Genomic DNA, 288,358 nt, shown 5'->3' with positions numbered 1-288,358 from the left:
CCCCTGGCTAGAACGCATCCGTCAGAAGGTGTACGTTTGTTCGGCAAATAGGGGGGGGGGGGGTTCGTCATCAGTCACAAGGATCTGGAGGGTAATAATGATGATCTGTTGAGACCGGATGGTGATCACCTTAATGACATTGGGTTTGATATATTCAATCTTGGCCTGCTGCGAGGTGTGGAACAGGTGCTGGCTGCAGTGGGGCGCTCGTCAGTTTGATAACTGACGGGCGTTTGGCGGTTTTCTTGACCTTGCCAGTAGTTAAAGTTGCTGTAATGGGCTATGCCCTTGATGGAAAATTGTAAATAGGCTGTCTGTGCAGCACTTATGGTAAGGACAGGCCCCACTTCCCACTTTTGGTTAAGTGCTCACAGTACGACTGTGACTGGTACTGGTTAAATATGTTCACCACTTCCCTCTTTTGGTTAAGTGCTCACAGTACGACTGTGACTGGTACTGGTTAAATATGTTCACATGTTATGTGTTGGAATTTAATAAAGCTGTGGCCTTGCCCTTTCCAACCTAATGGTTGTAAGTGTCGTGTTTAATGGAGTGAAGGGCAAGGGTGGTGGGGGATTTTATCCCTTGGTGTTACGTTAAGTGGGACCTAAGCCCATTGCGCCTCAGCAGTCATGTGATGGGGGAAGGAGGGAGGACACTGACTGATTTATGTACCTGTCTGTGTCAAATACATGAGTTGAGTGCAAGCGGCTGTTATAGCCACTAGCAATAATCACTGTTTTCTCCCAGCTTTCCCCTTCCGACAAGAATTTGATGGCTCAGCAAGAGGGATTCCCCTGTCAGCACTGCGTCGATGGGAGAATCAAGCAAATTACTTTCCTGCAACCCGTGGTTGCAGGAAATAAATTTGCTCCATCTATGGCCTGCTTAGGTCCTCTCTATAAGTGAACGGGCCAGCCATAAATGTATAGTGACCGGTCTACAAGAGGTAAATAGATCCTCACATGTATTGTTTAAATGCAAGCAGTATAATTACATGAATGTGACGTGGTATCGGCCTCCTTTTCATTCCCTGTATAGGAGAGGTCAGATAGGAGAGGAAAATGCAGCACAAGGAGCCAATCAGTTGTGTTGCAGGGAAAGGAACATGTTAAATGGAGTAGAGAGCAGAGTGACAGAGAACTGATCTCATCAGGCTGCTTTTTCTTTCATTGTCCGGTCACAGATTGGTGGAAAGACAGGACCTGTAAGTGAGGAAAAGATTACAGTGCACATAAAACACTTGAACATATTCAGCAAATAAGTAAAAAAATATGGGGATTTGGTCGCACCATATGGCCACATATTCCTTAAGCCCACTACTGCGTCAAAGTACCCCTTTATCAGTGGGTCCTACACTATTCATAGAATGAAAGATCCCACTTCTCATAACCATGGGAGAAATACACTCCTCTATGTGGGAGAGGTAATGGTGGGGGGGATGGGGTGCTCCAGCCCAAGGGATCTGGTCAGGACCCTTACAATAGACAAACAAAGATAGACTTGGGGGGCACACCCTAAAAATGCATAACATTAAAGATGGTGCAGCTATAAGACCGACAAACAGAGGACCTTTAAGTGAACTACAGTAGAGAAAAATTGGGTCTCCTGCCCCACCAGACAGGTCTGTACTGTGTGACAGAGCCGTGTAAATCTCAAAACTGGATGGACAGTAGGGATAAGCTTGCATTTATTCGAAATCGGGTTCAAATCAAAATGGGTTGAATATTTTACCAGTGTTGAATAGAAAGTTGGCGTTAAGTCCATATGAACTCTCGCTATTTATTACTGTAATGCAGTCAGTCTGCTTATACATTAATAAACATGGGGCTCTTTTATTTATTTTTTTAGCAGCTAAGTGCTGAAGGAAAGGTTAAAATACCTGTTCTGCCAGTTTATAGGAGAGTTGGACCACGGCTCTCTCACACACAGCAGTGATCTCTCTCCAGTAGTCTGACATCTCTTCTTCCAGAACACGGTTTATATAAATAGTGCCACTCGGGGAGACAGAATGCAGTTGATTGGAGCAGTGAGGGGGGGAGGGGACACTGGAGAGCCGTGTATTGTGTGAGAGAACTGAGGTCTGACTCTCCTAGGTGCGGCCAGTACACGATATTTACCTCTCGCTGTAACAATAAAAAAAGGAACTCCGTCTGAGCGCTCATATTTGAGGCAGCTGGGGTTATATAGTAAATACTTCTACATGACTATTTGCTGTACTCATATCTGTACTTTCCATTTACACCATATATCAAGATGTGTACTCTGGTACCATTGAAATTATTATATTTCATACACGGATAATACATTGCTTGTTAAATAAAACATTTATTGAAATATAAAAAAAGGAAAGAGATCCCCATATCTATTATTGTATATACAGCCTGGCTGCATCACAGTAACAGATTACAAGGGTTCAGTTGGGTTTATTTCTGTTTATTGGGGCACTGGGCCATATGGCTGAAAGTGTCTGTAAGTAGTAGTGACTAGTAAGATGAAGATCAATGTAGATCTATAAAAGAACAGTTTTTGTATACATTACCCACTGACTGATTTATATTTCTTCTTTTACTGAACTTTCCCAGAACTTTCTGATTTCCACCCTACGATCATCTGTGAAAACAGAGCAATGACAGTCACAGTCAGTAAATGTGAACTAGAAGCACTTGGTCTCGACTCTTCCACAATTCATCTGAGGGACTCATCAAATAACTGCAATATCCGATATTCAGACTCCATCAATGGGATGAAAGGGACTACTATCCAGACCCGAGCAGAATCCAATTGGTGTGGAAACACAGTGATGGTAGCATACTATTGATTTATTTATTCATTCGTTTTAGCAGCTCCTGTGTTAGATTTGTGTGTATCCCTTACTTTTCTGGAAACATTGACATTCGGCAATCTGTTTCACTTTTTTCAAGAGATACCCTAACTCCAGACAAAAACTTTTCTTTTCATTTAGGACTGATTGGGGAAAAATTAGGGGGCTTTTGACAGCTTTGTTTTTGTTTTGTTTTTTTAGAGATTTTTTTTGTCACCTCTTGTCAGGAATTAAAACAGAATTCCAGACTGGTGAAAATATGGAACTTTTGCAAAAAATCTTTATTGATGTTTATCTTCCTGTCAAGGTGACAATTACATTTCTTTTATAGACATCACAGCGATAGGTAGTGAGAGAAAACCTTCTCATTGGGTCACTGTGGTAGGCTTTAAGGGATAATTGCACTTTTTGTACAGTTATTCTTGAAATGCAAGTCCCCTCTCCCCCAGTAAGCCCCCTAAGTTTTCCACTTACCAATCTATGATCCATGGAGATTTTATCTTTGGGGCCACTGGGTGCTACACGGTTCTTTACAAAAGATCTCCCGGGCCATGCATACGCAGTAGACTTTCCATCTAGTCAAGGTTAACAATAGTGTTGCTACAGCATGATGCGATTTTCAATGCGTTGTTTTAGTATGGCATTGTGCATTTTTTCATGCTGATGCAGTTGGAGAAGGTTGGATTCTGCCAATAACTCACTAAGGCTAGGTTTAAATCTATGCATGTAAGGTTTATGCTTTTTTAAATGTGTTTTTGTGGTGGATTTTTCACACGCTTTTGATGCGTTTTCATGCTTCCTGTATTTTTTGGTAGGAGGAGAAGACAGTTTGTTAAACACAAAACCCTACCGAAAGCAATTTAAAAACACATATATGCTTTTTTTGAGTCAATGGAACAAAAAATGCACCGGTTTGCATGTAAGAAAAGTTCCTGCATCTTTCCAAAAAACGCAATGCAGGAAACTGCAAAAAATGTGAATGGGACCCATAGGATAAAATGTTAAAGGGATTGTAGTGTGTTTGTGCAGATCTGAAAATGCACTAAAACCCGCATAGATATGAACCTACCCTAAAAATACATGTATATTGAAGTCTATGTGGTAAAAAACACTGCACCAAAGAAGCGTCTGCACCTTTCCAAAAATGTGCTTCAGCTGTGCTGCATTGATGTGAGTGGGCACACCATAAAGGATAATGTCATTTGCATTGATGTGCAGTGCAGCATGATAATAAACACAGGAGAAAACACACTGGTGTGAACTTAGGGAGCACTCACATTTGTGAATGCACCCACACTGCGATTAGATGTGAGAACCCCAGCAAGGGGTTCCCAGGATTAGCTGCGAGAGGCAGTCCCATTGAAATCAATAGAAGGCTGCTGGATCTCACAGATAATCACAGCCACTTGCATGTAATCTTTAATACAGCAATCACATGTAAGTGAATGACCCTGGATGCAGGCTGCATCCTTATAGCTATGGGAAGCTTGTCGATTGTTAGGCTCACTGATTAACAGGCTTCATTTCCAAGAGATTCAGCTCTGGTTCACACTGCCACAACTTGACCTACAACTTGAGAGTTCAAAGTTGCATGACAAGTTGCACTTCATTAACGGCAATGAAACCGTTCTAATCGGTGCGACTCAAATCGTTCCGACTTAGAAAAAGGTTCCTGCACTACTTTTGGTGCGACTTCAGCATGACTTGCATTGACTCCTGTTAAAGAAGTTGTATGCAAGCCGCGATGAAGTTTTAAAGGGGTGTCAGATTCAAATTTGCGTGATTTTGAAGTTGCGGAAGTGTGAATCGGGGGAGGTGAGCTTAGCAATGAATTCCTCTATATTTCAAAACTGTTTTTCCACTGCTAATTACTGGACTTTATCCACAGGACGATGACTCCAATATCTATATTTCCAACACCATTTTCATTGGAATCCTGGATAAACCCATCATCACAAGAAATAATATCAGCTTTAACTTTACCTGTGTGTATAATCGGAATATGCAAACAAGTCTAAAACTGTCTGGAAATATTATCAAACAGTAAGAAAAAAATATAAGACATAGAGATTTTCTTGTGTAATATACAATCATATTTGTTCTTTCTCCTTCACTAACCTCTCATTTCCATTAACCAGTTTATGATGTTTATAGTAATTAAACATAAATGTTATGTACATGCAGCACTGAATTTTGTGAATCTAAGATGTCCTCCATATCCATATTTTGTACCTACCTAAGTGTTAAAGCAGACCTAACTTTAGATTTTTTTTTTTAGTCATGTTCAAGTGCATGCCAAGTAATCAGTAAGTGTAACTTATCAATGGATCCACCACAGAGATCACAGTTTTCACCCTGACAATGCTTTCATCTGCTTCTCTCTCCAGAATGCCGACACACCTCTGTTCAGGCATCACCCAGGGTCAGCACTTGCACTTCTTGCACTGAGATGGTAGCTCTGGGATCATACAGCTTTCTTGAAAAATGATAATTGTGTCATAATAAGCAGAAGACTTCTGGTTGGAGTTAGGAGGCTTCACCACTCCTAGTGCAGGATCAACAGAAAATAAAGACATGGTCATAATGTCAGACACATTAAACTGGCCAAACACTGACCAAATTTTGGCTGGTTCAGCAGGGACCAGCTCAGTTTTGATCAGTATGTGGCCATCCCTGTTCAACAGAAATCGATGTGTAAGTTCATGTTTACAGAAAAAATGAAAAAGGTCAACTAACACCCTACACCCTCCCCACTGCCTGCATCCCCTCTGCACTCACCCCCATGGGGGATAAAGTTTCACCATCCACACAGCCCGATGCAGCGGTACTGGGGTTTGAACAAATGCTCTGTTCCTCTTCAACGTTGACCAATCAGAACCGCTCTGTGTCAACTTCCCTGAGGAAAGAAGAGGTAGAACAGAGCATTTTTCAAACCCCACGCTTGCTGCACTGGGTTATGTGGATAGTGAAACTATATCACCCACGGATGTAAGTGCAGCAGGAACGTGGGCAGTGGGGAGGGCGTAGGGTTAGTTTACCTTTGAATTTTTTCTGTAAATGTGAATTTAACCACTTGCTGACCGCCGCACGAACATTTACATTGGCAGAATGGCACGGACAGGCAAATGGGCGTACACTGCATTTACGTTGGCAGGATGGCACGGACAGGCAAATGGGCGTACAGGTACATCCCTTTAAATTTGCCGCCGTGTGCTCACGTGCGCGACCCTGCCACGAGCACCGTGAGTGTGATCGCGGGTCCCGTGGACTCGATACCCGCGATCGTCTCACGGAGCTCGGGGGAAGGGTCACGCACGCGAGCACACGGCGGCAAATTTAAAGGGACGTACCTGTACGCCCATTTGCCTGTCTGTGCCATTCTGCCAACGTAAATGTTTACATCAGCATTTCCCCGTTCTGCCTAGTGACACTGATCACAGCTCCCTGTGATCGGGAGTGGTGATCAGTGTCGTGTCACACGTAGCCCCTCCCCCCTACAGTTAGAATCACTCCCTAGAACACACTTAACCCCTGCAGCGCCCCCTAGTGGTTAACCCCTTCACTGCCAGTCACATTTACACAGTAATCAGCGCATTTTTAATCGCACTGATCGCTGTATAAATGTGAATGGTCCCAAAATAGTGCCAAAAGTGTCCGATCTGTCTGCCATAATGTCGCAGTCACAATAAGAATTGCAGATCGCCACCATTACTAATAAAAAAAAAATATTAATAAAAATGCCATAAAACTATCCCCTATTTTGTAGACACTATAACTTTTGCACAAACGAATCAATAAATGCTTATTGCAATTTTTTTTTACCAAAAATATGTAGAAGAATACGTATCAGCCTAAACTGAGGAAAAAATGTTTTTTTATATATTTTTGGGGATATTTATTATAGCAAAAAGTAAAAAATATTGCGTTTTTTTCAAAATTGACGCTTTTTTTGTTTATAACTCAAACAAAAAAAAACGCAGAGGTGATCAAATACCACCAAAAGAAAGCTCTATTTGTGGGAAAAAAGGACGTCAATTTTGTTTAGGAGCCACATCGCATGACCACGCAATTGTCAGTTAAAGCGACGCAGTGCCAAATCGCAAAAAACCCTCTGGTTTTTGGGCAGCCAAATGGTCCGGGACTGAAGTGGTTAAAGCCACTGTAAAAGTTTTTATTGCTGTCTGTGACCCCAATGGTGAGATTTCCCTGCACGTCCTGTGCTGGTGATAGGGTGTAACAGGAACAAAATGTCATGGGAAAACTCTCCAATGGAAACAGACAGGAACAAAAATATTCTGGGGAAGGTTAGGACCTCTGGCAGGTTTTATTGCTGTATGTCCCAATTACACCTCAATCCTCACTTCTTGTCTAGGTATCAGAGTGACAGAAAGCGAGGCGAAATCTCAAAATAAGTTGTGCAAACCTAGACAAGAAGTGAGGATAGAGGTGTAACTGGGACAAAATGCAGTGAGCACAACTTATTTTGAGATTTCGCCTCGCTTTCTGTCACTCTGATACCTAGACAAGAAGTGAGGATAGGGCTTATTTGGGGGGTAGGACTTATATTGCAGCCATCACCGACAATCACACTGGGTCTTTTTTTTGGGGAAACAGGATATAATTAAGGGAGAAGTAAAGCCAAAGCTCTTTTGGCCCTACTTCTTCGGTGGGTCTTCTTATTCCTGTACTCCTGTGACCCAGATTCAGCCATCAGCAGGCTCAAGTCCACTGTCGGCTCCCCCCTTTAATGTGGGAATCTACCCAGTTGCCTGAACAGCAGCTGGCTCAGCCTTTCAGTGCACTGTTGAGAGCCTGAGCCAGTAGCTCCCATCCCCTCTAAGCCCAGCAAGCAGTCCAGTGAGCGCTGGAGGGGCAGAGCAGAGAGTAGTGACTGACAGTCACTGCTCTTTGCTCACTGAAGACCAAGAACTGAGCGATCAGTGGTCTTTCATTGGTCAGTGCTTGGTCTTTGAGGTGGCGGGGGACACCTAGGTGAGTATAATGTTTGTTATTTTAAAATCCCACACTTCTCATTTAACCAGTTGCCAACCACCTCCTGCATATATACTGCAGCAGGTCGGCTCTATTGCGTAAAATCACATACCTGTATTTGATTTGGTTCAATAGCCACTGGGGGGGGTGCGCGTGCGCCGCCAGAGGCGTGATCCTGTGCTGATTGGTCACGGGGGAGCCAATCAGTGGGCCCGGCGGACGCTATATCTGCTGGCCACCCACAATCGCTCCCACAGAGATAGAACAATGGCTTGCCGATGTAAACAAGGCAGACCACCGTGCTTTTAGGCATGGACACTGATCTAGTGTTCCTGCTAATCAGGAACACAGATCAGTGTCCATGCAGTGATCCCCACCCCCCACAGTAAGAAAGCACAAACACACATAACCCTTTGATCGCCCCTGATGTTAACCCCTGCCCTTCCAGTGTCATTTATACACTGTCAGTGCATATTTTTATAAATAAAAACGTGTCAAAATTCTCAGTTAGGTGATCCGATCTGTCCTCCGCAATGTCGCAGTCCTGCTAAAAATCGCTAATCACCGCCATTACAAGTAAAAAAAATGAAAATGCCATAAATATATCACCTATTTTGTAGATGCTATAGCGTTTATGCAAACCAATCAATATATACTTTTTGGGAATTTTTTTTACCAAAAGTATGTAGCAGAATACATATTGGCCTAAACTGATGAAGAAATTAGATTTTTTACATTTTTTTTATTGGATATGTTTTATAGCAGAAAGTAAAAAATATTGTTTTTTTTTTCAAAATTGTTGCTTTTTTTTTTTGTATATAGAGAAAAAAATAAAAACCCCAGAGGTGATCAAATACCACCAAAAGAAAGCTCTATTTATGGGAGAAAAAGGACATCAGTTTTATTTGGATACAGCATCACACGACCACGCAATTGTCAGTTAAAATAACGCAGTGCCGTTTTGGAAAATATGGCCTGGTCAGGAAGGGGGTAAAACCTTCCAGGGCTGAAGTGGTTAAAGCTTTTCTCTTCCTTTTCTTTATGCAATAAAATGTAACTTTTTTAGCATTTTAGGTGGACATTGGTATTTGACACCTATTGCCACCTCTCAGGAAATAAATTGTGATTTAAATGGTTATTGGTTTTGTTACCTGAACATGTGTTTGTTTTCTCAGGAGGGTATTCCTGTCTGGAGTGAATGGGACTGGATCATATCCCGTTTCCATGGCTGCTTATAAAGATTCATCATTTACAGATCTATATCAAAATGATGAAAGCGTGGTTGTTGGATCAATCATCTATGTGGGAATATTTGTGACAGGCGCTGATGGAAATCAATATGTGGTCCGGATAGAGACATGTGTTGCAAGTCCTACAGATAATCGTAGTGATGTAAATGCTTTTTATCTTATAAAAGATGGGTAAGTTTGTATTTCTAATGCAACCATAGAGGTGAATGAAAATGTAAAGACTTAGAACTTCACAGAGCACAGAGTACTAAATACAAAAGAAGAAGTTAAAACTAACCTTATGAGTATCTTCCTGATTTAGCTGGAATCAGTAAAAGTGACCCAAGTGTCCTAGACCATAGGATCTCCTCCACTTGTAGAAGCAACATTATACAGAAAATCTTGGTGGAATCTCAATCTACCTACTCTACACTGCAGCTTTAGAAAGATAGCCATTCAAAAAATCAATCATTTTTGCCCTTGACTGAACTTGTCTTAGCAGCCATTTGTAGTTCCCGGTCTGCTAATGAGATTTCATATGGGCCTGGAAGTGCGTTGTGGGACCTGCTGTGTGTTTTCTGACGGTCTCCTTGTACTGATTGTGAATAATGTCAGACCAACAGGAGGTAAAACACAAGCCAAGGGACTGGGTGTGTTGCTAGGATTGTGAAAAACCTGAGGGACCCCTGCATACCTCCCAACTTTTTGTGATAGGAACAAGGGACACCTATTAGCAAAAGTATGTATGCATTTAACACATCCCCTGCCACACCCCTCAAAGGAGAGTTATAAAAAACAAATTGTTAGTTAAACCCACAAGTGCGTTTTTTGGGGGTTTTTTTATACCACATTCCTTTATACTGGCTTTTGAAATTTACCAAATGCATACATTTCGAAATTGGATGAATGGTTTAGCACTGGGAAACACTTTGTGAAAGGTCTATAGTGTATTTTATATACAATTATATAGATCAGACCAAAATGAGGGACAAATGAGGAGGAAAAGGGGACAGAGGGACTTTGTTCCAAATCAGGGACAGTCCCTTGAAATCATGGACAATGCCCCTTGACAGTGACACTAGAAGCAAGGTTTGGTGTACATAGTGCTTTGCAAGGAACTGATGGTGCGGACACATTGCACTAACAGAGGGAAGGATTTAAAGAGGTATAGGTAAATAGGACCTGAGCCTGTGTGCTGTATACAAGGCACACTAATAAAGTGCTCCATGATTGTATATTTTTTTTAAAGTCACATGTGGCAAACTCTATCAAAAGGCAAAGAAATGAAATGGCTCACTAAGATCATTGCTGATTTAAAAGCAAAGCAAAAATCAAAGTTTAATTATGAAAAGTAATATTTCATTTTCCTATGGAATGCTAAAACCGACCAGTTTGGTCAGCAGTGTAACCAAAATATTCTTATATTTTTTTTTCTTATTTACAGCTGTATCCAGGGAACTGTTTCCACAACTGTGTTAGATAAAGGCAAAGCATTAGAAGCCGGTTTCAGCATAAGCTCATTTCAGTTTAGAAATCAGGACAATGTAAACCTTTTCTGTGATGTACGTTTGTGTGACGACACCACTGAATCATGTTCTGGGGTAAGTGATCAATACAATTTCTCTGATAAGAGGCTGACCAGTGGCAGCTGGTGGAATTTTTTTTTTGGGGGGACCACAAACAGTATGTCACCACCCCCACTCCCATCAATCGGTCATTAGCACTTACCCCATCACCGGCGACCTCCCGATCTTCTGCTCTCCATCACCGGTGGTCTCCCGTTCTTTTGCTCTCCACGGCAGAGGCTTCCCCTGCTCGGCGGCCTCCCATTCTCCTGCTCACCACAGTGGCGGCTTCCGTTTCCTCCCTCCTGCTCGGCGGCCAATCAGGAGTCTTCTCTTTTCAGCCAATGGGAAAATGGGTCTCACACCCACTTCTGATTGGCCGGATTGAGAATCAGTGTTTCAACAGCGAATATTCATTTGCTGTTGTAACACACCTGGGTGGGCTCTGGACGCATGCTCTGCGACCCGAGCCCACCCTATTTTGAAGCCTATTAGAGCCTATGGCTCTAATCAGGTGCTTCAAAAAAAAAAATCCCCTGCCGCTGTAATTCATGCGCCCGGTGCCCTGGAAGGGGCCGGACGCATGAAGAGGGGGTGGTCGTGGCGGCCATGGATAGATTCATGCTATGCATGAATTTATCCATTATGCATATAGGGGTGGAGTGGAGAGAGGGGGCAGCACCCGGGCGCCCCTAATGGATGGGCAGCCACTGAGGCTGACGTTGTTTGGCAGCAATGAAGCATTACTCAAGGTGCCCATGGGCATTAGATGGCAGTCTAGATTGTCTACTATCTAGGAGCCCCATGCATACAGTATGGCTGATAATCATTATGGGAAACACAGCTATTTTCCCTCCTAAAAAGTGCTCTGTGTCTGCAGTTTGCCTTCCTACCGACGTACCATTCATATTAAGAGATCCAGCAGTTGCCACTTAAGCCGGCCATAGATGGTTTGAATTTCAGCCACTAGGAATAATCACTGTGTGCTCCCAGCAGGGATGACAATAACTCTGCAACCCGTGGTTGCAGGAAAGAAAATCGCATCATCTATGGCCGGCTTTATAACTGGTTGTCAGATCTTCACTACCCGTGTATTTGCATATTACTGTCCATGGCCACCTGAAAGTTATTTTGCCATGAGAGAAGTACGAGGGTTGCCATTGCTGGCCTCCTTCTGAAAGTTCTAGCTGCCTGGCTATATCTGATTAAAGCGGTATTAAACCCAAAACCAAAAATTTAATATATTATAGCTTACCAATCATTAGATGCGGTGGCTGCATTAGTTTCCTTATTTTAGGCTTTTTTCTCTCGGTTTTCAGCTGGTGAATTGACCAGTAGCACATCTCCTGTATTAGAGTGACCCCCCCTCTGGATGAAGGAGCACAGGGGCCCATTTGGACAGCAGCATTGTCAGTCTGGGGGAAGGGGAGTGTTTAGAGGTACTAGCAGTTTTAAATACACTTTGAAGCCAAACTCGAGCTAATATTTTGTCAGCTGTTACAGCAAACAGATTTTTTTTCCCTTTTGGAATAAAGGTTTTGCATGAAAAAATAAAAGCTGATAATTGTAAGCACCCCTGACAGTGGTAAATGGTTTGTCTCATCCCTGTAACTGTGTCTGTGGGAGAGCTTGTTCTTTTGAAAAAAAACAGACTTACTGGCCAGATCTTCAGATGAAAATGAAAGAAAGCCTAAGAAAACGAAGGCAGACACCACACCTTAGAACTGGTAAGCTGCAATATAATAAAGGTTTGCTTTTGGGTTTAATACTGCTTTAAAGCGGAGTTCCACACAAAAGTGGTACTGCCGCTTATCTGTCTCCTCCCCCCCCCACTTGGGGCCATATTTGCCGCCGTGACGAGGTAGTCAGAAGTCTGGCCCCCTCCTCCTCCCTCCTCCTTCCCCTACTGTCGGGCCAGTAGGAGAGCGCAGCGCGCTTTGCGCATGTGCAGTAGGACCCAGCCGTGAAGCTGGAAGGCTTCACTGCTGGTTTCCTTTACCAGCAATGGCAGCGGCAGCACCCGACAGCCAATGGAAACATCGTCTGCGGTGCCGACATTGCTGGATTCCAGGACAGGTAAGTGTCCTAATATAAAAGTCAGCAGCTACAGTATGTGCAGCTGCTGCCTTTTAATTTTCTGAGGGGAAGGCGGAACTCCGCTTTAAGTACTTAACTACCTCCCACCTGGCCTATAGCAGAATGACGGCCGGGCGGTGGTTCAGTTATCCTGACTGGGCGTCATATCACAGCGATCGGTGGTGCACCGCTCTAGGTAAAGAGCCTCCGGCGGAGGCTCTTTACCACGTGATCAGCCGTGTCCAATCACAGCTGATAATGATGTAAATAGGAAGAGCCGTTGATCGGCTTTTTCTCACTCGCGTCTGACAGACGCGAGTAGAGGAGAGCCGATCGGCGGCTCTCCTGACAGGGGGGGGTCTGTGCTGATTGTTTATCAGCACAGCCCCCCTCGGATGCCCAATTAAAATCACCAGGGAAGCCGCCAGGACCACCAGGGAAGCACATAATATGTGGATGGCCAGGTATGTACCCCACGGCCATCCACATGTGCCAACATATGCCCAATCAATGCACTGACAAATGGGCACTGACTGGCAGCATTATGAAAACAAAAAAATTCAGTGATGCCCAGCAATGCCACCCATCAGTGTCATTAGTGCCCATCAGTGCCGCCTACGAGTGCCCATCAGTGCCGCCTACGAGTGCCCATCAGTGCCACCTATCATTGCCCATCAGTGCCTCCTATCAGTGCCCATCATCAGTGCCACCTCATTGGTGCCCATCAGTGCCACCTTGTCAGTGCAGCCATATCAGTGCCCGTCATTGAAGAAGAAAACGTACTTATTTACAAAAAAAGTAACAGAAACAAATAAAAACTTTTTTTCAAAATTTCTGGTCTTTTTTTTATTTGTTGCGCAAAAAATAAAAATCACAGAGGTGATCAAATACCACCAAAAGAAAGCTCTATTTGTGGGAACAAAATGATAAAAATTTGTTTGGGTACAGTGTAGCATGACCCCGCAACTGTCATTCAAATTTCGACAGCGCTGAAAGGTGAAAATTGGCCTGGGCAGGAAGGTGTATAAGTGCCTGGTATTGAAGTGGTTAAATTAACATACATGCTGTAAATGAGTGTCAAAAAAGTGTCAAAACTTGTTGCAGGTTAGTGACTCAGAAAGCATTGAAGCCAAAGCATCAGGATGCCAGGGGACTAGTATTCTCAAACAGAAAGTTTTGCAATAGCAGCCTTATAATCTGTCATGAAAGATTTCTTTTAAAGTACAGTACATTACTCTCATATAACCTAAAGCCCCACTCCGGGCTGATGTTAAATTTACCCACGCAGTGGGGTCCCCCACACACTGTATGGGTTAAATGCTCATTTGACTACTTTGAATACTTACCTTATTCTTCGCTCCCACAAGCTTCCTTCTCTCCATCCAAAACTGCTTCACTTTGCTGCCTGGCCAGTTGCAGCTTTCTGACGTGATCATGTATAATGCAGAACCAGCAGTCCTGCATTGTATGGGAGGAAGATGAAGGCCCACCCACATTTGGGAGTGTCAGACAGCGGAAGAAAGCACTGGTTGCCAGGGATAGAGGAATAAAGTATTTGTACCCCCCCCCCAGCCAAATGAGCATTTACCCATAAAACACATGGGGGACCCTGCATGGGTACATTTTGCACAAAGCAGCCTAATCCTCTTCTTCTTAGGTCTCCTGCTGGTTCTCCTGGTTCCTCCCCTACACTGAGTACCTCCACAGCAAGCCGCTTGCAATGGGGGCACTCATGAGTCCGGCTTGACTCCACCCCTGCTCCCTCCTCATTGGCTTTGATTGACAGCAGTAGGAGCCAATGGCTCCTGCTGCTGTATCTGAGCCAATGAGGAGTGAGAGACCCTCGGCTCTCATGCACATCGCTGGATCGAGATCAGGCTCAGGTATGCATTTAGGGGGGCTGCAGGAGGAGCTGCATGCAGAAGGTTATAACGCAGTAAGGTAAAAAAAACTTCTGACTTTACAACCACTTTAACAGCAGCCTGGAGTTGGGCTTTAAAGGAAAAGTCCAGCCTGAGCTCGCTTGGCTGGGCTTCTCCTCTGGGTCACGGGAGTGCAATTCGTTTTGCACTCCTATGAGCCGTTTTCAGCAGAGAGCGGACTGAAGTCCGCTCTCTGCTGACATCACACAGATCAGTCTAGGCACCACATCATCCCCACTCTGGAAGTCTGGATCCGCCTGGTGCCTGGACTGATAGCCGTCTTAGCCTCTCAGCGAGACGCTGAGAGCCTGAGATGGCCCCTCCACATCTTAGTGGTCCAGTGGGCATGGAGGAGCAGAGCAGGAGAGCTGCTGACTGACAGGCAGCAGCTCTCAGATCGGGGATCTGTGAGAACCGAGCCATTGGTGATGTTCGATCGCTCGGTTCTTAGTGAAGAGGCACCAGGGGACAGATACAGCATCGGACCTATGCTGCATTCACCTAGTATGAATCTGAAAAAAAATAAAAAGCCATACTTCTCTTTCAACTCTAAAAGCTCCTTTTCTTCTCCTTATGCTACTAGACATTCTCTACATACCTCAGATTAGCAGGGCACCTAGATTTGGAGCCATGGCCTATGTTGGGTAGTGTTGTGGTCCTTCTTCAAGCTGGCTGGGAAATGTGCATGTGCAACCGTATCTTCATAGGATTTATGGAGAAACCATTTACTTGGGAGCCTGCAGGGCAATTCATTTACCATTAGGGCCTATGGGAAAAAAAGTAAGCATTCATGACTTATTATTCAGATCCTTTTATTGCTTGGGCAAATAAGAAAAAAAGTGACCCGACACAACCAGCAATGTCAGGCCTCCATCTCTAATGTATTTGTACAAAAAAAGAGAGAAAAGAAGTGGGACTTTGAATGAGGCGTATCATTGCGAATGATGACGTATGGAGTATGTATATAAAATTGTAACATTTATTTTTAACACAATCACATTAGACATTCCATGATCTAAAAAACATGCTAATCAATTGGTAATAGTATAAATGTAATCAATGAGACTTAAATATTGACTGCAATAATGTAGTGTATAATACAAATAATCAAAAAACATGATTGGTATAATATATGTAATACAGATCATCATATAAACATGATTGACAAGATAAGTTCATGAATTACACAATTAAAATACATAATTAAACCAGACTTGTCTTGGCACCACTAGTTTGAAACTCTACACGTTTTGTGGCTGTCAGCAGCTCATCAGGAGTATGATGCAAGATTGTACTTCAAAAATAAGTAGATAAAATATCTATTAGTATGTAATGCTAGAGGAAGAAATTCTCGAGAAAAAGCAACTGATCTATTACTTACAAATCAGCTCCCAGGCTATGCCCAACTTCTAAATGGGAAATGGGGGGGGGGGGCCTCAGATAAAATGTCTGACCCGGGGTTGAGGCGAGAAAAAGCAGCTGAAAGGCAGGCCAGGTCGCCTTGCGACACATTCGCTGTGTGTGATGTTTGTGCATTATTCATACGCACTGTTCTGCAAAAATGTGGAAAAAAATTGAAAAAAAGGGGAGATGTGAGTGAATAAAAAAAGCAAGAAAAAGGGGATAGATAGATCTAGATCTATCGATCTAGATCTAGATATGGATAGATATCTCTCTCTATATCTATCTATCTATCTGTCTATCTGTCTGTCTGTCTGTCTGTCTGTCTATCTATATATAATTATTGAATTAAAAAAATGAATGAAAAATTATTACCTTTTATTGCTTGGTTGACAGGTATTTCCATGCAGATGACAGTCAGAGTTTCCTTTCATTTTGTTCATATGACAAAAAACCTTGTTCTTCTAGTTTGTATAGCCATACAGTATTTTATAATAACCTATGATGTGTGTAAATATATATGAATGGAAAAACTGAACCAAAATACAGAATATGGATCCTATTTTTGGGTTCAATAAGCAGGGGTCTGCTCCTAGTCAGCAAAAATGGAGCCTATACAGTAAGCCAACACAAAACTGTTTTATTTTAAGGCATACAGTAGCAATTAAGTACAGCATATAGGTGTACGGTGTAAAATAAATCTATTGTTGTGGTGCTCAAGAGTCACAGCTGCAGTGTAATTTTGCCTACAGGAATGCAAAACAGAAAATGCCGTGTGCACACACGTATGGATGTATTTTCCAATCTTAAAATTTTAGGTTTGAAAATCATGCCTCTATGCATGTGTGAATAGATGCTGCTGACAATTACATATGCTATAATAAAATAATAAAAATCTAGAAACTCATCATGATTTGCTATTTACAATTAAAATATCAGACATGTAAACCAGTCTAACAGCTTATGATTTTTTTTTGCTTGTTCTTCACAGTGCACCCGTGCTAAATCCTTCAACACAGCTACTAATGAAGTCAAGATAGGCCTAACCCTTGGTGGTATGTCACAATAACTATCATTTACATATGTACAGAAATGTGTTTTACTTGTCATAATATTATCATAAGACAGTCTTATGTCATTGGTCGTAATTTATTCCTATTTTTTATATTCCCTGCACATATATATGTGTGTTTGTCAGCAAGATTGAAAACAACATGAGTTCTTATTAGGAACTCTATTAACTTTGCTTCAACTATCTATCAGAATAAGAAGAAAAAGATTTGAACATGTTTAAGCCTGTAGAAAAATAAATCCACTTAAGCCGGACATAGACCATGTATGGGCAGGTTGAATGTAACCGAGTTGATCGATCAATCATATTGGGTACAATAAGTCTGTTGGATTTGACATGTAAGAGTATTCACACCCTAAACAGAGTGATCTATGTTCCCTTTTTATAATAATAATACAATTGTTATTCTGTTTACCTTAAAGTGGATGTAAACCCAATGTCATCCTTTCTAAAATACTGCCATAGGGGTTATCTATAAGGATATACATGCCTCCTGCATGTATCTTTACCTGTAAAATGTCTCCCCTCTGTCTATTATGAGACCCGAAAAACTGCAGATTCTGTGGGTGGGTCTGTTGTCTGGAGCTCGGTGGGTGGAGTCGTGATGTCAGTAGACTCCCCGCCCACCTCTACACTCCCCTTGTCAATATTCATTTCTCCTGTTTATTTCTAACACTGAACTTCTGCTGAACTTCTGCTATGATCTCTAACATCCAGTGAAAAGACAGGAAAGTAACCACATGACTTCAGCATGCCAAATCATGGTGAGGTGTGGAACAGCCAATCCTTTCAGAGCTGCTGAAGAAAGGAGTGGGGGAGGAAATGTAAAAATACTGCATGTCTCTTAGGCTAATGCATGAAATGTAAATCACCTGTCACTCACAGCAAGGGGGAGAAGTTTTTCTCAGTTTGTCAAGAATTGTCTCACTGAACAATAAAAGAGGATTGCTCAGAGATGGATTAACTCTGTGTGGCAAGACTGGGCTCAAATGATAGCAAATCTTATACTCTACAGTATGATAAAAAAAAAAAAATTTCGGGTTTACATCCACTTTAAAGTGGTTCTAAAGGCTAACAGTTTTTAACCTTAACCTTCCTACATTAACCACTTAATGACCAGGCCATTTTTTGCAATACGGCATTGCATCGCTTTAATTGACAACTGTGCGGTCGTGCGACGTTGTACCCAAACAAAATTGACTTCCTTTTTTTTTGTACCACAAATAGAGCTTTCTTTTGGTGGTATTTGATCACCTCTGAGGTTTTTATTTTTGCGCTATAAACGAAAAAAGAGCGCCAATTTTGAAAAAATAAAAACAATATTTTTTACTTTTTTGATATAATAAATATCCAAAAAGAAAATCATTTCTTCATCAGTTTAGGCCAATATGTATTCTTCTACATAGTTTTGGTAAGAAAAATCACAATAAGCATATATTGATTGGTTTGAGCAAAAGTTATAGTGTCTACAAAATAGGGGATAGATTTATGGCATTTATTTTTTACTAGTAATGGCGGCGATCTGCGATTTTTAGCAGGACTGCGACATTGTGGCAGACAGATCGGACACTTTTGACACTTTTTTGGGACCATTGACATTTATACAGTGATCAGAGCTAAAAAGAGCCACTGATTACTGTATAAATGGCACAGGCAGGCAAGGGGTTAACACTAGGGGGCGATCAAGAGGTTAAGTGTTCCCTAGGGAGGTGTTTCTAACTGTGGGGGCAGTGTACTGACTAGAGGAGGAGAGAGATCACTGTTCCTGATCACTAGGAACAGCAGAGCTCTCTCTACTTCCCTATCAGAACGGGGATCTGTTTGTTTACATAAACAGATCCCTGTTCTGGCTCTCTGTGGCTGACGTACACCTACGGCGATTCGCCCAGGGGAGCCAACCTGCCACAGTATAATGCGGTTAAAGCGGAGTTCCGCCCATTTTTTAGTTTATTAAAAGTCAGCAGCTACAAAAAGTGTAGCTGCTGACTTTTAATAAACAGACACTCACCTGTCCCATGATCCATTGATGCAGCCGCCCAGAGCCTCTCTCCTCTCCCCCCCACCTATCCGTGGCGCCGCCACAGCAACTGTGGACATGCGGTCGTGACAGCTTACAGCTTCACGGCCGGGCATGCACTGCGAATGTGCTTTTCGCGCTGCACTCTGCTATTGGCCAGGCAATCTTCTGGGACCTGTGATGTGTCCCAGAAGATTGCAGGGAGAGAGGGGCCACCTAGGGGGAGAGGAGGAGTCGCCTAGGCGGCCGAGAAGCGGAAGGAGGAAGTGGGAAGACAGGAAGTACCTCTAAAGAGAAGGTACCCACCCCCCCCCCCCCCAAAAAAATTATGTGCCAAATGTGGCTCATAAGGGGGAGAGGAGTGCTTAAAGCAGAAGTTCCACTTTTGGGTGGAACTCCGCTTTAAGGTAAAAAACCTCCCCACTAATTGCCCCCATCCCTGAACACTTACCTGCCTCCTCTCATGATACAGCGCTGGCACGTCTGCAGCTCTTCATTTCCTCTTCTCAAATGAGACTCAGGCAGCAATGGGAGCCATTGGCTCCTGCTGTTGTCAGACAAATCCTGTGATATGTATCCTTGGTTGCTAAGTGAAAAATGGAGACTCCTATTGGCCACCACATTGGCCTTTATCATAGTTTTGAACTAAATGTGATGAAATTCTTCCCATTGGAGCATATACCAAAACATGAAAGGGGAGGTAGTGTAGACAAATTGATCCTTCAGAGAGAAACTAGGTGGATTTATTCCCTTAATGCTACTAAATACCCTGGACTCAATGAATCCATAAGCTATAAGCCATTTTTATAGCTGTGCTTAAAATAGTCACTTTCTTGAGATTTCATTACTGTTATATTTATTTTGGTTTTTTGTTTTGGTTTGTGTCTAAATTGTAATAATCAAAGTTGGTATAAATTCAAAGTAATGTCACTAATTATGCTACCTTAGTCGAAAAAATGTTTTCTTTTCATTTTCAGTATGTCTTTTTTCCTTTTTACCTTATATGATAAGTGGTGAATTGTCGCTCTCAGTAGAGTCAGGTGCTGTTATTTATGATCATACGCCTGGGGCATGTGTATGAGATCCCCATTACGGGATCACATCCATGCCATTTTATCCACTGGCTTGCCTCCAATCCCTGGGATTCACTCCCCTACGTTTGTTAGGGCCTCTACAATAGTAATGGGATCAGTCCCATTTTACTATTAGCGGCCCTTGGGGTGGCGCTATGTCATCTGCAGCATGGATACTTAGCTGATCGCCCTGCGATGGACGCATCCAGTTACTTAGAGACCGCTGACGTAGGGAAGATGGCGTCAGGGGGTTGGCGCATGCGCGGTGGATTATCCTTTTGGAGGGGGTATACAGTCAGGTCCAAAAATATTGGGACATATACAAACTGTTGTAATTCCTACACCGTTCATCTGATTTGGATGTAAATACCCTCAAATTAAAGCTGAAAGTCTGCAGTTAAAGCACATGTTGTTTGCTTCATTTCAAATCCATTGTGGTGGTGTATAGAGCCAAAAAGATTTGAATTGTGCCGATGTCCCAATATTTATGAACCTGACTGTATATAGCCGGTGGTTTAGCGGTTCATCTCGCTGGTAGCCATGGAGACACCATTAATGCAGCCCAGGCGCGAACCTGGGGAGACTTTAGCGAAGAATCCTTTGAATGTGATCAGTTTATTTAGCAGCCTACCTGTTTACTCGTTATTACAATGGACTTTAGGCTCCTTTTCTGTCCCCTATCTAAAGCTATTTTAGAACTGAGCAATCATACAGCAGATAGTAAGTACTACCTTAATCATTCCCAAAACTGCTTTCTAGTGATGATTTGAGATATATACACAGTATCTCACAAAAGTGAGTACACCCCTCACATTTCTGTAAAAAATTTATGTCTATTTATGTGACAACACTGAAGAAATGACACTTTGCTACAATGTAAAGTAGTGAGTGTACAGCTTGTATAACAGTGTAAATTTACTGTCCCCTCAAAATAACTCAACACACAGCCATTTAATGTCTAAACAGCTGGCAACAAAAGTGAGTACACCCCCTAAATGAAAATGTCCAAATTGGGCCCAAAGTGTCAATATTTTGTGTGGCCACCATTATTTTCCAGCACTGCCTTAACCCTCTTAGGCATGGAGTTCACCAGAGCTTCACAGGTTGCCACTGGAGTCCTCTTCCACTCCTTCATGATGATATCAGGGAGCTGGTGGATGTTAGAGACCTTGCACTCTTCCACCTTCCATTTGAGGATGCCCCACAGATGCTCAATAGGGTTTAGGTCTGGAGACATGCTTAGCCAGTCCATCACCTTTACCCTCAGCTTCTTTAGCAAGGCAGTTGTCGTCTTGGAGGTGTTCTTGGGGTCCTTATCATGTTTGAATACTGCCCTGCGGCCCAGTCTCCAAAGGGAGGGGATCATGCTCTGCTTCAGTATGTCACAGTACATGTTGGCATTTATGGTTCCCTCAGTGAACTGTAGCTCCCCAGTGCCGGCAGCACTCATGCAGCACCAGACCATGACACTCCCACCACCATGCTTGACTGTAGGCAAGACACACTTGTCTTTGTACTCCTCACCTGGTTGCTGCCACACATGCTTGACACCATCTGAACCAAATACGTTTATCTTGGTCTCATCAGACCACAGGACATGGTTCCAGTAATCCATGTCCTTAGTCTGCTTGTCTTCAGCAAACTGTTTGCTGGCTTTCTTGTGCATCATCTTTAGAAGAGGCTTCCTTCTGAGACGACAGCATGCAGACCAATTTGATGCGTATTGTCTGAGCACTGACAGGCTGACCCCCCCCCCCCACCCCTTCAAGTTCTGCAGCAATGCTGGCAGCACTCATACATCTATTTCCCAAATTCAACCTCTGAATATGACGCTGAGCACGTTCCCTCAACTTCTTTGGTCGACCATGGCAAGGCCTGTTCTTTTTTTTTTTTAATTCTTCTGATTTTGTCGGATCAAACTTATTCAGTTTGTCTGGGGTTTATCTCGATCCTTTTGCTGTCAACTGCTGATTTGTGTATCATCTTCAAAATTTTCGGTAATGTGGAATTCCTACACCGTGACCCTAGTTCCCTTTCCCAAGCCTTGATATACTGAAGCAACTCCAGCTCCTCTCTCTCACTCAAAATTTTATAAATTTGTGAAACCAGGCCCCTCTGACGCTCCCCCTCACAGAGCTGCTCCAGGGGCCTATATTCTTCCACCCCTCTGAGCGGTTTCGGCAGTTTCCCAATAAATATAGACAGCTGGAGGTACCTCCATGGATCGATGGAAAGATTCTCAGGCTTCTCTTTTAATTCAGAATAAGTGCATATTTTCCCCTCTCTAATTACATCTCTTATTTGTAAGCTATCCCTTTTGATCCAATTCCCTCCCACCTCCCTCCTCCCTGGTGCAAAAAAATTGTTTTCTTTAAGAAATATCAAAGGTGAGTTGTATGTCCACTTATTTTGCATGTGAACCTGATCCCACACCTTCAAAGCATTATGTGTTAGTGTTGGCGTCTCTTTTTTTTAGTGCTCTATATTTGGGTGGGTCCCAAATTATGTGACTTAAATCCTTACTACTCATACAGTGTTCTATATCTACCCACCTCCTTTCTAAACCTCCCTTAGACCATTCTATGACTCATGTCAATACCACCGCTTTATAATATCTATTAAAATCAGGCAGCGACAGCTCTCCTTTCTCTTTCCTCCTACTCAGGACAGATCTAGCAATTCGGGGCTTTTTGCCACCCCAGACAAACCTCAGTATCAGACCCCTTAAAGCCCTAAAGTACACCTGGGGAAGGGGGATAGGGAGCATCTGGAACTTGTACAGAATTTTGGGCAATATAGACATTTTCACCGCATTGATGCGTCCAAACCATGAAAGGGGGCGGTAGGCCAGGACTCCAACCTCTTGTCTAACAAGGGGATATACTTATTCAGGTACAGATCCTTCAGGTTATTTGATAGCTTGACCGCCAGGTAACTAATCACCTTCCTCCAAGGGAAGGGGAAAGACCCTCCAAGGCTCTCTTCCTCCTCTTTTCTCATATTCATATTTAGCACCTCCGACTTCCCGAGATTGACTTTAAAGTTTGAGATCTCCCCATATCTTTTCAGGTTCTTCAATATGTTCGGGATCGTAATCCTAGGATTTGTAATAAAAAACATTACGTCATCTGCGAAAGACGCTAATTTGTGTTCCTCTGATCCTATCCTCACTCCTCTACAGTCTGGATCCCCACGTATGGCAGATAATAGTGGTTCTAAAGTTAGAACAAATAGTAGGGGGGACAGTGGGCACCCCTGCCTAGTGCCGTTCTCCATCTGGAAGGTCTCTGAGGTCACTCCATTAATCTTCACATACGCCATTGGGCTGGTGTACAGTGTTTTCACCCAGGAGATAAATCTCTGGCCCATCCCCATTCTTTCTAGGGTTTTAAACATCCACCCCCAGTCTACCCTGTCAAATGCTTTTTCTGCATCCAATGACAGGAATAGAACTGGGGGTCCCCCTCGTTGGATGGACTCTACCAGGAGCACAGACCTCACTCCATTGTCCCTACTCTGTCTTCTTGGTACAAACTCCACCTGGTCTGGGTGAACCAAGGTGGTCATTTTATCTCTTAATCTCCCTGTCAGGACTTTAGCGAATAACTTTACATCGGTATTTAACAATAAAATGGGTCTATAGCTCGAACACAGCTCCCTATTCTTATCTTCTTTGTGGATTAATGTAATGGCTGCTAATAATGCATCCCCGTCCATTTTGCAATCTGGACCCAGTTTGTTCCAATAGTAACTTAGTCTAGGTATTAAAATTTGTTTAAGTTTTTCAAGATATGATGAAGTGAATCCGTCGGGGCCTGGGCTTTTCCCCTTAGGTATACTCTTAAGGGCCGCAAGGATCTCAACCTCTTCTATTGGTCTGTCGAGGAGGTCTCTCTCCTCTTCAGATATCTTTACCTCCACCTCTTTTAAGAAATCTTCCATCCTCTCCTCCTTAGTACTTTCTCCTATAACCTTTTGTCTGATGGAGTATAGATCCTTATAATATTTTCTGAACTCTTCCGCTATTCCCTTGCTTGAACCTACTATTTCTCCTTTTTTATTTTGTATTTTCATAATATAATTCCTCTCTCTTTTCTTCCTCAGTATCCTTGCCAGATGTTTACTAATTTTATTACCCCAGACATATCTATCCTTTGATAATTTATTAAGGGCCCTTTTTGTGTCTTGTTCCATGCTGTCTCTCAAATCTTCTCTTTTTGCAACTAACTGTCTATAGCTGTCCTGGCTTAGGCCTTTTGATTTTTTATGACCCTGTTCTAATATCTGGATTTCCTCGATGAGTTTTTCTCTCTCCTCTCTTCTTTTTCTTTTCAGCCCGGCCCCTATAGAAATCAACACCCCCCTAATATACGCTTTATGTGCCTCCCACAACACCGCCGGCGAAATTCCTCCTACATCATTAACTCTAAAAAAAATTCTATTTCCTCCTTAATCTTTTCTATCACTTTAGGATCCAAGAATAGATTTTCATTTAGTTTCCAAGAATACGGCTGTCTTTGTGTTTCTGTGAGTCTGATCCTTAATGAGACTGGCGCATGGTCTGATAAGGATGTGACCTCTATTCTGGATTCCTCAGCAGAGTCCACCAAACTGTGATCCAACATTATATAATCCAACCTCGAGTATGTCCCGTGCACAGGGGAGAAAAAGGTATAGTCATTGGTTTTTAAGTGTTGCAGCCTCCACACATCTATTAAGTGGTTTTCCTTTAACCGTTTTTTAATCATATTCAATTGAGCCTTACTTGTCCCCTGTGCCCGGGACGTACTATCGTGCTCGGCGTCCAGGCAGAAGTTGAAGTCTCCCGCTAACACCACCTCTCCCTCCTTAAAATCCGCCAATTTGGAAAGCATCCCCTTCAAAAACAAAGTCGGGTTTTTATTGGGGCAATAAACATTCGCCAATGTAAGCTTTTTCTTATCTAGCATACCCTTGAGAAACAAGAATCGGCCCTCTGGGTCCGTCAATCTCCCCATCTCTGAGAATTTCACGGAGCCAGAAAACCCTATTGCCACACCCTTGGATCTGCTCATTGGTTTATCACTGTAGAACCAGGTGGGCATTCGTGGTGAAAATAATTTAATATTTGAACCCTGCTTCAAGTGTGTTTCCTGTAAGAATGCTACATCCGTTCTGTAGTGCTGGAGCTCCCTAAGGATCTTGTGTCTTTTTCCTGGGGAGTTCAAACCCTTGACATTGTAGGACAGTACTTTTAACTTATGCATATCTATTTTTCATCCCCCCTTCTCTTACAACCTCTGTGTGCTCCCGCTCTGCAGTTTACCTCCCCCCTCACCCCTCCCATCCCTCCCCTCCCAGCCCTCCCCCTCCCTCCCCACCCGGCCCTACCAGCCATAGGCCCGTCCATATGGAACCAACTGGATCTCATATCCCGAGCCACTTCCCCAGGGGTGACACTCCTCCGGTGGCCTCAGGTGCCCTCCTCCCTGCCACCTCATATGGCAGGGAAGTGGGCTAGCGGGACCCAGGCGCACGATCCCAGCGGGTCGTAGATCACCTCCATATCCCCTCCAGCCCTGAGCCTTGATATTGCTATTGCCCCCTATCCCTTAACCCCATCTCCCCCCACAATTCATAAACACAAAGTCTCAATCTTCAATCTATCCCTCCGTCCACACCCAAAGAGTGGGAGGCAGTGAGGAGGAAAAAAAAAGTCCTCCAGTTCTCCTTCTCTTCTACTTGCTCTTGTCCTCTTATCTCTTCTGTTTTTCCTCAAATAGGTGCTTCTGGTGGGGTAATCCCCAATTTTCCACAAAAGTCCCGCACTTCCTCTGGAAACTTCATTTTATAAGTTCTGCCTTCTTTTGTCACTAGCAGGGATGTTGGAAACCCCCAGCTGTACTTCAAGTTGGCCTTCTTCAGTTGATCCAGTAGGGGTTTTAATTGCCTCCTTCTTGCTAATGTTCCTGCAGATAAGTCTGAGAAGATTTTTAACTCTTTGTTGTCGAAACTAGGGGATGTCGCCCCTCTGAGGTTGAACCATATCTTCTCCTTATCTTCATATGAGTGGAACTTAACTATTACGTCTCTAGGGATATCTTGCCTTATACTTGGGGGTTTTCTGATCCTGTGGACCCTGTCAATACTCAGGACCTCATCTTCCCTTCTTCCCAGGAGCGGGTTGAAAATTTTCTGCAGCTTATCTCTCAGGTCCTCATTTTGTTGTTCAGGGAGGTCTCTTATGCGCAGATTCTGTCTTCTACTTTGATTCTCTTGTTCTTCTAGTTGGTAAATTAGTAAATGGTTATCATCTTGTATTTTCTTCATTTGCTCTCTTAAGTCCCGTATCTCTTTCGCCTGGGCATCCGTAGTTTCTTCTATTTCCTCCACTCTGCGTAAGAGATGACTCATGTCTGACCGCACACTTAAGATTTCTGATTTGATAACATTTTCCAGCTTTGCGAACATTTCTGTCATCTCTGCTTTACTAATAAAGGATATAGTATTTCTTATCTCCTCTGATTCATTCATAATGCCAGCACCCTCTTGCTCCATGTCTTCTCTGGGCTTCTCCCCCTGTCCCCCTTTTTGTTTCAACTGTGTTTTTTTATCTTTCGTTCCTGCTTGTTTCATGTCAACAGCTGGGCTTTTGGCGGTCACTTCCTTGAGGTAGTTCTGTATTGTACTTGTATTGAGGCTCTCCCTAGGGGTCTTGGATTCAGCTGTTTTCTGATTACGTCCTCTCTTTCTTCACCTGGGCTTGCTTTGGATTGCACAGATCCCAAACAGCAGTCGCTTACCCGCCTTCCACCTAGTCTTCAACTTATGCTGCTCTGTATAGCACCCTTCCCTAGAACAACCAAACTATACACAGTCTCCGTCTGTCCGGGAGGCAGGCTCCAAGCAGCGCCTTTGTAACTCAATAATCTCAGTTAATGATTCCCCTTCCTCTCCCCGAAATATTTGAGAGATTTAGACAATTAATTTATGGGAAAAATGGACATTCTCTTTATATGACCTGTTCCTTTCCTTCCTCCTTCTTTATTTCACATCGCATCTCACCTGGCTATATCATTTTACAGTAACAGTTCATCAGATCAAAGTCAGACATACCTGGGGATGTTCTCTTCTTCTGTGCTTTTTAAACTCGCCAAATCCTTTGTTACAGTGAGCTAGTGTTTCCACTTGGACTGATCGCATCTACTTCCAGGGCACAGTGGACCAGGGGGGAGATGCCGCTGTTCAGCTGCTTTCTTTTTCATATACACTGGCTCAGCTGTGGATCGCTGTTACATGGGGAGTCTAGTGCGGGCTCTCTCGTCTCTCTGCCCGCTCCGGGGTTCCGCCCGCTGATCTCTCTCCCCCGCTAGGCGCTACACATGAGGATTCCTTCCTTCTCTCCGTTGCTGGAGGTGACAGGGACGCCGACCGCGTCATCTCAGCCCTGCATGGAACGAGGCAGCAGCGATCTCTCACCTTGCCGCACGCCTCATGCACGCTGACACGCTCCAACCTGCCCGCCTACGTCCTCCACTCCGGCACCACCTTCGGGCCCCTCCCCCCGTCAGACGTCTCACGTCTGCATCCTCCACAGGCAAGGCCTGTTCTGAGTGGAACCTGTCCTGTTAAACCGCTGTATGGTCTTGGCCACCGTGCTGCAACTCAGTTTCAGGGTCTTGGCAATCTTCTTATAGCCTAGGCCATCTTTATGTAGAGCAACAATTTTGTTGCCAGCAGTTTAGACATTAATGGCTGTGTGTTGAGTTATTTTGAGGGGACAGCAAATTTACACTGTTATACAAGCTATACACTTACTACTTTACATTGTAGCAAAGTGCATAGGTGTGCACAGCCTATTGCATTAGGGTGTGCACCCCAAAGCTCAAACACACATATCTTTCTCTGCAGCCTCAACTACACGGGGCAGTGAATGAATGGGAAGTGCTCTGTGCTGGGTGGCTTCTTACTCATTCACAAACGGAAGCATAGTAAACACAGTTTACTATGTTTCAGTTATGAATGGACACAGTGAGAGAGTGTGTTCACTGTCTTCATTAAGAAAAGGAATTATTTACTAGCCCCTTCCCTGCTCTCCATCCTGAAACATCCCCCCTCAGCTACCGAAGAGAGGAGGGAAGCCAGCAGCACTGCAGGGTGGGGGGGGGGGCAACAAGGGGAGGGGAGCCCAGGAAGTAGGGGGAAATCTGGAATGCACATAGTGATTAGGGTGGGCCCAGGCACACCTGGCACACCCCCCTGTGCATGCCTATGGCAAAGTGTAATTTCTAGAGAGACAGAGAGACTTTTGTCACTGAGCTGTTATCTCCCCTATGGTCATTATTGGTGCCACTCTATTGATCTAGCGATAAAGCCACTTCTAGGAATAGCATTGACTAGAATTAAAATTCTTCGCTAAGATATGGAGATAGGTGAGCATAAATTGGTGACAAAAGTTTGCTTATGATAAAATTGTGATTAATGTAAATATGATTTTTTTATGTATGTTTTTTATGTACAGCTTATTAACGCCTGGTAACACTCCTCCTGAAGAAGCCAACTTCGGTGAAACATGTAGAGAAATGAACGGTGTAGCTTTGGTGGAAATAAATAAGTAACCGTATTATTGCTGTATATTGCCTTTTAATGGATATAAAATAAAAAAATATTTTGAAGTAATTTTTGTTTATTGGGGCACCGTTAAAAAATCCCATCTATGCTATGATTAGCCTTTACAATTACTTTAACCCCTTGGAGCTGGCACCTCCTGGCCCTTTAGGGGGTTTAGGATGCCAGGAGGCGAAGTTTATGATGATGTGACCAACGTGAATGGCAGTCTCAGCGGAATGGCTGCCGGTAACTGTCTCGGGAGCGCACGGGTGTACTTGCGCTAATGCAAACAAATATGCGGCTGCTTGGCTGCCAAGGCCCACCCATCGAGAGGCTTCATATTTAGAGGTTAAAGTTGTAATTTAATCTGCAAATTTTTCACTTTCCTTAATTACACCATTCCCAACTGCTCAACATGATAATGACATTTTAAAATAAAACTTTTCATGTTCATTACATACTTTATTATAAACTCAGTCAGTGGCAGCTGCTCCATTATGGGCGCAGGGGCGCTACCCCCCTGATCCATGTGCCCGGCCCCTAATCTACATGCAGGGCGCCAGATGCATAGATTTCAATGGTGTTTTTTTTTTTTAGCACATAATTAGAGCCTGAGGCTCTAATTGCATACTTACCAACTGTCCCGAATTTCCCGGGACATTTCCGGGATTTACACTATTTTCCCGAATTTATTGCTTCCCTGTTTTTCCATGATTTTCCGCCGCCGCCACTAGAGGTCCGTGGCCGGCGGAGACATTGTCTCTGCCTAAATGGTATAATAACGATCCGCGCTTAGGAGAAAGAGAGTTGCAGCCTCCCCTAATTAGTTCCCATAGGAACCTATAAAAGTATATAAAGGAGAGTGGGGAAATGGCGCTACCCTATATGCCACAGTTTATATATGATTGTAATTATATATAATTACTACTGGTACTGTGTAAAAAATACAAAAAATAATAAAGAATGATAAAAAAATATAAATGAATCCAAGTGTAGATCTATATAAAGAGTGTGTGTGAATCTATAAAAGGTGTACGAGGTCTAGTTGTGAGTTATATAAATATTGTGGGTATGTGTGATTATTCAGGGGTGCAATCCAGCTACACCAGAGCTGAAAGGCACATCTGCCCTCACCCGTTCACCCCAATCATTACCTCCCACAAGAAAGTGAATCAATCTAAGTGCAAAGAGCTGTCATTAACACTAAAACAGAACTAAAAAAATGCAGATAATCATCAAACCATATATGTGAATCTGCATTGATAGATTAATATGTGAATGTTCAATCATGTAGTCCAAATCCCTACCAAGCAATGTGAGCTTGTTGTAAAAAAAGTGCTTGTCTAAAGTAAAAATTGCATATATACAAAATTAATCAAATAAAGTATAGTCTCATATTCCAAAACAGGGACTCCAGAACCTTCTGTACACAGCGGGTATGTTCCAAACAAAGATTCCAGTGACTTCTGTGCACAGCAAATCTGGTGACTCAGGTGCTCCCCCAATGTGTCCCCACTCACCAAACGTAGTTACCCCTGCAGGGGTAGTAGGCATAGAGTGGGTAGCTATAGGTGGATCTTCCCCTTGGGTAGCCTTATTGGTCCTCTGCACCTCCGTCAGTCCGTTTGTTTATTCCAGAGACTTCCAGCACATGTTCCGAATCAAGGCACCTACGATTCTTTCACTGCAGCAGCCGGTCCGCTCCTCACAGGAAAACACAAGGGGCTCCCATAGTGTAGTATAATCGGTTTATTTAAAAAGTTAAAAAATAGAATAAATGCACTAGCAGCAAAATTGCAGTAAGGCAAGGACACATGCAGTGGTATATCCAGGAAGCTAATCTGTAGCTTGTGTACCAGCTGCGTTCCAAGCCGAACCTTCCGGGTATGACGTCTGAGCGTGGCCCCGGCTTACGCGTTTCGTCATAGGACGTTTTCAAAGACGGTGCCAACACTCCACGCTCTGCGTATCATATAGATCGGCGAGCTCTGTGTTACCTCCCCTTCAATGACAATAGATGAATCGGCATTTGGAGGCGGCACCAAATATGCCGACCAGGGGATGATGTCTAAATACATAGACGGAGCCGCCTGTGTATATGTAATGACAGACAGAGGCAATAACTCACACAGCAAATGGGGAACTTTGACGTATGTGTATGCATAACATGATGACAGGTATATGTGATCATTCCTTAATATCAAACCATATGGGTGATCTTGCTTAAAAATATACGTCATTGCGAGTGCACCCTTTAAATGCACTCAGATTATAAAAAATATACAAAAATAGAAATAAAATAAGTAAAAATATATAAATACTGATCTAAAAATAGCCAGCCATACGGGTTATAAATTGGTCCATCACCAATGTTGGTGTAGGCAGAGGTTAACTAGAAAGTTGTAATAGAATCTGGTCAAATAGGCTCTCGATCATAGGGAATTGTAAAGCCCTTAGTGAGTTTTAAAGGGCTCGCTGCTCGTCTCAGTCGCCTGCCTACTAAGAAGCATAGAGACCATATTATCATAGGTTGGGCTAAGTGGAGCTTAGACCAGCCATATGATTGATATACAAGGATATATAGGTGGTAATGCAAAACAAGAGATAATCATATTTAAAGGGAGAACCGGAATATCAATAGAGGGTTAGTTATACATACATATGTATATGTTAATATGCATAGGAACTAGTTAGGCAAGTCCTCCCTCCCTACAGTAAACCTTCCCTTTTTGTTATCTTCATATGGGTCCCCACGATCAGTTTTAAAACGGGGATACACATCCAACCCAGAGGGATATAATTCAATGGGATGGTGGTAAACATTACTCATTGGTATAGAGAGCCTGTTATTAGTTGTCATATTATAGCTGTCTTTACATAGCTGCCTCTACCCATAGGCCCTAATTCACCTCCCACCGATTGTGGGTGGATGGGTGTACCATATAGGTTAGTATTTATTCCTTATGACGTTAATATCCCTACACTTGATATACATACCTGAGCATACCTAAGTTGCTCATCTTATTAACGATACTTAGGGGTTGTCTCTCCTGGCCGCCATTTTTTAGAAGACCAGGAACATGGCTGGGCGGCTAGACGGAGCTCCTGAGTTGCCGCCCACCCTCCACCCCGTTCCACCCCCCACGTGGCCAGCAGAGACTAGGAAACCTGATGTAAGGGGGGGCTTCACTGGGGAAACCTGATGTAAGGGGGGCTCCACTGGGGAAACCTGATGTAAGGGGGGGCTCCGCTGGGGAAACCTGATGTAAGGGGGGGCTCCGCTGGGGAAACCTGTTGTAAGGGGGGGCACTGCTGGGGACACCTGATGTAAGGAGGACTCCGCTGGGGACACCTGATGTAAGGGGGGCTCCGCTGGGGACATCTGCTGTAAGGGGGGCTCCGCTGGGGACACTTGATGTAAGGGGGGGCTCCGCTGGGGACACCTGATGTAAGGGGGGGCCCTGCTGGGGACATCTGATGTAAGGGGGCTCTGCTGGGGGCCCCTGATGCAAGGATGGACTCTGCTGGGACACCTGATGCAAGGACGGACTCTGCTGGAACACCTGATGCAAGGACGGATTCTGCTGGGGGCACCTGATGCAAGGACGGATGGCTGGTGGCAGGCGACATGGCAGGTGACACGCTCAGGGATCCCACTGATTTGGCATTATGGTGAGTTGAATGATTTCATTTTATATAACAATGTAATAATAGAAATAATGCACTTCAATCATCCTGACACCATAACAACCATGGTGCCGGGATGATTGAAGTGCTAACACCTGGTGTTTGGAGTATCTTTATCTGCTGATTGTTAAATTGTCTGGAATACACATATTTCTATTGTTGCGTAGGATCTGGGGCTGCTGACCCTCCCTCCCCCTCCATCCCTCTCCCTCCCCCTCCATCCCTCTCCCTCCCTCTCCCTCCATCCCTCATTCCTCTCAGATGCTAACCACACCCCTTTGAGCCACGCCCATGTAAGACACGCCCACTATTTTGCGTAAACCACGCCCGTTTTTCGCAGCGGCACGCTTCGCCTACAGCCAAAAAAGTGTCCCTAAACTTTTTTACAATGTTGGCAACTATGTAATTGGCTTCACAAAGGGTGGGCTCGGGGAGCTGAGTACTGCGCCCCACATCCACCCAATTGTGTGACAATACAATAGCAAATTAATATTCGCTATTTTCTTCCCGCTTCTCCTCCCGGCCAATCAGGAAGCAGGTCTTAAGACCCGATTGGCCGAGAGGAGAAGCAAACGGGAAGCTGCCAAAGCTGCAACCTGGATGGGGTAAGTGCGGGGCTGGTGGGCGGATGGGCGAGCGACATGGGGGGGGGGTTCTCCAAGTGATGGGTGTGGGGGGTGGGGGGCTTGATAGACCAAACGTGGAGATCGGGTGGTTTGTCTGCCGCCCCCCCCCCCAAAAAAATGGAGCCCCAACCGCCACTGGAATCAGTGATGTTATCACTGGGGTTCTGTGCTTTTCTATGCAATGCAGGCAGATTATGGCTGGTGGGAAGGTGCTATATAACTTTCTGAAAACATCACAGCACCCTGCTTCATTACTCCCCTGAAGAGCCCTCAGCCCTGATGCAGGAAAGGAAGTTGGCTGGCTGTTGGGAGATCTTATACAAATGGCAAAATAGATGTCAATCTTGAGGGCGTTCCAAGGCAGATTGCATTTGCATGCAGAGCACTCTAGGTAACACCCACATGTTATACTGAGTTTTCATGATTGAAAGAACTGCAATACAATGAATGAAAGAGCTGGGCTGAGGAGGAAAGTGCTAAATGATGTTGAAAGTTCTTGAGCCAGGAAAAGAGGCAGGCTCCATCTGACTTGCTGCAGCTCCTAATGCACACTGTGAGTAGTTCACAGTGTGCAGTGAAATCAGAGTATAGAATTTCTGTACAGGAGAGGAGCCTACACACCTGTACAAAAGTGAAGATAAGGCTGGAGTGCGGCTTTAAAGTGTAAGCCAAAACATTTTTTTTTTTTTTTTTTTTAGTTTTAGAGCAGGAAAGGGTTAAAGTGGTTGTAAAGGCAAAAGGTTTTTTTATCTTAATGCAATCTATGAATTAAGATAAAAAACCTTCTGTGTGTAGCAGCCCCCCTAACACTTACCTGAGGTCCCTCTCTGTCCAGCGATGTCCACGAGTGTCTCAGCCTTCCGAGATTCTCTCCTGATTGGCTGAGACACGGCAGCGACACCATTGGCTGCTATCAATCAAAGACAGCTAGCCATACAGGAAAGAAAGGGGATGGGCCCGGGTCAGGGCTCCATGTCTGAATGGACACAGGGAGCTGTGACTTGGCTCGGGTGCCCCCATAGCAAGCTGCTTGCTGTGGGGGCACTGAGCAGGAGGGAGGGACCAGGATCACAGAAGAGGGACCCGAGAAGAGAAGGATCCGGGTTGCTCTGTGCAAATCCACTGCAACAGAGCAGGTAAGTATAACATGTTTATTATTTTTATAGGAAAAAAAATAAGACCATACAATAACTTTCAAGTTTTTTTTTTTTTTTTTTAAATTTTAAAGATCTTATACATACCTGCTCTGTGAAATGGTTTTGCACAGAGCAGCCCCATCCTCCTCTTCTCAGGTCCCCCGCTGCCGCTCCTGGCTCCTCCTCTTCTCTGAGTGCCCCCACAGCAAGCTGCTTGCTATAGGGTGAAATCATGCATGCTCGCTCCAGAGCCCCGCTCTGTGTGTTCAAAAGACCAACAGCCCCGTCCCCGCTCCCACCTCACTGTCTGTGACTGACAGCCGCGGGAGCCGATGAGGAGGCAGAGACACAGGAGAGCAGCCGCTCTCGTGAATATCACTGGATCGAGATCAGGCCCGGTATTAGGCAGGGCTGAGAAGGGAGCTGCATCCTGAAGGTTTTTCAACCTAATGCATAGAATACATGAAGGTAAAAAACCTTCAACCTTTAGAACAACTTTAAAACCCCATGTCAGGTTATTCTGTTCTGCCTCTTCCTCACTGGGGAGACTTCCCTACATTTCCTGTCCTGGAGACACAATGGAAACTGTCAGTAAATCTCCCCAAAGTGAATGGAATTTCTATACTAGAGCAGTGGCGGCTGGTGTTTTTTTTTTTGGGGGGGGGGCGGTCAGCGCCATCTAGGTCACGGGCAGGCAGGCTCCTATGTGCTTCCATTGGGTCTTGTTCTCCTCTGATTCACGGCGGCTTCCGCCATGTGTCTCCTCCCTCCTCCTCCTAGGCGTTTAATAGGATCTACGAAAACAAAACAAAAGCTCTGAGGGAGGGAGTGGCTCATTGAGAGTTACCATCTTGTGAGTACCCACTTTTTATTGAGTTTAACATTTGATAAATTTTTTTGGTAATGCACTAGGTGTGCACGCCTTCCGTTTTGTTTTCGTAGTATCTATCGGATTACCCCATCTGAAGAGGGCAGCATCCACCTAGTCTTGGAATACCGATGTCCTTGTTGCTTTTTACCATAGAAGACCTTTTAGCGCTGGAAGTGACTGTTTTTCTTGTACGTCAAATGGGATCGCCTGTCCTTTCAGCCATTCGGGTGATGGGTCTCAGGACCCGCTTCCTGATTGGCCGGGAGGAGGATCAGTGTGGCATTAGCGAATATTAATTTGCTATTCACACACAACTGGGTGGGCTTGGAACGCAGTGCTCTGTGCCCCGGTGCGCGTTTAACGTCGTTTGTAAGCGTTAATGCTAAGGTGCATTTAAAAAAAAAACAAAAAACATCTGCTATTTTCCACTCCCAAATTACCCACATAAACATTTATACAGCTTAAAAACCCTGAAGCTAAAAAAACGTCGGTATAGCACTAATGCGTTTTATTTTGAGCTTTTTTCGGCGTCTGCGTCAAAACAGCTCTAGCGCTGGAGCCTCAGAACGCGCTGGTCCTTGGTTTTTTTTGGAGCTTAAAAACAACCATGCCTATTACAGCTCAAAAACACCATGGTGTGTATGAGCCCATTGAACAACATGGAGTGGCGTTCTTAAAGTGGTGTTCCGGCCGAAATTATACTTTTTAAATAAAAATACCTCTATAATACACAAGCTTAATGTATTGTAGTAAAGTTAGTCTGTAAACTAAGGTCTGTTTTGTTAGTTTATAGCAGTAGTTTGTTATCTTATAAACTTACAGCAGGCCATGGCCATCTTAAGTGTGGGCATCTGAAGCCAGACTGTATTTCTTCCTGGATCTCATCCTTGCAGATCTCGCACATGCTCAGTGCAGCACAAGCAGTGTAATAGGTTTCAGGTCAGGTTTCCATAGCAATGGCAGTTTCAGAGGAAGTTGCCGCCCCTTCCCAGAAGGCATTGCTAACAGGAAATGATGCGATGGGCCGCGGCCAGGGAGGAGGAAGTGAAAAATGAATACAGCAGATATACAGTAGGTGCGGAGAAAAAAAAAAAATATATCCCATTTGTTTACAGTGCACAGTTTAGTAAGGGATGCTGAAGAGTTGTAAGAGTGGGTGGAACTCCACTTTAAGCAGAAAAAAAAGCTAAAAAAATCCACCGTTAAAACATCCGTGTGTATGAGGCCTAAAACTTTTTTACCTTTACATACACTTTATTTAACTACATGGACATATCCTGGTTTAGTATTCCACTTATTGGTTTTGACATTGAATAATAATCAACATTTCTTTAGCATTCCATTAATTGTTGTTTTGTATTTGATGCAGCTAATTTGGACTTCATGGACAGGGCTGGAAAACATACAGGTAATATTTACAGATGATGAAGATATATAGGATAATGTAGCATAGAAGAATCAACTGACAGTTTAGAAGTCTGACAAGGCTGTCCCTGCAGCTCTTCTGCCGCAAGAATCTTTTAGTAACTATGGAGCTTTTGCCCAATTTAGCTAGTGATTTATCATCTGAACTCTTAAGCCTCGTATACACGATCGGATTGTCCGACGGGAAATGTGTGATGGCAGGCTGTTGGCGGAAAATCCGACCATTTGTATGCTCCATCAGACAATTGTTGTTGGATTTTCCACAGACAAATGTTGGATAGCAGGTTTTAAAATTTACCACGGACAAATGTCTGTTGTCGCATTTTGAGAGTGTGTGTACACAAGTCCGTTGGACAAAAGTACAAAGTACAAACGCGCATGCTCGGACGAGCCAGAAGCGGTCGATCTTGCAAACAAGCGTTCGTAATGGAGAATTAACATTCGTGACGTGGCAAATTATGAAATCTCGAAATGCAGTGCACATTCTCTTCTTCTATAATGGGATAATGAAGCTGCTTTGCTGGTGATACTGATGGAGTTATTGCAAACACATTTTCAAAGGCTTTTTTTTTTTTTTTTTTTTTTTTTTTTAGTGATATCAAGAATAATATTATTATGCTTTTTTTTTTATTTGGGCAAGTTACCACAACAACATTATCTCGTAGTTTTTAAGATCAAAGATACAACTATGTTGGTGTCCCTTGTCAATTTTACATTGTTTTTTTTAAATGTAACTGCCTACTCCCAAACTGTCATTTTGAAGTAAAACACATAGCCAAGTATTATTCTACACAATTTTTTTATTGTGCATTAAAAAAAGAAAACAAATAAAATTAGACATGCTATCTGCCAATAGAACTTAACCAAAAAGTGCATTCTATGCATCCAAAAATATAGAAAATATACCAAATCAAATCATTATTATTCAACCAAAAAATAAAATAAAAGCCTCATACATGTGTCCTGCTTCTTAATATAGAGGGTCAACAATGCCAAGAGTTGGTGAAAGCAGGGGTCCGTCATCCGGAAGATACTTCTGAAAATATCATCTGGATTATTCTTCTGGAGCTCCCGCAGCAAAGGCATATGACATAATTGGTCACGATTAAAAAAGGAACCAATTTTTGATCCAAGAACTCCTCTTGATCTTGGACTGGACTTGGGTCAAAGCAATGACTCCAAGGCCAATAAAAAAATAACACGTTATCTCCTCCGATTCCGCAACATGTCTGGTTGACGAACTGCCGTTCAGAAACAAACCAAAAAGCGCTAAATGAAAAGCGTGAATCAACACTCACCAAACTTCTACTAACACGAAAATTAGCAGAAGGAGCCCAAAGGGTGGCGCAAAAGAGCTGAAAAACCATGTAGTACGTCAGTATGTTCGTGTTTTTTGGCCAACAATTCCTTGCCGTTTGTATGCAAGACAAAATCCAGGCACACGCCTTCGGATTTTGTCTGCGGAAAATCCGATTGTGTGTACGAGGCTTTAGATAATAGAAAATGATAGAAGGGGTATTGCTGGGATCTACTTTTATTCCAGTAATTCTATATCAGCCCTTGCATTTCAGTTGTTTTAACATGACATAGCTTGTTATCTCATACAAAATTAACCTACAGAAAAATAGTTGCTCAATACTGTAAGTCATTATGCATTGGCTAGGTCTTTGCTTCCCCTTGATGTTTGGTCAGGAAGAACCAGAAAAATAATTTTAATCTCTAGCATTTACACTGGTTGAGGAAGCTAAACTGTTTGGCAAACTAGAAAAAAAAAAGCTAATAAATGAAAGGTAGCTTTCTTGCTTTAACTGCTTGAACCATTATAGAGAAAATTGTGTAGCTCAGTTCATTAAAGATGAACTCTGAGTTTTAAAAAAATAAATACCACTGCAATGGAGCCCCCTGCACTGCAAGGGTTAAATACATAATAAGTGAGGAAGTTGATGACGAAACGCGTAAGGCGTGGCCTCCTGGTACGCATACGTCCTTTCTCACTTCTGTTTTGTCCTGCACTTCCGGTTCCGGCAGACGGCTGTGGAACGCAAACCGCTCACACTGCACTGTCTGCGGCTTCTCACGTGGAGCCGGCCGGCAGAGCGTTATGTTTTTTTAACTCTTGAGTTTTTTATTTTATTCATTTTTTTTGTTGTTTATTCGAGTTTAATAAATACTATTCGGAATCACACTATGAGGCTCTTCTCTTCTCCCTGCACATGGTAACTGTTCCGGATGGATGCCTTTTGAAAGTGATCGGGTGACACGGGTGGAAATTAGGTGGTGAGGGGACACCAACCGCTTGGATCATCGGATCATCTACATGCTCATTACCCCTGCAGGGGTTGGGCACTCTGGTGAGTGGGGGCACTAGAGGGGACTCTACACGGGACAGCATATACTCATTGGGACAGATCTACCCGCAACCTTTGAAGATACATCAGCCTGCTGCATTAGAACTGTTTTTATTCACGGACACATAAAAAAGTTTTTTTTTTTTTTTTTTTTTTTTTTTTTTTTGAAACTATTTATCTGGTTGTTTGGACTTTCTTTTCTTTTTGGTTTTTTCACTTTTTTGATTTTTTGTGCACCAAGATTGTTTGTACACCACATGCCGATTGTTCCTTTTTTAGTTTATAGATATTTTCATATTTACCATTTTAACACGATTTAGCTTCACTAGCACACATATTAATTTTCAGTGGGGAACACAGTGTTTTGTCCCCTTTTTAGGTAGACTCACTTATATCTTTCATTACACACATACACATTCCTTGAGCTTTTTGTCATTTGCGTTGGTAATGCTTGGAGTTTTATTTACCAATTTTATTTTGTAAAAATTTTTTTTGGGTACTCTGCACATTTTTTGACCATTCTTAGCACGTATATTTATTTCACATTGTGTTACACTTTTTACCCACTTAGTATTGGGGTGTTATATTTTCCTTTTGTTAGGAGTTTGTATTGATTTATTATCAGTCTTTATCAGTGAACAGCGCCAATCCCCTATCTCTTCAGACTACATGAAAAAAGACACAAGTCCATCAAGTCCAATCCATGTGCGTTTATTATATGTCAGTATTACATTATATATCCCTGTATGTTGCGGTCGTTCAGGTGCTTATCTAATAGTTTCTTGAAACTATCAATGCCCCCCGCTGAGACCACCGCCTGTGGACAGGAATTCCTCTACGTAGTTTAAGGTTAAACCTCTTTTCTTCTAATTTTAATAAGTGGCCACGAGTCTTGTTAAACTCCCTTCTGCAAAAAGTTTTATCCCTATTGTGGGGTCACCAGTACGGTATTTGTATTTTGAAAATATTTCCCCTCTCAAGCGTTTCTTCTCCAGAGAGAATATGTTCAGTGCTCGCAACCTTTCCTCATAACTAATATCCTCCAGACCCTTTATTGGCTTTGTTGCCCTTCTTTGTACTCGCTCCATTTCCAGTACATCCTTCCTGAGGACTGGTGCCCAGAACTGGACAGCATACTCTAGGTGCGGCTGGAGAGTCTTGTAGAGTGGGAGAATTATCGTTTTATCTCTGGAGTTGATCCCCTTTTTAATACATGCCAATATTCTGTTTGCTTTGTTAGCAGCAGCTTGGCATTGCATGCCATTGCTGAGCCTTTCATCTACTAGGACTCCCAGGTTCTTTTCCATTCTAGATTCCCTCAGAAGTTCTCCCCCCAGTGTATAGATTGCATTCATATTTATGCCTCCCAAATGCATTATTTTACATTTTTCTATATTGAACCTCATTTGCCATGTAGTTGCCCACCCCAAAAATTTGTTCAGATCTTTCTGCAAGGTTTCCACATCCTGCGGAGAAGTTATTGCCCTGCTTAGCTTAGTATCGTCCGCAAATACAGAGATTGAACTGTTTACCCCATCCTCCAGGTTGTTTATGAACAAATTAAATAGGATTGGTCCCAGCACAGAACCCTGGGGGACCCCACTACCCACCCCTGACCATTCTGAGTACTCCCCATTTATCACCACCCTCTGAACTCGCCTTTGTAGCCAGTTTTCAGTCCATGTACTCACCATATGGTCCATGCTAACGGACCTTATTTTGTACCGTAAACGTTTATGGGGAACTGTTTCAAATGCTTTTGCAAAATCCAGATACACCACATCTATGGCCCTTCCTTTATCTAGATGGCAACTTACCTCCTCATAGAAGGTTAATAGATTGGTTTGGCAAGAAAGCTTCTTCGTGAATCCATGCTGGTTACTGCTAATGATATCGTTCTCATTACTAAACTCTTGTATATAGTCCCTTATCATCCCCTCCAAGAGTTTACATACTAATTATGTTAGGCTAACTGGTCTGTAATTCCAAGGGATGTATTTTGGGCCCTTTTTAAATATTGGTGCTACATTGGCTTCATGATTTTCAAGTCTAGGGGGTAGAGGAAAAGGCTGTAATATTTCAATATTCCTTTTCCCCCCTTGCACTCTTCTCTTTTCTCCAACATTCTGGATTGTGGACGGGCACTCGCTGGTCTCATATACAGTGCAAAACTTTTGTTTCTGTATTGTATGTAATGGCATCAGCTGTGACTGCTGCCCAGAGCACTATAGAAAGGAGGCTTTGGAGGGCTGTTCGCACAGCATGGAGGAAGGCTGCTGAAGGAAGGAATAAGTATCACAGATTAGCCCTAGACTTAACCAGCAATTAACCCTTAGAGAGCAGAGAGGCCCCACTGCAAGGATTTTATTTTTTCTGGTGCCCAGAGTTGGTCTTTATAGCAAAGCAGAAAGCAGTGCAACAATACAGCTTATATTCAAGAGAAAGTTATTTGTCATAAAACAGCGATGTCCAGTCAACTTTGAATTCATTTAAAAATCTTTCCAATTTGCTCAATTGAAAAAAAAAAAAAAAAACTTAAAATAAAACTAGAGAGAAATGTTGTAGTCTATTGGTAACCTCCTGAAAATGTGTTTCCTGGCTGCCATGCTGACCCTCTGGCTTCAGTGAGCCAGAACAAGTATGTTCCAACTCAGTAATAAAACCAGAGGATCAGCAGGGCAGCCAGAAACTAGCATTTTCAGATGGAGGGAGGCATTGGCTGTTTTTATTTTTCATTCATTGTCAATGTCCTTTCATAGAGGTACAAGCAATTATTATTACCAGCAGCAGTGTCTGCACCTTCCCAATTGGCTGTTTTGAAGCCTGTTTGGGGAATGGTGGACACTGAGAAATCCTTGGATTTTATGTGATAGAGATCTGTTCTTGGAAACACATTGATTTGCCTTTGGCTGTAACCAAATGAGAACATGAAAGGAGTTTTTCCAATGGGGACACCTGTTCTGGTGGCATTTTCTATGTTTTTGGTTCCCTAAAACATTTATTTTTCTCTCTCTAGCTGCATACCTGGAATTCAACTAGCTTTTGTGTTTAGTTCTTCTAAGATCTAAAACCATCTCTTTGTGGTCAGCCACGGCATATATACTTGATTAAATCTTAAATCAAATCAACTTGATTATTTATTTTCTGTACTGGACTGAGATATTGGACTCTGTGCTGTATTTATGCTCTTTGTATGGTATCTCTTGCTTTAATAAGGTGTCTGTCCATTCTAGTCTCTGAGCCAGGAGCTAAATATGTTGTCTTGTAGTTAAACAAAAATAAAGATCTACAATCAGGATTAGAATGTGTTGGGTGTACATTCAGTAGATCTTTGAAGATATCATACAAAGCAGTGCAGCAGTATGGATACTGAATAGCGAAATTAATTATAGATCTAATTATCAATTTGACAAGTCTGTTGCTGCACCCTTGAGTTACCTGTAGGCTGGGAAGTTCTTACAAATCAGTCCCTAAAATTCTATCCCCACCATGTGTTATGATATGCAAATGAAAAAATGAATCTGGTGTAAACAGAAACCTTAAAGTGGCTGTACAAGCATGTCCTTCTATAGTGTGTACTTGTCTCAATCCAGAGCACTAAGTGTCACTTCTGTCTGCTGCTTTGTTCCTCTGCTATCAGCATGAGTCACTTCTGACAAGTTTTCCTGACACCAAGAGAAAAATGGTGACAGAGGAGGGAACTCAAGCAGATTGACAGTCTCAGTGCCGTTCCTGTATGCAGGGGGGGGGGGGGGTGTCTCTTCCCTCCAATCAGCTCTCAGAGATCTCCTCACTGAGAGTATACCTTCAGCTCTCCACCCCCTTTTTTCTGAACTCTCACACTAGCTTTACAATTCAGCACTTTGAACAGATGTAGAGAAGAGAGGGCTGCAGATAAACAGGTATAAGTTATGTAGGAGGATTTGTTTAATCTCTGTGTACCAGCTGAGGCTAGCCACTTCACTGGGTATATGTAAGGGTTTACAACCACTTTAACGTATGTTGGCATTACAGACATTCGTGTACATTGCAATGGATATCTCTATCTGATTGTACACTGATGTTGAATGTGTATGACGTGATCCTAGTATGTTGTACACGTTCAACATACAACTAATGCTGCCTTTATGCTTTCTGTTCCTATCACATGTGCTACATCTTACCTTTGAATAAGTAAAAATAAAAGAAGATGAATGTGACTGGTTCACTAATCAATGAAATCCACATGCACCAAAACACCCAAAACCTGTATTCTTTGCTGTTGTGAGAAAAGAGGCAGCATATGTACAGACATTTATCATTGGAATTTATATTCAAGCATCAGCATCTGAAATCTTGTATGCCAGCTAGTGCTTGCAGGTTGTTTGTTTTTTAATTTGGGAAAGTGTAGGGAAGGATTAGAACCCCCATCAGCTTTTTTTTCCTTTTTTGTTTTCTGTGTTCTTACTGTGTATATTCTTTATGTGAATGTGTCCTGATGGCCATTGTAAGGAAGACAAAGTGATGGGAAATCAAAAATTTTACAGTTGTTACCAAAACAGGAAATGAGGGTGCACAAACAGTTCTACACTTCAGCACAAGCATTTAAAAAAAAATATATGCTTTTTGCACACAGAATATATATAGTGAGCCTACTTTAAATGAAAACGTAACGTGATTGCAAATGTATGTAAAAAAAAAACAGGTTTATACTTACCTACTCTGTGCAATGCAGTGGCCCTGGACCTCCTCTTCTCAGATTTCCGACCTGCGCTTCTGGCTCCTCTTCTCTGGCGAGTGCCCCCATAGATAGCCCCTTCTTACGGGGGCACTTGTGTGGACTCACTCCCGAGCCTTCCTGTCAGTCCTCATCGGTTTTGATTGACAGCAGCAGGAGCCAATGCCTCAACAATGCCTGTGAGACCAGGAAGTGAGGAGAGAGAAGAGCTGCAGAGATGCACGGCGCTGGATCGAATGCGGGCTCAGGTAATTGTAAAGGGGGGTGTGGGAGAGATACCAATACCTAAAAATGTTTTACCCTAATGCAAGAATTGCATTAAGGTAAAAAATATTTAGGCTTTATTACCACTTTATTTAAAACAGTCAGGGACTTTAAATCAACCAGCAACTGCTGAGACAATCAATGCTTTGGTCAGGAGTATGTAATTATAATGTAGCAAATAGAGTTCAGGGGTCAAGAGTAACAATTTACAACATATTGTATATAATGCAGGCGTCAGAAGTATTAAACATATAGCCCAGCGTAACATTATAGAAGTCAGGAGTACTTAACAAACAACACAGAGTGCTGGCATTTGGGCAAAATTTCCCCCTTCCTCCCCTCCAGGAAGCAAAAGCCTCCCAAACGTAGAGTTAGCGCCGGTTCACATTAGAAGCGGCACGACTTGCAGGTCACCTCACCGAGGCGACCTGCACACGACTGCCGCAGCGACTTGCAAGACGACTTCTGTATAGAAGTCTATGCAAGTCGCCCCCAAAGTAGTACAGGAACCTTTCTTCTAAGTCGGAGCGACTTGCGTCGCTCCGACTAGAACGGTTCCATTGTACAGAACGGGAGGCGACTTGTCAGGCGGCTAGGTCGCCTGACAAGTCGCCCCCGTGTGAACCGGCTCTTACCCTCACAAGAAAAAAACCCATACCCTTTTACCTGAGACAACTGTCCCTTCTTTATAAAAATATACTGTATATATTTATCAGACCTCAGATATAGCACAGGAGAGAGCCAAAGAAAGTTCCCTTTTGGCTTCCTGTTCATATGACATGTCAGAGCCAAGGAGGAGATTAGAAAAGCCTCCATCAGCTCAGCATCAAACTCTTAAAAAAATTACATCACAACCTTGTTCCCAGGGCGCCCAACTCTAGCAACACATATGACGTATGGTTCACTAGACTTTTAGGGTCTTTTTTCACATTTTCTTTAATGAGTACCATGCACACTTAAAATGTTAACAGTTCAAGACAATCAAAACAATTAAGAAAATCTCATTTTCATTTTAGGCATACTATAGCTCAGATGGCGTACCTCTGGATGGCTGGAGTGTACATTAAAAATGAAAAAACAAGAAGGTTAAACTTGCCCTCAGAGTTCTATACTTAGAAGTCTCAATGGTTAAAATAGCTTTATTATCAAACATGATATATGAGTAAGCTTCCACTTTTCACTGGTCCTGAAACACAATACATAATGGCCAGGGATGGTCAACAACTGTATAAGAGTAGGAACAGAACATAGGAAGCAACGATCTTGTAGATATAATGAAACATCTTGAATGAACATTAAAAAATATTGTATTCACAAACACAGAAGTGATACATATAGGTAGTATCCTGGTAAAATAATTCACTTAATTAGTCTTCTGTGGCTAGCAATAGGGCAGTGTGCGAGAGAAAAATACCAGCACATTCTCCACTAACACGCAAGGCTTGACTGCAGGTGGTATACATCATACATTGCAGGTCAACTGACTGCCTCCTTATTAGAATCAATGTAAAGGGTCTCTTTACCTCTATTCCCCATGAATAGGATAAATATGTGGTTTCAGTGATCCTAGATCAGCATCATTGGAAGGAAGGCAGGACATCACAATGAGTTCCTATTGGAGCAAAGCATTCTGTACATGGCAAGAGGCACAGAATAGCAAATGACCCACTTGGACTGTGGGTTACATGGAAAGAGGTAGTTAACTTGGACACTGAGATCTAAAGAAAATCTAAATACACATAGACCAGTCTCTGCTTTTTGACACCACAAACTGAGGGTTATTAGGATTCATATTGGGCTGAGATGGTAACAGAGGGAGGAATTTATCGTTGTATTTGCATCAGAATTCTGGTGCAGGAACCATGGGCACACTGACTGGAACCTATTCATCATCATTTTTCATATGCAGAAGTGGCAGCTGCTCCACAAAGTGAAACGTAATTATTTGTGCAACATATTTAAAGCGGAACTACACTCACCTTGAATCCAGCGGCCAGCGGAACCCCTGCTGGCCGCTGACACCTTCGGGCAGCCAGCTACCGGGACTCGATCACCGGCCAGGTCGACATGACGTCAATCCCACGCATGCACAGGTTCCGTCAGATTTGGCATTTCCAAACTTGTGCAGTGGGCTGCACTTGCGAACTTTACTGTACAAGGGCAGACAGGCAGGTAAGTAGCTTTACCACAGAAGAAACAAAGCATGTCTCTTCTGCATTAAAATTTTTCATTTTCTAGCCTAAAGTTCCACTTTAACACAGCTGTATGTCAAATTTAAATGCACATTTCTGTGTAAAAAAGCACAATTCTTGACCTGGCAGAAATCTACATTTCTGTTGTCATCATAGTTGTTGCAAAAGATATGACTGCAAAGCCTTTTATTATTTGTAACTTACCTAACTTACCTATTAGTATTTATCAATATTAAAATAACTACTAATATTATTTATAAATATATAACAGTGATCAATAAAAACAGGATTTTTAAAACAGCTTACCTGTAAAATCCTTTTCTTTGAGGACACAGAGCCATAGTAATTACTATGTGGGTTATAGGCCACCTTTAGGTGATGGACACTGGCACGCCCTAAATTAACAAGTGCACTCCCTATATAACCCCCTCCCACTACTGGGAGTATTCAGTTTTGTAGCCAAGCAATACACGTGTATACCAAGAAGGGAGGGACCTCTGTGTCCCCTGATGTACCTCAAAGAAAAGGATTTTACAGGTAAGCTGTTTTAAAAATCCTGTTTTTTTTTCATACATCAGGGGACACAGAGCCATAGTAATTACTATGTGGGATGTCCCATAGCAATGGCAACTGAAGGGAGGGAGACACAATAAAAGGTAGGGCATTAAGAGCCAGAGGACTTATACTGCAGCCTGCAGTACACTACGCCCAAAGGCAATATCCTCATGACTTTTTACATCGATTTGATAGAATCTGGTAAATGTATGGACTGAAGACCAAGTTGCGGCCTTGCAGATCTGAGCCATAGAGGCCTGGTAACGCACCGCCCATGAGGCACTAACAGCCCTGGTGGAATGTGTTTTAACATGAAAAGGAGGAGCTTTCTTCCTCAGACCATAAGATTGAACAATCACTTAACTAATCCATTTGGTAATAGTAGATTTCGATGCTGCTTGTCCTCTTTTAGGACCTTCTGGCAGCACAAACAAAATATCTGTTTTTGCGAATCTGAGCGGTTCCCTAAAAATAGGCCTTAACCGCTTTTACTACATCAAGGGAATGTAGTGCCTTCTTTTCCTTAGATCGAGACTCTGGGGAAAAAAGGCAGAGTAATATCTTGGTTCAAATGAGAACCGGTCATCACTTCCGGTAGAAATTTAGGATGAGGCCGCAATACCACCTTATCCTTATGCATGAATAAAAATATGGCTCTTTACAAGACAGAGCCGCCAATTCCGATATTCTTCTTGGCAGAAGATATGGCAACCAAAATGACTATTTTTCTTTAAAAGAACTAAGGGAATTTCCCGTATAGGTTCAAAAGGCTGATTCTGTAAAGCCGACAAGACTAAAATTCAAATCCCAAGGATTTAGAGGTGCCTTGACAGGGGGATTAATTCTTGTTAACCCCTGAATAAAAGTACGCACCAGAGAGTGAGAAGCAAGAGGCCGTTGAAAAAATATTGATAAGGCCGAGACCTGGCCCTTGATCGTACTCAGGGCCAGGTTAATTTCTAATCCCATATGCAGGAATTCAAGAATCCTACCTATGACATACTTCCTGGGGTGCCAACCCCTGGATCCATACCAGAAAATATGTGCCTTCCAAATTCTAAGTAATTGACTCTGGAGGCCGGCTTCCTAGCATCAATCAAAGTAGACACTACTGAAGGAGATAACCCACGATCCTTTAGAATGTGGGTTTCAATAGCAAAACCGCTAAATTTAGCGTTTGTAAGGTAGGATGAAATACCGGACCTTGAGCTAGAAGGTCTGGCCATAATGGCAGGGTTCAAGGGATTTCTACTGTCATCTTTATGATCTCTGCGCCACACTAGTGCCACCAGAATCACCTCTTTTTCATTCCTGCTTGATCCTGCGGAGAAGGCGCGGAAGTAGCAGAACTGGAGGAACGCATAGATCGGTGAAAACTGATCCTATGGGAAGACCAAGGCATCTGTTCCGCACGCTAGTGGATCCTTTGTCCTAAACACAAAGTTGTCGACTTTGTTGTTAATCTGGATGCGAACAGATCTACGTCCAGATAGTCCCATTCTTGACATATCGAGAGGAAGATGTCCGGGTGAAGGGACCATTCTCCCAGAAACAATAGTTGGCGACTTAATAGTCCGCCTGCCAATTCTCTATCCCTGGAATGGACATTGCTGATAGACAAGGTATGTTGCTTTCTGCCCAAGCTGGAAAATGAGTCACTTCTTTTTGGACTGCAGACTTCTCGTGCCCCCTTGTGATTGATGTAAACCACAGCCGTGGCATTGTTGGATTGAATCCTGACAGGACAATTCCGTAGCCTGAGCGTCCAGAATTCCAGGGCCAGATGTACTGCCCTAATTTCTAAAACTTTGATGGACGGGGTCCTTTCTGGTTCTTGGACCATTTCCCCTGGACAGAAGCTTCTTCCAGGACTGCTTGCCAACCTAGAAGGCTGGCGTCCGTTGTTACCATTTTCCAAGATACTGGTAAAAAAAAAAGAATTTCCATTTTTGGAGGTTGCCGATATTAACCACTAATTGAGGCTCAGACACACCTAGGTTTATGAGAGTATTGGAAAAAAACCAAAGCCTGAACCTTCTTGTTCCAGACCGACAGAATAGCGTTTTGTAGCAGTCTTGAATGAAACTGCGCATAAGGAACGGCCTTGAAGGAGGCCACCGTTTTCCCTGACAATTTCATGCACATCTGAATGGAAGGATTTCTCTTTGCTTTGACAAGTTGAATCAGTTCCTTAATGGAACCGATTCTTGCCTGGGGTAGAAATACCTTCTTTGTATGGTATCTGTTCTGCCCATATTGTTCATAACAATATGTGCTATGTACTGTTACAGTTTATACTGTAATGTTAGTTTATGTTGTTGCCATCTAGTGGTCAGAGATGGTTATTACCAGAGCTTGAAGGAAGTAGGATTCTCCTCATAGTAAAGGCCGTAACCTTTAACCTGGAACTGTATTTCCTTCATTTCATTACTGCTTCTGAATCTAACAGACTGCATGCAGAAGAGCTCTTAAACCATTCCTGGACTAATGATGGAATTGTCTGTGAGTACTCTCACTGATAGAGTGAGGCTGTTGTATAATGTTTAATGTACTGACACATATGTTTTGTTTATGCTTATGTTGTAGTTTTACAAAGTTATTCGGGATAAAGAATACATACAGATCTGATGTCTCACGTTTCTTCACTTCTGAATTATTGTTAAGCTGTCTGACTAGTGTTATACAACAGTTCAATAACGCGAAGCAGAACAGTAAAAAGACATCCACTTGGCAGTCTGGAATAAACTGAGACGCCATTACTGCAGCATGAGTCTCAGATCAGGAACAAAGTACCAGGCTGATGACATGCTACCGCTGACACAGCAAGGCAGGGAGAACATTCCCAGTGCCCAGCAAGACGATGCACATTCGCATGTGTCCAGATCTTCACGGGCTAGCAAGATGTCCTCAGCAGTTAAAGCTCGTGCCAAGGCAGAAGCCGCCCGCATCCAGCTACAGTACGCAGAAAAAGAAGCCATGATGATGCAGGAGTTAGCAGCAAAGAAAGCTGCCATCGCACAAGAAGAAGCGGAATTAGAATCAAAATTGCTCATCCTGCAGCGACAGACTGCTGCTGCAGCTACTGAAGCAGAGGCCGCTGCCTACATGGGAACAAGTCGTTCTGAAGTGAAAAATCATATAAAGACTCAGAGGTTCCAGGAAAACCTCTATTCTCTGCAGATCGTACAAGTGAGTACATCCAGAACCTTACTACTGCGCATGCAAAGGAACAGTCTCTTAAACCTGAAGCAAAGGAATTCAGGCCGAAATCAACAAGCCCCCTGAGCAGGCCCAATCAACCACATGAGGTCAGCGGCTCCCAGCAAATCAAGAATGAAGCACCAGAAACCCCTAAGAACAAAAAACAAGTGTTCCCATCACCTCAACCTATAGATTACATGTGCGAACAACAATGTGCAGTGGATGTCACCAAATATCTCCTCCGCAAAGAAATGGTAAGCTCAGGCTTTCTCCAATTGGATGACTGTCCTGAAAACTATTGGGCATGGAAATCTTCCTTTCTGAATGCCACTGAAGGTCTGAACTTTTCACCGGCAGAAATGCTTAATTTAATGATAAAATGGCTTGGTACCGAGTCAGCAGAGCATGCTAAGAGGATGAGAAGAGCAACATGACCTGGAAAAGACTCGAAGAAACGTATGGATCCCCAGAGGTAATAGAAGGAGCACTGTTAAAAAAACTTGAAGTCTTTCCCAAGGTGGGCTACAGAGACAACGTGCGGCTACAAGAACTAAGTGATCTTCTACTAGAGATAGAATATGCCAAAGAGGATGGCTACTTGCCAGGACTTTCATACCTAGATACAGCTAGAGGCACTAATCCCATAGTAGAGAAACTACCCTCAAATCTGCAAGACAAGTGGATGTCTGTGGGAGGTAAATTCAAAGAAGATTATGGAGTCACTTTTCCCCCTTTCTCTCAGTTTTCTAGGTTTGTCAGACAGCAAGCGAAAATCCGAAGTGATCCCAGTTTCGCCTTCACCACCAGCGGCAATCAATCACACAGACCTGAGAAACCTCACAGACCTCACGGTAGGACCTCTGTATCCACACACAAAACAGCTGTACCTTCAGAAGTCACAGACTATCAAAGCACCCACAAGGTACACACCATAGAAAACCCTGATAGACATTGCCCAATACACAAAAAACCACATCCACTAAAGAAATGCAAAGGCTTTAGAAGCAAACCTATTGCAGAGCGGATGTCCTTCCTTAAACAGAACGGCATCTGTTTCAAGTGTTGCGGATCTACTTATCACGTTGCTAAAGACTGCAAAATACCAGTAGAATGTACAGAATGTGGCAGTGAGAGACATATTGCACCTTTGCACCCAGGCCCTGCTCCTGCCCCACTGGAGACTGTAGAACCCAGGAAAGATCAGGGCAGGGAGCAACAAGAGACCCCACTCTCCTCAGTAATGTCTAATTGTACTGAAGTATGTGGACAAGGCAAGAGTGCACGTTCATGCTCTAAAATCTGTTTAGTGGCTGTGTATCCCACTGGCAAGAGGGAAAGGGCAGTGAAAATGTATGCAGTGCTAGATGAACTGAGCAACAGATCCCTTGCAAAGTCAGACTTCTTTGATATCTTTAATCTTAAGGCAAGTGCAGTTCCATGCACTCTAAGGACATGTGCGGGGACAATTGAAACCACAGGGAGAAGAGCTTCTGACTTTACCATTGAATCCTTCAATAAGAAAGTGCAGTTTCCACTTCCTACCCTAATAGAGTGTGGCATGATACCTGACGACAAAACTGAGATTCCCTCTCCAGAAGTAGCCCATCACCACCCTCACCTCCGCTCAATTACTCACCTTATCCCAGATGTTTCTATCCTTCTACTTCTTGGGAGAGACATTCTTCAGGTACACAAGGTGCGCCAGCAAATCAATGGACCTTATAATGCTCCCTATGCACAGAGACTGGACCTGGGGTGGGTCATTGTAGGAGAAGTTTGCCTGGGGACAGTGCACCAGCCTGACAATATTACCCCTTTGAAGACATCTGTGTTAACAAATGGACGCACATCCCTACTCAGTCCCTGTCACAACAGCTTCATTGTCAAGGAAAGCTTTGGCAGGTCGACACAACACTGTGACTCCTCTACTCTATATGGTAATGAAGAAGTCAATTCCAACATTGAGACAGACAATCTAGGGATTACAGTGTTCCAGAAAACTAAAGATGATGATAAACAGGCCCTCTCTATAGAGGATCAGACCTTCTTGCAGATTATGGATAGAGAGGCTTACCAAGATGACAATCACAGTTGGGTGGCCCCTCTTCCCTTTCGCACACCCAGACGTGTTTTGCCTAGTAACAGAGAACAAGCCATGAAGCGTTTGCATTCACTCAGCAAAACTCTGCAGAGGAAGCCAGAAGTGAAAAGAGATTTCACTGAATTCATTAAAGGAATGCTAGACAATGATCACGCTGAAGTTGCAGGACCACTTGAAACAGACAGGGAACACTGGTATCTACCAATGTTCGGTGTTTACCATCCACACAAACTTGACCAAATCAGAATAGTGTTTGATTCCAGCGCAGAGTATAAAGGAGTCTCTTTAAATGACGTACTGTTGAGTGGCCCTGACTTAAACAATACCTTGCTAGGTGTCCTCATGCGCTTCAGAAAAGAGCCCGTTGCTTTCACAGCAGATGTGCGCCAAATGTTTTATTGCTTTCTCGTCAGAGAAGACCACAGAGACTTTTTACGTTTTCTCTGGTACAAAGACAATGACATAGACAAAGAAATTGTCGAGTACAGAATGAAAGTGCATGTATTTGGTAATAGCCCCTCTCCTGCTGTCGCTATATACTGCATGCAAAAGGCTGCCCAGAAAAATGCAGAGTGCTATGGACAAGAAGCCAAACACTTCGTATTAAGGCATTTTTATGTAGATGATGGACTAGCTTCTGCTAGCACACCCGAAGAGGCAATTTCCATCCTCAGTAAAGCAAAGCAAATGCTGGCAGAATCCAACCTGCATCTTCATAAAATCGCTTCCAACAGCCAAAAAGTAATGGAAGCCTTCCCTGTAGCAGACAGAGCTAAGGACCTTAAAGATCTCTGCCTAGGTACAGACACCCTTCCCCTGCAGAAAAGCCTAGGCCTAAATTGGGATCTAGAAACAGATAGTTTTGTCTTCAGTTTCCTCAAGGGAAAAGCCTTTTACACGTAGAGGCATTCTATCTACCGTAAGTAGCCTCTATGACCCCCTAGGGTTTGTATCACCTGTGACAATAAAAGGCAAGGTCTTAGTTCGAGAACTGTCATCTGGGAAAAGTGAATGGGATGCATTGCTTCCACAGGAGAGACTAAGCGAGTGGGTTCAATGGACAGAATCCTTGCAAGCCTTAGAGCACCTAAAGATAGACAGATGCTATGTGCCCGTATCTCTATCATCAGCTTGCAGGAAAGAGCTGTGCATCTTCTCAGACGCATCCACCACAGCTATAGGTGCGGTAGCTTACTTGAAAGTAATTGATGCAGAAAATGTGTGTCATGTTGGATTTGTCATGGGAAAGTCCAAATTAAGCCCTAAACCAGCCCACACGATTCCTTGTTTAGAGTTGTGTGCTGCTGTACTTGCAGACGAAATGTCTGAGCTAATCACAGATGAACTAGACACTGACTTTGATGCTGTGAAATTCTTCACTGACAGCAAGACTGTCCTAGGGTACATTTGCAGCACCACTAGGAGGTTCCATCTGTATGTCTCCAACAGAGTGAATAGAATCAGGCTATCTTCACACCCAGATCAGTGGTTCTATGTATCTACAGAGCAAAACCCTGCAGATTATGCCACTAGGCCTACTCAAGCAGCATGCCTTCAGAACTCTATATGGTTCTCAGGCCCATCCTTTCTGTACCAACCACACTGTGAGCAGATAGACACTGCTAATGTTTATCCACTCATAGAGCCTGAAGCTGACCCTGAAATCAGATCAGAAATTACGAGTTTCAGTACCAAAGCTTCTGAAGCCACACTTCACTCACATTGCTTTGATAGATTTTCTTGCTGGAAGATATTAGTTAAGACCCTAGCCAGACTCATCCATGTCGCTAAAACCTTCCGGAGAGAAACCAATAGCGATCAGGTCAGGAGGTGGGAAAGTTTCCATGAACAGGTCAATCTAGTAGAACTTGCTCAGGCAAAGTCTGTTATAATTTCTTCTGTTCAAAACAAACATTTCCAGAAGGAAATTGACTGCATCAAAAAACAAAAGACATTCCCAAAACAAAACCGTCTTAGGAGGCTTAGCCCCTTTTTAGACAAGAATGGGTTGTCGAGAGTAGGTGGACGTTTGTCTCTTGCTGAACTTTCAGAAGAAGAGAAACAGCCTGTCATTATACCTTATGATCACAATGTTGCGACACTGCTTGTTAGGTACCATCATGAACAAGTAGTTCACCAAGGGCGACACATCACAGAAGGTGCAATTAGATCCGCAGGTCTCTGGATTCTTGGTGGCAAACGCTTGGTATCAGCTGTTATACACAAATGTGTCATCTGTCACAAACTGCGAGGAAAATTAAAAAGTCAAAAGATGGCAGAGCTACCAGAGGACAGAGTAATTGCTCAACCACCTTTCACCAATGTGGGCCTAGATGTATTTGGTCCATGGTCTGTTTTAACCCGTCGCACTAGAGGAGGCAGCGCGGACAGTAAACGATGGGCAGTCCTTTTCACTTGTTTGTCCACCCGAGCTGTACACATAGAGCTACTTGAAGCCATGTCAACATCAAGCTCTATTAATGCCTTGAGGAGATTCTTCTCAATTCGTGGCCCAGCAAAACTGCTCCATTCTGACAGAGGGACAAACTTTGTGGGAGCCTGCAAAGAACTTAACATTTGTGACAGCGAATCACAATTGCATGACTTTCTCCAAGACAGAGGATGTACATGGGTCTTTAATCCTCCACACTCCTCACATATGGGTGGTGTCTGGGAGAGACTTATAGGTATTGCCAGGCGAATCTTGGACACTATGTTGCTACAAACCAAACCTGCTCACTTGACCCATGAGACTTTAAGCACCTTTATGGCAGAGGTTACGGCTATTATGAATGCCAGGCCTATAGTTCCTGTGTCCTCAGACCCAGATACACCTATGGTCCTTACCCCAGCAATGTTGTTGACTCAAAAGATGAACTCTTTGTCTGCTCCATCTGGGACCATAAGTACAACACAAGTTCATGCGAAACAATGGAAGCAAGTACAATGCTTGGCAGACACCTTTTGGAAAAGATGGAAGAGAGAGTATCTGTCAAATCTGCAACGCCGTAGGAAATGGACTGAGGATTGCCCAAACGTAAAAGTGAGTGATGTTGTTCTGTTGAAGGACAGCCAAGAGGGCAGGAACGAGTGGCCCGTAGGACTTATTGTCAATGCTCTACCAAGCAGGGATGGCAAGGTTAGAAAGGTGGAGGTCAAAACTGTAAAAAATGAGACCGCCAGAATTTATCTCAGACCTATAACTGACATTATAGTTTTGATCTCGGACTAGCTAGGATTCCATTTTCCTGTTTATATGTTTTTTCTGCATAGCAGTAGTTATTTAGGTAATGACATAATAAATTATGCCAGACAGGGAGTGTTCTGCCCATATTGTTCATAATAATATGTGCTATGTACTGTTACAGTTTATACTGTAATGTTAGTTTATGTTGTTGCCATCTAGTGGTCAGAGATGGTTATTACCAGAGCTTGAAGGAAGTAGGATTCTCCTCATAGTAAAGGCAGTAACCTTTAACCTGGAACTGTATTTCCTTCATTTCATTACTGCTTCTGAATCTAACAGACTGCATGCAGAAGAGCTCTTAAACCACTCCTGGACTAATGATGGAATTGTCTGTGAGTACTCTCACTGATAGAGTAAGGCTGTTGTATAATGTTTAATGTACTGACACATATGTTTTGTTTATGCTTATGTTGTAGTTTTACAAAGTTATTCGGGATAAAGAATACATACAGATCTGATGTCTCACGTTTCTTGACTTCTGAATTATTGTTAAGCTGTCTGACTAGTGTTATACAACAGTTCAATAACGCGAAGCAGAACAGTATCTATGACTAGCCCCAAGTACTGTAATCTCCTTGATGGTTTTAAGGAGGATTTTTCTAGGTTGAGTATCCAACCTAGGCATTCCAGGTAGCTTACAGCAGAGATTCTTTGGTTAAGGCCAGAGACTGATTGATCTACTAAAAGCAGATCATCTAAATAGGCTAGGACTTATGCCCTGGGCCATTAACCTGACTAAGGGAGGTGTCAGGAATTTTGTGAATACCCGTGGAGCAGTGGCTAGACCAAATGGCGGAGCCGCAAACTGAAAATGCGATTTTCTACTTTAAAGCGTAGAAGTTTCTGATGAGCGGGAAATATCGGCACGTGGAAATCTGCATGTTTGATATCGATTGATGCCAGAACTCTCCTCCTTGCAAAATGGAGACCACCGATCGGATTGACTCCATGCGAAAGGACCAGATATTTAAGTGCCGGTTCAGATCTTTGAGATCTAAAATAGGACTTACCTCCCCGTTTGGTTTTGAAACTGTGAAAAGGTTTGAATAAAACCCTGAACTCTGTTCCTCTAAGGGAACCTCTGATATCACCTCTTGAGATAAAAGATGATCCTGAGCTAAAAAGAGAGACTTTCTTTACCCTGGATTTCTGGAAACATTTGATTTTAGAAAACGAGGAAACAGGAATTCTTGGGACTCTAGTTTGTAACCTAGAGAAACTGAGGAAGCCCCCCCCACTGTCCTGACATTGTTCCTGCCAGATTTGGAAATTGCAGAAGCCTTCCCTCCACCCGAGCGAGCGGGGGCGCGCCTTCATAAGGAGGCCTTAGCATTTTGCTTTGCAGGCTACCTGCCCCAAGACCTCTTCTGGCCCTGGGACTCTTGGTCTTGACGGTGGAGGCCGTCGAGACTGCCTAGGGGCAGATGCTCCTGGTACTGGAGAGGAATCTTGCTAAAATGAGAAATGTTTGAACTTCTTCTTTTACTGGCAAAAGAGAACTTTTCCCATTAGAAATCCTTTGGATATATTTATCCTGATCGTCTCCATTAACCGCTCACCATGAAAAGACAAACTGGCTAGGAGTTTTTTACATGGTGCTTCGGCTGACCAATTTACCAGCCACAGGACTCTGTGTATGTACTAGTCCCAACATAAGCCGCGAGGCTTAAATGATAGAATTTTTCATCGCATCCACCATAAAACATCCCATTGTTGGGCCTGCTGATCAGGAAGAATCTTAAGTATCTCTACAAACTGATCCTTTTATGGACTGAGATACCTCAATTGCCGTAAGAATCAGCTGCGCTACTGAACCTGCCAGAGACATGTTGTTCTTAAACAGGAGTTCCAACTATTTAACTGTTGGATCCTTTATCATTTGCGCATTGTCCATCGGACAAGTGAGATTTTTATTCACCGAGGTGATTGCAACATTAATTGCTGGAACCTCCCACTTCTTATAGAATTCTTCCTCCATAGATACACTTTATTGGAGGAAAAAAAAAAAAAAAAAAAAAACAGCTTATCCAGGTATCCCATTCTGGATATATCAGCTTTTTTAGCCATGAATGGATAGGAAAAGCGTCCCCAGACGGGCAAGGTTAGTGATCCCAACCAGAGGTGGGCTCATCACTAGACTGTACTACAGGCAGCAAAAGGGTTAAACGAAATCTAGTGAGGGAGTGTATCAGAAATGTGAGATTACTCCCTCCATACTAGGATCCTCAGAAGAGGATATATTAGTATATTCCAGGTCTCTTTGGAAGACCTTCCTGATCCCCTGCCTCTTGTACCTCAAAATGAGGGTCCTGAGCACTGGATGGGGATCTGCTATGATTGAACCCACTATGGAAAGTGATCATAGCATCAATCTTCTTTTCCACTAGAAATGGTAGAAGAAAAAACCTCCTGTGTGATATATATATACAGGGACTGAAGTGTTCATCGCTGCTGCAACACCAGTCTCCCCTGACGGCTCATTCTGACCGACCGCATCACTCTCCGAGGAGGATGACATTCTTTTGGACATGGGTTTAGGTTGTTTGTAAAATAATCAAACCACTACCACTCAAAGCCTAATGTTCAAAACAGAGGCACTACCAAAAGAATGCATACACTGCTGGGCTATAGTCCAGCAATAAAAAATGCTGCTATTAATGCCCAGCCTGAAGCAATAGTTTATTCGTGACCAACACCTTAGACACTGGCGAAAAAACTGAATACTCCCAGTAGTGGGAGGGGGTTATATAGGGAGTGCACTTGTTAATTTAGGGCATGCCAGTGTCCATCACCTAAAGGTGGCCTATAACCCACATAGTAATTACTATGGCTCTGTGTCCCCTGATGTATGAAAAGAAAATTTTACACATTTGCCTAGACACAATACTTGGTGTTTAACCACTTGCTTACTGGGCACTTCAACCCCCCTCCTGCCCAGACCAATTTTGAGCTTTCAGCACTGTCGCACTTTGAATGACAATTGCGCGGTCATACAACACTGTACCCAAATGAAATTTTTATCATTTTTTTCCCACAAATAGAGCTTTCTTTTGGTGGTATTTGATCACATCTGGGATTTTTATTTTTTGCTAAACAAACAAAAAAAGATGGACATTTTTGAAAAAAAAAAAATCATGTTTAATAGTTTGTTATAAAATTTTGCAAACAGGTAATTTTTCTCCTTCATTGATATGCGCTGATGAGGCAGCACTGGTGGGCACTGATAGGCTGCACTGATGGGCACGGATAGGCACAGATAAGGCGGCACTGATGGGCACAGTTAAGGCGGCACTGATAGGCACAGTTAAGGCGGCACTGATGGGGACAGATAAGGCGGCACTGATGGGGACAGATAAGGCGGCACTGATGGCCACGGATGGGTGGCATGGATGGGTGGCACAGATGGGTGGCACGGATGGGTGGCACGGATGGGTGGCACGGATGGGTGGCACGAATGGGTGGCACGGATGGGTGGCACGGATAGGTACCACGGATGGGGGGGCACTGATGGGTGGCACTGATGGGCACTTATGGGCACTGGTAGGTGACACTGATGGGCACTGATAGGTTGCACTGATGTGGGTGCTGATGGGTGGCACTGATGTGGGTGCTGATGGGTGGCACTGATGGATGGTACTGATGGGTGGCACTGTGGGCACTGATGGGTGGCACTGTGGGCACTGATGGGTAGCACTGTGGGCACTGATGGGTAGCACTGTGGGCACTGATGGGTGGCGCTGATTGTTGGCACTGTGGGCACTGATGGGTGACGCTGGTGGGCACTGGTAGGCAGCACTGCTGCCTATTGCCTTGTGTTAGAAGATCGCCGTGATCGGGACTAATGTCCCGATCACGGCCGCCGGTGATCGGGTTTTTTTTTTCCTCCTCGCGCTGTCAGCGCGAGGAGGAAAAATAGCCGATTACCGGCTCTGTTTACATCACATGATCAGCTGTCATTGGCTGACAGCTGATCATGTGGTAAGGGGTCGGGACCAACCCCTTACTCTGATCTGTGATCAGGCGAGTCTCATAGACTCGCTGATCACCGAGCGCGCCGCGCGCGCCCTGCAGGGGGCGCGCAGGCCGCTCATGCACGGGACGACGTCAATAGACGTCGTCCCGGCAATTTAGATCCGCGCTGTTGCCGTCATTTGGCAATGGCCCGGATCTGAAGCTGTTAAATAACTCCTTGCGATCTTTTAGCAGTACAGTTAGCTCCATCCACACTTCTCTATCTACTTACAAAAATACAGGCTCAGCCTCAACGATTGTCTGGGAAGCCCTCATGGCTACCATCTCCAACTTGCTGCACACAAAAAGAAAGAGCAAGACTCGAAAATCGTTTCACTCTCCTTGTCAAAAATATTTTATTAAATTCAATAAGATTATGTAAAATAAAATTAATACTGTATATTGTACAATTTAGAGTATTTATATAATAATTATATGTGGTTACAATTATAGAATTAATCATGAGGTAAGGCTTTATGAAAAATCAAAGTAATTAAATAACAATTATGAGCTAAACCAATTGTGATGTAGACATTCAAATATTGTGTAATATTAAAGATTATGAAAAACTAAGTACAGATTTCCTGAGCAATCTTGGATTAATGAATTGTATTTCAATACTAATGATATCTTTGTAACCTAAGGTACAACTAAATCATAAGGTGTAAAGAGAGTCAGAGTAGAGAAAGGAAGAATAAGGTAGAGAGTGAAGAGTGAAGTAGACATATTAAGGAGGGGTCCACCGGGTCGATACAGAAGTCACAGTGAGACCTATACAGTCAGCATGAGTTCAAATCATCTATCATGGCCATAAAACATTGTAATTGAATGATAATGGTAGGAAGTGTTCTAACCAAGGCTGCCATAGTTTACGAAATTTAGGTATTTGAACAAAACCAATAGCAGCCATTTTAGCGTGTACCATAAAATTATTCATTCTTTGTTTGGTCTCGGCCCATTCCAAAGAGGGGGTCTTCCAAGCTCTCGCCACTGTTTGTTTTGCTGCTGTGAGCAAAAATACAAATAGTTTAAATTGGGCATGAGTTAGACATTCTGGCTTGAGGCAGAGTAGTGTCGTTGCAAGGTTAGGGTGAAGGGTAATATTGAACATTTTGGAAGCGTGTGTAAATATTTCTTTCCAAAATGTCTGTATTATTGGACAGGACCACCAAGTGTGCTTGTATGTACCTTCTTCTAAACAACCGCAAAAACAGTGATTTGAGTAATCGGGGGTAAATTTAGCAATTTTGGTTGGTACTAAGTACCACCGAGTTAATACCTATAATTTGTTTCCATGGCTAGTACATTAGGGGAGGATGATTTAATTGTGGACCAAATTTTAACCCACTCCGCCTCGTCCAGAGTGTATTCCAAGTCCTCCTCCCATTTCCGCACATAAGTAGGTATATCCTTATCAGAGTTTATTAGTAATTGAGAATAGAGGGAAGAAATTTGTCTTCTAGCGTTTGGATCGTTTTTGCACGTGGATTCAAAACTAGTGAAGCGGGTCAAAGGTACATCAGAAATGGTATTAGGTGTAAAGAAATTTTTTATTTGAAAGTATCGGAATAATTCCGATTGAGGGATACCTGTGTTTCGCAGAGAGATGGAAAGGGGATAAAAGATGACGAGTTAACAAAGTTGTGGAAATTCAGTTTACCCAAGGAAGACCATGCTTTAAAAGAGAGAGGATAAATCCATGCTGGGTAAAAGGTTGGGTTTTTGAAAAAAGAGAGGAGGGGGTTGTGTAAAGATTGCAATTTATGTTTAAATTTAAGCCTGTCCCAGAGGGATAAGTAATGTTTAGTAATAGGATTATTTAAGCCAATACGGTTTTTGGAATGTATCCATAATATATTGGAGATCGATAAAGGGTCACAATCATAAGCCTCTATCAAAAACCCATAATGGAATTTCCTGAGTGGCATGATATTTTGTTAAACTAGCTATGTGGGTTGCTCTATAGTAAGTGGCAAAATTTGGTACTCCAAGACCACCTAAATTTTTAGGTAAGTATAATGTTTTAAGAGGTACATGCGGTTTTGAGGATCCCCAAATAAATTTTGATACTCTTTTCTGGATAATACGTAAATAGTGGGCGGGGACTGCAATCGGTAATACTCGAAATAAATATAGTAGTTTAGGTAAAATTGACATTTTAACAACATTTATTTTCCCCAACCAGGAGATGGGAAGGTGGGACCAACTGTCCATTAGGTTCGTAATGTGTTTTAAAATGCTAGGGTAATTAGCAGAGTATAAGTCTGATAAAGAGGCTGTAAGGTGAATTCCTAAGAACGGAATTGATCCCTCTGCCCATGTGAAGGAGAGTGCTACTTTTGCTAAAGTTAATTCTAATGTTGAAAGCGATATGTTTAATGCTATACATTTCTTGGAATTTATCTGTAGCCCTGATATGGTAGCAAATTTGTTGAGAATAGGTATTAAATTTGGGCCTGAGACTTGGGGAGATGATAGAAACAATAAAATATCGTCTGCAAATAAGCTAAGTTTATGATGGATTCCACCAAATTCTATTCCAGTGACTGTTGGTTCTAATCTAAGGTATTGAGCTAAAGGTTCTATTAAAAGAGCAAATAATAATGGGGAAAGTGGGCAACCCTGTCTAGTGCCTCTTTCTATGTTAAAGTGTTCCGATTTATATCCTGTGTATTTTATGTAGGCTTGGGGTTTGTTATAAAGAGCTGCTATCCAACTAGTGAAGTGGGTGCCAAATCCCCATTTCTGGAGAGTGTAGTGTAAATAAGGCCAGGTTACTGAATCAAAGGCTTTTCTTATGTCTAGAGACAAAAAGCATGTAGGAATTCGTCTTTTTTTGACTATGTACGCCAAGAGGGTTGCTCGACGTACATTATCACTTGCTTGCCTTGTTGGCATAAGTCCAACTTGGTCATTATGTATAAATTTACCAATTATCTTGTTAAGTCGGGTAGCTAGGATTTTTGCTAAGATTTTCATGTCTTGATTTAGGAGGGAAATGGGACGGAAGTTCGTGCTGGATGTATTATCTGAGTGGGGTTTGGGGATCATGCAAATAATAGATGATGATTCACGTCTAAAGGAGTAGTCGTCTATTAGTCATCTATGAGTGTTGAATGCTTCCTCTAATATAGGAGAAAGAGTTTCAGAAAATGTTTTTATAATATAAGGCTGAATATCCATCTGGGCCAGGCCTTTTGTTAATTTTCAGTTCTTTTATGGTTTTCAAAACTTCTGCTGATGTTATGCGTTCTTTCAGCATTATTTTTTTGTGTGTGTGTTTAGTTAGATTTATTTTAGAGAAGAAGTTATACGCATCAGACTGATTGAATTCTTTTCATTCTGAATATAATGATGTTAAATATTTATGGAATTTTTGAACGATTTTATTATTTTATTTATTTCAGGTACTTATATAGCGCCGTCAATTTACGCAGCGCTTAACATATACATTGTACATTCACGTCAGTCCCTACCCTCAAGGAGCTTACAATCTAAGGTCCCTAACTCACATTCATACATACTAGGGACAATTTAGACAGGATCCAATTAACCTACCAGCATGTCTTTGGAGTGTGGGAGGAAACCGGAGTACCCGGAGGAAACCCACGCAGGCACAGGGAGAACATGCAAACTCCAGGCAGGTAGTGTCCTGGTTGGGATTCGAACCAGCGACCCTTCTTACTGCCGGGCGAGAGTGCTCCCCACTACACCACTGTGATTACTTGTATACGTGTTATCTGATATTTTAAGTTTGATTGGATTTGATTGTCAGTCAATAGATTTCAGCGCGCGAGCTAGAAGGGTATTGGGTTTGTTTGATTTCATGTAGAACATGTGTTTTGATTTGCGTAATGTCTTATCTGCTGATTCTGTTAAGAATAAATCATATTCTAATCTGGCTTTTTCCAATTGTTCTTTTGATTTAGAGGAGGGATTGCTTTGAAATGAAGCAAAAGCAGTGTTAAAGTTGGATTCTAATTTTCTTGCTAGGCTAATGCGTTCTCTTTTAATCAGTGCCATTTGTCGTTGGATCAATCCCCGCATCACAGGCTTATGTGCTTCCCATAAAGTAAGCGGAGAAACCTCTGGGTTAGTGTTAAATTCTAGATAATCCTTAATACCTTGTTCAATTATTTGACTATGTAAGGGGTTCTTAATTATGATGTCAGGAAGGTACCACGTTGAGTCATGGGCTTTAGGGATGGTAGAGGATATTGTGGTGTATATTGCATTATGATCTGACCAAGGAATGGGGATTATGCTGGATGTAAGAATTTCTGGTACCATAGCTGTGGTTAGAAAAATGTGGTCTATATGCGTGGAAATCTTATGTGGGTGTGAATAGTAGGTAAAGCATCTTTTGGATGGATTACATTCTCTCCAAGAGTCTACTAGATTATACAGAGAGAGTAGTTTAGAAAATGAATGATTGCTTGTGTTGCGAGAGGGAATATAAGGCGATTTGTCTAGAAATGGGAGGAGGACCTGGTTGGAGTCACTGCATATACCCAATTTATGAGTATTTACCACTTGTAATAAGTGTGAAAAAAATGGGGTTGGTTGTTTATTAGGAGCATAATATGATACTATTGTTACCGCATTGTCCATAATGTGACCAGTGATAATAAGATAACGCCCCTCAGGGTCTTTAATTTCTGATTGGATTAAGAACGGGGTAGATCTGTGGAAGGCTATAAGGGTTCCCCTCTTCTTGGCGCCGGCCGAGGCTGTAAAGACTTGTGGGTAAAAAGGACTCATATATTTAGGAGTAGAATTCACTGCAAAGTGAGTTTCTTGTAGGCATATCATATGAGCCTTCTTAGCTTGAAAGGAACTAAATGCTTTTGTTCTTTTTTGTGGTGTGTTGATTCCCTAAACATTCAGGGAAAGGATGTTTAAGGGTGCCATGATAAATGATCTAAAAGGTAATACTCACCAGTGTCTGTTAGTGTCCGACTGGATGAATCTACCCGTGTGGACCCAAAGAAGGGATAGGGAGGAGGGACTAGAGCCGTTAGGAGTATAGAAAGATAGAGAAAACTGAAAATAAAAAGGATAAAGTTAGATAAGATGCAAAAAAAAAGCATGTAATGAAAAGTAAGGTTTACCCATGATGGTGGGAATAGGCCACCATCAGGGAGAACGTAGCCTGCGTCATCTGCCCACATATTATGTATGGGCAGACGAGGAGGGCAAATTGGGGCACACTGAACGTCCGTGTGAGGAAGAAAAGCCCTAATAATATTATTTAAACGAAGACAAGAAACAAGAAAATGTGAAATGATTTGATGTAAAATTCCGCTTGGTGTTGGGTTATATTAATCCTAGAGTAAATGGAATGTTATAAATTGCAATAAAGGTAACCAGCTAATAAAAATTAGAACATGCTAAAACAGAACAGAACCTAGATCTCTTAATAAATCTTATTAATAACTTTGTAAAATAAGAAGACCAGTCAGCAACCTTACGTAATGGCTTTTACAAAATAAAATAAAATAAAGTAGAATAAAATAAGACCTTCCACATTGTCTGGTCCCAGAGGGGGAGGACGGGGGGGGGGGAGAGGGGAAAGGGAACCAAAAATACTAGACCAAAACAGTACATAGATCTCTTAGTTAATTTTGTTAATACATTTTTAACCTGAGAGGACCAGCCAGCAACCTAGGATGATTACTTTTTCCATCCCACCACCACCACCTCCCACCGACAAAATAAAAATACAATAAAATCCAATAAGATCTTCCACATAGTCTTGAAGAGTTTGGTCACAAAAAAAAATGTAATATATGGTGGGGAATGGGGGAAAGGGAATTAAATAAATGTAAACATAGAATTAGACAAATAGACATACATACAAGTAATAATTTTCACATTTGAGCCTACTTATATATTGGTCTTCACGTATTCAATACATAAGTATATGAATTTACCTAAATAAATAAGTATGCTCTCTATCATATCAATAAGTGGACTAAGATTAGGTGTTGCAATATTTTGTTTTGAATTTAGGAAGTCAACTGAGTTTTTATCTGGGTTTCAAAATTAATGGGTATTATGGTTAAATATAACGAATCAAGGGATCTGCTTATATTATTTAGTCCATGGCTTCTACAATTTGTTGTGAAGGTGAATCCAAACGGCTTCTCTTGTGAGAGTGGGAATTGATTTAGTTGTTTCCTGAAAGTTTGGGGGATTTTTGTGAAGAAGATGACGCTGATCTTCTGCGTGGGGAACTGGTGTTAGAAACGGTATCCAATAAATGCAGATTTTGTAGAGTTTGCTGTAATTCTTCCTCTGATCTGCAGATGAATTTTGAGCCTTTGCATGCAAAACGTATAGAAAAGGGGAAACCCCATTGGTAGTTTATGTGATGATTTTGTAATATCAGAAGTAGGGGTTTCATTGCTCGGCATTTGTTTATAGTGAGTTGAGAAAGGTCAGCAAATAGTTGGTACTTCTGTCCTTGAAAAGATAAGTAATTTCTTTCTCTTGCTGCTGCTAGCAGATTCTCCTTAGTTCGATAAAAATGAAATTTTGTGATTATATTGCGTGGTGGACCTTCTGCTTTCTTAGGTGCAAGAGTGCGATGGAATCTATCCATTTCAAAACGGTCTGCTGACAATGTAGGCAGATGTTCCTGAAATAAGGCAGTAATGGTAGTTTGCAGGTCTGTCACTGACTCTGGGATACCTCTGATTCTAATAGCGGAGCGTCTAGCTCTATTCTCAAAATCTTCTAATTTTGTTTGTAAAGCTATATTTTCCTCCTTAAGATTATCCAGTTCATACATGTATTCCTGTGTTGTAATTTCTATTTCATCCACTCTGGTTTCCAGCGCTTCTGTGCGGCAGCCCAGCTCCCTTATCTTTTTTGTGAGGCTTTTAGTGATATGTTCTGAAGTTTGCCTCAGAGCTTTGTTAAGCATTTTTTCAAATTGCCTTAATAGTGCTGGAGAGGCAGGGGAATCTTGTGAAATAGACTGTATGTCAATAATTTCTGAGTCTGACTCACCAGGAGAGGCTGTCTGTATAGGCTGGTGTTTCTGTGAGAGAGCTGAGGCTTTTGAGGAGGAAGGTATCAACGCCATTTTAGCTGCAGTGCGCGCTTTGGTTTCCTTAATGGAGGAGTTTTTGTTTTTGGTGCGGATGCCTCCTAACACCATAATTTTTGCTCCAAATGATACCTCTGTGTTCCAGGAGTTGTCTGGTGTGTATCTGTGTGCCTGGGACCGGCGGGCTCCAGTTATTTAGTAGCTTTTCTCCTCACACAGAGCGGAGCTCTAAGGCTCGGTTCACACTAGGGGCGGCACGACTTGCAGGTCGCCTCACCGAGGCGACCTGCGCACGACTGCCTGGGTGACTTGCAAAACGACTTCTGTATAGAAGTCTATGCAAGTCGCCCCAAGTCGCCCCCAAAGTAGTACAGGAACCTTTTTCTAAGTCGGAGCGACTTGCGTCGCTCCCCTTATAGGGCGTACACACGGTCGGACTTTGTTCGGACATTCCGACAACAAAATCCTAGGATTTTTTCCGACGGATGTTAGCTCAAACTTTTTTTGTCTACATACGGTCGCACAAAGTTGTCGGAATTTCCGATCGCCAACCACGCGGTCACGTACACCACGTACGACGAGACTAGAAAAGGCCGGTTCAGAACCAAGCGCGGCACCCTTTGGGCTCCTTTTGCTAATCTCGTGTTAGTAAAAGTTTGGTGAGAGACGATTCGCGCTTTTTCATACTTGTGGCTTTCAGATCGTTTTCTGCCGTTCAGTTTGTGCTTGTGGGTTTGTATCTGCTCTTCAGTGCGTGCAGTCAGTTCGTATCGGAGTTTTCTGTGCGATCTTGCTCGCTCGTTGCTGTTTTTCAGGTTGCTCTTCACAGGCCTTGCTGTTCTTCAGTGCGTTCTGTTACTTGGTTCTGAGCAGCCGACCGTTTTCTAGCCATGTTTCGTATGCGTACTCCTCGTAGGGTTCGTGCTGTGCGGGGGCTTGGTGTTGGGGTCCTGACCTTGACACAAGTCCAGTCCATGAACAGGGTGGGGAGGAGTTCATGGACCAAGAATTGGTTGCTTCAGCGTGACCAGTTCTCTCATATGCCTTTGCTCCGTGAGATCCGTGAGAATAATCCTGATGATTTCAGGAACTTTCTCCGGATGACGGACCCCGTGTTTCACCGTTTGTTGGCTTCGTTGACACCCTATATCAGCAGGCAGGATACCTGCATGAGGCAAGCCATCACTCCGGAGCAGAGGTTGGTCGATACCCTGCGGTATTTGGCGACAGGGAGAAGTCTGGAGGACTTGAAGTTCTCGACAGGCATCTCCCCCCAGGCTCTGGGGATCATTATCCCAGAGACCTGTTCTGCCATCATCCAGGTCCTGCAGAAGGAGTATATGAAGGTAAGATTTTTATCCTTTTATATCACATTTTATTGTAATGAATGTTTGCTAATATATTGTATTTCTTTCCTCATTCCCTAATTACCATGCTTGTAATATGCTGTGAATGTCTCCTTTGTCCTCATGCATGCTGGATTTTTATGTAATTATTATTTTAGGTCCTTCATACATATTTGCCCTTCACTAACCTCCCCAGCATGGTGTCTCCTGGCCCTATATTCACCTCATGTAGTCACTTAACAATGTATTTTATCAGCTCCATAGTAGTGCTTTACCCCAAACACCCCCTAAAATGTTTGGAAATGTTATTTTTTATTTAAATTCAGGCAGAGTGGCAGAGGCTTTTTTTTGTGGTGTCCCCAAATAATTTTTAGTAACCCTCCCTCCCCCAACTGCTAAGTCAGCTGATCCCAATTCTCTATGTATCCTCAATCATCTATCTGCTGACTTTGCCAAACCCATACACACTCTACCCATCTCTTTTGTGGTCAGATTTATGGATGAATTCCCCAAAGCATGTAGTGCAAGGGCCTGCCTGTATACTTTCCAATGGTACTGTTTAAAGTTTTTGTATCCTATTATTATCTTGATAGGTAATAGCAGAATGTCCAAATGTCCTCAAATGTGTACAGTGTGTATTTATATCTTTGTATTCAGACACTTCTTACCTGTCCAGTGGTCTGCCAATAGTGTAACTAAGGAGGGGCTGTTCAAAGTAATACCCATTATTTAGGCATTCATCTCTCAATGAAGTGAAGAGGGTTACCTGTCCAAGATTTACACACACCCCCTATAATGTTAGAAATGGCCCATGAGAGGGGGGGAGGGGGAATATGATAGGTGTACCTTATACTTTGGCGTTGTTAAATTCCCCTTAGTAAATGCTATCTGGAGGTTGCCCCATAATGTTTGTGTATAATCTGCTTACCATGTTTCAGAGTAAAAATAGTAATGTTTATTGTTTTTTCATCAACAGTTTCCTTCGACGCCACAGGAATGGCAGACTGTGGCCTCCCACTTTGCCGAGCGGTGGGACTTTCCTAACTGCGGAGGGGCAATTGATGGGAAACACGTCCACATCGTCCCACCACCCAACTCGGGGTCGTACTATTATAATTACAAGGGGTTTAATAGTATAGTGATGTTGGCGGTGGTGTCGGCTAATTACGACTTCTTGTATGTGGACGTGGGGAAGAATGGCCGGATGTCCGATGGTGGAGTCATCGCCCAGACGGAGTTCTACAGGCGTCTCCAGAATGGCAGCTTGGACTTGCCAGCTCCAGAGGACAATGTGGAAGGACTCCCATTTGTGTTCGTTGCTGATGAAGCGTTTGCGCCGGGGGACCACCTGATGCGGCCATTCCCAATGAGGACCCTCACCCCGGAACAGAGGGTTTTTAATTACCGGCTGGCCAGAGCCCGAAGAGTGGTGGAGAACACATTTGGAATCCTGGCCAGCCGGTTCCGACTATTTCTGACACCCATCCATATGGCGGAGTATAAACTGAACCATATTATACTGGCGTGCTGTGTTCTCCATAACTTTTTAAGGAAACATTCGGCCAACTATGCTGGCTCAGTTGGGCCTGAGGCCGGAATCTTACATCAAACCACACTGACGGCGCTTGAAAGTGGCCGTCCTGGCTTGCCCTCCCTGAGTGCCCGTGATGTCCGGTTACGCAACCTGGAGTTCTTTGCGGGTAGGGGGGTTATCAATATGCCAGCAAATCTGTGAAGCCTTTTTATAATAAAAAAAAAAAAGAAATTCTTGGTGGACATTTACTGCTTGTGTTTGTTTTAGCTGACCCTGACAGAAATGTGTTGAGTCCAGAAAATGTCGTGATTGTATAACCTTATACAAAGCACTGTTGGCTGTTATTTCCTAAATGCAAAAACACATTTCACTACAAGTGCACTTGCAACTGCACTGAAACTGCACTTGTAGTGCCAAGAGGATTTGCCCTTAGGAAATAACACCCATTTTTGCAGAAAACAGCAATTACGTCACCCCAAAAGTGTTGTATTGTAGTGTTGAGACAATAATCCACACATTCTTGAGTAAGCAACTTTTTTATACCTGCACAATCACATGTGCACTTACCAAAGGTTTTTAAAACAAACCAACATGTTTGTTGTATAACAATTTTTGCAGTAGCATTATCAAAAATCGAAATGTCCATTTCAGATAAAACAGGCCTGTGTAAAACCAACAAGAAAGCCAAAAAACTTGAACTTACAAAGTTCACATTAGGTAAAACCTGAAGGCTATATCAGACATCAGTACTTAGGAACTGTGTTTGATATTGCGTTCAGATGGGGGGAAATCACCCCTGGAAAAGCCAAATTTGGAAGATGCACACCAATTTACGAATGTCAACATGTGCTATCTGCCATCAGGGGGGATCAAGGGACGTGTTTTGGGGGAGCAAGCAATTCCTCAACGCTACTTTTAATTGAGGAAGGGGTTGCACCCCCAAAACGCATCCATTGATCTCCCGTGATGGCAGATAGCACATGTTGGCACACTGAGAAACAAAACAAAAACAGGTCTCAAAAATCTGCCACCATCCATCTCGTTTACCTGAGCCTGTTTTCGCAGACACTCACCTGTTGTGGTGCCAATCTCCACCACATCTTCTTCTTCCTCCTGCTCAGCTTGGGTTGGTGGTATTTCACCTTCTTCCAGAGGTGGGGGGTCTCTGGTCTCCTCAGATGAGGGGTGTCCTCCGAGTCTTTTCTCCCCTATGTAAAACAAAAATGGTATTATTAGCACACAGATATTTGAGGGCAGAACTATAAATAGGAAACATTGCTTGGAAGTGGGGTACAATTGTCTATTTTAGCCGAGTTCCAAGATGTATTTTTTTTATTGGCCTTTGTCAAGCTGCAATACTTTACCTGTTTAGTACAAGCTTCACAGATGGAGACCCGCCTATAGTATACACTGGAGCACCTGTGTGGCCCCCTAATAAAAATGGTGTTCTGGTGTCCCACACTAGTGCTCCAGTGTCCAGATGTGAAAACAGCTGCTCAGTGTCCTCTCCTTACACAGAATCTAGTTGGCATTTCATTCTAGTAACAAACCCATCTACACAAACAAATATTTGGCATCCAAGTAGGCCCCAAAAAATGTGGGAAAATGCATATGGCCTAAACAATGGTGTTTTAGAGGCCGAAAGAAAAATGTTTGATACGAACGAATAATGGGCCCATGAACATTAAAGTTGCCCTTTTAAACTGTACAATTAAGAAAAGCATATGGAGCAGCACGAACGCAATAAAGACAGAAAGAATAGGAACACAGCACAACTACTTACTTTTTTGCAGCACTCTCCGGATCTTTCGGTACTGCTCTGGCTCTCTTAACTTCAGGTCCGACCACCGCTTCCTGAGCTGATCTTTCGATCTTCGTACCCCGAAATTCTTGTGAAGGCTTTTGACCACTTTCGCCATGATCTTTGCCTTTCTGATGTTGGGGTTGGGGTAAGGCCTATACTTTCCGTCATAGTCAGACTTCTTCATGATGTCGACCATCTCCAACATCTCCCCAAAGGACATATTTGTGGCCTTAAAACGTCTCCTTCTGGATCGTGACGTGTCCGGATCCGGGCTTTCCTCCTCCTCCTCCTCGTTGCTATAATTAGCACACACCTGCTCTAACTCCGCCATGTGCTCTTCACCCACTGCGCCGAACGAAAAGGGGCAGGGAATAGACTAGAAAGAACGTCAGGGGCGGGCGGAGTTACACGCATGCGCAGTGTGTATAAAGCGTAACACGCGTGCGTTTTGCGTACGATCTGTGAGCGGAGGAAGGAGCATTGGACGCGCCGATCGTAAGAACGAAGGTAAGAGACAAACTTGTGCCTATACTGCTTCTACATTGAAGCCTATATTGTAACAAGATTAGGAGAGTTTTGTCTGACATTAGGCTTTGTCTTGTGTTGTGTCTTGCAGTGAACATGGATATCTTAGTGAAAGACAATGACTTCATGTCAGTATTCATAGATATCTTAAGGGAGCTGCCCTGTCTGTGGGGGATTAACCACCCCCATTTCAAGAACCAAGCAAAGAGGAAGGCAGCACTGGTGCAATTGTGTGAAATTGTGAAGCAGGTGATCCCCACGGCAGACATCACCTATTTAAAGATATTAATTGGTGGCCTGAGGAGTACATATCTAAGGGAGCGCAAGAAAGTCCTGGATTCACAGAGATCCGGAGCAGCAGATGACATCTATGTCCCCAGGATGTTGTACTACGACAGGCTGCATTTTCTGGCAGGCCAGACTGAACCCAGGCCATCCCTCTCCAGTCTTCCTTCCACGCTTCCTTCCCCCCCCGGCTGAGGCTTCTAACGCCCAACCTGGGCCTTCCAGGCCACATGTGGAGGAGCCCAGATTGAGCCAGGTATAGCACTCCTCTAAATATTTCTGCTTGTCCAATCAATGATGTTAAGTAGATGTTAGTTTGGAGTACTAATTTAGGATTGTGATTGATGAAGCAACAACTAAAACCATGTCCCTTTTTCATACACAGGGAAGTCTCAGCCAGGAGGTGGCCGGGCCGAGCCGGCTGGCTGATCTGCAGGTCCCTCCACCCCCCCTGAAAAGAGAAAGTGGCAGTAGGAGGAGTGCCCTAGAGGAGGCTACCGGAGGACTCTTTTAGAGGGCTACAGAGGTCCTGGGAGCACCACAGACTGTGGAGGAGGACATTGCTGCCGTCATTGCATTAAAAATGCAGTGGATGGAGAAGGGCCAACAAGTCTTGTGTGAGGCGCTCATATTGGAGGCTCTTAACAAAGGTATGAGGGGCCAAATGACAGCTCAGACACACCTTTGCGATGGTCCTCCTCCTCCTCCTGCAGGTCCTCCTCCTCGTCCTCCCTCTCCTCCAGGTCCTCACGGTCCTCCTCCAGGTCCTACTCCTCCTCCTGCCACATCTCCAACTGCACAGCCACAGCCGGGAATGAAGCGTGAAAGGAAGACCAGAAAGTGAGGACCCTGGATCCAGTCTGGTCGGCCAAAAAATGCAGCCTCTTGTGGTACCACAGCCTGGGGACACAGATGTCATCTGCTGCTATCCGGATCTCTGCGAATTCTGGACCAGACTGCCCTCCCTTACATATGGACTCCTCAGGCCACCAATTTAGATGTTCAAGAATTGATGTCTGCCGTGGGGGTCCCAGGCTTCGCTAATTTCTCCTGTTGATCCAGTGTTGCCTTCCTCTTTGTTTGGTTCTGATCCCTTAATAAATTATTTTTGTTTTGAATTATACTCTCCTATGTGTTTTACTTCAAAAAGGACAGTTTTTTTGTGAGGATTCAGGTACATTTCAAATATACAATGTGAAATGAACAAGGGACACCAACACCAAACAATCTCCTTGAGATTAAATAATAAAAGATATCAATGGTGTTGGGGTAACTTCACACACAAAACACACACAAAAATATTCTGTATTAAAAATAAAAATAACATTGAACAAAGATCAGCCTTTGAAAAAATCCAAACATTAAATTAAAAAAAAAGGCTTAAAATCCCCCAAAAAAAAAAATAAAAAAAAAAAAAAATTCTGTCAGATGTGACAACTAATAACAATATATTCAGGGAATCCCAATAAAAAAACAAAAATAAAACTTTGTGAGAAGTGTGTGTGAATATGAGCAGCAAAACTACTTAATTCTTGTCACATTATAAAGAAGAAGAGAGTGCGCTGTATTAAACCATTTTTAACATTGCAGCGTGACGAAAGTGCTGTATCCATTGCGAACGCTAAGTTTATCAGAACGAGCTGTTCCGTCTTGGAATTTCCTCTGAGCATGCGTGGCACTTTGTGCGTCGGAACAGGCCACACACGGTCGGAATTGACGCAATCGGATTTTGTTGTCGGAAAATTTTATCTCCTGCTCTCCAACTTTGTGTGTCGGAAAATCCGATGGAAAATGTCCGATGGAGCCCACACACGGTCGGAATTTCCGACAACACGCTCCGATCGGACATTTTCCATCGGAAAATCCGACCGTGTGTACGGGGCATTAGAACGGTTCCATTGTACAGAACGGGACGCTACTTGTCAGGCGACTAGGTCGCTTGACAAGTAGTCCTAGTGTGAACCGAGCCTTACAGTGCATGACTGTTCCTGTCAGAGTCCAGCTGCTGCCAGCAATCGTTTCACTCTCAACTCACACAACTTGAGGTGCAATTTAAATTGTAGCAGACAACCCCATTAAGGAAACAAATTAACATGACCACAGTGGAACTTACAAAGCAGAAAAACAACTACAATGGTCCTGGGGAAAACTTTATGCATGAACCAATAAACCAGGCTCTATGTTAGCTAATCTACTTATGCCCACACCCTCTATATCACACCTATTACAACACAATCACAGCCAACCCATCCACAATAGTCAACAAATTTACATTGGTCTTATCCACCCTATATCAAACCAGAAACTGGTCCTGTACCATGTGATCGCTGTGTCCAATCATATATGTAAACAAAGAAAAGAGAAAGAAAGCATTAGTGCCTTCAGTGGCCGTTACACAGTTTTAAACACACCAGTGTCAGTCAGCTTACAGTGTCCCTGATCACTAGCCCACCAATGTAGTGTGCATAAACAGTGCAGCCAGCCACCTGTCACTCCTATCCCAGTGTCCATACCTCTCAACTTTCTGAGATAGGAATGAGGGACACCTATTAGCAAAAGTATGTAGGCATAAGACGCACCCATGTCACGACTCTTAACCACTTGCTCACTGGGCACTTAAACCCACTTCCTAACCAGACCAATTTTCAGCTTTCAGTGCTCTCACACTGAATGACAATTACTCAGTCATGCAACATTGCCCCTGTATGAAACGTTTGTCCTTTTTTTCACAGCAATAGAGCTTTCTTTAGGTGGTATTTATTATTATATTTTTTGTGCTATAAATGAAAAAAGACCGAAAATTTTGTAAAAACAATGCATTTTTCTTTGTTTCGGTTATAAAATTTTGCAAATTAGTAATTTTTCTTCATAAATTTTGGCCAAAATTTATACTGCTATATATCTTTATTAAAAATAAGCAAAATAAGTGTATATTATTTGGTATTTGTGAAAGTTATAGAGTCTACAAACTATGGTAGCCTATCTCATTTCTTGAGACACTAACAAGCCCAGAAAGTACAAATACCCCCAAATGACCCTTTTTCGGAAAGTAGACATTTCAAGGTATTTAGTAAGATGCATGGTGAGTTTTTTGAAATTGTAATTTTCACAAAATTCTTTGCAAATTTCACAAAATTGTTATATTAACAGGTTATTTCTCACTTACAGGGGGGAGAAAGAGGAGAAGCTGGCAGCACTGCAGGAGCAGGCAAAAGAGGATTGGTATCTACATTTTGACAGTACAGCTGGCCCTCCTGCTCAGCAGGTGCCGGGCCCCCCTTTTAAACAGATGGGGCCCGGGTCAAGTACAGGAGGGCTGGGCCTTGCAAATAAGATCTAACCCTGATATTCAGGCCATTGATCTAGGGCCCCAATCAATTTAAATAAGTATGTTCAATGATGATTAGCTCTTAACCTAAACGTAAACACACAGTACATTACCTATTTTATTCTCCATGCTTAACTACTTGCCATCTGGGCTAATTCTGACACTTCGCTCCTGCATGTAAAAATCTATTTTTTTTTTTGCTAGAAGATGACTTGGAGCCCCCAAATATTATATATTTTTTAGTAAAAGCCCTATAGAATAAAATGAAGGGTGTTGCAATTTTTTATGTCACACTGTATTTGCGCAGTGGTTTTTCAAACACAATTTTTTTTTAAAGATAAACACTTTTATGAATAAAAAAACCCCCATAATTTTGTATAAAAAAAAACAACATAATTTTGTATAAAAAAACACCCATAATTTTGTATAATGTGAAAGAAGATGTTATGCCGAGTAAATAGATACCTAGCATGTCAAGCTTTAAAATTGTGTCTGCCCGTGGAATGGCGGCAAACTACGGTGCTTAAAATTGTCCATAGGCGGCGCTTTAAGCGCCTTTACAAGTTACCAGTTTAGAGTTGCACAGGAGGTCTGCTGCTGGAAATATTGCTCTCACTCTGACGCTCACGACAATAGCTCACATGTGTGGTGTGATCATTGTTTACATATGTGCGCGGGAGTAACGTATGTGTTTGCATTAGCACGGTGGGATGGGGCGCTTTAAAAAAAAAAATCTATTATTTATTATATACAAAATATGTATTTTTTTTTACACTTTTTTGGGGGGATTACCCTTATTGCTATCACGAGGAATGAACAACATCCCTTTTGACAGCATGGGCCGTGACAGGTCCTCTTTATGGACAGATCTGGGGTCCAAATCTCTCCTCTAGCTTCCCATGCAGCCGATCAGATCGGTCTGATCGGCTGCTTTCCTGGCCGCTGGTGGCAGAACCAGAAGTGACAACATAACTCGTTGGTCCCGGTTTCCGGAGTTACAGAGAGAGTGCGAACGACATCAGTTCCTCTCTTTCTGTTCAGGGTAGCCATTGCGGCCCGCCGCAGTGCTCTTAGGCACCGCGATTGTCCAGTAGAGGCGGCGGCGGGAGAGGGCCGCCTCTACTGCCACCCGCAGAAGTAATCGAGTGGCTAATTAATCCCTTGGATCACTTCTGCATGTTAGAGATTCACTGGCGGAAAACATACATATCGGAATGATGCCTGTAGGTGCGATTGTGGAGTTTTTAAGACAAAACGTTTGATTTGTGTAGTTCCCACCTACATTATTTGGGAATCCACCTCACCCCTACACAAGATACCCTCAACGCAGCTAATTACATTCCAACGACTTAAAACACTTATCTCCTCCTGGTCCCGCCTTGCCTTATCTTGGTTAGGGAAAATTAATGCAACCAAAATGACAGTCTAAAAGTGGCCATATATGGATCAAAATTTGGCTGGTTCAGCCAGAACCGTGCGGATTTTGATCCATGTATGGACAGGCTGGTTGTACAGGAGTCAATTTACTGATTGAATTTTGTACAACCAGCATGCCAGGTTTTTCCTAAACAATCAGTGCGACCAACTATAGCCATAAGCACTCCCTCTCCTGATCCTGTCCTATGCCTTAAAACTTTTTCATAACCATATCATCTGATTATTTGGTCTAATGCAAGACCACGTGTTTCCAGATTCACAATGTTTACACTTAAATGGCAAGGTGGACCTAGAGTCCCTAACATTGGTAAATACTTTACGGCTGCACAAATCACCCCACTAATTCCTCTATACCCTTCACAACAAGCTTTCTTATGGGTGAATCTGGAGACATTTTGTTGTGCCCCTGTCCCTTAAGGCGACCTCCCCACACACTTACTATTTGGGACTTCACTAAATACTTCAGGAAACTCATCTCGCCACTCTTACCACCATTGTTCCCACCAGGAGTAGAATCCTCTAGCGCCTTTCACTGGTGGCACTCCCATAAATTTCATCATATCTAATCCTTTATTAATGGGTGCATCTCATATACCTGGACAAAAACTAGAAGAAAATATCATGCCTCAAGCTCTAAACTCTTCATCCTCTTGTAAATAAAACACTGGTTCTCTTGCAGTCTCTCTCTCAGCTAACCTGGCAGGGGAAGTGATGTCACAGCTTCTCCCCACTCACCGGATTGGCAGACTGCGGGCGGAGTCCCCAGACTAGCTGATTCTTTAGCGGTGGCTCCTCCTGCTGTGCATGCCTTCCCAGCACCCTCTTTCCACGCTGCACATTAACTCCTTCATTGCTGCCAACCGGACACTGCTCGGCATCAATGAACCCCACTGTAAAACAGACAATATGCATCACAGCAGACACACGGACAACAGTTTCACCTGTCCTCGCACAAGCCTCAAACCTAGTCCCTCTCCAGTGCGCTGACTGAACTCCTTCGCTGCTACTGCTTGAGAATGGCCTGTTATTAGCAACTGTGTAGCAGACATTTTCCTCTTTAGTAAATATGTAAGCGGGTGTAGGGTATAACCACTTCACAGAGGGAATCACACGTACTGACTTTATAAACCAGGCAACACTTATTACTGGAGAAACGGTAGTAGAAAGAGTATTTACGGCAGTAATGCAAGTAGTTTCACTCCAAGCATGGAGGCATAGATACACAGCACAGTCACTTCTGATGTAAGCGGTAGTTGTATTCGTCAGCACTATAGGCACTTACCACTGACTGACACAGTATAAACCCAAGCACACAATGCGTATCTGTAGAGGCTGATATTCACACACGTTACCCGGTAAAAGCGGTATGCCTTCAGCAGATGAATATAGGCATCTGATACACTTGTCCCTCCCTTCAGCGAGGACACCAGATTTATTATCCGCAATGGGGAGTCTTTCATCCGACCAGGATTGTTGATACAGGACTCCGTAGGAACCCTAAGCTATCACTCACAGGCCGGAACACTCTTCCTATCTTCTCCTAACTTTCCCTGATAAGCGGGGATCTCTGTTCCTGTCTATACACACATATGGTTGCCACCTCATCCCTTTAAACCCGAACACATATTAATTACACAGGTTCTGTGGCTGATTAAGGTGGTAATTAAACTCACTTGGTACCTTATCTGCATTTAATTAGCCTTCAGAACCTGTGTAATTCAAAGGTGTTCGGGTTTAAAGGGATGAGGTGGCAACTCTATACACACACGTGAACTGAATTCAAAAGGTGGCTGGGCTTTCTTATATCAAGTATCCACCCAAAAATGGCCAACCAAATCTCTCAAGATTTGTTTGTCTAATCAGGACACCAGGCTTCTCCAAAATGGTGCTGGAGATAATATAGAGGCCAAACAGCTCTGAACATATATACACATAAACACATCAAATAGGCATTGAAAATGAGAATATACACTTGCTAACCCACTACCTCTAGCTGCCAACTAGGCTGCCCTGCACCACAGCTGCCTACACATACATGAATGTAACCCCTGGTGCTCCGATTCTAGCGCTCCGTTTAGCACATTATGTTACACTTACCAGCAAATGAAGCCCTCGTCTTCACTGCTGGAGGCTGCATCCATCTTTGCCGTCTTTCTTCTGGGTCCGTTGACTCCGGCTGTGTGAGCCGCCTGACATCACTCCCGTGCATGCATGCGGGAGCCGCCGGTCACAGCACAGGGTTCTGAAGAAACAGCACGGGAGGACGTTTCTTTAGAGCGCATGCGCCGATGACCTAATCTGCTGCATGTACAGTAATTATCTCTTATATGGCGCACATTTACAAGATATTTAGAGTACCTATAGGTAAGCCTTACTATAGTCTTACCTATAGGTACAAACAATAAATGGGACTTTACTTCCTCTTTAATCCGTATTTAGCCGCCGTAGGAAAAAATATATACATATTTAAATGAAGTATCTAAACCCAAAAGCATAATTTGTTTTTATGTGTTGCAAAATAACAGTCCTCAGATGAGATAGCTGTAATTGGTTTCATTTTTCAGACTTGTTTCACCTGGTAATCCTGCAAATAACAGGCTTCCTGTCCGTTTGTTGTTATAATAGTTTCTCCACAGTATCTATGATAGTGGTTGTCACACAGGCTGGACTTCAAAAATCCGCCTTTGTTCATTTCCAGCACATTGGGGATTGATGAGACTAGTAGTTTCGCAAGGAATATAAGGATGTTTGTGCTGTGTTTACAGCTCACAGAAAGCTACAATGGCCCTACAAGATCAACAAGTATCTTCTGTACCTGCTGAAAATGTTCTTAGAAAAAAAGAAAACCAATGCACCCAGCACCACTAAGAACTGGTAAGCTGCAATATAATAATGTTTTGGGGTTTAGATATAATTGAACCGCTCACACTCACATACCTCCTAACTTTTTGACATGGGAATGAGGGACACCTATCAGCAAAAGTATGCAGGCATAGGACACACCCCTTGCCACACCCCCTTAAAGGAAAATTGTACAAAAAAATCAAGATTGGCTAAACCTACAAGTGCTTTTTTTACCACTACTATTCCTTTATATTGGCTTTTGGAATTTACAAATGCAGCAATTTAGAAATCAGATGAAAGGTTTAGCGCTGGAAAACACTTTTTGATAGATAAAAAGTGGATTTTATATACAACTATATAGATCAGACCTAAATGAGGGACAAATGAGGAGGAATGAGGGACAGGGGGACATTGTTCTAAATCAGGGACAGTCCCTTGAAATCAGGGAGAGTTGGGAGGTATGTACTCAGGTTATTGCAGTCAGAATAATAGGAAAATGTGTTGTGATTGTTTGGTAATGTAGCTTATTGCATTCTGCACTGCTTTGTTAAACAAGCCTTCTAGTGTCATACACAGCTAAATATGATTAAAAAATGTAATATTTTTTTAAAGGCTTGTTAAAAATATAGAAAATTTCCAGAGACGCACATTGTTGTGTGTGGGTTATGCTAGAAGTGTGACCTGGGGGTAAGGTAGGTCTCTCTTTCACATGTGAACAGGGACACTTGGTCTGATCAGTCGCATTCTTATGTTAAAAATTGCAGGCCGTGTACATTCTCATGAACTGAAGACTGTTGTGAAATTAGAACCTGACTGACAGGAAGTGAGCGCCAAACAAGTTAAAAAGGTAAGTCAGCCTTGGCCAATTAGGACAGTCCTGGGGTTTTGGCATCATATTACTTTTTGCAATTTCTGATTATTCGGCCTACTTTATCGTTTGCTCCCACCCCCTTATCTATAAGGTCAGCTGTAAGTGAAGATTTCTGCATTTTTGGTCTTTGGTCTGATAGGGTATTCAGCTTATATTCAGGACCAGATATACCAGCACAAATGAAGCTACTCTTTTTTATTGCATTGCCTGTTCTTGTCGAATATGCAGGTAAGTTTCTGCAGATTGCAATTTATAAGTCAGTGCTAAATAATTCCTAAACTAGTACTTTATATTTGAATATTACAGCTTAACCCTCGGTATTTGTACAGATAATTTAGTTACAGTATATCTCTCACTCATACAGAATCATTTTAATATTTAAATATAAACTTGTGTATTTCCAGCTTTGCTGAAACTGCAGAATGTATTGAATTTTGCCCTATTAAAGCACTACTAAAGCTATAGAACCGAGAGCTAACTGTCACTCTTCCTGTGCCTATGATTCAATTCAGTAGTTACAGCAGTGGGTCTCTTCTTTATGTAAATTGGGTGCAAGAACTGGATGCAATAGGCACATTAGGCCAGTACTATAGGTGGAAAAGTAAAGAGGGGCCTTTCCCTGTATAATTATCAAGCAAAATTTGTCTATTATCATAGGAAAATGCAGTCTTTTAACTAAAGCTAATTTTACATGGATTTATACTATTACTCATTGTAACAATATTCTAAAACAGGTTAGGATCAGTCATTTACAAAAAATATTCTGTGTAAAAAAGTTCCCAGCAGAGGGATGTTGCTTTGGACACCTAAGGTTGTCATAGTTGCCAACATTGTAAAAAAAAAAACGTGTGACACTTTTGTGGCTGTAGGCGGAGTCGTACAATAATTAGGGGCGGGGCATTCGTTTGTAGGCGTGACTTACGAAAAATATACAAGTGTGGCGTGCTTTGCGGCAAAAAATGGGCGTGGTTTACGCAACATAGTGGGCGTGGCTTAAATGGGCGTGGCTCAGGAGGGTGTGGTTACGGTCTGAGATGAATGAGGGATGGAGAGGGATGGAGAGGGGAAGGGATGGAGAGGGGGAGAGGGGAATGACGGGACAGCAGTCCCAGATCCTACACAATAAAAATGTGTGTATTCTAGAAAGTTTAACAATCAGCAGATAAAGATACTCCAAACACTTGGTGTTAGCACTTCAATCATCCCGGCACCATGGTTGTTATGGTGTCAGGATGACTGAAGTGAATTATTTCTATTATTAATATAACATGAAATCATTCAACTCACCATAATGCAGAATCAGTGGGATCCCTGAGCGTGTCACTAGCCACGTCGCCTGCCACCAGCCATCCGTCCTTGCGTCAGATGTCCCAGCAGAGTTCGTCCTTGCATCAGGTGCCCCCAGCGGAGCCCCCCTTACATCAGATGTCCCCAGCGGAGCCCCCCCTCACACCAGGAGTCCCCAGCAGAGCCCCCCCTCACACCAGGAGTCCCCGGCGGAGCCCCCCTCACACCAGGAGTCCCCGGCGGAGCCCCCCCTCACACCAGGAGTCCCCGGCGGAGCCCCCCCTCACACCAGGAGTCCCCGGCGGAGCCCCCCCTCACACCAGGAGTCCCCAGCGGAGCCCCCCTCACACCAGGAGTCCCCGGCGGAGCCCCCCTCACACCAGGAGTCCCCAGCGGAGCCCCCCTCACACCAGGAGTCCCCAGAGGAGCCCCCCTCACACCAGGAGTCCCCGGCGGAGCCCCCCTCACACCAGGAGTCCCCGGCGGAGCCCCCCTCACACCAGGAGTCCCCGGCGGAGCCCCCCTCACATCAGGTGTCCCCGGCGGAGCCCCCCTCACATCAGGTGTCCCCGGCGGAGCCCCCCCTCACATCAGGTGTCCCCGGCGGAGCCCCCCTCACATCAGGTGTCCCCGGTGGAGCCCCCCCTCACATCAGGAGTCTCCGGCGGAGCCCTCCCTCACATCAGGTGTCCCCGGCGGAGCTCCCCCTCACACCAGGAGTCCCCAGAGGAGCCCCCCTCACACCAGGAGTCCCCGGCGGAGCCCCCCTCACACCAGGAGTCCCCGGCGGAGCCCCCCTCACACCAGGAGTCCCCGGCGGAGCCCCCCTCACACCAGGAGTCCCCGGCGGAGCCCCCCTCACACCAGGAGTCCCCGGCGGAGCCCCCCTCACACCAGGAGTCCCCGGCGGAGCCCCCCTCACATCAGGTGTCCCCGGCGGAGCCCCCCTCACATCAGGTGTCCCCGGCGGAGCCCCCCCTCACATCAGGTGTTCCCGGCGGAGCCCCCCTCACATCAGGTGTCCCCGGCGGAGCCCCCCCTCACATCAGGTGTCCCCGGCGGAGCTCCCCCTCACATCAGGTGTCCCCAGCGGAGCCCCCCTCACATCAGGTGTCCCCGGCAGAGCCCCCCCCTCACATCAGGTGTCCCCGGCGGAGCCCCCCTCACATCAGGTATACCCGGTGGAGCCCCCCCTCACATCAGGTGTCCCCGGCGGAGCCCCCCCTCACATCAGGTGTACCCGGCGGAGCCCCCCCTCACATTAGGTGTCCCCGGCGGAGCCCCCCTCACATTAGGTGTCCCCAGTGGAGCCCCCCCTCACATCAGGTGTCCCCGGCGGACCCCCCCTCACATCAGGTGTCCCCGGCGGACCCCCCCTCACATCAGGTGTCCCCCTTGCATCAGGAGTCCCACAGCGGTGCGCCCCCCCCTACCTCAGAGGTGACCTCCGCATGGCTAGAACCCCCGCCCCTTTCCATATCAGACTGGCAGCGGGGCGGGGGGTAGGTGGGGCGAGGCAGAGCGGGGCGGGGGGTAGGCGAAGCGAGGCAGAGCGAGGCGGAGCGGGGCGGAGCCGAGCCCCCGCCGTTTTCCTAAACTACAGAAAAATGGCGGCTGTCTCCGCCGGCCGCGGACCTCTAGCGGCGGCAGCAGGCGGCGGTGGCGGATGCGAAATCATGAAGAACCGGATTTCTCTGGACATTTACCGGGACGCCACAAATTCGGGAATGGCATCTAAGTCCCGGGAATGTCCCAGGAAATCCGGGACAGTTGGCAAGTATGGGTTGTGTGCCTACAGACTCCAATGTAATGGTTATGTGGTGATGCAAATGACATGATACTCCCACTCATTATTTACATTCCCAACATTTGCTCAATACGTCGATGCTCAAACTCCAGTCAATGGGGTTGTTTTACTAAAAGAGCACCCAGCAAAGTAGATGTTCACTTAGATTAGTGAATAAATGGAAACTGCATTTCCTCCAGCCATCCTACTATGGGGTTGATTTACTAGAGGCAAATAGTCTGTGCATTGCAAGTGCAGTTGCTCTAGATGTAAAGGAAACATGCAAGGAATGATTGGATGATAGAAATCAGCAGGGCCTCCCCTCATTTCAGAGCTTCCCCACAGATTCAGAGCAACTGCACTAGTAGTGCACAGTATATTTGCCTTACTTGTAAATCAACCTCCCTGTGTAAGGAAAACCCTGTATTTACTTCCTTTACACATTATAGAGTATTCAAAGTTTGCTTTATTCACTAAGCTAAATGAACATCACTTCTCTAAACAGACATTCTCTATACCTTAGTAAATTACCACAAAAGAGCTATTTCGGGTATAAAGGGAGTTTTAGTCCTCCAGTGAACAAGCACTAGTCTGGATCTTTCAGGTTTCTTAGATGTTCTACGTATTTTGTTCATTTTTTCCTTTCAGTACAAGGCCAGCACTGAAAACATTAAGATTTTTGAGCTCTATCACTTAAACCATGAGGAAACACTGAAAGTGGAAGATCAGTCAAACTTGCAGAATGTAACTTGCCACGTTGCCTGCCACCAGATGCGGATTTTCACTTGCCACGTCGCCTGCCATCAGATGCAGCTTGCCATTTGCCATGTCTCCTGCCAACAGATGTGGATTGTCACCTGCCACCAGATGTGGTTTGTCATCTGCCACCACATGAAGATTGTCAATGCATTGGTGGCAGCACAGGCGTGCGCATTAGTTCAGAGGCAAGCCTGAAGTAGTGGGTAGTGAGGGAGAACAGCGGTGATGGGTGGGCGGTGAGAGATTATCTCATCTCTCTGCTCCTCTGCCTCACCTCCAGCAGTGTAGCGGTGTGTTCTGCCACGCTGCGTGGGCAGAAGAGCAGTGTGACAATCCGCCCCACTGTGAGGGCGGAACAGCGGTGATGTGGGCGGGCAGTGAGAGACGATGTCAGACAGTGCAACCACCGTGGCCCGGCTGCAAACAGGCCACGGCCCGGTAGTGGGTGGTGGCCCGGGGGGTTGATAACCCCTCCTTTACAGGATACACAGATGAGGGTGGAATTAGAATTAAGTATAGTTAGTGTTTGGCTGAGTCTCCACTTTAAGCTGTCCATACACTGATTTCAGCCTGGTTTCCGATTAAGCGGCAAAACTCAATCAGTGGTTGACCCTGTCAGCTGCTTCTTGCCTGACATTACTCGACTAAAAAATTTTAGAAGCTGGTCGGAAAATTCTCAGCGGAACAGCAACTGCATCCAAACAGATGTAGATGCTGTCCAGATATTTTGACAGCTGGTGGAACTGGCTGTGAAAATACTATGGCAGCCGCTGGAGCTTCATTCATGTGTGGATAGAGAAATCTGTTAGATGTTTTTAGAAGAAAGTGTGGGAGATATTTTATTGAATTATGTACATGCAAAAGACCTGAAAGGCAGATTGTACACAGATTACATACCAATTCTAAATAAACTGTGATTGACTATATGTAGATCAGAGGAAAACAAAAAAAAACAATGCCAGTTGTTATTTATTCCAATATTTTACAGTTAGCATATACAGCTAAAAATTTACAAAATGTGTGTGTGTTATGTATATACACACACACACTTATTTATATATAGTTTATTGTATACATCACTTTAGAATACAGCCTTTGACTCTTCCTTCTTTTTTGCCCATTTCTAGGTGCTCAGTGCATAGATCCTTCGGACCGTAAGTACACTCCATGTTTTAAAAATACAGGAAAACTGCATGATAAGCCTTAACATTAAATTATTAAATATTACAAATTAGACACAGATTTTTAGATGATGATGTTTGACTGTTCATAGCCAGACTGTTAATAAAAATCAGCATCAGCACTTATTCATCAACTTAATCACTTAGGCAGGCTATAGATGGAGCGAATTTCTTTCCTATAACCACGGTCAATTCCCCCTGCCGGAAGAACACAGAGAGAGCAGTGATTATTGCTAGTGGCTGACAATAATCGCATGCTGAGAATCCGACATGCTGTTTGTACCCAAGTCGATCGATGGATGGGTACATTCAGACTTCCCATAAATGGTTTGAGTCTCAGCTGGTTCAAAAGGGACCATCGAACCATCTATGGCCGGCTTAAAGGGTTAAAGTACAAATACTCAACACAAATAGAATTTCTCTGCTAAAAAAGTGCAGCTCCTCCACTCTGAGAATTGCTAGATAGCTACATCTTCTCCCCAAATGTCTCAAATATGCATATGAAAACAAAACAACACTTCTACATCAGCGATCACCCCTATTCTCACCCAACAATCATTGTTTATCACAATTCCAATTTTGATTCCAACAATTAATGGCCGTCAAGGTCTTAGACAGCCAAATCAAGCAATCTCATATCCTAGAAAATTAACAACCATAAATCAATGCTCAATCCTTCAGTAGGACCGGCCGATTATCAATGAGTGTTTGGCTGTCCCTATTCAACAAAAGTCTAATGGACACATTGATCACCCAAACTGCTGTGTGAGCATACCCAGCCCCTAATCCAGGTAGGGAGCATCCAAAATATTAACATTGGCAAATATGCCACATAATCAACAAAGTCACCAAATGTCGGTAGAAAGCAGGGGGCTATTACAATTTCAAATCCTGTTCAAAAATAAGCACAGAGTTTTAATAATTGGTTCACTCATTGGTGAACTTTTTGATTGCAGCAACCGATTTTTCATTTATTTTTTGATAGTAGTAATTGATTTTTCAGGTATTTAAGGTTTACAGGTTTAAAACACTATATAAAGTATTTCCTATTTAACATTTTGCGCCGGTGACACACATATGCTCATTTGAATTCTTCAGGAGCATAAAGGGTTATTTACAATTTCAAATCCTGTTCTAAAACAAGCACAAACAGAGTTTTAATATTAACAATTTCACAAAAATACTAACATATTGTATTCAAAATCAGTAAACCTAAATACTTACAAGCAACATATGTGGATCACGGAGAGCGAGGAACAGAGCCAGTGGCAAATATGGCCCCCCATGGGTAGGTAGATATGGGGATACACCTAGATAGCATATAGATTAGGTATATTACTCAACATATATACACATATATAACACATATATAACCTAGAGTATACATATACTCTCTGCACTACATAATGGAACCCATAATTTAATTGTATATAACACTTACAGCAAGAAGTTGTTTTATGTAGTTTTGCGGGGTATATTGGAAGCCTGTCTGACTTTCCACTTAGTCCTGGTCATCCCAGTTGGATTGTCCCAGAAGAGTGCATATGCTGTCTATAATCCTCCCTCTGGAGGATTTTTTTTGTCCCAATCACCCCCTCTCGGGTCTTTGGGGACCCTTTCGAGAGCTATAAATGTAACCAGCGAGGTGTCAAAGCCATGGTACAAGTCAAGATGTCTACTGACTGGTGTGATCATTTTACCGCTTGATGTCAGTAGACATCTTGACTTGTACCATGGCTTTGACACCTCACTGGTTACATTTATAGCCCTCCAAAGGGTCCCCAAAGACCTAAGAGGGGGTGATTAGGACAAAAAATCCTCCAGAGAGAGACACTCTGGATAGACTCAATGCTACCCAGCCCCCTGGCTTAAATGAAGTCTGTTCCTATAAACCATTCCTCTAATGATCCTGTGTTTTTTCCCTAATTTGTCAGCTATCCATCACTCTAGCTGTTGTTCATAATATATTCAACCTTTATGTAAAAAAAATGTATTAAACTGCTTTCTGTGTTGTTTTTCTGACTTTTGGTACAGGTGTGGACCATGGAGGAGTATTGGGACTACTGAGTGGCTCGTTGGTTCCCCCGTCATTCTCCCCCCTTATTTAGTTTTTTTTTGGGGAGGGCAGATATGTGGCTAAAGACGCCGCTATTGTTTACAGACGGGGCTAGACTCAGTCATGTCCTGCTATGGTTTGCGGTGCGGCACCTCCAGATGCCACAAGGGGGTGCTCCTCTTCCCCTGGCTCTGGAGATTGCATTGCTGCACTGGTCGGACCACGCCGTTTGCAAGGCACAGAAAAAAAAAGAAAAAAAGATTACAGCGCACACATATGAAAATTACATTTATCCTGCAAGGCTAGTTAAAAACACCTGAACATATTCAAAAAATATGGGGGTTTGGTCACACTATATGGTCATATAGTGCTAAGCCCATTTACTGCGACAAAGTACCCAGAATTACTGGGTCCTACGCTATCCATAGAATAGAAGATCCTGTTTCTCTGAACCATGGGAGCATACACTCCTCTAAATGGGAGAATTAAAGGACTCCTCCTATAACACAGGTGGACACTAATAAGAGGCAATGATGGGGGGGTGGGGTGCTCCAGCCCAAAAGGATTTGGTCAGAATCCATACACTAGATAAACAAAGATTTGGGGGGCACACCCTAAAAAATGCATTGCACATGCACGGCGAGGCTGCCTGTGTGGGTGTGCACCCTCAGCCGGGCCATTTCACGCCAGGTGGCGAGCTTATTGCACGCACCTGGTGTGGTGGTTGGAATGCACTTTATAGAGGGAGGTGAAACTTTATAGAGGGAGATGACCAGCAGGGTCTCATTTAGACCCGCCGATCATCTCCAGTTGTGGGTCAGCAGCTTACAGACCAGGAGTAGTACTAACTACATCCAGAATATAATGTAAGTTTCACCCTGCTTAACCTCCCTGGTGGTATGATTATGTCCGGAATTTTGTACCAAAAGCGGTACAATTTTTTTGCAAGGAAATTTGGTGTTATGTATTGTAGGCCTGCAATTCTTAGTAATTACTTACTTAAACCTGACCAAACAAAACTCTAGTAGACATCCCAGATGTGATAAAGTTTGAAACACAAAATCATGAATTAGAATCTAATAAAAAATATAATTTTATTCAATAATGTAAAACAAAATAATGAAATTTGTCAAACAAAGAAAATTCAATAAACATCCTGAGTGTGATAAATTTTGAAACAAGGTACAGCACAAAGTCCGACGTCACAATCAGGACAATGGAACCTGCTTTCTTTTCGGACTTTCTTTCTATTGCCATCTCTCTTTGAACAGCAAACCATGCACATCCTGGTAGGTGCTGCCTTTTTTGCGGTTGGCGGTATGTAGTCCATAAAGTGACGACCAGTCAGGCGTTCTGGGATGGCAAGGTCAACAGCACGTCGTCCTGGTCTGTTCACAGCTACTGATGGTGTCTGGTGGTTGACAAAAATCTGCTCAGCCACTTTCAAGATAAAATCAGAATGAACAAGAGGCTTGTCACTCTTTGCTCTGTACAGGATATATGCATTCCAAAGGCATTGTTCCAGAGGATGCCTGAAAATCTTCTTATAATATTTTTTTTGCTGTTTGCGCATAGCCGAATAAAATGTCATTGCCTGATCGGCTCTGTTGACACCTCCCATTGTGTTATTATAGTCTATCACGACTTGAGGCTTCAGCACATCTTTCCCACCTTTTGTGTGGACCATGGCAGTGGAGGTATTGTGCACAGTACTCATGAGACACACGTCCTTCTTGTCTCGCCATCGCATTGTCATCATCTTACCCTTCTGCCAGGCAACCATTTCTCTGGTTTTTAGTTTTTTCTTGGCAAACATAGATGGCATGTCATGTCGGTTAGGCTTAATGGTACCATACACATCAGTCTTGTTTTGTAGCAAAACCTCATACAGTTCCGGAGACATGTAGCAATTGTCCATGGTCACACAATATCCCTGGTTCAGCAATGGCTCCAGCAGTGTAAGGACAGATGATGTGGCCATCCCATAGCCGCTGTACCTGGGCTTGAACTTCGTGCCGTTACCGGTGTAAATGACCGAATTCCAGATGTACCCAGTGGATGACTCACAGAGCATGTAGGATTTGATGCCAAACCGCGCTCTTTTGGATGCAATAAACTGTATCCAGCTTAGGCGTCTCTTGTAGGCCATCAAACTTTTATCCACGATGACGTCCCTTTCCGTCACGTAGGTCCGCTGGAAATTGGTCACAATAATTTGGCATACCTCCCAGATTTTTTTTAGTTTGGGCGCAGGATGCGTGGTCTCATCAAATTCTTCATTGTTCGTGAAGTGGAAATACTTCATGATGAGGAAAAACCGGTATTCTGACATCACGGTGCCAAAAAACAGAGTGGCCAGTAACTTATTGGTGGTCCGGTCCAGTACCATTTCTGGAGCGGTTTCCCCACCACCCCCTGAAGAATGATGAGTCATAGAAACTGCCAGATATCCTCTTGTGTCACCAGTTTCCACTTTCTGCTTCTGGAAAACCTGGCATGCAGCATAGCGGATTGCTGCTCTTAGTAGCGATTTGTCTCTGTGACAATTTTTTCAATTACCTCCTCAGTGAGGAATAATTGCAGATATGCCAGAGGGTTGTCATGCTCAACATCTACCTTCATCCCAGGTGATCCAGTGAAGGGGAATCTTGGGGGCGCTACCTGGTCCGTATCGCAGTCAATAGGGCACCAAGTGCGCACATCGCTGAGGTCAGGTGCAGGATCATCACCGTTGTCACTTGCCAGATCAGTGTCAGACGGCAAATCTCCCCACGACTCACTATCGCTCAGTTCTGTGAGCAACTCTGTGTCGCTGTCACTCAACTGGTCCAAAAGCACTTTTGTAGTAAAGTGGCGCTTTTTTGGTGCCATGTTATAAATATTTTATGGGCACAAATGACAGTAAAATGGCAGGCAAGGGGCACTGTACAGTGATCAAGTGTCAGATCTGAGATGATACAGTGTGATCCTCTCAGATTACAATGTATCACCTCTTTTATATGTGTGTCACTTTTGAATGTGTGTGTCACTTTTGAATTTCCCGCCCAGTTCTGCTCCCATGCACAGCTGCTGCTCGCAGGGAACGGAACCAGGAAGTCAGATGCCGCTCTTGCCGGCAATCACAGCGGAGGACGTAGCTGGATCACCAGGTGAAGGTAAGGGAACTCCTCAGACAGCTCTGCAATGTTACCCCGAACGTGACTCGGGTTACCGCTCCTGGCAGAGAAAATCAACCCCGAGTCTCGCTCAGGAATACCGCCAGGGAGGTTAATCTAACATAGTACTTTTGTGCCCCTTTCTCCCTGGGGGGGTTCTCTACAACTTGAAGTGTGTGTCTGTGTATCCCTTGTCTAGGCACCTTAGAAACCCCAAAGAGAAGGCTATGTTTGTGCTTTCACCCTAATTGCATGAGGAAGAAGTTGTGATACTACATGTGGGATAGAGGCTGTATACAATCAGTAATATAGACAGTATATCCACTCTTCTCCAATCAATCCAACTGGGATGACCAGGACTACGCTGAAAGTCAGTCAGGCTTCAAATATACCCCGAAAAACTACATAAACCAACCTCTTGCTGTAAGTGTTATATACAATTATGGGTTCCATTATGTAGTGCAGAGAGTATATGTATACTCTAGGTTATATATGTGTTATATATGTGTATATATGTTGAGTAATACACCTAATCTATACGCTACCTAGGTGTATCCCCATATCTACCTACCCATGGGGGGCCATATTTGCCACTGGCTCTCTATCTCACTCTCCGTGAAGTATTCAGGTTTACTGATTTTGAATACAATATGTTAGTATTTTCGTGAAATTGTTATTATTAAAACTCTGTTTGTGCTTGTTTTTGAACAGGGTTTGAAATGGTAATTAACCCTTTATGCCCCTGAAGAAGCGTTATTTGTCAACGTGAAACAGGTTGAGCACCTCTTTGTTCATCTAGTGTGAAGCTACGCACCCCTCATAGCCCCCTGCTTTCTACCAACATTTGATGACTTTGTTGACTATGTTGCATATTTGCCAATGGTAATACTTTGGAGGGTCCCTACCTGGATTAGGGGGTGGGTATGCTCACACAGCAGTTTGGATGATTACCGTTGATGTTTTCACTTGGTTTGTAACTATTTTCAATAAATTACTATGTTTACCTTTTATACATGTATAGCAAAACCCCCGAAGGAGCTGCTTTTGTTTGTTCAGTCCGTTACTCCGCCTCTCAAAACCAAAGAACTGTCCCAGCCCATCTGGCACACCTAACAATGTGATTAATGGAATAACCCAGTAATAACATACAAACTCAGTTCTGCTCTCTCAAGTTTACTTGGACCAGAGAAAAGTTTAAAGTAATATTAGTCAGCCAAGTCCTGTATAAGTAGCCAGGACTTGGTTGAAACAGTTCTCAAAACAGTCAATAACATTATGCAACAATAAAATAATAATAACAACATACACAGAATAAATGGACTCCACAAACAAGCTATTGATTGATGTAGAATACTATGGCTAAAGGGGAACCCCAGGTAGGCCTATAGTACCTCCAATACACACACAATGAAGTAATACAAACGCCAGTGGTGTGTCCCCTTTAAGAGCAACAATAATAATGTTCTAGTAGCAAAGCTTTGCGTTTGTTCTCTTCACCGGCATGTAGGAGCTCTGTGGACAAGGGACCCTCAATGTAACAGGGTAATGAGAAAGCATGTAAAATAGCTGGTGCTGTGATATAGCACTCCTTATGTGATCCGGATAACAGGTGTCTGTGCCCAGTATTCAGGTGTGGTGTTTTATGGAAGGCAATAAGATTCCTGGGCAAAGCCCCCTCACCAATCCTGTACGCATTCAGCAGTCCTCCAAAGAGCGATCAACCTATTCTCCTGGCTGCAGATGTGTCGCGATGGCTTTCAGTCTTTGACCCGTTGAATCGGCCGATTCTGTGATAGTCCGCGCTGCTGCAGAGCGTCCTTCTGGAAGCATGTGGGTTCTGTTCCTCTAGGCTGGAGCTGCAGACTGTGTGCCCCTTGGTAGGCCGCAATCCCCTCACACAACAACAGAGGGTTACTCTCCCTATGGGATCCAGGAAACAAGGCTCCTCGGCCTGGTCCGCCCTGTGCTTTTTTTAGTCTCTCCCACAATCCTCTTGACTCTCTGCAGTGCAGCCTGGGATTTGCAGTCCTGCACCCTCACACAGTCTGTCAGGCTGCCTTGTGTTGGGACTTCATATTCCACAGTTCTTTGCTGCTGTTTCCTGAAGATTGGCTCTCAGTCTCTTCCAATAGAAAACAGTTCATTGTGTCTATGTGTGTGAGAGGAGAGGAAGGGGGGAAGCCCACGCAGCTGCTAGCAGGCAGCTCTCTCTCCCTCGTGGATTCAGTCAGTCTGGAGAGATACCTGCTACACGTTTTTTTGTTTCTGATACAGTGCCCATAAAGTCCCACTCTCAATGGTCTTCATCTCTCTCTCATACTTCATAGGGATGAAGCATAGTAAACCTTCCTTATGTCCTTGGTAGCCACAGTGGCATAATTAAAGAGGAAGTAAACCCTATCAAAAAAAAAAAAAAAAAAACACCCTGCAGGACAAAGGCATAATGAGCTAGTTTGGAGAGCATCCTAGCTCATTATGAATTACTTACCTGAGATCGAAACCCCGAAGCGACCCTCGTTCACGTCCTCCGCCGCTGCCATGATACCCGGAGTGACTTCGGGGTATCGCTGCTCCGGCGCTGTGACTGGCCGGAATAGCGATGACGTCACTCTGGCGCATGCACGTGGGTGCCGTCAGTGACGGCATGATCACCTTCACTAACGGCATGCTCAGTGCGCCTGCGCCGTTGTCTACGGCGCGCATGCGCTTTAGACATCGGTGCCCGTTTTTAGGAAAATATCTCCTTAACCGTGTAGGTTAAGGAGCTATTTCTTGCACCTACAGGTAAGCCTTAATCTAGGCTTACCTGTAGGGTAAAGTGGTCTGTAACACCCCTTTCACACCGAGCCCCCTATAGCGTCGGCGGTAAAATGCCGCTATTTTTATCGGCGTTTTACCATCGGATTTGCGGAGCATTTCGGCCGCTAGCGGGGCGCTTTTACCCCCCGCTAGCGGCCGAGAAAGGGTTAAAACCGCCCGCAATGCGCCGCAATAGCGGCATTTTGCCGGCGGTATCCCAGCGCTGCCCCATTGATTTCAATGGGGAGCAGCGGTGGAGGAGCAGTAAACACACCGCTCCTTCACCGCTCCAAAGAAGCTGCTGGCAGGACTTTTCAGGCTTTCACACTGAAAACAATGGAGCAGCTGTTTGAGGGCGGATTGCAGGCGCTATTTTTAACGCTATAGCGCCTGCAAAACGCCCTCGGTGTGAAAGGATCTAAGGGTTTACAAACACCATTCAATTGTTAAAGGATACATTGGAAATTTATTGATCAGCTGCTACAGCCAATTAGGTGCAGATCAGTGTATTCTGACAGTGGCGGGTGCTGCTGTCAGAACACGATGTTCCAGAAGAGAGGACTGCTCCATCCACCCATTTGTGTAGATGGAGGAATATTTTAGTTTTTTTCTCCTTCAACCTGCTGGTTGAATAAAAAAAATGAACCATGTATGGCCAGCCTTTGAAACAGCTGACACAATGTGGTTGATTTATTAAAACTGGAGAGTGCAAAATCTGGTGCAGTTCTGCATTAAAAATCAGCTTCCAGGTTTTTTGTCAAAGCTTAATTGAAGAATCTGATTGGTTACCATGCACAGCTGCACCAGCTGCACAGAACCTGTGTAATTAATATGTGTTCGGGTTTAAAGGGATGAGGTGGTAACCATAATTTGGATTCTCTGCAAGTCGCGCTCCTTCCTCAGCGGACAAAGTCTGAATACCATAGAGAGGGAATAAATAAAGAAAAAAGACACAAGGGCGGAGCTGGATGAGACAATGAGGGGGAGGTTGGAAGTGATAATGAAATTAGTAGAAGCTCCGCCCTTGTGTCTTTTTTCTTTATGTAATCCCTCTCTATGGTATTCAGACTTTGTCTGCTGAGGAAGAAGTGCGACTTGCAGAGCATCCAAGTGCGCACGCTCATGAAATGTGTCCATTTTTGATGACGTCGTCCCCCTGCTGCCAGCCATCCACTGTGTTCCAAGCCTCATTCTGAGGCCGCTCTTCCGTAGCCGACGATGACATCATTCGGAAGATCCCCGGTCATCGTACACAGCACGGATCTTGTCACAGGATGTGGGAATGTCATCTCGACTTTCTGATACCATGCTTTTCATTTTTTTACAACATGTGAGTTGATCTTACGTTGTCTATTAAATTGATTTTTTTTAAAAACGACTGCACCCAGAGGCGCCTCTCCACTTGCGCTTTTTTTCAGCTACAGTATGTGTAGCTGCTGGCTTTTCATTTTTGCAGCGGTGGTCGGACCTCCACTTTAGCATGCCAAAATGTGTGTTTACTTCTGTGTTTGGTGTGGTGTTAACAGTTAATGGCACTGAAAGCACAACTAGTAATTTTAGGTGTATAAAGGTGGCCATACACTATACAATCTGATTGTGCAATCTCCTTTGGATCTGCCATCAATTATGTAGTGCAAGGGCTTGCCTGATTGGATAAAGAGTGATTGGCTAGATAGGTGTTTCCTCCTATTATATACATTTGGTAAATCTAAAGAAGATTGTATAATCAGATTGTATAGTGTATGGCCACCTTTATACACCTAAAATTACTAGTTGTGCTTTCAGTGCCATTAATTGGTAACGGTACACCAAACACAGAAGCAAACACACATTTTTGCCATGTGAAAAAACGAGTGGCAAATGCTGCAAACACGCAACCCACAAAACGCCAACATGTCCCATAAGCCACATATAGCACAGCCCATTTAAATCAGCAGGCTGCCCTATGCGTGTCACAGGAAAAACAAGACACAAAACATTCACTCCCACTATGTTAGATGTGAATGGGGCCTGAAACTGAAATAACACAAGAACAATGAGGCTCCATTCACATTTGTGCGTTTCCTTGCATTTCAGAAATGCGCTGCACCAAAAATTGCAGTAAAAACGCACCAAGCTCCACTCTTAAAAAAAGTTCTGAAACTTTTTTGGGGCAATTGCTGTGTGTAGGGCAGTCCATTCAGGTGGATGGGCTGCCCTATGTGTGATGAGTGAAAATGCTCCAAAACACCTCCCTACCTCGCTAAAAAAAAAAAAAACGCATGTGGGATCCCGCTATGCAGAGATGTGAACGGAGCTTGACAGCTGAGTGTTTCTGTCCACTCCCTCCTATGTACTTGTATAAAGATGGCCATACACTATGCAATCTGATTGTGTATTTAGTGAGAAGGGTGATCACTGATTGATTGCATTTCATTTAAAAAAAACGTGCAGCTGGGAGTGGGAGGGTGGATGATGCAGGGTGTGTGCTAATAAGGGTCAGCTGGTCAACTCCTTCCTGTGTCATGACCTAAAGTCTGTAAGGAGGTAAGACAGAAGCAATAGGTACGTTTGGAATCATGGATGGAGGACAATAAGATACGTGACTGCAGATTTAATGGAAAGCTTTATTTTTGCAAAAAAAAGTACTTGAATGCTATATTGGTGCACAGGGGGCTGGAATTTTGAAAAAAAAAAAGGTGAACTTTAGCCTTTAAGATTCATTCTCACTTCTCTGTTCTCCACACCAAAGTGTCTGCTCTGCACAGTGTTTTGGGCACCTTAAAGTAATGGTTTATATATATTTATAACTGTTTTGTGTAGTTATTTTTTGGATCTCAAATGCCTGCTAACCCCTTTATAACCAGTTTTTTTTTAGGCTTAGATGCCCAGACCAAGTATAGCATTGTTGGTGTGTATCAGTTTACTGGACAATAACTATAGGAACAATTTTTCCTCCTGACAACAGGTCTGAGAACTAGGAGCATGCACAGTTGCACATTCCTAGTTTTCAGCTGGGAGCATCGGATAGCAGACAGCAAGAATTTAGATAAACAATAAACACACTCACACTACCTTTGGATAAAATTATGGCCACGGCCTTTATTATTATTGGCTTTAATATATAAAATAGACTTTTATTTCCATTTAAAAAAACACGTATACAGTTTAGCCACTACGACTCGAACTGTATCATCAAAAGAAGAGGGAAATCACCCCATAACTCAAACAAACATTTGCTTCAAATAATATCAACACTTCAATAAATATATAAAAAATTTTAAAATATGTAAACTGTCCTCCTTAAATAAGGCGACACTGCCACATAATAGCCGCGACTGAGGAAGGGAGGGAACACCACAGCTTGCTGCTACTAAGGCGACTGAAATCTGGGGCTCGGAAGCCCCTTTTTATCTGAAATTCTCCTCACAGATCCCCCTAAACTGCCCAGATACAGTGGTCAGCTGACCCCTGCAGCAAACAGGGGGCCAATCAGAAGCTTTCCCGCATTTTTTCAACCTGAGGTGATCCTAGCAACCCCCGCTGCCGCAATCCCATGAGGAAAATGGGGTTCTGGCTGTTTTTCCCCCTTTTCCTTTCATTCTCAAAGTAAATGGGCATTTTACATTAGGACTATAAAGTCATTGCCGTCACCAAGGGAATAATACACATTTTGATTAGAAGTTGTTGTGTGTGTTTTTTTTTTTTTTTTTTTTTTACTGTTTTCAATTGTTTATGGCCAGTTTTACAAATATATATTTTGCAGTTCTAAAGATATTGCAGATGTTTTTTAGTCATGTTACTTAATCTGAAAATTGACTAACTACAAAAAGTCCTGACTTCTGATATCATCTTTTTCTTCTCTTCCCAGCTACGTACGCGGATCTGACATTTTGTGACTCTTCCTCGTGTTCTGGGGACTGTACTTCTGACAATGGATGTTCATGTAGTAGTAATCGCTCTGTGACCTGTGTCCCAACTCCAGGTATTGATTGCACTAACTCTGTGTTCAGATCCTGCTGTCCAGAAGGCCTATTCTACAATAAAAAGGAGTCCTGTTGCTCAAGTAAGTATTTTCATATCAGTTCGGAGTGAACTTTCTGAGTCTGACCATTTAGGATTTGTCATTTATAAGATATTTTTCTGCTTTGTCTTCTTCAGCTTTTCCTTTCTGTGACCCGGAATGTGCTACAGATGAAGTTTGCAACTCATTAGGAATATGTGAATGTAATACCACCGTGTACAGAAATCTGAGTAAGGCTTTCTTTATTTTCTTTCCTTTGCAATGCCAATTTGGTCATTAGAGATAATGTACAGTATGTGCTTGGTTGGCATATATTATGGGTTTTTGTCAGTGTATGCTTTGCTCTGTCATGTTTTTGTTATTTTATTATATGTAGATAAATGTGTAGATTTGTCATTAGATGGCGCTCTTAGTGGATCAGTAGTTTTATTTGCTGATTAAAGTACACCAGCCATGAGAATATTATGGGGACTGACACCGGTGATCATTTTCAAAGTGCTGGTTTCTGAATCTCTGACCTGGAACAAGCATGCAGGAAATTATAACTGGAGAAAAGTCAGAGATCCTGATATCTATATCTGTTCTTAGTTGCTGACTGAAGCCAAATCCTCAACATGACAGCCAGGAAACCAGCATTTTAATCAGGCTAGTTCAGCAATGGCAGCCCATAGAACCCTTAACTGTGGATTAGGATATCAGCCACACAGGGAGAGCATTGTTTTCAACAAGTCATGGACTTATAATGTGAGAAGGACCAGGAAAGCACAACTATTTTGTGGCACTGCAAATAATAAAGTAGAATTAGTTTATGTCATGAGAAAATATGGTTGGGCATACATTAAAACACTATTATATACTGGTAGGATTATTTACATCAGGCTGCTCTATTTAACATTAAAAAATTAGAACATCCCATTTAAGTCAATGACATTCTCCCTAACAATGAAATTTAGTAAATCAACCCCACTGTGCTTTAGCAAACTAAAAGTGGAGAGTGCAAAATCTGGTGCAGCTCTGCATAGAAGCCAATCAAATTCCACGTTATATTGTCAAAACCTAATTGAACAAGCTGAAGGTAGAAGCTGATTGGCTATCCTGCACAGCTACATCAGCTTTTGTACTCTCCAGTTTTAGTAAATCAGCCCCAGTGCATCCTTAATAATTGGCATTTAATAAATAAATATTTGTTTTCACCTTTTTTCATCCTTGTTGCATCTCAGTGATGCTGATCTTCTGCATCCTCTTTGCAGCCACTTTATTTCTATATGCATGTACTCCAGGGATGACAGCATTTTACAGGGTGGCTTTCCTTATTATTTTATTTCAGGTACATATATAGCGTTGTCAATTTACGCCGCGCTTTACATATACATTGTACATTCCCATCAGTCCCTACCCTAAAGGAGCTTACAACCCAAGGTCCCTATCACAGATTCATATTCCTTATGGTGACAACAGTGGTCTGTGCCTTCATAATGCGTGTTGATGTGTCCCTTGTAATTTCTATCAGAAGCCCATGTGACAGGGTGACAATGCAGCATCACTACTGTTGTCACTCTATGACCAGCAGTGCCTGAACCAGGACTTTTATGGCAGGAGCACCAGGTGTTATTTAAATAAAAGCTGTAGATATGAAAAGATTAAAAATGGCTTTTGAAATTACATGAAATTTTAGTAATTGGGTTTGCATCCACTTTAAAGCTAAACTCCATGCAGATGTAAAATACACACAACAAGCTGGTAATGTTTAACCATTTCAGGACTGGCGTGTTTCACCCCCTTATTGCCCATTTTTCAGTTTTCGGCACTGTGATACTTTGACAATTACTGTTATGCAACACTGTACCCAAATTAATTTTTTTTTTGTTCAAAGTTTTTTTATTGAAAATGTTGTGAGTGTGATATGGAATCTTTATGAAGATTCAGTATTTATTTCAGTGCCTCCAACCTTACGGTAATTTCTTTAAATTTAGTTCTTACTTTAGGTACACACCACAATTCTTTCCTGAGTTAATTTATTTACGGGGTTTTCATACCAAAGTATCAAATATGTTCCAACAAACTTGAGAGGTAACTAACTCTCCCTTTTATTCATTAGCGGATATATTCATACAATTTTATACAGAACATAATTTTCTGGTGATTGAGACTTCACACATGCATTATCAAACATCAATAGGGGTAGTGGGGAAAATTATTATTGTTACCCAGAGGAGTCACAATGGTCTGTTGGAAAAATATGGGTGCAATTTTACCCTTTGTCTTCGAGAACACAGTATCCCTCGTTGCTTAGAGGAGAACCTCTTCAAATCTCTCCGGCCGGAAGAAATTCAAAGTATTATCTCACCGAGGCAACGGAACCATACTGCCCATTTGAATTACTTATTAAACCAACAGAGCTAAAATTTTAATTGGAGTTATAAAGCTTTCCTGGGGCTACAGACATTTAAATTGATGTAAATATTGGTTTAAATTACCTAAAACACGGTGGTAGTACTACACTCCTAAACAAACAATAAACATCAATACTTAACCTCTAAGATATGGGCAATATCAGACAGTCCAAAACATCAATACATAACCTCAACCATATAAACCGTCATCTCAAGGACAGAAGTTAAATAACTTTGGTGTCTGTATCTTACCAATCAGCGGAAAACCGAATTTCGATAAAGTTTTCAGCGCGTCAATTGGCTTTCGTCATAAAGTCCAATGGGATCTCGAAAGGTTAAATATCGATAGACTTCTTGATGTCAGGAGTATATCCAGTGTGGGGTCTGTTCCCTTCTCTTTTTTTTCTCCCCCCTTTTATCCCCAATTGGGATCATAAGCTAATAAAATTATCATCAGTTCAGCCCAGAAGGGCTGGCTCACTTTCTATTGGATTAGGATACCTAATGATTAACTTCTCTGGAAATTTTAAGGATTTCGCGTAATACTGTCTTCAACCACCAGGTGTCTCACATGTGTGTTGAGTTTATCCCTTTCAGTTAATACGTTCTATTTTCATAATAGGTATAATGGTAAGGATAAGTATATACCTTTAGATATTCTGGTACTCGGTCTAATGTACAATACGCTCAGTATAAGTTTGATTAATCATCCTTACATAACTTGGTTATATACCTGTATCTCTATAAATGTATATCTGTAAACTGGTCTATCTAGGAAACACACACATTGTTATATATTTCATCAATACCACATAAAATGATTATCTATATGGATACCTGTATAACTTCTGGTATCTCCACTGAACATTTGTTTATCTTAAGTGTAGGCTACAATCTTATAAGATTATAATCATGATTATATGTTTTTCCTAATACTAATTCGTTACTTAAAACACTTCTAAGTTGTTGGGTCCGCAGACGCCAACATTATAATGTCTCTGTGACCTACAATGTCAGAGATAGTTTAAAATGACTTATGATAACCTTATTGATACCTTATATTATTTTTGACTAGCACAATATTCAACTTTCACTAATGTGTTGAGAGGGACCTTGAACATTCTCACTGGGTGTTTAGAACTGACTTGTTTGTCTAAACCATCCTAAAAGTTCATACAATGGGTTCTGTTAGCCAAGGTGTTAGCTATTTAAACAGTTCTCCACTCAAACACAATGAGTGAGGCTATCTCTATGCTAGAAAAGTCTATGTCACCTTGTGTCCTGTGGCAGCTTTTGTTTATTCACAATACCATGTAAATATCTCCTTGTTTTGTGACAGGAATAGTCTTTGTTCCAACAGCTTCCTTTACAATACATGCTTGTAAAAGTCTTCAATATTTGAGGTAGTAGAGAAAGGCTTGGTCAAACATGAGAATGTCCATTTTATCCTAAAAGTCCCCAAGAGGGCAACAGTTCAACTATTTAACATCACAGTTCATCTACTTGGTGAGGCCTAAGCATCTCTCATGTTTCTGCCAGTAAATATAAAATATATTTCTTCATGAATTCACAACAAATCCCCCCCTTGTGAAGTGTTCAAATGCCGGGAGTCGTTTGAAAGACTTCACCACCGCCACATATTGAAGAAATATGGCTCCCTTCTGGTTTTGTAATTTTAGTCGTGGAGATGGATCCAGATTGTAGATCTATGTTTAAAGGGTGTAGACACCTGCATATGAGTGCAAAAAAAAATTTTTTTTTTTTTTTTTTTTTTTTTCATGTACGATATTGACAGCTAAGGTTGTGGGTAGCTCCCGCTAAGGAGCCTCAAAACCGTGGGCAGGTGTCCATGTGTTTCTCGGGATACTTTTGTCAATTTGATGGTAAGACCCACTAGCCATAGTATCAACAGTCCGACGCATATTAAAATTATTATATCAGTCAGGGGCAAATATGATCTGCTTTCTAATAACATATGGTCCTTCTCGGAATATTCAAAAGCTTCAATTGACAGATTGTTCTTTTTTATAGACATCTGGAGGGTGTGATTAGGCTTGTGTTCTAACAGGAATTTGAGGTCCGGGTTCATTGGTATGTCTTGATGTTGGAAGGCATCGACACTTTCAACTTCTCCCTCCCAGACTTCGGTTCCTATTGGATATAATGTGGTTTTCCCGATCGTGATTCTGGCATTGGCTGGAACTTTGATAATAGATACGGTAGCGGGGATAGTTATGACGCGGCTCATGATCTGCTTTTCATAAAAGATGCTCATGTTTTTTAACGAAGTGCTCACCAGCCATTCGTCCTTCACGAGTACCTCTTGTACTTCGGAGGCATCTGTAGTCTTCCGCATTTGTACTTCGCATTTTTCAGACCCATGTTTTTCATATTCCATGCCACACAGGGCGTGGGTTGTGTCATACACGAATGGGTTTCCGTTACATTGGAAATTTATGTCCTTGAATCGTGTCCATTCCTTTAAAAGGGGTATAGCGTATAAATCCGGCATCCATGGTTGATAGGCAATTAGGTCTGGGGTTTTGATCTGGACGTGTATATCACCCCTCCATGTTCCGACATTATGTACTGTTTTCATTTGGAAAAGATTCTTCGAGGAGACGAAGGGTACGGCTAACAAGAAACATACTTCAAGATCTTCGGGATTGATATATAGTGGCATAGCGCTTCCTGTTTCGAAGGCCAGGTTGATTTGGAAATCTTCCACCTCACCCCCATTGACTCTTGTGAGTAGGGTTCTTATCATCTCAGTGGATACAAAGTACAGGGGAATATGTCCATGGGAGAGATCATTCATTCCACTCTGTATTTCATTGAGATATCCTAATGTGTGGAAAAGAATTGGTTCCTGGATGAATAATAGTTCCCTTTTGAATAGTTTGTGACTCTGATGGAGGTCGATCGACCGGGTGATCAGTTCTGAATGTAAGTTAACAGTGACCATCGTGTCATTGATGATGGTGCGGAAATCGGTGAACTCAATTTTTTGTGTTTCAAGTTCCTGGTGTATGGCCTGAATATTCATTTGTAAATTCTCAATTTCCGTTGTAAGAGTCTTTACGGACACGGCATTAGCGGCAGATATGGTTGTGGATACTACAGCCCCGAGGACGGTGAAGATGAGTCCAGCTACCAGGATTCCCACAAATCTCTTGGGCCTCTTCTCATGGTTTACAGTTGCCGGGATAAATGGCTTACGAGCTTGGGTTAGTATCTCGCCCACCCGAGTTCTTGCTGCTTTCAGGTGTATGGGGTACCATTCCTTGATCTCAGGGGATTGGATCCTCTTTAGGTTAAAAAGTCTTTCTATAGAGGTCTTTGGATCCACGCTTATACATACTTTTTGGGTGGTGATTCTCTTGTCTGTTAAGATAAAACCGGGGGCTTCTTGGACTAATATCCCAGAGGAAGGTCCTGGTCGGGCGATGGGGCTGGTCTGGCCTGGTATGGACATCCATAGTAGAATACCAAGGACTTTCCATGTGGTAGTTTCCTGGGGTAGTCTCATGGCCGGGTTCCGTCTTTGGTCTTTCTGGGTGCTATCATCTTTGATTGTAGGTTTGGATGGTTGCGGGGATACCATTCCTCTGATGTATACACAATCAGCTGAAAAACAAACAAATAGAGGTTTGAGTATCATGTGGAGATGTGATAAACTAAACTTTATTCTCAGGTGATTTAACCCTTTTGATTGACCTTAAGGGTATACGTTGCTGAGGGTCATTCCTCCAGTAATTGTAATTGGGACTTGGGATGGCAAGCCCGTAACTGATTTATGTGTACCCATTTCTCATTAATCTCACCCTTCCGTGGAATATGCAGTTTATATGCCACAGGGGAGATTTTGTCCACTATATTGAATGGACCTTTCCAGGACGGTAGGAATTTCCGTTCTTTTACCTGGCTTCTCATGAAATTGTAGAGATATACCCGGTCCCTGATCTCATATTCCTTTTTTGTGGTTTTGAGGTCATAAAATGTTTTGGCGCTAGTCGCGGCTCTTTCAAGGTTTCTTTTTGCAAATGAGAACGCATATTGTAAATGCTTCCGTAAATCTTTAATGTATTGGTGCGTTGTGGTGGCATTGATTAAGTTATGATCGGTGGTGCGGTATAGGAGATGTTGGGGTAGGACCATCTGCCTTCCGGTCATAAGTTCAAAGGGTGACACTTTTGTGACAGTATTTGGGGTGGCCCGTAATGCCATCAGTACTAATGGAAGTTTCACATCCCAGTCCCTGCCTGTTTCTTTCACAAATTTTTTTAGTATGTTGACAATGGTCTGATTGTACCGCTCCACTCCACCATTAGAAGCAGGCCGATAGGCGAGGTGTAACTTTCTTTTTACCCCTAGGATCTTCCACAATTTGGTCATTACCTCGCTAGTAAAATGAGTGCCTCTATCGGATTCCATTCTCTGTGGAAGGCCAAAGCGGGAAAATATGTGATTTATCAAAAGGGCAGCACATGTGTCAGAACTGTTATTTGGTGCGGGAATGCATTCAACATATTTGGTAAATAAACATGTTACGGTTAACATATATCGATTTCCCCGTGAAGATTTTGTTACAGGCCCAATAAAATCCATTTGAAGGTCTGTCCATGGCATACATATCCCCCTTCTCTGAAGGGGTGCCCTATGGGTGGGCGAAGCCGGTTGAAATTGAGGACATATCAGGCATCCCTGACAGTATTCTTTCACATCACGCAGCATATGAGGCCAGTAGGCGTAATCCCGGAGGATCTCATAGGTGATTCGTTCTCCGCGGTGCCCAGACGTGGGGGCGTCATGGGCATGCTGGAGCATTAAACCTCTGAATTTGAGGGGAACTACCCATTGTTGGATACCCCCCTTGGAGGTGCGGATCAGCAATCCCTGATGCAACGCAAATTGGGTTTTGGATTTCATTAATATCCGTAGGTCTTCCTTGCCAGGATCATTATCTTGACTAAGGGGATTCTGGCTTGGACATTTCAAATGTTCATAAAATAAGCCGATTATTGGGTCCTCTTTTTGGGCGGTGATTAAATCTTCACTGGGGTTTTCATGACTCCACTGCAATGCATTGGAATTATTAGTCACCCGAGCTTGTTGCCTAGTAACGGCTTCTGCCTGTATTGACCCGAGGAGATGATCTATATCTAGCAACTCACCTGTTAGGGCCCCTTCTTTGGCTAGGGTGTCGGCCTGATCATTTCCTTCTTTCTCTTCACCTAGGACTTTGGAGTGGCCTTTGGTTTTCTTGAAATATAGGGTGATTTCATGTTCCCTTACTAATTGGTCAATCTGACAAAACAACTTACCGTGTTTTACAGGTTTATGGTTACTTTTTACCATGTTGTTCCGTTTCCATCGGGTGAGGTATTCAATAAAACTATTTCTGACATAATTTGAGTCGGTGATGATGGCAAATTCCTTAATGTGGTATTTTATAGCCATCTCAACGACTTTCAGAATAGCAGTGAGCTCTGCAATTTGGCTGCTTCTCGGTCCAATTTTGTATCCCACAGAGATTGGGGCTACACCTCGGGTCCATACGATCCCGATGCCAGCCACTAGTTGGAGTTGGTCCTTGTCCTTGTGGTGATAGGCACAGCCATCTACAAAAACATGTGGCAACTGTCTACAGTATTTATCATCATAAACCTTGTATGGAGACAACATTTGCTCCTCTATAAAGTCAGTGTCTGGGGCCGCCGCGCAGGGACCAGGAGCAGCGCAATCGTGCAACTCAGCGAGGCCCTGGGCCACTGGACATTTCTTGTTCTGTTTATATCGAATTTCCAGGGGCCAACCTTGTAGGGACAGAGTCCAGGCGGTGATGCGGCTATTTGACACATTTCCGTCCCTAATACGTTCACACTGTAAGTACTGTAAAGGTTGGTGTGCGGTCTCAACAATGATTCTCTCCCCTTGAATGTAACTGCGGAAATTCTGTAATGCCCAGACAGTGGATAATAATGCTTTTTCGCAGTCGGAAAACTTAACCTCGACTGCGGACAGGGTTTTACTGGCATAGGCGATAATTTTATTGACATTTTCTTGTTTTTGATAAAGGACGGAACTCATACTTACCTGCGTGTATCCCGTCTCAAGGAAAAAGGGTTTACCTCCTTCTGGATACGCTAGGCAGGGGGCTTGGGTAAGTCGGATCTTCAGTTCCTTCATAGCGTCTGTTTGTTCCTGGCCCCATGACCACTCGGTGTCTTTCTTCAGCAGACGGAGTAATGGTTTGCTAATCTCGGCGTAATTGTCAATGAACTTCCGTGAATAGTTCACCAATCCTAAAAACGATCTCAATTCTTTCAGATTAGTAGGGACTTTACAATTCAATACTGCCTCAACCTTCTTCTTTTGGGGGTTTAACCCTTCTGAGGTAACTTCGTGGCCTAGAAAGTTTACTCGGGTGCGGCACCATTGTGCTTTCTGAAGTGATAGTTTCACTCCGGCCGCCTTTAGCTGGCCCAAAACGTGTCGGAGTTCTATGAGGTGTTTGATCACGTCGGTACTTTTAATGAGGATGTCATCGACGTATGCCAAAGTTCCTCGCTCCAATGCATCTGGCATGGCTTTGTGCATAAAAACTGCAAATTCGTGGCCTGAATTAATGTAGCCAAAAGGCATACTCACCCAGCAATATTGTTGGTTCCCAAAGCTGAATGCCAGTTTGTATTGATCTTCTTCACTGACTCTTATGGTCCTGTATCCCTGGGCACAGTCGATGGCCGAGAACACCTGTGACCCCTGGAGTTGGGCCAGACACTGGTCAATGTAGGGTACGGGCCATCCTGACATGTAGACACGCTTATTTAGTTGTCGGAGATCAGCGCATAAGCGCCACTGTCCGTTGGGTTTTAAAATTCCAAGGATGGGGTGATTGTATGAACTGTGGATGGGTCTAATTATACCCCGTTCGAGTAATTTCCTAATGATCTCAGAGAGAGACTCATAGGAGGCTAGCGGAAGTCTATACTGTTTTACAAATACTGGTGGGGCCTGAGGATCGGTCTGGATTTTGGCGATGTGGAGATCAGTATTTCCACAATCGTAGGAATCCCGAGCAAAAATTTCCTGGAACTCCAGAAGAAGTTCGCGGAGCAATTGTCGCTCAAGATCATTGGTGCAGGCATCGGCTAGGGTTATAATCTCTTCGACTATTCCTTTAAACCCCGGAAAACTTTCCGGTTTCCCTATCTCATAGGCCTCTTCGAGTTTTCCCCCCAGTCAGGCCCCTTGGGGTACTCTTGTTCCTTGATTGGTTGTTCGAAGACAAGAGATGTTTCTTCAATTCTACAGGTACCATCCTCAGAATCGAAGGGGTAAATGGACTCTATAGTGAATATTCCTTCGGGTACAGAACTGAATGATTGTTCAGTTAACCTCTCCTCAGGTAGGTATTCATCTGGTATGAGTCCAATCACTTGGTTGGTGACTCCAAATGTGTGATACCCTGTCTCTACCGCCAGGCCTATAAGGGTGCCTTTGGGTAAGTTAAGGTCTTGGTTTGAGAGGTTGTGTATGTATATGGACATCATTGACTGATGCGTATTGATCATAGGTGTGTGGGGAATTTTTATTCCCTCTTCCTGTATTTTCTGGGACAGACATACTAATGCATCCGGTTCCTTCAGTTTTTGTCCCTTTTTTACGATGATGGGGAGTATGAAATTTTTAGTGTCCCTAGGGATGGTAATTTCTCGAGCTACTTGAATCTCAACAGCATAGGGCATCTGTTGCTGGGACTTCAGGGCTGAGGTCATATCTAGGTATCCCTCGGGTTCCCCCTTTAGTCGACTCCATACGCAATCGTTTATCAGGTCAATTTGTGTGGCAAGACGATGCAATAAGTCGTTGCCGATGTACATTTGGGATTGTGGGTTACCCAGTACTATGAACACGTGAGTAGTAGTTTTATTTCCTATGGTGATCTCTAGGAAGCATCTAGCGATCGAGTCGTGGTCCTCAGAGTCATTAATGGTATCTGTCATCCAATGTCTCTGAGGAGTGGAAAAATGTATCATTTCTTTGTTATAAAGATGGCTAACAAGGCCCTGGCTCACAAAACTATGCTCTTGTTTCAGATCAATTTTGGCATATTTTGACTTGGTACAACCCTTGATCCGGACAGGTATAAAGAGGTCATTGTTAACTCTTTCTATTTCTGTCAGGAACTGGGCGTGATTTCCCCCTTTCCTAGTTTTCTCTTTCTGGTGGAAGGATATGGTCAGTACGTTATCTTGGAGGGAGATCTCTTTTATTTTATCTTGGGGAATGTTAAAAATATGTTCTTCGTTTCCTGCTTTCAGGCCATGATTGTCGGGTTGGATGACCGTGACCTCGGGGAACTGACTGTTCCTGAAGTGGATTTCTAGGGACCCAGGCCTTTCTTCCACCAGGTGGCAGTGTTGCCGGGACTGGGGAATTCGAAGTCTTTCATATTTAATCGGGGAGTTGACCTGTGACCACATCACTTGATTCACGCAGTCAACAATTGTATTGAGTCTCTTAAGGAGATCCATCCCAATGATCATGTGATGGTTTGGGAGATCTGCAATGATAATAGGGTGTTTGATTTCCTTATTACCCAATGTAAGTTTGAGCCAGGCAGTACCCATGACTTGCAGTGGTTCTCCCCCCACCCCGATTAGTGAGCAATCAAAACCCCTAAGTTTTGGTCTGTTGGGCATCGATTTTATTACTTCGTTAAATTGTTCCTGCGACAGGATGGTGGCGTGGGATCCCGTGTCAACCAAACCTGAAATGGGGTGATCACCGGCTTTCGTGTATCTTTACAGTTGTGAAATATCTTCCATCAGATTCGATCAACTCGCACATGAAATTGGCGTGGTTAAAGATCTGTGGGCTTTCTAATAATTTGCATTTGGCATTTATCTTACCGCATGTCACAGCTTCTTTGTGCTTATGAGTCCTGCGGGGTGGCCTGCGAGGTCTACTTGAGATGGAAGCACATGGAGTGGGAGGCATCCCGCCTGATTGGTCACTTAAACTGACACACAGGAGCTTAGTTTCCTTAGAAGGGTTAGAAGGGTACTGAAAAACAGGAGCAGAATTAACAACCCCACCTTGATTCCCTTTTGTTAGTGGCACGTCGGGGTTGCGTTGTGGCTCTCTTGTCATCGCACCCCAGGTTGTCCTCTGTAGGGGACTTGTTTGGGGTTCTAGACATTCTGTGACCCTGGGTTGGTCACAGGAGTGGCCCCTAAAAAAACTGGGTTGGTAGATTGGTAATTGATCAGTTGTGTCATTCTTTCGCACATCTGATTAATTTGTGCCTCTACCTGCTCGATTCGCCGGTCCAGGGCATCTTGGCGATTTACCCTATTTTGTCTGAACCGGTTGCGTTCGGGTCGGGAATGTAGTGATGCGTCAGTTTCATCGCCACTTTTCGGATCTTGGTGTTGTGGTCTTTCTCTCGGGGACTCCTGTGGTTCCCTTTGGTTTTGGCTAATTTGAGGGGCTACCCCTCCCCTGGGCTGATTTATCGGTTCCTGATTGGGAGGTGTCCTACGATTATTAGGGTTCTCCTTAGAATTTGGATCTCTAATGAAATTTGGGTCTCTGTAATACCCAGGATAGCCCTGGAAGTTTGGATTTCTATTAAAGCGCGGGTATCCTTGAGAATCGGGGTTTCTAAATGAGTTGGGGTTCCTATTATAATAGGGGTACCTGGCGACAGTGGGACCTCGATTCCAATTTGATCGTTGGTCGTTCTGGGATCCCTGTAGATATCCCCTTTGGCTATTTCTATACCTGTGGCCCCTTTCACTCTCACTATCGTAACCTGGCAACCTTTGTCTGTCCTCCATCATCTGTTGTGGCTGGGGTGTAGTTCCGGGAGATCCTGGGAGTTTCCCATTTCGAACTACCTCTGCATACGATTTCCTCTCTGTCTGTAGCTCATGAGGTTGGGGTTTCGTGGTGGTGGCTGCTATAGTTTTTAAGGTTGGGTTTGATTTCTCTTTTCATCCCACTTTCACTGGACTGCTGGATTGAGTACAGGTGATCACTCTCCCTGACTAACCAATCCAGGGAACGTCCTTTCTTAAAATCCCTTGCTAGTCCTAATTTGATATAAGCAGGTAACGCTTCAAAAAATAGAGTCATGAATTCTGGCTGTTCCGGATCGGGGTCCTTTTCGGCCAGAAAATACGCGCTTCTTAATATAGCCAGGAATTCTGTGGGACTCTGATTATGGCCGCATTTCAAATTGTAGGCCGCGGCTTTAGCAGCGGTCACAGTTTTGTAGGGCCCAAACTCCATTTGACACCTATGTTTGATTTCCCTCCATGACTGACCATATAGATCCTGTAATGAATCAAAAAATTGCTTGTACTTTTCCTCAAATATCCATGGCAATAGTTCAATTTTAGTACGATCATCCTGGATGTTTAAGATTTCCAGGGTACGTTCGTATGTTCCTATATGGTCAGTGATGGTTTGGGAACCTTTCGTGGAGAAAACGGGCACAGTTTCTCTTATGAATTTTATCACCTTAGGGGTGTCATATTTTTTTGTTGGGGTCCTAGTCCTTCTTTTCTGTCTGTCTGAAACTTTTTCAACTTCCTCCTCTGTATATTCTGGGGAGTATCGGTGAAGTTTAGGGGGTGACCTGTCTTCTGAATCTGTCCCCTTGTAATTTACCCGTGTTCCCCGGAAAGATGGATGTTTCCGTTTTTCCATTTCCCCTATATGACTTCGGCTTGTGGCTCTATAGTCTACCTGTTCCGTTAATCTTCCTATCTGTTCCTCCAATGTCCTCTCATCTCTAAGTTTCTCAATTTCTGTCTCCTTTTTTTTTTTCTCTGTCAATAAAGGCTGCTTCCCTAGGACCTCTCCTTTCTTTTTTGTAACTTTCTATTTCTTGTTGATATTTTTGATTTTCCCCCTGTAGTTCTTTGATTTGGTGGTGGGCTTCTTCATATAGGGTCCGGATATGTTGGTACCGGCCCATCAACTCATCCTGCTCTTCTCTGAGATTATTCTCATTCTGTTGGTTTTTAGTTATTAGGTATTCTATTCTTTTTTCTTTGTCATTCAATGTTATGCGAGTGGCAAACAGTTCTTTTTTTAAGGCTGTAACTAATTCGGCCTCTTTTTTACATAAGAACCATAAGACCGGCCAACATTCAAGAATGATTCGGTTTCTGTTTTTTTTATCGTTTGTGTCAGCAAACACCTTCATCATTTGTCTTATCTGACCATCTTCAATAAAAATATCCTCCCTTAGCCTCTGGGCCTGTTCTCTCGCTTCTGTAATAAATTCGTCGAGATTTTCTTTTTTGTTTAATTTTGTCCAAATATGCTCGATCATTATTAGGTCAACGAATATACCTGTTCTATTCCCAGACCCAGTGGTATTTTCCTGGCTTGGGGCTGCCCCGGTTGGAGTGGTATCCTCATCCTGACTCTCCCTAGATGAACAATACTCGTTTTCACTATCAGCCATGTTAATATACCACCGATATTTTTCACAATGTATATGCAGACACAATCACCAGTATGTTCTGTAATTTGGTACGATTCCCTCTTACAAAATATCTCAGCAGTACCTGCCAATTATGTCGTGAATATTCAGTCAGAATAAGTTGTGCCTTTTTAAGGACAGGTTTCCCGCACAATAATTTATCCTTGAGTAATTTTTAACGAAGATATTTTTAAGATACAAAATCAATCAGTATGACACAGTCTATACTTGTGAAACTTATTCACGGAGACGTGTGGTCACACAAAATAGAAATTTTATTGGTAAACAAACACAAATAATCACATGAAATTAAGATACCGATTGCATTACATGAACGTCTTGAAAATCAATAAAAACACTTGCAAAAATGGGCGTACCGTCCCTTTGACCTAATACCACCATGATAACTTCTCTGTAGAATCAATAACCTTGCGAACTTGACACTTAAACAGAACATCTGTATTTCACATGTGCAACCGTTACTATACTGCAGGTAAGTAAGTGGTTAAAATTGTGAAATAAATTAGACGTTTGTTTTGTCAATAAATGTGGCAACTATGCAAAAAGAAAAATATAATGAAAAATCTGAATCTTTAGAGAAAAATCTACAAGGCGGTTATTGAATCGGGAGAATGATTATCAACTGTATAATATTCAATACATCAATATCTGTGAGAACATATCAATATTTGAGAGAACAAGATAAAATCAACATGACATAATTACCCATTCCAGGATGGCTGCAGTTCCTATGGGCTGGTTACCAGAGTTAAAATGGCTGCCGTAGTTTCAAAATGGATACTCCTAAAGAGGATTTACTTCTTGTGACCTCCTTTTGGGCAGAGCCATTATAATTTTTATGGTCTTATTATCTGAAATGGTATTTAGAGGCAAGGAAGATGAGAACGAGAAAAAAACGGAAGGAGGAGAGAGCTCAGGGGGAGAGCTCAGGGATCCACCCTGAGGGGGACACTGGGAGACACACACACGCCCAGACTGACACTCATGCACCATGCATGAATACATATCTTTACATTCATGAAGATTCCTCAACACCTAATACTTAGAACTCGGAGGTCACAAGAAGTAAATCCTCTTTAGGTCTCAAATATTGATATGTTCTCAAAGATATTGATGTATTGAATATTATACAGTTGATAATCATTCTCCCGAATCAATAACCGCCTTGTAGATTTTTCTCTAAAGATTCAGATTTTTCATTATATTTTTCTTTTTGCATAGTTGCCACATTTATTGACAAAACAAACGTCTAATTTATTTCACAATTTTAACCACTTACTTACCTGCAGTATAGTAACGGTTGCACATGTGAAATACAGATGTTCTGTTTAAGTGTCAAGTTCGCAAGGTTATTGATTCTTCTACCGAGAAGTTATCATGGTGGTATTAGGTCAAAGGGACGGTACGCCCATTTTTGCAAGTGTTTTTATTGATTTTCAAGACGTTCATGTAATGCAATCGGTATCTTAATTTCATGTGATTATTTGTGTTTGTTTACCAATAAAATTTCTATTTTGTGTGACCACACGTCTCCGTGAATAAGTTTCACAAGTATAGACTGTGTCATACTGATTGATTTTGTATCTTAAAAATATCTTCGTTAAAAATTACTCAAGGATAATTATTGTGCGGGAAACCTGTCCTTAAAAAGGCACAACTTATTCTGACTGAATATTCACGACAAAAAGAAGACATAAAGTTCAACAGGCAATATTTATGCAACATATAACAATGAAATTTGTACATGGTTTTTTTTTCCCCTGCGTCATCAATGTTACATCAAATATCAGGGATATGTCATAAACCGGGGTTCCGGGGACTAATTTTCGCAGAGATGGCTGCGGACGCATTATAACTTTTTACATTTACAACTAGAAAACAATACAAAAAAGAAAAGCGAAAGCTAAAGGTTTATCCTTTCACATGAAAAATAAATCTGCGAACAAGTACAGAGTCAAAATCTGATAGACGTTTTGTTATCTGTAAATGACATTACCAGTGATACTATCTCTCTTACGGTTATAAGTAGAAAAGAAAGAGTAAGAAGAGTGGTAGGCAAAGAGGAGGTGAAGAAAGACTAGAAATAGGTGTGGAGAGGAGAGGAAAGGTCGGGGGGACGCATGAGCCCCCAAAGTGCCGTTAAGTCTGTCTAATGTTGTTGTGATCTGATTAAGGTTTTAGAAGGTGCTTATCGAAGTCTGGGGGTAGAAAGTGTACAGTCCAAGAGTTCCAGATTTTAAGATGTTGGGGAATCCTATCGAGGATCGTTGCTTCTATTTTACTGTGGATCATAGCTTGAGTGACCCTATTTTTGACTTCAGCTAGAGTGAGTTTTGGGGTTTTCCAGGCCCTAGCTATCGTCTGTTTAGCTGCTGTTGTGAGCTGAAGGAGGAGGCGGGTCTGGGATCTGGTGAAATCTGAAGGGGATAAGATTCAACAGCGCTATAGCCGGGTCAGGTTCAATGCGATGTTGAAATAGGGTGGAGGCCATTTGGAATATCGTAGCCCAAAATTCCTGTACTATTGGGCATGTCCACCATATATGTATATGGGTACCCCGTTCGTTACAGCCACAGAAACAAGTAGCTGGATAATTTGGGATAAATTTGGAGATCCTGGCAGGAACCAGGTACCATCTCATGAGTACTTTGTAGTTTGCTTCTTGAGCGATTACGTTTTGGGATGATATTTACATATTTGACCAGATATCAGACCAGTCCTCTGCATCAAGATCTAATGCGAGGTCTTTGGACCACTGCGCAGCATAAGAGGGAAGGTTGGTTGGGGGAGAGGTCAAATGAGCGTATAAAAGGGATATTAAACCATGGGCATGAGGGTCAGAGTTGCAAATCCCTTCAAAAGTGGATAGGTCATCTAGTGAGGTTTGTGTACCTATAGTTGCCTGAATAAAATGGGATAAAATGTAGATATCGAAAGACTTCTGTAGGGGGAATGTCAGTTTGGTTTTGTAGCAAGGAGAACGACTTTTTAGTGGATCCAGAAACAAAATCACATATGCGATATAATCCCGCCCTGAGCCAGGTTTGGAATGAGCTTGGGTTGATTTGGGCCGGGTAAAATTTCGGATGATCCAGATACGAGAGTAACGGGGAATGAGGAGATTGCAGCTTAAATGGACCTCGGAGTTTGTCCCATAACTTAAGGGAGTGTCCAGTTATGGGGTTACTGATTGGACCACGGGTTGTGGGGGGCAACCATAATAGATTAGATATTTTGAGAGGGTGAAGGTCGATAGCTTCCAAACTAACCCAAAGTGGGATTTAATTTTGTGCGTGATATAGTGTAATCTGGGCCAGCTGGGCAGCGTGGTAATATCCCAAAAAGTTAGGCAGACCTAACCCCCCTTGAGTTTACTACAAAAGTAGTATAGTTTTTGAAACCCTAGGTCTAGTGGGGCCCCATATGTATTTGGACACTCGTGTCTGGATAATTCGATGAAAATATGAGGGAATAGAGAATGGGAGGACTCTATATAAATAAAGCAGTTTTGGAAGCATAGACATCTTTACAGCCGTTATCCAGCCTAGCCAAGAGATACATATCGGACGCCAGGATTCTAATAGGGCTGTTAGGTGTTTTAACATAGGGAGGTAGTTGGCTCTAAATAAGTGGGCCGGGTCGCTAGTTAGTTTGATACCAAGGTAAGCTATTGAAGATGAAGACCAGGTGAAGGAAGAATTCCCGTATGTGTTTGAGTCCTGACTGTGGTAGAGACACGTTGAGAACCTTTGATTTGAACTGGTTAACTTCCAATCCTGATATTAGGGCAAATTTGTCTAGAAGATAGATAAGGTTCGGGAGTGTGGTTCGTGGAGAAGTGACAAATAGTAGTGCGTTGTCGGCAAATAGACATAATTTGTGTGATGTAGAGGCAATATCTAGGCTTTTAATATTTGGATTTGCCCTAAGGAGGGCTGCTAGTGGTTCAATCGCTAAAGCGAATACTAGGGGGGAGAGGGGGCACCCTTGTCTTGTACCTCGTTGAATCTGAAAACAGTCCGAGCGGTATCCTGAATATTTAACATATGCTTGTGGCTGGTTGTAAAGGGAATTAACCCATTGTAGAAAATTGGGGCCAAATCCCCATCTTTGTAGTACATAGTGAAGGTAAGGCCAAGAGACAGTGTCAAACGCCTTACGAATATCGAGAGAGAGAAGATGCATAGGGATTTGGCATGTTCGGGCTAGGTGTTGGAGTAGAATCACGCGTCGGATGTTATCACTGGCCTGACGTTTTGGGATGAAGCCTACTTGGTCTTTATGTATAAGGCCACCTATAATTGGATTGAGGCGTAACGCCATAATTTTGGCTAGGATCTTTATATCCAGGTTGAGTAAGGATATGGGCCTGTAATTGGACCACAGGGAGTTGTCCGTGTTAGGCTTGGGTATCATAGATATAATGGCTGTCAGCGTATCTCGACCAAAGGAGTGCTGTTTAAGGAGGGCATTAAAGGTGTTGGTGAGAAGGGGGGCTAGGGTGGGAGCAAATTTTTTGAAATAAGAGCTAGAGAGACCGTCGGGGCCTGGTCTTTTGTGTGGTTTAAGAGATTTTATAGCAATAAGAACTTCTTCGGACGTAACGGGGCATTCCATAGACTCTCTATTGGCCTCTGACAATTTCGGTAGTGTTATATTTTGAAATAATGACTCGGCTTGTTTCGCCGAGAAGGTGCGTGTTGGGGTATATAATTCAGCTAACTTTCTGCGGAATTCCGAGAGCACCTTAACAGGGTTACTCGTGAAATTATCCTTGGCCAGTTTGAGTCTGATAGGATTATGCACCCTTTCCGGTCGACAGAGTCTTAGTGCCATGAAGGTATCAGGTTTATTGGCTTTAGTGTAAATTGTCTGGTTAGATCTACGGATGGTTTTGTCTGCTGATTCTGCCAAAAGTAGGTCCAATTCTGTTTTTGCCTTTTCTAGCAAAATTCTATGTTGTTCAGTTGGAGCGGATTGGAATTGGAGGAAGAGGCAGTGAAAATCTGCTTCCAGTTGCTGGGCTCTGAATTTTTTGTCTCTTTTGAGATGAGTGGATACAGATATGCAGGTCCCTCGGATCACGGGTTGGTGAGCCTCCCATAAGAGGACAGGTGAGATATCAGGTGTGTAATTATGCTGTATGTATTCTTTAAGGGCTAGTTGTATATCAAAACAATAGGATTGGTTAGTTAAGTGTGCCTCATTTATACACCATGTGCGATCTTTAGACTGAGGAATCAGGGAAGAGACTGTTGTGATCACTGCGCAGTGGTCTGACCAGGTTATTGGCTGAATGTTGGAGTGGAGTAGGGTTGGTGAGGATGAAACTGGTATAAAGATGTGATCAATCCTTGAAAAGGATTTGTGCGGGTATGAATAGAAAGTAAAATTTTTCTTAGCAGGATTGCATTCTCTCCACGTATCCAGTAAAGAGGCCTGCTGGAAAAGTTTGCGAAATAATATAGAAGAAGAATATTGTTCAGGGGCGTAAGGAGATTTATCGAGATGTGGGTGCAGTACTTGATTGGAATCGCCACACATAAAAAGGGTGCCCTTACAGTGTGATCGTATCATTTGTAATAGGTGGGTAAAGAAGGGATTGGGGTTAGTATTGGGGGCATAATAGGAGACTATAGTGGTCATCACATCTTGCACATGCCCAACTAAAATAATGTAACGACCTTCAGGGTCTTTGATTTCATTAGTTAAGATGAACGGAAGGGTATGATGAACTGCAACAATGACACCACGTTGCTTAGTGGCAGCAGAGGCGGTGAACACTTGGGGGTATTTGGAACTAAAGTATTTGGGAGTTGCTCGAGTAGAAAAGTGAGTTTCTTGTAGAGCTACTAGATTGGCCTTCAGGGATGCGAAAATGCGAAAGGCCTTAACCCTTTTATTAGGGGAATTAAATCCCTTAATGTTAAGTGAGAGTATGTTCAGGGGGGCCATTTACGTGTTCTGGGAGAGGTACTTCAGGGAAGATGTTTGAGGATCATGCGATCCACCCGACCTAGTGAGAAACGAAGAAGGAGGCGGAGAGAGAAGTGAGAGGGAAAGCAGAAAGAGGAGTCAAGAAACAGTGCATGGGTTTTGTAGAGAGAATAAGTAAGTGTAATAACACTTGGTGCGTTGGACATTTTAGCCCAACAGGTAGATGCCCGCACCTCCAAACCAGCCAGCTGGCGAGGGAGCGCGTGCATCCTACAGGGGGGAGCAGTGACAGTTCCCCGCCGCCCCGATGAAAAACTGTAGTGCTCAAACAATATAAACAGTTCGTGTTAAGGACTTGTCATTATATTCACTTATAGTATACAGGTAATAGCCCCACCTAGTGGGAAAACTTAGTGCCAAAAAGTTGGAAAAAGAATGGGAACATGAGAAGGCGGTTGGGGGGAGGGTGGGGAGGAAAAGGGGGAGAGGGAGATTGGGGAGAGTGAGGAAGGTCTAGGGGGGGTAGGAGGGGAAAGAAAGGGAAAGGGGGGTGGGGGCGGGGAGGCAGAGAGAGGAAAGAAGGGAAGGGAATGGGAGTGGGGAAAAAGGAGTCAGTTGGCACAGTTGAAATCAAAAACACCAGGGGGAATGCAAAAATTTAAAGAAGATCATCTTATCAATATTCCTATAAGTTCTGTAGCTAGCATTTTCGAAATCCTAACTAAAGAGTTAAGGGAGAAAAAGAGCAGCAGAAAAAAATATAACATAACATTTAGAGTTTATCAACATCAGAGCCTTAAGGTTCCTTTTTAAAGGCATGTGTGAACCAAAAAAAGAAAAAACAAGATTAAGCGGAATATATCAAAGGGAATGTATCTAATACATATACTCCCCAAAATGGAAATAAGGGGGTCGTGTATGGTGAGTCCCATATCGGTGGGAGATATTACAGGAGCACAAACTCCTGTATCTCAGTAACAGGATAAAACCACATCAGTCTCCGTTCAGTATGATATTAACTGTGTGACCAAGAGTTCTCATGTGGTGTTAAAGGAGAGCCATGGACGATCAATTTTTGTTCAGCGAGATGTGTGTGATTTCAGATCAAAAAGGTTTGCTTGGCGGGATGGGGTTCCTTTTCAGATCGAGGAGGGGCCAGGTTGGTTCCGTTTTGGAGTGGTGGTGTATGGATGGGTTGTTGAGCGGGCTGGAGTACGCGGTAGTGAAGTCTCAGATTGGTATAGAGGGGGCGACAGGTGAAGCGATTCAAGAAGACGCTGTAGTGATTCTGGAGAGGTGGAGGAGTGTTGCTGCCCATGATACGTAAACTGAAGGGAGAAGGGAAATCGCCAGATGTATTTTATCTGATGCTGTATCAGGATTTGTAATTGCGGCTTCATGGCTCGCCATTTAGCAATGGTAAGGGGTGCCAGGTCAGAGAAAAGTTGGTAGTTGTGGTCCTGAAACTGGAGAGCGTCCTCCTTTAGGCGGTCGGGATGCGTTATTTGGTCCTGAGTCTGCGGCGGGGAATGCAGAGCTCTAAGAGGTAGCGTCCTCCATGTTAAGCCTCGCGCATGCGCCCCCCCCAAATTCATTTTATATCATATTTTTGAGACCGATACTGGGGGATTCAAAATAGCCCTAATGACACATTTCTGGCAGTATTTTCCTTAAGAACTACTTGCGCCAAATTCAGGTAAATATTTGCGTCGGTGTCGGTAACATTACCAATTTCTGTTGCAAATTCAGGTAGTTCTCACTATCGCCATTTTAAGAACCTGTTGCTATGGCAGTGACCGATTCCTAAAGAATGACCGCCAGTTCTAAAATAAGGAAAATGGCGGTAATTAGGACCAACTCTACAGAGGCACACCAGTACCATAGTCGGTGGTGCCTGTGCTATGAAACTGTCATGTACAGTGCCTTGAAAAAGTATTCACACCCCCTTGAAATTTTCCACATTTTATCATGTTACAACCAAAAATGTGAATATATTTTTTGGGGAATTTATGTGATAGACCAACACAAAGTGACACATAATTGTGAAGTGGAAAGAAAATTATAAATGGTTTTCAAAATGTTTTACAAATAAATATCTGAAAAGTGAGGCGTGCATTTGTATTCAGCCCCCTTTACTCTGATACCCCTAACTACCGGTAAAATCTAGTGGAACCAATTGCCTTCAGAAGTCACCTAATTAGTAAATTGAGTCCACCTGTGTGTAATTTATTCTCAGTATGAATACAGCTGTTCTGTGAAACCCTCAGAGGTTTGTTAGAGAACCTTGGTGAACAAACTGCATCATGAAGGCCAAGGAACACACACCACCAGACAGGTCAGGGATAAAGTTGTAGAGAAGTTTAAAGCAGAATTAGGTTATAAAAAAGTATGCCAAGCTTTGAACATCTCACAGAGCACTGTTCAATCCATCATCTAAAAATGGAAAGAGTATGGCACAACTGCAAGCCTGCCAAGACATGGCCATCCACCTAAACTGAGAGGCCGGGCAAGGAGAGCAATAATCAGAGAAGCAGCCAAGAGGCCCATGGTAACTCTGGAGGAGCTGCAGAGATCCACAGCTCGAGGTGGGAAAAATCTGTCCACAGGACAACTATTAGTTGTGCACTCCACAAATCTGGCCTTTATGGAACAGTGGCAAGAAGAAAGCTATTGTTGAAAGAAAGGCATAAAAAGTCCAGTTTGCAGTCTGCGAGAAGCTATGTAGGAGACACAGCAAACATGTGTAAGAAGGTGACGTATGCAAAAAATGTGTACCAAAAAAAGGGCGCCTGGTGGGGATGAGAACATGTAAAAAAACAAACAGCTGCCCCCTTTAAAGCGAACGAATCACTTGAACTGTACAAAATAAAGAATAAGGCACTATACATGTTCATGTAAAAAAACTATCACAAAGAAAACACTGCATCAAACTCAAATATGCACGTAAATGAGAAAATAAGCAAGCATAAAGTCCATAAGTGAATGAATCCCAACACCAAAACAGAATGCTCTGAGATAAAACTTCTAGATCTTCCACCACGAGTGCTCAATATGAAGATGGCCACTCACCAGAGCTGTTTGACCCCTTTTTACAGGATGGTCAAACATTTTGGGAACCCCAAATTGGTTCCACTAATGGCATGAATCCACTCCAATGGCCACTCAGGAAGGAGCTAGAATATAAAATAAGACTCCACAGGAGACACAGATGAAAGTCTCATAGTGTAGTAATATTTAATGGAATGAAAACAGCAGCAATAATAAGTTACTCACATGCAATAGTGTCTGGCCTGGCACTAGGTGTAAACAGCGTGTGTGAGTCAACTGATCCCTGGAGGTAGCGTGCGTTCCACGTCTCACTCCAAAGATGCAAAGCCTGGTGTGGTGTATCAAAAAATGGACCCGGAAATGACGGATCCTCCGCTTCGACATATGTTTCGCCGTGAATGGCTCTTCAGGAAGTGATGGCGCGCCACTTCCTGCTTGCTTTTATGTGAATGGAAAGGCTGCTATTGGTGGGGCTCCAAAATGGAGCAGAAGACAAAAACATAATACAGAATCTGCCTCTAGGGAGCGTCTATGCACACACGCTGCCCACACTGCACATAAATAGCTAACCTTACATTACAGGGATTAATGAATAAACTAATACATACAATGTATTTAAAGTCAACCATCACCCAAACAGTGATAAATGGACTATTTGGGTGCATGGATGCAATATAGAGCTGAGTAAGATCAAATGGGTGTATTGAGGCTTGAAGGAAAAAATTAGGACAGCACCATCAGGTGGTGAATATCCAGATGACCAAAATAACCATGCCTCTAATCTTCTATATGAAGGAGACAATTAGGACAGCACCATCTAGTGGTTAAAATCCATACGGCCAAAACTGCCAATACAACCATGCCTATACTAACAGATCAAAAAAAAAAGTTTGCTTTTTTTTTTTTTTTTTTTTTTTTATATAATACACAAAGACAGTTAATGTATTTTCATTGATATTATATAAACTAAAAAATGGGTATTAAGATAGGAACCCTGAGAAACCAGGGCTCTAATCTAAAAGAAACAAACTTGCTAAAAACAAATATGTTAATGCAATCAATCAGTTAAAAAACATTTTGAATCAATATCGATGTTTAATCCCAAAGGCTGGAGGGATTGAAGTTTATATATCCACTGCGTTTCCATCTGCGACACTTTTTTGGTCATGTCAGTTCCTCTCCAATGCTGGCAAACCCTATCAATGCCCCAGAACCTGAGTAAGGAGGGGTCCTTTATTGTGCATCAACCTGAAGTGGTTCGACACACTGTGGTGTTTGAACCCATTTTTTATATTATCTATATGTTCTCCCACTCTTTTGGCCATGCTTCTAGTGGTCCTGCCAACATATTGGAAATTGCATGGACACATGAGCAGGTAAGTAACATATCTAGTGTCACAGGTGATGAACTGCCTGTCATATTCCCCACCTGTAACCACTGATGGAAAGCTAGTTGCTTTCCTAGTTTTGTCCCTAGTAGTTCTGCATGCTTTGCATCTCTTACATTTATAGAACCCAGTGCAGTCCAAAAAAGTGGGGGGTTTCTTAGGGGGCCGGATGACATTTTTGGCCAACATATTGCGTAACCCTGGGGTTCTTCTATAAATAAACTTAGGTTTGTTAGGAAGGATCTTTCTAAGGTTTTGGTCTTTTTGTAATATTGGCCAGTAGGTTTTAATTATCCTTTCCACCTCTTTATATTGGAGATTAAAACCTGAAACAAATGACAGGTTGAATTGGTCCCCTGCTGAGTCCCTGGCTTTAGGTCTCAAAAGGGTAAGGCAATCAATTTGCCTAACTTGTTCTCTCGTAATCTCCCATTTTCTTTTATTGTACCCTTTTTCTATGAGTCTATCAATGAGCATATTGGTTTGGGCCATGAAATCTTCCTCACCCGCACAGTTCCTTCTGATTCTCAGGAATTGACCCTTTGGGATTGCTCTCACCCAGTTTGGGTGATGGCAACTACGAGTTGAAATATACCCATTACGATCAGTTTCTTTAAAATGGGTCCGGGTCCCCAAACCAGAACCCATCTTAAAGATCTCAAGATCCAAAAACTGGATGCACGATTGATGCCAGGTACTGGTGAACTTTATTTGGTATTAATTGTTATTCATATAGACTAGAAAACCATCCAACTCTTCCTTTGGACCCTCCCACACAATGAAAATATCATCTATATACCTTTGGTACATTTGAATTTGGGGCCACTGGTCAGAAAAAATACATTCCTCCTCCCACTTGTTTAAGAAAATATTAGCAATACTGGGTGCATATTTAGCCCCCATAGCCACCCCTTTTATTTGGTTAAAAAAATCCCCTGCATGGCAGAAGAAATTATTAGTCATTGCCATTTCTAAGGCTTCCACAAGGAATTTTTCTCTGGGGGGTTTTGAGGTCACAATATTTTTTCAACGCCCATGAAGCAGCATCTAGGGCATCCTGCTGTACAATGTTGGCATGTAGGGATTCAACATCCATTGTGACCAACAATGTATGTTCTCCTATCACCATTTCCCTAATCCTATTAATAAGGGCCTTGCTATCTTTTAGGTATGCTTTGCCCTTAGTGGCTATAGTCTGCAAAAAGATATCAATATATTCTCCCAACCGAGAGTAAAGGGAGTTTTTCCCACTTACAATAGGTCTGCCTGGGGGACTGGACCTATTCTTGTGCATTTTGGGAATTTGATAGATAACCGGGATTTTTGGGACCCTAGGTAATAGATACTTTGCTTCTTTTTTTATTTAATATGACTTTGGAGGACCCTTTATCTAACAGGTTGGATAAGAGAGCTTTTAGTTTGGCCGTTGGGTCACTCCGAAGTTTTTTTTATAGGTGGCTGTATCCTGAACTATTCGTTGCAGTTCTGCCATATAATCCTCCTTTTTTAAGGATGGCCAGACCTCCCCCTTATCCGCTGGCCTAATGACTATATTCCTATTCTGTTCTAATTTTGAGATGGCTTCCCTAGTCTGTTTGATATTTTTTTTTTTTTTTGGTGAAAGGGATATTCCTTATATCCTCTTGTACCATATGCTTAAAGACTTCTATAAACCTATGGGATATATTTTTGGGATTAAAAGCTGACTTATTCCGTAACGCTGTGTGGGTATAACACTGCGGAACCATTGTATTGTCGGCACTAGGATGTTCCACAAAAAGATTTTTGACATTCAATTTCCTGGCAAACTTTTCCAGGTCAATGTATGCGTCAAACTTGTCCAAAAATTTTGCTGGAGCAAATTTTAAACCCTCACTGAGAATGAGAAGCTCCTCCTCAGTGAATGAAATATCAGTGAGGTAAAAGATACCCGTAGTTAGACTTCTCTTTTCCTTTTCTTTTCTGCCCCCTCTGCATCCTCTCCTCCGTGTTCGGCCGGACGGGGAATGCTTGGGAATGGGTGGGGGTACTGACTCCCCCTCTGCGGGTGGGGATGGTGGTTTCCTCTTTGGGGGTGGCCTGGCACAATTTTGAATGGTTCTCTCCACTCCCTCCATTCCCCCCCCCCCCCCCCCCGAGTGTGGTGTGTATTATAAGGTGGCCTCCCTCCACCTCTGCCGCGCCCCCTAAAATTTCCCCTTTGATTACCACGATATGGTCTAGACCTGGACGCATAGGTGTCATAAAAAGGTGTCCTCGGGGTCTGTGGGGACTGATCCCTTAGGGGTGCGTAATAATTGTGGGTGGGAACTCTATATTGGGGAGTAAGAGGCGAATCATTACCCCAAAATTCAGGTTCCGCCTCTCCTTCCCCACCATATGTACTTGTGGATGATGTACCTTCATAGCTTTTTTTATTCTTTCTTTCCCTGTGTTTTACCTAGATGGGGGACAGTACCAGAGGTAGATGGTAGTGGGAGGGTCCCCCTCGGTCAGTTGTACGATGGAATCCTGCCATTTATAAATTTTGTTATCTTTATAATCCTTCTTATCTCGTTGATATTTTTTATTTTTTTTTATTCTTAGTATCATTATCTTTGTTAAGATAATGCTGAAGTTTTTCAGTTTTAGCTAGATACTCTGGGGTATCAGAGAAAGGTACCACTTTAATTTTAAGTGTGTCCAGCTAGGATTTCAAAAGACGTAATTTATGTTTCCTTCTACCAATTATGATATATAAAAAAAATAAAACTTTTTTTTTTTTTTTTTTTTGATCTGTTAGTATAGGCATGGTTGTATTGGCAATTTCTGCCATATGGATTTTCACCACTAGATGGTGCTGTCCTAATTGTCTCCTTCATATAGAAGATTAGAGGCATGGTTATTTCGGTCATCTGGATATTCACCACCTGATGGTGCTGTCCTAATTTTTTCCTTCAAGCCTCAATACACCCATTTGACTTTACTCAGCTCTATATTACATCCATGCACCCAAATAGTCCATTTATCACTGTTTAGGTGATGGTTGACTTTAAATACATTGTATGTATTAGTTTATTCATTAATTCCTTTGTAAGGTTAGCTATTTATGTGCAGTGTGGGCAGCGTGTGTGCATCGACGCTCCCTAGAGGCAGATTCTGTATTATGTTTTTGTCTTCTCCTCCATTTTGGAGGAGCCCCACCAATAGCAGCCTTTCCATTCACATAAAAGCAAGCAGGAAGTGGCGCACCATCACTTCCTGAAGAGCCATTCACGGCGAAACATATGTCGGAGCGAAGGATCCATCATTTCCGGGTCCATTTTTTGATACACCACACCAGGCTTTGCACCTTCGGAGTGAGACGTGGAACGCACGCTACCTCCAGGGATCAGTTGACTCACACACGGTGTTTACACCTAGTGCCAGGCCAGGCACTATCGCATGTGAGTGTAACTGTTATTATCGCTGCTGTTTTTATTCCATTAAATATTACTACACTATGAGACTTTCATCTGTATCTCCTGTGGAGTCTTATTTTATTTACTAGCTCCTTCCTGAGTGGCCATTGGAGTGGATTCATGCCATTAGTGGAACCAATTTGGGGTTCCCAAAGTGTTTCTTGACCATCCTGTAAAAAGGGGTCAAACAGCTCTGGGGAGTGGCCATCTTCATACTGAGCACTCGTGGTGGAAGATCTAGAAGTTTTATCTCAGAGCATTCCGTTTTGGTGTTGGGATTCATTCACTTATGGACTTTATGCTTGCTTATTTTCTCATTTATGTGCACATTTGAGTTTGATGCAGTGTTTTCTTTGTGATAGTTTTTTTACATGAACATGTATAGCGCCCTATTCCTATGTGGAAGAAGGTGCTCTGGTCAGATGAGACCAAAATTGAACCTTTTGGCCTAAAAGCAAAACACTATGTGTGGAGAAAAACTAACACTGCACATCACCCTGAACACACCATGCCCACTGTGAAACATGGTGATGGCAGCATCATATTGTGGGGATGCTTTTCTTCAGCAGGGACAGGGAAACTGGTGAGAGTTAATGGGATGATGGATGGAGCCAAATACAGGGCAATCTTGCAGAAGAAAACCTGTTAATCTGCAAAAGACTTGAGACTGGGGCGGAAGGTTCATCTTCCAGCAGGACAACGGCCCTAAACATACAGCCAGAGCTACAATGGAATGGTTTAGATCAAAGCATATTCATGTGTTAGAATTGCCCAGTCCAAGTCCAGACCTAAATCCAGTGGGGAATCTATGGCAAGACTTGAAAATTGCTGGTCGCAGACACTCTCCATCTAATCTGACAGAGCTTGAGCTATTTCACAAAAAAGAATGGGGAAAATTTCACTCTCTAGATGTGCTAAGCTAGTAGAGACATACCCAAAAGGACTTTCACTATAATTGCAGTGAAAAGTGGTTCTACAAAGTATTGACTCGGGGGGGGGGGGCTGAATACAAATGCACATCACACTTTTCACATATTTATTTGTAAAAAATAATCATTTATTGTTTTCCTTCCTTCCCTTTCTCTTCACAATTAGGTGCCACTTTGTGTTGGTCTATCGCATAAAATCCCAATAAAATACGTTTACCTTTTTTGGTTGTAACATGACAAAATGTGGAAAATCTCAAGGGGTATGAATACTTTCTCAAGACACTGTATGTTGCAGCTTACTGCACAGAGCTATATCCCCAGTCTCATTTAGCTGTCCACCAGGAGATTCCCCAGCTGAAAGCTAAATGTAAATGGAAATATGGGGGATGCCACTACCCAAATATTTGGGAAATGAATTGTCATTGGGTGGGCAGAACCTGAGGAAGTAGCTTTTCAGGTCCCCATCAGGTTCCACCCACCTCTACTACAAAACTCCTCAGCCATGCGCCTGTCAGTGTGATGGGGAAGGAGGGAGGACACTGACGGATTCATGTACCTGTCTGCAGGGCTTTTTTTCTCAGAAAATAGGTGCAGGAACTCCCTCCTCCTGAGTCACTCTTCGTCTCTGCCCCCTACCCACCTCTGAGCACTGTCTCTTGGATCCAACCACTACCCACTCAACCCTTTTAGAGAATACAAAACCAAGTATCATTTTGTGCTACTCAGTAATTTGTATGGAATTTGATAGACCCCAGCAACAGCAGACCCTCCAGCAACAATAGATCCCCCACACAAGAACAGACCCCCCCCCCCCAGCTACAATGGGCCCTCCCGCAACAAAATACTACCCCAACAATGGACCCCACCAGCAACAACAGATCCTCCAGTAGCCAGCAACAGTGGACCTCTCCCTCAATAGTAGATCTTTCCCAGCAACAATAGACCTGCCCAATAACAATAGACCCCCCCCCCACACACAAAAATAGACTCCCAACAATGACAACAAATCCCCAGCAGCCAGCATCAATAGACCCTCCAGCACACCCAAGCCATTCTTGCCAAATAATACATTCAGTTGTGGAGATACTGTAACTGCGTTCCCCTGCGTTCCCGCTAAAAAAAAAAAAGCCCTGCCTGTCTGGGTTAAGTGCAAGCGACTGTTATAGCCGCTAGAAATAATCACTGTTATCTCCCAGCTTTCCCCTTTCCGGGGAGAATTTGATGGCTCAGCAGGAGAATGGGAGAATCAAGCAAATTGCTTTGGAAAAAAATTTGCTCCATCTATGGCCTGCTTAAGTCCTCTCTGAACAATAGCGGAATGGGCCAGCCATAAATGTTTAGTGACTGGTCTACAAGAGGTAAATACATTCTTACATGTATTGTTTAAAGCGGAGTTCCGCCAAAATTTAATACTGCCAAATACTGCAGCTGCTGACTTTTAAAATATGGACACTCACCTGTCCAGGGCGCCCGCGATGTCCTCACCTGAAGCCGATCTCTCCCTCGGCTCTCGGGTGGAGGCGCCGCCATCTTCAGTAAGGGAATCAGGAAGTGAAGCCTTGCGGCTTGACAGCCTGGTTCCCTACTGCGCATGCGCAGAGAGGAGGAGAGGGAAATGCAGCACAAGGAGCCAATCAGCTGTGTTGCAGGGAAAGGAACATGTTAAATGGAGTAGAGAGCAGAGTGACAGAGAGATGATCTCATCAGGCTGCTTTTTCTTTCAATGTCCGGTCACAGATTGGTGGAAAGACAGGACCTGTAATTGGGGAAAAGATTACAGCGCAAATAGGCTAAAATGACATTTAGATCCTGCAAGGCTATTTAAAACACCTGAATATATATTATTCAGCAAATAAGCAAAAAATATGAGGATTTGGGCCCCCCCTTATGGCCACATAGTGCTTAAGCCCACTTCTGCGTCAAAGTACCCCATTATCAGTGGGTCCTACACTATTCATAGAATGAAAGATCCCACTTCTCATAACCATGGGAGAAATACACTCCTCTATGTGGGAGAACTAAAAAGGATTCCTCCTATAACACAGGTGAATACAAATAAGAGGTAATGGTGGGGGGGATGGGGTGCTCCAGCCCAAGGGATCTGGTCAGGACCCTTACAATAGACAAAGATAGACTTGGGGGGCACACCCTAAAAATGCATAACATTAAAGATGGTGCAGTTATAAGACCGACAAACAGAGGACCTTTAAGTGAACTACAGTAGAGAAAAATTGGGTCTCCTGCCCCACCAGACAGGTCTGTACTGTGTGACAGAGCTGTGTAAATCTCAAAATTGGATGGACACTAGGGATGAGCTTGCATTTATTCGAAATCGGGTTCAAATCAAAATGGGTTGAATATTTTACCAGTGTTGAATAGAAAGTTGGCATTGAGTCCAATTGAACTCTCGGTATTTATTACTGTAATGCAGTTAGTCTGCTTATACATTAATAAACATGGGGCTCTTTTATTTATTTTTTTAGCAGCTAAATGCTACAGGAAAGGTTAAAATACCTGTTCTGACAGTTTACAGGAGAGTTGGGACGCGGCTCTCTCACACAAAGCAGTGTTCTATCACTCCAGTGGTCCAGCAGCTCTTCTCCCAGAACACGGTTTATATAAACAATGCTACTCGGGGAGACAGACTGCAGTTGATTGGAGCAGAGGGGGGGGGACACTGGAGAGCCGTGTATTGTGTGAGAGAACTGAGGTCTGACTCTCCTAGGTGCGGCCAGTACACAATATTTACCCCTCGCTGTAACAATTAAGAAAAAAAAAAAAAGGAGCCCCATCTGATCGGATCGCTCATCATATTTGAGGCAGCTGGGGTTATATAGTAAATACTTCTACATGACTATTTGCTGTACTCATATCTGTACTTTCCATTTACACCATATGTCAAGATATGTACTCTGATACCATTGAAATTATTATTTTTTCATACACGGATAATACATTGCTTGTTTAATAAAAAAAATGTATTGAAATATAAATAAAGGAAAGAGGTCCTCATATCTATTAATAAATATATATATATATATATATATATATATATATATATATATATATATATATATATATATATATATATATATATATATATATATATATATATATATATTATACAGCCTGGCTGCATCACAGTAACAAATTACAAGGGTTCAGTTGGGCTTATTTCTGTTAGGGCACTGGGCCATATGGCTGTAAGTAGTAGTGACTAGTAGGATAAGGATCAATGTAGATCTATAAAAGAACAGTTTTTGTATACATTGCCCACTGATTGATTTATATTTCTTCTTTTACTGATCTTTCACAGGACTTTCTGATTTTCACCCTACGGTCATCTGTGACAACAATGCAATGATTGTCACAGTCAGTAAATGTGAACTAGCAGCACTTGGTCTCGACTCTTCCACAATTCATCTGAGGAACTCATCAATAGAATGCAATTTCCCATATCAACAATATATCAATGGCCAGACAGTGACTACTATCCAGGCCTCAGCCGCATCCAATTGGTGTGGAAACACAGTGATGGTAGCACACTATTGATTTATTTATTAATTCGTTTTAGCAATTCCTGTGTTAGATTTGTATGTATCCCTTACTTTTCTGGAAAAATTGACACTCCGCAATCTGTTTTCACTTTTTTCAAGAGATAGCCTAACTCTAGACGAAAACTTTTCTTTTCATTTAGGATAGATTGGGGAAAAATTAGGGGACTCTTGACAGCTTTGTTTTTGTTTTTTAGAGTTTTTTTTTTTTTGTCACCTCTTGTCAGGAATTAAAACAGAAATCCAGACTGGTGAAAATATGGAACTTTTGAAAAAAATCTTTATCGATGTTTATCTTCCTGTCAAGGTGACAATTACATTTCTTTTATAGCCATCATAGCTATAGGCAGTTAGAGAAGACCTTCTCATTAGGTCACTGTGGTAGGCTTTAAGGGATAACTGCACTTTTTGTAAAGTTATCCCTGAAATGCGTCCCCTCTCCCCGAGAAAGCCCCCTAAGTTTTCCATTTACTAATCTATGATCCATTGAGATCTTTTGGGCCACTGGGTGCTACACAGTTCTTTACAAAAACTCTCCCGGGCCATGCATACGCAGTAGACTTTCCGTCTAGTCAAGGTTAACAATAGAGTTGCTGCAGCATGATGCGATTTCAATGCGTTGTTTTAGTCTGGCATTGTGCATTTTTGATGCATTTTTTCATGCAGTTGGAGGAGGTTGGATTTTATACAGAAAACTCTGCCAAGAACTCACTAAAGCTAGGTTTAAATCTATGCATGTGTAGCATTACCCCCGCAAGGGCCGCTGTAATATACAGGTCTTCTGTCCCACACCAGTAATGGCTCACCCTCACCTGGATCCAAGTAACACCAATACACCGTTTAAACTTTTAGCTGGGCTTTATTAGAACTAGCAATAAGCCCTGAAAAGAGATAAACTGATTAACAGAATACCAATATTAAATGCAATGATATACCTGTAGTACAACTGCTCAGCAAATTAAAACAGGATTAGTGTTCCTTCACTTTAACCGCAAGTGGGAGGCCTTGCCTGAAATGCACTGAACGAGTGCTGAACGAAACTGTTGCACAATACAAAAATAATGTTCAACAATTACCCAAAAGTGATATTACTGACTATAAAAGCCTATCTAGGTCTTGTAGGTTCTAGCTAACCATTGGCCAGTGGGAATTCTATACACACACACACACACACACACACACACACACACACAGAGTCTGCCAGCATTGGGACCCTTTAAATCCTGTGTTTGAGTACTCAGAATTTGTGAAGAAATATTTGTAATCCACAGAATGGAAAGGGGTATCTTCGCAAAGTGTCACAAAGATTAACAGATGTGGTGATCCACCTTCAGATAGAGCTGCATTAGCGGTAAATAGGACCTAGCAGGATTAGGCAAGATCCACTTACACAAGGATGGCAGAAGATATCTCACCATTAGATGCATTTGATATATCTTCCTTCCAGCAATTGGTAGATTGATCGCTGTCTCAGTCGACTGGATGGCGATGGGAGCAACACAATCCGCAGAATTCTCCAAACAGGATAATGATGATGATGATTGCTGCAGTACTGAAATTCGTCTCTAGATTTCACTGCACTGTTGGCACATCTTCACTAATCAGGCAAAGAAAGGCAGAATAACCCACTGTAAACTCCCCTCTCAAGTGTGCACCTCCCTTTAGGAGAGTCACGGACAGCATCACAGGCTCTGGAAGTGCTCAGGAGACAGGCACATGGGACACTTTTTTTCTGTCTGGCTGCCACAATGCCAGTCTGTCTCTCCTCCTGTGTCCTCTCTCTCCCCCGAATCACAGCTCTCCTGGGATGCTATCCAATCCTGTCCTTCCTTGTTTTTGTTGTTAGGGGTGGGTTTCCTTCTTAGCTACAGCAGTAAGGATGAGTGCAGAGCCCGCCAGGAAGTTGGCACTGCGCTGCGCTAATCACAGGCAGTGAGACATTTCCTGATCTCTGCAGCCGCACATCGGGAAAATGTTTCACTGCTTGTGATTAGCGCTGTGCAGTGCCGACTTCCTGGCAGGCTCGGCACTTGCAGCTTGCGAACACGCCGGAGCTCATCCTTATACAGCATTAACCAAACTGCCTTCAATCCTGCACCAATGAAGTCTCTTCTCCAGCTATCAGCTTAGCCAGAAAATGCAGTGCAATGTTTCAGAGGCAATACTAAGTCGGTGCTACACATGTAAGGTTTATGCTTTTTTAAATGTGTTTTTGTGGTGCAGTTTTCACACGCTCTTGATGCGTTTTCATGCTTCCTGTATTTTTTGGTAGGAGGAGAAGACAGTTTGTTAAACACAAAACCCTACCGAAGGCGATTTAAAAACACATATATGCTTTTTTTAGGTCAATGAAACCAAAAATGCACCGTTCTGCATATAAGAAAAGTTCCCTACATCTTTCCAAAAAACGCGTTGCAGGAAACTGCAAAAAATGTGAATGGGACCCATAGGAAAAAAATGTTAAATGGATTGTAGTGTGCAGATCCGCAAATGCACTAAAACCCGCATAGGTAGGAACCTACCCTAAAAATGCATGTACATTGAAGTCTATGTGGCAAAACACTCTACCAAAGAAGCGTCTGCGCCTTTTCAAAAATGTGCTTCAGCTGCGCTGCATTGATGTGAGTGGGCACCATAAAGGATAATGTCATTTGCATTGATGTGCAGTGCAGCATGATAATAAACGCAGGATAAAACACATTTGCGAATGCACCCACACTGCGATTAGATGTGAGAACCCCAGCAAGGGGTTCCCAGTATTAGCTGCGAGAGGCAGTCCCATTGAAATCAATAGAAGGCTGCTGGATCTCACAGCTAATCACAGCCACTTGCATGTAATCTTTAATACAGCAATCACATGTAAGTGAATGACCCTGGATGCAGGCTGCATCCTTATAGCTATGGGAAGCTTGTCAATTGTTAGGCTCATTGATTGACAGGCTTCATTTCCACAAGATTCAGCCCTGGTTCACACTGCCACAACTTGACCTACAGCTTGAGAGTTCAAAGTTGCATGACAAGTTGCACTCCATTAACGGCAATGAAACCTTTCTAATCGGTGCGACTCACTTAGAAAAAGGTTCCTGCATTACTTTTGGTGCGACTTCAGCACGACTTGCATTGACTCCTGTTAAAGAAGTTGTATGCAAGCCGCGATGAAGTCTTAAAGGGGTGTCAGATTCAAATTTGCACGATTTTGAAGTTGCGGCAGTGTGAACTGAGGGAGGTGAGCTTAGCAATTCCTCTATATTTCAAAACTATTTTTCCACTGCTAATTATTGGCCTCTATCCACAGGACGATGACTCCAATATCTATATTTCCAACACCATTTACATTGGAATCCTGGATAAACCTGTCATCACAACAAATAATATCAGCTTTAACTTTATCTGTGTGTATAATCGGAATATGCAAACAAGTCTGAAACTGTCTGGAAATATTATCAAACAGTAAGAAAAAATATAAAGACATAGAGATTTTCTCGTGTAATATACTATTATATTCTTTCTCCTTCACTAACCTCCCATTTCCATTAACCAGTCTTCCATATCTATATTTTGTACCTAGTGTTAAAGCAGACCTAATCTTTTTTTAGTCATGCTCAAGTGCATGCCAAGTAATCAGTAAATGTAACTTATCAATGGATCCCCCACAGAGATCACAGTTTTCACCCAGACAATGCTTTCATCTGCTTTTCTCTCCAGAATGCCGGCACACCTCTGTTCAGGTATCACCCAGGGTCAGCACTTGCACTTCTTGCACTGAGATTCTAGCTCTGGGATCATGACTGTTGTATAACAGATGTGATTCTCCCAATTACCTGGAACAACCCCAACCTCTTAACTTAATCTAAACAATTGAGACCAGACCGAGATTGGGTATAAAAGGCCGTAGCAGACTACTTTGTTAACAAATATATATATCTCTTAAAATGAAACATAACAACCTAAACAAACATCATCTGTTATTCAACTCCTCTTCTAACTAGCGTTGGTCTTTGCAGGAAATTCTTAATCGTCAGTAAAATAACAATATTGCACTTCGGCCCCCTTCTCTTTATGTAATAATAGGCCTCAAGCCGACAAGCTGGCTTAGAGACAACCACTGATCACAGTGCCCCCATAACACTTCCCGTCTAACCTCCATTAGCCGGAAACCACCATCAGGACCCATAGCAACGATAGTTCCCGAAATTCTCCTTGTGCCATATCTTCCTTCCCCTGCAAAGACCAAAACGCCCGCCACAGCATCCAAGGGTAACAAAACTTACCCTTGGGTGCCCCTCCACACCTGAAGAGCTCTCTGGATACCGTTCTGCAAGCCCAACGCCCACAGATCAAAACCCACATCATTTAGATGAACACCATCTCTCCTCAGGTACCTCCAAGTTTCGAATTCTAACTCCAAATGCCTAATAGCCAACCCCCCATGCTTCACCATGAACTTACTCACTTCCCTGTTAATTTTTCTCCGAGCCCTATTAACACCCTCCACCGACCTGGCCATCCTCCATGTTGTTAGAGCCACCATGTCAGACCAAACGATGACCATTTTTGGAAAATCCTGCATAAATCGCCACACATCAAATTTGATGTCCCGCGAGACATCTACCATAGATCTCACCCCCAAATCGTTGCCTCCCAAGTGCAGAACTAAGACGTCAGGCGCCCTGTCCCTCTCCGCGTAGCGGTGCACTTCAGAAACTAATCTACCCCACAACATGCCCGGGAACCCAAACCACCGGATGTAGGCCGCTTGCCTAGTAAATCTCAACTAGAACAAAGAAAAGAATTGCGCTAGGTGCGTGAAAAATTGTGAATAAGATATAAAAAGTGGTCCTGCTGCTATGCACTATAACCCTGATATAAGGGCACGAAAACAAATATAACTTTTAAGGAGTGCAGCGCTGGACTAGCTAATGTAAATAAATAGTGATAAACTCTGTTGTTGCAAACCCAGTAACAAAAAAACATATCATTCGTGATTAAACAATATATGAAGTGCTCTTAAAGTATTAACTTAAAAAACATATGAAACACAAAACCTATGCAAAAATTGAATACAATCAAAAAAAGTCCAAAAAGTTGTTTTTGTTATGTAAATGCAGGTTCAAGGGTAAATTTCCACCATTCAATGTTTACCCATCACCAAACACTAGAAATAAAAGCTTACTAAAAAGCTTATATAATACATGAGGTGCTCATAAAATTGCTCAAGAAATAATGAACATCAAAAATATAAATGTGAATAAATCATAAAAGTCCAAATATATTGTGTAGATGCTCTAAAACGGTGCAGGGATGAATCTTCACCATACACGCTCTATGCAGGTATAGGGATGAGTCCATACATACAGTGTTGCCCACCACCAGGTAGTAAGATTGAAGGCTTACCAAAAAGCCTGTGACCGCCCTTATTCAGGGGGGTCCAAACAGGCTTAGAAGATGAAGGCAAATTACTCTGGGGGTAGTTTGGAGGATACCGCTTAGCAGATACGTCGGACTCCTTCCAGGACATCCAGCCAGCAGCAGCTACAGAAGCCTCATACAATCCTATCTCAGGATCACCTCTCATAGGACCACTCGTATTGACTCCAACCGATCCAGCACAAAAATGTTTTAGGTGCCCAGAAAAGGAGACAAAGGAAAAAAGGCCCCGCTGGTGCAAATAACTTTCGGCTAGTTTATTCCAAAAATCAGCAAATAAAAATACAGAAACGTTTAAAATCAATATAAAGCTAAAAAACGACACTATCGCCGTTTGAATTGGAAGCGCGGTGCGTTCAGTGTTGTGACTCTACGGCCGTTTCGTCACAACTGACGTCATCGGGGGTACCAGGTAGTAAATCTCAACTGCCTACCTTCATGTCTCAAATCTCCCCTCCTGGCCCCCCAGCACACAAAGGAATGGCCCATTATCCAAACCAGACCTGCCGCCGAACCTGTAATTAGAAGATAACAAAAACAATACCATGACCACTAATATTCTGTAACCTACCCTCCAACCGAAAATACCTTCCCAAACGAACCATTTACATTCCCACCACCAGATGAGGCCTAACATATAATTGGAACCTCCGTGATTCCCACCGCCCAATGCATTTTACTGCCGCTGCATCCATCCCATTTCTGGCCGCTTCAGTCGCAGCCCCTATCTGAAAGGAATGAGACGCAAATTCCTTCTCCTCCAAACCCAAGGCCCGTAAACATTTTCTAAATACGGCCACAAATTGGTAACGCAATAAAGGGGACCCATTCAAATGCACCAAAAAGGCCCCCCCTTGGGGTGGGTACCCATAAATCCCTTAACTGCTTCCACCGGGCACAATGCCGAACCCGGCACTGGAAAAACATGCACCAACCTCCCTTTTCCCATTTGATCTGTCTTTGACTTACGGAAAAATAACAAACCTTCCTTTTCACATTCCACCTCCTGAAACCCAATCCCTCCATGCACTTTCTTGGACGGACTAACCAACTCCCCGATACGGAATGCCCCAAAAAAGGCCAGCAAAAAGGCCGCCTTAAACATGTTACACTCGTATTCCGAAGAACACCCCCCCCCCCAACTGTGCTACAATACCCTTCAAAATATCAAAGGTTATCAGTCTCTCCTGGCGTCCGTACGAACCACCAATCGCCGATAACCTTTCAGCGCCTGTCTCACCCAGAAATCCTGTGTAAAATCAGGTTGACCTTGTAATTTGAACAAAAACGCTAAACCCGCTAACTTTTTATGCAGTGCTGATGCAGACACTCCCTCCATCAATCTTGCAATATAATACAACACCAGGAGCCCCACCGAACCATCCACCGACTCTTCGCCCACCTCTTGCACAAACGCCAGCCACTCACGCCATACTTTTGAGTACGCAGACCATGTCACCTCACTTACCAACTTCCTGATCCATCCCGCGACGAAGCCAATGCTATCCCCCACAACCATTCGGGACAAGGCACCCCTTGCTGCTCCGCCTCCGGCGCCAACTCGCGGAACCTGTCCCACTGGAAGCGAGACAGCGCATCAGCGATAACATTTTCAACACCGAGGAGGTGTACTGCATGAATGAAAGCATTCAGTTGCAAACATCTCAAAACTAAGTGTTGTAGCAGCCTAACCACTGGCGGAGATGATGCCGTGATCCTGTTGATCACTTGCACAACACCCAAATTGTCCCCATGAAACCGCACCTTCCGGTCCCTAAACGCTGCACCCCATAATTCCACCGCTAGCACTACCGGAAACAGTTCCAGCAGCACTAGGTTCTTAGTAAAGTCTGTGTCAATCCAGGCCTGCGGCCACGGACCCGCACTCCACTGCCCCTGGAAGAACGCCCCATAACCTGTGGAACCGGCCGCATCAGTAAACAGTTTGAGGTCAAAATTGCTAACCGGTTCTGACATCCATAGCGCCCGTCCATTAAAAGACTCCAAGAAGGTATGCCATACCCTCAAGTCATCCCTGTGCTCTTTTCCCAGTCTTACATAGTGTCTTGGAGACTGAATTCCAGCCGTTGGCAGAATGCGGCACGCAGAATTCAACTTACCTAATAGCGATTGCAGCCCTCAAAGCTGAACTTTGCGCAACCCAATCATACTTGCGATTTCCTTCTGTAGATCCGCTAACTTATCCTCTGGTAACATGCATTCCATTGCCACTGAGTCTAAGACGATGCCCAGAAAAATGATGACTGCTAGGTCCCTCAGTCTTCTCAGGCGCCAATGGAATGCCAAACCTATCCGCTATGTGCTCCAATGTCGCCAGGAGCACTGCACAGATTCTGGAATCAGCTGGACCTATGCAAAGGAAATCATCCAAGTAATGAATGATCGAATTCAAGCCTGACATGTCCCGTACTACCCATTCAACAAAAGAGCTGAATTGTTCAAACAAAGCGCACGATATGGAGCAACCCATCGGCAAACATTGGTCCACATAAAATTGGTCATCCCAATGGCATCCCAGCAACCGGAAACTATCCGGGTGAACCGGAAGAAGCCGAAAAGCCGACTCCACATCTGCCTTGGCCATCAACGCTCCCTTGCCGTAACGTCGCACCCACCCCACCGCAGCATCAAACGATGTGTAAGACACCGCGCAAGCTGTCTGATCAATTGCATCATTCACTGATCCTCCCTTCGGGAAACACAGGTGATGAATGAGCCTGAACTTGTTGCGTTCCTCCTTTGGTACCACCCCCAACAGGGATACTACCAAATCGGCAAAAGGAGGTGACCCCCCATTCTCCCCAAAGCAACCTCCTTGTTTAGTTTCTCAGACACCACTTTCGGATGTTGCATAGCTGACCTCAAATTGGGCGGAACAGGAGGAATAAACTCCAATGTACACGGGATCTTAAAACCCGAATCTAACAACTGCGCCGCCTCCCTATCCGGATACCTACCTAGAAACGGCCGCATTCTGTCCATCACTGGAGTCTTCCCTTTTTGTTTCCAGCCTCTCCAGCGCGGCCCTTCCCCTGTTTAAAACATCTGGACGCCGGATGAGTCCCTCCGCACTCAGTACACTCGTGCTTGTATTGGCATGTGGTTCCAAACTTACAGGTCCCTGTATTGTACTGCCAACAAACCCCTTTTTTATTTCCGGCCGATTGTCCCTGGGCTGAAGGTCCACCGCCCCCCCCCCCCCCCTGAAAAAACTGGTTAGGTGCCCTCGATGACGCATCCACAAGCTGATGTCCTTGTGGTCCCACCTCAATTCTGGCCATACAGCTCTCCGTTGACGAAACTGCTCATCATACCGCAGCCAGCCTGCACCACCGTAGACTCTGTATGCCTCCCCGATAGCATCCTGGTAGCAGAAGAGCGCCGAACAATGTTCGGGGTTCTTTTCCCCTATCACACTAGCCATGATCGCAAACGCTTGCAACCAGTTAGTAAATGTCCTCGGAATCAACCGGTACCTCCCTTTTTGTTTTTTGTTTTTTTTTTTTTTTTTTTCCTTGTCCTCGTTCTCCTTCTTTGAATCGTCGGGTTTTACCCTGTCCAAGTTAAATTTTTCTAAAGGCAGCAGGGAAAATATCTCAACGTACTCGCCCTTCCACAGCTTTTCCTGCACCTCCTGTTTCAGATGAGCTCCCAGCGGTCCTTCATAACAGACATATACCTCGCATTTTGCTGCATTGCCCAACCTGACAATGTCCTGCCTCCCCTCTGCCCTCTTTGACGTTCCCTGCGGGGAACTACTCACCGTTGACACCACAGCGGGCGCGGGGACTGCAGGCACAGCCGCCGGCACCACTGAGCTCCCTCCCATTGCGCCAGCCACCCCGGCACTCCCCACTGGCGGGACCCATGCAGACGCTGGCCCAGCGGCGACTCCTCCTTCTGCATTTTCGAATTTCTGTACCAATTCCTTTATACCCGCCAAAAAAAACAATAACCCGGCAGCCCCCCCGGACGGTCCCACAACCCCCGCACTCAAGTCAGTCCGACCTAAGCTACTACCAACCCCAACAGTACCAGACAACCCCACAATAGGTATGGATGAAGGTAACTTACCGGGCTGCACAGGCATGGACCTATCAGCCGACCATCCGTTCTCCTCCGACCGCACACTCCCGGACCTGCCTCCTCTTCCGATCCGGACTGTTCTCCTGGGGACCTCAGCTCCGATCCCACTTCCTCCTCAGATGACAGCCCACCAGGCGAGATAGACCTAGTTGCCGCTGGAGCTGCCGACATCCGACCCTGCCTCCGCGCAGCATAGCCCTTTGAGGATTTCTGGACAGCCTTGCCAGGACCAGTGCATTGTACCTCAGTCCCGCCAGCCTCCGCTCTCCCAGGCGCCAATCCTGACCGCCTCCCACGATCGCTCCTCTTCAGGTCCCCTGCTGCAGTATTGGAAAGCCCGGGGACCTCCACCATTGCCCTCTGCGCTGTATGTCCCGTCTCCTGTGACGCCATTCTCCTCTGTGCTGCATGTCCTGTCTCCTGTGACTGTCTCTTGGGGGCGGGGCCCGCACTCATGCTTTCCCTGCACCTAGTAGGCCACGCGTTCTCCATGGGGCCCTGTTGCTGTGGCCTAAACAATCCCCCCCCCCGCTGTCCGGGAACACTAACTGGGCTACCCTTGGCCACCACCGCCGCACGCTTCACCACAGGACCCGACAGGGTCACAGTATCACCACCCCCTGCTCTCCGCTGCGGTCATGCATGGCGGTCCAGAGAGAACCGCTCCGGCGGTCTAGACCTCCGTCCCCGCGTACCTGCCAAAGGCTCCGGGCCTTGCAATACAGTCCCCAAAGTGTCCTGAAGTCATGACTCCCCCCGTACCGCTGCCTCCTCCCGCAGCTGGGCCAAGATCCTCTCCACATCAGCCATGCTGTCTGCTCTCTGAATTTTCCCCCACGCTGTGATGACTCATCATGGGCGGGGACCTTATTTAACTCATCAATGACCCCTCCCACTCAGCACCCAAAACTACCACCCATTCCTCTATTTCCATCCCCCTGTTAACCCTGTCATGTCAGCCCTGCGCCTATGCATTTTATTCTTTTGCTCCGGGCTTTTCTTACAGCTTTTCTGAAAAATAATTGTGTCATAATAAGCAGAAGACTGCTGGTTGGAGTTAGGCGGCTTCACCACTCCTAGTGCAGGATCAACAGATAATAAAGACATGATCATAATTGAAAGCTAAAGGATAATCAAAGCAGAAGGTCAGACACATTAAGCTGGCCAAACACTGACCAAAATTTGGCTGGTTCAGCAGGGACCAGCTCAGTTTTGATCAGTGTGTGGCCATCCCTGTTCAACAGAAATCGATGTGTAAGTTCATGTTTACAGAAAAAATGAAAAGGTCAACTAACCCTTTGATCACCCCTGATGTTAACCCCTTCCCTGCCAGTGTCATTTATACAGTGTCAGTGCATATTCTTATAAATAAAAACATGTCAAAATTGTCAGTTAGGTGATCCATTCTGTTCGCCGCAATGTCACAGTCCCGCTAAAAATTGCTAATCACCGCCATTACAAGTAAGAAAAATAAAAATGCCATAAATATATCCCCTATTTTGTAGATGCTATAACTTTTGCGCAAACCAATCAATATATACTTTTTGGGATTTTTACCAAAAATATGTAGCAAAATACATATTGGCCTAAACTGATAAAGAAATTAGATTTTTTTTAAAAAATGTATTGGATATGTTTTATAGCAGAAAGTAAAAAATTTTTTTTTTTTTTTTGTTTTTTTTTTTTCAAAATTGTCGCTATTTTTTTGTATATAGAGCAAAAAATAAAAAACTCAGAGTTGATCAAATACCACCAAAAGAAAGCTCTATTTATGGGAGAAAAAGGACATCAATTTTATTTGGATACAGCATCACACGACCATGCAATTGTCAGTTAAATTAACGCAGTGCTGTTTTGCAAAATGTAGAAGAAGAACAACAATGGCGCCACTCTAAGTGCAGTATTAAAACGGATTTTTAATAAATCTTAAAAACAGGTACTCACAAAGGTACATGTATTCAGGCATGTAAGTATTGGACAGGTGATGCCAGGTGTCCCAGGGGTATGATCCGATCACATCCTCAGATGTCGTTCCGCTTGGAGACAGGCTGCGCTGCTGTGTGGGCGGCAGATCCGGCTGCTGGAACGCACTGTGTGTGATGATCTGGGGGAACGAAGGCACTTCCGGGTCTAGGCAGGGATGACGAATAGGCGACGCGTTTGCGGAGCTACGCTCCTTCCTCAGGCCTAACGTGACCTATGACTGGTCAATCTTGTTATAGTCTAAGATGGGCTGGGATTGGGGGAGAGATCTGTCAATCACCGTGAGGCATAGGCTGTGTTCAGGACGCTGTGTGCTAATGTGTCAGCGTCTGCAGCTGTGTCAGATCTTTGTACAAGACAGCGGCATGTGTTTGTAAATAAAAAAGGGAATGTAATGTTACTTTGGAAATCATGTTATCTATGAGAAAGCAAGGGGGAGAAAAAAAGAAGGGGGGGTTTTTTATTTATTTAACACATAAAGGGGGGAGAGAAAAGAAAAAAAGGGGAGAGAAAGAAAAAAAGGGGAAAAAAAGGGGGGGGGAGAGGAGAAGGGGCATGTATGGGTATAATGAATGTGTAGCTGGAACTGCTGTTATTGGATGAACTCCCTGTAATAGCAATGTGTTATGCATACCTAGTGAGATGAGGAATAGGGAAATGAAAAAACTCAATGGACTATGGTGAACACGGAAACATGTTGAAACTGAAGTGACAATGAAAATAGGAAGAGAATTTTTTGTATTATTGAAGGATGTTTATAGTAGTGGAATAATGGTGATAAACTAATAATTAAATAATAGAAAATTATATATAGGTATTATTATTGAAAAAAATCTGAAAATGAATTAATACTTATAATATTGGGGTGATGCTGATGTTCTTGCAGAACTGCTATATTGTAAAAAGGGGGTTGGGGTGTGCTATGATAGGAGACCATACTGGTAAGTTATTTTGTGTGAAAAATAAGAAGAGTATGTCCTAGTTGGACTTGGGAGTTGAACATGGTATGTTGGCGGCCAATGTTACATCAAATGGAAAATGCTACGGGGTAGGAGGGGAAGGGGGGGGGGGTTGGGGGCGGGGGGGGGAATGGTAAGGGAGAGGAGGACAGATGAAATATTGCTGAAGTTCCTGCTTCAAAGTACAAATTGGGTTAAAATGACAAACTGGAATGTTGGGAGTTAGAGCATCCTGGTAGGACTTGGAGGACTAGGAGAGCGGTCAGATGAGGCTGCTCGTCTCTATTTCCTCGTTGAGTCCTCCAGGAGTCAAGGTATCCAAAGTATATATCCAGTAAGTTTCCCTCTGGCTGAGACGTTTAAAACGCTCTGCCAGTGGGAACGTACTGGGAACTGACTCAATGATCCAAACCTTTAGACCAGATGACGAATGATTATGTTTGCGTAGGAAGTGGAGGGGAACACTGTGATGGTCATCTCCTGCCTCTACTAGGCGGCGATGCTCACCAAACCTCTTTCTCAAAGTGCGTATGGTGCGGCCTACGTAGTGTAACCCACATGGACATGTCAAGCAATAGATGACGAATTCTGTGGAACAGTTATAAAAGTTACTGATCTGATATGTCTGGCCTTTGATGGTGAATTCTTTCTGACCATGATAGACATGACTACATGTGAGGCATAATTTTTTACGGCATTGATACATCCCGATGAGGGGAACAAGACAGAGAGATGTTTTCTTGAGATTTTGTTGACTTTTGAATTTACTGGGTGCTACCAGATTTTTGATGTTTCTGCTCTTCCGGTACGTGAACTTGGGTTTGGAGGTGATAGTGGATTTTAAATGTGGGTCCTGAAGAAGGATCGACCAATGTTTGGTAAGTATGCGTTCCATGGCTTTGTGTTTGGAGTGAAATTGAGTTATAAATCTAACCGGCTGTGATGTGGATTGAATGGTTTCGCTGGTGGATATGGGGGGTTCTGATAGATAAAAATCAAAGGCTTCGTTTATGAGTTTTGATGGGAAAGCCTTATCTAAGAACTTTTGTTTTAAATGGGACCCTTCCGTGATGTAATCGGTTTGTCTGGTGCAGTTTCTGCGTAACCTGCAGAACTGACTTTTGGGAATATTAGCAATCCATCTTGGATGATGGCAACTCTGATGATGCAAAAAGGAGTTGCCAGCTGTCGGCTTATTGTAGTTTTTGGCCAATATTTTACCTTTTTCATGAAAAAGTAGAAGATCTAAAAATGCGAGTTGGAACTGATCATGTTCGGAAGTGAAGGTGAGGCCGTGCTCATTGTTATTACAGTGTTTGATGAAATCAAGGAAGAGGGACTCCGGGCCATCCCAAATGATGATGATGTCATCTATATACCTCCCATAGAACACTATATGGGAGGTAAAGGGATTGTTGAGCCAGATATAGTTGTCCTCCCAGTAGCCCATGGTTAGATTCGCGTAGCTGGGTGCGAAATTCGCACCCATGGCTGTGCCCTTTGTTTGAAGGAAAAAGTCGCCATCGAACTCGAAATAGTTATGGGTCAGGCAGAACTCTGTGGCCTCTAGGATGAACTCTGCCTGACCGGGATTAAGCATGGGATCGGCAGAAAGAAAGCTGGCGATAGCTCTGAGACCTATGTGATGTGGAATTGAGGTATAGAGAGAACTAACATCTAGGGAAGCCCACAAGTATGTGGATTCCCAAGTGTAGTGTTCTAGCTGTTGCATGAGGTGGAATCCGTCTCGGATGTAAGGAGGAAGACTGGTTGCAAGTGGTTGTAGGAACTGATCTATATATTGGGAAATGGAACTGGTAATGCTGTCCATAGCCGCAACTATGGGTCGACCTGGTGGATTTTGGATGCTCTTGTGTATTTTCGGAATGTGATAGAAATACGGGGTGGAAAAGAATGGCCGATTGAAGAAAGCATACTCGTGTTTTGAGATGATGTTGTTATTTTTAGCTCTATCTGTGAGCGTTTTGACTTCTATAACGTAGCTAGACAAAGGGTCGCAGCGCAATTTTCGATATGTACTATCGTCTGACAGAAGACGGCGGGCTTCAGCTAGGTAATCACTGCGATCTTGGACCACAATGCCCCCGCCTTTGTCAGCCGTCTTGATGACTATGTTGTGATTGTCAGTGAGATTTTTGAGGGATAGTTTTTCTTGGGTAGTGAGATTGGAGTGATATGAATGGCTGTCGTGTGTCAATTGGCAAAGTTTTTTGATGTCAGAGAACACCACTTGATAAAAGGTTTGCAAATAGGGTCCCTTTGAATGTGTGGGGTTGAACACGGATTTGGGCCTAAATGTACTATAGTACAGTATAGTACATTTAGGCCCAAATCCGTGTTCAACCCCACACATTCAAAGGGACCCTATTTGCAAACCTTTTATCAAGTGGTGTTCTCTGACATCAAAAAACTTTGCCAATTGACACACGACAGCCATTCATATCACTCCAATCTCACTACCCAAGAAAAACTATCCCTCAAAAATCTCACTGACAATCACAACATAGTCATCAAGACGGCTGACAAAGGCGGGGGCATTGTGGTCCAAGATCGCAGTGATTACCTAGCTGAAGCCCGCCGTCTTCTGTCAGACGATAGTACATATCGAAAATTGTGCTGCGACCCTTTGTCTAGCTACGTTATAGAAGTCAAAACGCTCACAGATAGAGCTAAAAATAACAACATCATCTCAAAACACGAGTATGCTTTCTTCAATCGGCCATTCTTTTCCACCCCGTATTTCTATCACATTCCGAAAATACACAAGAGCATCCAAAATCCACCAGGTCGACCCATAGTTGCGGCTATGGACAGCATTACCAGTTCCATTTCCCAATATATAGATCAGTTCCTACAACCACTTGCAACCAGTCTTCCTTCTTACATCCGAGACGGATTCCACCTCATGCAACAGCTAGAACACTACACTTGGGAATCCACATACTTGTGGGCTTCCCTAGATGTTAGTTCTCTCTATACCTCAATTCCACATCACATAGGTCTCAGAGCTATCGCCAGCTTTCTTTCTGCCGATCCCATGCTTAATCCCGGTCAGGCAGAGTTCATCCTAGAGGCCACAGAGTTCTGCCTGACCCATAACTATTTCGAGTTCGATGGCGACTTTTTCCTTCAAACAAAGGGCACAGCCATGGGTGCGAATTTCGCACCCAGCTACGCGAATCTAACCATGGGCTACTGGGAGGACAACTATATCTGGCTCAACAATCCCTTTACCTCCCATATAGTGTTCTATGGGAGGTATATAGATGACATCATCATCATTTGGGATGGCCCGGAGTCCCTCTTCCTTGATTTCATCAAACACTGTAATAACAATGAGCATGGCCTCACCTTCACTTCCGAACATGATCAGTTCCAACTCGCATTTTTAGATCTTCTACTTTTTCATGAAAAAGGTAAAATATTGGCCAAAAACTACAATAAGCCGACAGCTGGCAACTCCTTTTTTGCATCATTAGAGTTGCCATCATCCAAGATGGATTGCTAATATTCCCAACAGTCAGTTCTGCAGGTTACGCAGAAACTGCACCAGACAAACCGATTACATCACGGAAGGGTCCCATTTAAAACAAAAGTTCTTAGATGAGGCTTTCCCATCAAAACTCATAAACGAAGCCTTTGATTTTTATCTATCAGAACCCCCCATATCCACCAGCGAAACCATTCAATCCACATCACAGCCGGTTAGATTTATAACTCAATTTCACTCCAAACACAAAGCCATGGAACGCATACTTACCAAACATTGGTCGATCCTTCTTCAGGACCCACATTTAAAATCCACTATCACCTCCAAACCCAAGTTCACGTACCGGAAGAGCAGAAACATCAAAAATCTGGTAGCACCCAGTAAATTCAAAAGTCAACAAAATCTCAAGAAAACATCTCTCTGTCTTGTTCCCCTCATCGGGATGTATCAATGCCGTAAAAAATTATGCCTCACATGTAGTCATGTCTATCATGGTCAGAAAGAATTCACCATCAAAGGCCAGACATATCAGATCAGTAACTTTTATAACTGTTCCACAGAATTCGTCATCTATTGCTTGACATGTCCATGTGGGTTACACTACGTAGGCCGCACCATACGCACTTTGAGAAAGAGGTTTGGTGAGCATCGCCGCCTAGTAGAGGCAGGAGATGACCATCACAGTGTTCCCCTCCACTTCCTACGCAAACATAATCATTCGTCATCTGGTCTAAAGGTTTGGATCATTGAGTCAGTTCCCAGTACGTTCCCACTGGCAGAGCGTTTTAAACGTCTCTGCCAGAGGGAAACTTACTGGATATATACTTTGGATACCTTGACTCCTGGAGGACTCGACGAGGAAATAGAGACGAGCAGCCTCATCTGACCGCTCTCCTAGTCCTCCAAGTCCTACCAGGATGCTCTAACTCCCAACATTCCAGTTTGTCATTTTAACCCAATTTGTACTTTGAAGCAGGAACTTCAGCAATATTATTTCATCTGTCCTCCTCTCCCTTACCATTCCCCCCCCCAACCCCCCCCCCCCTTCCCCTCCTACCCCGTAGCATTTTCCATTTGATGTAACATTGGCCGCCAACATACCATGTTCAACTCCCAAGTCCAACTAGGACATACTCTTCTTATTTTTCACACAAAATAACTTACCAGTATGGTCTCCTATCATAGCACACCCCAACCCCCTTTTTACAATATAGCAGTTCTGCAAGAACATCAGCATCACCCCAATATTATAAGTATTAATTCATTTTCAGATTTTTTTCAATAATAATACCTATATATAATTTTCTATTATTTAATTATTAGTTTATCACCATTATTCCACTACTATAAACATCCTTCAATAATACAAAAAATTCTCTTCCTATTTTCATTGTCACTTCAGTTTCAACATGTTTCCGTGTTCACCATAGTCCATTGAGTTTTTTCATTTCCCTATTCCTCATCTCACTAGGTATGCATAACACATTGCTATTACAGGGAGTTCATCCAATAACAGCAGTTCCAGCTACACATTCATTATACCCATACATGCCCCTTCTCCTCTCTCCCCCCCCCCCCCTTTTTTTTTTCTTTCTCTCCCCTTTTTTTCTTTTCTCTCCCCCCTTTATGTGTTAAATAAATAAAAAACCCCCCCTTCTTTTTTTCTCCCCCTTGCTTTCTCATAGATAACATGATTTCCAAAGTAACATTACATTCCCTTTTTTATTTACAAACACATGCCGCTGTCTTGTACAAAGATCTGACACAGCTGCAGACGCTGACACATTAGCACACAGCGTCCTGAACACAGCCTATGCCTCACGGTGATTGACAGATCTCTCCCCCAATCCCAGCCCATCTTAGACTATAACAAGATTGACCAATCATAGGTCACGTTAGGCCTGAGGAAGGAGCGTAGCTCCGCAAACGCGTCGCCTATTCGTCATCCCTGCCTAGACCCGGAAGTGCCTTTGTTCCCCCAGATCATCACACACAGTGCGTTCCAGCAGCCGGATCTGCCGCCCACACAGCAGCGCAGCCTGTCTCCAAGCAGAACGACATCTGAGGATGTGATCGGATCATACACCTGGCATCACCTGTCCAATACTTACATGCCTGAATGCATGTACCTTTGTGAGTACCTGTTTTTAAGATTTATTAAAAATCCGTTTTAATACTGCACTTAGAGTGGCGCCATTGTTGTTCTTCTTCTACAGTTTCCAGAGGATTGCTTCTTCTTTACCAACAGGGCTGCCTTCTACAACTGCTTTTATTGGACCTTACTTAGTTTCTCCCTTTTCGGACTGTAACAGCTTACAGTTTGCTGTTGTTTTTGATTATTATATAATTTTACCATTCCAGATTGTTATTTATTATAATAGTTGTACAGCTCCTAATCGCCCCATTCATTTTTAACTAATACTATTAGACTCACAACCGTTGCCTGACCATATTGAATATAGCGCTCACACCCACATGTTTTATACTGTTTTGCAAAATGGCCTGGTCAGGAAAGGGGTAAAACCTTCCAGGGCTGAAGTGGTTAAAGCTTTTCTCTTCCTTTTCTTTATGCAATAAAATGTAACTTTTTTAGCATTTTAGGTGGACATTGGTATTTGACACCTATTGCCACCTCTCAGGAAATAAATTGTGATTTAAATGGTTATTGGTTTTGTTACCTGAACATGTATTTGTTTTTTCAGAATGGTATTCCTGTCTGGAGTGAATGGGACTGGATCATATCCCGTTACCATGGCTGCTTATAAAGATTCATCATTTACAGAACCATATCAAAATGATGAAGGTGTGGCTGTTGGATCAATCATCTATGTGGGAATATTTGTGACAGGCGCTGATGGAAATCAACATGTTCTCCGGATAGAGACATGTGTTGCAAGTCCTACAGATAATCGTAGTGATGTAAATGCTTTTTATCTTATAAAAGATGGGTAAGTTTGTATTACTTATGCAACCATAGAGGTGAATGAAAATGTAAAGACCTAGAACTTCACACAGCACAGAATACTAAATACAAAAGAAGACGTTAAAACTAACCTTATGAATATCTTCCTGATTTAGCTGGAATCAGTAAAAGTGACCCAAGTGTCCTAGACCAGTGGATCTCCTCCACTTGTAGAAGCAACATTATACAGAAAATCTTGGTGGAATCTCTATCTACCTACTCTACATTGCAGCTTTAGAAAGATAGTCATTCAAAAAATCGATCATTTTTGCCCTTGACTGCAGAACTGGTTTAGATTGCCAAAAATAAAATGCTTCATGTCCAGATTAGTGCGGTATGGTGCCATCCATTCTGTATAACACCCTAAAGCACTGAGGCAACGGACCTGTATTGTGTTGCCAAAACAAAGCCCGGGTTCAATTTTATGAGTGCTGAGGTGCGTTGACTGCATATGGAAAAAAAATGGGCTGCCTTAATACAGCATGTGTTAGCATGCCTGTGGTAACCAGTGCTGGGTCATCCAGGGTCAAGATGACAAACTGTGACCAATTCTCACCTTACGTGCGCACTCCATCGCCTCCTTCAGCTAGGATCCCGCTCTTAGCTACCACTGCACTTGCCTTAGCAGCCATTTGTAGTTCCCGGTCTGCTAATGAGATTTCATATGGGCCCGGAAGTGCGTTGTGGGACCTGCTGTGTGTTTTCTGACGGTCTCCTTGTGCTGATTATGAATAATGTCAGACCAACAGGAGGTAAAACACAAGCCAAGGGACCGGGTGTGTTGCTAGGATTGTGAAAAACCTGAGGCACCCTGCATACCTCCCAACTTTTTGCGATAGGAACAAGGGACACCTATTAGCAAAAGTATGTATGCATCTAACTAAGGATGAGCTCCGGCGTGTTCGCACAGCCCACGTGCAGAGCCCGCCACGAAGTCGGAACTGCGCTGCGCTAATCACAGGCAGTGAGACATTGTCCCGATGCGCGGCTGCAGAGATCAGGAAATGTCTCACTGCCTGTGATTAGCGAAGCGCAGTGCCGACTTCCTGGCGGGCTCTGCACGTGGGCTGTGCGAACACGCCGGAGCTCATCCTTACATTTAACACATCCCCTGCCACACCCCTCAAAAGATAGTTATAAAAAACAAATGGTTAGTTAAACTAACAAGTGGGGTTTTTTTTTTTTTTTTTTTTAACACCACATTCCTTTTATACTGGCTTTTGAAATTTACCAAATGTAGAAATTTAGAAATTGGATGAATGGTTTAGCACTGGAAAACACTTTTTGAAAGATCTATAGTGTATTTTATATACAATTGTGTAGATCAGACCAAAATGAGGAGGAAAAGGGGACAGAGGGACTTTGTTCCAAATCAGGGACAGTCCCTTGAAATCAGGGACAATTGGGAGCTATGTCTATGGACAGTGACACTAGAAGCAAGGTGTGGTGTAGATAGTGCTTTGCAAGGAACGGATAGTGTGGCCACATTGCACTAACAGAAGGAAGGATTTAAAGGGGTATAGGTAAATAGGGTATAGGTGAACGTCCGAGAAGAAGCTACGCCATCCGCATGGCGAAACGCGTTGACGTCACAACGCAGCCCAGTCTGTGGACGCCACGGGCAAGGTGGTGGATGTGAGACAGTGGAGCACAAACCAGGAGCGGATGATCGGCATGTTAGCCGGGGATCTCCCAATACCATCCATGGGACCTGGATGAACAATTAAAGAGTGTAGCAGCTAACAATGCCGCAATTACCCTGCATGGACCGTCTCCTCACCTAAGACACACTGCAATCAATGCGGGAGTAATGTGGGATTGAACCCCTTGCCGACTTGAGGGTAGCGGAGGACCATAGAGTGCAGTTCCAGGCGAAGATGGCAAAGTACGGTAAAGTACTAACCCACAGGGTACTTGCCAGCACACACATCTATATTGTCTGCCAGTAGCTGCTAGCTCATTAGATAAGTGTGAGTACTGCAATAAGGACGAAGTTACCTATAATCACTGACTCACTTACCTATAGTCTGACAGCGATCTTTAGCATATACATGCAGCGGTGACATTGTCTTAATTATTGGACTGTTTACGCTCAACAATGAATATCTGGGCTAACTGGGGATCTGTGTGATTGATGAACATGATTCATTTTTTGAATAAATGCCATGTAATGAATAATTAGAGTATCTTCTTCAAGGCTTAAATCACTGGACTGATCATTCCTGGATATGAAATATTGTTTTCTGGAATCACTCCTGATCACCTGAAGTAACTTTGCCCCTTCCTCTATAAACATAAGCAGCCCATCAAGTGCAATATTTATTCATCTAGTTATCAGCTTATGCACTCCTTTTCTCTCCCTCACTCCACCTCTATATTGCTTTGAACCACAGCTGACCCAAAATAATTTGTATGACATATTTGTATCATTAACCAATAGGCTAATTGGCAAGGTCCCAGTGGTACAAAGCAATAACGCCCGGACTGGGCTAGCTCCACTTTCTTTTAACATGTTAGTCCTGTCTGTCTTGTGTATGTCCATGGCCAATAATTGTTATTAATTCATGAGGTATACATGCTACAATATTATGTGATTTTTATTTTGGGTATTTCAAATAAAGTTTAATTTTTAAGAAACAATCCTATGTCAATCCTGTTGCCCAGAGTAACCCCTGCTTCAGCCCATCTATAGGGCTTCCCCCTTCCCCTTCGCCTTGTGTTCTATAGGTAAATAGGACCTGAGCCTGTGTGCTGTATACAAGGCACGCTAATAAAGTGCTCCATGATTGTATATTTCTTTTAACCTCCCTGACGGTATTCCCGAGTGTGGCTCTGGGTTAAATTTCAGCACCATTAGCGGTAACCCCGAGCCACACTCGGGATTACATCTCAGGATCCTGATGCAGTGTACTTACCTTGTCCCCAGGATCCTGCAATGTCCCCCCCGCGGTGTCTGCGGACTCTGTCCTCCGCCCCGATGTCCTGTGTGCCAGGCTCCATTCCCTGCGATTGTTGCAACGCATGGGGGCGGAGCCTGGCGGCAAATTCAAAAAAGTGAAAATTCATAACACATACAATTCACTGTAATCGTACAGATTACATTACTGTATGAAGTTATTTCACATCCCTTTCTGTCCCCAGTGCTTTGTCCAGTGCCCTGCATGAAGTTTTATATGATATATACTGTTCTTTCTGCCTGGAAACTGGAGATTGTCCATAGCAACCAAATAGTGTCCCTTTACGTCAAAAGTGGTTCTAGACCAGCTAGAAAACAGCAATAGTAAATTAGAACACTTGCAGAATTAAGTGATAGTGAATCATGGGGAAATTTATTTTATTATTATTATATTATTTTTTTTATAATTACTTATCATTATTTATTATATTATAATTTATGATTTTGTATTTCAAACTGCATCATACCCGGGATATCTACTAGACTCTTGGTGGACAGATTTAAGTGTGTTATTGCTAAGAATTACAGGCCTACAATATAAAACGCCAAATTTCTATGCAAAACAATTGTATCGCTTTGAGACGTAAAAATCGGAAATAATCATACCGCCAGGGAGGTTAAAGTCAAATGTTGCAAACTCTATCAAAGGCAAAGAAATGAAATGGCTCACTAAGATCATTGCTGTTTTAAAAGCAAAGCAAAAATCAAAGCTTAATTATGAAAAGTAATATTTCATTTTCCTATGGCATGCTAAAGCCTGCCAGTTTGGTCAGTAGTGTAACAAAAATATTCTTATATATATTTTTTTTTTTTTTTTTTTTCTTATTTACAGCTGTGTCCAGGGAACTGTTTCCACAACTGTGTTAGATAATGGCAAAGCATTAGAAGCCGGTTTCAGCGTAAGCTCATTTCAGTTTCAAAATCGGGACAATGTAAACCTTTTCTGTGATGTACGTTTGTGTGACGACACCACTGAATCATGTTTTGGGGTAAGTGATAAATACATTTTCTCTGATAAGAAGATGACCAGTGGTAGCTGGTGGAAATTTTTTTTTTTTTTTTTGGGGGAGGGGGGGGGCGTAAACTGTCCTCTTGCTCTCCACGGTGGTGGCTTCCATTTCCTCCCTCCTCCTCAGCGGCCAATCGGGAGTCTTCTCTTTTCGGCCAATCGGAAAACTGGTCTCACACCTGTTTCTGATTGGCCGGATTGAGAGTCAGTGTTTCAACAGTGAATATTCATTCGCTTGTTGTAACACACCTGGGTGGGCTCCGGACGCATGCTCTGCGACCCAAGCCCACCCTATTTTAAAGCCTATTAGAGCCTATGGCTCTAATCAGGTGCTTAAAAAAATCCCCTGCTGCTGCCGGACGCATGAAGAGGGGGTGGCCGCCGCGGCCATGGATAGATTCATGCTATACATGAATTTATCCAATATGCATATAGGGGTGGAGTTCAGAGAGGGGGCAGCGCCCCTAATGGACGGGCCGCCACTGAGGCTGACGTTTGGCAGCAATGAAGCATTACTCAAGGTGCCCATGGGCATTAGATGACAGTCTAGATTGTCTACTGGCTAGGAGCAACATGCATACAGTATGGCTGATGATCATTGTGGGAAACACAGCTATTATTCCCTCCTAAAAAGCCAGTGCTCTGTGTCTGCAGTTTGCCTTCCCACCGGCCATAAATGGTTTGAATCTCAGCCACTATGAATAATTACTGTATGTTCCCAGCAGGGATGGCCCCCGCTCCTCCCCAGCAGAACACAATAACACAACCCGTGGTTGCAGGAGAAAAAATCGTATCATCTATGGCCGGCTTTATAACTGGTTGTCAGATCTTCACTATCTGTGTGTTTGCTTATTACTGTCCATGGCCACCTGAAAGTGATTTTGCCATGAGAGAAGTACGGGGGTTGCCATTGTGCCATTGCTGGCCTCCTTCTGAAAGTTCTAGCTGCCTGGCTATATCTTATTAAGCGGTATTAAAACCAAAACCAAAAATGTAATATATTATAGCTTAACAATCATTAGATGTGGTGGCTGCATTCGTTTCCTTTTTTTAGGCTTTTTTTTCTGTTTTCACATGGTGAATTGGCCAGTAGCACATCTCCTGTATTAGAGTGACCCCCCTCTGGATGAAGGAGCACAGGGGCCCATTTCGACAGCAGCATTGTCAGTCTGGGGGGAGGGGAGTTAGAGGTACTAGCAGTTTTTAATACACTTTGAAGCCAAACTCAAGCTAATATTTTGTCAGCTGTTACAGCAAACAGATTTTTTTTTTTACCTTTTTGGGATAAAGGTTTTGCATGAAAAAATAAAAGCTGATAATTGTAAGCACCCCGACAGTGGTAAATGGTTTGTCTCATCCCTGTAACTGCATCTGTGGGAAAGCTTGTTCTTTTGAAAAACAGACTTACTGGCCAGATCTTCAGATGAAACTGAAAGAAAGCCTAAGAAAACAAAGGCAGACGCCACACCTTAGAACTGGTAAGCTGCAATATAATAAATGTTTGCTTTTGGGTTTAATACTGCTTTAAAGTGGAGTTCCACCCAAAAGTGGTATTTCCGCTTATGCCTCCTCTGCCCCCCCCCCCCCTCTGGTGCCACATTTGGCACCTTTTGGGGGGGGAGCGGGTACCTGTTTTTGACAGGTACATGGTCCCCACTTCCGTCGGACCTCGCCATGACGAGGTAGTCAGAAGTCTGACCCCCTGCTCCTCCCTCCTCCTTCCCCTACTGTCGGGCCAGTAGGAGAGCACAGCACGCTTCGCGCATGTGCAGTAGGACCCGTCCGTGAAGCCAAAAGGGGTTCACTGCTGGTTTCCCTTACTGGCAATGGCAGCGGCAGCACCCAACAGCCAATGGAAACATCAGCTGCGGTGCCGACATTGCTGGATTCCAGGACAGGCAAGTGTCCTAATATTAAAAGTCAGCAGCTACAGTATGTGCAACTGCTGACTTAATTTTTTGAGGGGAAGGCAGAACTCCACTTTAAATACTTTTAAATAAACATACATGCTGTAAATGAGTGTCAAAAAAGTGTCAAAACTTGTTGCAGGTTAGCGACTCAAAAATCATTGAAGCCAAAGCATCAGGATGAGAGCCACTCTGCGGATTTAATACATATGATGTGTCCTAAATTGGCTGGTTACTGGCGAGAGGTGGTGTTTACAATTAATGAGACTTTTAACACACATATCGATTTGGATCCTAAGATGTGCTTACTGGGCTGTTTCGATGAAGTTTTTGCCCATTGAGATATTGATATCAGTTAGTAGATTATTGTTTTATAGCACGAAAGCTAATTGCCCTAAAGTGGATATCTCCGAGTATACCCTCATTTGAGGAATGGCGCCTTCAAGTAAATGACAACCTTCTGAAGGAACAACAAATCTATTGTAATAGGGGAATACCTAATAATTTAATTAAACTGTGGAAACCATGGATATCGGCCCCACGATTGGTCCCATCTTCATTGGCTCATTTTGCTCTCTTGTAGGGAGTTTAAAAATAGCCTGTGATAGTAAGTAGGGTATCAGAAGGAAAATGGGGATGGAGGGCCATACCAGTGGGCAGAAAGGAAGGTACTGTAAAAACCCACCAGCAGTGGTAATTTCTTTTATAGACTTGGATATACAGCCAAGTATATTAGCCAAGGATCGGATTAGTTGCTCAATTTATTTACCCTTTTTTCCTTTTTTTTTTTTTGTGTTGGTTAGTTTTTGTATGTTTGTGTATATGTAGTTAATATTTGTAGATGTGCATATGCTAATTATGATGTATAGATGATATATGCATGGAAAAAAAAAGAAAAATTTCAGAACTTGCCTTGGACTGACCATATATATGGTTTTAGAAATAAGGAAATTAAGTATTAGCTTTTCCAACAAGAATGTATTTTGGTCTGTAAATGATTAAATTCTATAATAAAGAAATATAATGGGAGGATGAGAGCCAGGGGACTAGCATTCTCAAATGGAAATATTTGCAATAGCAGCATTATAATCTTTCATGAAAGATTTTTTTTTTTAAAGTACAGTACTCTCATAGTTATAACCTAAAGCCCCACTCCGGGCTGATGTTAAATTTACCCACGCACTGCATGGGTTAAATGCTAATTTGACTACTTTGAATACTTACCTTATTCTTCGCTCCCACAAGCTTCCTTCCATCCAAAGCTGCTTCACTTTGCTGCCTGGGCAGTTGCAACTTTCTGATGTGATCACGTATAATGCAGAACCAGCAGTCCTGCACTGTATGGGAGGAAGACGAAGGCCTGCCCACATTTGGGAGTGTCAGACAACGGAAGAAAGCACTGGTTGCCAGGGAGAGAGGAATAAAGTATTTGTACTCCCCCCCCCAACCCCCAGGCCAAATGAGCATTTAACCATAAAACTCTTGGGGGACCCTGCATGGGTACATTTTGCACAAAGCAGCCCAATCCTCCTCCTCTTATGTCCCCTGCTGGTTCTCCTGGCTCCTCCCCTACACTGAGTACCTCCACAGCAAGCCGCTTGCAATGGGGGTACTCATGAGTCTGGCTTGAATCCACCCCTGCTCCCTCCTCATTGGCTTTGATTGACAGCAGTAGGAGCCAACGCCTCCTGCTGCTGTATCTGAGCCAATGAGGAGTGAGAGCCTCGGCTCTCATGCACATCGCTGGATCGAGATCAGGCTCAGGTATGCATTTAGGGGGCTGCGGGAGGAGCTGCATGCAGAAGGTTATAATCAGTGCCAGGACAAGGTCATTTGGTGCCCAGGGCGAAGATGGCAAACTGCCCCCCCCCCCCCCCCCCCCCCAATTATTGTCACTGTTCAGACTATCTGTGATTCTCTGGGGATTTCCACAGGTATTCTTGCCCAGCTCTCATTTCTTTACAAATCCTCCCAGATCTCCTCTCTGCACACATTCCCTCCAGCTCTCCTTTCTGTACAAATCCCCCCAGATCTCCTCTCTGCACACATCCCTCCAGCTCTCCTTTCTGTTCAAATCCCTACAGATCTCCTCTCTGCACACATTCCCTCCAGCTCTCCTCTCTGTACAAATCCCCCCAGATCCCTCTCTGCACACACCCCTCCAGCTCTCTTTTCTGTACAAATCCCCCCAGCTCTCCTCTCTGCACACATCCCTCCAGCTCTTTCTTTACAAATCCCCCCCCAGATCCCTCTCTGCACACATCCCTCCAGCTCTCTTTTCTGTACAAATCCCCCCCAGATCTCCTCTCTGCACACATCCCTCCAGCTCTCCTTTCTGTACAACTCCCCCCAGATTCTCCTCTCTGCACACATTCCCTCCAGCTCTCCTTTCTTTACAAATCCCCCCAGATCTCCTCTCTGCACACATCCCTCCAGCTCTCCTTTCTGTACAAATCCCCCCAGATCTCCTCTCTGCACACATCCCTCCAGCTCTCCTTTCATTACAAATCCCCCCAGATCTCCTCTCTGCACACATCCCTCCAGCTCTCCTTTCTCTACAAATCCCCCCAGATCCCTCTCTGCACACATCCCTCCAGCTCTCCTTTCTGTACAAATCCCCCCAGATCTCCTCTCTGCACACATCCCTCCAGCTCTCCTTTCATTACAAATCCCCCCAGATCTCCTCTCTGCACACATCCCTCCAGCTCTCCTTTCATTACAAATCCCCCCAGATCTCCTCTCTGCACACATCCCTCCAGCTCTCCTTTCTCTACAAAACCCCCAGATCCCTCTCTGCACACATCCCTCCAGCTCTCCTTTCTGTACAAATCCCCCCCAGATCCCTCTCTGCACACATCCCTCCAGATCTCCTCTCTGCACCCATCCCTCCAGCTCTCCTTTCATTACAAATCCCCCCAGATCTACTCTCTGCACACATACCTCCAGCTCTCCTTTCTGTACAAATCTCCCCCAGATCTACTCTCTGCACACATCCCTCCAGCTCTCCTTTCTCTACAAATTCCCCCAGATCTCCTCTCTGCACACATCCCTCCAGCTCTCCTTTCTGTACAAATCCCCACAGATCCCTCTCTGCATACATCCCTCCAGCTCTCCTTTCTGTACAAATCCCCCCCCAGATCCCTCTCTGCACACATCCCTCCAGCTCCCCTCTCTGTACAAATCCCCACAGATCCCTCTCTGCACACATTCCCTCCAGCTCTCCTTTCTGTACAAGTCTCCCAGATCTCCTCTCTGCACACATTCCCTTCAGCTCTCCTTTCTTTACAAATACCCCCAGATCTCCTCTCTGCACACATCCCTCCAGCTCTCCTTTCTGTACAAATCCCCCCAGATCTCCTCTCTGCACACATCCCTCCAGCTCTCCTTTCTGTACAAATCTCCCCCGATCCCTCTCTGCACACATCCCTCCAGCTCTCCTTTCTGTACAGATCCCTCTCTGCACACATCCCTCCAGCTCTCCTTTTCTGTACAAATCCACCCAGATCTCCTCTCTGCACACATCCCCCCAGCTCTCCTTTCTGTACAAATCCCCCCATATCTCCTCTCTGCACACATCCCTCCAGCTCTCCTTTCTGTACAAATGCCCCCAGATCCATCTCTGCACACATCCCTCCGGCTCTCCTTTCTGTACAAATCCCCCAGATCCCTCTCCGTACACATCTCTCCAGCTCTCCTTTCTGTACAAAATCCCCCCAGATATCCTCTCTGCACACATCCCTCCAGCTCTTCTTTCTTTACAAATCCCCCCAGATCTCCTCTCTGCACACATCCCTCCAGCTCTCCTTTCTGTACAAATCCCCCCAGATCTCCTCTCTGCACACATCTCTCCAGCTCTTCTTTCTGTACAAATCCCCCCAGATCTCCTCTCTGCACACATCCCTCCAGCTCTCCTTTCTGTACAAATCCCCCCAGATCCCTCTCTGCACACATCCCTCCAGCTCTCCTTTCTGTACAAACCCCCCCAGATCCCTCTCTGCACACATTCCCTCCAGCTCTCCTTTCTGTACAAATCCCCCCAGATTCTCCTCTCTGCACACATTCCCTCCAGCTCTCCTTTCTTTACAAATCCCCCCAGCTCTCCTTTCTGTACAAATCCCCCCCAGATCTCCTCTCTGCACACATCCCTCCAGCTCTCCTTTCTGTACAAATCCCCCAGATCCCTCTCTGCACACATCCCTCCAGCTCTCATTTCTGTACAAATCCCCCCAGATTCCTCTCTGCACACATCCCTCCAGCTCTCCTTTCTGTACAAATCCCCCCCAGATCTCCTCTCTGCACACATCCCTCCAGCTCTCCTTTCTGTACAAATCCCCCCCAGATCCCTCTCTGCACACATCCCTCCAGCTCTTCTTTCTTTACAAATCCCCCCAGATCTCCTCTCTGCACACATCCCTCCAGCTCTCCTTTCTGTACAAATCCCCCCAGATCTCCTCTCTGCACACATCTCTCCAGCTCTTCTTTCTGTACAAATCCCCCCAGATCTCCTCTCTGCACACATCCCTCCAGCATTCCTTTCTGTACAAATCCCCCCAGATCCCTCTCTGCACACATCCCTCCAGCTCTCCTTTCTGTACAAACCCCCCCAGATCCCTCTCTGCACACATTCCCTCCAGCTCTCCTTTCTGTACAAATCCCCCCAGATTCTCCTCTCTGCACACATTCCCTCCAGCTCTCCTTTCTTTACAAATCCCCCCAGCTCTCCTTTCTGTACAAATCCCCCCCAGATCTCCTCTCTGCACACATCCCTCCAGCTCTCCTTTCTGTACAAATCCCCCAGATCCCTCTCTGCACACATCCCTCCAGCTCTCATTTCTGTACAAATCCCCCCAGATTCCTCTCTGCACACATCCCTCCAGCTCTCCTTTCTGTACAAATCCCCCCCAGATCTCCTCTCTGCACACATCCCTTCAGCTCTCCTTTCTGTACAAATCCCCCCAGATCTCCTCTCTGCACACATCCCTCCAGTTCTCCTTTCTCTACAAATCCCCCCAGATCCCTCTCTGCACACATCCCTCCAGCTCTCCTTTCTCTACAAATGCCCCCAGATCTCCTCTCTGCTAACCCCCCTCTTTCACTGTTCCCTCTGCACAAATTGCTACCCGCTCTTCTCTCAGCAGATATTCCCCCATCCCCCCACACCTTTACAGTGCACTCCTGTCCTCTCTGCTCAACTTCAGTCTTTGGCAATCCCTCACCTCTTCCGACAGCCACCAGTCTCTATGGTATGTGCAGGGTTTTTTTTTTTTTTTTTTTATTCAGAGTACAGAGAGTTCCACCTGCTGTAGCACAGAGCCAATGAGGAGTTTCAGAGCTCCTCGGCTCCGTGCTGCAATGTCTCAGTAGCAGCAGCAAGCGGGGACAAGCTGCCTCTGGAGTCACTGCAGCTGTAGCTTACAGTGCTGGTGGTAGAAGCGTGCACAAGGGCTCGAGGGCAGCAGCAGTGAGTGCCCAGAGCTAACACAGAAAAGCCAGTAGAGGAAGTGAGCTCTGAAGAAAACTTCCTTTACTGGCTTTGTGTTACCTGACAGGTCGGATAGGAGAGGGCTGGCGATACACTTGTTTCTGAACTGCTGGTTCCTCCTCCCGCAGCTTCGGCAGCAGCTCTCTGCTCTCCTCCTATACCGCCTCCGGCCGTGAGTGACGTCACGCCGACGGGACTACAAAGCTCCTTCATAGGAGGAGTGAAGGGGCAGCTCTGACAGGTATAGCTGGTGCGGACTGTGTAGGCTTGTGCCAGGTGCAGGAGCGCACTTGGCACATTACAGCAGTAAGGTACAGACGATTACAGTACAGCTAGGGGCGCCAGCTAGTGTGTACTGTGAAGCACACTGCCAGCACTTCACCTGCGCCCCCCTCCCTCCCACAAATTGTACCACCCAGGGCATCCGCCCCTTCCGCCCCTGCCTTGTTCCAGCCCTGGTTATAATGCAGTAAGGTAAAAAAACTTCGGACTTTACAACCAGTTTAACAGCAGCCTGGAGTTGGGCTTTAAAGGAGAAGTCCAGCCTGAGCTTGTTTGGCTTGGCTTCTCCAATGGGTCACGGGAGTGCAATTCGTTTTGCACTCCTGTGACCCGTTTTCAGCAGCTCTCTGCTGACATTAAACAGATCATCCCAACTCTGGGAGTCTGGATCCACCAGATGCCTGGACTGATAGCCGTCTTAGCCTCTCGGTGAGCCGCTGAGAGCCTGGGACTGCCCCTCCACAGGTTAGTGCTCCAGTGGGCATTGAGGAGCAGAGCAGGAGAGCTGCTGACTGACAGGCAGCAGCTCTCAGCTCGGATCTGTGAGAACAGCGCCATCTGCGATGTTCGATCGCTCAGTTCTTAGTGAAGAGGCACCGGGGGACAGATACAGCATCGGACCGATGCTGCATCCACCTAGGTAAGTATGAATCTGAAAAAAAATAAAAACCCATACTTCTCTTTGAACTCTAAAAGCTTCTTTTCTTCTTCTTATGCTACTAGACATTCTCTACATACCTCAGATTATCAGGTCACCTAGATTTGGAGCCATGGCCTATGTTGGGTAGTGCTGTGGTCCTTCTTCAAGCTGGCTGGGAAATATGCATGTGCAACCGTATCTTCATAGGATTTATGGAGAAACCATTTATTTGGGAGCCTGCAGGGCATTTCATTTACCATTAGGGCCTACGGAAAAAAGTAAGCATTCATATTATTAAGATCCTTTTATTGCTTGGGCAAATAAGAGTAAAATGTGACCTGACACAACCAGTAATGGCACGCCTCCATTCCTATGTATTTGTAAAAAAAAAGAGAGGAAAGAAGTGGGACTTTGAATGAGGCGTATCATTGCGAATGATGACGTATAGAGTATGTATATAAGATTGTAACATTTATTTTTAACACAATCACATTAGACATTCCATGATCTAAAAAACATGTTAATCAATTGGTAATAGTATAAATGTAATCAATGAGACTTAAATATTGACTGCAATAATGTAGTGTATAATACAAATAATCGAAAAACATGATTGGTTGCTGGTTCGAATCACAACCACAAAACTACCTGCCTGGAGTTTGCATGTTCTCCCTGTGCCTGCGTGGGTTTCCTCAGGGTACTCCGGTTTCCTCCCACACTCCAAAGACATGCTGGTAGGTTAATTGGATCCTGTCTAAATTGTCCCTAGTATGTATGAATGTGAGTTAGGGACCTTAGATTGTAAGTTCCTTGAGGGTAGGGACTGATATGAATGTACAATGTATATGTAAAGCGCTGCGTAAATTGACGGCGCTATATAAGTACCTGAAATAAATAAATAAATTGGTATAATGCAAAATATCTAATACAGATCATCGTATAAACATGATTGACAAGATAAATTCATTAATTACTCATACATAAAATATATAGGCAAATACACAATAAAAATACATAATTAAACCAGACTTGTCTTGGCACCATTAGTTTAAAACTCTACACGTTTCGTGGCTGTCAGCCACTCATCAGGAGTATGATGCAAGATTGCACTTCAAAAATAAGTAGATAAAATATCTATTAGTATTTAATGGCCTCTAGGGGAAGAAATTCTCGAGAAAAAGCAACTCATCTTACTTACAAATCAGCTCCCAGGCTATGCCCAATTTCTAAATGGGAAATAACGGGGGGGCCTCAGATAAATGTCTGACCCGGGGTTGACGCAGGAAAAAGCAGCTGAAAGGCAGGCCAGGTCGGCTTGCGACACATTCTCTGTGTGTGATGTATGTGCATTATTCATACACACTGTTCTGCAAAAATGGAGAGCGAGAGAGACCCTTAAATTTTTCACTCTTTGTTTATATTGCAGCCATTTGCTAAAATCATTTAATTGTTGACATTTTTGCAGATTTATTAAAAAAGAAAAACTAAAATATCAATGGTCCTACGTATTCAGACCCTTTGCAGTGACACTTATATATTTAACTCAGATGCTGTCCATTTCTTCTGATCATCCTTGAGATGGTTCTACACCTTCATTTGAGTCCAGCTGTGTTTGATTATACTGATTGGACTTGATTAGGAAAGCCACACACCTGTCTATATAAGACCTTACAGCTCAGTAGTGCATGTCAGAGCATGTCAGAGCAAATGAGAATCATGGAGGTCAAAGGAACTGCCTGAAGAGCTCGGAGACAGAATTGTGGCAAGCCACAGATCTGGCCAGGGTTACAAAAAAATTTCTGCTGCACGTAAGGTTCCTAAGAGCACAGTGGCCTCCATAATCCTTAAATGGAAGACTTTGGGACGACCAGAACCCTTCCTAAAGCTGGCTGTCCAGCCAAACTGGAGTGAAAAATATATGCAGCGCTAGCGACTAATTTTATAGTGAAAAAAATATATATTGTGCGATGCCGCTGCTGTAAAAAAGTACTAGTACTTGATATATGAAACAAAATAAATACAGCGCTGACTATATGAATAGACAAATAATGTGCAATAGCATTAGAACCATATAAAATTGATGCAAGTGCTAATCATTGTAAATGCCAAAAAAATGTGAAGAAAATAAGTGAAATCAAAGTAAATATGGCGCTGGCTATGTGGAAAAAAACTCTGTGCAATGATATCAAGATCATATAAAATTGATACCTATTATTAAGGAGATACACAATATAGGTAACATGAGAAATAAACCATGTGTTTTGACAAAAACAATCCCAATAATCAATACTGAAAGCAATCCTTCAGCCTATGATGAACAGTCTGTCACCTGATATGTTGATATTTGATGGAGACAAGAGAGATGACTCTGGATCATAGTTCCTACGATGTGTGCTTCAGGTTGCAGGATTTTCATAATCACCCATGTAAAATGTAAAGAAAAAACACTATGGTGAAGTACTGTGGAGACAGGATATCAATTGTGCATAACAGCGCTACTCACAAGAAACAAGTGGTGAACAGGCATTCAGAGAAACTTCCGCGTTCGCCGCTGTAAGCGTGCATTCCACAGGGACTGGAAGCAGCGTCACTGGTTTAGATTTGAGACGTGAGCCGGATATTACGTCGACACGTTTCGCCCCTCCTCCAGGGCGTCATCAAAGACAGAACATCCAGCGCACAGATGGTCTAATATATAGTAAAGGTAAACTCCTCCCTAAAGGAGGAAAAAAGAAGTGACAGCCAATTAAGGCTGATGGGTGTAATCACCCACTTTTCCTGATTCATCATGTCCTGTTAAACCAACAATCTTTATTGGTAAAATGACTTGAACACAACATTCAGGTCGTATTATAAAAACATTGACATATGTTGATAAAAAATATAAAATATAAAATATATATTTACTTATTAGCAGATAGGTCTCTGATTAAAGTTATTTGCCTCAAATGTAAATTAAAAGATATAATATCATTATGAACATAAGAAGACCTATCAGAACGGAATGGGTCATACCATATCATTCCTAATACTGACTGGACTTCAATAAATTTCAAATAAACCATAAAAATGAATAAGCCATAAAAATGAATAAACATAAAAATAAAATAGAAAAATAAAATGAAAAAAATATAAAAATAAAAATAATGAATGAAAATAATAAAAAAATAAATAAAAATAAAAATAAAAAATCAAATCTAAAAAATATAAAATAAAAAATAAAAAAATAAAATAATAAAAAATAAAAATGAGAAAAATCTGAATAAAAAAATATAAAAATGGAAACAGAAATAAGTTATGTAAAACATATAGATGGGAAAGTGACCAGTCGGAAACACCAGGCCCGGCTAGGTCACTTTCTATCTCTACATAAATTCACAGTAAAGGACCAAAGGAAACAATGTAACCAATTATATAGAAGGTAATTAAGATCTACCTATGTCACCAATTGGATAGGAAACAATTGAGATCTAGCTCAATATTGAGGCCATAAGGGTTCAAAGTACGAAGCCTATGGATCCATTGGGTCTCGTTCTGGGAGATGGCTCTCTTGAGATTGGAGCCTCTCCAATGGTCCTCAACTCTATCAATACCACAAAAAGTTAGTAAGCTAGGGTCCCTATTATGAAACAGCCTAAAGTGATTTGAGAGACCGTGATGTTTATATCCTTTTTTAATTCTATTAACATGTTCTCTGAGTCTAACTCCTAACTGTCTAGTGGTTCTACCCACATATTGTAGGTTGCACGGACAGGACAGCAAATATGTAACATGTGTTGTGCTACATGTTATAAACTTTTTAATTTCAAAAGATCTTCCTTCAGAAAAAGACTTAAAGTGAGTGATCTTTTTCTTACGAAATTTTGAAGTCCTACACATCATGCATCTTCCACAGCTGTAAAACCCAGTCCGATCCAAAAAAGTGCACAGCTTTCTAGGTGGGTTAACAACATTGTGTGCCAGTTGCAATCTGAGCGTGAGTGGCTTGCTGTAGATGAATTTCGGCTGGGTGAGTAGGATTTTCTTCAAATCACCATCTTCCAATAATAAAGGCCAATGTTCTTTGATGATTTTTTCAAAATCTCGATACTGTCTGTTGAAGCCAGTCATAAATGCTATCCCATAGTCGTGTTCCCTTTTCACTTTCGGTTTAAATAGATCTTTCCTATCCAACTCACCAACAACTTTTTTGGTTTGTTTTAAATCTTCCAATTTATAACCCTTGGCATGAAATTGTTCCACAATAACATTGGCCTGAAAATTGTAATCCTCCTCCTTACTACAATTTCTTCTGACTCTGAGCATTTGGCTTTTAGGAATGCCCCCCAGCCATCTCGGATGATATCAACTATTTAATGGAATGTACCCATTCCTATCAACCTCTTTGAAATAAGTGCACGTACATAACTTATCACCCTCTTTAAAGATCGTAAGATAGCCTTACTTTCCCAAAAGCTCATGAAAAGGTTGGCTACTGATGGGGCGTACTTGGCCCCCAAAGCCACACCCTTCACTTGTCTAAAATATTCCTTTTCATGCCAAAAAAAATTATGGCTCATCACCAGGTCCAGTGCTTTAAGGAGAAATTCTTGCTGTTTAGGCTTGATGTCAGTACTCCCCAATGCCCATTTAACAGCTGAGAGGGCATCCTTCTGCTGGATGTTGGTATATAGCGAGTTGACATCAATGCTAATGATTATAAATCTAATAAAGTCTATAAATGGCAGGAGGCTGTGGAAGAACCTGTAGTTACGTCTGCTTCTTGTGCAGAACCAGAACGTGTTTTGGACACTATAAAAACTCCAATTCGCAAATATGATGGTTCATATAAGGATTTTGAAAGAGGTAACCAATCAAATAGTGGATATTATGATCCACCAACACCAGCCTATAATGTGTCGACCTACAATCGGTTTGAACCCCTGAATCAGGAGCATCCCTATCCACCCTATAGGGGATCTTACAATCAAAGAGGCTATGATCACAGAGGAGGATTCTATAACCAAAGAGGTCATGACCTTAGAGGAGGTGGTTATGGTGGACAGCCCTGGCCTCCCAATTATCCCAGCTACCATCCGCCACCCAATAGGGGGCGAGGGTGGTACCCCATTAACCAAAGAGGGGATTTTCAGCGGAGGGGCTCTGGGGGACCCCCTATGAGGGGAAGAGGAACAACGACCCCCCGAGGATGAGGGAAGGGCCAGAATACATTGGATGATTGGCGACCATGGTATCCCACAACAGCTCAATGGCAGGAAAACAAAGAAAGAAAAGAAGAACGAGAGGGTGCAGAGGAGGGCAAAGGAAAACGCAAAAGAGAAACTTAATGGAAGGAATTTTCAATCTTAGCGATGACACTTTCTCGCAGGATGAACTCCAAGATTTTAGACCTAGGTCTCAAATTTGCCTTAGATAGGAATTTAAATAAATGTGATGTTTTTTTTTTTTTGATTTTCAGAAGTTTATTAGAGAAATTAATATTAAAGTTATTTTCCAACTGTAACCCTCCTAGGAATCCGGATGTAGAGGAGTATTCACATACTTCTCTAAAAAATTATTCTATTTTCAATCCTAAAATTGCTAACAATCATTTTGTGGGTGTCTTCAAGTCTTTGGTTGAGCAAGATTTGGATAGACTTGCTGTGCAACCAAGTAGATGTAATAGAGATCTAGAGAAGGGTTTGGAGACACTAGAAAAGAACAAAAATATAGTAATTAGATCAGCTGATAAGGGGGGGGGGGGGGGGTAGTGATACTCAATAAAACAGATTACTTGGAAGAACTAAATAGATTGATTAGTGACCAGGAAACATATGAAAAATTAAAGGGTAACCCTACAAAGAAATGTAAAGCTAAATTGAAAGATCTGATTAAAACAGCAAAGGAAGAAGGAATTCTTAAGAAGCCAGATATCTTGTTCCGGAAGCTCCATGGATATCCGTGATATATCAGTTACCAAAAATACATAAGAATTCAACAAAATCACTGGGTCGACCCATAGTTAGTGGAATCGGATCATTGTTCTCCAGGCTTGGGGAATATTTAGATTATTTTTTACAACCACTCACCAGGAAATATCCTTATCTCAAAGACAGTAAGGATTTGATCAAACTTATTAGTCCAATGACTGTGGATGATAATTGCTTATTGGCAAGTATTGATGTCAACTCGCTATATACCAACATCCAGCAGAAGGATGCCCTCTCAGCTGTTAAATGGGCATTGGGGAGTACTGACATCAAGCCTAAACAGCAAGAATTTCTCCTTTAAAGCACTGGACCTGGTGATGAGCCATAATTTTTTTTTTTGGCATGAAAAGGAATATTTTAGACAAGTGAAGGGTGTGGCTTTGGGGGCCAAGTACGCCCCATCAGTAGCCAACCTTTTCATGAGCTTTTGGGAAAGTCAAGCTATCTATCAAATCAATATACCTGAGCTCAGACTCTATAAAAGATATATAGACGATATTTTAATAATTTGGGCAGGATCACCAGAATCTTTTTTTTTTTGAGTAAAATTAGTGCCATTCCTTTTAACATCTCCTTCTCTGAAAGCTTCAGTTAAAGAGATACATTTTTTGGATCTTACGATCTTTAAAGAGGGTGATAAGTTATGTAAGCGCACTTATTTCAAAGAGGTTGATAGGAATGGGTACATTCCATTAAATAGTTGTCATCATCCGAGATGGCTGGGGGGCATTCCTAAAAGCCAAATGCTCAGAGTCAGAAGAAATTGTAGTAAGGAGGAGGATTACAATTTTCAGGCCAACGTTATTGTGGAACGATTTCATGCCAAGGGTTATAAATTGGAAGATTTAAAACAAACCAAAAAAGTTGTTGGTGAGTTGGATAGGAAAGATCTATTTAAACCGAAAGTGAAAAGGGAACACGACTATGGGATAGCATTTATGACTGGCTTCAACAGACAGTATCGAGATTTTGAAAAAATCATCAAAGAACATTGGCCTTTATTATTGGAAGATGGTGATTTGAAGAAAATCCTACCCACCCAGCCGAAATTCATCTACACCAAGCCACCCACGCTCAGATTGCAACTGGCACACAATGTTGTTAATCCACCTAGAAAGCTGTGCACTTTTTTGGATCGGACTGGGTTTTACAGCTGTGGAAGATGCATGATGTGTAGGACTTCAAAATTTCGTAAGAAAAAGATCACTCACTTTAAGTCTTTTTCTGAAGGAAGATCTTTTGAAATTAAAAAGTTTATAACATGTAGCACAACACATGTTACATATTTGCTGTCCTGTCCGTGCAACCTACAATATGTGGGTAGAACCACTAGACAGTTAGGGGTTAGACTCAGAGAACATGTTAATAGAATTAAAAAAGATATAAACATCACGGTCTCTCAAATCACTTTAGGCTGTTTCATAATAGGGACCCTAGCTTACTAACTTTTTGTGGTATTGATAGTTGAGGACCATTGGAGAGGCTCCAATCTCAAGAGAGCTATCTCCCAGAACGAGACCCAATGGATCCATAGGCTTCGTACTTTGAACCCTTATGGCCTCAATATCGAGCTAGATCTCAATTGTTTCCTATCCAATTGGTGACATAGGTAGATCTTAATTACCTTCTATATAATTGGTTACATTGTTTCCTTTGGTCCTTTACTGTGAATTTATGTAGAGATAGAAAGTGACCTAGCCGGGCCTGGTGTTTCCGACTGGTCACTTTCCCATCTATATGTTTTACATAACTTATTTCTGTTTCCATTTTTATATCTTTTTATTCAGATTTTTTTCATTTTTATTTTTTATTTATTTTATATTTTTTATATTTGATTTTATTTTTTATTTTATTTTATTTTTCTATTTTATTTTTATTTTTATGTTTATTCATTTTTATGGTTCATTTGAAATTTATTGACGTCCAGTCAGTATTAGGAATGATATGGTATGACCCGTTCCATTCTGATAGGTCTTCTTATGTTCATAATGATATTATATCTTTGAATTTACATTTGAGGCAAATAACATTAATCGGAGACCTATCTGCTAATAAGTAAATATATATTTTATATTTTATATTTTTTATCAACATATGTCAATGTTTTTATAATACGACCTGAATGTTGTGTTCAAGTCATTTTACCAATAAAGATTGTTGGTTTAACAGGACATGATGAATCAGGAAAAGTGGGTGATTACACCCATCAGCCTTAATTGGTTGTCACTTCTTTTTTCCTCCTTTAGGGAGGAGTTTACCTTTACTATATATTACACCATCTGTGGGCTGGATGTTCTGTCTTTGATGACGCCCTGGAGGAGGGGCGTAACGCGTCGACGTAATATCCGGCTCACGTCTCAAATCTAAACCAGTGACGCTGCTTCCAGTCCCTGTGGAATGCACGCTTACAGCGGCAAAAGCGGAAGTTTCTCTGAATGCCTGTTCACCACTTGTTTCTTGTGAGTAGCGCTGTTATGCGCAATTGATATCCTGTCTCCACAGTACTTCACCATAGTGTTTTTTCTTTACATTTTACATGGGTGATTATGAAAATCCTGCAACCTGAAGCACACATCGTAGGAACTATGATCCAGAGTCATCTCTCTTGTCTCCATCAAATATCAACATATCAGGTGACAGACTGTTCATCATAGGCTGAAGGGATGCTTTCAGTATTGATTATTGGGATTGTTTTTGTCAACACACATGGTTTATTTCTCATGGTACCTATATTGTGTATCTCCTTAATAATAGGTATCAATTTTATATGATCTTGATATCATTGCACAGAGTTTTTTTTCCACATATTTACTTTGATTTCACTTATTTTCTTCACATTTTTTTGGCATTTACAATGATTAGCACTTGCATCAATTTTATATGGTTCTAATGCTATTGCACATTATTTGTCTATTCATATAGCCAGCGCTGTATTTATTTTGGTCCAGCCAAACTGAGCTATCGGGGGAGAAGAGCCTTGGTGAGAGAGGTAAAGAAGAACCCAAAGATCACTGTGGCTGAGCTCCAGAGATGCAGTCGGGAGATGGGAGAAAGTTGTAGAAAGTCAACCATCACTGCAGCCCACCACCAGTCGGGGCTCTATGGCAGAGGGCCCGACGGAAGCCTCTCCTCAGTGCAAGACACATGAAAGCCTGCATGAAGTTTGCTAAAAAACACCTGAAGGACTCCAAGATGGTGAGAAATAAGATTCTTTGGTCTGATGAGACCAAGATAGAACTTTTTGGCCTTAATTCTAAGCGGTATGTGTGGAGAAAACCAGGCACTGCTCGTCACCTGTCCAGTACAGTCCCAACAGTGAAGCATGGTGGTGGCAGCATCATGCTGTGGGGGTTTTTTTTCAGCTGCAGGGACAGGACGACTGGTTGCAATCGAGGGAAAGATGAATGCGGCCGAGTACAGGGATATCCTGGATGAAAACCTTCTCCAGAGCGCTCAGGACCTCAGACTGGGCCGAAGGTTTACCTTCCACCAAGACAATGACCCTAAGCACACAGCTAAAATAATGGAGTGGCTTCACAACAATTCCGTGACTGTTCTTGAATGGCCCAGCCAGAGCCCTGACTTAAACCCAATTGAACATCTCTGGAGACATCTCTGGAGAGACCTAAAAATGGCTGTCCACCAACGTTTACCATCCAACCTGACAGAACTGGAGAGGATCTGCAAGGAGGAATGGCAGAGGATCCCCAAATCCAGGTGTGAAAAACTTGTTGCATCTTTCCCAAAAAGACTCATGGCAAAAGGGTACTTCTACTAAAAACTGAGCAAAGGGAGAGGGAGAGAGAGAATATTTCTATGCAGCTGACAGTCAGAGTTTCATCCCATTGATGGGACAAGAACCTTATTCTTCTAGTTTGTATAACCATACAGCATTTTATAATGACCTATGATGTGTGGCATACAGTAGCAATTAAGTACAGCATATAGGTGTACAGTGTAAAATACATCTATTGTTGTGATGTTTAAGAGTCACAGCTGCAGTGTAATTTTGCCTACAGGAATGCAAAACAGAAAATGCCGTGTGCACACACGTATGGATGTATTTTCCAATCTTAAAATTTTAGGTTTGAAAATCATGCCTATATGCATGTGTGAATAGATGCTGCTGGCAATTACATATGCTATAATAAAAATCTAGAAGCTCATCATGATTTGCTATTTACAATTAAAATATCAGACATGTAAACCAGTCTAACAGCTTATGATTTTTTTTTTGCTTGTTCTTCACAGTGCACCCGTGCTAAATCCTTCAACACAGCTACTAATGAAGTCAAGATAGGCCTAACCCTTGGTGGTATGTCACAATAACTATCATTTACATATGCACAGAAATGTGTTTTATTTGTCATAATATTATCATAAGACAATCTTATGTCATTGGTCGTAATTTATTCCTATTTTTTATATTCCCTGCACATATATATGTGTGTTTGTCAGCAAGATTGAAAATAATAAATAATGAGTTCTTATTAGGAACTCTATTAACTTTGCTTCAACTATCAGAATAAGAAGAAAAAGATTTGAATATGTTTAAGCCTGTAGAAAATAAATCCACTTAAGCCGTACATAGACCATGTATGGGCAGGTTGAATGTAACCAAGTTGATCGATCAATCATATTGGGTACAAAAAATCTGTCGGATTTGACATGCAATTATTGCTAGCGGCTATTATGGCCACTAACAGTAATCGCTGTGCTCTCCTGGTGGGGACGACTCCCCCCCCAACTGGAGAACCAAATGGCTCCATGGTAGGGGAATCGAGCAATATTTTTTCCGGCCACCCATGGTTGCAGGAAAGAAAATTGCTCCAACTTTGGCCAGTCTAGTGCATGCAGTGCTTTTTTTGCAATCCCACGCGATTTCATCTAATTCAAATTAATGGACTGAAAATCACACTGAACTGAGCTGCACAGGTATGCAGTCTGCGTTCCTGTGCGATTCAGATGTGAAACCGTTCTAAATAAGAATGTTTTGCTTTTGATGACATAAACCTATGCTTTGTGGATACACCCAATTATGTGGCAAGGGTGGTAACCAAGTATATTGAGGACTTTTCTACAGTGCTGTAGGCCACTTGCAGGAGTATTCACATCCTAAACAGATGTTCCCTTTTTATAATAATACAATTGTTATTCTGCTTACATTTAAAGTTGTTCTAAAGGCTAACAGTTTTTAACCTTAATGCATTTCCTACATTAACAACTTAAGGACCGAAAGGATTTGTCCCCTTAATGATCAGGCCATTTTTTGCAATATGGCATTGCGTCGCTTTAATTGACAACTGCACGGTCGTGCGATGTTGTATCCAAACAAAATTGACTTCCTTTTTTTTAACCACAAATAGAGCTTTCTTTTGGTGGTATTTGATCACCTCTGCTATTTTTATTTTTGCTCTATAAATGGAAAAAGAGTGACAATTTTGAAAAAAAATTTTTTTTATTTTTTGCTATAATATCCAAAAAGAAAAAAAAAATCTTCATCAGTTTAGGCCAATATGTATTCTTCTACATATTTTTGGTAAGAAAAATGGCAATAAGCGTATATTGATTGGTTTAAAAGTTATAGCGTCTACAAAATAGGGGATAGATTTATGACATTTATTTTTTACTAGTAATGGCGGCGATCTGCGATTTTTAGCAGGACTGCGACATTGTGGCAGACAGATCAGACACTTTTTTGGAACCATTGACATTTATACAGTGATCAGAGCTAAAAAGAGCCACTGATTACTGTAGAAATGTCACTGGCAGGCAAGGGGTTAACACTAGGGGGCGATCAAGGGGTTAAGTGCTCCCTAGGGAGGTGTTTCTAACTGTGGGGCAGTGTACTGACTAGAGGAGAGATCACTAGGAACAGCAGAGCTCTCTCTACTTCCCTATCAGAACGGGGATCTGTTTTTTTACATACACAGATCCCTGTTCTGGTTCTCTGTGGCCGACTTACACCTACGGTGATTCGCCCAGGGGAGCCAACCTGCCACAGTATAATGCGGTTAAAGCAGAGTTCCACCCATTTTTTAGTTTATTAAAAATCAGCAGCTACAAAAAGTGTAGCTGCTGACTTTTAATAAACAGACACTCACCTGTTCCACGGTCCAGCGATGCGGCCGCCCAGAGCCTCTCTCCTCTGCCCCCCACCTATCCGCGCCGCCGCCATAGCAACTGTGGACACGTGGTCGTGACAGCTTACAGCTTCCTGGCCGAGCGTGCACTGCGAATGTGCTTGTCGCGCTGTGCTCTGCTATTGGCCAGGCAATCTTCTGGGACCCGTCACGTGTCCCAGAAGATTGCAGGGAGAGAGGGGCCACCTAGGGGGAGAGGAGGATTCGCCTAGGCAGCCGAGAAGCGGAAGGAGGAAGTGGGACAGGAAGCCCCTCTTAAAAAAAAAAAAGTACCCACTCCCCCCCCCCCCCCAAAAAAAAAAATTTTGTGCCAAATGTGGCTCGTAAGGGGGAGAGGAGTGCTTAACCACTTGCCGACCACCTCACACTGATATACATCAGCAGAATGGCAGGGGCAAGCAAAATCACGTACCCCCCCCCCCCCCCCCCCGTGCCCGAGGCGGTCGGCTTTGGTCTGGCAGCGATCAGAGGTGAGGGGGAGGCCATCCATTTGTGGCCCCCCCCTCGCGATCGCTCCCAGCCAATGAGAATCGTCCCCTGCCTGTGTGTAGTACACACAGGCAGAGGATGTGATGTCATCTCTCCTCGGCTCGGCAGTTTCCGTTCCGGCGCTGAGGAGAGAAGACATCTGAGTGCGTGCACAAACACACACACACACACACAGTAGAATATGCCAGGCACACAACACCCCTGATTTCACCCCCCCCCCCGATCACCCCCCCCTCCCCCCTGTCACACTGACACCCTGTGGCGTAGCGCGGGGGGTGCCGTGGCCCCGGGCGCGACATTTAGGGGGGCACAATTTCGTGCCAGTAGTGTCACTACTGGCTGCCTCCTCCTAATTTAATTTCCTGTGTCCCCCGCGCTCCGCCGCCATGTCTAGTGTTTGGCGCCCTGTGATTGGGCGTATGGGGGTCATGTGCGGCGTGGGGCTGGCCTATCCGCGATCACGGTTCCTGATGTCCCGCCTCCGCACATGACCCCCATACGCCCAATCACAGTGCTCCGGGAAAAACTGAATATGGCGGCCGGAGCGCAGGGGAGATGAGCACTGGAGAGTGTGAGCCGCCGGGGCCGCTGTCTTCTTCTCCTCCTCCTCCTCCTCCTCCTCCTCCTATCCTCCAGACCGATGCAAGACAAGAAGGTGAGGGGGGGGAGAGAGAGAAGAGACAGGCACCGTATATGTAGTGTCAGTATAGGAAGACTAGGCAGGACAGTATAGTGTGTAGTGTAGTGGACAGTGTAGTGGTCAGTGTAGTATAGTGGTCAGTGTAGTGTAGTGTAGTGGACAGTATAGTATGGTGGTTAGTGTAGTGGACAGTGTAGTATAGTGGACAGTGTAGTGGTCAGTGTAGTGTAGTGGTAAGTGTAGTGTAGTGGACAGTATAGTATGGTGGACAGTGTAGTATAGTGGACAGTGTAGTGGACAGTGTAGTGGTCAGTGTAGTGTAGTGGACAGTATAGTGGTCAGTGTAGTATAGTGGACAGTGTAGTGTAGTGGTCAGTGTAGTGGACAGTGTGGTCAGTGTAGTGTAGTGGACAGTGTAGTATTGTGGTCAGTGTAGTGGACAGTGTAGTATTGTGGTCAGTATAGTGTAGTGGACAGTGTAGTGGTCAGTGTAGTGTAGTGGACAGTGTAGTATTGTGGTCAGTATAATGTAGTCGTCAGTGTAGTATTGTGGTCTGTATAGTGGTCAGTGTAGTGTAGTAGACAGTGTAGTGTAGTGGTCAGTGTAGTGTAGTGGACAGTATAGCGGTCAGTGTAGTGTAGTTCTCAGTATAGTGGACAGTATAGTGTAGTGGTCAGTATAGTGGACAGTATAGTGGTTAGTGTAGTGGTCAGTGTAATGGTCACTGTAGTGTAGTATAGTGTAGTGGACAGTGTAGTTCTCAGTGTAGTGGTTAGTATAGTGGTCAGTGTAGTGTAGTGGACACTATAGTTGACAGTATAGTATAGTGGTCAGTGTAGTTCTTAGTGTAGTGGACAGTATAGTATAGTGGTCAGTGTAGTGTGTAATGGTCAGTATAGGAATCAGGTAGGTCAGATCTATTGTATTTGAAGGGACTCGGGGAGTGAAAAAGTCCGCAGGTTGGGGGGGGGGGGGGGCGCAAATTACTTGCCTTGCCCCGGGTGCTGACAAACCACGCTACGCCACTGCTGACACCAAGTAGTTTTTTTTTTTTTTTTCTGATTACTGCATGGTGTCAGTTTGTGACAGTTAGAAGTGGTAGGGCAGTTAGTATTAGCCCCCTTTAGGTCTAGGGTACCCCCCTAACCCCCCCTAATAAAGTTTTAAACCCTTGATCACCCCTCGTCACCAGTGTCGCTAAGCGATCATTTTTCTGATCGCTGTATTAGTGTCGCTGGTGACGCTAGTTAGGGACGTAAATATTTAGGTTCGCCGTCAGCGTTTTATAGCGACAGGGACCCCCATATACTATCTAATGAATGTTTTAACCCCTTGATGGCCCCCTAGTTAATACTTTCACCACTGATCACCGTATAACTGTTACGGGTGACGCTGGTTAGTTAGTTTATTTTTTATAGTGTCAGGGCACCCGCCGTTTATTACCGAATAAAGGTTTAGCCCCCTGATCGCCCGGCGGTGATATGCGTCGCCCCAGGCAGCGTCAGATTAGCGCCAGTACCGCTAACACCCACGCACGCAGCATACGCCTCCCTTAGTGGTATAGTATCTGTATGGATCAATATGTGATCAGATCTATACTAGCGTCCCCAGCAGTTTAGGGTTCCCAAAAACGCAGTGTTAGCGGGATCAGCCCAGATATCTGCTAGCACCTGCGTTTTGCCCCTCCGCCCGGCCCAGCCTAGCCCACCCAAGTGCAGTATCAATCAATCACTGTCACTTACAAAACACTAAACGCATTACTGCAGCGTTTGCAGAGTCAGGCCTGATCCCTGCGATCGCTAACAGTTTTTTTGGTAGCATTTTGGTGAACTGGCAAGGACCAGCCCCAAGCAGCATCAGGTTAGCGCCAGTACAGCTAACACCCATGCACGCAGCATACGCCTCCCTTAGTGGTATTGGATCTGATCGGATCAATATCTGATCCGATCAGATCTATACTAGCGTCTCCAGCAGTTTAGGGTTCCCAAAAACGCAGTGTTAGCGGGATCAGCCCAGATACCTGGTAGCACCTGCGTTTTGCCCCTCCGCCCGGCCCAGCCCAGCCCACCCAAGTGCAGTATCGATCGATTACTGACACTTACAAAACACTAAAAGCATAACTGCAGCATTCGCAGAGTCAGGCCTGATCCCTGCGATCGCTAACAGTTTTTTTTTGGTAGCGTTTTGGTGAACTGGCAAGCACCAGCGGCCTAGTACACCCCGGTCGTAGTCAAACCAGCACTGCAGTAACAATTGGTGACGTGGCGAGTCCTATAAGTGCAGTTCAAGCTGGTGAGGTGGCAAGCACAAGTAGTGTCCCGCTGCCACCAAGAAGAAGACAAACACAGGCCCGTTGTGCCCATAGTGCCCTTCCTGCTGCATTTGCCAATCCTAATTGGGAACCCACCACTTCTTCAGCGCCCGTACTTCCCCCATTCACATCCCCAACCAAATGCAGTCGGCTGCATGAGAGGCATTTTCTTTATGTCCTCCCGAGTACCCCTACCCAACGAACCCCCCCAAAAAAGATGTCGTGTCTGCAGCAAGCGCGTATATAGGCGTGACACCCGCTATTATTGTCCCTCCTGTCCTGACAATCCTGGTCTTTGCATTGGTGAATGTTTTGAACGCTACCATTCACTAGTTGAGTATTAGCGTAGGGTACAGCATTGCACAGACTAGGTACACTTTCACAGGGTCTCCCAAGATGCCATCGCATTTTGAGACCCGAACCTGGAACCGGTTACAGTTATAAAAGTTGCAGTTATAAAAAAAAAGTGTAAAAAAAAAAAAAAACCACAAACAAAAATATAAAATAAAAAAAATGTCGTTTTATTATTCTCTCTCTATTCTCTCTCTATAGTTCTGCTCTTTTTTTTACTGTATTCTATTCTGCAATGTTTTATTGTTATTATGTTTTATCATGTTTGCTTTTCAGGTATGCAATTTTTTATACTTTACCGTTTACTGTGTTTTATTGTTAACCATTTTTTTTGTCTTCAGGTACGCCATTCACGACTTTGAGTGGTTATACCAGAATGATGCCTGCAGGTTTAGGTATCATCTTGGTATCATTCTTTTCAGCCAGCGGTCGGCTTTCATGTAAAAGCAATCCTAGTGGCTAATTAGCCTCTAGACTGCTTTTACAAGCAGTGGGAGGGAATGCCCCCCCCCCCCCCCCCCCACCGTCTTCCGTGTTTTTCTCTGGCTCTCCTGTCTCAACAGGGAACCTGAGAATGCAGCCGGTGATTCAGCCATCTGACCATAGAGCTGATCAGAGACAGAGTGGCTCCAAACATCTCTATGGCCTAAGAAACCGGAAGCTACGAGCATTTCATGACTTGGATTTCGCCGGATGTAAACAGCGCCATTGGGAAATTGGGGAAGCATTTTATCACAACGATCTTGGTGTGGTCAGATGCTTTGAGGGCGGAGGAATAATCTAGGGTCTAATAAACCCCAATTTTTTCAAAAAAGAGTACCTGTCACTACCTATTGCTATCATAGGGGATATTTACATTCCCTGAGATAACAATAAAAATGATTTAAAAAAAAATGAAAGGAACAGTTTAAAAATAAGATAAAAAAGCAAAAAAATAATAAAGAAAAAAAAAAAAAAAAAGCACCCTGTCCCCCCTGCTCTCGCGCTAAGGCGAACGCAAGCGTCGGTCTGGCGTCAAATGTAAACAGCAATTGCACCATGCATGTGAGGTATCACCGCGAAGGTCAGATCGAGGGCAGTCATTTTAGCAGTAGACCTCCTCTGTAAATCTAAAGTGGTAACCTGTAAAGGCTTTTAAAGGCTTTTAAAATGTATTGTGATATAAAAAGGAAACTGCGCTGGCCCAAAAATAAGATTGTGTAAACAATATAACGGGTAGCAGCTAACACACAGACAAACCAAGTCACAACAGATATATATATAAGTGCAGCGCTAAACCATAACCAAAAAACATATAAATGCCAAAAAATAACACATGTGAAACTGTGCGTAGTGTAATAACTGGCAATAAAGTGAATCAATACATATAATATAGTAACTAATAATGAAGTGAATCACCACAGAGACTACTGAAGTAAGTATAAATGTCTATAATATCATATGCTAAACTCTGTAGCCAGAGTCCATGAATAAAGATGAAAGCAGTCTTCTCCGACAGTGGGAGTGCTTAAACACAGGATGTTGGCTTGAAACTGAACTGCACGGCAACCACAGGTAATGGGTCATAAACATCTAAAGTTGGACACTCTTACCGGATGTTGTGGGACATATCTGCCATATGGCAGTACGTCTGACAGAGAGCCTGTGGAGGTAGCCTCCCGTGAAATCCAGCAGATTATCCCTTCGGTCCGATCTCGGATGGGCAGGGTATGTCCCTTGGGTCACGGTCACCGATAGCCAGGATCGTCGCAGATGGCGACTGTCCCCTCACTCCCACACTCTCCAGCTCCAGGCGGGTTCAAGAGGTCAGAGGCAATCGAATAGTAGATGAAATCATGGAGAGAAAAGAAAAAAGGGGCTCCACATGGCGTAGGTCAAAAAGTAAAAGGGTTTTATTGGATAAAAAACCTTACAAGATAAAAAAGTGATCACTGAATAAAATAATGGCAACGTGGGAAGCAAAAGCCCTACGCGTTTCGACTAAGAAGCCTTCAACTTCAACTTGCCCCAGTTGAAGGCTTCTTAGTCGAAACGCCTAGGGCTTTTGCTTCCCACGTTGCCATTATTTTATTCAGTGATCACTTTTTTTATCTTGTAAGATTTTTTTATCCAATAAAACCCTTTTACTTTTTGACCTACGCCATGTGGAGCCCCTTTTTTCTTTTCTCTCCATGATTTCATCTACTATTCGATTGCCTCTGAACTCTTGAACCCGCCTGGAGCTGGAGAGTGTGGGAGTGAGGGGACAGTCGCCATCTGTGACGATCCTGGCTATCGGTGACCGTGACCCAAGGGACATACCCTGCCCATCCGAGATCGGGACCGAAGGGATAATCTGCTGGATTTCACGGGAAGCTACCTCCACAGGCTCTGTCAGACGTACTGCCATATGGCAGATATGTCCCACAACATCCGGTAAGAGTGTCCAACTTTAGATGTTTATGACCCATTACCTGTGGTTGCCGTGCAGTTCAGTTTCAAGCCAACATCCTGTGTTTAAGCACTCCCACTGTCGGAGAAGACTGCTTTCATCTTTATTCATGGACTCTGGCTACAGAGTTTAGCATATGATATTATAGACATTTATACTTACTTCAGTAGTCTCTGTGGTGATTCACTTCATTATTAGTTACTATATTATATGTGTTGATTCACTTTATTGCCAGTTATTACACTACGCACAGTTTCACATGTGTTATTTTTTGGCATTTATATGTCTTTTGGTTATGGTTTAGCGCTGCACTTATTTTATATATATTTTAAAAATGTATTAATTTTGTTGCCACTGCACGTTTGTGCGCAATTTTAAAGCATGTCATGTTTGGTATCCATGTACTCGGCCTAAGATCATCTTTTTTATTTCATCAAACATTTGGGCAATATAGTGTGTTTTAGTGCATTAAAATTTTAAAAAGTGTGTTTTTTCCCCAAACAATGCGTTTGAAAAATCGCTGCGCAAATACTGTGTGAAAAAAAAAAAATGAAACGCCCACCATTTTAATCTGTAGGGCATTTGCTTTAAAAAATATATATAATGTTTGGGGGTTCAAAGTAATTTTCTTGCAAAAAAAAATAATTTTTTTCATGTAATCAAAAAGTGTCAGAAAGGGCTTTGTCTTCAAGTGGTTAGAAGAGTGGGTGATGTGTGACATAAGCTTCTAAATGTTGTGCATAAAATGCCAGGACAGTTCAAACCCCCCCCAAATGACCCCATTTTGGAAAGTAGACACCCCAAGCTATTTGCTGAGAGTCATGTTGAGTCCATGGAATATGTTATATTGTGACACAAGTTGCGGGAAAGAGACAAATTTTTTTTTTTTTGGCACAAAGTTGTCACTAAATGATATATTGCTCAAACATGCCATGGGAATATGTGAAATTACACCCCAAAATACATTCTGTTGCTTCTCCTGAGTACGTGGATACCACATGTGTGGGACTTTTTGGGAGCCTAGCCGCGCACGGGACCCCGAAAACCAAGCACCGCCTTCAGGCTTTCTAAGGGCGTAAATTTTTGATTTCACTCTTCACTGCCTATCACAGTTTCGGAGGCCATGGAATGCCCAGGTGGCAAAAAAACCCCCAAAATGACCCCATTTTGGAAAGTAGACACCCCAAGCTATTTGCTGAGAGGTATAGTGAGTATTTTGCAGACCTCACTTTTTGTCACAAAGTTTTGAAAAAAGAAAAAAAAAATGTTTTTCTTGTCTTTCTTCATTTTCAAAAACAAATGAGCAGCAAAATACTCACCATGCCTCTCAGCAAATAGCTTGGGGTGTCTACTTTCCAAAATGTGGTCATTTGAGGGGGGGGGGGGGGGGGTTGTGCCACCTGGGCATTCCATGGCCTCCGAAACTGTGATAGGCAGTGAAGAGTGAAATGTAAAATATTACACCCTTAGAAATCCTGAAGGCGGTGATTGGTTTTCGCGGCCCCGTACGCGGCTAGGCTCCTAGAAAGTCCCACACATGTGGTATCCCCATACTCAGGAGAAGCAGCTAAATGTATTTTGGGGTGCAATTCCACATATGCCCATGGCCTGTGTGAGCAATATATCAATTCAATGGGCTCAACATGCCTCTCAGCAATTTCCTTGGGGTGTCTACTTTCAAAAATGGGGTCATTTGTGGGGGTTTTGTACTGCCCTGCCATTTTAGCACCTCAAGAAATGACATAGGCAGTCATAAATTAAAGGCTGTGTAAATTCCAGAAAATGTACCCTAGTTTGTAGGCGCTATAACTTTTGCGCAAACCAATAAATATACACTTATTGACATTTTTTTTACCAAAGACATGTGGCCGAATACATTTTGGCCTAAATGTATGACTAAAATTGAGTTTATTGGATTTTTTTTATAACAAAATAGAAAATATCATTTTTTTTCAAAATTTTCGGTCTTTTTTCGTGTATAGCGCAAAAAATAAAAACGGCAGAGGTGATCAAATACCATCAAAAGAAAGCTCTATTTGTGGGAAGAAAAGGACGCAAATTTCATTTAGGTACAGCATTGCATGACTGCGCAATTAGCAGTTAAAGCGACGCAGTGCCAAATTGTAAAAAGTGCTCTGGTCAGGAAGGGGGTAAATCCTTCCGGGACTGAAGTGGTTAAAGCAGAAGTTCCACTTTTGTTCCACCTCCCCACTAACTGCCCCTCCCCCATCCCTGAACACTTACCTACCTCCTCTAATGATGATATCAGCCATTGGCTCCTGCTGTTGTCAGCCAAATCCTGTGATATGTATCCTTGGTTGCTAAGTGAAAAATGGAGACCCCTATTGGCCACCACATTGGCCTTTATCATAGTTTTGAACTAAATGCGATGAAATTCTTCGCATTGGAGCATATACCAAAACATGAAAGGGGAGGTAGTGTAGACAAATTGATCCTTCAGAGAGAAACTAGGTTGATTTATTCCCTTAATGCTACTAAATACCCTGGACTCAATGAATCCATAAGCTATAAGCCATTTTTATAGCTCTGCTTAAAATAGTCACTTTCTTGAGATTTCATTATTGTTGTATTTATTTTGCTTTCTTCGTTTTGGTTTGTGTCTAAATTGTAAAAATGAAAGTTGGTATAAATTCAAAGTAATGTCACTAATTATGCTACCTTAGTCGAAAAAATGTTTTTTTCGTTTCATTTTCAGTATGTCTTTTTTCCTTTTTACCTTATATGATAAGTGGTGAATTGTCGCTGTCAGTAGGGTCAGGTGCTGTTATTTATGATCATACGCCTGGGGCATGTGTATGGGATCCCTATCATGGGATCACATCCATGCCATGGTATCCACTGGCTTGCCTCCGATCCCTGGGATTCACTCCCCTACGTTTGTTAGAGCCTCTACAATAGTAATGGAAACAGTCCCATTTTACTATTAGCGGCCCTTGGGGTGGCGCCATGTCATGTGCAGCATGGATGCTTAGCTGATCACCCAGCGATGGGCGCATCTAGTTACTTAGAGACCGCTGACGTAGGGAAGATGGCGTTGGGGGGTTGGCGCATGCACGGTTGATTATCCTTGTGTCCGCGCCCCGCCAATGACGCTACACACCTGCGAGGTGGAGGGGGTATATATAGCCAGTGGTTTAGCGGTCCATCTCGCTGGTAGCCATGGAGACACCATTAAAGCAGCCCAAGCACGAACCTGGTGAGACTTTAACAAAGAGTCCTTTGAATGTGATCAGTTTATTTAGCAGCCTACCTGTTTACTCGTTATTACAATGGACTTTATGCTCCTTTTCTGTCCCCTATCTAAAGCTATTTTAGAACGGAGCAATCATACAGCAGATAGTAAGTACTACCTTAATCATTCCCAAAACTGCTTTCTAGTGATGATTTGAGATATATACACAGTATCCCACAAAAGTGAGTACACCCCTCACATTTTTGTAAATATTTTATTATATCTTTTCATGTGACAACACTGAAGAAATGACACTTTGCTACAATGTAAAGTAGTGAGTGTACAGCTGGTATAACAGTGTAAATTTGCTGTCCCCTCAAAATAACTCAAGACACAGTCATTAATGTCTAAATTGGGCCCAAAGTGTCAATATTTTGTGTGGCCACCATTATTTTCCAGCACTGCCTTAACCCTCTTGGGCATGGAGTTCACCAGAGCTTCACAGGTTGCCACTGGAGTCATCTTCCACTCCTTCATCAAGATATCACGGAGCTGGTGGATGTTAGAGACCTTGCACTCTTCCACTGACCCACAGATGCTCAATAAGGTTTAGGTCTGGAGACATGCTTGGCCAGTCCATCACCTTTACCCTCAGCTTCTTTAGCAAGGCAGTGGTCATCTTGGAGGTTGTAAGCTCTAACGAGCAGGGTCCTCTGATTTCCCCCCTGTATTGAATTGTATTGTACTTGTATTGTCTGCCCTAATGTTGTAAAGCGCTGCGTAAACTGTTGGCGCTATATAAATCCTGTATAATAATAATAATAATAATAATCTTGGAGGTGTTTTTGGGGTCGTTATCATGTTTGAATATTGCCCTGCGGCCCAGTCTCCAAAGGGAGGGGATCATGCTCTGCTTCAGTATGTCACATGCTAACATGTTACCTGTTATACAAGCTGTATACTCACTACTTTACATTGTAGCAAAGTGTAATTTCTAGAGGGACAGAGAGACTTTTCTAGCTGGGACTATGTTATCTCCGCTATGGTCATTATTGGTGCCACTCTATTGATCTAGCGATAAAGCCACTTCTAGGAATAGCATTGACTAGAATTAAAATTCTTTGCTAAGATATGGAGATAGGTGAATATAAATTGGTGACAAAAGTTTGCTTATGATAAAATTGTGATTAATGTAAATATGATTTCTTATGTATGTTTTTTTTTTTTATGTACAGCTTATTAACTCCTGGTAACACTCCTCCTGAAGAAGCCAACTTCGGTGAAACATGTAGAGGAATAAACGGTCTAGCCTTGGTGGAAATAAATAAGTAACCGTATTATTGCTGTATATTGCCTTTTAATGGATATAAAATAAAAAATATTTTGAAGTAATTTTTGTTTATTGGGGCACCGTTAAAAAATCCCATCTACGCTATGATTAGCCTTTACAAGTACTTTAACCCAGCCCCTAATCTACATGCAGGGCGCCAGATGCATTTCATTTCAATGGTGTTTTTTTTTGTTTTTTGAAGCACATAATTAGAGCCTGAGGTTCTAATTGGCTTCACAAAGGGTGGGCTCGGGGAGCAGAGCACTGCGCCCCACACCCACCCAATTGTGTGACAATAGCGAATTAATATTCGCTATCGTCTTCCTGTTTCTCTTCCCAGCCAATCAGGAAGCGGGTCTTAAGACCCAATTGGCCGAGAGGAGAAGCAAACGTATTGGCTGGCCAGGAGCAGGGGGAGAAGTCGCTGAAGAGGAGAAGCAGTGGGAAGCCGCCAAAGCTGTGACCAGGATGGGGTAAGTGCAGGGCTGGTGGGCGGACGGGCGAGCGACATGGGGGGGGGGGTAGTTCGCCGAGCGACGGGTGGGGGGCTTGATAGACCGAACGGGGGGGTTGGGTGGTTTGTCTGCCGCTTTCCCCACAAAAAAAAAAAATGGAGCACCAGCCGCCGCTGGACTCAGTGATGTTCTCACTGGGGTTCTGTGCTTTTCTATGCAATGCAGGCAGATTATGGCTGGTGGGAGGGTCCAGAGGGTGCTGTATAACTTTGCATTTGAATGCAGACCAACCTAGGTAACACCCACATGTGATACTGAGTTTTCATGATTGAAAGAACTGAAATACAATAAATGAAAGAGCAGGGCTGGGGAGAAAAGTGCTAAATGATGTTGGAAGTTCTTGAGCCAGGAAAAGAGGCAGGCTCCATCTGACTTGCTGCAGCTCCTAATGCACACTGTGAGTAGTTCAGTGTGCAGTTAAATCAGTGTATAGAATTTCAGTACAGGAGAGGAGCCTACACACCTGTACAAAAGTGAAGATAAGGCTGGAGTGCATCTTTAAAGTGTAAGCCAAAACAATTTTTTTTTTTTTTTTTAGTTTTAGAGCAGGCAAGAGTTAAAGTGATATAAAAGCTTAAAGTGGTTGTAAAGGCAGAAGGTTTTTTATCTTAATGCAATCTTTGAATTGAGATAAAAAAACCATCTGTGTGTAGCAGCCCCCTAACATTTACCTGAGGTCCCTCTCTGTCCAGCAATGTCCACGAGTGTCTCAGCCTTCCGAGATTCTCTCCTGATTGGTTGAGACACGGCAGCAATGCCATTGGCTGCTGTCAATCAAACTCAGCTAGCCATACAGGGAAGAAAGGGGGCGGGCCCGGGTCGAGGCTCCATGTCTGAATGGACACAGAGAGCTGTGACTTGGCTCGGGTGCCCCCATAGCAAGCTGCTTGCTGTGGGGGCACTGAACAGGAGGGAGGGGCCAGGATCACAGAAGAGGGACCTGAGAAGAGGAGGATCTGGGTTGCTCTGTGCAAATCCACTGCAACAGAGCAGGTAAGTATAACATGTTTATTTTTTTATAGGAAAAAAACGAGACCTTACAATAACTTTCAAGTTTTTTTATTTTGTTTTTTTAAATTTTAAAGATCTTATACTTACCTGCTCTGTGAAATGGTTTTGCACAGAGCAGCCCCATCCTCCTCTTCTCGGGTCTCCCGCTGCAGCTCCTGGCTCCTCCTCTTCTCTGAGTGCCCCCACAGCAAGCTGCTTGCTATAGGGGGAAATCATGCATGCTCGCTCCAGAGCCCCGCTCTGTGTGTTCATAAGACCCACAGCTCCGTCCCCCCTCCCACCTCACTGTCTGTGACTGACAGCTGTGAGAGCCGATGAGGAGAGACACAGGAGAGCAGCCGCTCTCGTGAATATCACTGGATCGAGATCAGGCCCGGTATTAGGGATGTCTCTGAAGGAAGCTGCATACTGAAGGTTTTTCAACCTAATGCATAGAATACATGAAGGTAAAAAACCTTCAACCTTTAGAACAACTTTAAAACCCCATGTCAGGTTATTCTGTTCTGCCTCTTCCTCACTGGGGAGACTTCCCTACATTTCCTGTCCTGGAGACACATTGGAAACTGTCAGTAAATCTCCCCAAAGTGAATGGTATTCCTATACTAGAGCAGTGGTGGCTGGTGGTTTTTTTTTTGGGGGGGGGGGGGCAGCAAACAACCACCCCCCATCCCCCTCCTCGGGCGGTCAGCACTTACGCCATCTAGGTCACGGTCAGGCAGGCTCCTATGTGCTTCCATTGGGTCTTGTTCTCCTCTGAATCACGGCTGCTTCTGCCATGCATCTCCTCCCTCCTCCTCCTAGGCGTTTAATAGGATCTACGAAAACAAAACAAAAGCTCTGAGGAAGGGGGAGGCTCATTGAGATTTGCCATCTTGTGAGTACCCACTTTTTATTGAGTTTAACATTTAATAAATGTTTTTGGTAATGCACTAGGTGTGCGCGCCTTCTGTTTTGTTTTCGTAATATCTCTGATTACCCCATCTGAAGAGGACAGCATCCACCTAGTCTTGGAATACCGATGTCCTTGTTGCTTTTTACCATAGAAGACCTTTTTGCGCTGAAAGTGACTGTTTTTCTTGTACGTCAAATGGGATCGCCTGTCCTTTCAGCCAATCGGGTGATGGGTCTCAGGACCCGCTTCCTGATTGTCCGGCAGGAGGATCAGTGTGACATTAGCGAATATTAATTCGCTATTGACACACAACTGGGTGGACTTGGAGCGCAGTGCTCTGCGCCCGAGCCAAACCTTTTTTTGAAGGCTATTTGAGCCTCTAGATCTAATCACGTGCTTCAAACCCCCCCCCCCCCATTGGAATCCATGCATCTGGTTCCCCGCATGTAGATGGGGGGGCGACACCCCTAATGGACGGGCCGCCACTGTACGAGAGTTGTCACTGAAGTAGGTGCCCCATGAGAGAATATTTCCTTACCTCTAGTTGTGACAACTCACACTTTTTGGATGTCCCCTCACTTTCTGTCTCTGACAATGATCAGCAGGACAAACCGAGAAGGAAATCTCCCCCGCAGGGACACAGCCAGTAATAAAAACTTAACAAAGGGTCCAACACTTCCCACTCTGTTTAACTACATGGACTTATCCCGGTTTAGTATTCCACTTATTGGTTTTGACATTGAGGCTAGGTTCACACTGCTGCGAATTCTATTGCGAATTTGAGCCGTTGCGATCGCTCAAATTCGCAAGTCATTTAAATTACATAGATTAACATTAGTGCCGTTCACATCGACGCGTTGCGAATATAACCTGCGTGAAAAAAAGGTCCTGTGCGAGTTTACTGCGTTGCGTTGCGAATTTAGTCTCCATAGACATCAATGTAAATCGTTCTTGAATCGCATTGATTGGTTCACATATGTGCGAATTCCACCACACTACTCTCCACAAAAACCAGGAAGTACACAGGAAGTTAAGACCCTTTTTTTTTTTACATTATGATTCCATTGGCTAGACTATCAATCGCAGCTATATCCAACTCCTGAAATTCGCGGTAAAATCGCGGTAAATTCGCGGTAAAATCGCGGTAAATTCGCGGTAAAATCGCGGTAAATTCGCACTGCAGCAGTGTGAACCTAGCCTAAATAATAATAATCAACATTTCTTTAGCATTCCATTAATTTGTTTTGTATTTGATGCAGCTAATTTGGACTTTGTGGACAGGGAAGGAAAAAATACAGGTAAGATTTACAGATGACGAAGATATATATGATAACGTAGCATAGAAGAATCAACTGACAGTTTAGAAGTCTGAGAAGGCTGTCCCTGCAGCTCTTCTGCCGCAAGAATCTTTTAGTAACTATGGTGCTGTTGCCCAATTTAGCTAGTCATTTATCATCTGAACTCTTATGGGGCGTACACACGGTCGGACTTTTCAGCTACAAAAGTCCAACAGCCTGTCCGACGGACTTTCGACGGACTTTCGACGGACTTTCGGCGGACTTTCTAACGAACAGACTTGCCTACACACGATCACACAAAAGTCCGTCGAATTCTTACGTGATGACGTACACCGGACTAAAATAAGGAAGTTGATAGCCAGTAGCCAATAGCTGCCCTAGCGTGGGTTTTTGTCCGTCAGACTAGCATACAGACGAGCGGATTTTTCGACCGGACTCGAGTCCGTCGGAAAGATTTGAAGCATGTTTCAAATCTAAAGTCCGTCGGATTTGAGGCTGAAAAAGTCCGTTGAAAGTCCGGAGAAGCCCACACACGATCGGATTACCAGCCAGCTTTAGTCCGTCAGCGTCCGTTGGACTTTTGTAGACGAAAAGTCCGACCGTGTGTACGCGGCATTAAGCCTCGTACACACGATCGGATTGTCCAACGGGACTTGTGTGATGACAGGCTGTTGGCGGAAAATCCGACCGTTTGTATGCTTCATCAGACAATTGTTGTCGGATTTTCCACAGACAAATGTTGCATAGCAGGTTTTAAAATTTTCCGGACAAATGTCTGTTGTCGAATTTTTTTTTAATGTAACTGCCTACTCCCAAACTGTCATTTGACGTAAAACACATAGTCAAGTATTATTCTACACAATTTTTTTTATTATGCATTAAAAAAAACAAATAGAATTAGACATGCTATCTGCCAATAGAACTTAACCAAAAAGTGCATTCTATGCATCCAAAAATATAGAAAATATACCAAATCAAATCATTATTATTCAACCAAAAAAATTAAATAAAAGCCTCATGCATGTGTCCTGCTTCTTAATATAGAGGGTCAACAATGCCAGGAGTTGGTGAAAGCAGGGGTCCGTCATCCGGAGATAATCATCTGGATTATTCTCCTGGAGCTCCCACAGCAAAGGCATATGACATAATTGATCAAGATTAATAAAGCAACCAATTTTTGGTCCAAGAACTCCTCTTCCTCCTGTTCTTGGACTGGACTTGGGTCAAAGCCATAACTCCAAGGCCAATAAAAAAATAACACGTTATCTCCTCCAATTCCGCAACATGTCTGGTTGATGAACGGCCGTTCAGAAACAAACTGAAAAGCGCGAAATGAAAAGCACGAATCAACACTCACCAAACTTCTACTAACATGAAATTAGCAGAAGGAGCCCAAAGGGTGGCGCTAAAGAGCTGAAAAACCATGTAGTACATCAGTACGTTTGTGTTTGTTGGCCGACAATTCTTTGCTGTTTGTATGCAAGACAAAATCCAGGCACACGCCTTCGGACAAAAGTCCAATGTTTTGTCTGCGGAAAATCCGATCGTGTGTACGAGGCTTTAGAGAAAATGATAGAAGGGGTATTGCTGGGATCTACTTTTATTCCAGTAATTCTATATCAGCCCTTGCATTTCAGTTATTTTAACATGACAAAGCGTGTTTTCTCATACAAAATGAACCTATAGAAAAATAGTTGCTCAATACTGTAAGTCATTATGCATTGGCTAGGTCTTTACTTCCCCTTAAAGTTTGGTCAGGAAGGACCAGAAAAATAATTTTAATCTCTAGCATTTATACTGGTCGAGGAAGCTAAACTGTTTGGCAAACTAGGAAAAAAAAAGCTAAAAAAACTAAATAAATGAAAGGTGGCTTTTTGCTTTAACTGCTTGAACCATTACAGAGAAAATCATGTAGCTCAGTTCATTAAAGATGAACTCTAAGTTTTAAAAAAATAAATACCATTGCAATGGAGCCCCCTGCACTGCAAGGGTTAAATACATAATCGGTGAGGTTGAAAAAAGACACAAGTCCATCAAGTCCAACCCATGTGTGTGATTATATGTCAGTATTACATTGTATATCCCTGTATGTTGCGGTCGCTCAGGTGCTTATCTAATAGTTTCTTAAACTATCAATGCCCCCCCGCTGAGACCACCACCTGTGGACAGGAATTCCACATCTTATCCGCTCTTACGGTAAAGAACCCTCTACGTAGTTTAAGGTAAACCTCTTTTCTTCTAACTTTAATGAGTGGCCACGAGTCTTGTTAAACTCCCTTCTGCGAAAAAGTTTTATGCCTATTGTGGGGTCACCAGTATGGTATTTGTATATTGAAATCATATTGAGTCTCTTCTCCAGAGCGAATAAGTTCAGTGCTTGCAACTTTTCCTCATAACTAATATCCTCCAGACCCTTTATTAGCTTTGTTGCCCTTTTTTGTACTCGCTCCATTTCCAGTACATCCTTCCTGAGGACTGGTGCCCAGAACTGGACAGCATACTTTAGGTGCAGCCGGACCAGAGTCTTGTAGAGCGGGAGAATTATCGTTTTATCTCTGGAGTTGATCCCCTTTTTAATGCATGCCAATATTCTGTTTAATTAAAAAAGTGAATAATATAAAATTTAAACTATGTAAAATCTCTCAGGGTGGGTGCTCTTCTGTATATAAAGCGAGGTTTTTCAGGTAAAATTGTTGAGAGTTGTCTAACTCCTTTAAAAAAAAAGGCGGCACAGTGGTGTAGTGGGTAGCACTCTCGCCTAGCAGTAAAAACAGTTGCTGGTTCAAATCCCAACCATGACACTACCTGCCTGGAGTTTGCATGTTCTCCCTGTGCCTGCATGGATTTCCTCCGGGTACTCCGGTTTCCTTCCACACTCCAATGCTGGTAGGTTAATTGGCTTCTGTTCAAAAAAGAAAAAAAAAATTGGCCCTAGTATATGAATGTGAGTTGGAGAACTTGGACTGTGGGCTCCTTGAAAGTTGGGACCAATGTGGGTGTGTGATGTATGTGTGGAGTGCTTCGTAAATTGATGGCGATATATGGATACCTTAAATAAATAATAATAATAGATGAGCATCTTAATGAGACACTAGGGATAGGGACAATTGTAGACATGCACCCACACTCAGGTTAAACTGGATGGATTGTGTTTATTCAACCTTAATAGCTATGTAGCTATGAAAGTCACGCTGAATGGTGAAAAAGAAAACTAAAGCAGCTGTCACACACTAAGTGCTAATCACTAGAAATGTAAAATTATGGAAATGTGGCGCTCGCAAATGTTATTAAACATGTGTGACTAAAAGTAGATGAGTGCAGATGTGAATATACAAAGCAAAAAACATATAAATAAAGTCCAAATAAATGTGCTAAATGTTCTGATCCGCAATGGAAAAAAATGTTTGAAGTGCAATGGAACACAGACGCTCCAGGACTTTTCAGGTGCAGAAATGCCACCCCCACATGTGTCCCCACTCACCAAATGGCGATGATCCCCAGCTTTGCAGTCTGGGGGTCACTTCAGGCTTATGTGATGGTATCCAGAGAAGCTCAGCAGAGGTGTTGTGCACATCAGATCAAAGGATTTCTTGTTGGAATTTCTCAGCAGAATCACCAGGCACCAAAAAAGGATAAAAAAAAATTGGAACGAATTGTGAAAAGTACCATTTTGAAAAGGGATTTATTCCATATACAAATAGGTACTTACAAAATAGTTGCTAAAAACAGGCATGTAAAAGGATCAGAGATGGACCCGGACGCTGCTCATGGCGTGCGTTCCAGAAACCAGGAAGTGCATTCCAAGGAGCAGGAAATGACGTCGGTGCCACCGGAAAAATGTCGACATATTTCGCCACTCTACAGGGCGTTATCAAAGACCTGTTTGCTTTGTTAGCAGCAGCTTGGCATTGCATGCCGTTGCTGAGCCTATCATCTACTATGACCCCCAGGTCCTTTTCCATCCTAGATTCCCCCAGAGGATCTCCCCCCAGTGTATAGATTGCATTCATATTTTTGCCACCCAAATGCATTATTTTACATTTTTCTATATTGAACCTCATTTGCCATGTAGTTGCCCACCCCATAAATTTGTTCAGATCTTTCTGCAAGGTTTCCACATCCTGCGGAAAAGTTATTGCCCTGATTAGCTTAGTATCGTCCGCAAATACAGAGATTGAACTGTTTACCCCATCCTCCAGGTTGTTTATGAACAAATTAAATAGGATTGGTCCCAGCACAGAACCCTGGGGGACCCCACTACCTAACCCTGACCATTCTGAGTACTCCCCATTTATCACCACCCTCTGAACTTTGTAGCCAGTTTTCAGTCCATGTACTCACCCTATGTTCCATGCCAACGGACCTTATTTTGTACCGTAAATGTTTATGGGGAACTATGTCAAATGCTTTTGCAAAATCCAGATACACCACGTCTACGGGCCTTTCTTTATCTAGATGGCAGCTCACCTCCTCATAGAAGGTTAATAGATTGGTTTGGCAAGAACGATTCTTCATGAATCCATGCTGATTACTGCTAATGATACCATTCTCATTACTAAAATCTTGTATATAGTCCCTTATCATCCCCTCCAACAGTTTATATACTAATTATGTTAGGCTAACTGGTCTGTAATTCCCAGGGATGTATTTTGGGCCCTTTTTAAATATTGGTGCTACATTGGCTTGATGATTTTCAAGTCTAGGGGTAGAGGAAAAGGCTGTAATATTTCAATATTCCCCCCCCCCCACTCTTCTCTTTTCTCCAACATTCTGGATTGTGGACGGGCACTCGCCGGTCTCATATACAGTGCAAAACTTTTGTTTCTGTATTGTATGTAATGGCATCAGCTGTGACCACTGCCCAGAGCACCATAGAAAGGAGGCTTTGGAGGGCTGTTCGCACAGCATGGAGGAAGGCTGCTGGAGGAATGAATACGTCTAAGGGCTCTTTCTCACGGGGCGGGTCATCACTTGCTCAGCGGGGATCACTCCGCCGATCCCCGCTGAGCAGGAAGATGACAGGTGCATCGCTGCACACTGTGCAGCGACGGACCTGTCAGAGCGCCGCTCTCCCCTATGGGGGGATCGGATGATGACGGACCGTAGTGTCCGTCGTCACCCGATCCGATCCGAAAACGGATGGAAAAGTAGGTTTTTCCTCCGTTACACTTTTGGGATCGGAGCGGGTCGGATGTCAGCGGACATGTCACCGCCGACATCCGACGCTCCATAGAGATTTATGTATGTCCGTTTTTCATCCGAAAACGGAAGGATGAAAAACGGACATACGGATCGTTAGTGTGAAAGAGGCCTTACAGATTAGCCCTAGACCTAACAGCAATTAACCCTTACAGAGCAGGGAGGCCCAACTGCAAGGATTTTATATTTTCTGGTGCCCAGAGTCGATCTTTATAGCAAAGCAGAAAGCAGTGCAACAATACAGCTTATATTCAAGGGAAAGTTATTTTATTTTTCATAAAACAGCAATGTCCAGTCAACTTTGACTTCATTTAAAAAGCTTTCCAATTTACTCAATTGAGTAAAAAAAAAAAAAAAACTTCAAATAAAACCAGAGAGAAATGTTGTAGTCTATTGGTAACCTCCTGAAAATGTTAGTTTCTTTAGTTTCTTGGCTGCCATGCTGACCCTCTGGCTTCTGCTGACTGAGCCAGTGAGCCAGAACAAGTATGTTCCAACTTAGTAATAAAACCAGAGGATCAGCAGGGCAGCCAGAAACTAGCATTTTCAGACGGAGGGAGGCATTGGCTGTTTTTATTTTTCATTCATTGTCAATGTCCTTTCATAGAGGTACAAGCAATTATTATTACCAGCAGCAGTGTCTGCACCTTCCCAATTGGCTGTTTTGAAGTCTGTTTGGGGAATGGTGGACACTGAGAAATCCTTGGATTTTATGTGATGGAGATGTTTTTGGAAACACATTGATTTGCCTTTGACTGTATCCAAATGAGAACATGAAAGGAGTTTTTCCAATGGGGACACCTGTTCTGGTGGCAACTTATAGGGACTTTCCCTCACTTTTTTTCACTGTTCTAAATAATTGAGTGGAAAGACCCCTACCAATAGGACTTGGATACAAGTTTATATTTCATCAAATTCCCCCAGCCCTCCTCCCTATTGCCCTCATCAATACAATCTGCTATGTTACACACAAACTACGCAAGCAGGTTTGTATTTACCTCCTCCAACGGCCTCTATGCCATCTGCTGCCTAGCAAATAAAATCTAGTGGCGGGCTGTCCTTCTGCACACTAATGTCCCATAGACTTGGATGGGAGGTTGCTCCTGCAGCATGGGTACAACATATTCAAGTCTATGGGACCTTGTGTTTCCTACAGTCTTCTTGAAAAGAAAAAAAGATTATAGTATAGTTGCCTTCTTTTCTCCCCAATAGAGAAGCCATGTATGAATAGTAAAGACACATACAATTCAAGACATGAAAGCATTTTCTATATTTTTGGTACCCTAAAACATTAGGTTTTTTTTCTCTCTCTAGCTGCATCCTGGAATTCAACTAGCTTTTTTGTTTAGTTCTTCTAAGATCTTAAACCATCTCTTTGTGGTCAGTCACAGCATATATAATTGATTAAATCTTAAATCAAATCAACTTGATTATTTATTTTCTGTTCTGGACTGAGATATTGGACTCTGTGCTGTATTTATGCTCTTTGTATGATATTTCTTGCTTTAATGAGGTGTCTGTCCATTCTAGTCTCTGAGCCAGGAGCTAAATATGTTGTCTTGTATTTAAACAAAAATAAAGATCTACAATCTGTATTAGCATGTGTTGGGTGTACATTCAGTAGATCTGTGAAGATATCATACAAAGCAGTGCAGCAGTATTATTACTGAATAGGGAGATTAATTATAGATCTAAACATCAATTTGACAAGTCTGTTGCTGCACCCTTGAGTTACCTGTAGGCTGAGAGGTTCTTACAAATTCAGTCCCTAAAATGCTATCCCCACCATGTGTTATGATATGTACATGAATAAATGAATCTGGTGTCTGCAAACAGAGACCTTAAAGTGGCTGTAAACATCAGACATGAAATATGTACAAGCATTTCCTTCTATAGTGTGTACTTGTCTCAATCCAGAGCACCAAGTGTCATTTCTGTCTGCTGCTCTGTTCCTCTGCTATCAGCATGAGTCACTTCTGACAAGTTTTCCTGACACCAAGAGAAAAATGGTGGCAGAGGAGGGAGCTCCAGCAGATTGACAGTCTCAGTGCCCTTCCTGTATGCAGGGGGGTGTCTCTTCCCTCCAATCAGCTCTCAGAGATCTCCTCACTGAGAGTATACCTTCAGCTCTCCACCCCATTTTTTCTGAACTCTCACACAAACTTTATAATTCAGTACTTTGAACAGATGTAGAGAAGAGAGGGCTGCAGATAAACAGGTGCAAGTTATGTAGGAGGAATTTGTTTAATCTCTGTGCACCAGCTGAGGCTAGCCACTTCACTGGGTGTATGTAAGGGTTTACAACCACTTTAATGTATGTTGGCATCACAGGCATTCATGTATATCGCAATGACTATCTCTGTCAGTACACTGATGTTGAATGTGTATGGCGTGATCCTAGTATGTTGTACACGTTCAACATACAACTAATGCTGCCTTTATGCCTTATGTTCCTATAACATGTGCTACATCTTACCATTGAATAAGTTAAAATAAAAGAAGATGAATGTGACTGGCTCACTAATCAATGAAATCCACATGCACCAAAACACCCAAAACCTGTATTCTTTGCTGTTGTGAGAAAAGAGGCAGCATATGTACAGACATTTATCATTGGAATTTATATTCATGCATCAGCTTGTGAAATCTTGTATGCCAGCTAGTGCTTGCCGGTTGTTTGTTTTTTAATTCTGGAACCCCCGTCAGGTTTTTTTTTTTTTCTGCTGTCTGTGTTCTTAGTGTGTATATTCTTTATGTGAATGTGTCCTGATGGCCATTGTCAGAAAGACAAAGTGATGGGAAATCAAAGATTTTACAGTTGTTACCAAAACAGGAAATGAGGGTGAAAGTTGCACAAACACTTCTACACTTCAGCACAATCATTTAAAAAAAAAAATGAACACCTTCCGTCTATATGCTTTTTGCACACAGAATATATATAGTGAGCCTACTGTAAATTAAAACTTAAAGTGATTGCAAATGTAAGTAAAAAAAAAAAAACAGGTTTATACTTCCCTACTCTATGCAATGTAATTGCACAGAGTGGCCCTGGACCTCCTCTTCTCAGATCCCCCACCTGCGCTTCTGGCTCCTCCTCTCTGGCGAGTGCCCCCATAGATAGCCCCTTCTTACTGGGGCAATTGGGTGGACTCACTCCTGAGCCTCCCTGTCAGTCCTCAACGGTTTTGATTGACAGCAGCAGGAGCCAATGCCTTGACAAAGCCTGTGAGACTAGGAAGTGAGGGGAGAGAAGAGCTTCAGAGATGCACGGTGCTGGATCGAATGAGGGCTCAGGTAACTGTAAAGGGGGGTGAGGGGGAGATACAATAGCTAAAAAATGTTTTACCCTAATGCAATGATTGCATTAAGGTAAAAAATATTTACACTTTATTACCACTTTATTTAAAACAGTCGGGGACTTTAAATCAACCCGCAACTGCTGAGACAATCAATGCTTTGGTCAGGAGTATGTAATTATAATGTAGCAAATAGAGTTCAGGGGTAACAATGTACAACATATTGAATATAGTGCAGGCATCAGAAGTATTAAACATATAGCCCAGCGTAACATTATAGAAGTCAGGAGTACTTAACAAACAACACAGAGCGCTGGCATTTGGGCAAAATTTCCCCCTTCCTCCCCTCCAGGAAGCAAAAGCCTCCCAAATGTAGAGTTACCCCCACAAGAAAAAAACCCATACCCTTTTACCAGAGACAACTGTCCCTTCTTTATAAAAATATACTGTATATATTTATCAGACCTCAGATATAGCACAGGAGAGAGCCAAAGAAAGTTTCCCTTGGCTTCCCGTTCATATGACATGTCAGAGCCAAGGAGGAGATTAGAAAAGCCCCCATCAGCTCAGCATCAAACTCTTAAAAAAATGATATCACAACCTTGTTCCCAGGGTGCCCAACTCTAGCAACACCTATGATGTATGGTTCACTAGACTTTTAGTTTTTTTTTTTACATTTTCTTTAATGAGTACCATGCACACTTAAAATGTTAACAGTTCAAGACAATCAAAACAATTAAGAAAACCGCATTTTCATTTTAGGCGCACTATAGCTAAGATGGCATACCTCTGGATGCTGGAGTGTACATTAAAAATGAAAAAACAAGGTGGTTAAACTTGCCGTCAGAGTTCTGTACATAGAAGTCTCAATGGTTAAAATGGCTTTATTATCAAACATGATATATGAGTAAGCTTCCACTTTTCACTTGTCCTGAAACACAATACATAATGGCCAGGGATGGTCAACAACTGTATAAAAATAGGAACAGAACAGGAAGCAACCAACTCAGGTAATCTCCTGGGAAAATAATTCACTTAATTAGTCTTCTGTGGCTAGCAATAGGGCAAGGTGTGAGAGAAAAATACCAGCACATTCTCCACTAACGAGCAATCATGACCCGACTGAAGGTGGCATACATCGCAGCTCAGCTGACTGCCTCCTTATTAGAATCAATGTAAAGGGTCTCTTTACCTCTATTCCCCATGAATAGGATAAATATGTGGTTTCAGTGATCCTAGATCAGCATCATTGGAGGAAAGGCAGGGCATCATAATGAGTTCCTACTGGAGCAAAGCATTCTGTACATGGCAAGAGGCACAGAATAGCAAATGACTCACTTGGACTGTGTTTTACATGGAAAGAGGTAGTTACCTTGGACACTGAGAGCTAAAGAAAATCTAAATACACATAGACCAGTCTGCTTTTTGACACCACAAACTGAGGGTTATTAGGATTCATATTGGGCTGAGATGGTAACAAACAGAGGGAGGAATTTATTGTTGTATTTGCATCAGAATTCTGGTGCAGGAAACATGGACACACTGGCTGGCACCTACTCATCATAATTTTTCATATTGAGAAGTGGCAGCTGCTCTGCAAAGTGAAACGTAACTATTTGTGCAAAATATTTAAAGCGGAACTATACTCACCTTGAATCCAGCAGCCAGCGGAACCCCCTGCTGGCCGCTGACACCTTCGGGCAGCCAGCTACCGGGACTCGAAACTTTGCAAACTTTACTGTACAAGGGCGGACAGGCAGGTAAGTAGCTTTACCACAGAAGAGCCAAAGCATGTCTCTTCTGCATTAAAAATTTTCATTTTCTAGCCTAAAGTTCCACTTTAACACAGCTCTATGTCAAATTTAAATGCAAATTTCTGTGTAAAAAAGCACAATTCTTGACCTGGCAGAGATCTACATTTCTGTTGTCATCACAGTGTGATTAATGTGATTGAAAATAGTTATTGCAAAGATATGACTGCAAAGCCTTTTATTATTTGTAACTTACCTAACTTACCTATTAGTATTTATCAATATTAAAATTACTAATATTATTTATAAATATATAACAGTGATCAATAAAAAATTTTACACATTTGCCTAGACACAATACTTGGTGTTTAAATAACTCCTTGCGATCTTTTAGCAGTACAGTTAGCTCCATCCACACTTCTCTATCTACTTACAAAAACACAGGCTCATCCTTTTCCTCCTCTGGGAAGCCCTCATAACTACCATCTCCGACTTGCTCCACACAAAAAGAGAGAGCAAGACTCGAAAATCGTTTCACTCTCAACTCACACAAATTGAGGTGCAATTTAAATCATAGCAGACAATCCCATTTAGGAAACAAATTGACATGACCACAGTGGAACTTACAAAGCAGTAAAACAACTACAAATGTCCTGGGGAAAACGTTATGCATGAACCAATAAACCAGGCTCTATGTTAGCTAATCTACTTAATGCCTACACCCTCTATATCACACCTATTACAACACAATCACAGCCAACCCATCCACAATAGTCAACAAATTTACATCGGTCTTATCCACCCTATATCAAACCAGAAATTGGTCCTGTACCGTGTGATCACTGTGTCCAATCATATATGTAAACAAAGAAAAGAGAAAGAAAGCATTAGTGCCTTCAGTGGCTGTTACACAGTTTTAAACACACACACCAGTGTCAGTCAGCTTACAGTGTCCCTGATCACTAGCCTACCAATGTAGTGTGCATAAACAGTGCAGCCAGCAACCTGTCACTCCTATCCCAGTGTCCATACCTCCCAACTTTCTGAGATAGGAATGAGGGACACCTATTAGCAAAAGTATGTAGGCATAAGACGCACCCATGTCACACCCTCTTAACCACTTGCCCACTGGGCACTTAAACCCACTTCCTAACCAGACCAGTTTTCAGCTTTCAGTGCTCTCACACTGAATGACAATTACTCAGTCATGCAACATTGTACCCATATGAAATGTTTGTTCTTTTTTTCACAGCAATAGAGCTTTTTTTAGGTGGTATTTATTATTATATTTTTTGTGCTATAAATGAAAAAAGACCGAAAATTTTGTAAAAACAATGCATTTTTCTTTGTTTCGGTATAAAATTTAGCAAATTAGTAATTTTTCTTCATAAATTTTGGGCAAAATTTATACTGCTATATATCTTTAGTAAAAATAAGCAAAATAAGTGTATATTATTTGGTATTTGTGAAAGTTATAGAGTCTACAAACTATGGTGGCCTATCTCATTTCCTGAGACACTAACAAGCCCAGAAAGTACAAATACCCCCAAATGACCCTTTTTCAGAAAGTAAACATTTCAAGGTATTTAGTAAGATGCATGGTTGAGTTTTTTGAAATTGTAATTTTCACAAAATTCTTTGCAATTTTCACAAAATTGTTATATTAACAGGTTATTTCTCACTCACAGGAGGGAAAAAGAGGAGGAGAGGCTGGCAGCACTGCAGGAGCAGGCAAAAGAGGATTGGTGTCTACATTTTGACAGTGCAGCTGGCCCTCCTGCTCAGCAGGTGCCGCGCCCCCCTTTTGAACAGATGTGCCCGGGCCAATTACAGGAGGGCTGGGCCCTGCAAATAAGATCTAACCCTGATATTCAGGCCATTGATCTAGGGCCCCAATCAATTTAAATAAGTATGTTCAATGATGATTAGCTCTTAACCTTAACGTAAACACACACTACATTACCTATTTTATTCTCCAAGCTTAACTACTTGCCATCTGGGCTAATTCTGACACTTCGCTCCTGCATGTAAAAATCTATTTTTTTTTGCTAGAAGATGACTTAGAACCCCCAAATATTATATATTTTTTAGTAGAAGCCCTATAGAATAAAATGGTGGATGTTGCAATTTTTTATGTCACACGGTATTTGCGCAGCAGTTTTTCAAATGCAATTTTTTTTAAAGATAAAAAACACTTTTATGAATAAAAAAAAAAACATAATTTTGTATAAAAAAAACATATTTTTGTATAATGTGAAAGAAGATGTTATGGCGAGTAAATAGATACCTAGCATGTCAAGCTTTAAAATTGTGTCTGCCCAAGGAATGGCGGCAAACTACGGTGCTTAAAATTGTCCAAAGGCTTTAAACGCCTTTACAAGTTACCAGTTTAGAGTTGCACAGGAGGTCTACTGCTAGAAATATTGCTCTCACTCTGACGCTCACGACAATAGCTCACATGTGTGGTGTGATCACAGTTTACATATGTGCGCGGGAGTAACGTATGTGTTTGCATTAGCACGGTGGGATGGGGCACTTTAAAAAAAAAATCTATTATTTATTATATACAAAATATGTATTTTTTTTTTTACACTTTTTTTTTAGGGATTACCTTTATTGCTATCACGAGGGATGAACAACATCCCTTTTGACAGCATGGGCCGTGACAGGTCCTCTTTATGGACAGATCTGGGGTCCAAATCTCTCCTCTAGCCTCCCATGCAGCCAATCAGATCGGTCTGATCGGCTGCTTTCCTGGCTGCTGGTGGCAGAACCGGAAGTGACAACATAACTCGTTGGTCCCGGTTTCCGGAGTTACAGAGAGAGTGCGAACGACATCAGTTCCCCTCTTTCTGTTCAGGGTAGCCATTGCGGCCGGCCGCAGTGGTCTCGGGCACCATGATCGTCCAGTAGAGGCGGCGGCGGGAGAGGGGTGGGACCCCTTCCACCACCCGCAGAAGTAATCGAGTGGCTAATTAACCTCTCGGATCACTTCTGCATGTTAGGGAATCGCTGGCGGAAAACATACATATCGGAATGATGCCTGTAGGTGCGATTGTGGACTTTTTAAGACAAAATGTTCACTTTGTCTACTTCCCACCTAGATAATTTGGGAATCCTCCTCACCCGTACACAAGATACCCTCAATGCAGCTAATTACATCCCAACATTCCAACGACTTAAAACACTTATCTCCTCCTGATCCCGCCTTGCCTTGTCTTGGTTAGGGAAAATGAATGCAACCAAAATGACAGTCTAACGGCGGCCATATATGGATCAAAATTTGGCTGGTTCAGCCAAAACCGTGCAAATTTTGATCCATGTATGGACAGGCTGGTTGTAAAGGAGTCAATTTACTGATTGAATTCTGTACAGCGAGCATGCCATGTTTTTCCTAAACGATCAGTGCCACCAACTATAGCCGTAAGCACTCCCTCTCCTGACCCTGTGCTATGCCTTAAAACCTTTCCATAACCATATCATCTGATTAATTTGGTTTCCAGATTCACAATGTTTACACTTAAATGGCAAAGTGGACCTAGAGTCCCTAACATTGGTAAATACGTTACGGCTGCACAAATCACCCCACTAATTCCTCTATACCCTTCACAACAAGCTTCCTTATGGGTGAATCTGGAGACATTTTGTTGTGCCCCTGTCCCTTAAGGCGACCCCCCCACACACTTACTATTTGGGACTCCACTAAATACTTCAGGAAACTCATCTCGCCACTCTTATTTGGCGGACTGCGGGCGGAGTCCCCAGACTAGCTGATTCTTTGGCGGTGGCTCCTCCTGCTGGGCATGCCTTCCCAGCACGCTCTTTCCACACTGCACGTTAACTCCTTCATTGCTGCCAACCGGACACTGCTCGGCATCAATGAACCCCACTGTAAAGCAGACAGTATCCATCAAAGCAGACACATGGACAACAGTTTCACCTGTCCTCGCACAAGCCTCAAACCTAGTCCCTCTCCAGTGCGCTGACTGAACTCCTTCACTGCTACTGCTTGAGAATGGCCCGTTAATAGAGACATTTTGTTGTGCCCCTGTCCCTTAAGGCGACCCCCCCCCACAAACTTACTATTTGGGACTCCACTAAATACTTCAGGAAACTCATCTCGCCACTCTTACCACCATTGTTCCCACCAGGACTAGAATCCTCTAGCACCTTTCACTGGTGGCACTCCCATAAATGTCATCATATCTAAACCTTTATTAATGGGTACATCGCATATACCTGGACAGAAAGTAGAAGAAAATATCATGCCTCAAGCTCTAAGCTCTCAACTCTTCATCTTCTTGTAAATAAAACACTGGTTCTCTTGCAGTCTCTCTCTCAGCTAACCTGGCGGTGGAAGTGATGTCACAGCTTCTCCCCACTCACCGGATTGGCGGACTGCGGGCAGAGTCCCCAGACTAGGTGATTCTTTGGCGGTGGCTCCTCCCGCCGGGCATGCCTTCCCAGCACGCTCTTTCCACGCTGCACGTTAACTCCTTCATTTCTGCCAACCGGACACTGCTCGGCATCAATGAACCCCACTGTAAAGCAGACAGTATCCATCAAAGCAGACACACGGACAACAGTTTCACCTGTCCTCGCACAAGCCTCAAACCTAGTCCCTCTCCAGTGCGCTGACTGAACTCCTTCACTGCTACTGCTTGAGAATGGCCCGTTACTAGCAACTGTGTAGCAGACATTTTCCTCTGTAGTACATACACTGGTGTAACCCCTGGTGCTCCGATTCTAGCGCCCCGTTTAGCACATTATGTTACACTTACCTGCAAATTAAGCCCTCGTCTTTAATGCTGGAGGCTGCATCCATCTTTGCTGTCTTCCTTCCAGGTCCGCTGACTCCGGCTGTGTGACTGTCCGGAGCCACCTGACATCACTCCTGCGCATGCACGCCGGGAGCTGCAGGTCACAGCACAGGGTTCTGAAGAAACGGCATGGGCAGCCGTTTCTTTAGAGCGCATGCACCGATGACCTAATCTGCTGCATATACAGTAAATATATCTTAAATGGCGCACATTTCCGAGATATTTAGAGTACCTATAGGTAAGCCTTACTATAGTCTTACCTATAGGTACAAACAATAAATGGGACTTTACTTCCTCTTTAATCTGTATTTAGCAGCAGTAGAAAAAAATTTACATACCGTATTTAAATGAAGTATCTAAACCTAGGGCCGTCTTTAATATTGATTGGACCCTGGGGAAATGTTTTCTTGGATAAAAAAGGTGGGGTATGTGGCGCTACCTTAATAACTATCAGGCAAGGGTTATATTAATGTGGTAGAGTGAAAGAAGAGGGGGGCTACCCAACATACTAGGGGGGCACTGTCCCTAGTGTTACAGAAAGGTGTGTATCCCCTCCCCCTGATAGGGTACAAATATAAAGTAGGGAATGATAAATTAATGTGCAAAAAGTGGTAGATGTCCCAATCATAACCACATATAATAAATAATGTGTCCAAGCCAAAACATCAAAACATAAAAATGTGCCGTGACCAATCTGATCATGTGAAAATAAAGGCCATAAGCATAACAAATCATTAATAGTTCCCTACGTCGAGTTCATAAGTGGAAACATTCATCAAAAAGACAATGCAAATAAATATATATATATTATATATAGATGTAGGGAAAAGTTCATCAAAAGAAAATATATATAGAAAAATTATATATATATCAGAAAAAATATCAGAGAAATATTATATATATAATAAAAAGTCCCAAAACCAATGTAGATATAAATAGTGAAGCTCCAAAATGGCAAAAAGGTTCAAAAATAATCAAAAGGTCATCAAAAAGTCAAAAAACAATAAAAATAATAAAAAACGTTCTGGTGACTCTTGTGCTCGGCAACTCAGGTGACTTGTGTGCTTCCCCTTTTGGGTCCCCACTCACCAGCTCCCGTTACCCTTGCAGGGGTGATAGGCATATATAGGTAACCGTGGATGGTATTAATGGTCCGTCCGTGGCCTATCAGACTTCTGCAGCTTGCTCCACGCAGATCAAAGTATCCAAAACGATCATCCAATCATCGTATCCAGGAGTTAAATGCAGCAGATTTACCAAGGTTGGGTCCTTATGGAAAAGAGTAAGGCTCCCATGGTGTAGTATTTAAAAGTGATTTTATTAAAATTAGCTAAAAACAAAAACGTTCCCATCCAGTGAGACACACTAAACTACAAAGGCGCTACAGAGAATAGTCAATACAGCCTGTAGGGAAGCTGGTTTGCGGCGTGCGTTCCACCTGAGTTCTACATCTACACTGGTTTTGGGACTTTTTATTATAAATATATTTTTTTTAACTTTTTGGCCATTTTGGAGCTTCACCATTTATATCTACACTGGTTTTGGGACTTTTTATTTTATATATCTATATTTCTCTGATATTTTTTCTGATACATATATATATATAATTTTTATATATATATATATATATATATATATATATATATATATATAATTTTATATATTTGCATTCTCTTTTTGATGAATGTTTCCACTTATGAACTTCCATTGACGTAGGGAACTATTTATGGTTTGTTATGTTTATGGCCTTTATTTTCACATGATCAGATTGGTCACGGCACATTTTTATGTTTTGGTGTTTAGGCTTGGACACATTATTTATTATATGTGGTTATGATTGGGACATCTACCACTTTTTGCACATGAATTTATCTTTCCCTTTTATATTTGTACCCTATCAGGGGGAGGGGATACACACCTTTCTGTAACACTAGGGACAGTGCCCCCGTAGTATGTTGGGTAGCCCCCCTCTTCTTTCACTCTACCACATTAATATAACCCTTGCCTGATAGTTATTAAGGTAGCACCACATACCCCACCTTTTTTTATCCATATTTCTGTTAGTTTCCTTAGGGAGCTGATTAGGGGAGGCTGCAACCCTCTAGTATCCTGAGCGCGGAGATACCACTAATTTAAATGTTTTATTGCCCCCCCCCCCCCATACAATTTCACTCTCCACCTGCTCTCAGACATATAATAAATAGCAGCTAGACTTAAAAACAGTTTACTGTATCAGATCAGGCAGCGATTGCGATTGGTTGCCAGAGGTTACAGTGTATCCTTACCGCTTACTGACTTGTTGCTAGAGGTTACAGCATACATTACAGCTCACTAATTAGTTGCTAGATGTTACAGCACATGATTTCTGCTTGTTGATTGGTTGCTAGAGATTACTGTACAGTAATACTGCTCACTGATTGGTTGCTAGAGGTTACAGCACATCATCTCCTCACTGCAGGGGGGGCATGATCTACATATGAATGCCGCCTTTATTTACATATCTATGCCGCCGGATGCAGCTATTTACATATGGATGCCGGTTATTTACATGTAAATACAGGGTCTGCAGGTGAGTCATCTGTACACAACAATAGGGTAGAGCTGGGCAGAGCTGGGCAGAGCTGGGCAGCATTAGTAGCAGCACTTCACACTGAGATATCAGGACACAGCAAGGGACTAAAACTTCAAGGGAAAAGGGAATTTAAACTGGGATAGTTGGCAAGTATGAGGCAGCTGCTTTGGGCCCCACAACAATGACAGGGCCCAGGGCAGCTGCCCCTTTTGCCCTGCCTTAAAGACGGCCCTGTCTAAACCCAAAAACACAATTTGTTTTTATGTGTTGCAAAATGCCAGTCCTCAGATGAGATAGCTGTGATTGGTTTCATTTTTTTTCAGGCTTGTTTCACCTGGTAATCCTGCAAATAACAGGCTTCCTGTGAGTTTGTTGTTACAATAGTTTCTCCACAGTATCTATGATAGTGGTTGTCACACAGGCTGGACTTCAAACGTCCGCCTTTGTTCATTTCCAGCATATTGGGGATTGATGAGACTAGTAGTTTCGCAAGTAATATAAGGATGTTTGTGCTGTGTTTTTAGCTCCAAGAAAGTTACAATGGCCCTACAAGATCAACAAGTATCTTCTGTACCTGCTGAAAATGTTCTTAGAAAAAAAGAAAACCAATGCACCCAGCACCACTAAGAACTGGTAAGCTGCAATATAATAATGTTTTGGGGTTTAGATATAATTGAACCGCTCACACTCACATACCTCCCAACTTTTTGACATGGGAATGAGGGACACCTATCAGCAAAAGTATGCAGGCATAGGACACCCCCCTTGCCACACCCCCTTAAAGGAAAATTGTACAAAAAAAGCAAAATTGGTTAAACCCACAAGTGCTTTTTTTACCACTACTATTCCTTTATATTGGCTTTTGGAATTTACAAATGCAGCAATTTAGAAATCAGGTGAAAGGTTTAGCGCTGGAAAACACTTTTTGATAGATAAAAAGTGCATTTTATATACAACTATATAGATCAGACCAAAATGAGGGACAAATGAGAAGGAAAGAGGGACAGAGGGACATTGTTCCAAATCAGGGACAGTCCCTTGAAATCAGGGAGAGTTGGGAGGTATGTACTCAGGTTATTGCAGTCAGAATAATAGGAAAATGTGTTGTGATTGTTTGGTAATTTAGCTTATTGCATTCTGCACTGCTTTGTTAAACAAGCCTTCTAGTGTCATACACAGCTAAATATGATTAAAAAATGTAATATTTTTTTTAAAGGCTTGTTAAAAATATAGAAAATTTCCAGAGACGCACATTGTTGTGTGTGGGTTATGCTAGAAATGTGACCTGGGGGTAAGGTAGGTCTCTCTTTCACATGTGAACAGGGACACTTGGTCTGATCAGTTGCATTCCTATGTTAAAAATTGCAGGCCGTGTACATTCTCATGAACTAAAGACTGTTGTGAAATTAGAACCTGACTGACAGGAAGTGAGCGCCAAACAAGTTAAAAAGGTAAGTCAGCCTTGGCCAATTAGGACAGCCCTGGGGTTTTGGCATCATATTACTTTTTGCAATTTCTTATTATTCGGCCTACTTTATCGTTTGCTCCCACCCCCTTATCTATAAGGTCAGCTGTAAGTGAAGATTTCTGCATTTTTGGTCTGATAAGGTATTCAGCTTATATTCAGGACTAGGGATGAGCTTCGTGTTCGAGTCGAACCCATGTTCGACTCGAACATCGGCTGTTCGATCGTTCGCCGAATTGCGAACGTTATGGGCCGTTCGCGCTAAATTCGTGTGGCGCCTCACGGCCCATAATTCACTGCGGCATCGCAGTGCATTGCTGGCTGATGATTGGCCAAGCATGCACTATGACCCGCATGCTTGGCCAATCACAGCGCCGTCAGTAGAAAGAGCTGTAATTGGCCAAAGCCAGGGTGGCTTTGGCCAATTATGGCTCAGGGGATTTAGTACACACCCCACACTATATAAGGCCGCCTGCACGGCGGCCCTGTGTAGTGTGTGTTCCGGTGTGCTGAGAGATAGAGAGAGAGAGAGACAGTGTCATTTGATTTGAGTTAGATAGATTAGGCAGAACAGTCAGTCAGTTAGCTGCACTTACAGTGTATTGTGTATATATATGCATCCCAGGTGTTGCATATATATATATACACTGTATTCAGTTTAGCTAGATCCGTTCCTGTTATCTTCTATCTAGACTATTTACATTTAATGCAGTGCGTCCTGCTCACAGTGTTCAGCTAGATCCGTTCCTGCTATTTACATTTAGTGCAGTGCGTCCTGCTCACAGTGTTCAGCTAGATCCGTTCCTGTTATCTTCTAGACTATTTACATTTAGTGCAGTGCGTCCTGCTCACAGTGTTCAGCTAGATCCGTTCCTGCAATTTACATTTAGTGCAGTGCGTCCTGCTCACAGTGTTCAGCTAGATCCGTTCCTGCTATTTACATTTAGTGCAGTGCGTCCTGCTCACAGTGTTCAGCTAGATCCGTTCCTGCTATTTACATTTAGTGCAGTGCGTCCTGCTCACAGTGTTCAGCTAGATCCGTTCCTGTTATTTACATTTAGTGCAGTGCGTCCTGCTCACAGTGTTCAGCTAGATCCGTTCCTGCTATTTACATTTAGTGCAGTGCGTCCTGCTCACAGTGTTCAGCTAGATCCGTTCCTGCTATTTACATTTAGTGCAGTGCGTCCTGCTCACAGTGTTCAGCTAGATCCGTTCCTGCTATTTACATTTAGTGCAGTGCGTCCTGCTCACAGTGTTCAGCTAGATCCGTTCCTGTTATCTTCTAGACTATTTACATTTAGTGCAGTGCGTCCTGCTCACAGTGTTCAGCTAGATCCGTTCCTGCTATTTACATTTAGTGCAGTGCGTCCTGCTCACAGTGTTCAGCTAGAGCCGTTCCTGCTATTTACATTTAGTGCAGTGCGTCCTGCTCACAGTGTTCAGCTAGATCCGTTCCTGTTATCTTCTAGACTATTTACATTTAGTGCAGTGCGTCCTGCTCACAGTGTTCAGCTAGATCCGTTCCTGCTATTTACATTTAGTGCAGTGTGTCCTGCTCACAGTGTTCAGCTAGATCCGTTCCTGTTATCTTCTAGACTATTTACATTTAGTGCAGTGCGTCCTGCTCACAGTGTTCAGCTAGATCCTTTCCTGTTATCTTCTAGACTATTTACATTTAGTGCAGTGCGTCCTGCTCACAGTGTTCAGCTAGATCCGTTCCTGTTATCTTCTAGACTATTTACATTTAGTGCAGTGCGTCCTGCTCACAGTGTTCAGCTAGATCCGTTCCTGTTATCTTCTAGACTATTTACATTTAGTGCAGTGCGTCCTGCTCACAGTGTTCAGCTAGATCCGTTCCTGTTAAATTCCTACTGACAGGCAGGCTTGTCTGGTTACAGTATATAAAGCTACCTGAAGAAAATTACAGGTGTTCTATTTGATCCTATTAGTACCACGGTCAGGCAGCTAGACTATTTACATTTAGTACAGTGCGTCCTGCTCACAGTGTTCAGCTAGATCCGTTCCTGTTATCTTCCTACTGACAGGCAGGCTTGTCTGGTTACAGTATATAAAGCTACCTGAAGAAAATTACAGGTGTTCTATTTGATCCTATTAGTACCACGGTCAGGCAGCTAGACTATTTACATTTAGTACAGTGCGTCCTGCTCACAGTGTACAGCTAGATCCGTTCCTGTTATCTTCCTACTGACAGGCAGGCTTGTCTGGTTACAGTATATAAAGCTACTTGAAGAAAATTACAGGTGTTCTATCCCAGCTTAGTGCAGCTACAGGCCATTAGTATGTCTGGAAGGCCAAGAAGGAGAGGCAGACAGTCACAAGCCAATAAGAGAGGGCAAGCAGGCTCTGTGTCTAGTGCTGGTCGTGGAGACAGTGCATCCTCATCAGCACGTGGCCATGGGACACGCTTGGCCTTTTTTTCGGCAGCTGGCCGTGTTGAGCCGCAACATGCGGAAGACTTGGTCGAGTGGATGACCAAGCCGTCCTCATCCTCCTCATCCTCTCTCACCCATGCCCAGGGTGCTTTGTCTGGCAAAGCAGCGGCCTCTTCCCTCAGCTCAATGTCATCAGTGACTCCTTCCCTAGCTCCACCATGTCCTCATGAGGATTCCCTCGAACTGTTTGACCACAGTGTTGGGTACATGCTCCAGGAAGATGCCCAGCGTTTGGAAGGCTCTGATGACGATACTGAGCTCGATGAAGGCAGTAACATGAGCACGGACAGAGGGGGTGCCCAAGAAGGACAGCAATCTGGCAGTCATGCTCCCCCTGCTGCAGCATACTGCCAGGTTTGCTCCAGTGATGAGGAGGGAGGGGATGATGAGGTCACTGACTCAACGTGGGTGCCTGATAGGAGAGAGGAGGAGGAGGAGGCGGCGGCACATCACCAACGAGGCAGGATGCCCTCCAGGGGCCAGCCTAAGGGCAGCACATTGACTGCATCACACCCCAAAGCTCCACATGTGCAGGGCGCTGCAGTCTCTGCGCGTTATTCAAAAAGTTCTTTGGTGTGGGCCTTTTTTGAGACGAGTGCATCAGATCGCACCGCTGCTATTTGCAACATATGTCTCAAGCGTATCTCGCGTGGCCAAAACATCTCCCGCTTGGGTACCACATGCTTGACCAGACATATGTTGACCTGCCATGCAGTTCGTTGGCAAGCGTATCTAAAAGACCCACACCAAAGAACAAAGAGGATCTCTCCTTGCTCCTCATCAGCTGAGATTTCCAACCCCACTAGACCTTCAGTCCTCTCTGAGACCTGCAGTGAGAGGAATGAAGGTGTAGAATTAGGTGTGTCACAGCCAAGTACTTGTGGGCAATCTGCTTTTGGTACACCGACGTCAGATTGTACCAGGCAAATTTCCCTGCCCCAGCTGCTGCACCGCCGAAAGAAGTTTGCTCCCAGCCATCCACATGCCCAGCGGTTGAATGCTAGCTTGGCAAAATTGCTAGCACTTCAACTGCTGCCTTTTCAGTTGGTAGACTCTGCCCCCTTCCGTGAGTTTGTGGAATGTGCGGTTCCTCAGTGGCAGGTACCCAAACGCCACTTTTTCTCACGGAAGGCGATTCCGGCTCTCTACCGGCATGTGGAAGGCAATGTCCATGCCTCGCTGGACAGGGCGGTCAGCGGTAAGGTGCATATTACCGCTGACTCATGGTCCAGCAGGCATGGACAGGGACGTTACCTAAGTTTCACGGCGCATTGGGTGACTCTGCTGGCAGCTGGGAAGGATGCAGGACAAGGTGCAGTAGTGTTGGAGGTTGTTCCGCCACCACGCCTCCAAAATGCTGATTGTGACACACCTCTCTCTTCCACCCCCTCCTCTTCTTCTTCCTCCATGGCCTCTTCCTCGGAACCAGCGGTGCTCCGTAGGCGTTCAAGGGGCTACGCAAGTACGCAGGCCAAAAGATGCCATGCGGTGCTTGAGCTGGTGTGCTTGGGGGACAGGAGCCACACTGGGGCAGAGGTTCTGTCAGCTCTGCAGGGGCAGGTTCAGAGGTGGTTGACGCCACGCCAACTTAAGGCAGGAATGGTGGTTTGCGACAATGGCACCAACCTCCTCTCTGCCCTCCGACAGGGACAAATGACCCATGTGCCCTGTTTGGCTCACGTCCTTAACTTGGTGGTGCAGCGGTTCTTGGGCAGGTACCCGGGCTTACAGGATGTCCTGAGGCAGGCCAGGAAAGTCTGTGTGCATTTCCGCCGGTCATATAATGCCAGTGCTCGGCTGACGGACCTCCAAAAGGAGTTTAACCTGCCCAAGAACCGCCTAATCTGTGACATGCCCACCAGGTGGAACTCAACGTTGGCCATGCTGCAGCGGCTGCACACGCAGCAGAGGGCCATCAATGAGTACCTGTGCGACTATGGCACCAGGACAGGGTCAGGGGAGCTTGGTTTTTTTTTCCCCACGCCAGTGGGCCATGATCCCTGATGCATGCACTGTCCTGTCACCATTCGAGGAGGCCACGAGGATGGTGAGCAGTGACAGTGCATGCATCAGTGACACTGTCCCCCTTGTCCACCTGTTGGAGCACACGCTGCGTGGAATAATGGACAGGGCACTTGAGGCAGAACAGAGGCAGGAAGAGGAGGACTTCCTTAGCTCTCAAGGCCCCCTTTATCCAGACAGTGTTCCTGCGTGCCCGCCGATCACACAGGAAGAGGACGAGGAGGAAGAGGAGGAGGATGAAGATTGTGTCAGTATGGAGGTGGAGCCTGGCACTCAGCATCAGCAGCAGTCTTTAAGGGATCAGTCCCAAGAAACACATGGACTTGTACGTGGCTGGGAGGAGGTGGCTGCGGACCATGTCGTTCTTAGTGACCCAGAGGACTCCGGACCGAATGCCTCAGCAAACCTACGCTGCATGGCCTCCCTGATCCTGCAAAGCCTGCGTAAGGATCCTCGTATTCGTGGTATCAAGGAGAAGGACCAATACTGGCTGGCAACCCTCCTTGATCCACGTTACAAGGGTAAGGTTGCGGACCTTATCTTGCCATCGCAGAGGGAGCAGAGGATGAAACATCTTCGGGAGGCCTTGCAGAAAGGTCTGTGCAACGCGTTCCCAGAGACTGGGAGGTTACAAACTCCTGTTTCTGGACAACGTGTTGCTGAGGCTTCGGTCAGTCAAAGAAGGAGCGGTGGAGAAGGTGGCCGTCTGACCGATGCGTTCAGACAATTTTTTGGTCCACAGCCCCAAGGTATGATCGGTTCCAGCAACCATCGCCAGCGTCTGTTTTACATGGTGCAGGAATACCTAGGGGCAAGATCAGACTTGGACACCTTTCCCACCGAAAATCCTCTGGGTTACTGGGTCTTGAGGATGGATCACTGGCCAGAGCTTGCACAGTATGCAATTGAGCTACTGGCCTGTCCTGCATCCAGCGTTCTTTCGGAACGCACATTCAGTGCTGCTGGAGGCGTGGTAACCGATCACAGGGTGCGTCTGTCCACCGACTCGGTCGATCGGCTGACCTTCATAAAAATGAATGAGTCTTGGATCACCACCAGCTACCAAGCACCTGATGCTGATGTAACCGAATAATTTTTTTTGAAATCTCAGATCCCTTCAAAGACTGCCTATGCTGATGCTGAGTGACTAACCCTGAGTAATTATCCTCTTCCTCCTCAATCATCACGCTGATAGCTTGTAAGAACATTTTTGGTTCTGGGCGCCACCACCAGTGCCTAAGGCACAATTTTTCAGCCCCTGTTTAACAGGGGCGTGTAATTACAATTTTTGATGTAATACTTTGCAGCAGGGCTCGTTCCTGCATTCCAACTAGAGTGTCTGTGAGGGGTTGCAGTGTTGTGGCACCAGCACCAGTGCCTAAGGCCCAATTTTTCTGCCCCTGTCTAACAGGGGCGTGTAATTACAATTTTTGATGCAATACTTTGCAGCAGGGCTCGTTCCTGCGTTCCAACTAGAGTGTCTGTGAGGGGTTGCAGTGTTGTGGCACCAGCACCAGTGCCTAAGGCCCAATTTTTCTGCCCCTGTCTAACAGGGGCGTGTAATTACAATTTTTGATGCAATACTTTGCAGCAGGGCTCGTTCCTGCGTTCCAACTAGAGTGTCTGTGAGGGGTTGCAGTGTTGTGGCACCAGCACCAGTGCCTAAGGCCCAATTTTTCTGCCCCTGTTCAACAGGGGCATGTAATTACAATTCTTGATCTAATATTTCACAGCAGGGCCCTGTGAGGGCTTACAGTGTTGTGGCCACAGCAACACCTAAGGCCCAAATTTCTGCTGAGTATATAGGGCAGGACCCTACTTTCAAACATCTAACTTACAAACGACTCCTACTTGCAAACGGAAGGAGACAACAGGAAGTGAGATGAAATCTACCCCTAGGAAGGGAAATTCTCTCCTGTAAGAGTTAATATGTGAAAACAATTTCTCCTTTCCACTGATGCTTTCCAATCCTTGTTCCACAAAAAAACCCAAATTTTCAAAAAACATTTTTCATTGGGACAAAAAAGTGAGGTGAAATCTTCTGAAGAGGAGGAAAGACAGCAAAACAAATGTCACAGGGGTGATAACCCTTCCCTATGTTTTCCAAAAAGCTTAGAAAAGATTTTTTGGCTGGAGCTAAACACGTTAAAAATGTTCAAAATTACAAACAGATTCTACTTAACAACAAACCTACAGTCCCTGTCTTGTTTGCACCGCCTGTATACTGCTGTTCAGAGTATATAGGGCCTGGTGGCCCCACACCTTTCCTTATTTTAATTTGGGTGCGGGGTTCCCCTTAATATCCATACAAGACCCAAAGGGCCTGGTAATGGACTGGGGGGTACCCATGCCGTTTGTCTCACTGATTTTCATCCATATTGCCATGACCCGACATGACATTAAACCCGCAAGCAGTTTTAAATGAGATTTTTTCCTTTAAAAATGACATTTGGTGCAGGGACTGTTCTAAACATGGGAAACACGCGTCACTTTACAGGCATACTATAGACACCCCCCAGGTACGATATTTAAAGGAATATTTCACTTTTTTTTTTTTTACTTTAAGCATCATTAAAATCACTGCTCCCGAAAAAACGTCCGTTTTTAAAAGTTTTTTTTGCATTGATACATGTCCCCTGGGGTAGGACCCGGGTCCCCAAACCCTTTTTAGGACAATACCATGCAAATTAGCCTTTAAAATGAGCACTTTTGATTTCGAACGTTCGAGTCCCATAGACGTCAATGGGGTTCTAACGTTCGTGCGAACTTTCGGTCCGTTCGCGGGTTCTGGTGCGAACCGAACCGGGGGGTGTTCGGCTCATCCCTATTCAGGACCAGATATACCAGCACAAATGAAGCTACACTTTGTCATTGCATTGGCTGTTCTCGTCGAATATGCAGGTAAGTTTCTGCAGATTGCAATTTATAAGTCAGTGCTAAATAATTCCTAAACTAGTACTTTATATTTGAATATTACAGCTTAACCCTCGGTATTTGTACAGATAATTTAGTTACAGTATATCTCTCACTCATACAGAATCATTTTAATATTTAATATAAACTTGTGTATTTCCAGCTTTGCTGAAACTGCAGAATGTATTGAATTTTGCCCTATTAAAGCACCACTAAAGCTATAGAACTGAGAGCTAACTGTCACTCTTCCTGTGCCTATGATTCAATTCAGTAGTTACAGCAGTGGGTCTCTTCTTTATGTAAATTGGGTGCAAGAACTGGATGTAATAGGCACATTAGGCCAGTACTATAGGTGGAAAAGTTAAGAGGGGCCTTTCCCTGTATAATTATCAAGCACATTTTTTCCATTATCAGAGGAAAATGCAGTCTTTTAACTAAAGCTAATTTCACATGGATTTATACTATTACACATTGTAACAATATTCTAAAACAGGTTATGATTAGTTATTTACAAAAAATATTCTGTGTAAAAAAGATCCTAGCAGAGGGATGTTGCTTTGGACACCTAAGGTTGTGTTCCTACAGACTCCAATGTAATGGTTATGTGGTGATGCAAATGACATGATATTCTCACTCATTATTTACATACCCAACATTTGCTCAATACCTCGATGCTCCAACTCCAGTCAATGGGGTTGTTTTACTAAAAGAGCACCCAGCAAAGTAGATGTTCAATTAGTTTAGTGCATAAATGGAAACTGCATTTACTTCAGCCATCCTTCTATGGGGTTGATTTACTAAAGACAAATAGTCTGTGCACTGCAAGTGCAGTTGCTCTAGATCTAAAGGGAACATGCAAGGAATGATTGGATGATAGAAATCAGCAGGGCCTCCCCTCATTTCAGAGCTTCCCCACAGATTTAGAGCAACTGCACTAGTAGAGCACAGTATATTTGCCTTTAGTAAATCAACCTCCCTGTGTAAGGAAAACCCTGTATTTTACTTTCTTTACACATGATAGAGTATTCAAAGTTTTCTTTATTCACTAAGCTAAATGAACATCACTTCTCTTAATAGACATTCTCTATACCTTAGGAAATTACCACAAAAGAGCTATTTCTGGTATAAAGGTGTTAAGGAAATGATTAAGAGCTCCAATCAAGCCCAAGGTTATCTGCTGCTGTCTCTAATTTGAAAGTGTTGATATGCATGCATATAAAAGTAAACACTCTGAGACACGCTCAGCTCTGTTACTCCTTACACTTCTAATTTATTCAAGGCGGTATTAATGTTTTATACACACAAATACGTCATTGCTATGTTAGTCTAATAGGTACATCTCATTGGTTAAGATAAAAAAAGAAAATGGAGAATCTTCATAACGAGGTCTGGCTGTCTTTGGTTTTATCTTCAGTTCCGCGTTCTTCTGATGTGTGGGATGCAGGGGGTACCCGCCATCTTGAGAAAATATAGGAACAGAGCAAACCTGTATACTTATATAATGAGTAAGGAGAAAAACATGTATGCACATAAGAAAATAGACATTTTCAGATTACTATTATTATTATCTACATCACATTCCTTCACAATCCCCCCTAAAATGACTATTTTCTCTTTTCTGTCCCTAATACTAAAGGTCCCACTTTGGCCTGGCCCTTCTCCTCAGCAACTCTTTTAGGCTGTATATAGAATTGGGCAGCAACTGTTCACTTCCCTCCTCGATACAGCTGGAGAGGTGCAGTCAGGCGCTATCTATCCCTATAACCCTATAGGATTGTGAGGTTATGGACAGGGAGTGACTGTAGAGGAGTGAAGGGTTTGTCATCTTCCATCATAAGGGGGTCCTCTTCTTCTTGGTGGAGAAATGTAGGTGTGCTATTGTCTACAGCCTTGTTCATTAACTTTTTACGAAAGGTAGAATACAGCATACAATCAGGGCTAAAAGAACCAGGATTATTAATACCGTTACACGTATCTGGGCGAGCACCTTCTGCCACCCACTCATCCAGCTAAAGTATTGGTCCCATGGGTCTGTGATACCTGAGTTCTTCTTCAACTCCAGTAACAGATCTTCTAATTTCTTTATAGCTAGAGTAACCTTACCATTTGGGCCAGTATTATCAGGAATGTATGTACAACAGGTTCCCGTTTTTTCCTATGATTTTACAAAACACCTCCTTTCCCAACTAGCACCATGTCTAAGGCCATCAGGTCCTGGAATGTCATGTAGGAAGTGGGGGCTAACTGGTCAGCAATTCCCTGGAGGGCATCTTTAGTGTAATTTACAAATCTCTGTTGGTTATAATATGTGTAGTGTCAGGTCACCTAGAGGCTGGGTGATCAGGAGTGCACCGCAAGGTAGTGGACCCTACGGCTGACTGCTGCGGATTGAACCCTGGGGGGTTCGGGAAGCAGGTCTACTGGATCACTGACACAGATCCCACTGGGAGCTAGAGCATAGATTCCCCAGGGCGCGGAGTCTAAGAGCCAGCAGGTGTTCACCAGAGCCTTTAATGGTAAGGATGGACTGCGCTGCAGTCTGGCTCCAGGTCGCGGCCCCCAGGGTCTCACAGCTCACGCTCACGGTAGACTACAGGAGAAGAGGAAGGAGGCAGCAGGCTGGAACATCAGGGTCACAGGCAAACAGGGATGGTCGGGAACACGCCAAAGTCGGTAACAGGAATCAGATGTAGGAAACACAGCAAGTACACACAGAGGCTAACACACAGTGGTTGATCAGCACTGCTGGCTTGCAGTGCACAGGTTAATATAGGGTTCCCTGATAGGGCCTGGGGTGGGGCCATGCTTATAGGAGAGGTTACAAAAGCAATCAGGTGAGGGTCAGCTGGTCTCTAGAGATGAACACATGGAGACAGGTATGCTGATTGACAAACTCTATTGCATAACCATGACATGTAGTTAATCCAATCTACATTCTTGCTGACAGTTGTTATGGGGATCAAAGACTCAAAACCAGCTTTTACCTGATCCCTGGCTTTAAACTCATCAGGGACCCCCCTTGTAACCCCTATGACATGTATGTATACATGAGGATCAAAGCTTCCGGAGAGAGCTGCTCGCTTCCTCCTCTGACTGTGTGCTGGGTCAGTGTATGTATCAGGGGTATCTTTGGTTAGGATATGGGGCTTTCTATTTTCATCTTCCTTTTTTTTTCTAATGCACTCTGTGGTCGCCCAGTCTGGCCCTGTGTTCCAACCCACTGGCCCCCACAGAAACCACAACTCTGTCCCCAGTTACTGTCTGTGTGGCATACATATATGTCCTTACCGTCAGGGATATCACTGTACCAATGGCATCACCATGAAGGGTCAAACGGACAAGGTACTATGTCACAATAATCTAAGGTAAAGGTGGTCACATGTGTACCTGAAGAGTTACACTAAAACGTAATTATGTTATCATTTTTGTGATGGCCACCTCCTGGGCCCCTCCCCCCTAGATTAAACAGAAAAAGGATATGCAGCACCCGAAAACACGCTCTCCTGCAGTGATAAGCGTGCATTCAGGTGTTCTTTCTGGCCAACTTGACTGAGGTGGCTGTGGTCACCAAAACTTGGAATGGACCATCATAACTTGGCTCAAGGATCTCCAGACAGTAGTTGGTGTGTTCCTGTATCTAATTCAGGATCTGGAATGGAAGAAAACACCTGGACATGCATTCAGGTTAATTCTCGTGATAATGTGGTTACATAATTAGTCAACACATCAGACTGTAACTGTAACTGTTGTGGAAAGTAACAACCAAGTCTGGGAGCTGAACCAAACAAAATTTCATAAGGGGATAGGGCATGTTTCCCCTGGGGGTGTGTCTGACACTGAACAGGGCAATGGGCTAACTGTCTGGCCAACTCATGTTAGTCTCTTGGGCCATCTTTAACATCCTGTTTTTAGTGTCCCATTCATCCTTTCTACCTTCCCGCTACTTTGAGGGTGGTATGGGATGTGTAGTGCCAACTGAACCCCCAGTGCTGCCCAAATCTCTTTAGTAAGGGTTGTTGTTAAGGCTGGTCCCTGATCTCTCAATATCACCTCTGGGACCCCAAATCTACATACTATCTCACTTAGTAGTTTCTTAGCTGTGGTCCTGGCAGTCGTGACCACTTCCACTAGGGCGTATTCGAATCTGCCACTTCTTGGCACTTGAGAATGATCAATTTCCATCCTCTGGAATGGGGTATAGGGCTTTTGCCAGGTGCTTCTTCTGTGCTTCTTCTGTGCATCCTGGGTTACATTTGGTGCAGATAATGCATGATCTGCAGAAGTTGTCGGTCAGTGGAGTAACTCTTGGTGCAACACTTGTTGATAAGAGAGTTCATAAAAGTCTTTGTCAAGTGGGCAGCTCCATGTGTCCATTGCACCACAGCTGGGTACATACTCCTGGGTAGCACTCGAATAGTCCATTTCTGAGAGTTCCTCCTCTCCGTTTCCAGCTTTCCTTCTTATCCGGACTTGCTGTTTCCTGTAGTTCTTTTAGATAAACTCTGTCCACTGGGAAAGTCTGTAAGGTAAGCACGGGGTGGTCTTCTTCTACCACCCTGCTGTCCACTTCCCGTGGACCACCAGCTGTCTGTTTGGCAGCTGAATTGGCTAGATGATTGCCTCGAGCTTCCTTTGAGTTCATTTTGTCGTGTGCTTTACTCAGAATAGTCACTTGGGTTGGGAGAAGCAAGGCATCAATTTTTCACAGGTGTTCCTGCAGCCGTCAGGAATCCTCTGTCCTAGATAACACCATAATCATGGGCAATGCTGAAAGCATATCTTGGCTCTTTTTCCCTCTGCCCATTTACATGCTGTAGTAAGTGCTTACAGCTCTGCCTCCTGTGCAGACATCACCGGTGGTAAGGCTTCAGCTTGTAGAACAGTGTTTTCAGTGGTGACCGCGTGTCCTGTGTGGTCATGGGGTGACAAGTCAAGACTCTACTCCTCCTCCTGCTTTCCCCCCTCGAGAAGTGGAAGAAGGGTGGTAGGGTTCAGTGTTTGACAACTGAATAGAGTAATGCTGTCCAATAGGAGGGAACACAGGAGTCTCAAGTGTCTGGTAGTGGACAAGTGTTTCGGTTGGATCTTGGTTGAATATGGCAACAACGTCATGGGGAGCAAGCAGAACGAGGCAGTGTCCGAGGACCAAGTTCAAAGTTTTGTCAAGCAAGGCTTGTGTAGCAAAGCCAGCTCACAGACACAATAGGGCTCCTCTTACTACCGCATCCAGCCGACAGGAATAATATCCTATGGGGCGTAGGCTGATGCCGTGTGATTGTGTGAGTACACCTGCAGCATGTCCCAGACGTTCGGATACAAAGAGCTTGAGCGTTTTGTCGTAGTCTGGGAGCCCTAGCGCCGGGGGTGGCGCACTTAAAGGCTTCAAACTTTAGATATTTCTTCAGGAGACATCTGGAAGGGTCTGATTGCAGAGCATCAGTAGGAAGGCTTCTGGAATCCATGCTCTGCACTAGGAAATTAGTCCAAGGAAGGCATGAAGGGATTTCTGACCTTGTGGCAGTGGGATGTCAGAGATTACTTGCACCCTGTCTTCAGTGGGGTGTCGTGTCCCATGGGACAAACAGTGTCCAAGGAAAATGACAGGTGTTGAGCACCACTGCAATTTGGGCTTTGAGGTTCTGCAGCCCTGGTTGGCAAGATAGCACAACAGGTTTCTGAGGTGACTTCAACAGGGGGCTGCACAAAAGGAGAAGGTCATCAACACGTTGGAAGAGAATCACTTCCGGGTGTTCCTCTTGTCATGTGTCAAGGATGATAGCCATAGCTTTTGCAAACTGGCTTGGAAAGTTCTGTGCCCCTTGTGGCACAACTGTTTAGGTATGTTGCCGTTTCTTTCCGTGGATGAATGCGAAAAGGTACCAGCAGGAGGGGTGAGGGTGGACACTGAAGAAAGCGTTTGTAAGGTCCACCTCTGTGAGGTATTTTGCAGTCAAAGGCATCCACAGCAGGTACCTGGTTCTCCTTTAGGGGTTCTCTTCTTGGGGTTATTGTGGTTTCCGGGGCAATGAAGCGCCCTCTTTTAGCTTGACTGAAACTGGTGGCACCTTTAAGTGACCGTTGTCTTCCGGTCCTGTGGACCATAGGCACGCAGGGATTCTGTCAAGTACTTCCTGCAGTATTGAACTTGAAGTTTTTTTTTCTTCATTAAGTGTCATCAGGAGAGGCAGAGAACACAAGGCAGATGAGTCTTCTAAAGATAGGGGAGTATGTAACTTCATCCCCCCTTCAGGCGTGTCCTGATTGAGGCCTGTAGTCTGGACAACACATCAGCTCCTAGTAGATTCAAGGGACATGTAGAGGACACCACAAATCTGGCAAGCAAAGCAGGAAGTGGACTGGAGCGGGGCACCCCATCCATTCCTACGCAGGAAACATCAATAGTGGAAAGGAAAGAATTATTAGGCAGGTTCACCGCCCTCAACACACTTTTGGCTGCACCCCTGTCAATGAGGAAAGTGGTAGGTTTTTGTCTGGGACATCTTGGGGCTCTGCATTCTTTTCTGAAGTGACCCCGTTTCCCACAGTTGTAACAGGTGATCCTTTCCCTGGTATTGGGCAGTGGTGGTGGACTAGTGTAGGCGGGATCTTCGTCATGGGTTACCATGAGGGGCGTTGGTTTTTTACCTTTTTGATTTTCTATACCTCTGGTCACCAACAATAAATCAGACATTTTCATTGAATGGTATTCAGGGCGGGCCACCATCAGGCCTTTTCTGATATCCTCTCTGAGCCCTGAAACAAAAGCAGTTGATAACATGTGTGTGTGTGCCTTTATGAGTCTAGCATGATACTTCTTCACAGACTCCCCTTTATCTTGGGTAATATCTTGGATTGCGGTGGTCTGATCCGTTAACTTCTCCTTTGCCCAGTCGTGGAGTTGTGCACAGAACTCCACGCCTGAGGTGTAGGAAGTGGCACTTGTCAGGCAGGCATCATTGAAGGCCATCTGCATGACTGGCCAAAAGACATATCCTGCTTTGATTTGGCATAGGCTGATCAAGTCTCTCCAGGCAGCTGAGTAAGTTTCTTGTATCTGCACTATCCTGTGGTAGAAGGGAATTGGCTGCTTCTCTGGGTCAGGCAGACTTGTCACTAAGGCCGCTGCTTGTGATAGAGTAAAAGCGACACACATCACTGGTGCCCCTTCTGGTAACCGAGACTGTTGTTGGGGCGGGGGCTGGCAAGAGGCACTGTTCCTTACGGTTGCCAGCATGTGTTTGAGATCCTCTCGGAACTGAGAGTCTGGAGCCGGATTGGGGTTTAAATCAGTGGGTGGCTTTGCTGCCTGCTGTTGGGCTTCCCACTCAGATGCTTCTTCATCATTAACATATCCGGCCTGGGAATGTGATGCTTCCGTATTGGGGAAGACAGATGTGTGGTACGAACCATCCTGGTTTAAAACAGGGAGGGCTGGGTACAGGCTGTGTTTAAGCTTACTGGGTGTACCAAGATGGCCGCCAGCAGGAAGTGCACTGGGCTGGGTAGAAAGTGAAGGCATGGGTGCACTAAGATGGCCGCCAGGCTTAGTTGTCACAGTGGGTTGTGCTTGGGTGGTGAGAAAGGAGTGGTTGTTAGACAGAGGGCAGTGCCGTCCCTCCCCTCCTTTTGTTTCAAATTCCAACATAGCGTGGTAATTTCACATACTGTATCATCGACTCTGTGATACACATACATAATACAATCGCCATCTTTCTTAACTTCCTTTATCCAATTTTCTTTATCACACAGGATTTTTCTCCCTGTTTCTTCAGCAACATAACTTTCGCCACTTCTTTCAACTTTAACTATTTCAACATCTGCTTCTCTCCTTCTTTGTAATATCACTTTCTTTACAATCACACTTTCTGTTTCTCGGCTAACGGCTTGAGAGGAGAATACATACAACCAAGGGGTTAATATTTTTCTCAGCGTTCTTTATCAACAAATTCCTTCAGTGGGGGCACATACTGCGCTCCAAGTTGCTACTGTTTGCTATAACCCTGTAATGTACGGTTAATCTCAGAACAAGAACAAACACGTCAGGGGTAGTGAGGAGCAATGGCCCGCGACCCAACAGATCCCCCGGGCAGCCCCCCCTCCGACCTTAACCAGTCCCCACCCCAACCCCTCTCATACATAGCGAAAGTAAACCACAAATACACTCACGACAGGACATTACACCTGCCACTCTTCGAACTGCAAAATTTCAGCAGGCTAAGATAACCCCAGGGGCAGACATCACCCCCTTAAAACCCAGTTAAAGGCCGTCATTACAGTTACCTCCCAGAGGCCGACAGCACATCTGGGGGTGACACATCTGTAATGCTTTCAGACTGCAACGCCAGCAGCTGAGATTTCCTTTTAAAGATCCGACAAATCCTTGAGTAACCCGTCCTATAACCGACTGCCACAATAACCCATCTCACTCCAGAGGCCGACAACTCTTCTGGAGATGAGAACACACATGTAGCACTTTTAGACTGCTGAGTTTCGTAGCCCAAAGAATGGCAGACAGTGAACAAATACAGTCAGCAGAAACCCATCAGCAGGTACGTTAAAACAACCTCAGGCGAGGAAATACCTGCCTCTAAGACAGTCTCAGCATACCGACAGAATCCAGCCGTCAACCGAAAGATAAGAGAGTCGTACAGTGGTAAGAATATAAATCAAACTTACCGTACTGTTAGGGCTGCGCAAAGACCCCCTCTGTTATCTTTCAATTAACGCCCGAATGCTTGTCGCGGTATGGCTTCGACTGTAGCCTGAGGTCCCGGGTTTCGGCATCATCTGTTAAGGAAATGATTAAGAGCTCCAATCAAGCCCAAGGTTATCTGCTGCTGTCTCTAATTTGAAAGTGTTGATATGTATGCATATAAAAGTAAACACTCTGAGACACGCTCAGCTCTGTTACTCCTTACACTTCTAATTTATTCAAGGCGGTGTTAATGTTTTATACACACAAATACGTCATTGCTATGTTAGTCTAATAGGTACATCTCATTGGTTAAGATAAAAAAAGAAAATGGAGAATCTTCATAACGAGGTCTGGCTGTCTTTGGTTTTATCTTCAGTTCCGCGTTCTTCTGATGTGTGGGATGCAGGGGGTACCCGCCATCTTGAGAAAATATAGGAACAGAGCAAACCTGTATACTTATATAATGAGTAAGGAGAAAAACATGTATGCACATAAGAAAATAGACATTTTCAGATTACTATTATTATTATCTACATCACATTCCTTCACAAAGGGAGTTATAGTCCTCCAGTGAACAAGCACTAGTCTGGATCTTTCAGGTTTCTTAGATGTTCTTCGTATTTTGTTCATTTTTGCCTTTCAGTACAAGGCCAGCACTGAAAACATTAAGATTTTTTCAGCTCTACCACTTAGGCCAAGATGAAACGCTGAAAGTGGAAGATCAGTCAAACACTAACTATACTTACTGTAAATCTACCCCCACCCTTTATTCTAATCCTATTCTATCTAAAAAAAAAAGATCTGAATACTTACCTATCCTGAGAGCACTCCAGTGCAGTCACATGATCAGGTGCCAAAGCCAGCCTCAGTGTAGAGGAGGGACAGCTGACTACGGATGCCCCATAGTAAGCCCATGACTGACGTCATTGCCCAGGCTCTGCAGCCGTTGTGGGCGATCTCTCTTCTTCACTGAAGTTGGCACTGGGACCCAATCAGCATAGGTAAGTGTACAGATCTATTCTTTACAGCAGTAGTCCCCAACTTTTTGGGCATCAGGGACTGGCGTTGTGGAAGAAAATTGTGCCAAGGCCCGGGGGGGGGGGGGGGTTGGGGGTTGTATGCGGCTTTTCGTGGGCAATTTATCGGGGCAATAGCTGGTGTTGGCGCTTCAATCATCACAGCACCATGGTTGATATGGTGTCAAAATGATTGAAGCTCATTATTTCTATTATTACATTGTAATATAGAATGAAAACTCACCATAATACAGAATCAGTGGGAACCCTAAACTTGTCACCTGCCACCAGATGCAGAATGTCACTTGCCACGTCGCCTGCTACCAGGTGCGGATTGTCACATGCCACGTCGCCTGCCACCAGGTGCGGATTGTCACTTGCCATGTTGCCTGCCTTCAGATGCAGCTTGTCACTTGAAACGTCGCTTGCCACCAGATGTGTTTGTCCCTTGCCACGTCGCCTGCCACCAGATGCGGATTGTCACTTGCCACCAGATGCAGATTGTCACTTGCCACGTTGCCTGCCATCAGATGCAGCTTGCCATTTGCCACATCACTTGCCACCACATGCGGATTGTCACTTGCCACGTCGCCTGCCACCAGTTGTGGATTGTCACTTGCCATGTCGCCTGATTTCAGATGCAACTTGTCACTCAAAACGTCGCTTGCTACCAGTTGCATTTTGTCCCTTGCCACATCGCCTGCCACCAGATGTGGATTGTCACTTGCCACGTTGCCTGCCACCAGATACGAATTTTCACTTGCCACGTCACCTGCCATCAGATGCAGCTTGCCATTTGCCACGTCTCCCGCTAACAGATGTGGATTGTCACCTGCCACCAGATGTGGTTTGTCATCTGCCACCACATGAAGATTGTTACTGCAGTGGTGGCAACACAGGCATGCGCATTAGTTCAGAGGCAAGCCTAAAGTAGTGGGTAGTGAGGGAGAACAGCGGTGATGGGCGGGCGGTGAGAGATGATCTCATCTCTCTGCTCCCCTGCCTCACCTCCAGAAGTGTAGCGGTGTGTTCTGACACGCTGCATGGGCAGAAGAGCAGTGTGACAATCTGCCCCACTGTGAGGGTGGAACAGCGGTGATGTGGGCGGGCAGTGAGAGACGATGTCAGACAGTGCAACCTTCGCGGCCCGGCTGCAAAGAGGCTACGGCCCTGTAGTGGGCGGCGGCCCGGGGCGTTGATGACCCCTCCTTTACAGGATACACAGAATAGGCTTAGAATGAGGGTGGAATTAGAATTAAGTATAGTTAGTGTTGGGCTGAACCTCCACTTTAAGCGGTCCATACACTGATTTCAGCTGGTTTCCGATAAAGCGGCAAAATTCAAACGGCCCTGTCAGCTGCTTCTTGCCTGACATCCCTCGACTAAAAAATTTTAGAAGCTGGTTGAAAAATTCTCAGCGGAACAGAAACTGCATCCAAACAGATGTAGCTGCTGTACAGATATTTTGACAGCTGGTGGAACTGGCTGTGAAAATACTATGGCAGCCGCTGAAGCTTCATTCATGTGTGGATGGAGAAATCTGTTAGATGTTTTTTATTCAGTCTGTAGGTCGGCTTTAGATTATAGAAGAAAGTGTGGGAGATATTTTATTGAATTCTATACATGCAAAAGACCTGAAAGGCAGATTGTACACAGATTACATACCAATTCTAAATGAACTGTGATTGACTATATGTAGATCACAGGAAAACATTAAAAAAAATTATTTATTCCAATATTTTACAGTTAGCATATACAGCTAAAAATTTACAAAATGTGTGTGTGTTATGTATATTCTGTGTATATATATATATATATATATATATATATATATATATATATATACACACACACACACACTTTAGTTTATTGTATATATCACTTTAGAACACAGCCTTTGACTCTTCCTTCTTTTTTGCCCATTTCTAGGTGCTCAGTGCATAGATCCTTCGGACCGTAAGTACACTCCATGTTTTAAAAATACAGGAAAACTGCATGATAAGTCTTAACTTTAAATTATTAAATATTACAAATTAGACACAGATTTTTAGATGATGACGTTTGACTGTTCATAATAATCAGCATCAGCACTTATTCATCAACTCAATCACTTAGGCTATAGATGGAGCGAATTTTCTTCCTGTAACCACAGTCAATTCCCCCTGCCGGAAGAACACAGAGAGAGCAGTGATTATTGCTAGTGGCTGACAATAATCGCATGCTGAGAATCCGACATGCTGGTTGTACTCAAGTGGATCGATGGATGGGTACATTCAGACTTCCCATAAATGGTTTGAGTCTCAGCTGGTTCAGAACCATCTATGGCCGGCTTAAAGGGTTAAAGTACAAATAATCAACACAAATAGAATTTCTCTGCTAAAAAAGCGCAGCTCCTCCACTCTGGGAATCGCTAGATAGCTACATCTTCTCCCCAAATGTCATAGCCTCCCTGACGGTAATCCAGAGTGTGGCTCGGGCTTAAATTTCAGCACCATTATCGGCAACCCCGAGTGTTACTTACCTGGTCCCCAGAATACTGCGACGCACGGGGCGGAGCCTGGCGGCAAATTCAAAAGAATGTAAAAATCATAACACATACAGTACTGTAATCTTACAGATTACAGAACTGTATAAGATCATTTCACATGCCTTTTGTCCCCAGTGCTTTGGCCCATGTCCTGCATGCAGTTTTATATTATATATACTGTTCTTTCTGCCTGGAAACTTGAGATTGTCCATAGCAACCAAAAAGTGTCCCTTTACATCAAAAGTGGCTTTAGACCAGCTAGAAAACAGCGATAGTAAATTAGAATACTTGCAGAATTGAGCGATAGTGAATCGTGGGGAAGTTTATTTTATTATCATTATATTATTATTTTTTTAAATTATTTATATTTATTTATTATATTATAATTTATGATTTTGTGTTTCAAACTTCATCATACCCGGGATATCTGCTAGACTCTTGGTGGACAGATTTAAGTGTGTTATTGTTAAGAATTACAGGCCTACAATATAAAACGCCAAATTTCCATGCAAAATAATTGTACCGCTTTCAGCACCTAAAATCCGAAATAATCATACCGCCAGGGAGGTTAAACATGCATATGAAAACAAAACAACACTTTTACATCAGCGATCACCCCCATTCTCGCCCAACAATCATTGTTTATCACAATTCCAATTTTGATTCCAACAATTAATGGTCGTCAAGGTCTTAGACAGCCAAATCAAGCAATCTCATATCCTAGAAAATTAACAACCATAAATCAATGCTCAATCCTTAAGCTAGCCCTACACTGATCAAAATTTGGCCTGTTCAGCAGGACCGGCCGATTATCAATAAGTGTGTGGCTGTCCCTATTCAACAAAAGTCTAATGGACACATTGATCATCCAAACTGCTGTGTGAGCATACCCAGCCCCTAATCCAGGTAGGGAGCCTCCAAAATATTAACATTGGCAAATATGCAACATAGTCAACAAAGTCACCAAATGTCGGTAGAAAGCAGGGGGCTATGAGGGGTACGTAGCTTCACACTAGATGAACAAAGAGGTGCTCAACATTTTTCGCGTTGACAATTAATGCTTCTTCAGGAGCATAAAGGGTTAATTACAATTTCAAATCCTGTTCAAAACAAGCACAAACAGAGTTTTAATAATAACAATTTCACGAAAATACTAACATATTGTATTCAAAATCAGTAAACCTAAATACTTACAAGCAACATATGTGGATCACGGAGAGCGAGGAACAGAGCTAGTGGCAAATATGGCCCCCCATGGGTAGGTAGATATGGGGATACACCTAGGTAGCGTATAGATTAGGTGTATTACTCAATACATATACACATATATAACACATATATAACCTAGATTATACATATACTCTCTGCACTACATAATGGAACCCATAATTTAATTGTATATAACACTTACAGCAAGAAGTTGTTTTATGTAGTTTTGCAGGGTATATTGGAAGCCTGACTGACTTTCAACATAGTCCTGGTCATTCCAGTTGGATAGTCCCAGAAGAGTGCATATGCTGTCTATAATCCTCCCTCTGGAGGATTTTTTTGTCCCAATCTTGGGTCTTTGGGGACCCTTTCGAGAGCTATAAATGTAACCAGCGAGGTGTCAAAGCCATGGTACAAGTCAAAATGTCTACTGACTGGTGTGATAATTTTACCGCTTGATGTCAGTAGACATCTTGACTTGTACCGTGGCTTTGACACCTCACTGGTTACATTTATAGCCCTCCAAAGGGTCCCCAAAGACCTAAGAGGGGGTGATTAGGACAAAAAATCCTCCAGAGAGAGACACTCTGGATATAGAGACCCAATGCTACCCAGCCGCCTGGCTTAAATGAAGTCTGTTCCTATAAACCATTCCTCTAATGATCCTGTGTTTTTTTCCTAATTTGTTAGCTATCCATCTCTCTAGCTGTTGTTCATAATATATTCAACCTTTATGTAAAAAAAAAATATTAAATTGCTTTCTATGTTGTTTTTCTGTCTTTTGGTACCAAGTGTGGACCATGGAGGAGTATTGGGACTACTGAGTGGCTCGTTGGTTCCCCCGTCATTCTCCCCCTTATTTCGTTTTTTGGGGGGGTAGATATGTGGCTAAAAATGATGCTCTTGTTTACCAGCGGGGCTAGACTCAGTCATGCCCTGCTATGGTTTGCGGTGCGGCACTTCCAGTTGCCACCAGGGGGTGCTCATCTTCCCTTGGCTCTGGAGATTGCATCGCTGCAATGGTCAGACCACTCCATTTGCATTGCACAGAAAATAAAAGAAAAAAAGATTACAGCACACACATACAAAAATGACATTTATCCTGCAAGGCTAGTTAAAAACACCTGAACATATTCAAAAAATATGGGGGTTTGGTCACACTATATGGTTATATAAGGCTAAGCCCACTTACTGCGACAAAGTACCCCGAACTAGTGGCTCCTACGCTATCCATAGAATGGAAGATCCTGTTTCTCTGAATAATGGGAGCATACACTCCTCTAAATGGGAGAATTAAAGGACTCCTCTCATAACACAGGTGGACACTAATAAGAGGCAATGATGGGGGGGGGGGTGCTCCAGCCCAAAAGGATTTGGTCAGAATCCATACACTAGACAAAGATTTGGGGGGCACACCCTAAAAAATGCACAAGATGCATTGCACATGCGCCGTAGACATCGGTGCCCATGCGCCGTAGACATCGGCTCCCGGTTTTAGGAAAATATCTCCTTAACCGTCTAGGTTAAGGAGATATTTCTTGCACCTACAGGTAAGTCTTAATCTAGGTTTACCTGTAGGTTAAAGTGATCTGTAAGGGTTTACAACCACTTTCATTCAATTGTTAAAGGATACATTTGAAATGTATTGATCAGCTGCTACAGTCAACTAGGTGCAGATCAGTGTATTCTGACAGTGGCGGGTGCTGCTGTCAGAACACTATGTGGCGGGTGCTGCTGTCAGAACACTATGTTCCAGAAGGGAGGACTGCCCCATCCACCCATTTGTGTAGATGGAGGAGTACCGCGCAGGCGTATAACACGCACCCAAAGTTTAGGAGGGAATTTTAAGGAAAAAAACTTTTTAAGGAAAAAAACTTACATTTAAATGCCCATCAATGCAGTCTTATCAGTGTCCATCTCCAGCTTTGTCAGATCATTTGCAGCCTGATCAGTGTCATTTGCATCCTTATCAGTGTCATTTGCATCCTTATCAGTGTCATTTGCGTCCTTGGCAGATCATTTGTATCCTTGCCAGTGTCATTTGCAGCCTTGGCAGATCATTTGCAGCCTTATTCGTGTCATTTGCATCCTTATTATTGTCATTTGGAGCCTTGTCAGATAATTTTCAGGTTCGGCTCCGCTTGTAGTCCCGCCCAGTCCCGCCATTGGATCTGTGTTATGTCCATCACAGGGCGGGACTGGGCGGGACTACGAGTGGAGCCAAGAAGAGCCGAGACCGGCTCTGTGTATCTCAGCAGTGGCGCCATATGAGTGACTGAGCGGAGCCGAGAAGAGCCGACATACATAGCCAAGTGTACTCGGCTAGGTTCGGCTAGCTCCGCTCACAGTCACGCCCAGTCCCTGTGTTATGTCCATCATAGGGCGGGACTGGGCGTAACTGTGAGCGGAGCTAGCCGAACCTAGCCGAGTACACTCGGCTATCTATGTATATCGGCGGCCGGCTCGCTCCGCTCACAAAAAGCAGGAGTGATCGGCGGGGATCGGCATATAACACGCACCCGCAATTTTCCCCTGATTTTAAGAGGAAAAAAGTGAGTGTTATACGCCAATAAATACGGTATTTTAGTTTTTTTTCCTTCAGCCTGCTGGTTGAATAAAAAAAATGAACCATGTATGGCCAGCCTCTGAAACAGCTGACACAATGTGTTTGATTTATTAAAACTGGAGAGTGCAAAATCTGGTGCAGTTCTGCATTAAAAATCAGCTTCAAGGTTTTTTTGTCAAAACTTAATTGAAGAATCTGATGATAGAAGCTGATTGGCTACCATGCACAGCTGCACCAGATTTTGGTGGGTATGACTAAGGCCTTATAGGCTGAAACGCGTCAACTGTTCTCATTTGCGTTTGGTCATTGTGTCTTGCCAATAAATATTATACTTTTTAAGAGCAATCACCGGAGTGCGGATCATCTTTTCCTCATTTCCCTACTCAGCCAGCGACTGTGGATCGAGCACCCGGGATCTCTGCTTTGATGTATGGGTAGTAGCACTGACTTTTTTGTTTCTATTATGCACCAGATTTTGCACTCTCTAGTTTTAGTAAGGTAACTAAGGTGTCCCTTTTGAGCCGGAATTCATGGAGACAAGGAGTTGTCTCCATGAACTCGCACAATTTCATTCCCGAATGTCAGTCCCAACTTCGGGGGCGATTTCAGTGACATCTGTGCGAGTTTCTGCACAGATGTCTATTGAAATTGCACCCCGAAGTCTCCAAAAATAGTACAGAAACAACTTTTGGGAATTGGTGCGGTGATGCACTGATGCAATAGCCGCCAAATTGCTGCAATGTAAACCAAAGCTTAATCTCAGGTTCTTTTGTTTCTATTCACCCAAAATGATACAGTATGTGCATCAAAAATTTAAAAAAAAGCTATCTATGTAAAATAGACAGTGGTATAAACTTAAAGCGGAGTTCCAATAAAAATAAACAAAATTAAAAGTCAGCAGCTAGAAATACTGCAGCTGCTGACTTTTAATAATCAGACACTTACTTGTTCCAGGGTCCAGCAATGCAAGGGAACGAAGCCCCGCTCGTCTCCCCCTCCTTCACAGCCAGGCACGCACTGCGCATGCGCGAACTGCGCTGCGCGCTGTGACTGGCCGGGCAATCATCTGGGACCTATGACGTGTCCCAGATGATTGCTGAGAGGGAGGGGGGAGAGGTGATCTCCCTTCCAGTGCCGCGGGGCGCCTCAAAGCCCTGGGAGGAAGTGGGAGCTGGAACCCTCTAAAAAAAGGGTTTCTGCTCCCCCTCCAAAAAAATGACATGCCATACGTGGCATGTCAGGGGGTCACCTTCCCTTAAAGCGAAAGTTCCATTTTTGGGTGGAACTCCACTTTAAAGAGGTTCTTCAGTCTGAAAAAAAATGAAAAATCAGCAGCTACAAATGCTGTAGCTACTGACTTTTAGGCCTCATGCACACTGGACGTTATAATAACGTTATAAAAATGGCAGTAGCTTTGCAGTGAGTTTTTCAACATTTTTGCAATAAAGTTTTTTAGCGTTTAGCATTAGCGTTTTTAATCGTTTTTTTTTTTTAAATGGGATTAAAAGCGTTGGTGAACCGTATTTCATCTGTGTTTTTCATTGTTTTTTGACGGTCAAACGTTTTTACAGCTGAAGAACTCCGCTCGGAACCGACTAGTTTAGGATTTTTTTTTTACACCCAAAAAACGCCCCAGCCAAAAACAGTTGATAACAGCCTATGTGTGCATGGACACATAGGATAACATGCTGGAGAGTTTATTGACTGTACAAATAAAACGTCTGAAGCCAAAAACAGCCGCTGTAAAAACACCCAAAAACGTCCAGTGTGCATGAGGTCTAAATAGAAGGACACTTATCTGTTGAAGGATCTGCACTTACCCAGGCCGGGACTTCAGGACCCCGGTGCCGGCATGTTTACTGTGGGAAGCCGGCTGTGACTCTTTGCAGCTTAACAGCCAGTTCCCCACTGCACATACACGCTGCGCTTTGTGAATGGACGACCTGCTCCCGGGACCTGTTATGTGTCCCAGGAAGTTGTGGGGGGAGGGGGTGTATATAACTTCTACTGGGATTGCTTAGGCAGTTCCAGTAGAAGTGGAAGCAGGTACCTGTCAAAACTAGGTACCTGCTCTCTAAAAAAATTAAAAAGGTAAAAGTAAAAACCCTCCCAATCGGGGGGGGGGGGGGCAAAAAGTGGACTTCCCTTTTTAGGGGAAGTTCCATTTTAAAGGCTAAGTTCCCCTATGCACCAATATAGCATTCATGTACTTTTTTTGCAAAAATATCAAAGCTTTCCATAATATCTACAGACACGTATCTTACTGTCCTCCATCCATGATTCCAAACGTATCTATTGCTTCTGTCTTACCTCCTTACAGACTTTAGGTCATGACACAGGAAGGAGTTGACCAGCTGACCCTTATTAGCACACACCCTGCATCATCCACCCTCCCACTCCCAGCTGCACGTTTTTTAAATGAAATGCAATCAATCAGTGATCACCCTTCTCACTAAATACACAATCAGATTGCATAGTGTATGGCCATCTTTATACAAGTACATAGAAGGGAGTGGACAGAAACACTCAGCCGTCAAGCCCCATTAACATCTCTGCATAGCGGGAACTCACATTCCCACATGTGTTTTTTTTTTTTTTAGCTTTTTAGCGAGGTAGGGAGGTGTTTTGGAGCATTTTCACTCATCACACATAGGGCAGCCCATCCACCTGAATGGGCTGCCCTACATGCAGCAATCTCCCAAAAGAAGCTTCAGAACTTTTTTTTACAGCGGAGCTTGGTGCGTTTTTTACTGTGAGTTTTGGTGTAGCGCATTTCTGAAATGCAAGGAAATGCACAGATGTGAATGGAGCCTCATTGTTCTTGTGTTATCGCACCAATTTCACTTTCAGGCCCCATTCACATCTAGCATAGTGGGAGCGAACATTTTGTGGCTCGTTTTTCCTGTGACACGCATAGGGCAGCCTGCTGATTTAAATGGGCAGTGCTATATGTGGCTTACGGGACATGTTGGCGTTTTGTGAGTTGCGTGTTTTTTACTGTTCGTTTTGCAGCATTTGCCATTCATTTTTTAAAGCGGAGTTCGAGCCACAAGCGGAACTTCCACTCGTTGTACTCCTTCCCCCCTCCGGTGCCACATTTGGCACCTTTCGGGGGGGAGGGGGGACAGGATACCTGTCTTTCACAAGTATCCTGTCCCCACTTCCGGGAGCCTCAGCCGCGGGTATTTGCGTAATCGTTTTGGCTCTCTCTTCCCTCCTCCTCCCTCTTTCTTCCTCCTTCCCCGGCCGCCGGGCCAATAGGAGAGAGAAGCGGAGCCTCGCGCATGCGCAGTAGGGTTCTCAACGTGAAGCCGTAAGGCTACACTGCCGGATTCCCTTTCTCACAATGGAGGCAGCAGCACCCGACAGCCGATGGAAACATCAGCTGCGGTACCGACATCGCTGGACTCCAGGACAGGTAAGTGTCCAATTAAAAGTCAGCAGCTGCAGTATGTGTACACAAGTATAGGCGCATCAACACAGAGATCATAAAAGTCCCAATACAAATCTGCTAGTAATTGACAATATAGTCCATCTGGCATACACAGGCAAATCAGCTATGTAGTGGTATTGGGAGAGGGCAAAAACGTCCACAGGAAGCACACAAGGGAAGAAACCATATTCCAAAGAGCTTTTAAAAATCAATTTAATAGACAACGTAAGATCAACTCACATATGGTATAAAAATGAAAAGCATGGTATCAGAAAGTCGAGATGACGTTCCCACATCCTGTGACAAGATCCGTGCTGTGTACGATGACCGAATGATGTAAACGCCAGCTCCGGAAGAGCGGCCTCAGAACGAGGCTTGGAACACAGTGGATGGCTGGCAGCAGGAAGACGGGTTCATCAAAAATGGAGGCGTTTCATGAGCGTGCGCACTTGGATTAGAGTTGCCACCTCATCCCTTTAAACCTGAACACATTTTGAATTACACAGGTTCTGAGGCTAATTAAATGCACATAAGGTACCAAGTGAGTTTAATTACCACCTTAATCAGCCACAGAACCTGTGTAATTAATATGTGTTCGGGTTTAAAGGGATGAGGTGGTAACCATAATTTGGATTCTCTGCAAGTCGCGCTCCTTCCTCAGCGGACAAAGTCTGAATACCATAGAGAGGGAATAAATAAAGAAAAAAGACACAAGGGCGGAGCTGGATGAGACAATGAGGGGGAGGTTGGAAGTGATAATGAAATTAGTAGAAGCTCCGCCCTTGTGTCTTTTTTCTTTATTTATTCCCTCTCTATGGTATTCAGACTTTGTCTGCTGAGGAAGAAGTGCGACTTGCAGAGCATCCAAGTGCGCACGCTCATGAAATGCATCTATTTTTGATGACGTCGTCCCCCTGCTGCCAGCCAACCACTGTGTTCCAAGCCTCATTCTGAGGCCGCTCTTCCGTAGCCGACGATGACATCATTCGGAAGATCCCCGGTCATCGTACACAGCACGGATCTTGTCACAGGATGTGGGAATGTCATCTCGACTTTCTGATACCATGCTTTTCATTTTTTTACAACATGTGAGTTGATCTTACGTTGTCTATTAAATTGATTTTTTTAAAAACGACTGCACCCAGAGGCGCCTCTCCACTTGTGCTTTTTTTCAGCTGCAGTATGTGTAGCTGCTGGCTTTTCATTTTTGCAGCGGTGGTTGGACCTCCACTTTAGCATGCCAAAATGTGTGTTTACTTCTGTGTTTGGTGTGGTGTTAACAGTTAATGGCACTGAATGCACAACTAGTAATTTTAGGTGTATAAAAGGTGGCCATACACTATACAATCTGATTGTACAATCTCCTTTAGATCTGCCATCAATTTTGTAGTGCAAGGGCCTGTCTGATTGGATAAAGAGTGATTGGCTAGATAGGTGTTTCCACCTATTATATAAATTTGGTAAATCTAAAGAAGATTGTACAATCAGATTGTATAATGTATGGCCACCTTTATACACCTAAAATTACTAGTTGTGCTTTCAGTGCCATTAATTGGTAACGGCACAGCAAACACAGAAGCAAACACACATTTTGCCATGTGAAAAAACGAGTGGCAAATGCGGCAAACACGCAGCCCACAATACGCCAACATGTCCCATAAGCCACATATAGCACAGCCCATTTAAATCAGCAGGCTGCCCTATGCGTGTCACAGGAAAAACGAGACACAAAACGTTCACTCCCACTATGTTAGATGTGAATGGGGCCTGAAATTGAAATAACACAAGAACAATGAGGCTCCATTCAGATCTGTGCGTTTCCTTGCATTTCAGAAATGCGCTGCACCAAAAATTGCAGTAAAAATGCACCAAGCTCCACTCTTAAAAAAAGTTTTGAAGCTCCTTTTGGGGAGATTGCTGTGTGTAGGGCAGTCCATTCAGCTGGATAGACTGCCCTATGAAGCATTTTCACTAATCACACATAACATCTCCCCACCTCACAGAAAAAAAACCTCATGTGAGAATGCGAGTTCTCGCTATACAGAGATGTGAACGGGGCTTGACAGCTGAGTGTTTCTGTCCACTCCCTTTTATGTACTTGTATAAAGAGATTGCATAGTGTATGGCCATAATTGTGTATTTAGTGAGAAGGGTGATCACTGATTGATTGCATTTCATTTAAAAAACGTGCAGCTGGGAGTGGGAGGGTGGATGATGCAGGGTGTGTGCTAATGAGGTCAGCTGGTCAACTCCTTCCTGTGTCATGACCTAAAGTCTGTAAGGAGGTAAGACAGAAGCAATAGATACGCTTGGAATCATGGATGGAGGAGAGTAAGGTACGTGTCTGTAGATTTTATGGAAAGCTTTGATATTTTTGCAAAAAAAGTACATGAATGCTATATTGGTGCACAGGGGGCTGGAATTTAGAAAAAAAAAAAGGTGAACTTTAGCCTTTAAGATTCATTCTCACTTCTCTGTTCTCCACACCAAAGTGTCTGCTCTGCACAGTGTTTTGGGCACCTTAAAGTAATGGTTTATATATATTTATAACTGTTTTGTGTAGTTATTTTTTGGATCTCAAATGCCTGCTAACCCCTTTATAACCAGTTTTTTTTTAGGCTTAGATGCCCAGACCAAGTATAGCATTGTTGGTGTGTATCAGTTTACTGGACAATAACTATAGGAACAATTTTTCCTCCTGACAACAGGTCTGAGAACTAGGAGCATGCACAGTTGCACATTCCTAGTTTTCAGCTGGGAGCATCGGATAGCAGACAGCAAGAATTTAGATAAACAATAAACACACTCACACTACCTTTGGATAAAATTATGGCCACGGCCTTTATTATTATTGGCTTTAATAAATAAAATATACTTTTATTTCTATTTAAAAACACGTAAACAGCTCAGCCACTACGACTCGAGCTGTATCATCAAAAGAAGAGGGGAATCACCCCATAACTCAAACATTTGCTTCAAATAATATCAACACTTTAATAAATGTATAAAACATTTTAAAATATGTAAACTGTCCTCCTTAAATAAGGCGACACTGCCACATAATAAAATAGCCACGACTGAGGAAGGGAGGGAACACCACAGCTTGCTGCTACTAAGGCGACTGAAATCTGGGGCTCGGAAGCCCCTTTTTATCTGAAATTCTCCTCACAGATCCCCAAAACTGCCCAGATACAGTGGTCAGCTGACCCCTGCAGCAAACAAGGGGGCCAATCAGAAACTTTCCTGCATTTTTTCAACCTGAGGTGATCCTAGCAACCCCCGCTGCCGCAATCCCATGTGGAAAAGGGGGTTCTGGCTGTTTTTCCCCCTTTTCCTTTCATTCTCAAAGTAAATGGGCATTTTACATTAGGACTATAAAGTCATTGCCGTCACCAAGGGAGTAATACAAATTCTGATTAGAAGTTGGGTTTTTTTGTTTTGTTTTTTTACTGTTTTCAATCGTTTATGGCCAGTTTTACAAATATTTTTTGCAGTTCTAAAGATATTGCAGATGTTTTTTAGTCATGTGACTTGACCTGAAAACTGACTAACTACAAAAAGTCCTGACTTCTGATATCATCTTTTTCTTCTCTTCCCAGCTACGTACGCGGATCTGACATTTTGTGACTCTGCCTCGTGTACTGGGAGCTGTACTTCTGACAATGGATGTTCATGTAGTAGTGATCCCCTTCTGACCTGTGTCCCAACTCCACGTATTGATTGCCCTAACCCTGTGTTATGCTGTCCAGATGGCCTATTCTACAATAAAAATCAGTCCTGTTGCTCAAGTAAGTATTTTCATATCAGTTCAGAGTTAACTTTCTGAGTCTGACCATTTAGGATTTGTCATTTATAAGATATTTTTCTGCTTTGTCTTCTTCAGTTTTTCCTTTCTGTGAGACAAAATGTGCTACAGATGAAGTTTGCAACTCATTAGGAATATGTGAATGTAATACCACCGTGTACAGAAATCTGAGTAAGACTTTCTTTATTTTCTTTCCTTTTCAATGCCAATTTGGTCATTAAAGAGAATGTACAGTATGTGCTTGGTGGGAATATATTATGGGTTTTTGTCAGTGTATGCTTTGCTCTGTCATGTTTTTGTTATATATAATATATATATATATATATATTGTATGTAGATTTGTCATTAGATGGCGCTCTTAGTGGATCAGTAGTTTTATTTGCTGATTAAAGTACACCAGACATGAGAATATTATGGGGACTGACACCGGTGATCATTTTCAAAGTGCTGGTTTCTGAATCTCTGACCTGGAACAAGCATGCAGGAAATTACAACTGGAGAAAAGTCAGAGATCCTGATATCTATATCTGTTCCTTAGTTGCTGACTGAAGCCAAATCATCAACATGACAGCCAGGAAACCAGCATTTTAATCAGGCTAGTTCAGCAATGGCAGCCCATAGAACCCTTAACTGTGGATCAGGATATCAGCCACACAGGGAGAGCATTGTTTTCAACAAGTCAAGGACTTGTAATGTGAATGTGAGAAGGACCAGGAAAGCACAACTATTTTGTGGCACTGCAAATAATAAAGTAGAATTAGTTTTATGTCATGAGAAAATATGGCTGGGCATACATTAAAACACTATTATATATTGGTAGGATTATTTAAATCAGGCTGCTCTATTTAACATTAACCGGTTCCTGACCGGCGCACGCCGATGTACATCGGCAGAATGGCACGGCTGGGCAAATGGGCGTACCTGTACGTCCATTTGAATTCCCCGCCATGCCGCTGCGTGCGCGCCGGCCGGGGGCTCCGTGAGTCGGGTCGCAGAGAGGATGAACGGGGAGTTGCTGATGTAAACAGCATCTCCCCGTTCTGCCTAGTGACAAGTGTCACTGATCACAGCTCCCTGTCATCGGGAGCTGTGATCAGAGTAATGACACTGCTAGCCCATCCCCCTACAGTTAGTAATCATACCCCTAGGACACACTTAACCCCTCCCTGCCCCCCTAGTGGTTAACCCCTTCAATGCCAGTGTCATTTACACAGTAATTGGTGCATTTTTAATCGCACTGATCGCTGTATAAATGACAATGGTCCCAAAAAATGTGTCAAAAATGTCCGATATGTCCGCCATAACGTCGCAGTCACAATAAAAATCGCTGATCGCCGCCATTACTAGTTAAAAAAAAAATTATTAATAAAAATGCCATAAAATTATCCCCTATTTAGTAAACGCTATAACTTTTGCGCAAACCAATCAATAAACGCTTATTGCGATTTTTTTTTTTTTTTTTTTTTTTTTTTTTTTTTTACCAAAAATATGTAGAAGAATACGTATCGGCCTAAACTGAGGAGAAAATTTTTTTTTTTTTAAATCTTTAATTTTTCAAAATCTTAATACAAAAAGTAAACCCCAGACATTTGGGGGGAACACCGTAGGGCTTCTAACAAAATTCACCAATTCTCTTACACACATGTAATAAATAAGCCCCCCCATAAGTCTCTACCTTACCCTCCCTCCAATCCCCCCTCCCAACCCCTGCAGATTATTTCCCGTCCAATTGAGTCTTGACGAGTTCTTGTGCTCCTGATCCCATTTTACGACACCATTACTTCCACATATCGCTCAGTTTTTTTAAATGCTATCCAGCAATCCCATTTTCCCCTTTGTTCATTTTGGTCCCTTTCTAAATAATCTCCTGACTCTTCTCTCTCCAGAGTGTAGATTTCATTCACTCTGGCAACCCAATCCCTAATCCTCGGCGCTTCTGATTCTTGTCATTTCTTTGGAATTGCGTTCTTAGCTGAATTTAGTAAAACTGGGACTATTGATGTTTTATACGCTCTTTTCCCTCCTTCCGACCTATGGAACAAGCATTCCTAGGGGTTGAACTGGATCGCTTTACTCGTTATTTCTTCGATTAACTTAATTACTTCTTGCCAAAAGATTTTAAATTTGGGACATTCCCACCACAGGTGCGCCATGGTTCCTAGTGACCCACATCCTCTCCAACAGTTAGGGGACCTTTCTGGTTTAAACTTGCTGACTCTGACCGGGGTCATATACCACCTGGTCAAACACTTGTAGTTGCTCTCCCTCGTTTTTGTATCAACTGCCGTTCCGTGCGTTGCCCCCAAGATGCACCTCACTTTATCCCCATCGCAGCATGCTCCCAATTCCTCTTCCCATTTTTTTAATGAAAGGAGGTGGCTCCATCCCCATTCCCCTCACCAAAATTTTGTAAATCTCTGAGATTTTCCTCTTCACTGAGTCCTTACAAAATAGTTTCTCTATTGGTCTATATTCCGCTTCCTCCCTTAACGGGCCCGGAAGACTCTTAATAAAGTGTGCGAGCTGGCCGTATCTCCACCCATTTAATAGCAATAAATCCTCTTGTGCCGCTAATTCTTGAAAAGTGCAAATTTTCCCATGCTTAGTGATACCTCTTGCTTGTGCCTCTCTGTCCAATATCCAATTTCCACCTACTTTCTCCATCCCCGGGGGAAAGTACATATTCTCTTTCAAAAAAATTAAAGGTGAGTTGTATTCCCATTTATTGCTCAAGTGCATCTGATCCCAAATTTTGTAAGGTGTGTCATATAGTGTGTGTCCTTACCCAGGTTCCTAAGATGTGGGGGATTCCAAATCAAATGGTTTAACTGTGTGTTGCTTAACCCTTTTTCTAAGTTGACCCACCTTTTATTTTCCCAGTCCAGTGCCCGTGCTATAACAATTGCTTTATAGTAAATCCTGAAATCTGATAAGACCAGCCCCCCACTTACTTTTTCTTTCCTCAATACAGTATGGGCTATCCTAGGTTTCTTGTTGTCCCAGACATATTTACTTATTAGACTGTTCAATACTTTAAAATAGTTTTGAGGTACGGGAATCGGGAGCATCTGCATCTTATATAGCGCCTTTGGGGCTAACACCATCTTTACTAAGTTAATTCGCCCCATCCATGAGACAGGGCAATGTCATATTCTATTAATTTTGGCTCTAATTTCGTTTAATAGAGGAATAAAGTTCAGCTTATACAACTTCTCCCTATAACCCGTTAATTTGACCCCCAGGTACTTTATATTGTCTTTCCATGGGAAATGAAACCCTTCGCCAAGTCTGCTTGCTTCCTGTTTATTAATATTGATTTTTAAGGCTTCAGACTTCTCTATGTTGATTTTAAAATTTGAAAGCTCACTATAATTCCTCAGTGTGGACAATAAGTTTGGTATCGTAATTCTAGGTTTAGAGACATAAAAGAGTACGTCCTCCGCAAACGCGGCCAATTTATGTTCTTCCTCCCCCACTAAACAGCCACTTATATTGGGATTTTTCCTGATCGATGCTAGCAGAGGTTCTAAAGCTAGAACAAACAAAAGCGGGGACAAAGGACAGCCTTGCCTCGTCCCGTTTTTCATAGCGAACTGTGCTGATGGTACGTTAGTGACCTTTACAAATGCCGTAGGTTGGTTATATAAGATTTTTATCCATTTTAACATTGTTGGCCCTACTCCCAATACTTCGAGAGTGCAAAACATGAACCCCCAGTCTACTCTGTCGAATGCCTTTTTGGCATCTATCGACAGAAGCAGACTGGGGGATCCACTTGATTTAAATGCCTCCATTATCAGGAGGGATCGCACCCCATTGTCTCTACCCTCCCTTCCAGGAACAAATCCCACCTGGTCCGGATGAACCAGATAGGTCATTTTTTCCCTGAGCCGTGAAGCCAAGACTTTTGCATAAAGTTTAGTGTCCGCATTTAAAAGCGCGATCGGTCTATAACTCGCGCATGAGGTAGGTCCCTCATCTCTTTAGGAATAAGTGTCACTGAAGCCAACAGGGCATCTCTACACAGGTCTCCTTGCTTCCCCAAACCATTCCAAATTTGGCTCAGCCGAGGGACCAGGGTGCTACTAAATTTTTTTATAGAAGCTGATTGTAAAGCCATCTGGCCCCGGGCTCTTGCCCTGGGGGGATGACTTTAGGGCCACGTATACCTCCTCTTCCGCTATCGGGCTCTCCAGCTCCAATGTTTCTGTTTCCGACAAGGTAGGAAGCCCCGCCCCTTTTAAGAACTCTCTCATCTTCTCCTCCTTATTTCCATTACTTTTTTCCCTTTGCCCAACCGAGTAGAGCGATGAATAAAATTGTCTGAATTCCTCTCCTATCTCTTTGGTAGTATGTCTCATTTCACCTTTTTTATTTTTGATCTTCTATAAAATTCTCCTCCTTTTTTTCCTAATAACTGATGCTAAGTGTTTCCCCACCTTATTTCCCTTCAGATGGAAATTTTTTAGATATTTATTCCTAATTTTCACCGACTCTTCTTCTAATAACTCCCTAAGCTCTTCTCTTTTTAATGTCAGTTCTTTAACCACTTGCTTACCGAGCACTTAAACCCCCCTCCTATCCAGACCAATTTTTAGCTTTCAGCGCTAACGCATTTTGAATGACAATTGCGCGGTCATACAACGCTGTACCCAAATGAAATTTTTATCATTTTTTTCCCACAAATAGAGCTTTCTTTTAGTGGTATTTGATCACCTCTGCGGTTTTTACTTTTTGTTAAAAAAATTTAAAAACCTGAATTTTTTTTAAAAAAAAAAATTTTTTTTTTTATATTTTGTTATAAAAAAATTTTAACGGGTAATTTTTCTCCTTCATTGATGTACGTTGATGAGGCGGCAGTGATGGGCACTGATAGGTGGCAGTGATGGGCACTGATGGGTGGCAGTGATGGGCACTGATGGGTGGCAGTGATGGGCAGCACTGACAGGTGGCACTGATTGGCACTACAGGTGGGCATTGGTAGGTGGCACTTGTGAGCATTGATAGGTGGCACTTGTTGGCATTGATAGGTGGCACTGTGGGCACTGTTAGGTGGCACTGTGGGCACTGTTAGGTGGCACTGTGGGCACTGTTAGGTGGCACTGTTAGGTGGCACTTTTGGGTGGCACTGATGAGAATGTTTTGTGCTCTTACTTTGGGACTGATGTCCCTGGCATCTGAGCCGGTGATCGGCTTTTTTCTTTACTCGCGCTGTCAGCGCGAGTAAAAAAAAAACCGATTACCGATCTTCCTGTTTACATCATGTGATCAGCTGTCATTGGCTGACAGCTGATCACATGGTAAGGGGCCGGGACCGGCCCCTTACTCAGATCGGTGATCAGCCGAGTCTCAGTGACTCGGTGATCACACCGCGCCCGGCGCGCGCCCTGTAGGGCGCGCGCAGGGAGCGTGCACAGGGGAGGCCGTCATATGACGGCCTCCCGGGAATGTAGGTCCGCGCTGTGGCCGTCATTCGGCCATAGCGCGGATGTCAAGTGGTTAAATAAGGGTTCTTCATTGCCCCTAGAGGCTTTATGGAGCTGCTCTAGCTGGTGAATTTTAGCAATAAGACTTTCTTTCTTTTTTCCCCTTTTTCTCTTCTCACCTGAACTTATGGAAATTAGAACCCCCCCTTATGTAAGCCTTGAAGGCCTCCCAGAGGACTGCTCCCGCTATCTCACTCGACTCGTTATTGGCGAAGAACTCATCAATCTCCCGTTGAATTTTATCAACAACATTGTCTTTCTTGAGAAGATCTTCATTGAACCGCCATGAGAACGGGACCCTTTGTAGGCCCCTGATCTTAACTAACATTGACTCTCAATCACAGCAGTATAGTTCAGGTAAGTGAGGTTAAACTCCAAAAAGAAAGTCCTACCTGGGTCCTGCAGTCCTCTCTGGGACTTCCCAGCACTCTGCTTCTCCTTGATAGGGTTGATCGCTGCCTGAAGAGAGGGGATCCCCACACCACCTGATCTTTACTTGTCAGCGTTCTGCTCTACAGAGACCGCCATTCACTGAGTGCACTGTTCGCACTCACTCCTCGTGCTGATGCTATACGGCTGAAGAGATGAGGGGGATGGGTCGGAGAGCATCCAGGGAGCCTCCAGGGAGCCAAGCCGAAGGGGGGAGCGGGAGGACGCTGTGGCGGCAAACGGCCGCTCCGCCGGCCAGCCGTCTGATCTATTGTGCTTGGGCAACAGATCTTCTCTCCTCTTCTGAGTGACAGGCCGTCATGCGTGCACCTCCGCTGCCTAGGAGGAAGATTTAATCGGCTGGCCTCGGACTCTCACCCCGTGCCTTCTGGATAGCCATCTTCGCTCCAGCCTCCGTCCTCCACAGCCCCACTACCAGGCCCCTCCCCCAAACAAAGCATGTCACATCCTCACCGAAAAAAAGAAAAAAAAAAATGTATATATTATTGGGGAGATTTTTTTCAAAATTGTCGTTATTTTGTTTATAGTGCAAAAAATAAAAATCGCAGAGGCAATCAAATACCACCAAAAGAAAGCTCTATTTGTGGGAAAAAAAGGACGTCAATTTTGTTTGGGAGCCACGTCGCACGACCGCGTAATTGTCAGTTAAAGCGACGCAGTGCCGAATCGCAAAAAACGCTCTGGTCAGGAAGGGGGTAAAATCTTCGGGGGCTGAAGCGGTTAAAAAACTAGAACATCCCATTTAAGTCAATGACATTCTCCCTAACAATGAAATTTAGTTTGCTAAAGCACAGTGGGGTTGATTTACTAAAAGTGGAGAGTGTAAAATCTGGTGCAGCTCTGCATAGAAACCAATCAACTTCCACGTTTTATTGTCAAAACCTAATTGAACAAGCTGAAGTTAGAAGCTGATTGGCTACCCTGCACAGCTACACCAGATTTTGCACTCTCCAGTTTTAGTAAATTGGCCCCAGTGCATCCTTAATAATTGGCATTTAAAAAAAAAATATTTGTTTTCACCTTTTTTCATCCTTGTTGCATCTCAGTGATGCTGATCTTCTGCAGCCTCTTTGCAGCCACTTTATTTATTTATTTATTTCAGGTACTTATATAGCGCCGTCAATTTACGCAGCGCTTTACATATATATATTATACATTCACATCAGTCCCTATACCCTCAAGGAGCTTACAATCTAAGGTCCCTAACTCACATTCATACCTATACTAGGGCCGATTTAGACAGGATCCAATTAACCTACCAGCATGTCTTTGGAGTGTGGGAGGAAACCGGAGTACCCGGAGGAAACCCACGCAGACACAGGGAGAACATGCAAACTCCAGGCAGGTAGTGTCGTGGTCGGGATTCGAACCAGCGACCCTTCTTACTGCTAGGCGAGAGTGCTACCCACTGCGCCACTGTGCTGCCCAACTTTATTTCTATATGTATGTACTCCTGGGATGACAGCATTTTACAGGGTGGCTTTCCTTATTATTTTTTTTATTTCAGGTACTTATATATCGCTGTTAATCTACGCCGCGCTTTACATATACATTGTACATTCACATCAGTCCCTACCATCAAGGAGCTTACAGCCTAAGGTCCCTAACACAGATTAATATTCCTTATGGTGACAACAGTGGTCTGTGCCTTCATAATGCGTGTTGAAACGCCCCTTGTCATTTTTATCAGAAGCCCATGTAACAGGGTGACAATGCAGCATCACTACTGTTGTCACTCTATGACCAGCAGTGCCTGAACCAGGAATTTTATGGCAGGAGCACCAGGTGTTATTTAAATAAAAGCTGTAGATATGAGAAGATTAAAAATGGCTTATGAAATTTTAGTAATTGGGTTTGCATCCACTATAAAGTTAAACTCCATGCAGATGTAAAATACACACAATAACAAGCCAATGGGATAGGGTCTGGGCGGGCTGCTACATTTATGTGGCTCCGCCCCTTTCTTAAACAGCCCGATGATTGGCTGGTGTTTGATAGCTGCTCAGTCCCGCGGCTCCTCCCACCCCCGAGATCACCTCTGAGTTGTAACAGCTGATCTATCTACCTCAATGCAGTTACTTTAGATAACAGTGTCACACACTGAGGGGCTCCAGCAAGCCTTATGATCTGCCTAATGTGAAACTCCCCCTCTCCCCTGTCAGTGCCACCTATCAATGTCGCCTATCAGTGACGCCCATCAGTGGCACCTATCAGTGCTGCCTATTAGGGATGAGCCGAACACCCCCTGTTCGGTTCGCACCAGAACATGCGAACAGGAAAAAAGTTCGTTCGAACATGCGAACACCGTTAAAGTCTATGGGACACAAACATGAATAATCAAAAGTGCTAATTTTAAAGGCTTATATGCAAGTTATTGTCATAAAAAAGTGTTTGGGGACCTGAGTCCTGCCCCAGGGGACATGGATCAATGCAAAAAAAAATTTAAAAACTGACTTTTTTTTAGGAGCAGTGATTCTAATAATGCTTAAAATCAAACAATAAAAGTGTGATATCCCTTTAAATTTCATAACTGGGGGGTGTTTATATGCCTGTAAAGGGACGCATGTTTCCCGTGTTTAGAACAGTCTGACAGCAAAATGACATTTCAAAGAAAAAAATTCATTTAAAACTACTCGCGGCTATTAATGCATTGCCGGTCCGACAATACACATAGAAGTTCATTGATAAAAATGGCATGGGAATTCCCCACAGGGGAATCCCGAACCAAAATTTTTAAAAAAATGACGTGGGGGTCCCCCTAAATTCCATACCAGACCCTTATCCGAGCACGCAACCTGGTAGGCCGCAGGAAAAGAGGGGGGATGAGAGAGAGCCCCCCCTCCTGAACCGTACCAGGCCACATGTCCTCAACATTGGGAGGGTGCTTTGGGGTAGCCCCCCAAAACACCTTGTCCCCATGTTGATGAGGACAAGGGCCTCATCCCCACAACCCTGGCCGGTGGTTGTGGGGGTCTGCGGGCGGCTTATCGGAATCTGCAAGCCCCCTTTAACCACTTCAGCCCCGGAAGGTTTTACCCCCTTCCTGACCAGAGCACTTTTTACAATTCGGCACTGCGTCGCTTTAACTGCTAATTGCGCGGTCATGCAATGCTGTACCCAAACGAAATTTGCGTCCTTTTCTTCCCACAAATAGAGCTTTCTTTTGATAGTATTTGATCACCTCTGCCGTTTTTATTTTTTGCGCTATACACGGAAAAAGACCGAAAATTTTGAAAAAAAATGATATTTTCTACTTTTTGTTCTAAAAAAAATCCAATAAACTCAATTTTAGTCATACATTTAGGCCAAAATGTATTCGGCCACATGTCTTTGGTAAAAAAAATGTCAATAAGTGTATATTTATTGGTTTGCGCAAAAGTTATAGCGTCTACAAACTAGGGTACATTTTCTGGAATTTACACAGCCTTTAATTTATGACTGCCTATGTCGTTTCTTGAGGTGCTAAAATGGCAGGGCAGTACAAAACCCCCACAAATGACCCCATTTTGGAAAGTAGACACCCCAAGGAATTTGCTGAGAGGCATGTTGAGCCCATTGAATATTCATTTTTTTTGTCCCAAGTGATTGAATAATGACAAAAAAAAAAAAAAAAAAAAAAAAAAATTACAAAAAGTTGTCACTAAATGATATATTGCTCACACAGGCCATGGGCATATGTGGAATTGCACCCCAAAATACATTCTGCTGCTTCTCCTGAGTATGGGGATACCACATGTGTGGGACTTTTTGGGAGTCTAGCCGCGTACGGAGCCCCGAAAACCAATCACTGCCTTCAGGATTTCTAAGGGCGTACATTTTTGATTTTACTCCTCACTACCTATCACAGTTTTGAAGGCCATAAAATGCCCAGATGACATAAAACCCCCCCAAATGACCCCATTTTGGAAAGTAGACACCCCAAGCTATTTGCTTTGAGGCATGTTGAGTCCATGGAATGTTTTATATTTTGACACAAGTTGCGGGAAAGTGACAAATTTTTTTTTTTTTTTTTTTTTTTTGCACAAAGTTGTCACTAAATGATATATTGCTCACACAGGCCATGGGCATATGTGGAATTGCACCCCAAAATACATTTAGCTGCTTCTCCTGAGTATGGGGATACCACATGTGTGGGACTTTTTGGGAGCCTAGCCGCGTACGGGACCCCGAAAACCAATCACCACCTTCAGGATTTCTAAGGGCGTACATTTTTGATTTTACTCCTCACTGCCTATCACAGTTTCGGAGGCCATGGAATGCCCAGGTGGCACAAACCCCCCCCAAATGACCCCATTTTGGAAAGTAGACACCCCAAGCTATTTGCTGAGAGGCATGGTGAGTATTTTGCAGCTCTCATTTGTTTTTGAAAATAAAGAAAGACGAGAAAAAAAATTTTTTTTTTTCTTTTTTCAATTTTCAAAACTTTGTGACAAAAAGTGAGGTCTGCAAAATACTCACTATACCTCTCATCAAATAGCTTGGGGTGTCTACTTTCCAAAATGGGGTCATTTGGGGGGGTTTTTTGCAACCTGGGCATTCCATGGCCTCCGAAACTGTGATAGGCAGTGAAGAGTGAAATCAAAAATTTACGGCCTTAGAAAGCCTGAAGGCGGTGCTTGGTTTTCAGGGTCCCGTACGCGGCTAGGCTCCCAAAAAGTCTCACACATGTGGTATCCCCGTACTCAGGAGAAGCAGCAGAATGTATTTTGGGGTGTAATTTCACATATTCCCATGGCATGTTTGAGCAATATATCATTTAGTGACAACTTTGCGCAAAAAAAAATAAAAAAAATAAAAAATTGTCTCTTTCCCGCAACTTGTGTCACAATATAAATTATTCCATGGACTCAACATGACTCTCAGCAAATAGCTTGGGGTGTCTACTTTCCAAAATGGGGTCATTTGGGGGGGTTTTGAACTGTCCTGGCATTTTATGCACAACATCTAGAAGCTTATGTCACACATCACCCACTCTTCTAACCACTTGAAGACAAAGCCCTTTCTGACACTTATTGTTTACATAAAAAAATAATTTTTTTTTGCAAGAAAATTACTTTGAACCCCCAAACATTATATATTTTTTTTAAAGCAAATGCCCTACAGATTAAAATGGTGGGTGTTTCATTTTTTTTTTTCACACAGTATTTGCGCAGCGATTTTTCAAACGCATTTTTTGGGGAAAAAACACACTTTTTTACATTTTAATGCACTAAAACACACTATATTGCCCAAATGTTTGATGAAATAAAAAAGATGATCTTAGGCCGAGTACATGGATACCAAACATGACATGCTTTAAAATTGCGCACAAACGTGCAGTGGCGACAAACTAAATACATTTTTAAAAGCCTTTAAAAGCCTTTACAGGTTACCACTTTAGATTTACAGAGGAGGTCTACTGCTAAACTTACTGCCCTCGATCTGACCTTCGCGGCGATACCTCACATGCATGGTGCAATTGCTGTTTACATTTGACGCCAGACCGACGCTTGCGTTCGCCTAAGCGCGAGAGCAGGGGGGACAGGGGTGCTTTTTTTTTTTTTTTTTTTTTTTTTTTTTTTTTTCTTTATTATTATTATTTTTTTATCTTATTTTTAAACTGTTCCTTTCATTTTTTTTTTTTTTTTAATCATTTTTATTGTTATCTCAGGGAATGTAAATATCCCCTATCATAGCAATAGGTAGTGACAGGTACTCTTTTTTGCAAAAATTGGGGTCTATTAGACCCTAGATTTCTCCTCTGCCCTCAAAGCATCTGACCACACCAAGATCGGTGTGATAAAATGCTTTCCCAATTTCCCAATGGCGCTGTTTACATCCGGCGAAATCTAAGTCATAAAATGCTCATAGCTTCCGGTTTCTTAGGCCATAGAGATGTTTGGAGCCACTCTGGTCTCTGATCAGCTCTATGGTCAGCTGGCTGAATCACCGGCTGCATTTTCAGGTTCCCTGTTGAGACAGGAGAGCCAGAGAAAAACACGGAAGACGTTGGGGGGGGGAGGGGCATTCCCTCCCACTGCTTGTAAAAGCAGTCTAGAGGCTAATTAGCCGCTAGGATTGCTTTTACATGAAAGCCGACCGCTGGCTGAAAAGAATGATACCAAGATGATACCTAAACCTGCAGGCATCATTCTGGTATAACCACTCAAAGTCGTGAATGGCGTACCTGAAGACAAAAAAATGGTTAACAATAAAGCACAGTAAACGGTAAGGTATAAAAAACTGCATACCTGAAAAGCAAACATGATAAAACATAATAACAATAAAACATTGCAGAATAGAATACAGTAAAAAAGAACAGAACAATAGAGAGAGAGAATAGAGAGAGAAAGAACAATAAAACGACAACTATTTTTTTTTTATTTTATATTTTTGTATGTTTTTTTTTTTTTTTTTTTTTTTACACTTTTTTTTGTAACTAACTTTTATAACTGTAACCGGTTCCAGGTTCGGGTCTCTCAAAATGCGATGGCATCTTGGGAGACCCTGTGAAAGTGTGCCTAGTCTGTGCAATGCTGTACCCTACGCTAATACTCAACTAGTGTATGGTAGCGTTCAAAACATTCACCAATGCAAAGACCAGGATTGTCAGGACAGGAGGGACAATAATAGCGGGTGTCACGCCTATATCCGCGCTTCCTGCAGACACAACATCTTTTTTGGGGGTTCGTTGGGTAGGGGTACTCGGGAGGACATAAAGAAAATGCCTCTCATGCAGCCGACTGCATTTGGTTGGGGATGTGAATGGGGGAAGTACGGGCGCTGCAGAAGCGGTGGGTTCCCAATTAGGATTGGCGAATGCAGCAGGAAGGGCACTATGGGCACGACGGGCCTGTGTTTGTCTTCTTGGTGGCAGCGGGACACTACTTGTGCTTGCCACCTCACCAGCTTGAACTGCACTTATAGGACTCGCCACGTCACCAAGTGTTACTGCAGTGCTGGTTTGACTACGACCGGGGTGTACTAGGCCGCTGGTGCTTGCCAGTTCACCAAAACGCTACCAAAAAAACTGTTAGCGATCGCAGGGATCAGGCCTGACTCTGCGAACGCTGCAGTTATGCGTTTAGTGTTTTGTAAGTGTCAGTGATCGATCGATACTGCACTTGGGTGGGCTGGGCTGGGCCGGGCGGAGGGGCAAAACGCAGGTGCTAGCAGGTATCTGGGCTGATCCCGCTAACACTGCGTTTGTGGGAACCCTAAACTGCTGGGGATGCTAGTATAGATCTGATCGGATCAGATATTGATCCGATCAGATACTATAGCACTAAGGGAGGCGTATGCTGCGTGCGTGGGTGTTAGCGCTACTGGCACTAACCTGACGCTGCCTGGGGCTGGTGCTTGCCAGTTCACCAAAACGCTACCAAAAAAACTGTTAGCGATCGCAGGGATCAGGCCTGACTATGCGAACGCTGCAGTTATGCGTTTAGTGTTTTGTAAGTGACAGTGATCGATCGATACTGCACTTGGGTGGGCCGGGCGGAGGGGCAAAACGCAGGTGCTAGCAGGTATCTGGGCTGATCCCGCTAACACTGCGTTTTCGGGAACCCTAAACTGCTGGGGACGCTAGTATAGATCTGATTGGATCAGATATTGATCCGTACAGATACTATACCACTAAGGGAGGCGTATGCTGCGTGCGTGGGTGTTAGCGGTACTGGCGCTAATCTGACGCTGCCTGGGGCGACGCATATCACCGCCGGGCGATCGGGGGGCTAAACCTTTATTCGGTAATAAACGGCGGGTGCCCTGACACTATAAAAAATAAACGAACTAACCAGCGTCACTCGTAACAGTTATACGGTGATCAGTGGTGAAAGGGTTAACTAGGGGGCAATCAAGGGGTTAAAACCTTTATTAGATAGTATATGGGGGTCCCTGACGCTATAAAACGCTGACGGCGAACCTAAATATTTACGTTCCTAACTAGCGTCACCAGCGACACTAATACAGCGATCAGAAAAATGATCGCTTAGTGACACTGGTGACAGGGGGTGATCAAGGGGTTAAAACTTTATTAGGGGGGGTTAGGGGGGTATCCTAGACCTAAAGGGGGGTAATATTCACTGCCCTAACACTGTAACTGTCACAAACTGACACTATGCAGTAATCAGAAAAAAAAAAAAAAAAATACTGCTAATGTCAGTTTGTGACAGGGGGGGGTGATCGGGGGGGGGGATCGGGGGGCGATCGGGGGGGGATCGGGGGTGTAAAGTATGCCTGGCATGTTCTACTGTGTGTGTGTGTGTTGTGTGCACTTACATGTCTTCTCTCCTCGGCGCTGGGACGGAAACTGCCAGACCGAGGAGAGATGACATCACATCCTCTGCCTGTGTGAAACTACACACAGGCAGGGGAGGATTCCTATTGGCTGGGAGCGATCGCGAGGGGGGGGCCACGATCGGATGGTCTCCCCCTCGCCTCCCGACGCTCCTAGTCAGATGCCGACCGCCGGTGGCACCGGGGGGGGGTCCGATCGGACCCCCCGCCCGCGGGAGGCAGATCACGTACAGGTACGTGATTCTGCCTGCCCGTGCCATTCTGCCGACGTATATATACGTTAGGCGGTCGGCAAGTGGTTAACAAGGGGACCCCCAGATCCCGCCCCGTCTGTGTGAAATGGTAATGGGGTACAAAAGTACCCCTACCATTTCACTAAAAAAACTGTCAAAAATGACAAGAGACAGTTTTTGACAATTCCTTTATTTAAATGCTTCCTTTTTTTTAAATGACTTTTTTCCTTTGAAATGTCATTTTGCTGTAAGACTGTTCTAAACACGGGAAACATGCGCCCCTTTACAGGCATACTATAGACACCCCCCAGCTACGAAATTTAAAGGGATATTACACTTTTATTGTTTGACTTTAAGCAATATTAAAATCCTGAAAAAAACGGCCATTTTTAAAACTTTTTTTTGCATTGATCCATGTCCCCTGGGGCAGCACCCAGGTCCCCAAACACTTTTTATGACAATAACTTACATATAAGCCTTTAAAATGAGCACTTTTTATTTCTCCCATAGACTTTTAAAGGGTGTCCCGCGTCATTCGAATTGTTCGCTGTTCGGCGAACTTGCGAACAGCCGATGTTCGAGTCGAACATGAGTTCGACTCGAAGCTCATTCCTACTGCCTATCAATGCCAATCGGTGCCCATCAGTGCTGCCGATCATTGCTACCTATCAGTGTCCAGCAGTGCTGCCTATTAATGCCAATCAGTGCTGCCAATCAGTACCAATCAGCAGCCTGGTGGGGCACAACTAAAATCCATTGATGTTTATTAATTCCACATGCCAATCTTTAGTATAATAGGTAATCACCACACTACTATTTACAATAAACTACTGGAGGTTAAATAAAGTGTTAGTAAAAGGCCTGCCGCTAAGCACTAACATGTTCCCACACCACAAAAAAAAAGAAAAGTGCAGCGCTAACTTACTAATCGATAACTTAACAATAATGGTGGAACCCTCTAATGTATGGAAATCTCAAACTTCAATATTATCAAAATACCGGTCTCTGTGATATGCAACTTCAAGAGCAACAACTTTTTAGTTGGGAGGTTCAACTGACAATTGCGCGGTCGTGCGACGCTGTACCCAAACAAAATGTACGTCCTTTTTTTTCCTACAAATAGAGCTTTCTTTTAGTGGTATTGGATCACCTCTGCAGTTTTATTTTTTGTGCTTTAACCCCTTCCCGCCGAGCATGCGCAGATGTGCGGCCTCAGCTTTTGGGGGTTAGACCGGGATAATGCCCGCAGCTGCAGGCGTCATCCCAGTACTGTTTTTTTTAGAGCGGGCGATCGGCTTTCCAGGGATAACAACCGATGCGGCTAAAAGTCGGAGGAGCGGGAGGGGACGCCCCCCCCCTGCCTCCCGCCGCTCTTACCGGGCCCCCCCGTTCCACCGGGAGGCCCGATCGACAATCCGCCACCTCAGGCGGCTAGGGACAGACTGGAACGAAGCTGTAAGTGGCTTCATTCCAGTCTCCTAATTGTAAACACGAAAGCAACGTCATGACATCACTTCCCCTTTACTTGGCTGCCAATGGCGCTGGTTTTAAAAAAATATACAGTATTCAGAATCGCCCAAAATGGCGATCTGAATACTTTGAAGTGCAAAGGAGGGATCGGGGGTCCTTGACCCCCGATCCCTCCATAAAGAGTACCTGTCACCACCTATTACTGTCACAAGGGATGTTTACATTTAAAACACTGCTGCACAAATACCGTGTGACATAAAATATTGCAACAATCGCCATTTTATTCTCTAGATTCTCTGCTAAAAAATATATTATATTTTCTATAGATATATCTAAACACCAAATGTCAAAAATGGGCTTAGTCTTGAAAGGGATAAACAAAAAAAGGTTTGGATTTGAACGTAATGGTTTGTGATATAATTTTCCATATGGACAAGGTGCTGTTGCATGTAAATCAGATTTTCTGATAAATTTAATTTTAGTTTTAATTATCTTGATATAAAATAATGAATGTGGGGGCTTTTTGGTGGGCGTGATTTTTTTTTTTTTTTTTTGGGGGGGGGCAGCATTTCATTCTTGGGCCCTGGCAGCACAATGTTTTGGGCCGGCCCTGCCCACCGTGAAACATGGTGGTGGCAGACTCATGTTGTGGGAATGCTTTCCTTCAGCAGGGACAAGGAAGCTTGTCAGAGTTGATGGGAATATGGATGGAGCCCAATACAGGGCAATCTTAGAAGAAAACCTGTAATGCCCCGTACACACGGTCGGATTTTCAGACGGGAGCCTGTTGTCAGAAATTCCAACCGTGTGTAGGCTCCATCGGACATTTTCCATCGGAATTTCCAACAAACAAAATTTGAGATCTGGATCTCAAATTTTTTGACAACAACATCCGTTGTCGTAAATTTTGATCGTGTGTACACAATTCCGACGCACAAAGTTCCATGCATGCTCAGAATCAAGCAGAACAGCCGCACTGGCTATTGAACTTCATTTTTCTCGGCTCGTCGTACGTGTTATACGTCACCGCGTTCTTGACGTTTGGAATTTCCAACAAGGTTTGTGTGACCGTGTGTATGCAAGACAAGTTTGAGCCAACATCCGTCGGAAAAATTCCATGGATTTTGTTGTGGGAATGTCTGATCGTGTGTACGGGGCATTAGAGTCTGCAAAAGACTTGAGACTGGGGTGGAGGTTCACCTTCCAGCAGGACAACAACCCTAAACGTAAAGCCAGAGCTACTAGTCCAAGTCCAGACCTAAATCCAATTGAGAATCTGTGGCAAGACTTGAAAATTGCTGTTCGCAGACGCTCTACATCCAATCTGACAGAACTTGAGCTATTTCGCAAAAAAGAATGGAAAAAATGTCACTCTCTAGATGTGCTAAGCTGGTAGACACATACCCAAAAAGACTTGCAGCTATAATTGCAGTGAAAAGTGGTTCTACAATGTATTGATTCGGGGGGGCTGAATACAAATGCACGCCACACTTTTCACATATTTATTTGTAAAAAATGTTGAAAATCCTTTATCGTTTGCCTTCCTCTTCACAGTTATGTGCCACTTTGTGTTGGTCTATCGCACAAAAGCCCAATAGAATACATTTACATTTTTGGTTGTAACATGACAAAATGTGGAAAATGTCAAGGGGTATGAATACTTTTTCAAGGCATTGTATGTGACAACTTCCTGCACAGAGCTGTATCCCCAGTCTCATTTAGCTGTCCACCAGGAGATTCCCCAGCTGAAAGCTAAATGAAAACAGTAATATAGGTGATGTCGTTACCTAAATATTTGGGAAATGAATTGTCACTGGGTGGGCAGAACCTGAGGAAGTAGCTTTTTTAGTTCCCCCATCAGGCTCCACCCACCTCTACTACAAAACTCCTCAGCCATGCGCCTGTCTGTGTGATGGGGGAAGGAGGGAGGACACTGACGGATTCATGTACCTGTCTGTGTCAAATACATGAGTTGAGTGCAAGCGGCTGTTATAGCTACTAGCAATAATCACTGTTTTCTCCCAGCTTTCCCCTTCCGACGAGAATTTGATGGCTCAGCAGGAGGAATTCCCCTGTCAGCACTATGTCGATGGGAGAATCAAGCAAATTACTTTCCTGCAACCCGTGGTTGCAGGAAATAAATTTGCTCCATCTATGGCCTGCTTACGTCCTCTCTATAAGTGAACGGGCCAGCCATAAATGTATAGTGACCGGTCTACAAGAGGTAAATAGATCCTAAGACCTCTTTCACATGAACGAACCGTTCAGGTCCGCATGTCAGTTTTTTAGGCGGACCTGAACGGACCCTCCATAGACCTCTATGGAGCGTTGGATGTCAGCGGTGATCCGGTCATCCGAAAAAGTGTAACGGAGGAAAAACCTACTTTTCCATCCGTTTTCGGATCGGACCGGGTGACGACAGACTCTACGGTCCGTCATCATCCGATCCTCCATAGGGGAGAGCGGCACTCTGACAGGTCCGTCGCTGCAGTGTGCAGCGACGGACCTGTCATCTGCCTGCTCAGCGGGGATCCACGGAGCGATCCCCGCTGAGCAAGCGGATGTTCACGGGGCGGATCATCACGGATCTGTCCCGTGTAAAAGGACCCTTACATGTATTGTTTAAATGCAAGCAGTATAATTACATGAATGTGACGTGGAATCGGCCTCCTTTTCATTCCCTGTATAGGAGAGGTCAGATAGGAGAGGGACATGCAGCACAAGGAGTCAATCAGCTGTGTTGCAGGGAAAGGAACATGTTAAATGGAGTAGAGAGCAGAGTGACAGAGAACTGATCTCATCAGGCTGCTTTTTCTTTCATTGTCCAGTTACAGATTGGTGGAAAGACAGGACCTGTAAGTGAGGAAAAGATTACAGAGCACATATGCTAAAATGACATATAAATCCTGCAAGGCTATTTAAAACACCTGAACATATTCAGCAAATAAGCAAAAAATATGAGGATTTGGGCCCCCCCTTATGGCCACATAGTGCTTAAGCCCACTACTGTGTCAAAGTACCTCATTATCAGCAGGTCCTACACTATTCATAGAATGAAAGATCCCACTTCTCATAACCATGGGAGAAATACACTCCTCTATGTGGGAGAACTAAAAAGGATTCCTCCTATTACACAGGTGAATACAAATAAGAGGTAATGGCGGGGGGGGGGGGGGAATGGGGTGCTCCAGCCCAAGCCCAATCTGGTCAGGACCCTTACAATAGACAAACAAAGATAGACTTGGGGGGCACACCCTAAAAATGCATAACATTAAAGATGGTGCAGTTATAAGACCGACAAACAGAGGACCTTTTTAAGTGAACTACAGTAGAGCAAAATTGGGTCTCCTGCCCCACCAGACAGGTCTGTACTGTGTGACAGAGCTGTGTAAATCTCAAAACTGGATGGACAGTAGGGATGAGCTTACATTTATTCAAAATCGGGTTCAAATCAAAATGGGTTGAATATTTTACCAGTGTTGAATAGAAAGTTGGCGTTGAGTCCAATTGAACTCTCGCTATTTTTTACTGTAATGCAGTCAGTCTACTTATACAGTAATAAACATGGGGCTCTTTTATTTCTTATTTTTTTTTGCAGCTAAGTGCTGCAGAAAAGGTTAAAATACCTGTGCTACCAGTTTATAGGATAGTTGGACCACGGCTCTCTCACACAAAGCATTGTTCTGTCTCTCCAGTAGTCTGACATCCCTTCTCCCAGAACACGGTTTATATAAACAGTGCCACTCGGGGAGACAGAATGCAGTTGATTGGAGCAGTGAGGGAGGGGGGGGGGGGGGACACTGGAGAGCCGTGTATTGTGTGAGAGAACTGAGGTCTTACTCTCCTAGGTGCGGCCAGTACACGATATTTACCTCTCGCTGTAACAATTAAAAAGGGAAAAAAGGAGCCCCGTCTGATCGGATCGCTCATCATATTTGAGGCAGCTGGGGTTATATAGTAAATACTTCTACATGACTATTTGCTGTACTCATATCTGTACTTTCCATTTACACCATATGTCAAGATGTGTACGCTGGGACAATTGAAATTATTATATGTTTTCATACACGGATAATACATTGCTTGTTTAATAAAAAATGTATTGAAATATAAATAAAGGAAAGAGATCCCCATATCTATTATTGTATATACAGCCTGGCTGCATCACAGTAACAGATTACAAGGGTTCAGTTGGGCTTATTTCTCTTTATTAGGGCACTGGGCCATATGGCTGAAAGTGTCTGTAAGTAGTAGTGACCAGTAAGATGAGGATCAATGTAGATCTATAAAAGAACAGCTTTTGTATACATTGCCCACTGATTGATTTATATTTCTTCTTTTGCTGAACTTTCCCAGAACTTTCTGATTTCCACCCTACGGTCACCTGTGAAAACAGAGCAATAACAGTCACAGTCAGTAAATGTGAACTAGAAGCACTTGGTCTCGACTCTTCCACAATTCATCTGAGGGACCCATCAAATAACTGCAATTTCCCAATATCCGACACCATCAATGGGATGAAAGGGACTACTATCCAGGCCCAAGCAGTATCCAATTGGTGTGGAAACACAGTGACGGTAGCATACTATTGATTTATTTATTCATTCATTTTAGCAACTCCTGTGTTAGATTTGCGTGTATTCCTTACTTTTCTGGAAAAATCGACACTCGGCAATCTGTTTCACTTTTTTCAAGAGATAGCCTAACTGCAGTCAAACTTTTTTCATTTAGGACTGATTGGGGAAAAATTAGGGGACTCTTGACAGCTTTGTTTTTGTTTTGTTTTTTTAGATAGATAGATATATATATAATTTTTTTTTTTTTTTGTCACTTCTTGTCAGGAATTAAAACAGAAATCCAGACTGGTGAAAATATGGAACTTTTGAAAAAAATCTTTATCGATGTTTACCTTCCTGTCAAGGTGACAACCACATTTCTTTTATAGACATCATAGTGATAGGCATTTAGAGAAGACCCCTCTCCCCGAGAAAGCCCCCTAAGTTTTCCACTTGCCAATCTATGGGCCATGGAGATTTTATCTTTGGGGCCACTGAGTGCTACACGGTTCTTTACAAAAGATCTCCCGGGCCATGCATACGCAGTACACTTTCTGTCTAGTCAAGGTTAACAATAGTGTTGCTGCAGGATGATGCGATTTTCAATTTTTTAGTATGGCATTGTGCATTTTTGATGCATTTTTTCATGCTGATGCAGTTGAAGGTTGGATTTTATATAGAAAAACTCTGCCAAGAACTCACTAAGGCTAGGTTTAAATCTATGCATGTAAGGTTTATGCTTTTCTAAATGCGTTTTTGTGGTGTATTTTTCATATGCTTTTGATGCGTTTTCATGCTTCCTGTATTTTTTGGTAGGAGGAGAAGACAGTTTGTTAAACACAAAACCCTACCGAAAGCAATTTAAAAACACATATATGCTTTTTTTTTTGAGTCAATGGAACAAAAAATGCACCGGTTTGCATGTAAGAAAAGTTCCCGCATCTTTCCAAAAAACGCAATGCAGGAAACTGCAAAAAATGTGAATGGAACCCATAGGATAAAATGTTAAATGGATTGTAGTGTGTTTGTGCAGATCTGCAAATGCACTAAAACCCGCATAGATATGAACCTACCCTAAAAATGCATGTATATTGAAGTCTATGTGGCAAAACACTGCACCAAAGAAGCGTCTGTACCTTTTCAAAAATGTGCTTCAGCTGCACTGCATTGATGTGAGTGGGCACACCAAAAAGGATAATGTCATTTGCATTGATGTGCAGTGCAGCATGATGATAAACACAGGAGAAAACACACTGGTGTGAACGGGGGCTTAGGGAGCACTCACATTTGCGAATGCACCCACACGGCGATTAGCTGGGAGAACCCCAGCAAGGGGTTCCCAGGATTAGCTGCGAGAGGCAGTCCCATTGAAATCAATAGAAGGCTGCTGGATCTCACAGATAATCACAGCCACTTGCATGTAATCTTTAATACAGCAATCACATGTAAGTGAATGACCCTGGATGCAGGCTGCATCCTTATAGCTATGGGAAGCTTGTCGATTGTTAGGCTCACTGATTAACAGGCTTCATTTCCACGAGATTCAGCTCTGGTTCACACTGCCACAACTTGACCTACAGCTTGAGAGTTCAAAGTTGCATGACAAGTTGCACTCCATTAACGGCAATGAAACCGTTCTAATCGGTGCGACTCAAATCGCTCCGACTTAGAAAACGTTTTCTGCATTACTTTTGGTGCGGCTTCAGCATGACTTGCATTGACTCCTGTTAAAGAAGTTGTATGCAAGCTGCGATGAAGTCTTAAAGGGGTGTCAGATTCAAATTTGCACGATTTTGAAGTTGCGGCAGTGTGAACCGAGGGAGGTGAGCTTAGCAATTAATTCCTCTATATTTCAAAGCTTTTTTTCCACTGCTAATTATTGGCCTCTATCCACAGGACGATGACTCCAATATCTATATTTCCAACACCATTTTCATTGGAATCCTGAATAAACCCATCATCACAACAAATAATATCAGCTTTAACTTTACCTGTGTGTATAATCGGAATATGCATACAAGTCTAAAACTGTCTGGAAATATTATCAAACGGTAAGAAAAAATATAAGACATAGAGACTTTCTCGTGTAATATACTATCATATTTGTTCTTTCTCCTTCACTAACCTCTCATTTCCATTAACCAGTTTATGATGATTATAGTAATTAAACATAAAATGCTATGTACATGCAGCACTGAATTTTGTGAATCTAAGATGTCCTCCATATCCATATTTTGTACCTACCGAAGCGTTAAAGCAGACCTAACCTTAGATTTTTTTAGTCATGTTCAAGTGCATGCCAAGTAATCAGTAAGTGTAATTTATCAATGCATCCACCACAGAGATCTCAGTTTTCACTCTGACAATGCTTTCATCTGCTTTTCTCTCCAGAATGCCGACACGCCTATGTTCAGGCATCACCCAGGGCCAGCACTTGCACTTCTTGCACTGAGATGCTAGCTCTGGGATCATACAACTTTTCTGAAAAATGATAATTGTGACATATAAGCAGAATACTTCTGGTTGGAGTTAGGGGGCTTCACCACTCCTAGTGCAGGATCAACATAAAATAAAGACATGGTCATAATTCAAAGCTAAAGGATAATCAAAGCAGAAGGTCAGACACATTAAGCTGGCCAAACACTGACCAAAATTTGGCTGGTTCAGCAGGGACCAGCTCAGTTTTGATCAGTGTGTGGCCATCCCTATTCAACAGAAATCGATGTGTAAGTTCATGTTTACAGAAAAAATGAAAAGGTAAACTAACACCCTACACCCTCCCCACTGCCTGCATCCCCTCTGCACTCACCCCCATGGGGGATAAAGTTTCACCATCCACACAGCCCGATGCAGCGGTACTGTGGTTTGCTGCACTGGGTTGTGTGGACAGTGAAACTATATCACCCACGGATGTAAGTGCAGCAGGAACATGGGCAGTGAGGAGGGTGTAGGGTTAGTTCACCTTTTCATTTTTTCTGTAAATGTGAATTTAACTGCTTGCCGACCGCCGCACGAACATTTACGTCGGCAGAATGGCACTGACAGGCAAATGGGCGTACAGGTACGTCCCTTTAAATTTGCCACCGTGTGGTCGCGTGCGCACCCCTGCCGCGAGCTCCGTGAGTGTGATCGCGGGTCCCGCGGACTCGATTTCCGCGGGGATACCCGCGATCGACTCACGGATAGAAAGAGCTTGTTTACATCAGCATTTCCCCGTTCTGCCTAGTGACACTGATCACCGCTCCCTGTGATCGGGAGCGGTGATCAGTGTCGTGTCACACGTAGCCCCTCCCCCCTACAGTTGGAATCACTCCCTAGGACACACTTAACCCCTGCAGCGGCCCCTAGTGGTTAACCCCTTCACTGCCAGTCACATTTACACAGGTATCAGTGCATTTTTAATCGCACTGATTGCTGTATAAATGTGAATGGTTCCAAAATAGCGCCAAAAGTGTTCAATCTGTCCACCACAATGTCGCAGTTACGATAAGAATCACAGATCGCCACCATTACTAATAAAAAAAAATATTCATAAAAATGCCATAAAACTATCCCCTATTTTGTAGACGCTATAACTTTTGTGCAAACCAATCAATAAATGCTTATTGCGATTTTTTTTTTTTTTTTTTTTTTTTTTTTTTTTTTCCAAAAATATGTAGAAGAATACATATCGGCCTAAACTGAGGGAAAAAAAAGGTTTTTTTATATATTTTTTGGGGATATTTATTATAGCAAAAGTAAAAAATATTGCGTTTTTTTTTCAAAATTGACGCTCTTTTTTTGTTTATAGCGCAAAAAATAAAAACCAAAGAGGTGATCAAATACCACCAAAAAGCTCTATTTGTGGGAAAAAAAGGATGTCAATTTTGTTTGGGAGCCACGTCGCACGACTGCACAATTGTCAGTTAAGACGACGCAGTGCCGAATCGCAAAAAACACTCTGGTCTTTGGGCAGCCAAATGGTCCGGGGCTGAAGTGGTTAAAGCCACTGTAAAAGTTTTTATTGCTGTCTATGACTCCAATGGTGAAGTTTCCCTGCACGTCCTGTGCTGGTGATAGGGTGTAACAGGAACAAAATGTCATGGGAAAACTCTCCAATGGAAACAGACAGGAACAAAAATATTCTGGGGAAGGTTAGGACCTCTGCCAGGTTTTATTGCTGTATGTCCCAATTACACCTCAATCTTCACTTCTTGTCTAGGTATCAGAGTGACAGAAAGTGAGGCGAAATCTCAAAATAAGTTGTGCTCACTGCATTTTGTCCCAGTTAGACCTCTAGCCTCACTTCTTGTCTAGGTTTTTTTTTTTTTTTTTAGACACATCCGATTATGTGTACAGATAACTATCTTTACCTGTAGGCTCTCTCTCTCTCTCTCTCTAGAGAGAGAGAGAGAGAGAGAGAGAGAGAGAGAGAGAGAGAGAGAGGCGCATGTCCGCTGGCCACCCACAGTAGCTCCCCACAAAGATAGAACAACGGCCTGCCGATGTAAACAAGGCAGACCGATATGCTTTTAGACATCTACACTGATCTAGTGTTCCTGCTAATCAGGAACACAGATCAGTAATCCCACCCCCCACAGTAAGAAAGCACAAACAGGGAACACACGTAACCCTTTGATCGCCCCTGATGTTAACCCCTTCCAGTGTCATTTATACAGTGTCAGTGCATATTTTTATAAATAAAAATGTGTCAAAATTGTCAGTTAGGTGATCTGATCTGTCCGCCGCAATGTCGCAGTCCCGCTAAAAATTGCTAATCACCGCTAGGGATGAGCCAAACAGAACCTGCGAACGGACCGAAAATTTGAGCGAACTTTAGAACCCCATTAAAGTCTATGGGACTCGAACGTTCGAAATCAAAAGTGCTAATTTTATGGTTCAATAAGTTTTATTTTTTTAACATATATTTAAACAGAAAAAGAAAAACGTAGAAGCATTGCCAGTTGCCTGACATCAGGTCTTCTGGTCTACAAACTTGAGTCATACAAATAACAAATATAGTGCAATCCAGTACTTGTGCAAAGGTAACTTGAAATCAATCCGTAAGGTAGCCTCGTAAACATATGTCTGATTTACATGTAAGTGCTATTTTTCCCTGGGTCTGGATGCCCCTTTGGGAGCCTGCTGCACCCAGAAGCCCAGGGAAACTGAGCAGTCAAACTAGAACAACAATGATTGTCAGAACTATCTCAGTGACAACATTTTCAAATCTCCTAAGATGTGGAGAATAAAAAAACTCATAGTGAGAGAAGGGAAAACTTATGAATTGCATTGCAACCCAGGATGGTCAGAGGAGACAAATAAGAAGTTGGAGATAACAGGACAGCGCAGAATGAGGGTGAGGAAGGGAGAAGTTTTAGGGTTATAAGCGAGAGTGGGGGAAGGGAGGGAGGTTGGAGAGACAGCGAACCTCACTCCGTGATGTGTTCTATAGACCCGTTGCATGGACACACGAATAGGACAGTTCCATCTCTTAGGTCAGTGGTTCTCAACTCCTGTCCTCAGGACCCACCAATAGGCCAGATTTTAGGTATTACCTTGGGGAGATGCAGTCTAGAATACTGCATTCACTGAGCAGCAAATTATATCACCTGTGATATATTTCAGTTATCTTGCAAACCTGTCCTGTTAGTGGGTCCTGAGGACTGGAGTTGAGAACCTCTGTGACTTAGGTGGTATTCTTCCCCAAGAGTCTCTGCTTAAGTTTATCTGAAGTAGAGTAATGCCTCCATATATTTCAGATGAAGGAGAACTTTGCTTGTTTGTCTAATGCCTTGGCTGGCATCTCTTCCATGAGCATAATATTGTTTAACTCACCTACCCACTCTATGAGGGAAGGGGGTGTAGTGGTTTTCCAGTGCCTGGGTATTAGTTGCCGTCCTGCACTGAGAAAGAATTTCAAGAGGTTATGTTTTTGTGATTTGACAGTACTGGGTAGTATGGAAAGAAGGGCGATGGAGGATGAGGGCGTAAGTGGCTTATCGTACATTTCTGTGTAGATCCGGAAGATTTGTGTCCAAAATGGGAGGAGCACAACACACTCCCACCAGATATGGATGTATGTCCCCTTCATCGAGTTGCATTTCCAGCAAGTGTCAGAGTTCGACGGAAACATAATCCTGAGGGTGGTTGGCACCCGATACCACCTTGATATCAGTTTATAGTTTTTTTTCTTGTGTGTAGTCTGAGATGGATGTCTTGTGAGTGAATAGAAAGGCTCTACTCCACTCTGCCTCAGTTATCTCTTTCCCAATCTCCGCTGACCAATTTTTAGTATATTTAGGTAGGGCTCCATGAGTGCGTTTTAGGATCAGTTTATATGTCAGTGATAAAGTGTGACGGGGAATGTCAGAGAGTGTGCATAGTTGTTTGAACCCGGTCAGGGGTCTGTGGATCTCTCAATAAATAAGGCAGCAGCTCTGAATAGTGGAAATAATAATAAATTATCTGTGATAATAATAATAGATAGCTATATCTCATCAGTGTGCATAAACAAATAATAATAATATAAAAAGATGTCGCAAATAAACAATCAGTGAATAAATCGCATCATATCCATAGATAAATTCACAATAATATACAATGACAATTAATAATAATAAAGAGCATATTGCAATCTAAAGTGACTCATAATGTAAATCAACCATGCAACACATAAAGTGACATATGTGCAACAGTGTAATCACAAACAGTAATAAAGTGTCCAAAATTGAGCGGGTCTTATAACGTAAAAGCTATTAGATCTAACGTGATTAAAATATCCTAACATGCATGGTAATAGTGTGAAGAGTATCAGCAAAAAAGTCCTTTTTAAAACGTGGTAGCAGCGTCCTGGCATGCAGCAATAACAGTGCAGTGCTCAAGGTAGATCACAAGGTGCACATCTTCGTGTCTAAACACATATGTAAGAAGTGGCCCCTTTTTATTAAGTAAAACAGGGTACTCCCATAGGATCGTTTTTATGTTGTTCTATCTCCAACGAGCGGCGAGCTCGTAGACCTCTTGCAGCATGTACAGCCTGTCCCGTTGTTCTATGTGAGTACCCTGTTTTACTTAATAAAAAGCTGCTGGTTTAAACTATATTACACTATTGGGACTCCCCTTGTCTTTATCCTCACCATCGAGGGACCTACCCCCTGTGATTAGGACCGCGAGGATAACATTTTACATCTATAGGAGGACCCCCCCAAAAAAAGATCTTTGGTCAATGCGTTTGCCCCTTTACCCTAAGGTAAGGGGCCACTTCCTACATATGTGTTTAGACAGGAAGATGTGCACCTTGTGATCTACCTTGAGCACTGCACTGTTATTGCTGCATGCCAGGACACTGCTACCACGTTTTAAAAAGGACTTTTTTGCTGATACTCTTCACACTATTATTACCGTGCATGTTAAGATATTTTAATCACGCTAGATCTAATAGCTTTTACGGTATAACACCCGCTCAATTTTGGACACTTTATTACGTTATAACACCCGCTCAATTTTGGACACTTTATTACGTTATAACACCTGCTCAATTTTGGACACTTTATTACCGTTTGTGATTACACTGTTGCACATATGTCACTTTATGTGTTGCATGGTTGATTTACATTATGAGTCACTTTAGATTGCAATATGCACTTTATTATTATTAATTGTCATTGTATATTATTGTGAATTTATCTATGGATAATGATGCGATTTATTCACTGATTGTTTATTTGCGACATCTTTTTATATTATTTGTTTATGCACACTGATGAGATATAGCTATCTATTATTATTATCACAGATGTTTATTATTATTTCCACTATTCAGAGCTGCTGCCTTATTTATTGAGAGTGCCTCCACTGTTGATATTATCACCTTCTAATTGGTACTAAATCTCTAATTGCACATCCTTATTTTATTATATTTTAGTTATTCAGCTAATTTACCCAGGATTAGCACGGCACCACATAGCCTTATAATTATTTATTCACAGGGTTTGGTTTGTACCTGATTCGGTGCAGGCAGCTTTTCCAATTGGGCTCATTTTAGTTTACACCTGATAGCGTGGGAATAATTATATATATTGGGTCTGTGGATCTGTTTAGAATCGTGGAGCTTCTTACAATAAGTCAGGTGTCTACAAGTGAGCCATGTCACCTTGGAAGTAGTGTGTTTTTGAGTAGATAAAAAGGTACCTAGGGTATTGTCGACAAACTGTCGTGCCATGGGCCAGGAGTCCCTGTTGTAGTTATCTATGGTGTGGGTTGAGTTGCCTTCCGGAAGATCTGAATTATCAAACAGGGGGGTAAGGGGACTTGGTTCGGAAGATAACGAGTAGCTATCCTTTCTACGGTACCAGATTGCCAAAGCATCTCTAGTGAGAGGGGACAATGTTGAAAGTGATTTGTGAGTCCGATCATAGCCCCAAAGAAGCGCTCGTAGGTCAAGTGTAGACCGGTCTTGTTCCACTGTTGTGGAGGCTTTGATCACAGGGCGGGGAAACCACTGGAGGATACGGGAGACAACTGCCGAAGTATGAGCTCAAAATCAGGTAGGCCTAGCCCGCCCTTAGTGATAGGAGAGCACAAAAGTTTATGTCTCAGTCTCGAGTGGTTCCCCCTCCATAAAAATCGAATAGCTATAGATCGAAGGGAGCGGAAAAACGCTGAAGGAAGGGCGATAGGGAGGGCCTGAAATAAGTACAGTAACTTGGGGAGTATGTCCATTTTTAATGCGTTCATGTGACCTACCCAGGAAATTGGTAGGTCCATCCTATCCTCAGTAAGGTGTCGGAGTCTTTTGAGCAGAGGGCTGAAATTCAGGGTATATATGTCTGAGGATTATTTTGGTATGGCCGTGCCTAAGTATGAGATAGAATTCGATCGCCATTGAAATGAAAAGTTGGTCTGAAGGGAGGAGAGAGTAGATTGTGTCAGAGAAAGGTTCAGGGCTTCCGTTTTAGAAATGTTTAGTTTGTAATTACTGAAACAACCAAATCAATCTATCTCTGCAAGTATAGAGGGTATGCTAATATGGGGTTGGGTTACGTAAAGAAACAGATCATCCGCATATAGGGAAAGTTTACAATGGGATGAGGGGGTCTGTATGCTGTTTATGTTAGGATTTGCTCTGATAGCTTGGGCCAAATGTTCAATTACCAGGGAGAACAGGAGTGGGGAGAGAGGACAGCCCTGCCTGGTGCCGTTGATTATCGTAAATTTTTCTGATTGAATGCCGTTCACCAAAACCGTGGCAGAGGGTGTAGAGTATAGGGACATTATACGTGCCAGGATTTTCTGACCTAGTCCTAATTGGGAAAGAGTGGTTTGGAGAAAAGACCAGCTGACCCTATCAAAGGCCTTTTTTGCATCACAGGAGAGAAGGCAGGCTGGAAAATGGTGGCGCTGAGCGTATGTTATCAGGTGTATGGTCTCAGTGGTGTTGTCCCTGGCCTCACGTCCAGGAACAAAGCCCACCTGGTCTTTATGTATTGTTTCTGGTAGCAAAGGAGAGAGACAATTTGCGAGGATCTTTGTGTACAGTTTTAGATCAATATTTAGAAGGGATTTCAGTCTGTAGTTGGGGCAGAGAGAGGGGTCTTTACCAGATTTAGGAATGACTACTATTTGGGCCTGGAGTAAAGTAGGAGAAGGGGTAATATTCTCATCAATAGCATTAAATGCTTTTGCTAACAATGGTGAAAGTTGATTTGCAAACGTTTTATAAAAGCGTGAGGAAAACCCGTCTGGGCCAGGGCTCTTGTCATTTTTGAGGTTCTTTATGGCGGTTTGGAATTCCCTTTCGGACAAGGAGGACTCTAGATCCTCCGCTTCTGACACTGGAAAGGGTGGGAGTGCCGTCTCCTGGATATATGAGGGCAGGTCTTGCGTGGTAGGCATAGGTGGTGGAGCCCGAGGGGTGAGGTTGTAGGGGGTAAGGTATATTGGCGGAATTCTTCGGCTATTGCTGAGTTGTTCATTATTTTACCTTTGACAGGGGAATTTATAAACGGGATGGATCGTCGGGCCTGCTGGGGTTGTAGTGTGTTTGCTAAATGTCTGCCACATTTGTTGGCTTGTGAGTAATGGGCAAATCGTCCCTTGTTACGAGCTATCAGAGATCTCTCGGCAAAAATTAGCAAGAGGTCCCTCCTAGCATTGGTGAGATCTAGAAGAACCATATTGTAAGGGTTTTTTTTTATGCGACTCTTCCAAAGTGGCTATGGTGGTGAGAAGATGTGTCGTGTCTGCCGTGCGGGCACGCTTCAGTCTGGACCCGTGTTGGATAAATTTGCCCCTGAGCACACATTTGAGCGCTTCCCATTTCGTAAGCGGGTTGGTGGTGTCTTGGGCATGGTCTGGCACAAAGTGTTTAATGGTCTGTACAATGTCTTGTGTGCATACTGAGTCAGATAGTAGATTATCATTCAGCCTCCAAGAGGAGCTCCGTTTGTGTACGGGGATGTTCCCCAAGCTCATGTGTATGAGGGCATGATCCGACCAAAGGGTGAGGCCAATAGAGGCGGAGGGTGAATAGTCTAATAGAGATTGGGAAATAAGGAGGTAGTCCAATCTACTGTAGGAAGCATGTGCAGGGGAATAAGTGTAGTCCTTAGTGTCAGGATGTAGCATCCTCCACACGTCTACTAGGAATAAGTCAGATAGAAGTGCTCTCATTTTGGTCAGGGAGGTCGGGGAGATTGAGGACTTACCAGTCGAGGAGTCAAGATGAGGTATCAAGGTGGCATTGAGGTCCCCTCCTAGGATCATGTTAGTTGTGCTGAATCTTTTCAGACAGGAGATCACCGAGGAGAGAAATTGCTGTTGGTCCTGATTTGGAGAGTATATGTTAATAACAGTATAAATCATATTCATGTGTGACAGTTTAATAAAAACATATCTACCCAGTGGGTCAATACAAGTGTCAAGAACATCTGGGGTGAATGATGCATGGAATGCTATAGAAACCCCTTTAGATTTTGCTGAGGGGTTGGTACTATGAAACCAAGTGGGGTATTGTTTATGGAGAAACTGTGGAATCTTGTCTGATCTAAAGTGGGTTTCCTGCAAAAGAAGGATTTGGGTACGTATTTTATGAAAGTGATATAGTATTTGCCTTCTCTTCCCTGGGGTATTAAGGCTCCTGCAATTCAATGAAGAGACTTTCAAGGAGGTTTGTACAGCCATAAGAAAGCTGATTTATATGGTAAATAAAAATGAACACAGGGGAGGTTCGCTGTCTCAGAGGAATGGGTGGAGGGGATGAAGGGGGGAGTGGTGAGACATCTAGTGGTGAAATGAAAGGAGGAAAGTACGTAAAGTAATGAAAAAAGAATAGCAGAAGTAGAAAGAGGAAACCGAGGCTGGAATAGCCTCGTTATTAGCACTGTGGACAACATATCAGCTAAGACCGCTATGGGCGCTGAAGATCCCATGTGGGGGGATCGCGGTCAATGCACGGAGGGGCCCGCACATGCCGGGCGGCAACTAAAAATTTTTAACTATGAACATAACAGCTCAGGGCTCCGCACTGCTGTGTGTGTGAAGAACAATTGTACTTAATCCTCTAGGAGGACACGTCTCCCAAAGATACACTAGGACCTGAACAGCATGCAGAGCTCCTTACACAGCATCAAAACATAACATTTTTCAATATAAAAAAGGAGGGGGGAGGGTGGGGAGGGCCGGGATGAGACGTGTAGAGGGGACAATGATCACAAAGAGGAATGCCTCTCGTACAACAGGTAGTCATACATCTAAATGACATATTCAGAAAAGAAAAAAGGGAGAAAAGAAATAAAATAATAACATAAAACCTGTATGGAAAGAGTAAAAATTTGGGTTAGCAGTATAGTGTCCCAACAAAACTGTAGACCGGGGCCTGTGAAGAAAATTATGGTCAGTCAGGTAACAGAAGCATAGGTTCATCCCTCTGTCGCTTTGGAGAAGTCCGACTTGGACCGTCTGTTCTTCGTTTGCTTCTGCCATCCTGTAGCGACTTTGAATCCAGCAGTAGCTGCATGAAGTGGCCAGTCTGGGATTGAGATCTGTGGTCCCGAGGAACTTGGGGAGATCACCCAGCATGCAAAATGTTGCAGACTTCCCTTCATGAGATGCGAACAGGTTAAAGGGAAAACCCCAGCGGTACTTAACCACTTCAGCCCCGGACCATTTGGCTGCCTAAAGACCAGAGGACTTTTCCAATTTGGCACTGCATCGCTTTAACTGCTAATTGCGCGGTCATGCAATGCTGTACCCAAACGAAGTTTGCGTCCTTTTCTTTCCACAAATAGAGCTTTCTTTTGATGGTATTTAATCACCCCTGCGGTTTTTATTTTTTGCGCTATAAACGGAAAAAGTCTGAAAATTTTGAAAAAAAAATTATATTTTCTACTTTTTGTTATAAAAAAATCCAATAAACTCAATTTTAGTCATACATTTAGGCCAAAATGTATTCGGCCACATGTCTTTGGTAAAAAAATGTCAATAAGCGTATATTTATTGGTTTGCGCAAAAGTTATAGCGTCTACAAGCTAGGGTACATTTTCTGGAATTTACACAGCTTTTAGTTTGACTGCCTATGTCATTTCTTGAGGTGCTAAAATGGCAGGGCAGTACAAACCCCCCCCAAATGACCCCATTTTGGAAAGTAGACACACCAAGGAAATTTCTGAGAGGCATGTTGAGCCCATTGAATATTAATTTTTTTTTGTCCCAAGTGATTGAATAATGACAACAAAAAAAAATTACAAAAAGTTGTCACTAAATGATATATTGCTCACACAGGCCATGGGCATATGTTGAATTGCACCTCAAAAAATTCAGCTGCTTCTCCTGAGTACAGGGATACCACATGTGTGGGACTTTTTGGGAGCCTAGCCGCGTACGGGGCCCCGAAAACCAATCCCCGCCTTCAGGATTTCTAAGGGCGTAAATTTTTGATTTCACTCCTCACTACCTATCACAGTTTTGAAGGCCATAAAATGCCCAGATGGCACAAAACCCCCCCAAATGACCCCATTTTGGAAAGTAGACACCCCAAGCTATTTGCTGAGAGGCATGTTGAGTCCATGGAATATTTTATATTTTGACACAAGTTGCGGGAAAGTGACCCTTTTTTTTTTTTTTTTTTTGCACAAAGTTGTCACTAAATGATATATTGCTCACACAGGCCATGGGCATATGTGGAATTGCACCCCAAAATACATTTAGCTGCTTCTCCTGAGTATGGGGATACCACATGTGTGGGACTTTTTGGGAGCCTAGCTGCGTACGGGGCCCTGAAAACCAATCACCGCCTTCAGGATTTCTAAGGGTGTAAATTTTTGTTTTCACTCTTCACTGCCTATCAGTTTCGGAGGCCATGGAATGCCCAGGTGGCACAAAACTCCCCCAAATGACCCCATTTTGGAAAGTAGACACCCCAAGCTATTTGCTGAGAGGCATGGTGAGTATTTTGCAGCTCTCATTTGTTTTTGAAAATGAAGAAAGACAAGAAAAAACATTTTTTTTTTTTTCAATTTTCAAAACTTTGTGACAAAAAGTGAGGTCTGCAAAATACTCACTATACCTCTCAGCAAATAGCTTGGGGTATCTACTTTCCAAAATGGGGTCATTTGGAGGGGTTTTGTGCCACCTGGGCATTCCATGGCCTCCGAAACTATGATAGGCAGTGAAGAGTGAAATCAAAAATTTACGCCCTTAGAAAGCCTGAAGGCAGTGCTTGGTTTTATTTATTTTATTTATTTATTTTAGGTACTTATATAGCGTCGTCAATTTACGCAGCGCTTTACATATACCTTGTACATTCACATCAGTCCCTACCCTCAAGGAGCTTACAATCTAAGGTCCCTAACTCACATACATACTAGGGACAATTTTAGACAGCATCCAATTAACCTACCGGCATGTCTTTGGAGTGTGGGAGGAAACCGGAGTACCCGGAGGAAACCCACGCAGGCACAGGGAGAACATGCAAACTCCAGGCAGGTATCGTCGTGGTTGGGATTCGAACCAGCGACCCTTTTTACTGCTAGGCGAGAGTGCTACCCACTACACCACTGTGCAACAGAATGTATTTTGGGGTGTAATTTCACATATTTCATGGACTCGACATGCCTCTCAGCAAATAGCTTGGGGTGTCTACTTTCCAAAATGGGGTCATTTGGGGGGGGGTTTTGAACTGTCCTGGCATTTTATGCACAACATTTAGAAGCTTATGTCACACATCACCCACTCTTCTAACCACTTGAAGACAAAGTCCTTTCTGACACTTTTTGTTTACATGAAAAAATTATTTTTTTTTTGCAAGAAAATTACTTTGAACCCCCAAACATTATATATATTTTTTAAAGCAAAAGCCCTACAGATTAAAATGGTGGGTGTTTCATTTTTTTTCACAGTATTTGCGCAGAGATTTTTCAAATGCATTTTTTGGGGAAAAAAACACACTTTTTTAAAAAAATTTTAATGCACTAAAACACACTATATTGCCCAAATGTTTGATGAAATAAAAAAGATGATCTTAGGCCCAGTACATGGATACCAAACATGACATGCTTTAAAATTGCGCACAAACGTGCAGTGGCGACAAACTAAATACATTTTTAAAAGCCTTTACAGGTTACCACTTTAGATTTACAGAGGAGGTCTACTGCTAAAATTACTGCCCTCGATCTGACCTTCGCGGTGATACCTCACATGCATGGTGCAATTGCTGTTTACATTTGATAGCAATAGGTAGTGACAGGTACTCTTTTTTTGAAAAAATTGGGGTCTATTAGACCCTAGATCTCTCCTCTGCCCTTAAAGCATCTGACCACACCAAGATCGGTGTTATAAAATGCTTTCCCAATTTCCCAATGGCGCTGTATACATCCGGCGAAATCGAAGTCATGAAATGCTCGTAGCTTCCGGTTTCTTAGGCCATAGAGATGTTTGGAGCCACTCTGGTCTCTGATCAGCTCTATGGTCAGCTGGCTGAATCACCGGCTGCATTCTCAGGTTCCCTGTTGAGACAGGAGAGCCAGAGAAAAACATGGAAGACAGTGGGGGGGGGCATTCCATCCCACTGCTTGTAAAAGCAGTCTAGAGGCTAATTAGCTGCTAGGATTGCTTTTACATGAAAGCCGACCGCTGGCTGAAAAGAATGATACCAAGATGATACCTAAACCTGCAGGCATCATTCTGGTATAACCACTCAAAGTCGTGAATGGCGTACCTGAAGACAAAAAAATGGTTAACAATAAAACACAGTAAACGGTAAAGTATAAAAAATTGCATACCTGAAAAGCAAACATGATAAAACATTGCAGAATAGAATACAGTAAAAAAGAGCAGAACAATAGAGAGAGAGAGAGAGAACAATAAAACGTGTGTCTGGCATGTTCTAGTGTGTGTGTGTGTGTGTGTGTGTGTGTGTGTGTGTGTGGTGTTTTCACTCACATTTCAGTCTTCTCTCCTCGGCGCCGGAACGGAAAATACAGAGCCGAGGAGAGATGACATCATTTCCTCGGCCTCTGTGTACTACACAGAGGCAGGGGAAGATTCTCATTGGCTGGGAGCGATCGCAAGGGGGGGGCCACGAATGGATGGCCTCCCCCTCATCTCTGATTGCTGCCAGACCAAAGGCGACCGCCTCGGGCACCGGGGGGGGTCCGATCGGACCCCCCGCCCGCGGGAAGGCAATCACGTATCAGGTACGCGATTTTGCCTGCCCGTTCCATTCTGCCGCAGTATATCTGCATGAGGCGGTCGTCAAGTGGTTAATCTGTTTTGCTTGGAGGGTGCCAGTGAGGGGTTTCAGAGCACGCCGCATGTCCAGGGTCAGTTTAGAAACATCTGGAAGCAGGGACACTGGGGTGCCATTGAAGTATATGGCGTTTTGAGCCCGTGCAGCTTGCATGATGGCGTCTTTAATCGCATAAAAGTGCACCCTGCAGATAACATCTCTGGGGTGCTCTAGGTTCGGATTCTTAGGGCCGAGGGCTCTGTGGATACGATCAAGTTCCAGGGGGGCATCTTTGTCTTTCCGGAGCAGCTTGTTAAACATGGGGATGACTGCAGGAGCTAGGTCTTTGGTTTCAACCGATTCTGGGAGGCCACGTATGCGTATATTGTTACGTCTGGTCCTGTTTTCCTGTTCATCTTGATGGTACATCAATTGCTGGATCTGCAGGGTGTGCTCATGTAAAATGGATTCATGTGCTTGCAGTGTGGATGCAGTCTCCTCCATATTATGTTCCACTTCTTCCAGTCTGTTAGTGACATCCCTGCGCAGTTCAGTTCTCTCTTGTTTGTATGAGTGCTCGAGCCGCTGCACACAGGCTTCAAAGTCATGTCTGGTAGGGAGTGCTTTGATGTATGCCTCCATGTCCTATCCACCATAGGACCTGTGAGTCTGGGGAATGGCAAGCAGAGCGGACCGAGCCGGTCTCCAAGTCAGGGGGGACCTGGCACGCTGTCTGGTCTTCATGTGGGGTGTGTAGTGTTGTGAGACAGCTCCTTGTGAGGCCGCATGTGTGCCTGAGGTCTGGGCCGGCACCATCTGGGGGGGGGGGATCGGAACGATTCTGTCCCAAACAAGTAAAAAAAAACGGTCAATATCCCCTTCAAGATGTGGATCGGGGGTATGGTGTTCGTCTCCCCCACCTCTCCTCCTCATAACCAACCTTATTCCGGTATTCCGGGTGTTGGGAAGCGCTGAGAGCCTTGATTTGTCCAGCGTGTGCGGGAGCTCCAGAAGGGAAGGTCTTACTTCCTCATATACTCGGCCACGCCCCAAAAGTGCTAATTTTAAAGGCTAATATACATGGTATTGTCCTAAAAGGGTTTGGGGACCCGGGTCCTGCCCCAGGGGACATGTATCAATGCAAAAAAAAGTTTTAAAAATCGGCCGTTTTTTCAAGAGCAGTGATTTTAATGATGCTTAAAGTGAAAAAAAGTGAAATATTCCTTTAAAATATCTTAGCTGGGGGTATCTATAGTATGCCTGTAAAGTGGCACGTGTTTCCCGTGCTTAGAACAGTACCTGCACAAAATGACATTTTTAAAGGAATAAAAGTCATTTAAAACTGCTTGCAGCTTTAATGTAATGTTGGGTCCCGGCAATATGGATGAAAATCAGTGAGACAAACGGCATGGGTACACCCCCCCCCCCCAGTCCATTACCAGGCCCTTTGGGTCTTGTATTGATAATAAGGGGAACCCCGCACCCAAATTAAAAAAGGGCCCCCAGGCCCTATATACTCTGAACAGCAGTATACAGGTGGCGCAAACAAGACAGGGACTGTAGGTTTGTTGTTAAGTAGAATCTGTTTGTAATTTTGAACTGGTACATTTTTAAAGTGTAGCTCCAGCCAAAAAATCTATTTTTAAACTTTTTGGAAAACATAGGGAAGGGTTATCACCCCTGTAACATTTGTTTTGCTGTCTGTGCACCTCTTCAGAAGATTTCACCTCACTTTCTGTCCCAATGACAAATGTTTTTTGAAAATTTGGGGGTTTTAGTGAAACAATGATTGGTGACAAAGCATCAGTGGAGAGGAGACACGTTTTCCCCATATTAACTCTTACAGGAGAGAATTTCCCTTCCTAGGGGTAGATTTCTCACTTCCTGTTGTCTCCTTCCGTTTGCAAGTAGGAGTCGTTTGTAAGTTGGATGTTTGAAAGTAGGGGCCTGCCCTATATACTCTGCAGAAATTGGGGCCTTAGGTGTTGGTGTTGCCACAACATTGTAAGCCCTCAGTTACTCTTGGTGGGCGCAGGAACAGGCCCTGCTGTGAAATATTAGATCAAGAATTGTAATTACATGCCATTGTTGAATAGGGGCGGAAAAATTGGGCCTTTGGTGGTGGTGCTGGTGCCTCAACACTGTAAGTCCTCACAGTTACTCTTGGTGGGCGTTGGAACGGGCCCTGCTGTGAAATATTATATCAAGAATTTTAATTACATGCATCTGTTGAACAGGGGCAGAAAAATTGGGCCTTGAGCACTGGTGCTTGTGCCACAACACTGCAACCCCTCACAGATACTCTAGTTGGAGTGTAGGAATGAGCCCTGCTGCAAAGTATTGCATCAAAAATTGTAATTACACGCCCCTGTTAAACAGGGGCTGAAAAATTGGGTCTTAGGCACTGGTGCTTGTGCCACAACGCTGCAACCCCTCACAGATACTCTAGTTGGAGTGTAGGAATGAGCCCTGCTGCAAAGTATTGCATCAAAAATTGTAATTATATGCCCCTGTTAAACAGGGGCTGAAAAATTGGGCCTTAGCCACTGGTGGCGGCGCCCAGAACCAAAAATGTTCTTACAAGCTATCAGCATGATCATTCAGGAGGAAGAGGATAATCACTCAGCATAACAGGATAGTCACTCAGCATCAGCATAGGCAGTCTTGAAGGGATCTGACATTTCAAAAAAAATTATTCGGTTACATCAGCATCACGTGCCTGGTAGCTGGTGGTGATCCAAGACTGATTCATTTTTATGAAGGTCAGTCAATCGACCGAGTCGGTGGACAGGCGCACACTGTGATCGGTTACAAAGCCTCCAGCAGCACTGAATGCGCGTTCCGAAAGAACGTTGGATGCAGGACAGGCCAGTAGCTCAATTGCATACTGTGCAAGCTCTGACCAGTCATCCATCCTCAAGACCCAGTAACCCAGAGGATTTTTGGTGGGAAAGGTGTCCAAGTCAGATCTTGCCCCTATGTATTCCTGTACCATGTAAAACAGACGCTGGTGATGGTTGCTGGAACCGATCATACCTTGGGGCTGCGGACTAAAAAATTGTCTGAACGCATCGGTCAGACGGCCACCTTCTCCACCGCTCCTTCTTTGACTGGCCGAAGCCTCAGCAACACGTTGTCCAGGAACAGGAGTTTGTAACCTCCCAGTCTCTGGGAATGCGTTGCACAGACCTTTCTGCAAGGCATCCCAAAGATGTTTCATCCTCTGCTCCCTCTGCAACGGCAAGATAAGGTCCGCAACCTTACCCTTGTAACGTGGATCAAGGAGGGTTGCCAGCCAGTATTGATCCCTCTCCTTGATACCACTAATACGTGGATCCTTCCGCAGACTTTGCAGGATCAGGGAGGCCATGCAGCGTAGGTTTGCTGAGGCATTCAGGCCTGAGTCCTCTGGGTCACTAAGGACGACATGATCTGCAGCCACCTCCTCCCAGCCAAGTACAAGTCCATGGGTTTCTTGGGACTGTAAATGAACCCTTGAAGAATGCTGCTGATGCTGAGTGCCACGCTCCACCTCCATGCTGACACAATCCTCCTCCTCCTCCTCCTCTTCCTCTTCCTCTTCCTGTGTGATCGGTGGGCACGCAGGAACACTGTCTGGATAAATGGGGCATTGAGAGGTAAGGAAGTCCTCCTCTTCCTCCCTCTGTTCTGCCTCAAGTGCCCTGTCCATTATTCCACGCAGCATGTGCTCCAACAAGTGGACAAGAGGTACAGTGTCACTGATGCATGCACTGTCACTGCTCACCATCCTCGTGGCCTCCTCAAATGGTGACAGGACAGTGCATGCATCCCTGATCATAGCCCACTGGCGTGGTAAAAAAAACAAGGTCCCCTGACCCTGTCCTGGTGCCATAGTCACATAGGTACTCATTGATGGCCCTCTGCTGCGTGTGCAGCCGCTGCAGCATGGCCAACGTTGAGTTCCACCTGGTGGGCATGTCACAGATTAGGCGGTTCTTGGGCAGGCTAAATTCCTTTTTGGAGGTCAGCCAGCCAAGCACTGGCATTATATGACCTGCGGAAATGCACACAGACCTTCCTGGCCTGCCTCAGGACATCCTGTAAGCCCGGGTACCTGCCCAAGAACCGCTGCACCACCAAGTTAAGGACGTGAGCCAAACAGGGCACATGGGTCAGTTGTCCCTGTCGGAGGGCGGAGAGGAGGTTGGTGCCATTGTCGCAAACCACCATACCTGCCTTAAGCTGCCATGGCGTCAACCACCTCTGAACCTGCCCCTGCAGAGCTGACAGAATCTCTGCCCCAGTGTGGCTCCTGTCCCCCAAGCACACCAGCTCAAGCACAGCATGGCATTTTTTTGCCTGTGTGCTTGCGTAGCCCCTTGAACGCCTACGGAGCACTGCTGGTTCCGAGGACAAATCAGCACAGGAAGAGGCCATGGAGGAAGAAGAAGAGGGGGTGGAGGAGAGAGGTGTGGCAGAATCACCACTAGTAGAATTTTGGAGGCGTGGTGGCGGAACAACCTCCAACACTACTGCATCCTGTCCTGCATCCTTCCCAGCTGCCAGAAGAGTCACCCAGTGCGCAGTGAAAGATAGGTAACGTCCCTGTCCATGCCCGCTGGACCATGAGTCAGCGGTAATATGCACCTTACCGCTGACTGCCCTGTCCAGTGAGGCCAAGACATTGCCTTCCACATGCCGGTAGAGAGCCGAAATCGCCTTTCGTGAGAAAAAGTGGCGTTTGGGAACCTGCCACTGAGGAACCGCACATTCCACAAACTCCCGGAAGGGGGCAGAGTCTACCAACTGAAAAGGCAGCAGTTGAAGTGCTAGCAATTTAGCCAAGCTAGCATTCAACCGCTGGGCATGTGGATGGCTGGGAGCGATCTTCTTTCGGCGGTGCAGCAGCTGGGGCAGGGGAATTTGCCTGGTACAATCTGACGTTGGTGTACCGATAGCAGATTGCCCCCAAGTACTTGGCTGTGACACACCTAATTCTACACCTTCATTCCTCTAAGTGCAGGTCTCAGAGAGGACTGAAGGTATAGTGGTGTTGGAGATCCCAGCTGATGAGGAGCAAGGAGAGGTCCTCTTTGTTCTTTGGTGTGGGTCTTTTAGGTACGCTTGCCAACGAACTGCATGGCAGGTTGACATATGTCTGGTCAAGCATGTGGTGCCCAGCGGGTGATATTTTGGCCACGCGAGATACGCTTGAGACATATGTTGCAAATAGCAGCGGTGCGATCTGATGCACTCGTATCAAAAGGCCCACACCAAAGAACTTTTGGAATAATGCGCAGAGACAGCAGCACCCTGCACATGCGGAGCTCTGTGGTGTGATGCAGTCGGTGTGCTGCCCTTAAGCTGGCCCCTGGAGGGCATCCTGCCTCGTTGGTGATGTGCCTCCTCCTCTCTCCTATCAGGCACCCATGTGGAGTCAGTGACCTCATCATCCCCTCCCTCCTCATCACTGGAGCAAAGCTGGCAGTATGCTGCAGCTGGGGAAACATGACTGCCAGATTGCTGTCCTTCTTGGACACCCCCTCTCTCTGGGCTCATGTTACTGCCTTCTTCTAGCTGGGTACCATCATCGGAGCCTTCAAAACGCTGGGCATCCTCCTGGAGCATGTACCCAACACTGTGGTCAAATAGTTCGGGGGACTCATCAGGAGGACAAGATGGGGCTAGGGAAGGAGTGACCGATGCCATTGAGCTGATGGAAGAGGCCGCATTGGCAGCTGCTTTGCCAGACAAAGTACCCTGAGCCTGGGTGAGAGAGGATGAGGAGGATGAGGAGGATGAGGACGGCTTGGTCATCCACTCTACCAAGTCTTCCGCATGTTGCGGCTCAACACGGCCAGCTGCCGAAAAAAAGGACAAGCGTGTCCCACGGCCACGTGCTGATGAGGATGCACCGTCTCCACGACCAGCACTGTTGCCTCTAGACACAGAGCCTGCTTGCCCTCTTTTATTGGCTTGTGACTGTCTGCCTCTCCTTGTTGGCCTTCCAGACATACTAATGGCCTGCAGTGAGATGTAGCTGCACAAAGCTGGGATGTGTGTATGTGTAGATAGATAGATAGATAGATACTGCAGCTAGCAGAATCAACTGCCTGCCTGTAGTATTATTAATATGAGAACACCAGCAATTGTCTTCAGGTAGCTTTAGGTGCACACTGTGCAGAGGACAAACTACACTAACTTGTAAATACTGCAGCCGCCTGCGGTACTAATAGGTTTAGAAGAACACCACCAATTTTCTTCAGGTAACTTTAGGTGCACACTGTGCAGAGGACAAACTACACTAACTTGTAAATACTGCAGCCGCCTGCGGTACTAATAGGATCAGAAGAACACCACCAAATTTCTTCAGCTAGCTTTAGGTGCACACTGTGCAGAGGGCACACTACACTAACTTGTAAATATTGCAGCTGCCTGCGGTACTAATAGGATCAGGAGAACACCACCAATTTTCTTCAGGTAACTTTAGGTGCACACTGTGCAGAGGACGAACTACACTAACTTGTAAATACTGCAGCCGCCTGCAGTACTAATAGGATCAGAAGAACACCACCAATTTTCATCAGGTAGCTTTAGGTGCACACTGTGCAGAGGACACACTACACTCACTGTAAATACTGTAGCTAATAGGACTAATAGGATCAGAAGAACACCAGCAATTTTCTTCAGGTAGCTGTAAATACTGTAAAAACGCCTGCCAGTAGGAAGAGAATAACAGGAACGGATCTAGCTAAACTGAATACTGTGTGTGTGTATATATATATATATATATATATCACACACAACACCTAGGATGCATATATATACACTGTAAGTGCAGCTAACTGACTCGCCTGCCTACTCTAACTTAAATCAAATGACACTGTCTCTCTCTCTCTCTCTCTCTCTCTCTCTCTCTCTCTCTCTCTCTCTCTCTCTCTCTCTCTCTCTCTCTCTCTCTCTCTCTATCTCTCTCTCAACGCCAGAACACACTACACAGGGCCGACGTGCAGGCGGCCTTATATAGTGTGGGGCCTGTACTAAACCCCGTAAGCCATAATTGGCCAAAGCCACCCTGGTTTTGGCCAATTACGGCTCTCTGTACAGACGCACTGTGATTGGCCAAGCATGTGGGTCATAGTGCATGCTTGGCCAATCATCAGCCAGCAATGCACTGCGATGCCGCAGTGAATTATGGGCCGTGACGCGCCACTCGAATTTGGCACAAACGGCCCATATCATTCGTAATTCGAAGAACGGTCGAACATGCGATGTTTGAGTCGAACATGGGTTCGACTCGAACTCGAAGCTCATCCCTAACCATCGCCATTACAAGTAAAAAAAAATGCCATAAATATATCACCTATTTTGTAGATGCTATAACTTTTGCGCAAACCAATCAATATACACTTTTTGGGAATTTTTGTTTACCAAAAATATGTAGCAGAATACATATTGGCCTAAACTGATGAAGAAATTAAATTTTTTTACATTTTTTTTTTTTTATTGCATATGTTTTATAGAAAGTAAAAAATATTGTTTTGTTTTTTTTTTCAAAATTGTCCCTTTTTTTTGTATACAGAGCAAAAAATAAAAACCGCAGAGGTGATCAAATACCACCAAAAGAAAGCTCTATTTATGGGAGAAAAAGGACATCAATTTTATTTGGATACAGCATCACATGACCACGCAATTGTCAGTTAAAATAACGCAGTGCTGTTTTGGAAAAAATGGCCTGGTCAGGAAGGGGGTAAAACCTTCCAGGGCTGAAGTGGTTAAAGCTTTCTCTTCCTTTTCTTTATGCAATAAAATGTAACTTTTTTAGCATTGCCTATTTTAGCATTTTAGGTGGACATTGGTATTTGACACCTATTGCCACCTCTCAGGAAATAAATTGTGATTTAAATTGTTATTGGTTTTGTTACCTGAACATGTGTTTGTTTTCTCAGGAGGGTATTCCTGTCTGGAGTGAATGGGACTGGATCATATCCCGTTACGATGGCTGCTTATAAAGATTCATCATTTACAGACCCATATCAAAATGATGAAAGCGTGGTTGTTTGTAGAATAATTATATTAATTCGGCTTTATAATCAAGATCTGTAAGTATGCAGTCTGGGTCCCTTTTAAGCTTTGACTTTGAAAAAGCTCACTCAGCTCAGCATAAGACAAATCTTGAAATAGCTAGGTTGTGTGCATGTCATTTCTGTAACAGTTGTTCTTCATGTGCAAAGTTAATGACTAAAAGGTCAGTAGGTCAGTAGTTTCACAGATAAGAATATACTCAGTATATCTGTCATAGACTTTATTGTAAAGATCTTTTTAAAGGTAAAAACATATATTATCCATAATATAGTTAGTTATTTGATATAGTTATTTAATTAATTAGTTAGATTGAGTTTGTGTGAAGTAATATATGTTTATATGTATTCAATTATAGTTTAATATGCATTTGTAAGGTTTGGTACAGAATTGCATTTCTGTAGCTTAAAGGATATCCATTACAAGAATTCGGCCATTTGGAAAGGTCATTCACCTTTTAGTTTTTTATAAGAATCTGCTGTGTGTTACTGACAATCAAGAAGTTTAAGAGACGTGTTAGCTCATGGGAAAGAGAATATTTAGAAGAATCACGAATATGATCATTTCATATTTAGTTCTAGCCGTATATGGCTATGGCTTTAGTCTGCTGACTAGTTGATTTGAAATAGTATAAAAACAGAGTGACACTTCACTTCAGGATGCACCACACACTTCACTACACTTCACTACACGACACAACACAACACATGTCCTTTACTCACACACAGAAGGACTTCGCTACTTTTTCACACACATAAAGAAGAAGGACACACGCATCCTTACATTGAAGACGACATATTGTTAACATTAGGCCTAAATACAGCCTACCTCACAAACAGCTGCTAGAGTGGACATCTCTCTGACATAGAAAAGCACAAACGGAGCTGAGACATCTCTTGAACATTCTTGATACAAGTTTTTGTTCTTATTATTTTTGTTTTACTACATCAAGCTGTAAGAAGAATTTAACTTTGTATATTTTCAAGTTGTTGCCAAGTGTGACCAAATAAACTCACACTTTGTTTTAAGACAGCCTGGCTACTGAACTTTTGAACAAAACGCCTAAGACACTGTTGACATAACACGTGTCTGAGAGGAGAAGGTTTTTTACACCCTCTCCACATTTTTACATTGGCGATTGCCAGCCAGTCCAGTTTTTTTCCCTGCTCCTTGACAAAGGGGGGAGACTCACACATTTTCATGATTGATCAAGTCTCGGGAAAAAACGATCAAAGAACCTAGAAAGCGGCGTTTGTGTTCCATCAGACAAGGATGCAAGGTCCAAGGAACTGAGCCAGCTAAAGACGAGAAATTCTTCTAAATAAGATATGGCATCTGATAATCAAATATGGAGGAACAAGCAGCTCCAAGAAGAAACTAAGTAAAGAACCTAGACGGAGGCGTTTGCGTCAGATGTGGACAACAGTTCAATAAAAGTCGCGGGTGAGTTTTTCTATGTCTGTTTTCTCACCTCTAGCCAAAGTTTGTAACTTTGAAGAAAAAAAAAAAAAGGAAGACCCAGCCTACGAAGTTGATTGTCAAGGCCATTTGGACGGTATGCTTCAAGCTATGGTTGGAAATCCAAGACTTTGTTTGTGAAAACGTAACGTTACGTACGTGAAGATTTCTGCCAAGGTTAGTTCCTAAAAATGTTGAATCAGGAACTGAGACTTCACGTTATTTGAAAAAGCTATCATTGGTGTACAACAGGCAGATAGTACTCTTTGGGTGAGCTAAGATGAAAGTCGGATTTTAATGTTTGAAGATGGAAAGTCCAAGAAACAGGCAAAGAAAAATCAACAGGCAAGAACACTAAAGCACACTAAAGCACACTACAGCACACAATACAAGGAACAAGGCAAAAAGCTACAAGAAAATGATTCTTCCAAAAAAAGGCAACAAAGGAAAGAAGAAGCAACGAAAGAAAGAAAACGCAACAAAAGAAAGAAAAAGCAACAAACGAAAGAAAAGGCAACGAACAACAAATTTAAAGGACATTATTCATCTCTTGTTTTTTTTTAAGTGCACAAGGACTATCATACTAACAAGGGGTGAGTGTGTTTGTTTATATAAAAGGTAACATGGGATGGTTAACATCTCAAGGTTCAGAAGTATTTTCCTGTACCATCAGGAATACATGCAGTAGTAAGGTAATTCATTAATGCCAGAGTGTAAAGAAGTTATTTAATAAGGAAACTAAGTTTAATGCTGCATGTAAATGTTTATGAATATTTTAGCCCTGAACAACAGAAAATGTGTGTTATTACATGTGGTCATTTTAAAACACATATATAGGGGGCAGAAAAAAGTTTTCAGAGAAAAAAGTATTGATTAAGATTGTGGAAAGAACTGTATGAAATTGAGATTATGGAAAAAACATGGTGTTAAGTGTCTTACAAAAATCCTACAGATTTGGTTGTAAGAAATAATAAGTTAAGGATTGAACAATTTTTAAAAAAAAAAAAATTCCAAACTTAGATTTGGTTATTAAATTAAAAGTAGTACATTGTTCTAATTTATTCAAGACTACCCAGAGAAAATATTAAAATATGAGAGTTTTGTTCAATCTAAAAAAAATTGTAAAAATAACAATTGTTAAAAGTCTTTGTAAATGAGTATTTCTGGTAAAAGTAAGGACTTTGATTGAGGGAGGAGTTTTCTCGGGGAAATGGCCAATCGCAGTTTTTGGGCAGGACCCAATCTGTGAGTTTCACGAGATTGTCCTCTAAACAATTTTTTTGTCATTACTATAATCAGGAAAGTCATATAACGTAGTGTACATGATTTTTGGCAGATGTACAAACAAAATATGTTTAAAAAAGTGGTAAAAAGGTTAAACATTTTAAAAACGAAAAACTAGATTGTTACCGAATTGTACAGTGTGTTGTATACAAAGCATGATAGCTAAGATTGACTGTAACAGATCATTCTCTGAAGAGTTTGTGACATACGAGGAGCCTATTACCAACAGAGAAATGCAGATCAGGTTACACAGACTAGTCATCATGCCATGACAGTTTTCACTTCTGTGGATCAAAGTCTTCCAAATAACTGGAAGAGGGTTCATGGATGAGAAAAAATTTATTTTTAAAAGGTATTATTACTTACTAAAGTAATTGTTTTTTAAAATAATAAGATTTTTTTGGGCCTTAATAACTTTTCTCGAGAGTTCATTGAGATTTTTCTAGACAAAGTATCTGTCTGAGTAAATTTTAATGAATTATATAGGCTTAATGTAGGGCAAATATTTTTTAATAACTAAATATAACTTATATACAATAATTTGAAGATCTAAAGAAAGTTCTTATTAATTTAGTATTTTTGATGAATATAGAGATTTCTCTCAGCCATTTTACATTCAAGTGTATGTGGATGATGAGACAATTTCATTGGTATTTATAAAAAAAAATGTGTTAGGAGAGCATTGTCCAATGCTACAGATCAGAGACATTGTGGGTTTTGCACCATTTGTTTTGAAAACATCTTATGTTACACTAAGGGTGTTATTATAAGGAAAACAGAAGGTGTCAACACACACAGCTTTGTCTAGCGGCAACTGAATGTTAAAAAAGATCAGTTGTAGTGGTATTTAAAAATACATGGGGATTAAATAGATGCAATGTGAGGGATAGAACCACAGTTGTGTAAATTAAGGAAAAAGTCACTTATTCAATTTTTAGTGGACATTTATTGGAAAAGGATTTCCTGTGTTTATATAGATAGCGCTAAATATATTGGCACAATGGAATGACAATATTAAACTTTCTGTAAGTGTCTGCATTAAAAGCTGAACTTTAGACTGCCATGTGTTTAGCAGTCAGAGTGTCAGGCATGTGTGGTTCATTCAATCATACTGTATGAGAGGGATGTTTTTAGTTCTGAAAAGAAATTTCAACATGATCACATTTCTTTCAGAAATATAATATTTAGGAAGGCCCAACCTAAATTAGTGTTCTTTTACAAAATTAAAGCAATTGTCCGTGTAAAGGAAAAAATACAATAATCTGGTAAGATTATTCTTTTACAAGATTTAATATTAGTCACAGGATAAAAAGGGGGACTATGACATTTTGTTTAGTTAGAATCAGTACAGACTGATGAAGATAATATTTATTGTAAAAAAATAATTCCAACAATAATGAATAGAGTTATTTTTAAATGAAAATATTTCTTTTTGCATATCCAGGTACCTGACTGACTGACTGATTGATTTTTTTGTTTAAGCTAATGAAAGAAATTCTGAACTACTCATTTTAGAACACTTTGTCATCAAACTTCTGAATATTGTTTTTTTTGTTTATAGAACAATCCAATAGGAAAGAGTAACCTAATACTACAAAGTATTGAGGGATTTGGCAAATCTATATAGATTGATTATATTAGTTTTTTCCACCTACTAAAGGAGGATATTAGGATGTTGTTTTTTTAGTTAATGTTTCTTTTTGATAAATTAATTGAGATAATTCTAGAAAAAATAATATTTTTAACAAAAGCTAAGTTGTTGTGAACTTATGTCATATTCCACTGGGGTTGGATTTCAAACCATGGAATCAGATTAAGATTTAAAATTTTGCAGGACATGTATGCAATTTTAGGTATTTAGTAAAGTTTTTGTTTCTTATCATCTTAAGTACTTAGGTATTGTAGAACATATGAATAGTATTATAAAGTCTAAATAGGGTAAGATGATTCAAGAATAAGGTAAAGATTGGGTGACTTATTTACCTGTTATAGTCTTAGTTTAAAAACTTTATTATTTTTTAAACATAAGGTTTGTTAACTCTTTGAGTTAATGACAGGACGTCTTTTGAGATTAGCATACTCCGTTATTTTTATATAATCTGTTGTATAGAAAGAAGTGTGGTTGCAAACTTTGCAAACAGGTACAGGTATTTCAGAAGTTTGTTCACAAAACATGGCTAGGCCTTTGCTAAATTTAAATAGAAATGATGTCTTGAATGAGATTTCTACTTCTAATGAGTATGTTTAGTAATTTATTCCAGTAGCTAAAATTATGGTTAAGAATTATAGATCTGAAGGTACCAGGGATGCCAACAGAGATGTCAATTGGGATGTCAATTGGAAAGATTATTTTGTTATTTTTAAGGTACATTGGAATTATACTTTTTGTTTCTAAAGAATTGGTAATAAATAATAAAAATAATTGGTAAAAATAAGAACTAAATGGGTAGGATGTAATCAGCAGGAATGTTTCAGTTTGAGGAAATACCTCAGTGACAACTGCTCCCGGAAATATATTATTGCATCCTATAGTTATTATATTTATTATCATGATATTATGTATTTTATTTCAAATCTGTATTATGGTTAGAATGAAACGATTTTATAAATTGATTAAGGAAGAAATGAAAAAAGGTGAAAAATTATGACAGGTATTTTTAGTCGGAAAATTGCTTCTGACTTATCTGATCCTATGATGAGCTGTGGTACATCTGGAGCAACTGATTCAAAATGTGTATGAAAGGGCGCCATAAATGGAGTGTGCGTGATTTAGTTAATATAATAAATTATATTCAGGGGGGATTGTAGAATAATTATATTAATTCGGCTTTATAATCAAGATCTGTAAGTATGCAGTCTGGGTCCCTTTTAAGCTTTGACTTTGAAAAAGCTCACTCAGCTCAGCATAAGACAAATCTTGAAATAGCTAGGTTGTGTGCATGTCATTTCTGTAACAGTTGTTCTTCATGTGCAAAGTTAATGACTAAAAGGTCAGTAGGTCAGTAGTTTCACAGATAAGAATATACTCAGTATATCTGTCATAGACTTTATTGTAAAGATCTTTTTAAAGGTAAAAACATATATTATCCATAATATAGTTAGTTATTTGATATAGTTATTTAATTAATTAGTTAGATTGAGTTTGTGTGAAGTAATATATGTTTATATGTATTCAATTATAGTTTAATATGCATTTGTAAGGTTTGGTACAGAATTGCATTTCTGTAGCTTAAAGGATATCCATTACAAGAATTCGGCCATTTGGAAAGGTCATTCACCTTTAGTTTTTTATAAGAATCTGCTGTGTGTTACTGACAATCAAGAAGTTTAAGAGACGTGTTAGCTCATGGGAAAGAGAATATTTAGAAGAATCACGAATATGATCATTTCATATTTAGTTCTAGCCGTATATGGCTATGGCTTTAGTCTGCTGACTAGTTGATTTGAAATAGTATAAAAACAGAGTGACACTTCACTTCAGGACGCACCACACACTTCACTACACTTCACTACACGACACAACACAACACATGTCCTTTACTCACACACAGAAGGACTTCGCTACTTTTTCACACACATAAAGAAGAAGGACACACGCATCCTTACATTGAAGACGACATATTGTTAACATTAGGCCTAAATACAGCCTACCTCACAAACAGCTGCTAGAGTGGACATCTCTCTGACATAGAAAAGCACAAACGGAGCTGAGACATCTCTTGAACATTCTTGATACAAGTTTTTGTTCTTATTATTTTTGTTTTACTACATCAAGCTGTAAGAAGAATTTAACTTTGTATATTTTCAAGTTGTTGCCAAGTGTGACCAAATAAACTCACACTTTGTTTTAAGACAGCCTGGCTACTGAACTTTTGAACAAAACGCCTAAGACACTGTTGACATAACACGTGTCTGAGAGAAGAAGGTTTTTTACACCCTCTCCACATTTTTACATTGTTGGATCAATCATCTATGTGGGAATATTTGTGACAGGCGCTGATGGAAATCAATATGTTCTCCGGATAGAGACATGTGTTGCAAGTCCTACAGATAATCGTAGTGATGTAAATGCTTTTTATCTTATAAAAGATGGGTGAGTCTGCATTTCTTATGCAACCATAGAGGTGAATGAAAATGTAAAGACTTAGAACTTCACAGAGCACAGAGTACTAAATACAAAAGCAGAAGTTAAAACTAACCTTATGAGTATCTTCCTGATTTAGCTGGAATCAGTAAAAGTGACCCAAGTGTCTTAGACCAGTGTTATCTCCTCCACTTGTAGAAGCAACATTATACAGAAAATCTTGGTGGAATCTCAATGTACCTACTCTACACTGCAGCTTTAGAAAGATAGCCAATCAAAAAATAAATCATTTTTGCCCTTGACTGCAGAACTGTTTTAGATTGCCAAAAATAAAATGC

The 288,358-nt window shown here is 43.2% G+C and overlaps 1 protein-coding gene across 1 annotated transcript; it reads left to right on the top strand.

Annotated features, from left to right (window-relative positions):
- The first annotated feature begins 80,296 nt into the window (after positions 1 to 80,296).
- Positions 80,297 to 257,460, top strand: LOC141127585 (uromodulin-like). Its single transcript, XM_073614187.1, has 12 exons — positions 80,297 to 80,397; positions 85,129 to 85,155; positions 97,043 to 97,237; positions 97,333 to 97,425; positions 129,174 to 129,394; positions 132,707 to 132,861; positions 148,101 to 148,346; positions 152,149 to 152,305; positions 170,857 to 170,920; positions 236,747 to 236,935; positions 237,031 to 237,123; positions 257,225 to 257,460. Exons 1-12 carry the CDS (start codon positions 80,349 to 80,351, stop codon positions 257,458 to 257,460), a joined length of 1,725 nt encoding a protein of 574 aa, XP_073470288.1. The 5' UTR covers positions 80,297 to 80,348.
- The last annotated feature ends 30,898 nt before the right edge of the window (positions 257,461 to 288,358 follow it).

This window comes from Aquarana catesbeiana, linkage group LG02 (assembly GCF_042186555.1).
Source record: "Aquarana catesbeiana isolate 2022-GZ linkage group LG02, ASM4218655v1, whole genome shotgun sequence".
Classification (NCBI taxonomy): Eukaryota; Metazoa; Chordata; class Amphibia; order Anura; family Ranidae; genus Aquarana; species Aquarana catesbeiana.
This window is presented reverse-complemented; position numbering and strand designations above follow the sequence as displayed.

What these genes read in the sequence shown, in the direction of transcription:
- LOC141127585 (XM_073614187.1), top strand. Translation starts at nt 80,349, where the DNA reads ATGAAGCTACTCTTTTTTATTGCATTGCCTGTTCTTGTCGAATATGCA. An exon ending in TGTTCTTGTCGAATATGCAG is followed by an intron (nt 80,398 to 85,128) that starts GTAAGTTTCTGC and finishes GCCCATTTCTAG; the next exon opens with GTGCTCAGTGCATAGATCCT. An exon ending in TTTTATCTTATAAAAGATGG is followed by an intron (nt 148,347 to 152,148) that starts GTAAGTTTGTAT and finishes TCTTATTTACAG; the next exon opens with CTGTGTCCAGGGAACTGTTT.